We start from the raw sequence: 288,358 nt of genomic DNA, 5'->3' as shown, positions 1-288,358 counted from the left end.
GGATGTGCTGAGATCTTATGTTGGGCTGTGGGTGGGACGGGGGTGGATAAAAGAAACCCAGTGGCAGGGGTCTTATACCTGCACCATCTAGGGCAGATCCGTCCCAAAGTAGTGTGTTCGCCATATTAAGAATGTTAAAATTAACTATCACACAATCACCAGAAATACATTTCGCCCGTCGCCCCACCCAATCCACCCTTCTTGCAGCTATGATATGTTTTCCCACATCAGCACTCCCGGTACTGAATTGTGTGCACCATCTTCTGGTTCTGTTTAATAGGTCCTGTTCTGATTCCCTCTGATTACCATTTAGGCGTGGGATTCCTGTTAGAATGGTAACTAGGGGTGCTGCATCTGGGGGGAGATCCACTATGTGGTTCCGGTCTGCATGTGTCCTCTTAATTCTATGCTCAGTAACTGCTGGGTAGGATGCCTTATGCTCAGGTATGACCCCCGTAACTATGGTCTTCTGTGCCTCCCCGTGAGATGTTTTAATACCTATGGGCGGATTTATGCTTATTGTGGAACCTGGTCTATTTGCCTGCCCTGGAGAGGCCATAATCGCCTCGTGGCTATCATTCAAATCAGATTTTTCCAGGGCCCGCTTCCCCTGGGTATGCAGCTCCAGCTCTTTAAGGCAGGTGTCAATGCGACCACATTAATGCAAAGTATTGTCTACGCATTGTTTCAGGGTGTCCACAATGTCTTTAGCGATGTTTACCAGTAGTGGTTCCAGCCGGGATTCAAACATCTCTTCAACCAGGTCTGCCAAATTTGCATGGAGTCCCTGTGGGGCTGTTAAGTCTGCCTTGGGTATAGGCTGGTGAGGGGGAGTAATATCACTGGTTTTTGTGTTAATTGGCGTGGGGGGATGCTGTGACTCCTGTACTACAGCGTTACCCTTTTCTTGGGGTGGTGACTGGTTGGCCTACGAGTGGGCGGGGGGGCCACCAATATTATGTTAGGTTCAAGTGGGATTGGACGAGCCAAGTCTGTCTGAAGCTGGGGGTGAGAATGGGGATCAGCCGGGGGGTCTAAAGCAGGCACACCAGTCTGTACGAGACCCAGTTCTTTCTCCGCGTTTGCAATTTCATTTGTCAGTGCCCCCACTGCAGAGGTAAGATATGAAATGATAGACTCTGAGTTGCGTCGAACTTTGGCGATCTTACCTTCTCCATCCTTTGTGACGTGTTTGCGTTTCCCCATAGTTCTGGACAGGGTGACAGGCCCTGCCCTGCCTCCTCCTGCCCCGGACGGCCACAGACGGCACGCCCTCTGCCCGGGCTCCGCCCGCGCGCGTCCCGCGACGCGGGAGGTGCCCCTGGTGTTTATGCACCTCCGGCCGAAAGCTGCGAGGGTCAGGAGGCGGCGTCCCGGCCCTGGTCGTGCGGGGCTGCTGGGAAATGCACTCCCCGATGGCAAGGCGGCGCTCCTCCCACTCGGCGGCCGACAGCACTCGGCGGCAGGGGAGAGCGACGAAGGTCCGTGGCCCCACACAGCACAGGTACGCTGTGTTCGCTGTCCGTTATGCCCCCAAACTGTAACAGAGACCCCCGCTCCACCGGAGGTGCTCCTGGTGTTTATGCACCTCCGGCCGGAAGCTGTGAGGGTCAGGAGGCGGCGTCCCGGTCCTGGTCATGCGGGGCTGCTGGGAAATGCAGTCCCCGATGGCAAGGCGGCGCTCCTCCCACTCGGCGGCCGACAGCACTCGGCGGCAGGGGAGAGCGACGAAGGTCCGTGGCCCCACACAGCACAGGTACGCTGTGTTCGCTGTCCGTTATGCCCCCAAACTGTAACAGAGTGATATTATTATTATAATTAATTTCAAAGATCACAAAGCAGTGAGATACATCGGTGACTGGTACAGTACGAAAGGAAGTGAGGAAATTTCCACCCATTATGTAAGTTATTTTTACCCTCAAAAGTTCCCCCAGCCACCAATAGGTTTTTCTTTGGGTAACCATGTAGCATACAGAAATAACACAGTACACCGTGGTCCCAATCAATCTTATTTTGGTTATTCACGCAATTTCCCTTTGAATCAGCCTCCCCATATGGACAATATTGGACAGTATGATTACAACATTCAAACTTTCAATCACTTTTCAATGTTGTACGGGATGGAGGGCGTGGATCGACTTACGCCTTCCATCAATCAGAATATAAGTCCAACAATTCCGAATGAAAGAATGGGTAATTTTTTAACGGAAGGTCGGGATTCACAAAATGAAATGGGAAATAGCAGAAGTTCCATCCCTCAATTCCATTCCAGTTTGGAAGAAATTGAGGCTTCCCCTAATATAGTGGCCGAATTCAATGGTGGTATTTGTTCCGATATATCTGGTGATATACCCACAGAGTCTGTCTCTGTGGCTGAGCTACAACCAGAAGGTCTTAATTCCATTTTGGTGGACAGTACTAAACGAAATGTAGGTCAACCATTAAAAATCATTTCGTGGAATATAGCGGGTCTCCGCTCAAAGGTCGAAGATGGTACTTTACTGAACTTTGTTCAGAATCATAGTATAATCTGTCTCCAGGAGACTTGGGCGAGAACAGAGTTACAGCTCATAGGATATAAAACCTATTTTACGCCCACACTACCAGTTACTTCAGGTAGGGCCAAAGGAGGACTGACAGTTTTCATATCCAACACGATACGGGGCCTAAAAATTACAGTAGTACATCTAGACCCTAACTACCAGCTGCTTAGCTTAACGCTAAATAACAAAGAGACCTTTCTTCTCCTTAACTTTTATATTAACCTAGTGGAGGACCAGGTGGAGAAGATTTTGGCCCGTATTCGTGAAAGGCTTTCTAAGTTGATGCAGAAAGTAGGAGGTAGAGTTAGTTCTAGTATAATATGGGGGGCGATTTTAACCAGTACGCTTGCCCACACAGTAATAGTAACTTATGTGGTTTTGTGGACAAACATGACGATCCAATAGCACATTTCAGTCATACTAGCACAGGGCTATATCTGAACAATGTCCTATTCGATCTGGGGCTTACTATGGCTAATAAGCCCGATATGCATTCTGGACTATTGGCTCCAACCTTTCGGGGGAGGGGCCGTGGGTCAACAATAGACTACATTTTAGTTTCAAATACTATTGCTAACAGAGTTACGAGCTTTGATGTGTTAGTGAAAACTTTAAGTGACCACTGTGCCTTGAGTATTGATCTCCATTTAATAAGCACTCGGCTGTACTCACAAAACATAGCTTGTGCCCTAAAGCAGAATACCCTGCACATATCCAAAATAAATGGGTTTTCCCTAAGATGGGATAAGTGTGACCCGGGGGAAGTAACTAAAGCCCTGATATGTGCAGTTTATCCTTCGATAGCTAAATGTCTAGATATGGGTACTCTGGCAGAGGAAATTCTGTATAACTTTGAGTTAATTATGGGGAAGATAAAGGAATTATTAACAGTTAAGTCACAAAGAGAGGCCTGTACGAAACCAGGTTGGTTTAATAATAAATGCACAGCAGCACATAAAAAGTTGAAAGTAGCAATAAATAAAGAAAATAGAGACCAACAGGAAATAAGGATGCTTAGAAAGGATTACAATACAGCCTGTAAGGTGAGGAAGGCTGAATTAAAACCAGAATTATGGGATCAACTCCATAAAAGCTCCCTGGACGGAAACAATGAGGCATTCTGGCGAGTGGTAAAATCCCCTTATTTAATAGACTCTCATAATATCCCAATAATAGAAGTCACAATTGAGGAGTCTGTTTGGGTGGAACACTTTTCAAAAATATTTCAGCTATGCCCTGACAGAGAGGAGTCCTGGATTCAGCGCCTAGCGTGAATCAATGCCCAGTGGCTTATCCAATACTGTGGGAACCCGCTATAAGCGAGGTATGTCTGGCGCTAAAGGCAAGCAAAAATGGGAAAGCGCCGGGCCCAGATGGGGTTCCCGTAGATTTTTTCAAATCTAATATGGATCTGTGGGCCCCCATTTTAACAAGGGTGCTTAGAGCAACAACGGAAAAGGGATTGTTGGCTTCCTGGACCAAATCCATCATGGTCCCAATTTTTAGTAAAGGCGATAGGCAAGACGTATCTTGCTATCGTCCGATTTCACTGCTGGACTCACTAGGCAAGGTGGTGGGGAGAGTGATCCTTGAGCGCCTACAGCAGTGGGCTGATGATGGTGGGATCCTTTCGGACCTTCAGTTTGGGTTCAGGGAGGGATTTGGGCCGACCGAGCAAGCCCTGAACCTATCAATGTTCCTGGGTAAATATGCCACAGCGAAGCAGGGCAGGTTGTACATGGTATATGTCGACCTGTCCGCTGCTTTTGATTGTGTGTCCCACGCAAAGCTGTGGACCGTTTTTTTATCCATGGGCATTGATGCTCCTTTGATTGATTATCTGAGGGAGTTGTACTCTAATGCTTCTGCGAGGGTACGATTTGGAGTGAAAGGGGAGTCATCCGCGTCATTTGGGGTAGAGCGGGGTGTTCGGCAGGGGTGTGTCCTCTCCCCCTTCCTCTTTTCACTCTTCACCAATGGGTTGGAGGAGGCAATTTTGAGGGGGGCCCAGGATCTCCCACAAATAGGAAAACGTCCGGTCCCCGCTCTCCTATACGCGGATGACGCGGTAATACTGGCGCGTACTCCACGAGAACTGCAGCAGGCCCTGGATAGGTATGCCACTTTTATAGGGAGCCTAGATCTAAGAATAAATATAAAAAAACATATGTGATGGTAGCTGGCAGAGGGAAAAAGGGTAAACAAATCTTCCTAGCCACAGAAAAAATCGAAAGCACGGGCCAATACCCCTATCTAGGTATTATATTAGATGACAAGCTAAACTGGAAACCCGCCATAGAAGCTCGGAGATTACTTTTGCTGCGAGCAATTGCAGCGCTTATAGCTTTTTCGCAGAAGTTGGGCAAAAGGCCACCATTAGAACTTTTGCAGATTTATAGAGCAAAGTGCCAGGTAATTGCCCTGTACGGGGCCAGAGTATGGGGGCATGCAAACCTTGGTCCCTTGCAAGTGGCGGAAAATACTTTTTTAAGATTCCTATTAGCGGCACCTAAATCCATTTCAACGTTTGCTTGTCATATTGAATTGGGGATTCCACATTTAGAGGATTTGGCAAAGATTCAACCACTTTTGCTGTGGCGCAGAATCTGGACATCCTGTAAGAACACATTTACTGAACAAATCCTCGCTGATTGTATGGCATTGGATAGTGCATCTAAAATTAGCTGGCTCAGATATGTAAATAATTTTCTGAATGATTTGGGCTTAGGGGATTGTTATGTAACACCAGACTTAATCTGCAAGATATCCAAAAAGGAATTGAAACTGAGGGCTTTAAGCAACTTAGAGGAGTTGCGAATCGCCAAAGTAGGAAGTAAAATCTCTGTCCAACATTCATTGGCAATCCAGACAACCTTTTCAATTCAGGCCTACTTATTGTATGATTTGTCGCAGTTTGAGCGTTTCCTTCTGCTCAGATTTCGATTTAATATTTTCCATCGTCTGGTGACTTTTCCGGTTCAAAATTGCTGGGACCATACTCTCCCCTTATGCCCTTGTGATGACACTTCAGAACAGTCTACTATCCATTCTGTTATGTTTTGCAAGTTCTATGATGATTACCGTAAGCGCTGGCTTTTACCCTTGTTGAAGTTAATGGGCTTTAGAAGATGCCGTCCAGCCATGCTGCGTTTACAGTACTTAGAGTCTGAATGGATTTGCAAACTTGTAGTGACATTTTTGAAATCTGTTTGGAAACATAGGCTAAATCTATGATAATGGCCCCAGATCAGTGCGTAATTAAGTTAAATCTGCAAAAGAAGTTGTATGTACAATCAGTAACATTGGTTAGTGACCCCCACTGTTAGATTCGGACATTGTAAATTAATGTACTGTAGTATGTTCCTTCCTTTTTAATTGTGAAATGTTTTATATAACTGTGAAAAGCTTTTATGGTTTTTTATGTATTTTAAAAACTGAATAAAGACTCTATATATAACTTACTTAATCCAGGCATCTCTAGACGCGTATCCTGGTTCCAAACATCAAAGGGTGAAATCTAACGTTTGCAGCATATAACTGTACTTACCCTTTGGTTTTCGGCTTTTGCAAAAGTCGAACAATACCCAAAACAAAGACACAAATCACCAAAGAAGTGGGCCGCTCCCACTCTTACCTGACCATTAATCTTCCATCACACGGCAGGTGTCACAAAGGTCCTGATCTCCCAAAACTAGGACCAGAACTGGGGCGTCAGTCGGGGCCGCATTCGGGTAGCCCACTGGAGGGAGGAAACACGCAATCGGAGTCATCGGGCCCACAAAGACAATTTTCAGCCAATGTAGTGGCGCGCCTCCCTCAAGACCACCAGGCTCGATGTCGACCACCGAAGACGCCCTACGTTGGGCGCCAAATTGTAGTACCAGCTTTTTGGAGACCCCTCCCCACTAGGAGAGTCAACGCCAGCGGTGCAGGGGACACCTAGAATCTATGGGTTCTTCTTGCTTAAATCATACATTACCAAAGAGACCAGGACAACCAGCCGTGGAGCGAAGTAAGTTATTTATTAGCTCGAGCTAAGGACAGGGTCCCAGAATGGTACAAAGACAATTCTACGGAGACTGCTGCTTTACTCCACAGCGTACACATATTTATAGCGCTAGCCACGCCCATCTGACAAGTTCTTCGTCAGTCTTGTGTGGTGCAATCGTGGCCAGGGGACATCTGTCTCTGATTGCACAATGTACTCAGCCCTGTGCTTCCTTGCCCAACTGATGTGGTCATGGGACACAGTCTTGTGCTTCCTCTATTAATTGGTGTGGTCACAGTGCACAGCCTCGTGCTTCCTGTATCAGTTGGTGTGGTCACAGGTCACAGCCTCGTGCTTCCTTGTCCCCATGGTGTGGTCACGGGGCAGCTGGTCGTGACAGGCTGAGTAACACAAAATGGAGTCATGTGGGACATTTTAAAATACAGTTCAACACAGGCTCACGCAGGAACTTCTGTTCCGAACTCTTGGGCTGCGCAGTCATAGTAGTTATTCTGAAAATGCCATGGAAGTCCCTATGGCAGTTACGTTATTGGATGCCAAAAAAGGCATTTGATTGGGTCTCCTGGGACTACCTCTGGTCGACTGTAGCATGGTCTGGCATCGGGGAGGGATTTATTAAGGCTATCCAGGCTTTATACATACCTCCCACAGCTTGAATCCGCGTAAATGGGGGATATACGCCTTTGCTAATTAAACGAGCATGAGGCATGGCTGCCCATGCTCGCCATTGCTTTTTGCACTTTACATCGACCCATTATTGCATAAGTTGGAAGCAAATAAGAAGGTACCTCCTATAAAAGCTCAAGGTTTAGAGTGTAAAATATTGGCGTACGCCAATGACGTCACTATCGTTACCCCAAGGCCTGCTGACGCTATAGCTGAGGTGGAGGTGAAAGCTTTGTCTTTTGGTCGCGTGTCCGGATATGCCCTAAATGGACCTAAGACTAAGCATGGGCGGATTTTGCGGATTCGCAATCCGCGAATTTGCGGATTTGCGTATTTGCGTATTGCAAAAATCCGCAAATTCCGCAAATTCTCGCGGATTTGCGTATTTTTTTGGGGGGTGTGTGTTCGCACGGGTTTCTGCTAGTTCGCGAGGGTTTTGTACAATTTCGCAAATAGCGAACTTACTTGTCGGGTCGCCAGTTTTGCGAACTTGTTGTTTCTACGTGCCCAGCCTGTTTGCAATGCTTTCTTCATCACTGCCACCCTCTGTCACCACTGGCACTCTCTTTGGTCACCCATGCCATCCTCTGGCTCACCCATGTCACCCTCTGTGTCATCACAGCACCCTCTGGTTCACCAGTGTACATTATTGGGGCAAAGCAAAGCACTGCCATCCTCTGTCAACACTGGCACTCTGGTTAACCCATGCCACCCTCTGGCTGGCACACCCATGCCACCCTCGGTGTCATCACAGCACCCTCTGATTGACCAGTGAGTGTACATTATTGTGGCAAAGCCAATCACACCTGCTAAGTGCTTTAAGTTTTGCAAACAACAACACCTGCCCTGCCCCGCTTGTCTGCTCCCTTTCCTTTTTGTTGCAATAACAGGATGCAATGGCATACTTGTAACTATTCTGTGACTGTCAGAGCAGGGTCACACAATAGTTGCAAGTAGGCAACCGGATTCTGGAGGGCCCCTTCAGGAAGCACTACAGGTAAATGGTTACAAATGATGAGCTCGAACTTTTGCACCTGCTCGTTGGTTTTGCTTTTGCAAAACTCGTTTTTCGGTAATTTCGCCCTATTCGCGAGGCGCGGCGTCGTGCGAAATCGACCATGGAAGCCGCGAACTCGTGCGAGTTACCCCAAAGTTGAGTATGGGCGCCGCCATTTTGTTTGCGTGACGTATTTCCGTTTCCGCCCGCTATGTGTAATCTCGCGCAATGAGCGCCTTGCGAATGCAAGTTCGCACGAGTTCGCGAGAGAAATCGCGTGCGAACTTACTTACACGCACGTGTGCGGGCCGCCATCTTGTTTTTCATTCATTCCTATGTGTCTGGGTATGGTGTTTCTATCCTCTGTATATCTCTGCCATCCTTTGCTTGTTTTGATATTTTTTTGATCTATTTAACTTTTTTCTATCCCTCTATTTTTCTAGGTCTATATTTTTGTGTTTCATGCTACTTTTGTTTACTTTTCAACTACTTTTTAAAACTTTTATTTCCTTCTTCCCTACTCTTATTCTTTTTCATTTTGTCTCCTTACTGCTAACACCTGCCCAGAACATGGTGAAGACAGCTGTCAAGCTGCCAAGACGGGCACCGCAGCCCGTGCCCGGCTCCCGTGTGGCCGCTTGAGGGCGGAAATGGTGGTGCCCCGGGAGATCTTCAGCCCTGAGGAGGTGGGCTCACTTGTTTTTTATGTGCAGCGCCGTCTCCCCAGGACCATCGCGGCAGGCGGCAGGATCGCTGCTGGTTATACCAACAGCCAGGAGCGACGGAAGCGGTGGGGGCAGGTGTGCCGGGCCCTTTTTAACATCACGGGGGTCCAGCGCACCTACAATCAAGTGACCCACCGCTGGACCGATATCCTGGACCGAGAGCGCGACCTGCTAGACGTGCTGGGAGTGGAGGTCCCCGGGCTTGGTGAGTAGTAGTAGCAATTTTTTTATCACTCACTACTCTATTTTTTCTCCTGCTCTGTGTGACTGTGTTATATTGCAAATGTTTGCTTTAACTTTTTTACAAAGAGCAATAATGCTGCTGATTACATTGATAGGAGAGGTAAATTAATATTTCAAAATCTTCTGTGCATTTCAGGTGCACTGTTCTCCTTCTCTGTGGCGGTGCCACTGCTTATTTGTTTTCTATTTTGTGTTCATTTAATTGGGCTGAGTAATGTATGAGTGTATTTTACAGAACTGCGTAATGCTAGACACAAAGGGGCAGATTTACAAGCCCCTTGTGCCACGTTTACGCTGCCTTACCTGACGCACAGCGACGTAAACGTGGCGCATCCCTGCGAGTCATGTACAACGTGATGCATCTAGGGAGAATGGCCACGTTAAGGCCTGGGCCTGCGTCACAATGGGTGCGTTCCCACGCAGGGGGGGGGGGGTGGGGGGTGGGGGGTGGCGGTCAGGCAGCTGTGCGCCTCGCAAAAGTGCCTGCGTGAAATCTACAAGATTTAATGCAGGCACTTCCGCGACGCTGCTACGTCAATTCTTTATGCCTGCTTGCTTGAAGCAGGCGTAAGGACTGATGCGGTATGTTGAGTATTGGGCAGCCCTGAGCATTGCTATAGTTGCATCGCGCCTGCGACGCGACTGTAGAGATGCGCCTCTCTTTCGTCACGAGATGCGTCACGCATCTGCCTACCCTTGCGCCAGGGTTTGCCGCATTGTAATTGCGGCGCATCTGTCGTGACGTAAGGTTAGTTTTGCGTTACGCATTTGTTCAGGTGCACATCTGGAGGTGTCCAGCTCAGAACTCGTAAGTATGCCCCTAAGTGTCAGATTAGCAATTACCTGCGCATCCCTGCAAAGTGTGCGGCACGCCAGCACCACCCATGGTGTGCCGTATTTACAATGCGGCTTACACACCATGGTCCCAAAACGTCACCGAAGCGTTACGCATCGGTGCCGTAAAGGCGGCTCATAGATGGAGTTGCGTTGCAACGATGGCGCAGCTCCAGCAATGCTGCGTCAAGCCGTAAGTCTGCTTCATGCAGGCGCAGGGTTTCAGTGACGCTTCATTGTCCTAAATGACTGATTGAAATTTTATATATTCCCCATAGCCACTTTTAGCATGCGTTCCTGCGCAGGAAAGCCCTCCCTTGCGCTGGAACGCTCCCTAATGGCGCAGGGCTTTAGAATGGGATGCATCTCCCATATGCGTCACGTTGTTAATATACGCCACACCATGGCGCCTCTCTTGTTGTGGCGCTGCGTCACAAAAGTGAGGCAAGAACGGAGCAAAAGAGCTGCAAGGGGCTTGTAAATCTGCCCCTAGAGTAGAGGCTCAGGTGCAGTCCTTCCTTTGTAGCCCTCATTTTGGATGAAATAGTTGGTTCTTGTTCTTTCTAAATGTTTGATTTGGTTGACAAGGACATCGACAAGCAGCAATCATCAATGTTTTCTGTTCTTTCTTTCATGTTGTACGTCAGGTCCGCCCAGGGGCAAGCGGACAGAAAAAGCGGATGCAGTGGCTCCAAAGGAGGAGGATGCAGGCCAGGGCGGCGAGTGCTCCTTTGCTGGCCCCAGTAAGTTTTCATTTAAATATAGAGGACCTATTGTTGTCCAAGCGTTCCTAATTTAATTTTTTCGAAATAGTGTTTAGATAGGAGCAAAATCAATAATACTACTGTTGCAGGGACAATTCTCCACAAACCGAACTATGGACACCAAAGACCAGAGTAATAATATATCAAAGTGGCGTGTTTGGCACACTGTATAAACCTGGTAGTGTCAGCGGCACGGAATCCTCCTTGCAAAAATTGCAAAACCTTTCGCTCAGTCACTCTAGTCTGGAGGACCAAAAACCACAGAGTCTATTCAAGTTTAAAAGCTTTATTAAAAGTTTAAGTAAACACATATATTAAAATAAAGTTAGTTGGAAATGGAAAAGTGCTTGGTGCTGAGTTGATGAGTAATGGAACACATTTCTTGTGGTCGAGCCGAGCTTTCTCCTGGTTTGAAGTTGATGTTGCTCTTGTCCTTAGAAGTCCAGTTTCTGTCTGTTCAGAAAAAAATTGATGTGTGTTAAAATTAATCAAGCATTCATCAATTATGACAAAAAAATGCAGCAAGACAACAACCTTCCCTGGAAGGATGGACATTTTTACTTTAGACTAGAGTAGACAGTCAATACATTTTTCTGTTGTTTTCACATTTCTTCATTCCTAGACCAAATACTAGTGAGTGGTGTAATCTAACATTCTTAAATCTACTTTGTAGGTGGAACATCTGGTGGCGGGGCCAGCTCGGATGTGGTGGTGATCATTGACTCTGAGTCCGAGGACAGCTATGGGGAGAATGCGGCGCAAGAGGAGTCGGACCAAGAAGTACAGACTGTGAGGAAGGAGACAGTGGCGGTGGCGAGTACAGGTAAGCTGGATCATGGTACTATCTGACTCTTAGATAGGATATGATGTGATATGATGTGTATCCAGTGGTGGCCCAGTGACAAATTACAATATGGTAATTACAGCAGGCTGGGACCGACAGACAGATAGAGGCAGAGACAGAGAGAGAGGAAGACAGAAGGAGAGAGAGAGAGAGGGAGGGAGCCAGAGGGAGGGTGAGGGAGGGAGACAGAGAGAGAGAGAGAGAGAGAGGGAAACAGACATATCGCCTGGGCCTGGTGCAGATGATACGGTTGCTGGTGTGGTTAACGGTTCAGAGGAAAAGTCACTCACTTCTGCCAGATCTCTTTCATATGAAAGAGCACCAAACCAAGGATACAAGTGAGTTGTGGGAAGGGAAATGGTGATTCAAGCGCCCCCCCCTTGCCCCTCCCTGCGGACGCCCATGATACTGGCCTGAATAGTTTTGTACTGCGCTGGCTAGTTGCTAGTTGTACTGTGACATAACTTCCTGCTGAATCTTTTTGTGTTAATCATATACTTAAAGAACATTGGTTACAGATTATGTCTTTCTTTCTTCATATAGTTGGTCATACTAAAACCTCAACACCGAGCAGGAGTATGAAGGCTGTACTGGCCCGGCAACGGAGGCTGGATGCCACTGTTGCCCAATATCGGCGGCTGGTGGAAATGGAGGGGGACGACACGCACTCCAGTGCATCAAATGTAACATCTGCATCCTCCTCCGTGACCCCACGTTCTGCCGGTAAGCGCAGTGCTCCAGCGAACCGGAGCCGTGCTGGAAGACGCCACCGCCGAGCAGCAAAGGCTGCACCTCATAGTACTGTTAAGGCTCGCTTGCGCCGTGCACTCTGCAGAGTGTCCGACCTAGAGGCGGAGGTCCAGAAATGGAACGAGTATCAGAATGTGGTGGAGGACCTCCGCTTAGATCACGCCACCCTCCAGGAGAGGCCAAACTCAACACCTTGCATCCCTAGAGTGTCCCTTGCCCCTTTTTTAGAGACTTTTGGGGGGTGGGAATTGGGAGTTGGGTTTTTTGGGGACTTTTGAAGGACTATTTATTTGTTGGGGTTAGGGAGGGTCTTGCGGGAGATTATTTTGTTAGGGATATAAATATACTTTTTCAAACTTTATCTGAGCATACCTGTTTTTTTACTACTTTTGAGCTTGGTGGGTGGTGGTTTTGCAGTAAGTTCATTTAACTGAACACTGTCATCGTGTTGGTTCACGTGCAATAGGCCAAATGTTTTCCAAAGTAAATGCCTGTCACAGAGTTTGTTAATTCAAGAGCCCTAGGACTTTACTACTAGTACCACTGTCACTCTCTCGCCTCTCCGAACACTCCATTATACTACCTCCCATCCAAACGCTTATCTTACCTGTAATTTGTGTTTGAGGGCTGGCTCCACCTGGAATTCACAGAGTCCTAAAGCGTTCTGCAGCAGGGCCACAACTGGAGTTTCCCGGCGTGGATTTTCTGCAAAACAAAAGCAATCAACATTAGAAATGTGGCAGCGGTGCTCACACACCACAAAAACCTAGAAGCCCCACAGACAGCACCCCTAAGACAGGCAAGCGAGCAATAATAACGCCTAAACGTTCACGTGTAATAGGCCAAATGTTTTCCAAAGTAAATGCCTGTCACAGAGTTTGTTAATTCAAGAGCCCTAGGACTTTACTACTAATACCACTGTCACTCTCTCGCCTCTCCGAACACTCCATTATACTACCTCCCATCCAAACGCTTATCTTACCTGTAATTTGTGTTTGAGGGCTGGCTCCACCTGGAATTCACAGAGTCCTAAAGCGTTCTGCAGCAGGGCCACAACTGGAGTTTCCCGGCGTGGATTTTCTGCAAAACAAAAGCAATCAACATTAGAAATGTGGCAGCGGTGCTCACACACCACAAAAACCTAGAAGCCCCACAGACAGCACCCCTAAGACAGGCAAGCAAGCAATAATAACGCCTAAACGTTCACGTGTAATAGGCCAAATGTTTTCCAAAGTAAAGGCCTGTCACAGAGTTTGTTAATTCAAGAGCCCTAGGACTTTACTACTAGTACCACTGTCACTCTCTCACCTCTCCGAACACTCCATTATACTACCTCCCATCCAAACGCTTATCTTACCTGTAATTTGTGTTTGAGGGCTGGCTCCACCTGGAATTCACAGAGTCCTAAAGCGTTCTGCAGCAGGGCCACAACTGGAGTTTCCCGGCGTGGATTTTCTGCAAAACAAAAGCAATCAACATTAGAAATGTGGCAGCGGTGCTCACACACCACAAAAACCTAGAAGCCCCACAGACAGCACCCCTAAGACAGGCAAGCGAGCAATAATAACGCCTAAACGTTCACGTGTAATAGGCCAAATGTTTTCCAAAGTAAATGCCTGTCACAGAGTTTGTTAATTCAAGAGCCCTAGGACTTTACTACTAGTACCACTGTCACTCTCTCGCCTCTCCGAATACTCCATTATACTACCTCCTATCCAAACGCTTATCTTACCTGTAATTTGTGTTTGAGGGCTGGCTCCACCTGGAATTCACAGAGTCCTAAAGCGTTCTGCAGCAGGGCCACAACTGGCCAATTTCATCCCTTAATAGACCTTGCCAGCAATGGCCCAGCCAAGACCCGTAAACCCAAGCGCAAACAAGTTTGACACCCCCAAACAGCCAAAAATGCAAATCGGGGAAAAAAAGTCACCCTTAGCAAAATGTATTTAAATGAGGACTCACTACTTCCAGTCCCTCTTTAGGGGACTCAACGTAAGTTTCTTCATTGTGCAGAATCCAGGCATCAGCATTACGGGACATGGATAGGATGAGTGGAGGAGGAGGATAGACGACCAGGACTGAGTTCTTGTCATTTAACTGTTGTGAACATGAGGAATGCTGCGGCATCAAAATCAAGACAGTTCTGCTGATGGGCTTGTTGTTGCTTGTGATGGGGTGATTACAGTTTTGTTGTGAATGTGATGAAGCACTTGCTAAACAAAAAAAGACAGACACACAGGAATAAAAGTGAATAAGGAGGACTAAATTTACAGGTAATGAATCATTGACTCATTTTCAGAACTCGCTGTCAGGGAAGCAGAACTCGTCCTCATACTCTGCTAATTCATCAGTCGGTTGTACTTCTGGTAACTGAGGAGAACTTTCCTCAGGTAGGTCGGTGTCCTCTTCTTCCTGCGTGCATTCTCGTACTTTGTAATCTGGTGGTATGAAGTGCTGGTTCATCTTTATCACGGTGAGCCGCTCCACATTTGCGGGCAAGAGGCGGGACCTTTTGCAAGTCACAATGCCACCAGCAGAACTAAAAACACGTTCTGAAGACACGCTTGCGAGTGGGCAAGACAAGTAATTGATAGCCAGGTTGGTGAGCTCTCGCCATATTTTTCTTTTCCCATGCCAATACGCCAATGGGTCCTCAGTAATATTGACCGCTGTTGAGTCATCCAGATAGGCCTGCACCATTGAAAGAATGTCCTCCTGCATTCCTGTACTTTGCACTTCTGTGTCCTTTCTGGGACAAGGAAACCCTAGCTCACTTAGCCAATCCGCTTCAGACATATCGCCTGGGCCTGGTGCAGATGATACGGTTGCTGGTGTGGTTAACGGCTTAGTGGAAAAGTCACTCACTTCTGCCAGAGGCACAGATGCAGAAGTGCTTTTTTGGGACGCCTGATGGCCTGCTGATTCACTAGTAGTACTGTCTTCTCGTACAGTTTCCTTCCGCTCTCTTTCAAAACGAATGGCTGACTGAGCTAGCCAACCTTTGTACTCTGTAACATCTGATGTTTCAAAAGGAATTATTACTTTGCCAAACAATGGCTTTTTGTAACGTGGATCCAGAATAGTAGCACAAATGTAGTGCTGTTGTTTCTTGATATTTACAAGCCGTTTATTGCTAAGTAGGCGTTGTAATAATCTCTGCGCCAACTCATATGCTTCATTCTTTCCAGCATCTTTTAATTGTAAAGACACCACCTTGACTTGGTGCTCGAGCTTCAGCAACAATGGGATAGCTTTGCTCAAAGAACAGTCCTCCCTGCTGACGTCACGCGTGAAGACCTCAAAAGGACGAAGCATGTCTGTCAGGCTTTTAACTAGCTGCCATTGCTCCACCACTAGCATCATTTCAGTCGTATCACCACCCAGGTTGTAGAAATACTCATTGACTACTGGAAACAGCTCATGCAGACGCTCAAGCATGTAGAAGGTTGAGTTCCAACGTGTTGCCACCTCCTGGATAAGTGCTTTCACTGGCATACTACGTTCATTTTGCTTGCGCCTCAGCACCTTCCGGGCCTTAAACGAATGGTTAAAATGTGTGCATATTCTTCTGCAGATGGTCAGTATTTTGTCGACTGCAAGTTCTTTTTTCAAGAACTTTTGCACGACAAGGTTCATACAGTGCGCCAAACACGGCACTCTGAAATATAAACCGTCCTCCATGGCCCTAACTACATTGCTGCCATTATCAGTAAAAACATAACCAACCTTGCATCAGTATGTGGGAGTCAAGCCTCACCTCACCCGGCGACGGCTCGGAGATTGAGGCCCCGCTCTCTCCGTCGGTACCTCTCGGCTGTAACCAGAGCCGAAGGGAAGGCCCACATACTGATGGGATCACATTCTCTATCCAACTACTGATTCGGATGGATACGGTAGGATGGTCTACATGACCACTTAACCTGTTGGGACAGTTCGTTAAACAAATGATTTGGTCTGTCCTTTTCTTTCTTTTTGTTTTACACATTTAACATTTGAGTGTATCTTTGCAGTAGCAATATCTTTTGTATCTGGCCCTGAAGAATGCCGGTGTAGTTTCACCGTAGGCAGAAACATGTTGGCCTAAGTTATAAACACAGCAAAGCATCACAGTGATTTTTTCACACTGTTTTACACTTCCTTTTTTAACCTGGCGTCCTGGTGAATACCAATAAAAATGTTTCATTTGCCTCGACCGTCATTTTAACATCACTCATTTCACTCCAAAAAAAATTTTTTTGCACTGCACTTTTTCAGCACCACTCTGTGGCATGGACACTTCAACAATCTGAACCAGTAGTGGGTGTTGTCTGGCCACTTCATCTGGGCTTTGACTAACCACTTTGGTTAGACGTCCTACATGACGAGGCTCCGCCAAATGGGTGGGCTGATAGGATATCGACCAGAGGCAAGTGTCATGTGACCACTAGGTCTGGGTTAGTGCAGTGCAAAGGAGTGGTCTCTTTTACAGGACCTTTTAGACTCAGCACTGTTTGCCAGCAGACCCTCCAACTCTTTGTGTTTGTTGTTACTGCCAGTGATCTCCTTGTGAGTGTGAGAATATTGCACCGTTACTGCCTGTGTTGTCCTTCTTGTGAGTGTGAGAAGCTTGCACCTCTGCTGCCTGTGGTCTCCTTGTGAGTGTAAGAAGCTTGCACTGCTGCTGCCTGTGATGTCCTTCTTGTGAGTGTAAGAAGCTTGCACTGCTGCTGCCTGTGATGTCGTTCTTGTGAGTGTGAGAACCTTGCACAGCTGCTGCCTGTGATGTCGTTCTTGTGAGTGTGAGAACCTTGCACAGCTGCTGCCTGTGAGTATGAGAAGATTGCATTGTGCATCTCTGTGCTGTGCCTGTTCTTTATAAGGGACTCTTGCTCTGTTGCTGCTGCTGCCTTGGCACAGTACCTGCTGTGAGTGTGTGAGGGAAGCTTGCACCGCTGCTGCTTGTGATGTCCTTCCTGTGAGTGGGAGAAGCTTGCACCTCAGCTGCCTGTGGTATCCTTGTGAGTGTAACAAGCTTGCACAGCTGCTGCCTGTGATGTCCTTCGTGTGAGTGTGAGAAGCTTGCACCGCTGCTGCCTGTGAGTATGGGAAGATTGCATTGTGCATCTCTGTGCTGTGCCTGTTCTTTGTAAGGGACTCTTGCTCTGCTGCTGCTGCTGCCTTGGCACAGTACCTGCTGTGAGTGTGTAAGGGAAGCTTGCACCACTGCTGCTTGTGATGTCGTTCTTGCGAGTGTGAGAAGCTTGCACCTCTGCTGCCTGTCGTCTCCTTGTGAGTGTAAGTAGCTTGCACTGCTGCTGCCTGTGACGTCGTTCTTGTGAGTGTGAGAAGCTTGCACCGCTGCTGCTTGTGATGTCCTTCTTGTGAGTGGGAGAAGCTTGCACCTCAGCTGCCTGTGGTCTCCTTGTGAGTGTGAGAAGCTTGCACCGCTGCTGTTTGTGATGTCCTTCTTGTGAGTGTGAGAAGCTTGCACCGCTGCTGTTTGTGATGTCCTTCTTGTGAGTGGGAGAAGCTTGCAACTCAGCTGCCTGTGGTCTCCTTGTGAGTGTAAGAAGCTTGCACAGCTGCTGCCTGTGATGTCCTACTCACTACTCTACTCTACTCACTACTCACTACTCTGCACTCACTACTCACTACTCTACTCACTACTCACTACTCTACTCACTACTCTACTCACTACTCTACTCACTACTCTGCACTCACTACTCACTACTCTGCTCACTACTCACTACTCTACTCACTACTCTCCACTCACTACTCTGCACTCACTACTCACTTCTCTACTCACTACTCTGCACTCACTACTTTACTCTCTACTCACTACTCACTACTCTACTCACTACTCAACTCACTACTCACTACTCACTACTCTACTCACTACTCACTACTCTACTCACTACTCACTTCTCTACTCACTACTCTGCACTCACTACTTTACTCACTACTCTACTCACCTCACTACTCTACTCACTACTCTACTCACTACTGACTACTATACTCACTACTCTGCACTCACTACTCACCTCACTACTCTACTCACTACTCACTTCTCTACTCACTACTCACTTCTCTGCACTCACTACTTTACTCACTACTCTACTCTACTCACCTCACTACTCTACTCACTACTCTACTCACTACTCACTACTCTACTCACTACTCTGCACTCACTACTCACTACTCTACTCACTACTCTGCACTCACTACTCTACTCACTACTCTACTCACTACTCTACTCACTACTCTACCCACTACTCTACCCACTACTCTACCCACTACTCTACTCACTACTCACTACTCTACTCACTACTCTACTCACTACTTTCTACTCACTACTCACTACTCTACTCACTACTCACTACTCTGCACTCACTACTCACTACTCTGCTCACTACTCACTACTCACCTCACTACTCACTACTCACCTCACTACTCTACTCGCTACTCTACTCACTACACTACTCACTACTCTACTCACTACTCTACTCACTACTCTGCACTCACTACTCACTACTCTGCTCACTACTCACTACTCTGCTCACTACTCACTACTCTGCTCACTACTCACTACTCTCCACTCACTACTCTACTCACTACTCACTACTCTACTCACTACTTTCTACTCACTACTCACTACTCTACTCACTACTCTACTCACTACTCACTTCTCTACTCACTACTCTGCACTCACTACTTTACTCACTACTCTACTCACCTCACTACTCTACTCACTACTCTACTCAGTAATGACTACTCTACTCACTACTCTGCACTCACTACTCACTACTCACCTCACTACTCTACTCACTACTTCTCTCACTACTCTACTCACTACTCTGCACTCACTACTCACTACTCTGCACTCACTACTCTACTCACTACTCTGCACTCACTACTCACTACTCTGCACACTACTCTACTCACTACTCTACTCACTACTCAACTCACTATACTCACTACTCACTACTCTACTCACTATACTCACTACTCACTACTCACCTCACTACTCTACTCACTACTCCCTACTCTACTCACTACTCTACTCACTACTCTACTCACTACTCACTACTCTACTCACTACTCTGCACTCACTACTCACTACTCTACTCTACTCACTACTCACTACTCTACTCACTACTCACTACTCTGCACTCCATACTCACTACTCTACTCAGTACTCTACTCACTACTCACTACTCTACTCACTACTCTGCACTCACTACTCACTACTCTACTCACTACTGTACTCACTACTGTACTCACTACTCTACTCACTACTCTACTCACTACTCTGCACTCACAACTCACTACTCTACTCACTACTCTGCACTCACTACTCTACTCACTACTCTACTCACTATTCTACTCACTACTCTGCACTCACTACTCTGCACTCACTACTCACTACTCTACTCACTACTCTACTCACTACTCTGCACTCACTACTCTACTCACTACTCTACTCACTACTCACTACTCTACTCACTATTCTACTCACTACTCTACTCACTACTCAATACTCTACTCACTATTCTACTCACTACTCTGCACTCACTACTCTGCACTCACTACTCTACTCACTACTCTACTCACTACTCTACTCACTACTCTGCACTCACTACTCTACTCACTACTCTACTCACTACTCACTACTCTACTCACTACTCTGCACTCACTACTCACTACTCTGCACTCACTACTCTACTCACTACTCTACTCACTACTCTACTCTCTACTCACTACTCTACTCACTACTCACTACTCTGCACTCACTGCTCACTACTCTGCACTCACTGCTCACTACTCTGCACTCTCTACTCACTACTCTACTCACTACTCTACTCACTACTCTACTCACTACTCTACTCACTACTCTACTCACTACTCACTACTCTACTCACTACTCTGCACTAACTACTCAATACTCTACTCACTACTCTACTCACTACTCACTACTCACTACTCTACTCACTACTCTACTCACTACTCTACTCACTACTCTGCACTCACTACTCACTACTCTGCACTCACTACTCTACTCACTACTCTACTCACTACTCTACTCACTACTCTACTCACTACTCACTACTGCACTCACTACTCACTACTCTGCACTCACTACTCTACTCACTACTCTACTCACTACTCTGCTCACTACTCTACTCACTACTCACTACTCTACTCACTACTCTACTCACTACTCACTACTCTACTCACTACTCACTACTCTGCACTCACTGCTCACTACTCTGCACTCACTGCTCACTACTCTGCACTCACTGCTCACTACTCTGCACTCTCTACTCACTACTCTACTCACTACTCTGCAATCACTGCTCACTACTCTGCACTCTCTACTCACTACTCTACTCACTACTCTACTCACTACTCTACTCACTACTCTACTCAGTACTCTACTCACTACTCACTACTCACTACTCTGCACTCACTACTCACTACTCTGCACTCACTACTCACTACTCTGCACACTACTCTGCACACTACTCTACTCACTACTCTACTCACTACTCTACTCACTACTCTACTCACTACTCACTACTCTACTCACTACTCACTACTCTGCACTCAATACTCACTACTCTGCACTCACTACTCACTACTCTACTCACTACTCTACTCACTACTCACTACTCTGCACTCACTACTCACTACTCTGCACTCACTACTCACTACTCTACTCACTACTCTACTCACTACTCTACTCACTACTCTACTCACTACTCACCTCACTACTCTACTCACTACTCACCTCACTACTCTACTCACTACTCACTACTCTACTCTACTCACTACTCTGCACTCACTACTCACTACTCTACTCACTACTCTACTCACTACTCTACTCACTACTCTACTCACTACTCTACTCACTACTCACTACTCACTACTCTACTCACTACTCTACTCACTACTCTACTCACTACTCTACTCACTACTCTACTCACTACTCCACTCACTACTCACTACTCTGCACTCACTACTCACTACTCTACTCACTACTCTACTCACTACTCTACTCACTACTCTACTCACTACTCACTACTCTACTCACTACTCTGCACTCACTACTCTACTCACTACTCTGCACTCACTACTCACTACTCTGCACTCACTGCTCACTACTCTGCACTCACTACTCACTACTCTACTCACTACTCACTACTCTGCACTCACTACTCACTACTCTGCACTCACTACTCACTACTCTACTCACTACTCTACTCACTACTCTACTCACTACTCTACTCACTACTCTACTCACTACTCACCTCACTACTCTACTCACTACTCTACTCACTACTCACCTCACTACTCACCTCACTACTCTACTCACTACTCACTACTCTACTCTACTCACTACTCTACTCACTACTCACTACTCTGCACTCACTACTCACTACTCTACTCACTACTCTACTCACTACTCTACTCACTACTCACTACTCTGCACTCACTACTCACTACTCTACTCACTACTCACTACTCTGCACTCACTACTCACTACTCTACTCACTACTCTACTCACTACTCTACTCACTACTCTACTCACTACTCTACTAACTACTCACTACTCTACTCACTACTCTGCACTAACTACTCACTACTCTACTCACTACTCTACTCACTACTCTGCACTCACTACTCACTACTCTACTCACTACTCTACTCACTACTCTGCACTCACTACTCTACTCACTACTCTACTCACTACTCACTACTCTACTCACTATTCTACTCACTACTCTACTCACTACTCAATACTCTACTCACTATTCTACTCACTACTCTGCACTCACTACTCTGCACTCACTACTCTACTCACTACTCTACTCACTACTCTACTCACTACTCTGCACTCACTACTCTACTCACTACTCTACTCACTACTCACTACTCTACTCACTACTCTGCACTCACTACTCACTACTCTGCACTCACTACTCTACTCACTACTCTACTCACTACTCTACTCACTACTCACTGCTCTACTCACTACTCACTACTCTGCACTCACTGCTCACTACTCTGCACTCACTGCTCACTACTCTGCACTCTCTACTCACTACTCTACTCACTACTCTACTCACTACTCTACTCACTACTCACTACTTTACTCACTTCACTACTCACTACTCTACTCACTACTCTGCACTAACTACTCACTACTCTACTCACTACTCTACTCACTACTCTACTCACTACTCTACTCACTACTCTGCACTCACTACTCAATACTCTACTCACTACTCTACTCACTACTCACTACTCTACTCACTACTCTACTCACTACTCTACTCACTACTCTGCACTCACTACTCACTACTCTGCACTCACTGCTCTACTCACTACTCTACTCACTACTCTACTCACTACTCTACTCACTACTCACTACTGCACTCACTACTCACTACTCTGCACTCACTACTCTACTCACTACTCTACTCACTACTCTACTCACTACTCTACTCACTACTCACTACTCTACTCACTACTCTACTCACTACTCACTACTCTACTCACTACTCACTACTCTGCACTCACTGCTCACTACTCTGCACTCACTGCTCACTACTCTGCACTCACTGCTCACTACTCTGCACTCTCTACTCACTACTCTACTCACTACTCTGCAATCACTGCTCACTACTCTGCACTCTCTACTCACTACTCTACTCACTACTCTACTCACTACTCTACTCACTACTCTACTCACTACTCACTACTCACTACTCTGCACTCACTACTCTGCACTCACTACTCACTACTCTGCACTCACTACTCACTACTCTGCACACTACTCTGCACACTACTCTACTCACTACTCTACTCACTACTCTACTCACTACTCTACTCACTACTCACTACTCTACTCACTACTCACTACTCTGCACTCAATACTCACTACTCTGCACTCACTACTCACTACTCTACTCACTACTCTACTCACTACTCACTACTCTGCACTCACTACTCACTACTCTGCACTCACTACTCACTACTCTACTCACTACTCTACTCACTACTCTACTCACTACTCTGCTCACTACTCACCTCACTACTCTACTCACTACTCACCTCACTACTCTACTCACTACTCACTACTCTACTCTACTCACTACTCTGCACTCACTACTCACACTCACTACTCTACTCACTACTCTACTCACTACTCTACTCACTACTCTACTCACTACTCACTACTCTACTCACTACTCTACTCACTACTCTACTCACTACTCTACTCACTACTCTACTCACTACTCACTACTGCACTCACTACTCACTACTCTGCACTCACTACTCACTACTCTACTCACTACTCTACTCACTACTCTACTCACTACTCACTACTCTACTCACTACTCTGCACTCACTACTCTACTCACTACTCTGCACTCACTACTCACTACTCTGCACTCACTGCTCACTACTCTGCACTCACTACTCACTACTCTACTCACTACTCACTACTCTGCACTCACTACTCACTACTCTGCACTCACTACTCACTACTCTACTCACTACTCTACTCACTACTCTACTCACTACTCTACTCACTTCTCACCTCACTACTCTACTCACTACTCACCTCACTACTCTACTCACTACTCACCTTACTACTCTACTCACTACTCACTACTCTACTCTACTCACTACTCTACTCACTACTCACTACTCTGCACTCACTACTCACTACTCTACTCACTACTCTACTCACTACTCTACTCACTACTCACTACTCTGCACTCACTACTCACTACTCTACTCACTACTCACTACTCTGCACTCACTACTCACTACTCTACTCACTACTCTACTCACTACTCTACTCACTACTCTACTCACTACTCTACTCACTACTCACTACTCTACTCACTACTCTGCACTAACTACTCACTACTCTACTCACTACTCTGCACTCACTACTCACTACTCTGCACTCACTACTCACTACTCTACTCACTACTCACTACTCACTACTCTACTCACTACTCTACTCACTACTCTACTCACTACTCTGCACTCACTACTCACTACTCTGCACTCACTACTCACTACTCTACTCACTACTCTACTCACTACTCACTACTGCACTCACTACTCACTACTCTGCACTCACTACTCACTACTCTACTCACTACTCTACTCACTACTCACTACTCACTACTCACTACTCTACTCACTACTCTACTCACTACTCTACTCACTACTCTACTCACTACTCACTACTCACTACTCACTACTCTACTCACTGCTCTACTCACTACTCACTGCTCTACTCACTACTCACTACTCTGCACTCACTACTCACTACTCTGCACTCACTACTCACTACTCTGCACTCTACTCACTACTCTACTCACTACTCACTACTCTACTCACTACTCACTACTCTGCACTCACTACTCACTACTCTACTCACTACTCACTACTCTACTCACTACTCTACTCACTACTCTACTCACTACTCTACTCACTACTCACTACTCACTACTCTACTCACTCTACTCACTACTCTACTCACTACTCACTACTCTACTCACTACTCACTACTCTACTCACTACTCACTACTCTACTCACTACTCACTACTCTACTCTACTCACTACTCAACTCACTACTCTACTCACTACTCACTACTCTACTCACTACTCTACTCACTACTCTACTCACTACTCACTACTCTACTCACTACTCACTTCTCCTCTCCCTACTCTGCACTCCCTACTCTGCCCTCCCTACTCTGCCCTCCCTACTCTGCCCTCCCTACTCTGCCTGAAGCAAGTCTCTAATGATAGGACACTGAATGATAGTACAATGAGTGATCTGGTACAACGGCAGTAGGAATCTGGTAACCGGACTGTGAGAGAAAATGTGAGGCTCCCAGTGAGAGGAAAGCGAGGTGGAGTGTTTTTTTTATGAAAGGGTGGAGAGAGTGAGTCATGGTGACGAGACAGGGAGCGAGTGAGGAATCTGGCAATAGCTGGGAAGATGCAAGGGATCTGGTAAGAGGACAACGAGAGCTACTGCAAGGGGTCTGTTATGAGGACAGTAAATTAAAGTGATCTTCTATTTTGACATTAAAAGTTTGAGTTCGGGTGAGTGGGCACGAGTGCTTATCAAAGCACTTTGTTTGTTTTTTTACTTTCAGCTGTGCTGCATAGCAGCCAGGCTGCTGTACAACATGGCTAAACATATCCCTGACAAAACCAACAGATTTTGTATAGGAGAGTCCTATTTGCTTTGCCAATGCTTGTTTAGCCTACCTCAGTCAAAGAGCAGGCGCGGGTTTGCCGGCGCGCACACAGAGCTCAAGGGAAAAAACACACAGCAGTGCACACGCTCCCAGCACCATCTGCCTTCAATTACCGGCACCTCGGACAGCTGGTAATTGAGGATTTATGTATTCTTCTGCGCGTGTCCGAACACTTTATGCAGGAAGTGGACATTGAAAAAATTCCAAAGCCCTATGGCGTGCTGCCTTACTTAAACACAGCCTTGCCTGGACCAATTACCATTCACATGGCAGAATACCACACGCAAAAACCGCGCGCTTTCTGGAATGCGGAAGCCCACAGCCATTTCTGAACTTTTTTTTTTTTTATAACATTAGAGCTCGGAAGCCCCGCCCCACTTCGTGTGACGTAGGCCCGAGCCCTAAAAACCAGTCCGCTGAACTATACAAGAAACTGGAGGCCCGGGTCTACCCACCAGCCATCATCTCCAAAACCAGGAAGAGGGCCAGGAACCAGAATAGAGAGGCCCTCCTTGAAACCACAGCTAAAGAGGAGCAGGAACAACCGATCACCTGTGTCACTACGTACAACACAGCCTCCAATGAGGTAGCCAAACTCATTAAGAAGAACTGGTAGATCTTGAATTCTGGCCAGAAGCAGTGGGACATATCGCGTTTTGCTTACAAGAGAAGCAATAACTTGAAGGACCAACTAGTTAACACCCGTCCCAAAACGCATAACACACAAGAACCGAACACCATTCTGAATGCATGGGGCCTACCAAAAATAACTGGACACTACCCCTGCAATGGTTGCAGTGTGTGTCACTTAACCACCCACACCAAAACTCTAACCCTAGAACCTAACAAGGTGTGGACACAACGCAGCCACACCAACTGTAATTCACGTAATGTAATTTACCTTCTCACCTGCTCCTGTGGTCTCCGCTATATCGGCATGACCAACCGCAAAATACACACTAGGGTCACTGAGCACAGAAGCACCATTAGGTGTAAGAAAAACATCAGTAAATTAACCAACCACTTCATCACCCATGGCCATACCCCCAATGACCTCACATGGACAGTCATCGAACAAATCCCTGAGCAGGCATTAGACAATGAAAGAAGACTGATGAGCAATGAACAGCGTTGGATCTATCGCCTTTCCTCACACATCAATGGCCTGAACGATGCGATCCCTTGGAACTCAGTCACATGCTAAATGCACCTCCTTTAATTCCATGCCCGCACTATTGATAGTGGCAGATTGCATACTTCAACACAACACACACTCTACCGCGCACCAGCACTAGTAACTAGTGTCTCACCCCCGCTCATGCGCAATAGACACAAGCAGCACCACGCATGTGCTAGAGACTTGTGTCTTTCCACCAACTAGTGTCTCACCCCGCTCATGCACAATAGACACAAGCAGCACCGCGCATGTGCTAGAGACTAGTGTCTTTCCACCGCCCATGAGCAGACAGCTAGGAACACACCCGGGGTAGTCTTTCTACTCTTACTCCCAGCTACAGGTGCAGATAGTTAATCCAATTAGCAAGCATATAAAAACGAACAAGAAACTCCAGCTCTTTCTACCGGAGTACGAGGACGGTGCAACAGGTACAAGGCAGGCTCTGACCAGAAAAGCTGTGAGTATGACAACCTCCAAGCAACAATCTCTGGGTAAGCGCTTTTCCCTCCTTACAGGTCTCTAACTCCCAGTGGCCAACATTATTTCCCTACAGGGTCAACCCCTTACCGCTTCACTCCTGGAAGCATTGGCTTCAAAATCTAAGCGTAAGAGTGTTTACTTACACCCCATCACACTTTGTATCTCATGCATATGTGTGATACCCGTGTTGTAGCGACACCCCCCCCAAATTATACGCGATAATCAAAATAATGGTACCACCAGTGCCATTACACTTTTGCCGACTGTAGTCTACCCACTGAGCACTGTAGATTCGGCATTCTATGTATATGACTATGTGGCAAAGACGCCTATTAGACTCTCCTCTTCTTACATGTTTTGTCTATGTCTTCAATGTTATCGGTACAGGCATATATGAGAAGGGAGTCCCCCCTCTCACACTTAGAGAAACACCTTAGTGAGTGTAACACATAGCCTGGATTACACTCCTTTTTAACCTGCACTACACTCTATTTTAAAAAGGCCCTGAGGAAAGCCAGATTTAGTTTAAGGCACTGGCTGAAACATGTCGACCAACTGATGGATGTTGGAGGTAGTAACTCGCCTCCCTTAAACATCCCCAAGACTTATTTTAACCGCCCAGTTATTAAAATGTAATTTACTCTCGGGTACTGGGACCCTCGCCAAGCCGTTTTAACTAACACTTCATTTTACACCTCACACTGCACTCTCAGTAAAATACCAGCTCCGCTGTAATCAGGCGTCGCAGCACACCCGGGACACATTAGGTGTCACTGGGTGGGCCCGATGATGAAGCATGTCACCAACCAGGTTGGTGGGTGAGGGCTTCGTGAACTCACCAACGAGGTGCCCATGACAAATCTAATCAGAGTCCTAACAATATTGGTCATATTTAAGCTAGTCTCTTTTGATAACACATATAAACTACGGGGACTCGGACTAGCTTTCTAGTCCTCTCTCTCTCTCTTGATACGCGCATAGATAAATTGTATGCCAGCACAATGGAGTACCATTGAAAATTAAAATTATATTAACTTGTCTATTCTGACACTTCATTGGAAAAAGTACAGTAGTTAGTGATAACATAGTCACAGTTTGAGGGTGCTTGTTGGTTTTTCTTGGTTGAAGGCGTTGCTGCTTTTTAAAAAAATGCTGGTAATTTGTTTGCTCACATTTTCAATAAGCATGAGCATTCTGTGGTCCGGAATCAACTAATTTGTCTATTCACGTGGTTAATATTCACATTTCCATTCAAGTGTATGAAACATGAAGACTGTTATATAGGCAATATCGACAGAGAACAAACACTTTTATGTATATTTACATATCTTCTATTGACCAACAGTTCCTTTCATAGTGAAAACTAACCGTTCCCTGATGCAAAGTGAAGATTATGAATTTGCTAACATAGGCAGGCATATTAATCAACCATTTTTGCAAGCACAAACTGTGTGATTCGCAAAAAGCAGCTGTTTGCACCAGCAAAAATGGCTTCTGCAATGCATCAGCTGTCAGCCTCTCGCAATTTAAGAAATCGCAAATTATTGAGAATTCTTAAATTGCGAATGCGTTCATGGAATTGCAAATTGCGATTCCTTAAATGCAATGCATGATGGAATCGTAAATTGCGATTTTGCTAATAGGGGGCGCAAATTAGCATCAATTTATACTTGATGGTAATTTGCAAAAACTTTGAAAAATGCACTTTAGTGCTTTTTTCAAAGTTGTAGTTTACACACACACATGCCTTTAGGGCATGTGTGTGCGCAACATGCAAGCACAGATCAATTTCAGGGGTGCAACAGGGTGTCTTTTTGACACCCGTGCACCCTTGAAATTGCATGGGCAATTTGCGAGTACCTATTGGTACTCTTTAGTAGTAAGTAAGCTTTATTCGATAAAATTTATCATAAAAGCATATAAATCCAGAATTCATATATTTTAAAAACATATAATACAATGTAATAAATAGGACCGAATGTACATCATACATCTGCAATTAAAATTAAGGTTAAAAAGTTCCATAAAAAGCGTAGAAAACAGTAATCAAAGTAAGTACATCAAGTGGCATGTGCGTGGGATGCCGGGCTACTGTTTCTTGCTAGGAGCTTTGTTCTTGTTAGCCATGGGCAACCCAAAAATATTTCCACACCGCAGACCAAAGTGAGGGAGGAGGTGTCGGTTTTTAAAATGCGCAATGCCACCCAGTAGTTCTTGAAGCCAAGCTTTTTACAGACTGGTTTGAGCCACTTGGCTCTAGCCATCCTGTACGCCGGGCAAGCAAAGAAGAAGTGGGCAATGGACTCATTTGGGGCTACACAGCCTGGGCAGGGAACAGGTGACATTTTCAGATAGAGTGCCCTATCCCTGGGTATTTGAATACAATCAAGAAAGGATTCTAAATTGGTGAATGGGTTTATGCTCAAGAAACATCTCAGTGAGTTTCCCCATTTTGGGATTGCGCATCTCTTCTGCCTGTACCCATTGCCAATAGGCGCTTTTTAGATCCTGCTTGGATGGCGGAATCTGGCTGGTCCAAGCCTCCCCAAACCCAATGTCATTTAAAAGCTGTCTAAGATTAGTAATCCGTTTGATCCTATTTCCTATATCAGCTGGCATAATTGGATAGCTCAGGTTTCATTCTTCTGCGTGCCCAAAAGAGTAGGGGTCGCAGGCATACAATATCCTTAATAGAACGTCTTCCCATTTCCTGATGTAGGGGCTTCAGCGGGGTGGCAATTGGAAGAGAGACAAGATTCCTAAAGAACTTGTTTTCGGATCTTGCCAGTTCAGTGGTATTCTCGAAGCCCCATAACTCAGCCCCATATAGGGCTGAGGGAATCGCTTTACAATCATAGACGACGAGGGCAGGGGCAACTGGCTTACTTACGGAAAGATGCTGCTCTCTTATGATGGCCCCAGACACCCATTTGTGGCTAAGGAGCATCTTGGCCATGTGGGAACTCCATTTCATACCTTTTACGACCCGGATTCCCAGATAGTCAAATGACTCCACGGTGTCAAGTTGAATATCATTAGGGAAATGCCATTTCGGAAACGTTCTGTTGGTTGATTATCATTAGCTTTGTTTTACTTGTATTTATTGTCAACCCCCGAGAGTTGCAAAAAAGGCTAGACCTGTTTAAAAGTTTCTGAAGGCCGCCCGGTGTTTTAGAAATCAGGAGGGTGTCGTCGGCGAATAGGAGGGTGGGGGTTTTCTCCCAGGCCAGAATTGGAGCATCAGCTGGTACCGCTCTGAGATGATCTACCACCTCGTTCATAAATAGAGAGAACAGGGACGGGGCCAGGACGCAACCCTGGCACACCCCCTGTTCACCACAACCCTCTCCGTCAGCTGCCCCTGAGAGCCCCATCTAATTTCGGCATAGTTGCTCTCATGGAGACGTTTTATAAAGTTGAGAATCTGAGGGGAGATGCCCAGTTCATGCAGGACCTGACAAAGCTTGGCATGTGGCACGAGATTGAATGCGGTCTTCAGATCTATGAACGCCTGATACAAACTGCCTTTCCCAATCACCACTGTCTTCCAGTGGATCATAAAAAATCTGAAGACCTGGTCTATCGTGCCCACCTTCTGTCTAAAGCCTGCTTGATAGTTAGAGAGGATGTTCCCGTCCTCCATCCAGGACCTCAGCCTCATAAGGAGGACCCTACCAACCACCTTCTGGATCACATCGATTAAACTAATCGGCCTGTAGTTGGCAGGGTCCTCCCTATTTCCCTTTTTGTAAATTGGTACAACCTCCATGCCTTTCCATGACTCAGGGACGTCGGACCCCCTGTCTATCGGATTCATTAACAGTAAGATAAAATAAGCCCAAGGCTTCGGGTCATGCAGAAGCAAATCTCCTGGTAGGTCGTCAGGGCCAACAGCCTTACCAGGAGAGATGCAGCTTATTGCTAAGTCCACCTCGTATAGATCAAAACAGTCAGGTGGCGAGGAGGCCCCAGGGGCAGTTATGTGAATCTCGGTCTGGGAGCGCAAGTGGCCTTAGTCTCCCGAATAGAGGTTGGAGAAGTGATCCTGCCATTGTTGCCATGTAATGTGATTCGGGATTGGGTCAGATCCCTTTCTATTCCTACTGTTGATTAGCTCCCAGAATAAAGTAGAGTTCTTTTGTTTGTAGGCGTTTTTAAGCTCCTGCCAGTGTGCCTCATCCCAATTGCGTTTTGATTCCACTAATGCCCAGGAATATGCCTTTCTTGCTGCTTTGATTACCAGGGAGTCTTCCTTCCTGACAGCTAGCGCTAAGGCCTGTCTCTTCTCCCTACAAGCCAGTGAATGCCATGGATTTATGGGCCTAGCTGGACATCTCTTTGATGCCCTGTTCTCATCCATGGTAAAGAAGAAGCCTATCTTATCTATAGTTTCTCGATAAAACAGAGGAGGAGAAGGTAGGTTCTGCGCTTCGCAATGGAACGTTTCAAGCTCCTTAGTCTTTAGATCAAGAAGTTCCCTAATACTTTGGAGTTTACATTCTTGTTGAGATAATTTGTGCCATTTAAGGAGTCTATTACAGTTGGAGGGGGTTACCTCTCTTGTCGACATTAGAGGAGGGGTTTGTGCCTTTGTCGTGGAGGGCGACCAATCGTTATTGATTTGCATACATAAAGGATTATGGTCGCTATCCAGAGAATGCTTGAAAACCATATCCAGGAAGCCCCCCATAATCGCACATCTACAAGTATGTAGTCTATTCTGGACGGAGAACTCATCCTGTTAAAAGTATTTGCCCCGCTCTGGTCCGAGGATGTCCTTCCATTTACTGCTCTTAGATTATATTCGAGTGTCAGGGCATTAATTTGGATGGCCCTCTGTGACCACTTCTTGATAGGAGCTATATTAATAGCCCATTTAGCATCTTCTTCGTTGGTTCCCAGAAGGTCCTGCCCGCTCAGGGGTTCAAATGTGCAGTTGAAGTCCCCGGCTACTATGATGTTTGAATGAGGTGGTACTCGCAAATTGCGCATGCAATCTCCCATTCATTCCTATGGGCCTGTAGGAATGAATGGGAAGGCATTGATTAATTGCAACACACAATTAGTGAGTCCCAATTAAGGAATGTTTCGGAATCGCTAATTTTATTGCGATTCCTACATGCATAGTCTTTTGCAATTCCTTAATTGTGATTCCTTAAAATAATTGCAATTAAGGAATCACAAAAGCCTACATTGATGCATGTGCCTGAGAGTGTTTTTGTGAGCTGCATCTTGTAAATGCACATGTCACACATTAACAATTCGCTAATAGGCTTAATGACTTGCTGCTTTGTGATTTACAGAAAGTTGCCATATAAATGAGTTACATGACCGGCATTGATTATATTAGGCCCGATTCCCAAGTTATCATTTTTTTTTTTTTTTGCGGAGTTTTATATAGCGCGAACTAGACCCGAACCGAATCAGGTATCAGAGCGCTTTACATATTTTTCCAGTTACATTAAATTTTTTAAGTTTTCCAGTTACTTTCATTTTAGGCACGGGGAGATTAAGTGATTTGCCCAGAATCACAGGAGGTTTTGGCGTCGTTACCGAGACTCAAACCCAGATCCCCAGGTCCGAGGTCGAGCGCCCTAGCCGTTAGGCCAACTCCTCTCCTTGAAGCAGCCATTACTTCGTGCTCGTATGTGCTATTCTGACCAGCTTTGTCAGCTGCTGTCCTGCTGAGTCCCACTTTGTCTAGATGTCACCTCAATCATTTCACCCATCCCTGGTTCCCACCAGGTACAAAGTGGCCAGGTGGCCCCCTAGAGCCTAAGATTGACACCATTCTGGCTTGGGAGCCCTCCAAGACCCAGACAGAGGTGAGAGCCTTCTTAGGTCTCACCAGCTATTACAGATGGTTTGTCAAGGGTCATGGCACCATTGTTGCTCCCCTGACTGAGCTGACTTCAAGCTAGCAGCCAAAGAAAGTGATCTGGACTGATACCTGTCAGACCGCTTTTAATGCCCTGAAATCTGCTATGTGCATGGTGCTCATGCTGTAGTGTAGTTCCTATTATCCCAATAGGCTCTGCGCATTGGAATAATACCTTCAATAGTATAGACCTAGGACGGAGGTTAACTAGGTCTTCTACTGACGATATTAGACTTAAAGTTTTGGGTTTGCCAGCTAGCTCAGAGTTCACTAGAAACGTTCTCGAATAGGCAAGGAGGAGTTTAACCTCCCTGGATAGACAAGAAGGGATTTAGTTTCTGACAACCATAGAACATGACAACTTTGCTCTCCCCTAATCAAGAGTGTATCTCTAGAGTCGTGTGAAAACAAAAGACAACTTATTTTACTCAGTCAGTTCAGTGCATTCTTAGTTTCACCAGAGTGTAGAGAAAAGGAAGAGACGGGCGTGTTCAATAAAAGATGTTATTTATTGATCAGTCTCTTTTCTCGTACAAGAGAAATGAATCGATATTATTGCAATACTTATGGTTAAGTAAAGTGCATACAATAAAAGCAGAAGTATAAAATAATACTGTGAAAGCATTGATATGGTTTCTAAGCCATATGTTATTTAAAATGGAGAAAATAGATACATACATATATACATTTGACTAATCGTACTCAACTGGTGCTTCTAACTACGCCTACCCCAGTGTACCTGACCTAAGCCTAATACGTGGGCGGGAGTAGATAAGTAGCAGTTTAAGTTAAGTTTGTTTTGCCAAGTGACTGACTCAAGAATTCTCTGTAAGGGGTTATTCAGTTCTGTACCTGAGATCTAGAATGGTTGAGGGCTGGTATCTCTCGTCTTTGGTCTCGATATTCCAGGCTGCCTGCAAGGGCTGCCTGGAAGCGCCGGAGCTGGATTTCTCGGCAGGAGAAAGCAGCGTCTCGTTCTCAGCGCGTCAGGAAGGCGGGGCAGCGCCAGTGGGGTCCGCTCTGTGCTGGCCTCTTCGGCAAGTCTCGCTGCTCCGATCTCGTCACCACCGCGTGTGTTTGCTTAAGGCAATGTCGGTAATATTTATACCTGTAAGGTGCCGAGATTGACGTAAGGGTGGACATAGATACGTCAATAAGGATGTCATACGAACTAGTCGTTAGCACATTCTTTACTGAAGTTCTTGGTGAAATCAAAACAATGGCCGCAGGGATTTTCCCAGGTTGTCATAGGTTTGATTTGTTTTGAGAACTCCGTATGCCTTATCAGGGGCTGAAGGAATGGTGCTTGCCTAATTAGATGGCAAGCGTTATGACCTAATCAGATAACGCGTTCCTGTGCCGTGGTGTGGCTTAATCAGATAACGGTTTTTGCATCATGGGATGGCTGCTAGTTAATTGTTAACCAGAACAGGGTCAGGAATAGGGGGATCGATACAGAACCTATAGGAATACATCACACCCACTCCACGCAGACTATGTCCATGTTTACAAATCTAGGCATAGTAAATATACAGTGACGTATGTGTATACCGTACCACCCCAAAATACATCCATATGCATTTCGAAATTATGTAATACACGAGAAAAATATAATCATATGCACTATATGCACATAAGCAGTAGAGGAATGCTAAATTAATCACGCATATTTATACATCATTATTAATAAGATATGAAAATAACACATGAAATGGCTCTTAATACAGAAGAAAAAATGCGAGACCATTTCATCACAAAATAAAATATCCATGAACATGCCATAAGACAGCTAATGTCTCTAAAGTTCCTAAAATAGAAATTTAGTTCTGTAAGAATAGTTTCTACTTTAAGCAGAAGATAAGTGTCCCGAAAAAACCATAAAAATATTTTGGGGGTTGTGAAAAAATCTGCTGTCCGTAGACTGGAGAAAAAATTGTTCACGTTACTTTATCATTAAAGTCGAAGGCCAAATTCATGGTTGTTGGAACGCCGCGTGCTAGCTTGCTCAAAAGTCATTATTTCTGCTCTGGTGAGAACATCATATCATTTAGACTGTCGAAAAAGCTGTCAACAGCTTCCTGTGAAAGTTCCACTAACTCTGAAAAAGTGGTCACCATGCATTCATGAGCATGATTGCCTCCATTGATGTTTTGATCAGCATAGCTGACAGAAGGTCGTACCTGATCGATGCTGCTTTCATCTTGAACCTCACTACCCCTCAATCGTAGTGGTGAAGTTTCCACGAATGCCGTCATCAGGATTGGTAGCCGCTGGGGACAGCACAATGCATGAGCCGTGACCGGACCCAACAAAGTTTCTGCATCCATTGGCGCATCCGATTGTAGCGTCAGACAGGTGTCCAACACGCATTCTTCTCCGCATAGCAAGCACCTTAATACAGGTAAAACACATCTTTGCCACATTGGTCTAAATGAAAGAAACCAAGTCATGTTCAGGTCTCTAAGCCAGGATAGCCCAAGGATCTTAGATATCCGGTCCCGGTATCCAATGGCTAGGATTGTTTCTTCCCTTGTCGCAGGTGTTTTGTCTGTGACACGGTCTGCCATAGCGAAATAACAGGATCAAAAATAGGATTCCTGCCACTAGTCCCAAAAGGAGAGGAAGTCCACCAAAGATGGAATGGACGAAGTCTGGAAAAATACCCAGAATGGCTTTAAATGGTGTTAAAGCCCCCGAAAACACTGTCTTAAATACATTTGAGACTCCACTGGTATCAGAAATATTTAAGATTTCGTTCAGGATTTCTGCGAAATGTATGGGGGAATTAGTTGATAACAATGAATGAATCTCTGCCGTTGTCCTTGCAACTTGGAGATTATACGTTTCTTTTGATGACGTGAGCCTGGTCGGCGTCTGAAGGAGCACTGTTTCCATTCTGCTGAAAGTATCAATTCGAATAGAAGCAATTTTCAAATTCGGCCATAACCTTGCCTCCCTGTCTGGCATTGCGCTGGGGAACAATACTCGTTCACAGCACATGACCTTCGCAGTCGTAGTTATGAGATAAGGTATTCCGGGCACCAAACTACAACATCTGCGGTCTACAATTACAATGTAACTCCCGTTCGATAGTCTCCTAAAGAATGGTTCTATTTGTGTTGCAGGTGTGCCTAGCTGGTGGCATGAAAGGTTATTTGAGGACCCTTCACAGGCTCCGTGTAAACTAATACCATTACACAGAAGTGTACCGCTTAGTGACATCTCACAATTATTGCCACTAAGAAACACTTTCCGGCCTTTATTACTGACACATGCATGTGAATAGGGCAAGTTCCATGTTGACTTAATGTACCCTTTACCCAATTTTTCGTACATGCCAGCCTGTATATATTTTTGGCAGTATTGAAACCTGAAAGTAGATATTGGAATATTAATTATCCCATGTATTATCCATTCACTGACAGGTCGTTCTGACATTGTCAATGGTAATCTCTCGAGTTTCTCAATGCTCAGGATTGTATAATCAGCACCCTTCTGTGCCATACTGATTTGTTTATCAGTAAGGTTAAAGATATTGAATAGTGACGTTGTGTTGATTAAACGCCAAGGCACATAGCCTGAACGCAGATTTTGTAACGTCCAGCCAAGCTGTACAATAGAATGCAATTGGGACTGACCGTGTTGTAACAACAGTAAGTCTTGCGATATTATGTCGATTGCTGAAGACACAATGCTGTACAAAGAGCATATTCTGGAGGATAGAGTCATTAACCCATTGTCCACTACAGAAAGTGATTTTTCCAAATTAATACGGTCAATTTCCCGTATTCTCTCTGATGTTTCAATTTGAGTTATTTTCCAGGCTTCGTTATAAGCTGCATATACAGAGGCTGCTATGAAGCGTTTCTGACGCTGTTTGCGCGGTCCCATAATGAAATCACGCAAGTCAGCACCATCAGTAAGTAAAGTTAGGTGTTGCTTAATTTCTGCCAGTGTGGATGTTTGTAGCCATTGAAGGCAGAGCTTGCCCACACTGTACGTGGTAATTATCCCTGGGTGTTGTCTTTGGGAATATCTAGGGTCTGGCCTGGTCAATGTGAACCCCTGTATTTTGTTCAGGAATCTGTCTTGACAGTTATTAGTATCTGTGGGCCAGATCAACCACTGTTTCCATTCAGGATGTGTTCTGTTTTGGCTTAATATATGGTTTACGTCTATCTCCTCATCTATAGAGCTATTACTGTTTATTGTTGGCTTTGGAATAGACGGTTTGTTTAAGTCTTTGATTTTGGCTAGGCCAAGACAGGTAGTTTGTTGAATAGTGTCATTCAAAAAAATAATTTGTTCTGGGATCATGCAGGCTCTAAACAATGATTCTATACCTTGTACTTGCCATTCTTTTGTACCCCAAACACTTTTTACTTCAACATTTTTGTCCCAATAATCAAAACCAAATGTACTCATTTGTTCAAAAAATGAGTCTGAATATATCAATTTAGTGTTTGTAAGCATGGTCTTTGTACCTGTCTTATTTGACAATTTGAAATAAAATGTTTCTGCATTACTTGTGTTGAACCCTGAAAAATATGAATATTTGTCATAAAAAGTTCTTGAGCTACCTTTTGGAGGGGTTGCACAGTGTTCCCATTGATTATAATTTAAAACATTTCTAGGTTGTGCAGATTTATGCAGATAATGGTTACCAAAGTGATTATAGCAGAACATCTTATCATAATTAGACGAACCCTGCAAATAATCATGTTTTGTAAATTTAGCAGACATTACTAGGTCAGACATCATATCATTAATACTTTCAAAGTCCCAATCATCAGCAAATGAGCTTGGTTTTACAAAGTCACTCAATGAGATCTTAATTTGATGTGGATACTTCAGGATTTCAACCGGACCATAGATTTCATAATCGGTATTGTCCCATGCTACCCCGCCGGGTATAGGATTGGCCGTGAAGTTGACTGAAGAAAGTTCTCTTTTCTCGACGTGTGAAGACGTGTGTGGTTTGAGGACCAAGTTGATTTTCTGGCTTGCTGTGTCCATTTTAGCATATTTTCCCTCAATGAAATGTCCCAAACATAGTACCATGATGAGCCAAAGTATGAGGATAAGTGCACCTAAGGCCACCCAGAATTCAATCCATGGAGAAATCAGATAGGTTTCTTTCAGTTCTTTAAAAAGTTCCTTAGCATTGTCTTTAAAAGTTTTTGATGGCTGTCTAGTTGATTCGCTGAGATCTTCTGAGGAATCATTGAAGTTTATGAAGTAGCCGGATGCTGTTCTGTCAATTGTTCCAATTGCTTCAGGATTACTGTTTGCTTTATTAGTGTGTTTTGTTGCAGCAGCATAGTCATTTGTTACTTCATTGTAGATTGGTGTGTCTCTGCTAAATGTTTTTATTTGGGTTTTTAGAGGTTTAAGTTCCATAGCATTGTTGCATAGTCCTTGTTGCTGTTCTGTAGGCATTTCGAATGTGATTAGCCTCTTAGCTTGAACCTCTGTATTTGTAGCAAACCTTGGTGTTCTACTACTTATCGGGAGTCCACTTGGCCTACTGTTTGTTATCGGCCACATGATTGTGGTTTTACCAGGTCGATTGATACAACTCTGTTCTCCTTTTTACCAGCAAGGGGCGGTAGTACTACTGATCTTGTCCCGTTGATAGACAAGACAGGAACTGCTTTTCTGTAAGAAGGCCCAAATTCCTTCTTTACCGCGATCTTTTCTCTGACTAGATCCCCGACTTTTGGAATCCAGACAGGTCTTGCTGGGACAGGTGGTTTTTCTTCAGTGGTTGTTGGCTGTTGTTTCAACTTTATGTTGCTCAGGTCTTTCCTTGTTTTGTTTAAGTCCTGTAAAATAGCCAAACGATCTTTGATATCAAAGCTTTTTTCTTTAACCACTGAAGTCTGACTGTCAAGATCTAAGACCATCATTCTAGTCCCAAACAATAATTCGTACGGACTGAATCCCCTCAGAGAATTTCTTGGCAGGTTGTTTAGACTACGTTGGACACTTATTAGATGTTTGACCCACCCAGCTCCCGAACCTAATACCTTCGCTGTTATAGATTACTTTATGCCTTTGGTTTTTTCTTTACACCATCCCGTTCCCTCAGGTAGGAAGTGAGAAGAGTCCCGCTATGCTATGCTCATTTGGCCATGTTTTTCCACGCGCTTTAGGGCAAGAGGAAAAAACAATTAGCCAAACGTAGCATGCTTCTAGCGTATATGCCATTATAGACTCGCAAATCTTTTTATAACAGTCCAGACGTCAGCCGAGTGCTGGGGTCTACATTACAAGTGGAAAATAGTCTTTATATGTTAATTGGACGCATTAATTTTTATTGTTGATCCATTCTGGAGTGAAACGCCATGGTAATATACCGTTTCTCTCGCCACTGCGATCTCTATTGCAGTCTTGGCAGTTCTTTACAAAGATGTGATGATGCAGGCTCATGCCTGGCCACCAGTACTTTGATTGTAATTCTTCCAGAGAATCTTTTAGTTTGAGGTGTCTGAGACCCTCACCCATATGTGCGTCTGCTATTAACAAGCCTCTCCTGTCCGTGTTTGGAATTACTCTGTCCCCCACTCCAGGGATTCGAGCAAAAGGAATGGAGTTTGCATCGATCATGTTTGTATATTTGAGTGGATAGTTGATCGGTAGCGCTGAGCAGTCGCCTTTTGATGACGTTTTCACCGCCAGCACTGTTTCACCGTCAATGTATTTTACTGCACGCTTTTTTCTAACTACGGAAGCCGATTCAGTTGCTACCGTTGTGGCTGTCTCAGCCAATGAATTCCCTGCAACGTGAACGCCATCACGCTGATGACTCAGTGAGTGTATCACGTGAGTCTTTGGTAGTTCTTTCTGTAAAAGAACTATTTGTTTCCAAAGCACTTTTTGCTTTATTGTTGCACCTGTGTCATCTTTGTAACCGTTTTGAATCCATTTCTGCAAATCGTTGTTATATGATTTGACGCAGTAATATGAATCGGACACTATAAGTGTCGGGAATTCGCGATCTGCATTATCTAGCGCCATTTTCAATGCTATTATTTCAGTTTGTTCTTCTGAATTAGTTTCTACTGAATGTGTTTTTATTAGCAGAGGTCTCAGTTTCCCTCCGTGCCACACTTCTTTTGTGATTTCACATGTGGGGTTGTACGCTTGTTCTCCCCACCCTGGTGGTTGAGCATGGCCGTCTGTATAGATTACACAGGCGTACTGTCGTAAGGGCCGAATGTCGATTGGCAGAGGGTATGTCATTTCATATTCTAGATATTTTAAATCTTTTCATTCTGGATCAAAGTAGTATTTTACTCTGTCCGTTGTGATTGAATTCACCCATTGTATCCATTCTGGATTCAACGCTGTTGTTGGTAAATTACATAGGGTTGTTAATGCCTCAAAGGCTGATTCCGCTGTTCTGACTGTGATGCGTCTACCGTCAGCGTTGTCTTTTTCTCTTGCTACAGCCGTTTGAACTGCATGAACAATGTTTTCTTTAATACTGAAACTCTTTTCAGCTTCTGTGTACAAGTGTGATTTGTATGCAATTGGTACCTTTTCTCCCTCATTAGAGGTCAGGTATGTGAATCCGCATCTTCCTGGGATGACTCGAATCACAAGATTGCGTGTGTTATCACGTGTTTCTAATTTTGTTTTAATTAACATGTCTGTTTGTAAAGATCTCAAAATTTCTGTGTGTATTTGAGTCCAATTGATTTTTTTAAAATCTGGTTTTATTAGATCATAAAGGGGTTTTACCCTTTCTGCGTAATTTGCAATGTATGTTCTTCCGAAATTTAGGAAGCCTAGAATTGATTGTAGGTTTTTTAGTGTTCTAGGTGCTTGGAGTACAGCACATTTCTCTAGGAAATTGTCAGCCATGCTTTTGCCTTCACTTGATAATTCATATCCTAAAAACAGGACTGTTACATGGGCAATTCTAGACTTTTTAAAGTTGAATTTGTAACCCTCTGATGCGAACCCAAGTATTATGGTGTTCACTCTCTTCAAGTGAGTATCCAAGTCATCATCTGTTAGGTAAATGTCGTCGACATAGCATAATGCCTCGTCATCATATGTTTGTAGTTATTCTGTTACTCTCGCTGAGAATAATCCTGGGCTGTTCTTGTGCCCCTGTGGTAAACGGCAGAAACTTTTTTGCGAGCCATTTACCGAGAACGCAGTCAAATATCTGCTCTCTGGTGCTATATTTTGACAAAAGAATCCATTAGAGATGTCTAATGTTGTTTTGTATTTTTTGCGCACTATGTTGTTCATTAGTGCAGCACTATGCGAGTTTTGCACTGCAAAAGTTTTGCAACATGAGTTAAGGTGTCTGTAATCCAAAACTAGACGATATGAGTTGTCTGGTTTGGAGACAGGAAACAAAGGGTTGTTCATTTGTGAGGTGCAAGTTTCAATCACCCCCTGGTATTCAAGTTGATCTAGGATCTCTTTTACCTGTTTTTTAGCTTCTTGCTTAATTGGGTACTGCCTTTCTGCAGTAGGTTGTGATTTTAACTGGATTTTATGAGGAGGAGAGTCCTTATCCCATCCTACATGATTTTTATATAAAGCAGGAGCTAGAGCTACTGCCCACTTTCTTGCAAGTGTATATTTTTTATGGATTGGAATATGATTTGAGAAGGCAGGCATAATTATTTCTTCGCCATGAGGGCACTCCCTGACAAACTCGGGTGGCCAGTCTCGTTCAGCTAGAAGGATGTCATAGCCCTGGAAAGATTATCCCAAAATAAACCCCTTATTTTTCTAGTCTTATCCCCCTCTATACGTAATGTTATTTCATATATTTTGTGAGGTTTGCTAACTCTGGTATCTGCAGTTTCCACTTGAATATATTCATTCGTGTCCACTGTCTCCAGATGATTCATAAGGACTTTGCGAGCTATGCTCACTTCTGCTGCGCTGTCTAGCATTGTCTGAGCCCATTCTCCGTTTTTCAGTTGTGTCCTCAGTATTCTCGGCATTATTGATTACTTTAATGCTGGCTACCTTCTTTTTTGGAAATTGTAATTTTTTATTTGGATGAGCAGGTTCCTTGTCTTTGGACTTGACGTGCTCTTCCCTGTGTTCTGATCGTCCTCTTCTTTCCGATTTCTGCGAGGAAGTCTGAAAAGATTGAGAGGGACGTGTATCATTATCTTGATATCTATCAGGTTTCTTTATATTATCCCTATTTCTAAGGTTGTATTTTTTCACAGAGGGCTCCCTTTGGGGAGACTTGCGTCCTTGGTCAGGAGATCTTTCTCTCCGCCGAGGAGACCTTCCTCTGGTCTGGAATCTTTTTTCTTTAGGATAGGATTGTTTATTTCCTTCCCAGCTCTTTTTTTGTGTTGTCAAATTATTTTTAATAAATATTTTTTCAGGACTTTCAATCAGTTGTGGTTTCACCGGTATTCCACCCAGACTATCTCTTCCTAGTTCTTCATAGGATTTTTCTATGATTCTGGCAATTTCAGCTGGTTGGTCTGCTATATCTGTTTCTTTTAACCTTTGGCGGATCGCCACGTTTGCTGCTTCTCCCTTTATGTTGGCTAATAATATAGCCGAGACCTGCTTGAAGTCTTTCAGTAATTTCATACCAAGAGTTAAAGCGGGTTCTGGACCATATTCATCTTGAATTTGTTTTAGCACATCTGGTATTACTGACATGGGTGGTACACCATGTGTTTTTGTGTAGATGGATGCAAAGACTGTACCCCAAGTGTCACAGTCCTCCACGTGTGGTGCGTTTCCCATTGGAAGACAGATAGTCAGAATCCTGTGTTTCTCAAGAGGAGTGGTGTCTGGAAACACCGCCTCTATTTGAGTGATTTTTTGTGCTAGCCAGAAAGGTATTTGTTCCCGTTTTGCGGGTACTTTACCTAGACAGGACTGTATGTTCTGTGGTGTAATGTTATTTGTGTTCCCCTGATGAGGGGTCAGCTGTGGAATTTTGATTGCCGGTTGGATTGTTGAAGTCCGCATTACATATTGGACTAATTGTCTATGTACTTTTATTAATTGTTTTAGTTGTACTAAAAGAGCTGCTGCAGACATCCCTTCGATGTCTGGATGTGGTGTGTATCCGGCTAGGACCGGCCACGTTGCTCCTGGTGTACCTAGTGGACCGAGCCTGGTGATGTGATTATTATGTTTTAGGGCGCCATTAAACAAGAGCAGGTGCTCTTGGAATTTGAGTGGTACTTCCACCTCCTCGAAAGGAATGTACTCTTCAGGAGGTTCTTCTGTTTTGTAATAGTGGAAGACCTTTGTTACAGCATTAGCTGCTGGAAAGTTTATCCATGAATAGAATACCTCTGTCTGCCGATATTCGTGTGCCTCTATTACGAATATGACTGTGCCACCTCTAGGTGTCAGTCCATTTTCTATAAGTTTTAAAGTTACAGATTTCCTTTTGTTGACCGGGATGAGTATTATATCCGGGTCTCCTTCTTGCGTAGTATTATCAGCTGCTTCTAGTTCAGCTGCTATTCTAGCTGTCTCTCTTTCTTCTTCACTGTCTACCATTTTACCGACAGGAAGGTTATTCCGTTTGTTTGCAGATCAGGTTTCTTATGGAAACAAAGATTAGATGCACAATATTTTGGAACAGTGTATCCTTCAACGTTGACTAAACCAAGAACCATACATAGAAGTCTCCTCCTGCGAGGTTTGGCGGATATGACCTTTCACCCACTCCAGACGTCTTTGGAGTATTATGGGAAAAAAGGGGTTCTGTGTGAAAAAGCACGACTGAGTTACTCTAATGTCTTGCGTTAGTTTTATCGCCTTTCCAATCGTTTGGGCGCCATGTAGTGTAGTTCCTATTATCCCAATAGGCTCTGCGCATTGGAATAATACCTTCAATAGTATAGACCTAGGACGGAGGTTAACTAGGTCTTCTACTGATGATATTAGACTTAAAGTTTTGGGTTTGCCAGCTAGCTCAGAGTTCACTAGAAACTTTCTCGAATAGGCAAGGAGGAGTTTAACCTCCCTGGATAGACAAGAAGGGATTTAGTTTCTGACAACCATAGAACATGACAACTTTGCTCTCCCCTAATCAAGAGTGTATCTCTAGAGTCGTGTGAAAACAAAAGACAACTTATTTTACTCAGTCAGTTCAGTGCATTCTTAGTTTCACCGGAGTGTAGAGAAAAGGAAGAGACGGGCGTGTTCAATAAAAGATGTTATTTATTGATCAGTCTCTATTCTCGTACAAGAGAAATGAATCGATATTATTGCAATACTTATGGTTAAGTAAAGTGCATACAATAAAAGCAGAAGTATAAAATAATACTGTGAAAGCATTGATATGGTTTCTAAGCCATATGTTATTTAAAATGGATAAAATAGATACATACATATATACATTTGACTAATCGTACTCAACTGGTGCTTCTAACTACGCCTACCCCAGTGTACCTGACCTAAGCCTAATACGTGGGCGGGAGTAGATAAGTAGCAGTTTAAGTTAAGTTTGTTTTGCCAAGTGACTGACTCAGGAATTCTCTGTAAGGGGTTATTCAGTTCTGTACCTGAGATCTAGAATGGTTGAGGGCTGGTATCTCTCGTCTTTGGTCTTGATATTCCAGGCTGCCTGCAAGGGCTGCCTGGAAGCGCCGGAGCTGGATTTCTCGGCAGGAGAAAGCAGCGTCTCGTTCTCAGCGCGTCAGGAAGGCGGGGCAGCGCCAGCGGGGTCCGCTCTGTGCTGGCCTCTTCGGCAAGTCTCGCTGCTCCGATCTCGTCACCACCGCGTGTGTTTGCTTAAGGCAATGTCGGTAATATTTATACCTGTAAGGTGCCGAGATTGACGTAAGGATGGACATAGATACGTCAATAAGGATGTCATACTAACTAGTCGTTAGCACATTCTTTACTGAAGTTCTTGGTGAAATCAAAACAATGGCCGCAGGGATTTTCCCAGGTTGTCATAGGTTTGATTTGTTTTGAGAACTCCGTATGCCTTATCAGGGGCTGAAGGAATGGTGCTTGCCTAATTAGATGGCAAGCGTTATGACCTAATCAGATAACGCGTTCTTGTGCCGTGGTGTGGCTTAATCAGATAACGGTTTTTGCATCATGGGATGGCTGCTAGTTAATTGTTAACCAGAACAGGGTCAGGAATAGGGGGATCGATACAGAACCTATAGGAATACATCACAATGCTCAAGGCACCCAAATTCTTCCAAGTATATGTTGTGCAGACAGGTGCTTCAGAGCATTGTGTAGGTGAAGTTCTCTCACAATTGAAAGACGAGGGCTTTGGCCAACCTGTAGCTTTCATTAGTAGGATACTACTTCCCAGGAAAAAGAGGTGTAGTGCAATTGAGCGAGAAACTTTTTCTATGATTTAAGACCCTATTTGTTTCGGACTCACCTCCAGGTTCAGACAGGCCAAAGGCCCCTCAGATGGTAGATGAAATGAGGGGTGAGAACCCAAAACAGCTGAGGTGGTCCATCTCCCTACAGGGAATGGACTTTACTGTGTAACACTGCACTGGTACAGAGCATGCCAATGCTGATGTCTGTCCAGATTCTTCTGCCTTAGGGATGAGAATTCCCAAGAGGGTGAGTACTCGTTCTCACTTTTCAGCTAGAGCGGGCATATGTTAGACTTGGCATCCTTGATGTTGTTTCCCCTAAATTTTAGCCTCTACCTCCTGCATTTTTTACTGTGTGAAGGATTTTGTTTTTGCTGGCTTAGATGCTTTTGGCACTTTGCCACTGCTAATCAGTGTCAAAGTGCAAGTTCTCCTTTGGCAAATTGTAATTATAATTGGTTATCCATGATAAGCATATTTGAAAACTGGTAAGTCCCTAGTAAAATGCACTGAGTATGACAGGACCTGTAATTTGATTGCTACTAGTGGGCTTGTAACACTGGTTGCGACACCTACATGAGAAGCCTTGCAAATATATCTCAGACCTGCTATTGCAGAGTCTGAGCACAGCTTTTACTGCCATGCCGACCTGAGTAGTGCAACAATTTGCCAGGCCCTAACCTTCCCTTTTCTTATATGTAAGGCATCCATCAGTTAGGTCCAAGGTACCCCCATGGGCAGAATGTGGTGTATGTTAAAGGTAGGACATGTACTGGTGTGTTTTACATGTCCTGATAGTGAAATACTGTGTATTGCATGTTTCACTGTTGAAAGACTGTCTGTCCCATAGGCTATCATTGGAGCTACACTGTAACCATTTTTCATGTGTAACTTTTGCTTGGGACAAGACCGAAAGTTGGAGTTTAGGCTCCCTAAACTCAGGATTTAGTCAAACATCTGTTAGTAAAAGTGGTTTTTAAATTGTGTGTTTGAAAATGCCACTTTTAGAAAGTAACGTAACAAGAGAATATGCCAATACTGATATGATAATAGGCATTTTCTTGTTCAGCCATTCTGTGTACCACTGCCTGTTTGTGTATTCACTGTCTGTTTTTGGATTGACCGGAGCTAGGGATGTGCATTCACTCTAGGGGGCAACAAGGGGGGTTGAGGTGTACCCTGTCTTTCCTGGAAGTCTCATAGCTGAGTTGAATAGACCTGGTTTGTATTTAGAATAGTAGAGTCGCTAGCATCTGAGTAGGCTGTATCTCCTTTGCCCTATGCTCTCTCCACCTCCTGTAGGGAAACTGGGCCAGAGAGGGCAGAACTGGTTTGGGCGGGGCTCAGGGACCTTTGCCACAAAGAGAACAAATGGAAAATGTGTATAGGCATAGGACCATAAATTACAGAGAATTAGATTACTTCTAGACGCAATAGGAACCTGTTAGATCTGGGGGTCTATAGTTGGCAGAGGTAGGTACCAATGTGCAAATAGGGACCCTTGCTTCTAGTCAGGGTAAGGGGGATACACTCGTTCGATAACCACTGCTCACCCCAGTGGTATCTTGGCATGAGCAGACAGGCTTTTCAAAGGCAATGTGTAAAGTATTTGTACCAACACTCACAGTAACACAGTGAAAAAACCACAAATGGACTCCACACCAGTTTAGAAAAATAAAGTATCTTTATCTAAACTGCATAAGACCAAAAGACAAAAATCCAACATACACTGTTCAAAAATAAGTCTTTAAAAAGAGTTCAAAGGGTTGCACCAAAATAATCCACAGTTGCCTCACTGTTAGCCCAAAGTACCTGTAGATGTGCCAAAAGTTCCAAGTGGAAGCTGCAGCGTTGGAAAACAAGCGATGCGTCACTACTGAGACTCTCGGGAGGTGATGTGTCAACCTCGCTGCACGCAGTGGACGCGTTGCGATGAATCCGGTCTGTATGGGGAGCGATGCAATACCTTGTATGGATTCTGGGTTGCAGGTTCGATAGAAGGTGTCTCGCACAGGCACGATGCGATGATCTCCAGGAAGGTGACGATCTTCGGTGTGGCTGTGATGTGCGGCGCAGTCTTGATCTTCTTCTGTCACAGCCCCTTGATGCGTTGACTCTACGATGATGTTCGCAGCGATGGGATGCGGTCCGCAAGCAAGCAGTGCAACGGTTTCTCACAGCGACGACAGGCTCTGCGACGATACTCGCAGCGACAGGAATCTTCCCGCACCGGGGCGATACGCTCCGCAAGTGAACAATGCGTTGGTTCTTGCAGCAGCAACAGGCGCTGCAATGATCTTCGTGGCGACGGGAATTATCTCGCACTGTCGATGGTGTGCTCCGCAAGTGAATGATGCGTGCAAAATGTAGATCTTCTTCTTTTCTTCTTGTCCAGCTCACCAATCAGCATGTAACAACCTCCAGAGGCCCCACAAATGGATCAAGCACTCTAGGGAGGTCAGAACTCACACAGCAGAGTTCAGGGTGGAAGCTGGGGGTGAAGTCCTTTTGTTCCTAGTACTTCTTAACAGGAGGCCAGCTCTTCTCAGGCCCTTGGAGATCTCTTCAAGCAAGGGGACACAGCAACAGGAAAGTCCTTCTCCTCTCCTTGGCAGAATAGCAACTGAAGGTCAGCCCACAAACACATGGCAGGACAGTCCTTCCTCTTCAGTCTTCCAGCTGTTCTCCATGGCAGAGGTTCTTTCTTGATTCCAGGATGATCTAATTTTCTGAGGTCTGGGTATCCATTTGTATACCAATATTCTCTTTGTTCTCTGAGGGCAGAGAGGCCTTGGCCTAGTCCAAACCAGTTCTGGTCAGTCCTGGAGCACTTTGTTTACCTGACTCCTTCTTTCCTTTGAGAGAGAGGGGCAGAGTCGTCAGCCACCAAGCAGGAGGTGGAACAAGTATCGTCGAAGGCAGGCACAGCCCTATTCAGGCCCAGGTGCTATCCCCTCCTACCACTCAAGAAGCAGATGAAGCTATTCAGCCTAGGGCTGACCCACTCAGGCTCTGGAAGCCACCTCAGCCCCTGTCACTCACAAACCAGACCGTCAATTCACAAACAGGCCAAGGCACACAGAAAGGTCAGACAAGAAAACAGACACTTTTTAAAGTGCTGTTTTCAATTACAGGATTTAAAAAACATCCTTCCTAAAAGATAGGTTATTAAAGTCCCAGTTCAGGGATACCAAACTTTAATTTTCCATCTTGCTCCTATGGGATGATATGCAGGTAAACATTATACACAGCATTCCCCATTATAGCCTAAGGGCAAGATAGCTTTTCAATAGTGGAAAACGAAATTGGCAGTATTTCACTATCAGAGCATGTCACCTGCATAGGTACATGCTCTACCTTTCACATACACTGCACCCTGCCCAGGGGGGCACCTTTGGCTTTCCATAGGGGTGTCCAATGTGCACAGAGAGGGAAGGGTTAGGCCTGGCCAGTGGGGACACTGGTCAAGTCAGCATGGCAGTTAGCAACTGCACACAGGTACTGCAGTGGCAGGCCTGAGACACCATTTTAGGGCTACTCATGTGGGTGGCACAATCAGTGATGCAGGCCCACTAGTAGCATTCGAATCACCAGCCCTGCCACGCTCAGTGCACTTTACTAGGGACCTACTGGTAAAACAAATAAGCCAATCATGGATAACCAATCACAATAATATTTTATATTGAGAGCATATGCACTTTATCACTGATCAGCAGTCCTATTGCCAACAACTACAGGTCAGGAAAACAGGGGAGGAAGAAGCAAAAAGTTTGGGGATCACCCTGCAAAAAGAGCCATTTCCAACAGAAGCTTTGCCAAGGAGAAGAGCTGGAGAGTTGTAAGGAGGAGTACTGCCCCTTTGCTCTGTGTGCTTTCTTGGGTTGGCCTGCAGTTGCTGCTGCAGTTGCTGCTTCTGCCAAGGAGAGGACAGAGACTGGAACTTTTATGTGAACCTGCTTGAAGAAGAATCTCCAAGGGCTTATGTGTGCTTGCCTCATTTTCTGACGTCTCAGGGCCATAAAGACGTCACCTGCACTCACTGACTTGCACTTGGATTCCTCAGTGGACTGTTTTTAAAAGGGGGCCAGGTCCAGTTCCTGGGCCCTGAGAATTATGTGGTTGGTGCTGCATAGAAAGAAGTACAACTCTGATGCCGTCAGTGCCACCGCCAGCCATGCCATGACCTGCACCGAGATGCACTGCCCTGTCTGCATGACAGCTCCGTTGCCCTTCGACGGCTGCTGGTGCTTTCAGTTCTCAGCCATCCCAACGCCAGCGCTCACACCGACGCCGTCATTGCCAGTGCCAGCATCATGTTATCGCAGAGCCAATAACTGACGAGATGATGCTGATGAAGCGGATATTTCTATGATACCAAATACAGTTGTTTCCAGGCCTATAGTTTTCTTTGAGCTACTTAAGAATTGACACCAGCAGGAATTCACAAAATGGTCGCACGTTCCATTTTTTGTGTCAGTCAGCTGCAACGTGCAAAGCAACGGAAGGCTTTCCGAGAACAAGCGTGCCAGCTTCCAGCTAGCTATTGCAAAACTTCACATTTCCCATCAGTGTCAGCATGACCTGACCGGTTACTTCCGTGCCATGCCCACGTATACGAGAAACACATATTTCACCTTTATGGAAAGAACCCCAAGTCTGCCTTTGCCGATGACACGTAGGCAGCAACACCAGACCATGGGTGTGTTTTCGGTCCTTAGAAGGTATCACACAAGGGTTGGCCCTCACTGATTGGTCTAGCAGGACATAGTCTGATCTGTGTTATGTATTTTGTTATGACCCATCCTCTCAGGCTTGTACCTATAAAATGTCTCTGCACTGTCATACCAATTGGGCACTCAGTAAGCTTTGCTGAGGCCTCCGTGTGCACGTATATTTTGCATTCTGGTTGGGTTCCCAATAAATCTTGCAAAACTTGTGTGCTGAGAGCGTATTGTGTTTGTGTTCTTATTTACCTTTATCATTTCAGCTTCGTCAATGTCATAAACTCTTTGATGGCGCATCGCCTCACCGGAACCAACGCCTAACTTCCCCTGTTCTGGATTCAACACCTCGGCTCCTCCCGGACATGAATCCTCGCCTCCCCTGTGTTGCAGAAAGGTATTAGCGTTGTCTCGGCCTGACACCTCACCTCCACGATGCAGTACATTGTCTATTGACTTCGTTTCCAAGATACTGTAGTTTGGGAGTCCTTGTGATTCCATGCCCAGCCTGCGCACCTCACGGTCAGCGCCGTACTTTGGATTTGTGCCTGTCACAGCGTTGTAATAGCCCCAGGTGGAGATGCTTTCTACAGTTTTATTTTTGTAGTAACTCTTTTAAAAGTGATATGTTGCTACATATATGTTGGATTTTTGTTGTTTTGGTCTTGTTTGATTAGGATAATGATAGTTTATTTTTTAATAAACTGGTGTAGTGTCCATTTATGGTGTTTTCACTGTGTTACTGTGTGTTGGGGTACAAATACTTTACCTGCCTGCTCGTGCCACACTACCGAGGAGGTGAGCAGGGTTATATAAAGTGTATAATCCCCTTATCCTGACTAGAAGCAAGAGTCCCTACTGAGACACAGGTGCAAACCTCTACCAACTAGAGACCTTCCTTTCTAACAGCAACACTGCAACTCTCTTTTAACTGCCTCTCATTTATTGGACAATTTAGAACCTTACAACATGACGCACATGCTGCACCACCACCCTAAATCATGCACCTCCCACCTTAAACAGACGCAAACAAAATATACAAGATGCCAATCTTCACAACTTCACATCTCCGTGTTTACTGCACAACAAGGCTACTCTACAAAAACAACACAGCTCACATTCTCACTATCAACCACCATCCCCATCACTTACATACGCAGACCCATCAAAATGCCTTCTTAGCCTGCTGGAAGAGGAATAAGACACAGAACAGCTGCTCTATTGCTATTCTTACACAGCGAATACAGCACTAAGAACACAACTTACTGCTCATACATGTACAAAACAAAGTCACACGAACACCAAAGCACATTCTCTAAACTTCCTACTAGTAAAAGCTTGCTCACTCTCAAAAAATAAGCATCACATTTACAACCTCCTCACTGGCATTCAACATGACTTACTCTTCATAACTGAATTATGGTTGAAAGATGACATGGCTCCAATTAAGCCATTACTCTAGGCTATCAAACTATCACACAAAATCATATAGGCAACAAAGGAGGTGGCCTAGCTATTGTATTCAAGCAAACAATAAAGATGACTAAAGCTGATGACAAATCCATACAAGGTTGTGAGGCTCTCTTCCCCAGATATAACCCAACACCATCCTCCTCCTGTAACTTCCTGCTCCTTTACAGAATCCACCTAACAATGCAACATTCCCAGACACACTTCTAGACACAGTTTCAAACCTTATACCTTTACACTCCAAACTATGCGTTCTTGGTGACCAAACCATTTGGTTTGACAAACCCAATATGTCCCATCCCAAAACAATTATCACTGGCCTAGATGCACTGAACCTACATCAGATCGTTCTCAAATCCACACAGATTGCTGAACACATCCTAGATGTCATTTTTGCTAGTACAGAACTAGTTACTTTTCAAACAACTACTCAGCTCACGTTTTCAGACCGCAATTTCCTTGCTTTCCAACATAAAACAACAGAAACCAACACACTTAAAACCACCCTACGTGCATCCACCTCCAGGAGGAGACTAACCTAGCCTCTGCATTCTCCATTCAACAATTCCTTAACTACGGGAATAGTTCCAGAAGATCTGAAAAAGTCATACATAAGCCCTTTACTAAAGAAAACGACCCTGGACCGCCTAACCCCAACATCTACAGACAGATTACAAATGGAACTTTCCTGGGCAAACTAATAGAAACAGCAGCATTCACCCAGATGTCACGATTCATTAAAGATAATTCCATGTTTTCAGTCTTCAAAACAGGATTCCGTCTAGGAAGAGGCACAGAATATGCCCTCATTGCCATCTGGGATGACCTTAAGAACACAGTTGACTGGAACAGGGTTGCTGAACTGCTTCTCTTGGACCTCACCGCCGCCTTTGACATGGTTGACCATGACATGCTACTACAGAGATTCTACGAAGCTGTCATAGAGGAGACTGCTCTTGGCTGGATCACATCCTACCTTCAAAATAGAACTAATGTCATCCAAACCCCCCCTTTCTTATCTAAACCATACTTCACAAAAGCAGGGGGTCCATCAAGGCTCTATCATCTTACCCATGCTTTTCAATATCTACATGAAGTCATTACCCACACTGATCAATCAATTTCACCGCACATGCTATAACTATGCAGATAACACACAAATACATTTTAAACTGGGAAGCCCAAAGATATTGGAAACTCACAAAGTTTCATTTGCCTCAGAGCTGTTCATTAGTGAATGACTTGGAGCCATCTAAAACTGAATGCTTTCAAAATAGAAATACTCACATGCGATGATTGGAAAAATTATGACCCACTTGCCTGCTGGCCTGACGATCTGGGAACACTGCCTAAACTATCAAAGGAAGTAAGTAACCTCAGCATTACCATGGACTCCAAGCTATCAATGAATGTCCATCTGGACCAACTGGCAATATCAAGCTTCGTTACTATAAAAACTCTGCAAAACATCTTCCTCCACCAGGGATTTTCAAACAAGGTCCAGGCTAATATCTCTCTTGTTCTGTCTAAACCCGATTATGCCAATACTCGAATAGCCTCTACCACGGATCATTTTTAACAACTATGAAAAGACTGCAACAGATTCAGAACTCTACTGCCAGACTACTCATATATAAAGCCACACTCCCACATCTCCCCTGCCTTGAAGCCCCTACCTTGGTTACTGGTTGCCATAAGATCCACATTCAAGCTGCTTTGTATCTGCCACAAAGCGAAACATGGAACAGGACTGCTCTTCATCAGGAATAAAATCACCAGATACATTCTACAAAGGAACCTCTGCTCAACATTGGCACCTTGTCTCAAATTCCTTCTCTGTCCTGGCAGCTAATCTATGAAACTCTTTACCCTCAAACATAAGATCCACAGAAAACAACCTTATCTTTAGAAGACTACACAAAAGATGGCTCTTACCCACTTAGCCACCATACCCAAACATAAATATACAGGATATTCCTGTGTATAGAAGTATTTATTTGGACTAGATATGTGTACATACGTATGTGTATTGCTTTATATCAACATGTATAATAATTCTGTTTATAAATATTTAGATGTTCATTAGTTCTGCTTAACAAATGTACATATTACTTATGGTTCTATTATTCTATGTTTAACATTTATATAGGTCACTGCATAAATAAGTAAATCAGTATCATAACTATCTGTCTACAATTGCTTCAATATTGAACTACAATTAAATTAAAAAAAACAAATTACCTTGAAGTACAGCAACACTTGAAAGTCTGAGTTTATAAATGCAACTTGAATCTACATATATTACCTTCCTTATTCATTTATACCTTCCATGTACCTATGTATCTTTATATTTGTTATTTTACCTCTAATTCAGCATCTCTGATGCACTACCCTATATTTCACCCTATTCGTCTCTCAATATATTCTCTACATCCACTCTCTGACTCATCCCAAACCACATTATACAACTCTACTATGACCCCCAAAATAACACTTTGTAGACTCTTCCCTCATCTAACTCTTCTTGCATCATCTCATACCTCATTTCCTATTCAGAGCTCCCAAACAAGCCTTTCTAAACCCTTAACTCTGACTCTTACAGCTCCACCTCCCCTTTACTCATCCCAAATCTCCTCCTATAGCTATAAACTAATAAAAACACTTTATAGACCCTTCCCTCTCCTATACCTCCACTATCCTTTCCAATCCAACTATCAGACTAACATGTCCACTGCTCAAATTATTTCATATTTCCCTATACGCCGAAAAGCGCATTGACACCTCTTCAGAGGTAGCAAGCATTATAGAAAATGCAAAACCCGTCTCCCTCTTCTATCCCTCTAATATCCTTTTTCAATCCAAATAAACTCACATGTCCACCGCACAAATTAATTTAATATCTCCCCATACTAATTCACCACTAATCCTCTTTGGGTTCCAGAGTAGAGTGCTTCTAGCCGAAAAAGTGCTTTGACTCCTTGTCAGGGGAAGTAAGCGCTATATAAAAGCAATTGAAATTACAATAAACAACCTTTGTTCCCATCTCACCCTGATTCCTGTAGACAGCCCTAGGCTTTCCCAAACCCAGGTGCCTGTACTGCTATATGAGAATAACGCAGTTCTACAAGTGTGTAATGCTAATGCCCTCTGGGCTCTGAGGACTGTTTTGTCTTCGTTCTGAGCAGTCTTGACGTGATCACAAACTTTGGAAAGTCTCATTTCATGGCTTGTGTGCCTGGTATTATTAACACCCCCAGGCTATCTATCAAGGGTCAGACATTCAGTAGTGTGAACTACTTCAGCTATCAAGGATAATTTTTAATTTCATTTGCTCTTGGCAGTCGCAGTTAAACAGCTCACATCTCAAGCCACAGAGAATGGGACTACCTCCCCTCTTTTAAATGTTTACAACACCCAGTGCACCCCACACGCTACATATGAGGCTATCATAATATCTCCTCCCTTCAAGCCAAGGAAAATTGTATTTGTCGGAGGCTTAAGTATTTTCCCCCATCTAGCTTTATTATGCACTCTGAGCTAAACTTGCAATACATGATGGATAAGATCAATTTGGCCCCCTTGTTGCTGCGGGTTATTTTGTAGGTAAAACCAGAGGTGTTCCTATCTACAAATATTATTACGGATTGCCTCAGTTCGGACAAGGGACGTACAACCTCATGACTAGATTATATGTCAAAAACCTTTCAGGCACTGGGACTGTCCATCCTGTTTACAATCCCTTTAAATATTAAAAAAAGATGATACATTAAGGTATAGTGCTTCCTCTAAGAATTCTAAGAATTTTGCGCTAAAATTAGGCTGAATACTGACCTGTAGAAATGTTCTGTACAGACTTTTTATAGGTCCTTTGCAGCTGTTGAACCTGCCCTATACTTGTCTTTAGATCTCAGGCATTGGGAGAGGTCTCTCCGTTTTCGTACTGCCTCATAGTCTTACTCTTCGCAGTTCGCAAATAAAATAAGAGTTAACTACCCACACGGACTTAGATGCCTCCCCAAGTCCCCCTAAATTAAACGGTGCAGGCACGCCATGGTGAAGGCATCTAAGCCTCGTCCTCTGTTCATTAATAATCAAGGTGCTGTGCTCACGCCCTTGCCGGCCTGAGCCTCTTAATAAATTATTTAAATAGTTAGTGCGCGCAGTATGCCCGGGCTGGCTCTTCCTGATTAAATGGTGCATGGGAGTGGCGTGCACCGCGCGGTACCGTGGTCCTCAGGGTAGGGGCAGGGCCGGACTGGTGACTAATGCCTGCCACAGTCATATGGTCTGGGACTACCGACTACCCCCTCCCTGTTCTGTGCACCACCACCTTCACCCTTAAAGCAATTAGCCATGCGAGGAGTTTTCTTTGGAAGGCGGGGGATTTCGCGAATATAAAATTGTTGAAATAAAACATTATTTACACAAGCTTTCATATGCAAAATTCCGACATTAGATTTACAGCAATGTAGACAGGTATAAAAGGGGCTAACCTTAACAAATGTCTAATACAGCGTATTTCCTAACCAAATATAACATCCTACGTATGAATTTTGCATCCTAACAATTTGGGCCTACGGCAAGGTCGCTAACCGGTGTCAGATCCTTATTATCCAGCTAGGCCCTCACGTCTGAGTGCGCATGCGCGACAGGGCCCAGCTACCAGGAGAGTACGTCCCTCTCCCGGTTACCCTGCACACACACACACACCACAGGGCCTAGCTACCGGGGAGGGTACGTCCCTCTCCCGATTATCCTGCATGCTCCGTGCACTCCATTAAACCAAAAGAAGGGCACTTTCACTCGCGCCATTTGATGACGTCATAGTGAATGTGCGGGGAGGCTAACAGCCCAAGGGGAGCGTGGCTCCTTCCCCCGCACCCTTCCGACCAAGCGGATATCCTGCCCCTGAAGTTCTAGGAGAGACCATTGGCCCCTCCCCCTGGGCGACCCCATTCGAGAATGGTGACGCCCCCTAAGGACCTTAAATTGCTGCTCACAGATCATGACCTTAACGCCTGACGAAGCATTACAATAAATACGACAAATATGGTACCTGTGAAAAAGGGGAAAAAAGGCATAAAGAGAAAACAAATACACAAACTCAATAGGCACAAATTCTTTGTTTGAATTCCAATACTACTGCCTGTAAAAAGGGGAAAAAAGGCCTAAGGAAAAAATACCCACCAAACAATTTTCAAAGACATACATAACACCATTAACGGTAAGACCGACTTATGTACCAATTAAAATTTTGTTACAAGGGATGGTGGGTGGGAAAATTATTCAGCCCACTCGCTGGGGGGGGCACGGAGCGGGTCGGGAGAGCGTGGGGGCAAGAGGGCACCTCTCACGCTCTCCCAGGCTTTTATTCCATTCCTGGCCCGGGGGCTGACCAGCTCTAGCTTGGACCGCCCCCCCGTCCCCTCTCCTTGCCCGGATAGGATCGCTTCCGGGTCAACAGTGAACCGGGACTAATCGTTGGTGGGGCGCCCCGCCGCGTCATCAAGATGCGGCGCACAAAGGGGGGGCACGCCCCACCACCGAGGACACAGGGGGGGAGGGGCAGCCGGTGCCCCGCCATACGTGCGGGGGGGCGAGCGCCCCCCCTTTCCTTGCGCAGTGTAATGAAAAGTGCACGTGACTTGCACTGACTCCTGAGAAGGGTGCGGCGCGGCCGCCGTGCAAGACTACCTCCGTGCCAGGATAATTATACTAATAAGAGTATAGCTAGCCCCTGCTTGGAGGCTGCTTGAATTGGCGTGGTGACAAACGATATTACGACAATAAATTAGTGCTTGTAGCGGGGTTTGTAGCTGTGCTTTCTTTCATGTATTTGATTAATGGTACAGCTGCCTCCCAGGTCTCAGTTTTTTTTGCAACTATAGTTTTGTTACAGTTGTAACAGTAATTCACGCGAGAAGGGTACAAACGCAGCAGCAAACACAGACAGCAGGTGGGCAGGAGGCAGACATGTCGCCTCACCTGCTCCCGGCGCCTCGCCCACCTGGAGGGCTGTTTGAGGAGTAAATACGGCAAGCCACTGCCCACTGCCCTGGGCCTGGTGGTGCCGCTCACCGTCCCAAGGTCGGACTGAGAGTGGAGTCTCAGAGAGGTGGGTGGTAGGCAATAATGAAATCCTGTTATGGGGCCCTGCCACTCCACTGCAGATTTCTTCTGTTCATTATACTTTTTGCAGCGCTTCCCGCCTTAAGGGAAGCGCTGAAAAAAGTTTAACGAACAGAAGAAATCTGCAGTGACTGGAATCTGAAGGGGCGGGCGACCAGGCCCTGTCAGCCCACCTCCGCGGTAATTACCCACTGCCACAGCAGCTGACACAGCCCACCGCCCGCCTGGAAAGCTGAGTCCGAGTCAGAGAGGCAGCACTCAGAGAGTGCAGGCCGGACCTGCTTGGCTCAGTTAATAATTAGCTTTCTATTGCAAGCTGCGCAATTCACTGTGTCCTTTAGAAACCCATATTCATTAACCAACAGTCCAGCGAAGTGCATACTGGTTGGGTATTTTCCAGATATAAACTAAACCCAAGAAACAAAGGAATGATAATCAGTTAATTGTCTGATATTTCCATTTGTTTGACACAGGATGTAACTTACAAAGCCATTTGCGTAACTAAGATTAATTTAGCCACTCCACAGTTTGCATGTAGTGTTTACAAAAGTCGTGAATTTTCACTTGCTACTTGATTTAATCATGATGTAATTTTATGGTAGAGTAAACGTCTTAGTTTTGTGGTGTGGAGTGGGCATTCGAGTGGGGGGGGGGGAGAGGGAGGTTCCTTAAAAAAATAGTGGAAAACTTGTAGTTTACAGTTATTTGCAAAGTTTGGAAGGCATTCTCCCAACCATGATCTAGTAGAGGGTTTACACATGTTAAGGGTGGGAATAAATAGCTATCCAGTGTGGGGATGGGCAGGGAGCAAGCAACCCTTGATGAATTTGGAGAACATGAATTTGATATGGGCATAAATTATCTATATCCAGATTGGGAATGTGGAGATGTGGAGGGAACACCCTCTAAATTTATGGGGCTGGGGGGGGGTGTTTCTATTTGGGTCCAAAAAAGTTACCCACTTTGTTCACTTGCCTTCAGTGTCCTAGTTATGTACTTGTTTTATCATCTTTGTAATTCCCTAACCTATTGCTAAGTAAACTTTGCACTTCGAGTAGGAGAGAGATGGAATTCACATTATAAACATTCTGCTTAAAGACTGACGTGAGCAACTGTTAGGGGTGCATATTTGAGATGGATATTGGTGGGAGCTACACTGTGAGCCAACGGACCGTGAGGAGCGCTATGATAAAACGGGTGATGGGTGGTCATAGGTTTCTTTGAATAACTTTTTCTTCAGTATTTTTTTGAGGATGACATTTTGGTGGTGACTTGAAGGATGTGGTGCAAGGAATTCCAAAAAGCTTCCCCTGAGCTCTCACTGTTTTCCGCAAGCTGCTTTCATCTGCATGTGGGACTATTGGAGGACTTGACCTCAGGTTGTTTCCTGGTTTACATTTGGGGTCAAGTTACCGAGATAGAAAGGACCATATACTTGAAATTATTTGTATACATTAACTTTGAATGTAATTCTTAGTTTAATAGAAAGCCAGTGCAGCTCCTTCAAGGCAGGCGGTATTAGACTATAATGATTAAATTATGCTCCTTGGAGACTTGTGTGGATGTCATTGTAGCTCATTGACATCATGCATTCATTAAGTAGCGCTGCCTTTTTGTCTGGCTCTGCATCAAGCCGTTTAGAGTCATATTACTTTAAATTGCAGTTGATTCGTGTGAGGGATGTGTCTTACACCTGTCTTTACTTACTGTCTTACATTCTCTATGTTCTAAATTGACGTGAGTCCCATTGCCAGTCTTGACAAATGGCATCAATAAATGAATTAACAGAGATGTTAGGGTTTATAAAGCAAGTTAATATTAATCGAGCTGTTGATTACATGTGAGACCAGAACAAAACATTGCTCAATGATTTATGAGAAACCCTTAGTGGGTGTCTGCTGCACTTCAGATGAAGCTGGGCCAGACGTACAGCTACGTAACAAGAGTGGGAGCGAAAAAAAGAGGGGTGGGGGCGCTTAAAGACAGAAAGAGAGGAAAGGAGAGAGCGGAAGGTCAGGAAGGAAAGGTGGGGAAACTACAGCTAAGAGAGTAGAAGGGAGGGACCCTGGAAGAAAGGAAAAGGGTGTGGTGCATAGAAGAAAGGAGGGTGGAATGTAAGTAAGGAAGAAAAGCTAGAAGAAAGCTTGTGATGTGGTAAAGCAGCAAAGAAGGAAGGGGAGAAGGAAGGAAGCTTGCAAGGAGATGGGGAGAGAGTGATGGGGCAAAGGAAGAAGACTGCAAGGGAGGAAGAGAAGGAACAAAGAAGGAAAAGAAGAATGGAGGTACAGAAAGGGTTGAGGGAGAAGGAAGAGAGGGGAAGAAATAGAAAGAGTGGAGAATGAGAAGGGAAGTTTCAAATCAAAATATGCTAGATTTCTGGGTGGTAGAGCAAAGTGGTAGATGGTGGGCCGTACCGCCGGGGGTTGGGGGGGCCCCCTCCATGTGCTTTGCAGGGGGGACCCCTCAAGTTTCGTTACGCCACAGCCTCAAACCACTAATAAATCATTTGGCTCACCATAAATGCAAGAAGTGTTATTCTATTTGCAACTGCTGATTAGTTACAACATATATTTGAAGGTTAGCTCCTTTCTCAAAGCCGCAGTGAGATGCAGAAAATCAATGGAAGTTTAGCTTTTTGGTGCAGCTCACCCGTACCTGCTAGTGGTCTCTTACCCACACGCTATCTTGTAATCGTCGTTGCTTTATTAAGTAAATTGCATCATACGAATGTTATAATGATCTTGTATTCTCTTATTTCAATTGTATGCATTTCATGACTGTTGTTTTACATTTACAAAGCTACGGCTTTTGTAAAGCTTAAGGAATAACCAGTCACCTGTCCTCCACTTTACGAGCTTCCCTGATTAATAATGCTGCTATATTACCAGACTGTGCCTTATGGTTTTGATACCATTTTTTGTATTTATTTGTACTACTTTGTTTTTTAATATGCCATGTACTCTCTTTCATGGCAATGCTTGGAGAATAAAGATCCTTTTGATTTGATTTAAGAGAATAAAATGTGAAAAGTGTTTCTTGATGCCACAGATACACAGGGGAACCAAAGAGAGAATATTATAGGTCAAACAGATATTTCATAAAAGGAGCTAGAAAGTAATACAGGTCTCAGGAAATATCATTGCCTTCCTCATCTCCAGTGAGAATGACATTTGGCTCTAAAATGTCACCCCTACCCCACAATAGCTCAATATATTGATATCCTGTAGTTCAAAGGAGAAAAATGATGGGGAAGCCCAATAGGTACCTACTGGTTCTAATTTAAAGTCTGATACAAATTCACAGGCATTCCAAAATTCACTTGTGAAGATTAGTATTGTTTAGAACATTCCTGATACTGACTATACCTAACAGTATGGTTAATTATATTTTCATAATGAAGAGAGATTAGTGGCTAGCTCTGTTGATCTTCTAAATGTATAATTCCAATCCATGAGCAGTGTGACTGTCCTAGCTGAAATAAGGCTTGACATTAATTTTTCAAACCAAGGAAATCATAATAAAGATAGCCAGAAAAGGGTGTGGTGAACAAAAAGAGCTATTGAAGTCTCAGTATTTGCATTCCTTTCAAATCACACCAATACCACCAAAAATCATATTACGCAGTAGGAACCTGATATTATTGACAAGATTATGGAACAGGGTAACCAGTCTGAAAACAGCACTTACTAATGAAGAGACAAGAGACCATAGACCAATATCACAGGAAGAAGCTTTGTGGCAAGGAAGAAGAAGCATGTAAATGAGTGGCCAAGCTTTATATTATGCTATATATGCACTCCAGGAGAGGTTACATTATTGCTTATTATTATAATCTGCTCATCAGACACATGACTTGGAAGAATAAAGCATAGAGCTCATTCTTATAACTTCGTACCGAAATTCAAAGGTGATAAAAGACAGGCAAGACTTTGACAGGCACCAATTATTAACAGAATAGTTAATCCTTTATCCATGATACTCTAAATAATCTTCTGCTATATCATTACTTAAAATTATAATAAATGGAGTTATGGAAATGTAAACAACACAAACTCCCCATAATGCTAATATAGAAATCCAAATTGTATGGCAATGAGCACCCAGATTTGATAGGATCCCTCGTTGAAGCATCCAGTAGATTGCATAAATGCATATAAAAGCTAGAAGCCACAGTGAGACAGAAAGCGTTTATCATTTTATCATTTTGGATGTTTAAAAACTTTTGTAAGGAAGTGGGAGCTTCTTGAAAATTGGGCCAGAAGACCGAATAATTTAAATGCTGATCTTTCAGAAAGACATGAGTTGATGATAACAATGTCATTGTGTGGTTGGCTAAGTTGAGTTGAGGATGCAGCCTGAGTGATTTAGCAGAAGAACAGCTTTCATTTCCGAAAGATTTAACAACTGAAAGATCTCGTAGTGTTCCACTTATGTCTCCAAAAAGAGACTCCTCATCAAGTAACTATATTTTTTAGTTTCAAGACTTTTAAACAAAAGAAGATATTTTACTTAAACTAGGGAAAAAAATGAATGACTACAACCGTCTATTTTTTGTTTCCAATTTTCCCCAACTATCATTTAGCACTGCTCAGAGACTGAAAGAAATAAAATACAAAAAACAGGCATCTTTGGCAAATTTTAAAATTCTATTAAAGAGATCATTTTAAAATGAAGTATAGGATGCTTTTAACTTCAAACGATTTGGACCTGTGAACTCCCATAATCTACAAAGACAGGGCAGGAGAGAAGGGAAAACATGACTACTGTATTAGAGTTAATATTTTTTATTTATTTACTATTTCTTTGAAATAATAAATCAAAACTCTGACAAAAATGAGAGAAGAAGCATGCAGGTAGCTGTATCATCACCCCCTTTGTTGGAATATCCCAATATGCATTCCTACAAGGGTGAGTTTGACGGAAGTCAAGATTGTGGCCTAGGACCTAGTTTCAGTGCCTTATTTGTAGTAGGAAGCAGAGGGCAGTTAGGTGGGTCCACACTAAGGGATATTGCTCCTGGGAAAAAAAGAAAAAAGGTATGACGCATCTGTAGAAAGTAAACAATGATTGCAACAAGGTTGTTGCTTTGATATAAAAACTGTATGTACATGTTTTAAATAAACCTATAAACTGTGGATGCTAGCCAATATTTAGAGCATGCAAAAGCACACATTATAATGCTTCGCAAAGTTCATAGGCCAACTGAGAATTTAGCTAAAGTGAGATGGTCTAAAAATATTTAATGGGTGCGAGATTATATGGGGCTCGAGTCACAAAAGTAATCTGAGACAAAAGTCTACATTTACGACTTTTGGCATTCACAGAAGGCACTTACGATTTTTGATATTCACAGAAATCTTCTGCGACTCTTATCTTTACGTCCGCACTTGGTCCGGAATTTCCGCACTTGGGACGGAATTGCTGCACTCAGGCCGGAATTTCTGCACCATGGCCGGAAGGCTGAATTACCTGCATTTAGGCCGGATTATCATTTATTTCAATACTAAACACCTGTCCAAGTGTATACCATCCCCCACCATGCTCCAGCTGAAACACTGCAGCCCAACAGCCAATCCCAGCCCTACAGCACATATGAAACGAGAGCAGACACACACACATCTTCCAACATGTCACTGAATGTATTTGTTGCTCTGCCCCTTGCCATGCGGCTAGAAGACTTGAGGAGGAGGAGGAGAGTAGATAAGATATTTAGACAAAGGATAATCCTATGTGGGATGTCCAGCCGAGATGTCAGGGCCAGATACCGTTTCCCTCCAAAAGTCATCTTGGAGATCGTATGTGAGTGGGAGCGGGAACTTGAGTCTGTGACCTGCTGCTCCCATGCCATTCCAGCATATCTCAAAATACTGTCTGCTCTCCATTTCTTCACAACGGGGTCATTCCAAAGGGTCTCAGTGACCTTGTGGGCATCTCTCAGGCAAGCCAGGTACTGAGCTGCGTCAATTCAATTCAAGAGCCCACCTCCGCATACGAATGTCCCATACGGGCTTGCCAAAGGCAAGCCCGTCTGCGCCCGTCCGCGGACCACACCCCATGCCCAATTACCCACAGAAGATATTAACTGCACTATCTCGTACTCCAGCGCTGAGCTTAGGAGTCTGAACAAAGTAGGGGCAAGAAATACAACACATTGTGCTCGACTGGGACCATATGATGCTACGGGCCCTTTTTGCTGTCGGCACTGTCAATGGGGAAGTGATATAGGGACAGAAGTCTGTATAAAAAATACCCCAACTCTGGCCCTTAAATGCATCTATCTCAACTCAAGACCCCTACCCAAACATGCGATAGAGCTGTGGGATCTATTGACAGAAATCAGACCAGACTTAGTTTTTATTACTGAGACCTGGCTCGATACCCATAGCACCCCAGACATCGCGACAGCCCTTCCAGCGGAATATAAAATACTCAATCTGAATATAGTAAAGAAAAGAGGCGGAGGGGTAGCCCTGCTATTTAGAGAATCCTTACCTGTAGACAAGAACCGATCACACAGTCCAACAGCCATGAAGCAATGGCATTTTCAGTATCCGTAAACACTAATATTATATTTGGGGGAGTGATAGTTTATAACCCCCCTGCAAGCACTTTAGATTTTAGTGCCCAACTTTTTACCCAAATACTACTGGTTTGTCTCAAAAACAAGAATATCCTTGTGATAGGAGATTTTAATGTACACTTTGATAGCTGCAGCAACCCATTAACCAAACAGTTAGTGGAGGACATGGATATCCTTCAGCTGACACAAATAATTAATCAGCCAACACATAGGGCTGGACATATTTTAGATCTCATCTTCTCCAATATAGGAGCCATTGACATCAATGCAATTAAACCATTGATATGGACTGACCACTCTATGATTTTGTTCACTATTAAAGTACCTACCAAACTCTCTAAATCCATGCCCCTAGCAACAGCATCAGCTAGGAGCTGGAAAAAAAATTCTGTGGAAAAATTCCAGAATAATTTTTCACAGGTATCCATAGGAAACACCAATATTAATAATGAAATAGAAGAGCTCCAGAATAATATCAAGTGTGCGCTGGAACACTGATCAGCTCAGCTCTCTAAACATAAATGGAGAGGCACAGTTTCAGAGAAGTGGTATGGACCTGAACTAAAATCTTTAAAAAGGAAATGTACATCTTGCGAACACAATTGGAGGCTCAATAAAACCCTAGAAACGAGAGCCATATACAAAAGGGAACTTGCGCTCTACAACAAAGCTATTAGGAAAGTAAAGAAAGACTATTTCTCACGGAGGATAACAGAAAGCAAAAATTCGTCAAAAGAACTATTCAAAATAGTCAAAGAGTTATGCAGCCCAGTTAATTTATCAGTGGATCTTACCCCCTCGCAGGAAGGCTGCAATAAAATTAATGATTATTTCTGTGAAAAAATTGATACGATCTATGCCTCTTTTTCCAACATTGAATCAAAGCAACCACAACCTTGTGTAACATCCCCAGTTCTGGCTAGCTGTCCTAGATTCGGCCCTTTCTCAGAGGAGGAAGTGGGCAAAGCTATGTTGGAAGTAAAATCAGGCTCCCCACTGGACCCCTGCCCGCATCATATTTTCTCACAATTAACATCAACAATCTGCCCAGCTGTAACCAAAGTCTTTTATCTATCATTGAACTCTGCTGAATTCCCGAAGTATTGGAAAAATGCCATAGTTACTCCCTTACTAAAAAAAGCAGGATCTGATATTCATAACCCGGCAAACTATCGGCCCATTTCCCAACTTCCTTATTTGTCTAAGGTGATGGAGAAATTGGTCAACAGGCAGCTCTCCAAATTCTTAGAGACCTATGATCTATTGGATAGTTCCCAGACAGGGTTCCGGGCTAACAATTGCACTGAGACAACACTCCTGGCAGTGTCAGACAATATCAGAACCAAGGTAGATCAGGGAAAGACAGTCGCCTTGATTCTACTAGACCTCTCGGCGGCATTTGACACCGTCCCACACCACCGACTCCTGGAAATCCTAGCAGCCAAGGGTATCCGGGATAAGGCATTAGGGTGGTTGCAGTCTTTCATGCAAGACAGAACACAGTCAGTACGAATGGATGATTTTTTTTCCCCTCCCCGGAACATCAAGAATGGGGTCCCACAAGGGGCCTCATTGAGCCCAACCCTATTCAATGTGTTTGTCTCCTCACTAGCCGATATAGGGAGAAAGTGGGGTGTTGGGATCTGCTCTTACGCAGATGACACCCAACTAATGATTTCATTAGATGAAGAAGACGACCCTAAGAATAGGCTACTGCACTGCCTGACCGAACTAGCCAATTGGATGCATAGCCATTGTCTCAAACTAAACGCAGACAAATCTGAGATTCTGCTGTTTGGTAGACATACACACCTATGGGATAACAGCTGGTGGCCCACAACTCTGGGCACCGCCCCTATCCCAGCATCAACGGCCAAATATTTAGGTGTGACTCTAGATAATACCCTGAGTATGAAAACCCATGTATCCACAATCTGTGGCAAAGGCTTTGCAATACTCAAGATGCTCTGGCGAGTTTTTCCATGGATCCCCACTGAATGTAGGAAGATACTTGTCCAGTCTTTATTAATGAGTAGGCTGGATTACGGAAATTCCCTGTTTATGGGAATGGCGGACTATCTGTTCACGAAACTACAAGTCGTACAGAACGCTGCAGCAAAGGCAATTTGCAATAAAAGGAAGTACGACCCAGCCAAAAGCTGCCTGCGTGAGCCCACTGGCTACCAATGAGACAGAGCGCTATCTTCAAGCTAATGTGCATAACGCATAAAGCATTGCACAATACGGACCCTCGCATCCTAAAAAATAAAATCAGATTCTATCCTCCAACGAGGAACCTGCCTTCCTGTACGGCTGCTAGAGCAAGCAACACTCGTGTGAAAACAGCTAGGATGGGTGGACGGGCCTTTCCCGACTCCATCACTGCTAGTCCCGAACAGCTCCAGCGATTCCCCAGGCCCTAGGCCTCTTTCCTTTCCCCATAGTGGTTCTTATACCACTATTTTAGTACATGGTTTAGTTGGCCCCTAGGGCTCATCCAAAATTGTGCAACTTTTGTATATTTAAACTGTGTTTTGTTTTAACGCATTTGCTTCTGTGCTCATAAAGAGTATAGGGGATATTTGTAGAAATAAATCTATATATATTTTCAATATATATCTGTGTGGTGTCCTTTCATTTGGTATTCAAGGGGATTGTGTATGGTTAAACAGCTTGCTTCACATGCCTTTACAGAGTTTAGCCTAAGACTGCTTAGTCCATGCTACCCCTAGGATAGCTTGTCTATAAGGTTGACTTTACAACCAATCATCATAAGGGTTGCTTGGCATGGTACAAGGTGATCACTAGAACTAGTGAGCATCATATACCAGGCCAACTTCTCACAGTGTGGTCTTATGTGTGTAGTCTTATGTGTGTGGTGTTATGTGTGTGGTGTTATGTGTTTAAGTGTGTGGTGGAATTAGTTATAGTTTTTGTACCCTGCACACTCACACACTGCCCCTACACACTCACACACTGCTCACCCTACACACTCACACAATGTTCACCCTGCACACTCACACACTGCTCAGCCTGCACACTCACCCACTGGTCACCCTACACACTCACACACTGTTCACCCTGCACACTCACACAATGTTCACCCTGCACACTCGCACACTGCGCACCCTACACACACACACTGTGCACCCTACACACACACACACACTGCACACCCTACACACTTTCACACTGCTCACCCTGCATACTCACACACTGCACACTCTACACACGCACACACTGCTCACCCTATATACTCACACAATGTTCACCCTGCACACTCACACACTCCTCACCCAAATTATTTAAAGTGCATGGTTTTGACAAGGGTATTTAGCTGAATAGTTTGTTAGTCAATATTTTTAACAGATACTCCCTAAAAGCCCAAAATGATGTTTGTCGCTGTGTCAGGCGAATTTAAAAAGTGTGTTTTGTTGGTAGTCAAAAGGTACCAGATGACTTCATGCCACCCGCGACTGCTGTCCATCAATCGTGTGTAGGCACCTACCAGTGTAAGTAACACCACCACACTGAGTGCCCAGTGTATTGCCCCCAAAATGATTGTAGTTCCCAAGGTGAGGTCACTGCGCTGAGGGCAGTTTGCAGAGTCACTTCGGAGCAGCAAGTATTACGTCTCTGTAGTGAGGGCAACTTACAAATGTAAGATATCCCTGCTTTAAGCGCAGTTTCCAATGTGACGTCACTGTAGTCAGCCCAAGTGAGTCGCCGATCTGATTTCATAGCAGTGATGTCACACCCTGCTCTAGTGCCCTGAAACACAATTCCAGAAGGGTAGCGCGCTACCCCATGGGGAATGTATGGCTGGCAGAGTATATTCCCAATATGGGACGTTTTCTGGTGTAGTGAGTGACCAAGAGGTGCTCTTATATTGCCTTGGGTCGCATCACCAATCATCGTGATTTGTGTAAAATATAAATGTAGTAGGCTAGTAGAGGGTTCTATGACTATGAGATACCCTGGAAGCAGAAAGATTCTACAATCCCATGCTGAAGGACTAGAGCGTTCATAGCGCCTCTGAAGGCGCGAGTGGTGCGTTTGTATAGCGCCTGCGGACACTTCCAAGCACGCAGGTCTTCTCCTTGCACTGCCTAGGGGCAGTTCCCCAGTGACGTGTCCCACCACCTGGAAGCAATTAAACGTCACCCTATCCATGGCAGTACTTTAGCGGGAGTAAGTCATCGGCTGCCTTGTTGACTGTCGATTGGTAAAGGAGGATTCTGTATGAACAGTGCACGCGCCGCCTCCATCGCGTTTCTCGATGCAGCAGAGATTATAAACAGAGCTGCCATTTGTATCCTTCCATGTGCCAGGCGGGTGTCGCTGCCGTGACAAAGTTCACATTGCAAACACAACGAGAAATGAAAGCAATCGAAAGCGATCGCGAACTACAAAAAAAAAAAGCCCGCAAGTGGTGCGCGCGCGCGCCACTGTGAGCATATGTTTTGGAATATCGCGGCTGTCAAGCCATGATAATTCAAAACATATGGCCTCTAGTGCGCATAACAGACACCAATAGGCCATGGGCGGAGCTACGCGACCGCCTGTGGCCTATTGCGTTTTCTGTTAAAAAATAGCACGCACATGACGGCCAAAGAAAATGGACCTTGGAAAGAACACGCACGAGCTGCGTGGAATTTACAGGTCAATTTTCAAAACGCCGGGAAAAGGACACTCACTGCGCGACACTGCTGCGCAGTGTACGCTAGGCCCGAGCCCTAAAAATTAGGGATGTGTGTAAATGGGATGTAAGAATGCCACCTTACATTAATATCCATTGTACAGTAAAAATCATCAAGCCACATACAAGGTCTCAACAGACGCTGCATGTTCCAAAGTATAGTTCACGTTCTGTTTAAATTTAAGAGGAAATTTAACTTATTGCCCTATCTTCCCTCCTAAAAGGGTGCTGGGTATTCACTCTCCCCTCAACTCCTCACACCTTACAGATGTCTAACCCCTGTACCTCAGCGTAGGTACAATAGGGCACACATACGAACTCAAGCCATCCTAGAGCACACTTTTGGTCTGTTGAAGTCACGATTCAGATGTCTTCACCATACAGGGGTTGTGCTGATGTACTCCCCTGAAGTCGTGTGCAAGATCATATTAGCCTGTTGTGTTTTGCACAACATAGCTTTAAGTCATGGCTTACACATACCTCTTGTACCTCTGCTAGCTCTGAGTCCGGGCAACTGGGGCATTGCACATAACAGAGCTCAGGGTTTGCAAGTCTGTGATCAGCAGGTTGCTACTTTTTTCACATGAGCATCCTGTTGTGTTATGGACTAAATGTGGTGTGCAGTCTATTGTCAATGATGAAAGTTCGATAATTACAACTCTGTCCAAACATTCCATCCTTAGACTACTTTGCAAGCCACACTAACTGTATGTAAAGCACAGCTGTTGACAGTCAAACGATTGACTGTGCATCAGGGCATGTGCCATGTCAGCAATCAGTGTAGTGGATGTCCCTAAGGAATTTGTTGACTCAGAGGATTAGATGTGTATGTCCTGAGAGACCTTCCTGAACCTTTTGAGAATGGGTGTCTTAATCACAGAAGGGCCTAACTATTGCATTGTTGAGTTTGTGCCCCCAACAGATTTGACTCCCTCGCAAATTAGGAGCCCCCAAAGTGAGTGATGATGTTCTGGCTGAATCAGGCACCATGAGTCTGTGATACAAAGCACTGCTTCCTCAAAATTCACCCTAAAACAACAGATAACTCTTGTGTTGAGCACTAAATATGGACTACATGTAAAGGAGGAGAAAACTATCCTGGAATGTGATGTTGTGCCAGCCCCCCCCCTCTTGTCCTAGCTCAAATTTCATTTAATGGTGTGTTCTGATTTCATTCTGAGTCATCCTCTCTCACAGAGAAAGTGAAGGTTGGTGTTTGAAACCATAAAGTTTCATGTCATTGAGCCAGTTTTGTACTTTTTTGTTTGTAGTTCTTGCCAAGTAACAGGAATTCTGTCTTGATTGGTTTGAGCTTCAGGGAGGCATAGGATATCCAGGTTTGGATGATGTACATGCAGTGTTTGATGCACTGAATGTATGAAATATAGTTGTTTCTAAAATTGCAGTGCCACTCTCCTCCTGCCTTGAATGACACTGGCTTTCTTTTTTGTGGCTTTAGGTGTGTGATGAGTCATGGACACTCTGACATATATCTCTATATGATGATGTTCTCAGGTTGAGAACAGTGGCAGTTCTGGTATTGTACTGAGTGGCCCTAGACCACAAAAACCTGTTTTATCCATGTTCACCCCATTGTTCGCAAGCGAGCCTGGAGCACTGGCAATGAGTGAGTGGCTGGTAAATATTTCCAGTGAGGTGTTGGGCTGAATGTGGACTTACGATTGTTTTAGTTAATGATAGGTACTGGAGGTCTATTTGTCTGAGATGGTGTGGGGCACTTGATGAGTTTGCTAGATGTTGATATTGCTCTTGAAATTTGGCAAGAAGTGTATTTTGAGAAAGTTGTTGCATTGCTTTAGTGCTCAACACAAGAGTTGTCTGTTGTGTTAGGGAACCTTAAGCATCCTTTGCTAGTGGTCTGAGAAACATTTGTGGGACCAATGTTCACATTTATGGATGTATTTAAGTATGGACTCATTTAGCTAACATTTTAGGATTTTGGGAGTAGGCTCATTGATGTCATTACATTGACAATTGTGTTTATTGGTTCTGGTATTGTCCCGTGTATACATTCTCTGCAACGCTCAATGTCTGTTTTTGTTCACTTTGGGGAACCTTTGTCTGAACTGGTGGGGAGGTGAACACACAATGCATGTATATTTCATTTGGATGCTGGTTTGTTTTTATGGAATTACTTTGCATTGTGTTTCCGGCAGATGTACTGCAATGTACTCTTTTTAATGGAGTGTTTGTGAAACACAGGGCCATGTCATTATGTAAAGGTCTGAGTGGCTGTGCTTGCTTTCCCATCCCAGTCTATTTTCATTGGGCTGCCAGGATCGAGACTAATACAATTATTCTGAAACTGTTCATTTTGTATGTTGAAAAGATAATCTTTAAAAGAGAAGCATATGCCATTTTCATGACCCCGCCACACCTTTACGAAACATGGTTTAAAATGACCTTACATTAATGCATGAAGAAATCCGTTATTCTTTGCTTGATGTAGAAGCTTAATTTGAATTACTAGATGGTTAAGCTATACCATATCACACCCACCCCATGAGCCAAATGTCTAACATATCCCTTATCTACATTTGTTGAAATGTTTAGTTTAATTCCCTACAGCATAAGTTATTTCCTCTGTTTATTAATCCACCATTTAACTTCAGTGACTAATATACTGTTCTGGGCTCTGGTCCAGTGTAAAATCGTTTTGATCTCCAAAATGTCACTTTCTTCATGTTCATTGAAAATTAGTTCTAAATAAAGGTTATAAAGTTAAAAGTTGATTACTGTAAATGTATGAAGCTGGTAGATGAACACCACTAAATCCAAAGTGCAATGTGGAATTAGATGGGTGCAGCAAAAAATCCTTGCTTGTGTTTTTTTCGACTGATTATAGAAGTGCCATGAAATCAAGCTGGCCCATGGCAACTCAATTTTATAGTACTAGGCAAGGCTACTTTTCAGATATCTTAGGCCTCATGTAGGCTTTCATATTGTATTCTAGTCCAAGAACTGCAGGGAGCTGCATGAATCAGATGCTCTGACAACTTTTCACTGTACTGTAGGGGTTCTATAAATGTACTAAAATGGGCAGCTGAATAGTAGATTTGTGTATATCTACTATGTTCATATAAACACATGCTTATATTTAAAAACATACAGTTAAACAGAAGCTATAGTGGCAATGCAAAACCTAAAAACCACTGAAGTTCCCCAGTTGTGGTTACCTACCCAAACCATAACTTGGACTTTGCCATACACTCCTTGTGGACTCACACACAATCTCACTGATGATACCTTAAATTACATCATTAGATGCCTCACGGTACGAGCAAAGGTTTACGTGTGATGTAGAAATATTCATGAAAAGCGAGCCAACAAATTTATTTTTATCTGTATTGCCCTGCAGGGGTCAGTGCTCTTCACACTGCAAACAAAAAGTAACAATAAATGATCCTGCCACAGGCTCGTGATGAATAGGGGTGGGAGTAACTTGTGGAGTTTCAGCATGTGGAGTTCTGCAGAGTTACATAAAAACTCTGTGAGATTCCAGCAGAGTTCTGCCAATGGGCAGAAATATGCATGTTGCTCTACTCATGCAGTAATGTAGAGCCAGCAATGTGAGCAGTGCTGAAAAATCAGCATACACAGCACCATGCAATTTGCAAGAGCATCCGGTTATTCAAATTGATTTTGCTGCCACTTGAGCAGAAAATCTACTTGAGCAGTAGCAAATCTCCTCAAGACCCAGTCCTTTCAGCATGACCGTTGATGACCACCTGCAGTCACCTGCATTGGTAAAGGGCCCTACAGTACGACAGACCTTGCTTGCATTTCAGGAGCATTGCAGGAACAAATTCCACCATGCGGTGATTGGCTGAATTCGTCCAGAACGTCCCAGTTAGAGTAATGCAGAGTCACCAGATTCCACCAGTTCTGCTGGCACCCCTAATGATGAGATCATATTTGATGAGGACCAAGAATACTGTCATATGTTGCAGGATTCTGAAGTCCAGAGCTCTGGGTGTATTGCCACCTGTGACTGTTTTCAAAGCCATATTCCAAGCATAAAGTAGCATGGATATATGGCACCCATTAAAAGCTTAATCTAAAAGTATCTGACAACAACCAATTTAGCAACAGGCTTAGACTATTGCTGCTTCACTAAGGAGAGGTAACATTCCATAGCCTCAGCCACCCCAATACCTGAAATACAAATGTCAATTTCACAAGTCAAATGCCTTTTCCACATCAAGTTTGGCAATGACAACTGAGATTTGTGGAATCAGATTATGTAGCATTGATTATAGCTTTGTGAAATTGCTCTATATTACAGACCCACAACTGATACACGTGGCCCAGAATCAGAAGGTAGGGCATACATGCATATGCCATATCAAATGTGTTTGATTGCTTCCTCTATGTCTTTGAAGAAGTAAATTTGTTCTTCAAGCATCATTTACGGGATGGGAAGATAACATATTTCCTATTGATAATGCTTCTCTTTAAGTGGCCACTGTATGCCAACTAAATTTCTTCATGCCTGATGTCTGGGTAGAATTAAATGTTTAATTCTTGAAATCTCAGACATCCTTTCATTCTTGCTGTCTGGTATATCATATCCCTTTCTGTATAGTTAATAGTTTGGGGATGTATTGGTTTAGGTGTATTCCAGGTGCAGGTTCTAAAACAAGGAACCTATTCGCTGTCACCATTTGAAGCATATTTGAGAACGGTTGGTTTCACAGTAATTTACATAGGAGTTCATCCAAGAAGGTTTCCATCATTCCTGTCACTAAATCGTCATTCATTTGCCTCAACAAGTTTAAGTATTTTTAATAGTTTTGATTGAATTACTGGGAAAGGCTTTGATACCTTCTGATTGACCATTGGGCAATACAATCACAAGGAAACATTAGAGCTAAGATGCTCTTTGTAAAGTAAATTGCTGGACTGAGGGTTCAGGAGGAATGATGTCAGGGCTTAATAATATGGAATCCATTCTAGATCGAAAAAACAAATGGGAAAAAAAGAGACTTGGTGGGAGAGATTATAGAAATTACAACCATGGAGGGACAACTTTGTAGAGAGAGATCTGGAGAACAACTACCTGTGCACCGCATAGAGAATCATACCATAATGATATAAGCTTGCAAATGTTGCAGGGATTCTGCACAAACACAGAAGTATGCATAAGATTATGGGACCTTAGTATCTAGGGACTGAGTCATCCTACCACCTTAGTACTCATGAGCCTAGGACTGACTAGCTATAGTCTCCCACTTGCTCTCCTACTCACTCATAGAGAAACAAGTGATTAGACACGCCAGAACACAAGACTCCCAACTCTCTCAGGAATTGCAGTTGCAAGACACACCATTTCAGTCACTGTATTTGTCCACAATAAGATCTGACAGAGACAGGAAAAAGTTTAAAATGTTTATACTAACGTGCTCTAATATGCAGTACACGTGCCACAACAAGCAGCAAAATGCATAACAAAAATATGTTAATCATAGCAATTAGTCCATAAATCATGAAAGGAGCGGTCATTATAAAAAGACAGTGTAGCCTAATCTTCCTTCCCGTGTATAGAAGCAGAATGATTATATATCAGAAGATCAATATCTCTGGGTGTTATCTGCAGACCCCGTACCTCAGTCTATCAATCGTAGATCCACATCATAGGTGCTGTCTTTCTCTTCTCCCTGGAAAGGTTCCTTTTGAAGTGTGTGCTACCTATTCATGTATTCTAATAAGATCAAAGTATGTATTCCCAAACAGCAGCTGCATCGGTATGTTTTGTCTAGGTGTTAGGGCCTGACCAAAACAGAATAACAAGGAGCATTGTTGTTCGACCTTCCTCACAAAAGTTCAAACTAAATCCCAGGAACAGCAAAAGAGGCAATTGCAAAATGAACTTGTGCAGTAACGTGCCCAAATCAGCAGACAATCTACAGCATGCTCATGCTAACTTAGAGAAGGTGTCAATGCCCCCATGGGCCATGTGACACTAATGCATGTACACTATAGAGGGAGGAGCTCCACACTAAGCATAAAGTGGGGTTGCCACAAGGTAGTATGGCTCCAGAAGCTGGCACTAGGTGGGAACAAAATCCCTAATGGGGTGGGCAAGTGGGATAGACATTAGTAGGAAACAGCCACAGAACTACGAATTAGCTCCAAGACTAAAGGTGCTACAGCTCATTGATGGAATACTGACCTTCCATACAGAAGGGGGAGAGCTCTTACATTAAGTACTTGTAAATGTAATTTACTCAACTTATGAATAAACAACATTATTCCTCTTATCACTTAAACAGCAATGAGGCAAGGACCAAGGGTGATTTGGAGTAAACTTCGATGTATAGATATTTTAGTGAGCTAGAAAAACAGGTGAGCACTACTTCTTCTAGGAGAGTGAAGGGGGTTCTCCCACTGAGCATATCATAACACACACATCATCTCTCACTCATGCTCACCTGTGGCCTGATTATGAGTACGGCGGTCTGATGGACTGCCATACCCATGGTAGGATATGGGCACCCTATTACAAGTTTTGCGGTCGGACCGCCATGGGACCGCCTCAATGTAGTGTTGCAGTGGTCTTGAAGCCACAATATGCTTGGTGGTGCAGTTGCAGCACTGCCAAGCATATTATGAGTTTGCTCGCTGCCACAATATTCATAGCTGTGAGTCCGCAAATGACAACTGAGGCAGAGAGGAAGTAAAGGGTGCCCTATATGGCCCTTTATTGCCTCAGGACAGCAGGTGCATGCAGGGCACGGCTTGGACTGCAGAGTCCATGCATTGCAGGAACTGACTTTGATTCTCCCATTGTGGTGCATTTTTCAGAGTCACTCCTGTGGGACCACAAAAGAAATGATCGGCAGACATGAGAAAACTTGTAATCTGGCCAGTGGTTCTCACAAGGCTTTGGCAATGGGGGAGTGAGGCGGCAGCGTAGCGTCCTTGCTCCCTCACTGCCAAAGTCATAATTGGGCCTTTAGATTCACTCAATCAAATGTTCATTCTCACTCTCTCTCACAATTACACATTCTTGCTCATTCATTCTCATGCTCATGCTCACACTCACACTCCTCACTTGCACTCAGTCATTATCACTAATTTATTCCTACTCAAACTCAAACCACTCTTTATTTGAATGTAAAAGATAATCATAAAAGATACACATAAAAAGTCGAAAAATATACAAGATAATCATTCACTTTGACATACACTAACATTAATTCTTACTCACCCTTGTGCATTTATTCAGAAAACCCACACTCAGTTGAGTACACTCTTACTCATTTTTCTCACTCAGACACTCTCGACCATACTCACTGATCTCACTCCTACTCATTCTCATTCATTATCACTCATGCATAATCTCTCACATCCACTCATCACTTATTCTCACTTACTCCCTATGTCACTCCCTCTCACTCACTCACTCCCTCTCACTCACTTTTACTTATACTATGCTTATACATGCTCATACATAAACAAATGTACAAATGCCTACACATACACTACCTCTCTGTCACACTCAAAATCTTTACATATTACATATTAAATATTTGATTTTACTTACCACAGTACTATGCAGGGCTTTCTTCAGCTTATTGTGCTCCATTATCCTTTCACTCCACCCTACTCTAACTCTGTAGTGAGTTGGCATATTGCCCTGACATATTAGGGTTGAAGTCTGAAACACCCAGGGCTACCATATCAGTGATACTACAGTACATGCCAAATCAGGACAGTAAGAAAATAAGTTAATAATTGGAGTGGATGTAAGTCAACGATAAGTTATAAAATCACTAACCTCTTAGCTTCAATGAAAGGTTTCAGTAATTTAAAACTGAGCTTGGTAGCCATGGCAAACAGCAGACAGGCTTGGCTAAAATATAATGTGTAAAATGTTTTAAAATACTAGAACTGTTAGACCTGACATTCTTGGTGTTGGTTTTCCCCTAATCTTTTGCCTTCTGCATCCTGTTGTTGCTGATTTTGTTGTTGCTGGCTATAGACTCTGTATACTACACTGATGCTAAAAAGTGCTAACGTGCTTGTGTTCTCTCCTTAAAACCTAGTAGGTTTATCCCCAAATTGCATGTTATTTTACTTGTAAGTCCCTAGTAAAATGGTACTTCATGTACCCAGGCTCTATAAATTAAATGCTACTAGTGGGCTTGCAGCACTGATTGTGCCACTCACTTGTGTAGACCTCTAAACCTGTCTCAGGCGTACCATTGTAGCCTGTGTGTGCAGTTTTAAACAGCCAAGTCAACAAGGTGAAACAAAGCTTTAGCCAGGTTCAATCTTACTTTTTAATACTTGTCACCCCTAGAGTAGGCCCTGGATATCCCAGAGAACATGTTGCAGTGTATTTAGAAGATAGGACACATACTTTTAATATTTACATATCCTGGTAGTGAAAAAGTCTTACATTATTTTTACTACTGCAAGGCCTACCTCTCCCAGAGGATAACATTGGAGTTATTACATTTAATTAGCTGTAAATTCCAAATGGAAAAAGACAACCTGTTCATGTTTGGTGTAAGTGGAATTGTAATGAAAAACCCTCCCTAATGGTAAGGTTGGATTTTAAATTACCATTTTGAAAATATCACTTTTAGAAAGTTGGCATTTTCTTGCCTTAGGGCCTGATTACTAGTTTGGTGGTTTGGCCTTGGGTACGCCCTACCACTACACCGACAAACACATGGTCGCCCACCAGATTACGAGGGCTTCTCACATATTGCTGACTTTTTTTACATTCCCACAGTGGAGCCTCACTAAATGGGCACCGCAATGGGAACTCCAAAAACAGTTTCTGCACGGCATGGACTTTAAAGTCCTTGCCGTGCAGGAACTGTGGTACATGCACATACGGGGGCACATGTTGTGCCACCTTGCATGCACCCTACAGTCCAGAAGTAACATGGGTCCTGTAGGGCACTTTTTTTTCTCCGCCATGGTTTTCATGGAGGAGAAACTGTCATGGAAACCGTGGCGGAGAGGAAACTTGTATTATGCTTGGCGGGACCATGGCAGTCTCGCCTAGCATATTGCTGCCTCTGCCCTGCCGCACCACCACCAGGGAATGGTGGTTCTTTGGCGCCTTGGGGGATTTGTATATGCTTCCTAGACAGCATTAAACAATGGAAAGCCTAGGTGCGCCTGGATGGAAAATACTTTTCCGGATCTGTGTGATCGCAATAAAGTTGTAAGTAAGTAAATAAAAAATCACAAGCAGAATGGCAAGCTGGAGCTAGGTACAGCCTACTTACACTTAAAAAGACTGTGCCTCTACAAAAAGGGCTTCATACCCGCTGTATTATTTTGGAGCCAGGGCAAGGGATGCAGGAAACCTGTGCACTTCAATGAAAAACTCATAGAAGCTTCTCTCACCTCAAAGGAGGCCTCAGGTATAAATATTGGACCTCAGACACCTTCTCTTGAGTACACTTCTTGATCTGTGCACTCTGCCAGAAATAATGGCTACTGTGCTGATGAAAGGACTGCACCTCTACTCTGAAGGATGTCTTCCCTGTTGTGTTGACCTGCTATCCTGCTTCCCTCTTGCGGGTGAGTAGGAGTGGACCTGTATCTGAATCCAGGACCCTAGTGTGAATCCAAGGGCTAGTTGGCTGGCTCCTGATCAGAAGCCTTAGGCACATAACAGGCTTCCAACAACCTTGAAGCCAGTACCTGGACACAGCCATCGATAAATCTTTCCTCCCAAGTGGTGCCGCCATAGTCCAGGGCCCTTGGAAGTGGGTGTGAAGGTTCTCTGTCAAGCCCAGCTGTAGTCCCCATCTGAACTTTTATGAAAACCCCTCAAAGCCTTGTACAGCTGCCAACCTCATCGAATCAACGCAAAGCCTCTCAAATACTGGCCGCACAGCTAACAGCCTCATCATAACCAACGCAAAGCCACACAAAGTCCTGCCAAGTTACACCTCACAGCTCACTGGAATGGACGCAAGCAACACAAAGTCCTGCTGCACAGTTTTATCAGGAAGTCTGCCGGATGACGCAACGTCTTGCAAAGCAACGTCGTACAGACCGTGCACCATCATTTAAGGTACTGTGTTCAGCAGACCTAAGTGGGTTCCTATAGCCAGCCCGGGCTCCATAATGGTCAGCCTGAGCTTGTGACTTTGTCCCAGTTTGGCGCAACCATATAACCATAGCTGGCGCTTTGATCTTTTTGGCACTATTTTCACTTAAATATAAAAAATGTCATATCTCCGGTTCTACTGATTTATTTTCTACATTTTGCTCTATTTTTCTAAATTGGTTTGGGATTTTATGCCATGACACAGAGGCTAACATTATGCAAATCTTCCTTCTTTGTGGCTTCTGCTCACAAGATAAGTACCATATATTTTTCCTTATACTAAATTCTATTTAATTTGTGTATCTCCTATTCCCCACCCATTTAAAAGGTATTCCTACTTTATAGTACTCTTTACTTCGATAATTGGGGGCGGCCATTTCTCTTTTTTTCTTTTTCCTATTGAACTGTGACCAGAGGGGTATTTTCACTTTGTTACCCATATAAAGTGGAGGATCGGGGCTTTACTTCTGGGTTTAGTTGCCCTCTGCACCCGATTTCCCTTTTTTGGCTTTTTCAGTCCAAAAATCATTTACTTAAGTGGACCGGCTTTCTTAAAAAGCCCGCACCGTGATACTGTTGCCATAGAAACAGAGGCCTTTCACTGAACACATTTGCAAACTGCTTACCAACAGCTCCACCGGCTTCGCGTCCTCATTGCTATAGCAGCGGCAGGCTCCAGATCAACTTCCACATTCAATATGACCTCCCCCCTGCTGCTATCCGCAGTTTATCTTCGGTCTCCTTCTGTAGGAGTGCAGCGCATTGTGACCACATCGCTCAAGAAAGTAAATAATATAAGATTTTAAAAATTAGGAAAATAAAAGGTGATGAACACGGGGCAACGGCCCTTAAAGGAAAGGCCTTTAGGTGGTTGTTTCACATGCTGCGTAGAGGCCAGCCACCATTTGGTGTAATTGGGAAGTTGTATTTAATATGAATATAGTGGTCATTTTAGCCTTTTGGTCACTGCGTACAATGAATTTTGGCAGTTGTAAGCTGTTGCAGCTTGGGCTCACTGTGCTCAATAGCTGATTTCTCAGGTTTCCAAACTCCCTTTTGTTAAGTGGCAAATTATTTTGATTCTGGGCTATTATTAATTGGCTTTCCCCTTGTTGTTTGTTCCACACAGTCATGGCTGTAGAATCATTAGAGATTAATATGGAGAATAAACTGGAACAATTAGGAAATTATGCCCTTGCTAAAGTAATAGGGTCCCTAGATGAGACCATAAGTAAAAAATTGGAAACCCTCCCCAAGAAAGGATGGCCTGTTGCAGTTGCACACCAGCCTGAAGGAACGGATGGGGCAACTAAGGGCCTGAGAAAGAAGGAGGCAGGAGGAAGACTACCAAAACTGGCAAAAAAGACAAAAACCTCCAAGGAGGCCTTACCATGCTATTTAGGCGGTGACAAGAGTGGTGCCTTGGGCACTACGGAGGGGCAAGAAACAGGTCCTGAAATTTCCATCTCCATTGACAGCGACGAGGATCTTGAACCAGAAATTGAACGTTCCTTGTCCCTCTGAGTTTGGTACAGATATAGAGGAGGTGGAAGGTAGGAGGATGGGAACCTCTGACGAAGCATGTAAGACCCCAGGTTGTAAAAGGACATTGCTGACCCCTTTGGAGATTATATGTTTGACCCTCTCCTCATCAAACACCCCTTGTCCCCAGTGTGGACCACATTGCTGAGTGCCTCTTGTTCTAACTTCTGGAGGAAAGAGATCCCAAAGGAGGTCAGATCTTGCCTACTGTCAGAATGCCCTCGACCCTCCCTTCCTGACAAGATTGCGATGACCCCAGGGCTAGACCCCAAGGTGGTGGCAGTCATTGCTTTGGGTGGTAAGGACCCTAGGAAAGGTCTTGATAAGGGCCTCAAGTCTAGCCAGGATCATCTGCTTGACATCACTGGACCCCCTAACCAAAATCTGTGAGATGGACGACTTAGCCTACCTTGGCAACATATCGACTGACCCCAAAGAGTGAAGCCAATGGGTTCAAAGGACCATTCTAGGAAATGCAAGTACTGTGATATCAAATGAGAGAAAGAAGGGCATTTTACTGAGAATATGCCCCAAACTAGTTGAGTTGGCCAACAGGGAAGGGGGCCCCATCTCTCAAGGGCTCCTCTTTGGGAACTATTTCGTAAGGGAGATGGCCAAATATTCTGGGGAGCAGGATAGCTCCACCCAGAAGTCTCAAAAGGACATAAAGCGAGTGTCCTAGGATAAGGTTTCTGGCAGGGCCGGGAGAACGAGGGGTCGGTTTCTCGGCAATGGCCAAGCTTCAGCAAGATCCTTCCTGGGCCATGGCACAAGGTTATCTCATCCAAGCTTCGGCCCCCACCAAACCTTCTACTCCCAAAGGCAGCGATTCCATGGGAGATCCTTCAGAGGTGATCGGAAGCAGGGGAATTCACCACAGGTAAGGGTTTTGAAAGACCTTTCAGGTACCTCTATAAAGGTGGGAGGCAAAGGTCAAAGCTCTGGTTGGGCCTTGGGTGGAAGCTTCTGGCCATGGGCTCCCTTCTCGGTGCTGCTGTGCCACAAAGTATCTAGGTCTTCCTTGCTTGTCTGGGTTCAGAATCTTTGACCCGGCCCTGGTCAGAGCACCAGCTGGGTAAACAGACATAATATCGACTACAAAATATCGAATGGACATAATATCGAGTTTAAAATATAGACTGGACAAAATATCGAATGGACAGAATATAGACATCAAAAATATTGTTTTTAAGTTAAGTAATGTAATATCGAATGTTAAAAATATAGAAAGTTAAAATATTCAAGTATATAATATAGGTTATTAAAAATATCGAATTTTTAATAGTATTGAATTTTTTATAGTGTTTTTTATGTTATTATATGTGTGAAAATTGGGTATTTACGTTATAATTAATTTTAAATAATGACATTTGTTTTTTTAATTTTTGCGTAATTTAATTCTGTAGCGGGTTGTGGGTTTATAGGGGAATAGGGTGGGAAGTAATATAATTATAATTAATCAAATATGTAAATGTATTTATTGGCATTCATTTTTAATTAATTGTTAATGTATATTTGGTAATTAATGCAATTTTAATTGGCAATTAATTTTAATTAATTGATTAATTGCTAATTATGTTAATTTTACTATTTTATTTTCTATAGTGGGTTGTGGGTTTATAGGGAATTGGGTGGGAAGTAATTTAATTATAATTAATTAAATATGTAAATGTATTTATTGGTATTCATTTTTAAATAATTGTTAATTAATTTATATTTGGTAATTAATTACATTTTAATTCGCAATTAATTTTAATTAATTGATTAATTGCAAATTATGTTAATTTTACTAATTTATTTTCTGTAGCGGGTTGTGGGTTTATAGGGGAATTGGGTGGGAAGTAATTTAATTATAATTAATTAAATATGTAAAAATATTTACTGGTATTTTTTTAGAATTGTTAATTAATTTTTGTATGGGTAATTAATTAAAATTTAATTGGCAATTAATTTTATTTAATTGATTAATTGCTAACTATGTTAATTTTACTAATTAATTTTCTGTAGCAGGTTGTGGGTTTATAGGGGAATAGGGTGGGAAGTAATTTATTTATAATTAATTAAATAATTCAATTCATTTAATTGTATTTAATTTGAATTAATTGTTAAATAATTTTTATTTGTTAATTAATTAATTGTTAATTTGTAATTAATTTGGATTAATAGGTAACTAATAGTATTCATTAATTTTTATTTGTAATTATAATTGATTAATTGTTATATTATATTAAATTGGTAATTACTTTAAATAGTTTTTTATAGATATTAATTTATATTTTTTTAATAATTATATGAAGTGTTTACTTTCCCTACTGTTGCACTCTCTGGAGTGGGAATAGTAATTTTTACCCATACGCTATACAACGCTTTCCCTATTATTGCACTCTTTGGAGTGGGAATAGTAATTTTAACCCCCACGCTATCCAATGTTTTCCCTACTGTTGCACTCTTTGGAGTGGGAGTAGTAATTTTAACCCCTACGCTATCCAACGCTTTCCCTACTGTTGCACCCACTGGAGTGGGAATAGTAATTTTTACCCCTACGCTATCCAACGCTTTCCCTACTGTTGAACCCACTGGAGTGGGAATAGTAATTTTTACCTCTACGCTATCCAACGCTTTCCCTACTGTTGCACTCACTGGAGTGGGAATAGTAATTTTTACCCCTACGCTATCCAATGCTTTCCCTACTGTTGCACTCTTTGGAGTGGGAATAATAATTGTAACCCCTACGCTATCCAATGCGTTCCCTACTGTTGCACTCTTTGGAGTGGGAATAATAATTGTAACCCCTACGCTATCCAATGCGTTCCCTACTGTTGCACTCTTTGGAGTGGGAATAGTAATTTTAACCCCTACGCTATCCAACGCTTTCCCTACTGTTGCACTCACTGGAGTGGGAATAGTAATTTTTACCCCTACGCTATCCAACGCTTTCCCTACTGTTGCACCCACTGGAGTGGGAATAGTAATTTTTACCTCTACACTATCCAACGCTTTCCCTACTGTTGCACCCACTGGAGTGGGAATAGTAATTTTTACCTCTACGCTATCCAACGCTTTCCCTAATGTTGCACTCTTTGGAGTGGCAATAGTAATTTTAACCCCTACGCTATCCAATGCTTTCCCTACTGTTGCACTCTTTGGAGTGGGAATAGTAATTTTTACCCCTACGCTATCCAACGCTTTCCCTACTGTTGCACTCTTTGGAGTTGGAATAGTAATTTTTACCCCTACGCTATCCAACGCTTTCCCTACTGTTGCACCCACTGGAGTGGGAATAGTAATTTTTACCCCTACGCTATCCAACGCTTTCCCTACTGTTGCACCCACTGGAGTGGGAATAGTAATTTTTACCCCTACGCTATCCAACGCTTTCCCTACTGTTGCACTCTTTGGAGTGGGAATAGTCATTTTAACCCCTACGCTATCCAAGGCTTTCCCTACTGTTGCACTATTTGGAGTGTGAATAGTAATTTTTACCCCTACGCTATCCAACGCTTTCCCTACTGTTGCACTCTCTGGAGTGGGAATAGTAATTTTTACACTTCCGATATCGTACGGTAATAATATTGGATATTATTTAATTATATTATGTTACTATATATATATGTTTTAACAAATATTATTGTAAAAACATTTTTTTTATAACTTTTATAAATAATTTAATTATTATAAGTTAATTTAAGTATTTTTAAGTATATTTGAGTAATTAATTTTTTATATTAATTTAAATTAACACTGTTTTTAATAAAGTCGATATTTTAAAAAACTATATTTTTGTAAACAATATTTTGTACTCGATATTTTTGTACGTACCTGTTTGTAGATACAAACTCGATATTCTGTCTGTCGATATTTTGTCAACGATATTTTTGCTACTCGATATTATGTCCCTCGATATTATGTCAGTGATCCCACCAGCTGATCCTGGGGTGGAAGCTTCCTGACTCTGTAGTCCCCTCTACGACCCATCATGTTTCAAAGTGCCCAGGAAGAGGGTCTGCATGCACCAGGAGGTCTCCCCTGCTTGCCTGGGTCTAGAAGCTCTGACAGTAACCCAGATCAGAGCTCTGGCTGACCCTAGAGGTGAAGCCCTCTCATCCTGCGTTCTGCTCCCTGGCTCTCTGGATCAAGAATTGCCCAGTACAGGGGTTTGCAAGGTACGAGTAATCATTCTCTGCTTTCCCAGGATTATGAGCTCTGACTGACTGACTGGGGCATGCGTCAGAGCTAACCAAGCCCCAGGAATGGAAGCTCAGCCCTGGGCTCCATTCCATAGCTTGGCCTGCCATTTGTAGTCTGAGACAGACATGCGTAGGCACCGGGAGGTAACCACTGATTCACTGGGTTCACAAGCACTGGCTGTGGTTGCATTCCATTCATACATTATGTATTACATCATGAATGTAGGAATTCATAATGGGTGGCAAAGAGCTCTTTGTTAGTCCAACAAACACATCCGGAACCCTATGTACCTTTTGTATATTTGTATATGACTTTTTACTGTCACAAAGCCTTGCAAATTGAAGGCTTCCCACAGAAAAAAGGCTTGATGCATTAGTAGGGTCCTAATTCATAATGTTGTGTTTGATCGTTTAGAAATATATGAATAATAAATCTGTTGTGTACATTGCCAGGGTTTAACAATGATTTCCATGAGAATGGATGACAATCTGAGCAACTTTGTAGACTCAAATTGCTGCTATTTTCACATTTGTTTCCTACTGGCTGTGTTTTTTAAACATATTTTTAACCTTTTTATATGAAATGTTTTTTTAATATACGACCCATGGGGTCTGTATTTCTTGTTTTAACCATGTATTATATTGACTGTGGTAATATTGCTTTTATGGTTTTCTGCCTTAAAAAAAGAATAAAGTATATATTTGATTTGAACTTTGTAGACTGTGATTCATTTCGTTGGGTCTACATGCATAGTCATGTGCGTTGTCTTCAGCAGCAAACAATCCAAGATGTAATTAGCATTTTTAATATCCACTTTCCTCTTCTTACAAGGGATTTACTATTCTGTACTCGTGGTATACAAATCTGCAGTAATACATGCATTTTCACCTGCCAGATTTCCCTTTGTGAATTCCTGGCCGGCCTAAATGAGGCAATTTATGCCAAAAATGCAATTTCGGAGCTGAAAATACCTTAGTGAAAAGGGTACATGTTTTTGTGCCAGAACTGAAACCCATTTCCCTACGCTCCCTTCACTTTCCAAACGTGGAATGTCACTTACTAATGTCTTTTATGGGAATGATGTTATTATTTCATATTAGTGGTGTTCGTGTCATTTTCTATGTTCTACTATATGCCGTTTCTTTCTTAGCACTCATCCTGAATTTACGATGGTAGAAAATCCATCATACTTGCACATTTTTCAGCATAGCAAATTAACATTCCACTTCTCTGATACGGAATCTCAGGGCAGAATATTAATTTTCAAAATGCAATTGTACTTTTTCCATATGAGTCATGTTTCAGCACCAGCTATGATGTCAAATACAGGGCTATGATTGTTCTGTTTTTCACGTGATTCGGTGATGCAACATTGCCAATTTCCAGTTTTTGCGCCTGAAATTTCGTTAGATCTAGTGTATTATAAGGGTCTTTATAAAGCACAGCGTGTCAATTTTGGTTACTTAGAGAAGCTAATATACAAAACGTTCTCTCTGTTTTCTTAAAGGTATTCAAATTCATCAAGCTTGACTTTGTGTGTTAGCCTAAAGTAGTACAAAGTGAACTGCAATCCTGAAACTGCAAAAAGGGAAAATGAGTTACGAAACTGAACAATACATGAAGAAAGAGAGCAGAGACTTCTGTCACAGACATTTTCATTACCAGTCCAGGAAATGTTCAACACATTTCCAAACACAGTGGTCATACTTCTAATAACATAGACTACAGTTCAGTTTGACTTCACACGAATTTAATAATAAGAAACATGCCCTTAAAAGCTGTAGCATTCTAAAGACTAATCATTTGGGGCAGGATCCTTTTTGAGCACATATATAATAGATCATTTCTGTCAGGAGGAATACATTTACATTCTTAGCATGGCAATGGTACTATTTTCGCAGGGACAGGAAACATTATGCTCACATGATTCTGAATGGCACAATGAAGCCTAATTGGGTTAGTGAAGGTCTGGAGATTGTGCTAGCCTAAGTTTCATATTGTGCATTACAAATTTCTCTGTCACTCCACTTCTTCTTCAGCCCTCTGGTTGGCTCTGTCGGGAGGAGGGAGGGACTTATTAGAGATTAAGGGCTGATGTATCAAGCGTTTTACCATTCGCAAATGGGCCAATTCGCAGAATTGGCCCGTTTGCGAAAGGTAAAAAGCCTTTTGGGATGTATCATCACAAAAGGCATTAGAAAAATAGGGAATCACAATTTTTGCTATTACCTATTGTGCAAATGCATTTAAGGAATCACAATTTGTGAATCCTTAAATGCAACGCAGGCTTTAAGGAATCGCAAATTACCACCAACTTCAAGTTGGTGATATTTTGCGAATTCAAAGAAAAAATTACTTTTTTGCATTTTTCTAGGTGCCATGTGGCATAAACACATGCCCTTAGGGTATGTTTGTGCGCCACATGTGCATACATGCATATTTCAGGGGTGCCACAGGGTGTCCATTTGGCACCCTTGAAATTGCATGCGCAATTTGCGAGTACCTATTGAGTACTCGCAAATTGTGCATGAAATTCCCATTCGTTACTATGGGCCTATCGGCCCATGGGAATGAATTGGAAGCCATTCCTTATTTGCGACTCACAATATGCGAGTCGCAAATAAGGAATGCTTAGGAATCATAATTTTATTTGCGAAACCTACATACATTTGCAAGTCCATATTAGCGAATCGGTGAAACTCGCTATTAAGGACTCGCAAAATCCAATGTTGATACATCTGGCCTGAAGAGTTTCATCTAAAATGTATTTTACATTGAGACTTTTGTGCTCAAATCAAAAGAGGTATGACATTGAAATAAAAATGATTCCTTTCAAACTAAAATTAACTAACTCCTGCCAAGACTCGAACCTTGCTCCCCAGCTCTAAAATCCACAGCTCTTGCCACAACGGCACATCGCCACATCCTAGCCCTACAAGCTTCTCTTCCTTCAACTGTCTGAATGGAGGGCACTTTGAGCAAATCAAGCAGAGGCGTAGTAAGGAAGTCATATGCCCAAAATACACTCTATTCGACTGTATCACAGGATGCACTTTCATTTCAGTGCATTTGCAAATTACCAAACCAATTGCCTATCAAGTAAACTTTATTTTATTTTCAATTACTCTAAGATGTTTATAACATCTCTCCCCAAGACAAGAGTTCTACAATGGCTTCTACAATAGCTACAGCTGATGACTTTTTGAACTTGAAAACAATTTGGATTTTTGGCATCATGCAAATTTGGGAAAATGAGGTTACAGGTCTGTCTCCTTTCGAAATGCACTCTGTGCAAGCATCATCCATCAGCAAGGACTTTTTCTTCTTGCTTCCCCCATCGTCTTTGCTTCCTCACCATTGGTGCTTGCACTCCTCTCTCCCTGAACACTCCATGGTCTCCACTCCCCCTCCCTCAAAGACGGATCTCAACCCCTTTGGAAGATTTGCTTTCATCAGCAGCAGGATCTTGCTGCGAGTGCCAGGGTAGGCTGCTTTTACACCTTTATTATGCAGGGCTCCTGTGAACCAAATCACACTTCTTCCAAACTGTTTACCTAGTTCACTCGACCTGCTACACAGTGCTAAAAACAAAGAGATACAACAGCAAAACTCCACACACAGCCTGTTGTCATTTACAACAACAAAATTTTCATCCTGCAGCAAGTAGTTTGATTTCAGCACGTTTTCTGTGGTTTTGTCGTGTGCGGGAGGGTTAATTGTAATCTATTTATAATGAGTTAAATTCTCATGCTTGCAGTTTAGTCAAATGTCCTTTCATGAGCACCAGCCACATTTCACATTCTTTTTTTGTCGTTGCTCAGAGATGAATTGATTCTCCCAGATTCACAGGATGTTGAACCAGCAACGAGACTTGAACCGAAGTCCCCAGGTCAAAAGTCGGCAGCTCTGACTGCTACACCACACCCTCTACTCGTCTCTTTGGTGTGTCTTCTGGGATAGAGACAAGAACATAGAATTTCCTCCATAAGTTCACTCAGCCTCTTCACTTGTGTTGCTTGTTTGCATTTCCAAGAAAGCATGCCTTAGGAGTGCATCTACAGGCCATCTATCTCCTCCCCATGTCTTGCAGCCTCCACGTGAGACACACCAAGTCGCTTCCCCTCTTGTTTTATTTATTTCTGTTTCCATAGATACAGCTCCCATCTTTTTGGCATCATTAACCCCAATTCAATAAACTAAGTTCTGGGTCTTTTAAATCGTTTTCCTTCACACTTCAGGGATGAACATTAAGGGCCTCATTACGATGAGATGTGGAAAGCCTCCAACCAAAGGCCAGAGACTTTCCGAGTCACACCGTGGGTTTCACTTTTGATTGCTGTGTTACAATGCAGTTGTTCAAAAGTGAAACCGGCTGGTCATTCCATGGGCTCAAGGTGCCCGTCGGCCTGTCGGAGGCCCGACCGTAATCCCAGTAGATGGTGTTTCTGCATTTGGGATTACGATGTCGGTTCCAACAGGCTTTCCATGTTGGGCTTTCCGACATGGAAAGCATGTCAGAAAGCTATTTTGAGGGCCTCTGTTCTCCCTCTGGCCTCCGGTTGGGGGCGTAGTGGGCACCAAACGTGCCCCCCTGTTAATCCCTGAACTGTGTAGCAGGCACCTATAGGTGCCTGCCACCCGGTGCAGGGATGAACAGATTTTCCCATTTCTCTATGGGAGCTTGTGCTAAGGTCACTTTACAGCCACAGCACAAGCTCCCATAGAGAAATGGGAGTATGCAACCACACAATGTGTGTCTGCATTGTAATACTGCAGTCGGGACCGCTGACCGGAGGTCGGTCGGTTCTGATTCTACAACGTTGTTGTCTGCCCGACATCGTAAGAAGGCCCTAAGTGTTCTGTGCAGAAGCCCAAAAGAGACCTCCATGACATGACTCAGCATTTATCCCTGCAAGATGTCTTTCCAGTCAGAGGATGACGCAGCCAGTGCCACGCTGCACAGTCTCACCTAATCTCGGTCACCAGCCTCATTTGCATTCACACTGTGCTCATCGGGTACATTTTTTTTTCTTTGTCCTCCCCCATTTACCTAATCTCCCCGCTACATAATACCACCAGAAACAGCACAATATATTATCTTTCTCAATATACAATTCATAACACTTTAACAGTGTTTCAGGAACGTATTTTGCACAACTAATCACCAAGCTACAACTTACAACAAAAAATAGCTTATTACTAATCACATTGCACTTAAACATGCTTGTTTAAGAGCAGTCAGGTATGAATGTCTTTAATATCTGCAGTGTCACACTTCTGTGCTCTTTACATATTGCAAGTTGTGAAGACTTATTTAACCTTGCCAAAACGCTTGCAGTTTCATAAACTTTCACACAATATTTAGTTTCACACCCCAACTGCTGATCTCTATCACAATTTGTCCATTTTGGCTGAATTGCAAGTATTTTACCTTGCCACTTTTGTTCTTACTACACATGTCCACTCTCATTGACCCTAATTGAGTACAGACACACTTTTTGTAGGGTACCTAGTTAAAAAAAATATTCCTCTAAAAATAGAGCATCTAACTCTAATATGTGACATTAAGAGATAGCGAAAAGCGCCGCCACCGCTGAGAGTCACGCAGGGGCCAAGACTTACCTGAATTTGAAGCGCCGCCACGCTGAGAGTCACGCAGGGGTCAACAAAGCCTACCGGACTTTGCCGCCACCGCCAAGAGTCACAAAGACACCGGACTCCGCGCCGCCGCTCCGGGGGACTACAACTCCCGGCAGGCCTCGCGGCGGCGCGTCCAGAGTGACGGGAAACGCGCCAGAGAGTGCGCCAACGACCAGATAAAGCCGGCAGAACCCCGGCAGAGCGGGGGAGAGATAGCGAAAAGCGCCGCCACCGCTGAGAGTCACGCAGGGGCCAAGACTTACCTGAATTTGAAGCGCCGCCACCGCTGAGAGTCACGCAGGGGTCAACAAAGCCTACCGGACTTTGCCGCCACCGCCAAGAGTCACAAAGACACCGGACTCCGCGCCGCCGCTCCGGGGGACTACAACTCCCGGCAGGCCTCGCGGCGGCGCGTCCAGAGTGACGGGAAACGCGCCAGAGAGTGCGCCAACGACCAGATAAAGCCGGCAGAACCCCCACGACGCGGGACGCGAGCGGGACGCCCGGGGCGAAGCCCGGGCAAAGGGCGGGCCCTCTACGGCCCTCATCGGCACGAGGAGGCCAGGCTAGGCCACCCCTCTGACCCCCACCATTTGGCTTTAAGGTACTGTTCCCAGTTTGATATTTTATTGAAAATACTTTATAGAGTCATTGGCCTGCCATCTCGCCGCTGGAGATTGTTTGATTTCCATAGCACATCGTTCTGTCAACATCTACTGAACCCATCTGAGTTGAGCTTTGAAAGGCTGCCGGAAGTCACAGCTCCAATTATGGGGAAAAAACTGGTTCCTGCCCCTGTAGAGACAGTGAACACTTTAGATTCCTACCTTGTGCAAGTGGTCAGTAACATCAACAATAAGAGAAGGCAATCCCTTGGATTGAGTCAATCACCCATTCTGCCTACAGAAAGCCCTTCCACAAGTGTACTAAGTACAGCGACATCTGATTCACTGCTAGAAAATCCGCCGTTATACCTTGCAGATTCCAATATTCAGGACAACGGCATTGAGGTTGCTGCTGACTCTGACCCTCCAATAGATAGAGTAGACTTAATAGACTTATCAGATAACGCTATCATTGATCCAAACCACCAGATAGCCGTTACGGACGAAGACCTACAACCCCCGCAGCCTGCCACACGGGCCGTTAGAGCCTGTAGAAGACTTCCAGTAAAGAGGGGGGGAAACAACTAGGTAGGAAAAAGCCCGCCACCCCACCCCCTAGGCGGGTGGGGAAATATGTAGATCCCGACACTGATATTGAGTCAAAACGCATTTCCGATGACGACCTTTTTAATAGGATTCAAGACATGATAGACGCCAAAATCAGGACTATAATTAAACCCCTGATCGGGAAATTGGATAAATTAACATCTGAGGTTAAAAAGTTGGGTGGGGTACATAGTAAATTGGTTGACGAGGTAGAGAATTTATCCTCCCTCGTAACAAATCTAACACCCACGGATGTGGAGGTTACTCCAATTGAAAGCAATTTACAGCCCATCCAACAAGGGCTGGTGCTTCTGCCAGTATCACCCTCACTACCTGCTCCTGGTCAAGATGTAGAAGTTGGAGACCCCCATAACAGTACTACTGGTGTTACAGTGGTAACACATCAAGAGGATGTTTCAGCCCAATTTATATTGGAAGCTTCACCGGTAGTACTGGTGTTGGCAAATGTTCCTGTTCTATCACAAAATAAAATAGAGTCCAATCAGGGTCTAAAAGATAAAGCGTTACATTGGCTCACTAATAATATGCACATGGCACAACAAGGGTTCGATAAATTGGCTGGGGACATTGTTATGACAAGGAGGGTATCTTGGATTGGCAGTAAGCCAAAAAAGTTTAAAGGGGATTGTGTTATTCTAAACTTTGCTAACGCCGAGGTCCTCCCAGATATTTTGAGCAATGTTTTCCCGCCCCAACGTCGTAGTGGTTCTATAATTCCCCTTACCCTCAAGTTTTTCTATGATGAGACTCAGTTTGCTACATTACCCAATTTCCCCAGTTATAAAACACACAATAACACCAGCAGCTGGGGAGGGGTCACTAGATCTCGACAGCTTAATGACTGGTCTCAGCCTATGGCATACTGGGAGCTAGGAAGACTTAATCACCTGAATGAGCTAAACAACAGGCCTGTCCTTGCACATGAGTCAAGAATTAACGGTTAGGGCTCTGGCCTTCTGGGTTACGAACATAGTGTTCGGGGCAATAGGCCCACACATTGGTTGAGGAACGATCAGTTTCTATCACGTCCAAATATTCCACATCCTATGTGGAACTCAGCTCCATATGGACAGGGTCAGGCAGCCACTCCCTTTGAGTGGGGTTTTGCTACAGGAAATAGGTTTGGCCCTTTATCTGATTTAAACACCTGTGATTGACTTGATCCAGGAGTCGATCAAGAAAGGGAGGTGCTGAACAACCCAATATCAAAATGTGGTGGTCTTAATATTGTTGAGCACTTTAGTAATCATGTTCCCAACGTAGCACTAGAGTCTCAAGTGCCAATCAATTTCGTCCAGCAACTAATTTCATCTCGGACTGTCGCCTGTGCTAAAACGAGTACGCTGGGAGAGGACACACAGAGCCTTTGTCAAGCGGAAACCAGTGAGGGACCATTATTGCAACTAACAGTTGAAGGTGATTCAGAGGGTGTAAATGAATTAAGGTTACCCACCGACTCTTGTAAGATCATTAGCTGGAATGTAGCAGGTTTAATTGCAAAACGCCAGGACAATGCATGGCTGAGCTTTCTGTCAAAGCATCACATCATCGCCCTGCAAGAAACCTGGGATACATCCAACAATCTTTGGTGGGATGGGTTCACCTGCTTTACTAAACCTGCAGTCCCTAGCAGGGCGGGTAGAGCAAAAGGTGGATTGGTGATTTTGTTCTCCTTGGATCTAACAGGAAGTTATAGGCAGATTAGCTCTGACTCTGATAACATCCTAATGGTTGAGAGGGTGATCGACAAAACAAGTAGGACTTTATATGTCAACTTTTACAATTCTGGAAACAGTGACTATAGCGGTCGCAATATTGCCAGTTTGGACAGCATTTTAAATACAGTATCACAGAATATCGAGTTAGTTTTTGAGTTTATTTTATTAGGCGATTTTAATATCCATTTATGTAATTTAGCCTGTAAGGGAAGAGGAGCCAATGAGGTCGACGACGCGGCCTTACAAGGACCTCACTTTGAACACTCCGCAGAGGGGCAGGAGCTTGAAGATTTACTGGCTAACTATGACCTATACGAACCTGACTGTGGCCTGAGAATGCCAACCTTTACTGGCGCCCAAAATGGCACAGTTATTGATTATATTTTTGTCTCACCAGGGATTCTAAATCGGACCACGGCCTATCGTACAGTCGCAACACACTACAGCGACCATAACCCAGTACTACTTGAAGTGACCTGGGGTGCCCAGATGGGGGCGCCACCAATAATCGCAAAACCGGCACATCCCCTGAGGACCACTGACCAAGATAGACGATTGAAGTGGGCCAAAGTGATCCCAGAAAATTTTTATGAAAAATGCTTCCCTAAAATCAAAGACCAGGTGGAGCTCTGTAAAAACCCGGGCACTCAAGGTAAAAACATAGTGGCAGCTTATGAGGCAATATGCAACCAGGTTTCTAAGGATCTTTTAGTCAAACCCACCCAGGGAGCACAAGGACATAAGCGATGGTTTGATTCCGCATGCTCGAAAGCCCACAGAGAGCTGTTGGTGGCCCTAAAAAACGTCCCAAGGGATAAAGATGAAATTTCGAGACTAAGGAAAACTTATAAGGCAGCCATGAAGAATCGTAAAGACACCATAAAACGCGATACATGGGATAATCTCCTCTCAGCGGCAGTGCTGAAGGACAGTTGGAGATTTTGGGAGATCATCAAACAGCCCCTATTTTCTGAAGATAGTAATGCACCCATGGACTGCGTGATTACAGATGAAAAATGGCTGTCTTTTTTCAAAAATGTCTATGGGGGGGACGATGAGGGAATCAAAAAGGGTCCATCGCCCAATATGGTTGTACGTCCCATCATCTTTAACCCTCAAGAAGTGGAAAAAGCTCTTCTGGCAACCACCAAACATAAGGCACCTGGTCCCGATGGAGTCCCCGCTGACTTTTTTATGTACTCACCTAAACTGTGGGCTGAGGTTATGTCAAATGTATTTAATGCAGTTAATGGTAATCCAGCACCCGCCTCGTGGGCCATATCCACCATCGTCCCCATTTTTAAAAATAAAGGTCAGCGGGACGACCCCGCGTTCTATAGGCCCATATCCCTCTTGGACTCAACTATAAAAATTTTGGGCAGAGTCCTTTTATCCAGATTGAGGGAGAACGTTGAGGGTTGTGGTGGGCTGTCTGACCTGCAATATGGTTTCAGGGAGAGAAAAGGGACCATTGAACAATGTATTAATCTGCATCTGCTCATCTCTAAGTACACGGTGGCCAAGGAGGGTTCTGTGTTTCTGGCATTTATGGACCTCTCCTCGGCCTTCGACCTTGTCAATAGGTCAAAATTATGGTCAATCCTGATGGAGATGGGCATTGACGAAGCTTTGGTTACGTTCATGGCCACTTTGCATCAGGAGCTTTTTGCAGCCGTCCGAGTGTCAAACAATGGCAGATGTACCCCACTGTTTAAATCTCTAAAAGGGGTACGGCAAGGTTGTATTTTAGCCCCCTCGCTTTTTACCATCTACATTAACGGCCTGGGGGCACACCTGCGAGGCCAGGACGCGGACGTTCCACGTGCAGGAGATGTCCATATCCCGGCACTCCTGTACGCGGATGACGCCGTGTTGATCGCCCGCACTGGTGTAGGACTGCAGCGCCTCTTGGACGCCTTTGGCTCCTTTATGGATAATTTGGACCTTAAGGTTAATGTTTCCAAATCACACACGATGGTAATGGGGCGTGAGTGTACCAAAAAAAGATATAAATCATTCTTTTGCAGAGGGGTCCCGGTCTCTAAGGTTACCACATTCCCCTACTTGGGTGTACTGTTTGACCAGAAAGGAACGTGGGGGCCACAGATAAGAGCAAAGAGGCTGGCGGTCACCAGATCTTCCTCAGCGCTCTTGGGTTTCGCTGGTAAGCTGGGAGCCAGGCCCATGGAAGCCCTTTTAAAAATCTATAAGTGTAAGCCTGTGGCCATTGCACTATATGGATCCCCTTTGTGGGGGTACGTAAATCTTGACCCCATTCAGAGAGCTGAAAATAGATTTATTAGATCTCTTCTCTCTGTTCCCCAGTCAACCCCAACTTATTCCATCCACAAAGAGGTGGGCTTACCCTACCTGTCAGATTTATTGAGTTTAGCGCCCCTGATCCTGTGGCTGAAAATGTGGTTGAATGAAGACCTTCCTTTGAACCACATAATATTGAAGGATGTCCTATCACTTGACAAACATAGCAGTATCCCATGGCTGGCCTATTTAATTAAATCATTTACTGAATTGGGTCGCCCAGAACTCTTTTCAAGCCCAGAAAAAATCAGGGCTCTGGATATAGGCAATATAAAAAAGTCATTCAGGGAAAGGAAGGAAGCGCGCCGCGAGGAAGTTGAACTGCTGAAGCCAGCAGTTAGGGCACACAACCTCTTGGTGAGTGTACCCTCCCTCGCACCGTACCTCAGTTTTGTCACATTCCCTTATCACAGGTTTTTACTAACTAAGTTCAGGTTTAACCTGTTACATTTTTATTTAGGTTCTTTTAAGTGCTGGCAGAAGCCAGACCTAGCTCCTCCATGCAGCTGTGATCACTTTTCTGTGCAGGATACAATGCACTTCGTCATGTTTTGTAGCTTGTATCATGAGCAGAGGAAAAAATATTTGCTCCCCATTCTGAAAGAAGCGGGATTTACACAGGTGCGTCCCGCGCTGCTCTACTTACAGCTCCTGACAAATCCCCGCACAACTTTCTGTATTGCTAACTTTTTAGTGGCCGCTTCGAGGGTAAAAGCGGGTGGCCAAATTTCGTCTTAAAAATTATTATTTTTTTTTTTCTTTTTAGTGTTGTTGTGTTTTGATATGAATTGTAATAGGTATTTTTTAATCTTGTATAAAGTATTTATAATGTGCATCTAGATTGATGCTTTTTAGGAAAATGTAGGGTTATGTATGTATGTATTCCTTTTCATGTTTTTATTGTTTTTGTTTCTTTGTATGACTTGGAACAAGTCGAATAAAGATATTCTGACTGTGACATTAAAAAGATGCATGTTACTAGGGAGCACACACACACCACTCTGACCTGTACCTACTATGCAACAGAGAACTATATTTCATGCATTTTTGCAGGTGTTACAGTCTGTGACAGGAGACTATGAAAAAAACAAATCCATGATGTCAAAGCCCGATGGGCAAAATACATACCCGACATATAAAGTAGTGTTTAAATGACTTAGGGGAATATTTACAAGGGGCTTGCACCACCAGAATGTCACTTTTTGATTTTCCAGTGATGAAATGCCCTGCACCAAATCTACAAAGCAGTGTTAAGCCACTTTTCGTGGCTTAACACCACTTTGTAAATAGCAGTTTTCTGTGTGAAAGTGGTGAGCAATGGGTGTTGCTGTGGGTGTTCCACCACAACACCAATTGTTTTTTGGTGCTGCCCTAGATTTACAAGGATGTGTAAATCTGAGGAAGCACCAAAAACGAACGCTACACAAAAACAGTCATTACATTGGCGAAACGAGGAGAAATACTTTTATTTCTCCTTGTTTTTGCTCTTTCTATGTGTGCTCCCATTTAAAGATTATTTATGTGCAGTAAGGTGCCCCTTCCTGCACATAAACAATGAAGTCAAGTCAAACAAGTTTATTGTATTTCATTTATAAATCATAAAAGCATTACAGACATCATAAGACAATTAAAAAGACATCAGTATCACAATTAGTACGATTCATATAAAATTACATTATCATTTTTGTTAAAACAGTTGTCCCTTAGGATATTCTTAAAATTAAATTATTACAATATATTTGCATTAGACTGACTTTAAAACAAAAAATCTCCCTCTTATCCACACCTCTTTCTGACTGTGATCGTTCCTTTAATAAAAACGAGGACAGATATCAGGAGAATCCAGAGAAAGAAGAAACACAGAAACCTTCCATATAAGAGACGGGGTAACAGAAATCTATCTCTCTCTGTTTTATAGAGGGCACAAATTAAGGTAAAATTCAGAGTGCTTTATTTTGTCATGTTATTACATGGGCACAATGGAAAATTATTTGCCCATCCTCATTGCTGCAAGAAAGGCGACAAGAAAAGGAATTAAAAGGCAAAAGGAAACTAGTCAGTTAAAAGCTATGTTGGAGGTTTGGAAAAAAAAAGATAAGGTTGAGGTTCTGTAACTAACTCACCCGCAGTCAGATGACTTAAAGAACTCTGCTTATTTGGCAACTGTGAATGCTTTGCACTCACTCTATTTCCATAAGATGTTTTAATAAAAGATTTTGTTTCCTGGGGCAAGATAGAAGGATTGAGATCAAAATCAGCTTGGTCCGATTGCTGAAATGTACGTTTAAGATAACTGAACCAGAGAATAAAATCAATATTGAATAAAAGAAGACAATGTAAAATAATGGGACTTGTAAGATCTAGTTCTGGGGTGAACCATATCTTTGAAACCACAACATAGAAGAGGGACTATGTACATGAAATGCTGTAAACCAAAAGAGTGTGGGAATCACACAGGAATGTTAAAACTACCCTCACACACAGTAAACTGTGTCATGCTTCATCATAGGGCTGCTAATATACCTCCACGCAGATCAACGCTGGAGGTGGAGCAATAGGGAGGGGGAAGAAAATACAACAAATAAATGACAATAATGTGGGATCACAGGTGAAAATAGGTGCAGAGAGAGTGATAAAAACTGACCACAGGGAGTCCCCTAACAATTTTAATACTGGATACCCTGTCCAGAGTAAAAGTGGTCACATTCAGAGGGGGAACATGGCGGTCGGAAGCTAACGCACGCAGGCAGAGCTCCCGGGATGTGTGGCGTTCGTAAATCGCGCTGAGGGTGTCAGCTGATCGCACCCAGCCTCGATCGCTGCGTAGCCTGGCAATGTCGGAGTCTCCCGGCGTTGCTCTCTGTCTTGTTTGATTTGTGGTTTAGTTCACGACTTCTTCTGCATTACAGCCTCGCTGCTTCCTCGCTGCTTCTTTTTCCCCTCTCTGCTGTTCCGCTTGGGAGGTGCAGAGCGGAGAACATCGATGGTAAGCGAGTAGGGAAACCAAGACCGGGAATACATTTGTGGAGCTGCCGGGCTGCCGCATATTAGACGCTGCATGGAAGTGGAGGCGGCGAGCTCCTAGTGCCCTCAGGGGAATCTCTCGAGATAGCACTACATCGGCAGCGGCAGTGGTGGCTCCCTTATCTGACGGCAGTAAGGTAGGAGAGGGAGAGGGGCCTGGGGGGAGCCGAGAGCGACAAGAGCTCACAATTACCCTGTAACTGTTTATTCAGCTCCTCTAATTGTGACCACCTTTGGGGGCATTGGACCCCACGGGTCAGAGCATCGGACTGGGGATTACTTTGGGGGCCTTTAAAGCGACAAAATACAACCTGTGATTCTAAAAGGCACATTAACAGTCTGCAGTGCATGGAGATTAGGGGAGAGCCTGAGCTGGACTGCAGTCTCTCAAAAACCAAAGCTGCTATCTCCCCTAAAACAGCGGTTGGGCGATACACGTTATGCAATAGAGCCCTGGCTAACCTCCCAGTCCAGCCTAAATCAAGAGAGGGTCTGCCACCAATTGTGGAAGTGAAAGCTGGGAACAGGCAGACAAGAGAAACCAACAACTCTCAAGAGATACCGCAGGATACCCCAGGCAAGGGAAGACGAAAAAGCAAAAAACAAAAGAAAGCTTGTTTTTCTGCAAAATTAAAATTAACCCCATCATTGAAATCTTATTATAAGATTTGTAGCGCCTCTTCTACCTCTACCTCCACTCCGGGCCCTAAACAAAGCATGCCCACCAAGGGAGCCTCAGTTTTGGCCACTCTTGCCCCTCCTGCTCCTATTCTAAACTCCACTGGCTCGGTTAGCGAGGCAGGTGACTTGTCCTCCTCTAGCTTTCCTCCAGACATGGTAGGGGTTGCTCCTAAACAAGAGTGTTTAACAGAAGTGCATCCATCTGCGGAGCTTTCAAATAGCTCCTCAGCTCTTGATGTACAAGATCCAGGTACGACCCCAGGCATGGAAGGTATACCAGGGATTCCCTTGGGGGGAGGGGCGGGGGGGAAAGCACTAAAGAGCCAAATGAGAGCGCAAGTGCAAGCTACCGGGTTATCGGCTATCTCTTTAATTACTCATTCCGATACCCCTGACGTTCCAGATACACAGGAAAATCTTCCTAGTGCATCTCTGCCGCCCCATACCTCCACCCCTGGGATGCTAGCAGATATTCTGCTGAGTCTACGTGATGACATAGGTAGGAGATTTGATGACATTGGCAGGAGATTCACAACTTCGGAGGCTAATCAAGAGGCTATTCAGGCCTAATGTGATCTCTTATCATCAAAGGTCGAGGAAGTTTCACTGAGGACTGATGCACTAGAAGCTGAGATACCAAAAATAAAGGAATCCATAAATTCCTCCTCCCTCACGATGAATAAGTTGACCCAGCAGAATCAGGAGCTACATGATGATATTGAACGGCTTGAGAACCATTCCAGAAAAAAAAAAACTGAAATTATTGAATGTTCCGGAGGACATTGAGGGGAGTGATATTAAGAACTTCGTAGTCTCTCTCTGAAAGACATGTATACTAAAATGCTCAGACGAAGATCTGGATTTGTCAGCGGACATTCACAGGGTCCATCGTGATCCGTACAGAAGATCCCCTGGAAAAGACCGCCCTAGGAAAATACTTGTTAATTTCCTAACTTATTCTCTCAAAGAGAGGATCCTATCCCTCGCCCTAAAAGCAGGTCAACTGAAATGTAACTTAACCCCCACCCATTCTCTTTCTCTATCCGGTCAGATGTGTCCCATCGAACAGCCACGAGACAGTGGGAACTGGGTAAAAGGATGGCCATATTGAACCAACTAGGTGCCAAGACCCAACTTAGATTTACTGCATCTCTACGTATTATGTGGGAAAACCATATGTACAACATGCGCCACTTGGAGGAGATGGATTACCTAATAGACAAGATCAGAAAGAGAGAAGGTGGGGAGGAGGATACAAATTATGGCAGTGGGGGAGGAGCTCTTAGCAAAGTATAGCAAAGTATAAATCAAAAATGAATGTGATGCAGTATATAGATCCTTGTTAGAGTAAAATAACTTCCTACTTGAAGGAGTGAAAAGGTGTAGAGCCGAGGCTTGCACTACTTAGCGTTTTGTACATCATATTTCCTTTCATTTCTCTCCTTTTTCTCTTTTTTTCTTCTTTATTGTATATAGCCACACACCGGGGGGGGAGCTCCGACCGAGTGTGTATGCCCAAGAGGAAGGGAGGGTTCCCCAGGGGCATAGCGGGGTGGGGGGGTCACAGTGGGTTAGAGGGGTGGGAAGGGTGGGGGGGTGCACAGGTGGGGTTGCAGTGGGAAAAAATAAAAAAAAAATCCTCATTTCCTGTTTCATCAATATTGAATATGTCAGCCCAGGTTATCAGATTTAGGAGGGAGAAAGAGTCGGCAGAGAAAAATGACTAGTATAAAGATAACGTTTATTTCTTGGAATTTCAATGGGTTACGGTGCAGTAGAAGACAGCGGCTGCTTATGAAATACCTTGAACAGTCGGCAGCACAGGTATTTCTTATACAGGAAACACACCTAAGCTACTCAGAGACTAAGGATGTCTTTGGTAAATATACATGGATAGAGCACTTTTTTTGCTCACAACATACGACGCATAATAAGGGGGTTGCTGTCCTGATAAGAAAGGGAGTTAATAGTACCATCAAATCGGTTTTAACTGACTGTTCTGGTAGGTGGATCCAGGTGCGGACAGTTTTTGGGGGGACTGAAGTCACTCTAGTATCCTACTACGGCCCCAATCTAGATGATCCCACTTGTCTACTTAAGGTTCAGGCCAACTTGACAGAGGTTACAACTTCTGTAATAGTCGGGGGTGATTTTAATGTACTAGGCTTGGCCCCGCATGCTCAACGTCACAGCTTCTTTTTCTTCTTCGTTTTTTGATAATTTTATGTCCACATAACAACTGACATAGGGATTTGATCTCTATTTCCCTTATCAATTTTGTAATTCAATTCCCATACATGAGCAACAAGTAATGATTTGCATTGGCAAGCAGCGGGATTTTGTGATTCACTTACATTTTAGTGGACTACATTTACTCCTCTTCCTTACACCATGATTAGGTATTTTAATAATGGACAAGGACTGTTATTTCCATCAAATAAGACACAGACGTCCTCCTTTTCCTATATGATTTCCCCCTTAGCAATGGCGCTGATATATGCATCGTTTTGGAGTACGTCCTCCATGTCTACCATTCTCAATATAATCCCTCCTCTCCCGGGGTCACGTGTTCGTACACGAGAGACGACCGCCGGGAACTAACAGAGGAGGGATTGCCTGCAGCGGGTGAGTGTCAGTTTCTCCACCGCTGTGCGGTACACCACGGACCCGCGTCTTATTTAATAAGCGTTGGGTGCGCAGTGCTCTGAACGCATGTCCCTTGGACAATTATCTTACTATGATTTTGTATTTACTCGCCAGCACACCACCGCAGAGGTCACGTACTCGTTTCCTCAATTTGGCGCTATAAAGAATCCCCTCCCGGCTCCCCGCCTTACAGCATAGCGAGACACAGGTAACCCTTTGTATTTTCAAAAAATTTTATCCTTTAAGAGCGACTGGGCAAGCATTTTTCTAGATTTCTATAACTAGCGAACTTGTCTAAACTAACGGAATAGCGCTATGTAACAGAAACTCATGATTCCCTTATCCTTTTTTTATATAGCGCTATACTTTCAAATGGAAATTACCAGTGGGATACGATAATTCTATCCATATACTGCAACTGATTACTTTGTCAAACAGCATCGACTGTTTCATATACATACAGAATACCCATTGGTAAGAGAAAGATTTTCTTTGCTGCCCGAGACTCAACTTAGTCCTACAAGCATTTGCTTCCTTTAGAAGCCTCCTTATGAGTTCCTTTTTCTCTTTTTCACCCTTACCTTATATAGCTTGAAACTGAGCTTTTAAAGACCCAGACTTACTCCAACCACACATTGGAATTGGAGTGGAAGGTAATACCTATCATCCATAGAACAGAAGATTTTGCATGAATTGTGCTCTCTGGATCTTTAACCTATATAGGCACCCTTATCACTACCACGTCATGAGGCCACACAAATACCTCCTCACATATTTAATTAGATTAAATATATCTGACATCTCACGTTTCATTCACCATCACTACGAACACCCTCTAATTTCTAGGACCACTGTGTACGAGTGACACATGACCACACATAGGTCTTTTTAAGTCCATCTCACTCTCTACGTGCACATTAGCACTATAGACCAATCACTTTGCCCGAATATGAAAGTTTCTTCACCTAAATCTCACCAACCATGTGCGATACAAACGCACGTCACAACTGCATGTCGGTTGCACAATTGTCACCATATGCAGCATCAAGTTAAACATGTTTAGATAACAACTTGCCTACTTTTTTTTGTATTACCAGCCCTGAAGAGTCGTGTGACTCAACCGCACACGACGAAACACGTGTCGGCGATTGATATTATTCTCAAGTCTGGAGAAAATTAAACATCTTGCTGTGACAAGAAGACTTACACCAAAGAACCTGCTTCTGCGCTTCTTTTTAACTTTTGGTCAATTTACCTTGTTTTGATGAACACACATGTAGTTGCGAGAGCTTATCTTTGTTAATTTGCCTTGTCTCTTGACTTGTTTGGACGGTTAAGGGTGTTTTGCCGTCTGCTCTTCACGCACTACACAACGACACTCTTGCTCCATACACACTTTGTAACGTTTTAACCCAGGCAGCGCGCCCCTCTAGTCCTAATTTTCTAAAAACCCCTTTGCACAGTATTCCTTCTCAACCCTGCTCGAGACAGATCAAATCACAGCAAAGATGTGGCAGCTCCGCATACACGGCGAGCAATGATCAATATGATCTACAATCTCGGCTTGGCAGACATTTGGGAAGTCAAAGGGGCAACGGGATCTGGGCTCACCTATTTTAGCAAAAAGCACGGCCATTCTTCAAGAATAGACTATATCCTCACTGACAGAGTGGGCTTGGAAAACGTGGTGGATATCTCTATCCTTCCATGTATCCTTTCGGATCATGCCCCTATAACATTTCTATGTATGGGAAGTATAGCTAAACCCCCTTCTCGGTGGGCGTTAAATAGAGGCATGTTGCTAAACCAGGAGCTAATTAGTAACATTAAGGAATCTACTGCCAGGTTTTTTCTAGACAACGTAGGGTCAACATCCCCGGATTACGTATGGGATGCCTTTAAGGCCTATATACGCGGGGTATTTCATAGTCTGATATCCTCTAAAAACAGGGAAGATAGGTTGGAATTCCAAAAAATGGAAACAGAGGTATCTAGACTAGAAGAAGCAAGGATGCATTGTCGACCAGAGGAAACCCCTCAAATTCTTAAGGAATTAGATCGAGTTCACTCGGAGTATAGAACTAAGCTGGAAGAAAAAGTGAGAGCCCAGTGGGAGGTGCATAGAATGGAGAATTACGAATACGGGGAAAGAGCAAGTGCTACCATGGCATAGAAAATAAAAACGGATAGAGCAAAGAATAACATCAATAAATTAATAATCGATGAGGCTGGTGCTACATCAAGTAAACATGAAGATATGCAGCAATGCCTTCTCTCTTTACTTTCCCAACTATATAAAGAGGATGTTGCACCAGATACGGACAGCTGTCAATCGTGGTTAAACAACAAAGCTCTACCACAATTTACTAGGGATAGTTAGAAAGGCCAATCACTGAAGAAGAAATCAGGCTTCATATTAAAAAGATCAAAAATAATAAGGCTGCAGGGACAGATGCCCTCCCAGGAGAAGTTTATAAAGTTCTAGATGAGATAATTTTACCTAGACTACATGAGCTATTTAATTATATTTATATTTCAGAGGGGGGAATCCCCCCGTCCTGGAAAGAAGCAACAATTGTGCTCATACTAAAACCTGGAAAAAGCCCACTAAAGGCAGATTCCTACAGGCCAATCTCCCTGCTAAATGCAGACTATAAGATCTTTACTAGATTTTGGCAGGGAGATTGGTCAAAGTGGTACCACAATTAATAGTTATAGACCAGAAGGGGTTTATTCCGGGCCGATACATACAAGAACAGACCTTACAATTAATAGGATGTATAGACCTGGCAGTAGCACGGGCAGAGCCTCTCGCAGTGGCCGCGTACGACGCAGCCAAAGCGTTCGACCTCGTCAGCTGGATCTTCCTCTGGGAAACCCTTAGAGTAATGGGATTTGGCTCAATGTTTATAAAATCTTTAATTAAATGCCACGAGGGGGCTTCAGCCACTATTCTTCTTAATGGGAGATTAACACCAAGGTTCGAAATCCAGAGAGGCACACGTCAGGGGTGTACTATTTCCCCCCTGTTGTTTGATATATAGATTAAACCCCTAGCTCAAGCACTCAGATTAGACCCTCAAATTACCCCCTTCTGTGTGCAAGACCTCAGTATTAAACTCGCTCTTTATGTAGACGACCTGTTAATTTATACCATTAATCCTACAGAGGTTCTTCCTAAAGTGGAGAATATGTTATGCGAGTTTGGACAGTATTCTGGGTACACAGTCAATCCTTCTAAAACAGAGATAATGTGTTGGGGGATTGAAGGCTGGGAAAGGAGTGTTAGCACTGGATTCAAATATCTGGGGATAAGTATAGAGCAGGACGTGGCGAACATTCCCTTGACAAATCTGAGGAGAGTTTCGAAGGAAATTGACCATCTCTTCCTTAGGTGGAAAAATCTATCACTTACAATATATGGTCGAGTGAAGATAGTCAAAATGGTAACTTTACCTAAACTGACCTGTCTCTTCAGTGCTATCCCTCTAGACTTCCCCTGTAAACTCCTGGGAAAAATCCAGAGCAAGATTGGGAGTTTTATCTGGGCCAATAGGAGTTCCAGATTGTCCTGGAAGAAGTTAAAGAGAAGGCTAATCAAGGGGGTTTAGCATTACCTGATATCCTCTGCTACTGCCTCTCCTTTCAGTTTAAGAATATTCGTTGTTTACTGGCCAGCCCCACCGATAATAACTGGGGGAGGATCCTGAGCGCCATGGCAAACCAAGAGGGGGAGCTGGATTTTTGTATAAATTCAGGGCCCCCAGGTTCTTCAAGAAAGCCCGCCTAAAGGTGATTAAATCTGCACTCAACATTTGGCAAAATCTTAAAGCAAGGTGGGGGATAAAATACTAATTCGGACTATGCTCCAATCTGGGATTCCCCGGGACTTCCCGAATGCTTAAAAGATAGTCTGGCCGTCCCAATTGAACGTGCGGGTACCCTGGTGTGGTCTGATTTAATATCTTCAGGTGGGGGTCCTACCTTGGGAGGTTTTGAGAGCAATGATTGGGGATTCCTTCTCCCGCTTTAAATTTTTACAACTATGCTCATGGTATGCAGCGGAAAAGGAGAATATAGGCTGGAATTATGAGGTGGAGTTAAAGCTCCAAAATACAGCCCCCTTGAAAAAAGAAGTTGGGCTATGGTATGGTAGTTTACTAGATAGGGAAGATATCGAGCTTCCTCCACCATACTTAGTTTGGGGTTCATCTATATTGGAGAACAGCTCCTCAGAGCTTTACTTTCAGTCTATTAAAAACCTATATAAGTTTGTTAAGTCCGCTTCCCTCATGAAAAATCTTTTTTTTACTATTAATAGGCTGTACTATACCCCCCAAAAATTGCCAAGTTTGCCTCCCCGATGCCCTAAATGTGGTTTGATAGAAGCAAATGATCTGCACATGTTTTATGAGTGCGCTTAGCTAAAGGGCTACTGGCAGAATATAGAGCTGGCATTTACGGGAATTTTTGGTTTAGAAATCAACCTAGATCCAGAGTTGGTTATATTTGGCTTGAGCCCAGATCTTATAAACCGTGTACCTAGACCACAAATGGGCCTTTTTTATGTTTGATCTTGTTAGCCCGAAGGGAAATCTGTATACTATGGAAGGATCTGATTCCCTCCTCTTATGAGAGGGGTTCGAGTGGCTTTGAATATGGCAAGACTGGATAGTAGCGAGGAAAATATTTGGTCGCCCCTGGTATGCTGGGGTAAAGAACTAAGGCTGGTTTAAAATAGTCTGATGATTACACCAAGCCTCGTACAAAGAAGCTGGCCTGGTGGGCCCAAAAGCGAATGCAGGAACATGGACCCAGGGTGCCCAGGATCAACAGGGTCTAATATGTTACGATGGCAGATGCTTACAGTGGTATGAGGACAAATAAAAAAAAAAAGTGGTCACACCAGGACCAGTGAATGGTGGTATAGAGAACTTATAATAAGTTACGAACCCCACACTCTGCAAAACCGTTGATATGTTTCAGCTGAATAAATCTAATACCCTGGCTTTCATCAGGACTGACTATTAAATGATCTCAAAGTTACTAACCCTACCTCCTTTAATCCAGGGGTGAAGGGAGGAAACCCTTGCTGAGTAACTAATCAGCCTTGCTCTCCAAGAGGAACCTGTAAGGAATCAAAGAGAACACATGTAAAATGAAAAGAGCTGTGCACTCTGTGCAGTAAATAGTAACTACTACAGTGATGTGTACCCCCCCATAAAAACAGCAGTATTACAAGGGCGTAATGATACCAGCTCAGGACATTGTGGAGTGATAAAGACACCCAGCGGTATGCTTGTATTTATATTACTGTCCCCGAGAAAATGCACTAAATGCACATGTAAGTAACACAGATAAAACCAATATTACTGATGAAAAACAGGCATCATTTCTAGGAGAACAGAAACACCATCATGCATAATGTGATGCAGTTTTAACATTCCTTTGTGATTCCCCCACACTTTTGGTTTACAGCATTTCATGTACACAGTCCCTCTTCTATGTTGAGGTTTCATAGTTGTTGAAGGAGGTAAAAGCTTGACTTAATCCTCTTACCCCTCATTATCTGTGTGAATTAAAAAACCATATATTTTCCCATAGCTGCAAGGGAGTCAAAAGAAGCCTGACATCAATGTGTCCTAATCCCAATTCGTGGTGGCAGAAGGACATAGGTGAACCTTTGGGTACTGATAAAAGCCTTTGTATAAAAGTGTTCTCTACCACCTGGATCCCATAAACAATCATTCCCTGCAACACAGGCACCCTTGCACTATGGCGCAAGGGTTTCTCTGTTTGCGCTAGGCATTCATTTTTGCGCCAGCAGAAGGGAAAATACTGGGTGCACCACATTCTTGTGAATACTGCGCATCCCTGCATTTTTTAAATGACGCAGACTAGTGCTGCAAAAATTGACACAGCAATGCGTCATTTCATTGAAAATATACCACTAACCTAACCGAATCTGATTTGAATCTCCATCTAACCGAGTTTTCTTTAATCAATGAGTCAGAGAGGGTTACATACTCAAGTCCTATGCTACATATACATTCATGATTTACTAAATAAATGTGAAGAATCTAGGGGTGTCCTACTGAAGCCAGATTGGGGCATGAGAACACATTTCTTTATGATGATTCCATGCTTTTTGATCGAGAAGCCTCCAGCATAGCTTACATGCATATCAGTAAAATTTGAGGGAAAACTACCTATAGAGCATGACATTGAGCAAACAAAAAAAAACGATGGTGTTTGTGTTGTGTTATGATGAAACAAAGCCATATATGTAATGCAAGTTTAACCTAGAAGTCAAATGTTATTCTCTGTAAACTGTATAATAATGATCAGTAAAGACTGACTGTCATCTATTGGCCTATTGGTTCTGTCCCTGAAATAAAACATACAATATGGGGGCTACAACAGAATTAGTCTAGGGAACACCAAGACGGCTCATGAAGTACACCTCTATGCCTGTAAAGTTGGACACTAAAGCTTGGTGGACCAATGAATTCTGCCCCATAAGTAGTTGTTACAAATTAAATTGGTTTAGTTTAAAATAGATTAGATTAAGCTCTATGCAAGAACAATAAGCTATGTAGGGATGCAACATCAGGTAGGGATGTCTCCTTTTGGCTCTGATTAAGCCATCTATGTTTAAGATAAAGTGAACAGTGTAAAGTCTCCGCGTGGGGCCAATTTTGCCTTCAGTGGATAGGTTGTGAAGTTTCAACCCGGGAATTACAAATAATCTATTTAAATGAATTTAGAGGCAAACAGTATTTGGCATACTTATTGATGACAGAGAATTGTGACTTGTATAATAAATGACCACTTTAATTGGAACATTTGTTCAAACCTGTGTTGACAGCTGAATATTTTGGTCACACAAAGTGGATGCCATTTGACCTGCAGCCAGTGGAGGTACACCTACCTGCGTGTGGTGCAGAGGAAACAGACAGGTGTCCCATGACCATTCTCTCATATATGAAGATGGGGAATAATAAGAAAAAGATGAGTAATATTTATTGATTTTTTCTTCTTATGTATTCAACCCTAAATTCTGTAGCATCCTTAGCCTACAAAGAGCTCATGCATAAGGTCTGTGCAAACACAATTTGAAGCCACTTACAAACGGCTGTTAATGCAGCATAAGCGGCAAGGGAAAGCAGATCTCTGTTTATGCATACTCCTGATAGGAATTATTTTTTTTAAGTAACCCCTGTCAGTTAAAGTATTCCTGTCAAGAATAGAATCTGGGAGAGCCTGCAGTGGTTCCTTTGACCACTGTCTGCTACTCCGGAAGACATCAATGATGAATAACAAAGGTGAAGGTGCCCCAGAGTTCAAATTACTCTTTTCATATAATATATCATCACTAATCAGGTGTTCATACCTCATCAAATATTTAAGTTAGCAATTGTAGTTTTTCTGGAAAATCGCCAGTGCACAATGCATTTTCGAAGCAGGACTTTGCATCATAAACTCCTTGTCCACGATGTCCTCGACAATGATGCAGGACTCCACATCGCAGCCTCACAGCTTCCTCAGAACCATCACAGCATGATGCATCTTCGATACAAGACCTCACAGCAATTAACAAGACAGGATTTATGGTACTTTGTTCAGTGGAATTAACTCAGCCCATGTATCTGGCTCGTGCTCCATTGCGATTGGCCTGAACTTGTGACTTTGTCCTGATCATTAGAGACTGCCCCATCTGCCAAGTGACCAGTGAGCCTGAACCCGCTGCATCTGTCATCACAGAAGAAGGACCCACCACCCCGTGGCACTTTGTTAACTTGAATTTTGTCACTCTACCTGATGATACTCACATGCTCATCCTCGTTGATTACTTCTCCTGATATCCTAAAATGGAGACCATGCCAAGAACCTCAGCATCTGAACTGATCCCGAAAGTTGAGTAAATTATGGCCACCCAAGCGCTGTTTGGAGAATTCCGCACTGACAATGGCCCACCATTCAATGGTCCATGAGTGAACTTAATACAAATCACAGTCGCATCATGCTGCGTTGGCCCAAAGCCAACGGGGAGGTGGAGAGGTTTGTAAGGACATTAATAAAAGTCATGTTGCAGAATCCAAGATTGTGGAGATATCCACTTACACATTTCAATGAGAGTATCTGCCAACGCCTGCCTCCACCACTGGCATGCCACGAGCCGACTTTGGCCAGACACTAAAGGACACCATTCCCCACCACCCCATGGGGGCAGATCAACTAACCTCCCTAATCACTCCAATTCTTGAAGGGCATGTAACACTTGTGCCAGTGGCGTGCCGGGCATCGACTTATAACATAAGAGACAAATTGTTGGTTAAACTGACATATAAGGGGGGGTACATTTCACTTACCGCTCGAAGCAGGGATATGGGCAATCACAGAAATCAATTGCACTATTGTAACTGCCAAGAAAGCGACAGAGACTGTCACCTAGAATATCTCCCCAAAAATGTGCCCTCAATAAAAGATGGCGCACTATCAGATGGTGACGCCATGGAAGCTACACCTAGCGACAGCCCGCCCAGTCCCAATGGGGTAGTAGAGAGGACTTTAAATGACATCCCATCTTCAGATGGATCGCCTCTAATACCACCAGCCATGATGCCACCAGTTCCTATTCCGCCTCCCTGCGCACCAAGCCTCTGGGTGTCCAGGCCCCCTGAACAGGTTGAAGCAGCCCCAGCACCTGCACCGAGGACTGGCCAGTGACAGTATTACCTGAAATCCAACCTACCTTTATCTCGACGCAGACCTTTTGACTGACTGAAATGCAAGAGAGCCAGCACTGCTACTCTGAAGGTCCATCGAGGACCTTTTGCAAGTTTTCTGATGTTCAAGGACTCTTTAAATTAGTGTTCTGTTTTTGTTTAGTTTTCTGTTACTTTCTGTTAAGGGAGGGATGTAGTGTTGCGTTCGTTGGTAAAGCACCACCACCGAGAATCCCGAGCTAGGGAGTTTTCTGGGGATCCCCGTGTGCATGTGCAAGTTGGTATATCCTGGTATTCAGCATCAAGTCGCTAATAAATATAGCCCATGGGACGGGCAGAGCTCGTTATTTTCTTGCTGCAGCTAATACCTGGAGTCCATGTCATTTTGTAAAACAATATAATGGAACATTTGAAAAAAGCTTTCCATTGTTCAGAAAAGAAAATGCGCTGTCATTTGTGCTAAATTATGAGTCCATAATACTGGTGAGAAAACAATATTTAGTGAACTATCTATCAGCATGGCTCAGTCAGTTCTATGATGCTGTGCTAATTTGCAAGTATACAAGATTTAGGTGATTTTCACTCTAGTCACACTCAGCACATCTTAAATTAAATAAAAGATATAACCAATATACCTTCCTAAACTTCGTAGTTTAAACAGTAAGATTGGGGGGATGTGAACTTCAGATTTTCCAACAATCACGCTGGCATATAACATTATATTATACGACAAGCAAGACGCATAAAAGGAATTTTAGGGGTAGTGGAAAAGGGGAAGTATGCAGATTGGCAGAGGTACAAAGTGAGAGAAAACACAATATTTCGTAAAATAGGCAACAATTTTGTAAAATATCTAACGATTTTATAGAGAGAGGGAGAGTTTGTGAATGATGTTTTTTTAGGTCTCGCCTTTGCAGCCGCATGCGCTGCATAGGAAAGAGACCTCTTGAGATCGCGTCAGCTGTCCAGGCAAAAACATGAACGCGTTGCATTGCTTTCAATGCAGCACGTGCATGTTTTGGCGATTTCCTTGCGGGAGCGCGTGGCACCATATGGTGGTGCCATATGGTTGCACGCTCCTGCAAGGGAATCTCGCAGGCCCCCTTCCCCTGCTGCTGCGCGAGGCTCGCGATTGTATCACTGGCCATGAGACCCAATGCCTTGGCGAATGCTTGTTTCCCTCTTGGAAGGTTTCTGGGACGTTTTCTATGGAGTCTCTACGGTGCCATGCGAGCAGCTACGCAAGGCCCGGAATCCCACGACCGCCCATTATCCTCTGACTGGAGTGCGCGCTGCGGGGAATTACAGTGCAGCCATTCTTAGCGTGCATATTAGATTATCGCAGCTCCAGCACAAAAGCCAGACCATCTTCACCCCCCCACAAGAAGCCTTTTCCCGCCTCAGTACACCCTAATTAATGCCTCTTACTTAGAGCCAATAAAGAGCATGTTATAAAATGTAATTTATGCGGCAGGCACACTCTTTGTTTAAAGTGCCTGGGGTAGTGTGCCAGCGGAGCATGGGGAGGTGAATGAAGCACTACCTTCTTCACTCCTCCGCCTCGCCTGACTTCTTCATCCATTCTGTGGTCTCTTCTCTGCTTGAGAGAGAGTGGTGGGAATACTCAGTGCTACTACATCAACAGAATCAGACAGGCTGTCGCCTTTTGAGGAAAAAATGCTTATTTCGCAGCGTTTGATTGGCTGACCAGCGGTAAAGTGACATCTTTGATATGGAAAGGGTTGTATGAGGGATTTGATTTGGGCCTACTTTGAGTAGGAATCCCCGTCCGCCACTAATCTGCCTCGCACTAATGTGATTACCTGCGACTCTGCAGCCACTCTGAAATTCAGTACACACAGGGGGCATGGAAAGACATTGCGAAATGCCCAATGCGCCAGTCAACAGTAACATTTTGTGGAATTCCCAGTGCTCACAGGCAACAGTAACACTTTGTTTGTGGAATGCCCAATGCCTAGACTGGCAACCGTAACACTTTGTTGAATGCTAAATGCCAGACAGGCAACAGTAACACTTTGGTTGCTAAATGAAATGTCACCTAGGCTCCGGTGACCATAAACATGGTGGCTGCTAAGTGAGTGCTCGCCTCCGTCCAGTTCCCTCATAGAAACACCGAAATATCACCACGTCGGGTAATATATATCGCTCCTTTGTAGACAGTATCAGCAGAGAGGCCAAGACCTGATGGAGCATTGAACCATAACTCACCTCCCCCGCCCCTTCTGGGGTAGTGCTCATTGCACTGGCAGGAGTGCAAAGGTAGCTTTCACCTCTTTTGAGGAATTAATTTTCTAGTGAATGGTAGGCACTGTACAGAAGATTAATTTACCTGTTCATATAAAAATAAAAGCCATTTCTTTTTAACGTCAGCTGGGGCTCTCTGAGCTGTCATGCGGTGTAAAGAAGCCCCTGTGCCAAGCCACCTGCCAGAAAGATACACCACATGAAAAGAAAAAGATTTCTAAAACTGTGCCACCGCCACGCCTGGAAATGCGAGCTTGATTTAACCGGGGGCAGGAGTCTCATGCTGAGGTGTATAACTTGTTTTCCCGGCAAGGAAGTGTAATCTTGATATAGTTTTTTTTAGCACATTATTAGAGCAGTGTTAAGGACAAATCCTCTTGCCTTGGCCTAAGCCACTCTGTCTCCCGGCATGCCTCGCTCTGACTCCCCTCTCGCTGACGTGCGCGAGGCCGATTATTTCCTTGACCGAGGTGATAGCCTGCTGCTTGCTGAAAGACAATAATCTGGTGCTGTAATTTCTTTCCTAATCCTGCTACTGGCGCCATTGAGCTGCACCCCGTCCTTCCACCCTCTCATCCTGTACTGCTTAGGTGCCGGTGGTAGGGCTGTGGGGGCGGGAAGCTGGCCACAGCTAGGTTTGGGGAGGCCTTGCGGTGAGGCTTTCACTCAATACCTTCGTCCCTGCACATGAGATGCGCTTCCATCTCTTGCATTCTCCCGAGGAGTTTGAATGATTTGTTTTTCAGGTCTGGCGTTAGCCAATACCTTTTGATTTTGCTAACACTATATTTACATAAACCTGTAGGAGCATTGAGCAGTCCTCTTCATCAATTGGTCTGTTGTTGGATGGCTCACATTTTTCTTCCGCCCACTACAGTGTGGGACCGTGGGTTAGCCCACCACAATCACTGGCCAACTTCACTGTGAGTGAGGACATTCTGCCCTTTCGCAAGGAGGAAACACACATACACTCACTGACTCACTTCCTCCCTCCCATACTCACTCACTTCCTCACTGCCTTAAGAGCCAGTCACTATTATGGTAATACGTGCTTTGTGAGTCCCAAAAATATTTTTTCATTTTAGCCAATTTCTTTTAGATTGGCTTCCCAATTATAATTTTTTTGTAAAAAACCATGACACAGCAAACATTACCAAAACCAAAAGGCTGGCGGACAATGATGGAACTAATGTTTTTGCCAATGCCTGTTATCGTTTTTGAGGCTGGCAACCTTCTTCACTTCAGTGGCCTCCAGCGACTCCCTCCCTAGACTGCATGGTCTGAATGAAGTGGAATAGCTATACAGACTCCTCATTGGCCCCATCCTTCTTCTTCACTGCCCGTTTGTAGGAAAGTAGTATCAGCTTCTTATGGTAACCCCCACTTTTTAGGTCTCGCTGAGTCAGCACCAACGCGCTGCCTGGAGATTTTTAAAGTGCTGCTGGCTGGCGACAAGCTTGAGTTCACACAAGCATGCACACGCGAACCGCCAGCCTTCAGCACCATCTGTCTTTCCTCTTGCTTGCTCCCTGAGTCCGTCCCTCCCCCACCTTCGTGCTTACAAGCGTTCGAGATTCTCCCAGTGGGTGCATCTCCGTCAGGAAATATCACGCCCAACTTACATTTCTCTTCCATCGCTGCCTCAACATGCTTTCTCTTTCCACAAACTCGATGTTTGTGTTCGTTTATTTTGAGATGCTTTTAGTATTACTGTTTTGTGACTCATTTCTGATCGCAGGGGCTGCTTTATGTCTGTTGAACCATTCAGGGAGTCCTTTCGTTGGCCCTTTTTATGAGGAGTTGATGAGGAAGCTGGAAACTTTTGGCACATTCTCTTTAAAAGCACAGCATATTGGCGACTGCTTAGTCAATTAGACCTATGTAACGCTTAAAATCTTAAAGCGCTATGGTGGGTGCAGCAGGTATAACTCATGAAATATGGGGTGCAACTCACAAGGAGGGGGCAGGTTTGAGTGCACATTGGTTGCAATCAAACTCTTAAGATGATGGGCTGTGTGTATCCATTATCAGCACTCAGTCTTTGCTAAGTGATCTTGTTTTGCTGTTGTGTCAATGATTTGCTGCACCCGTTTGACTTACGACATGCTTTCTCTTTCTCCAAACTCGATATTTGTGTTCCTTTATTTTGAGATGCTTTTAGTATTACTGTCACACACACAAACACAATCACACACACAACCACACACACAACCACACACACAAACACACACAACCACACACAAAACCACGCACACAACCACTGTCAGGGTTTAGATTTGCGCCTACCTGAACTACATATCCCATGATTACCTAGCCTTGGACTACATCTCCCATGAGCCTCTGCTGCTCGGGATATAGAGAGTCCAGGCTGGGATGAGAGTGTACTTGATTTTGACCTGTTACCAGTGGGAGCGCCTGGCTCTCATTCTCTGATTTTCCTTGAGGCTGTGTCTTCGTGAATCGGCTGCTTGCTGAGAAGACTTCGACCTGGTAACATTCAGCGACTTCTGTTTGGGGCGTTGCTTTGATTTAATGAAGAGCAGTTAGCTCTTGAACTTGGCAATTATTTGCTGTTCTCCTTCTGTTTGGGCTCGTTAAGGCATTTCTCCGTGAGGGAGAAAATTACATTGTTTAAACGCTGTTATCCTGCGGCCAAGTGGTCAGTCCAGTGGCGGAATGCAGGGGGGGCTCCTCCGTATTGCCGTCATGAATCTATGACGTCTGGAGTGCAATTCATATTTGGAATACAAATGCCAAAGCGGGCGGCAGTGGTGCTGGAACTACGCCCTACCGTGTTTGGTTGTTTCTTATCACTTACATTTTGCACTTTTGTTTTCCATCGGTGTGGATGAGGAAATCTGTACCGGTTGCATAGGTACCACCTTGGGATTTTGTTTTGCTGACATACAATTAATTCACCTTTAAGGAGTTTGGACTGTAGTCACGTTTAGTGCCTTAACTAGCAATGGCTGCTTTATGTCGGGGTTCTTAACTCCCCAGGGTTATGTACCATGCCATAGCGTTTAATACATAGAGTCATGTTGCAAAGGCAGACAGTATAAACTAAAGATGGTCTTTGTGTTGTTTTAAGGAAGGAAGGTGCAAGGAGTATGTTGCTGGCTGGAAGATCAGAAGCCTAACCAGGGCAGGTGACATTCCATGCTATTAGTGAGAATTTATTGAGAGTAGGTTTAAGGAATCGTATTAACCTGTTTGCATTTTGTTTTACAGCTTCCCTTTCCCAGCAGTCCCCTTCCTTTCCTTTCCCGGTTTTTTCCCCTTTGGGGTTTTTTTCCCTCGCCGTATCACTTGAACACCCTGTGTTTACATATCAGGGTGTTCAGGAGGTCCGGAGGTGGAGCTTTATCACGGCGCACGGATCCTGCAGAGTGCCAAACCTTGACAGAATCACGTACCCAAGTATTTCACTCTGCCTGGTCGGTTTGTCGTGATAAATGGCGTCCATGGAGGATGTGTTGCATGCGCTAGTGTTGGTTCAGCAGGAGTTGGCTTCCTCTAAAGCAGAAACAGCAGCGCTGCGAGACCAGGTGGAACAGCTGTCTAAGAATCCCTTTAATGCATCTTCTGCTGCATCTTCCATACAGGTGACGGTGCCTCCACCCATACCTTTAGCTAATACCGAAAGATTCTCAGGGGTTCCTTGCAAGATACAGGTTTTTCTGACTCAGGTATTGCTGCATTTCTCGTGCAAACCAGCCTCGTTCCCTACCAACCACTCAAGGGTGGCTTTCGCCATATCCTACTTAGTAGGGGATGCGGCCAATTGGGCCGTGCCTTTAGTTAAAAATAATGATGCCATCTGGTCAGCGTCCAGGGCCGAATTCGAAAGGGGTTTTGATCGCAGGGCGATTACTTTTAGCGCAGACAAGGAGCTCCTAGAATTAAGGCTGGGAAGAGGCGATCACCTATTTGACTAAGTTTAATAGACTGGTGGCTGAGGCTGAATGACCTGAAGAGAAGAGAATGTCCCTTTTCTATCAGGGGTTGAAGGAAGACCTAAAAGATGTAATAGCTCAGGTGGATCTACAGCCAAGGACATGTGTGGACATGATTAAACTGGCATTAAGATTAGATAGCCGGATGACAGAAAGAGGGGGCTCTAGGAGAAGGTGGGAAAAAGGATCGTTCAGTTTCGATCGTTCCCCTCGCAAGGTCACAGGGGGGATGGAAAACAGCCCTGAACCTATGGAGATAGGAGCACTCAGAGCCCCGTTGTCCAGAGAAGAGAGGGAAGTTAGGAGAACGCAGGGACTGTGTATGTACTGCGGGAAGAAGGGGCATTACGTCAGAGAGTGCCCCTCTAAGCCAAAGACCTCCAGTGGAACTCGATTCAAGAAAGTAGCTGTGTCGACCACAGGGTTTGAGGCAGAACAGACAGAGAATAAGAGACCTGAAGTGGAGGGAGAGCAGGAGTGGAAACTGACTTCTCTATCTACAATAGGGATAGGAGAAAACGAGTCACATCTCGTTATAGGTATGACGCTTGAATGTGAGCAAGAGCCCCATCAGGTTTTAGTCATGTTAGACTCTGAAGCCACCGGCAATTTTTTTTAACGATGGCTTGATGCCTCACCTGGCCCTACCACTTATCCCGAGAGTAAACCCCGAGGAGGTCTTAGCGGTGGATGGGCAGCCGTTGAAATCAGGACAGATAACGGAGAGAACCAGCGAGGTAGGCCTGTCTGTTAAGCTGCAAGGGAACATACACTCTGAGCTGTTATCCTTGAATATCATTGCGGCTCCTCAGTACGAGGTAATCCTAGGCATGACTTGGTTGTGTCACCACAATCCTGTTGTAGACTGGAAGTCTAAGACGTTCAGGTTTTTGCCCGAGTTCTGCAAAGATCATATTGTACCTGGCCCCCCTGCTCATGTTGCTGTCTTAACCACCCCTTATTTGGCAACTACGGCTGTAGAAACGAATGTACAACTCCCCGGAGAATATAGTCTCTACAGAGACGTGTTCAGCGAGAGTAAAGCTGAAACCTTACCCCCCCATAGGGAGTACGATTGCCGTATAGATCTGGTGGAAGATGCCACAATTCCTACCTGCAGGGTGTACGCTTTGTCTGTGCCGGAAACTACCCATTTGAAGGAATATATAGATCACTACCTTCGATTGGGGTTCATTAGACCTTCCCGCTCCCCTGCAGCCTCCCCTCTTCTCTTTATTGCAAAAGCCAACGGTGACCTAAGGGCTTGTGTAGACTATCGCGTCTTGAACAAGAACACCGTGCGCAACCGTTATTCTCTCCCCCTCATTTCTGTTTTGCTCGACCAGGTGAGGGAAGCAAAGATCTATACCCGTTTGGACTTACGGGGGCTTATCACCTGGTCAGAGTACGCGAGGGGGATGAGTGGAAGACGGCGTTCAAGACGCGATACGGGCTGTACGAGTACTTGGTAATGCCCTTTGGGCTTTGTAATGCCCCGGCGGCGTTCCAATTCTTTATTAATGACGTGTTGAAGGACTATGTGGACCATTTTGTGGTGGTGTATATCGATGATATACTGGTATACTCTCAGGATGAATCATGTCATACGGATCAAGTGAAAAAGGTATTGAAGAAGTTGAGAGAACATCGCTTGTATGTAAAGTTGAGCAAATGCAAGTTTGGTGTTCGCGAGGTGGAGTTCTTGGGGATGAATCTCAGCTCCAAAGGTTTGCAGATGTCAGACAGGAAGGTCCAGGCGGTTCAGGAGTGGCCAGCCCCAAAGAAAGTGTGTGAAGTGCAAAGTATTTTGGGGTTCGCCAATTATTACCGCCGTTTTATTCTGCATTTTTCACAAACGGCAGTCCCTGTAACTAGATTGTTGAGAAAAGGGGCACCTTTTGTATGGACTAGAGAGGCTGATGAGGCTTTCCTGACCCTGAAAAGAGCTTTTATCACGGCTCCCGTGCTGGCACACCCTGTAGTTGAAAATCCGTTCGTGGTAGAAGCTGATGCTTCGGATGGAGCGATAGGAGCGGTATTGTCTCAGAGAGATCCACTCACTGGTCAACTCCACCCCGTAGCCTACCTCTCTAAAAAGCTGAGCGCTGCTCAAACTAAATACACCATCGCAGAGAAAGAGCTCTTAGCTATTAAGAGGGCTTTTCAAGAGTGGAGGCAATACCTGTGGGGGGCTTGCCACGCCGTGACGGTTTACACCGACCACAGAAACCTTCAATATATGACTTCGGCTAGGCACTTAACGCAAAGACAAATGCGCTGGATGCTTTTCTTTGCGGAATACAACTTTGTGGTGACTTTCAGACCTGGCATAGACAACAGAAAGGCTGACGCTTCATCCAGGCAATTGATACCGAATGAACAACAGAAGGAAGTCCAGCAGGCTATCATCCCCACAGCTAAGATGTTGTGTGTGGTTCGTGCGGAGAATTTCCTAGAAGAAGTCAAGGGCTCTAGGTCTTTGGCTGCCTGGGAGCGATGGGTTGCTGATGCTCCAGGAAGGGTGTTGAAACAAGGATTACCTTTTCAAGGAAATTGCTTGTACCTACCACCTAAAGAGATACAGAAAAAGGCTTTTGTTTGGTGTCACGTAGCACCTATGGCAGATCACCCTGGTGTTACTAAAACAGTGAGCCTGATTCGGCGGTATTTCTGGTGGGACTCCTTGGTTAAGGATGTTGCTCAGTGTGTACAGAGCTGCGAGGTGTGTGCGAGAGCAAAGAGGGAAAATACTAGGAAAAAAGCCTTGCTTATGCCCATGCCCTCGCCTGCTCGCCTGCTCGCCCGTGGCAGAACGTAAGCCTAGATTTCATAACAGGTTTGCCCTTGGATCAGGGGTGTTCAGCAATAATGGTGGTGGTGGACAATCTGACCAAAATGGGTCATTTCATTTCATGTAAGAATCTCCCCACGGCAGGACAAACCGCCCAATTATTGGCTTCTCAGGTCATACGGTTACATGGCATCCCTCAATTGATCGTGTCTGATAGGGGACCACAGTTCGTGGCACGCTTTTAGAGGATGTGGTGTAAGGCTTTGGGCATTGAATCGGCTCGCTCAACGAGCTTCCATCCACAATCAGATGGGCAGACTGAAAGGCTGAACCAGACATTAAAGAAATATCTACGTTGCTATTCCAAGGAAGAGCATGAATCATGGGTGGACTTGTTGTGGATGGCAGAATTGGCATATAACAGTGCATGGCATAGCTCTACTGGTATGTCTCCTTTTAAGGCCAACTACGGTTACGATGCTAACACATTGCCCATCGACATCCCTGTAGGCCTAAGTAACCACCCCACTGTAATGGCACACATCCATGCACTAAGGAAAGTGCATAAGGGTGTACAAAAACACTTGTTGAAGGCTAAAGAAGTGTACAAGCGCTGGGCGGATAAACACAGGAATCCTGGTCCCCAGTTCAAGGTCGGGGACAGGGTGTGGCTGTCCACCAAGTACATTCGGTTTAAGCTGAGAAGCGTATTCCACCCACGCTACATTGGTCCCTACCCGATTGTGCGGCAGATCAACCCTGTGGCATATAGACTGAGGTTACCTGGGTCTTTGAGGATCCACCCTGTGTTTCACGTCCACCTTTTGAAGCGGGCTCTCTCAGCACGAAGGAGGGCGCCCCCGCCTGTGGAATGCGATGGGGGACTGGAATATGAGGTGAAAACCATTTGCGATTCCAAAATGCGCAGGGGTGTGCTTTGGTACCTGGTTTCCTGGAAAGGGTATTCTGCGGAGGATGACTCGTGGGAACCGTGGAGTAATGTGCATGCTCCGAGGGCTGTCAGGTCCTTTCATTTGAGATGTCCTTCCAAACCAGGTCCTAGGAGGCGCTTGGGAGGAGGGCATACTGTCAGGGTTTAGATTTGCGCCTACCTGAACTACATATCCCATGATTACCTAGCCTTGGACTACACCTCCCGTGAGCCTCTGCTGCTCGGGATATAGAGAGTCTAGGCTGGGAAGAGAGTGTACTTGATTTTGACCTGTTACCAGCGGGAGCGCCTGGCTCTCGTTCTCTGATTTCCCTCGAGGCTGTGTCTTCGTGAATCGGCTGCTTGCTGAGAAAACTTCGACCTGGTAAAGTTCAGCGCCTTCTGTTTGGGGCGTTGCTTTGATTTAATGAAGAGCGGTTAGCTCTTGAACTTGGCAATTATTTGCTGTTCTCCTTCTGTTTGGGCTCGTTAAGGCATTTCTCCGTGAGGGAGAAAATTACATTGTTTGACCGCTGTTATCCTGTGGCCAAGTTGTCAGTCCAGTGGCGGAATGCAGGGGGGCTCCTCCGCATTGCCGTCATGAATCTATGAAGTCTGGAGTGCTATTCAAATTTGGAATACAAATGCCAAAGCGGGCGGCAGTGGTGCTGGAACTACGCCCTACCGTGTTTGGTTGTTTCTTATCACTTACATTTTGCACTTTTGTTTTCCATCGGTGTGGATGAGGAAATCTGTACCGGTTGCATAGGTATCACCTTGGGATTTTGTTTTGCTGACATACAATTAATTCACCTTTAACACGTTGAATGCTATGGGAATTCCCCTGCTGTGCTGGGATTCCTGGCTCTTCATGCTTTCATGACGAGCTGGGCTCGTCATCAGCGTGCGAGGAGGCTACAGCGTGGAAGGGGTTAAGGAGTTTGGACTGTAGTCACGTTTAGTGCCTTAACTAGCAATGGCTGCTTTATGTCGGGGTTCTTAACTCCCCAGGGGTATGTACCATGCCATAGCGTTTAATACATAGAGTCATGTTGCAAAGGCAGACAGTATAAACTAAAGATGGTCTTTGTGTTGTTTTAAGGAAGGAAGGTGCAAGGAGTATGTTGCTGGCTGGAAGATCAGAAGCCTAACCAGGGCAGGTGACATTCCATGCTATTAGTGAGAATTTAATGAGAGCAGGTTTAAGGAATCGTATTAACCTGTTTGCATTTTGTTTTCCGGCTTCCCTTTCCCAGCAGTCCCCTTCCTTTCCTTTCCCGGTTTTTTCCCCTTTGGGGTTTTTTCCCTCGCCATATCACTTGAACACCCTGTGTTTACATATCAGGGTGTTCGGGAGGTCCAGAGGTGGAGCTTTATCATGGCGCACGGATCCTGCAGAGTGCCAAACCTTGACAACCACACACACAACCACACCCACACAACCACACCCACAACCATACACACAAGCAACCACAACCACACACAACCACATATACCACACACACATCCACAACCATGCATACAACCACACACACAACCACACACACACAACCACACACACAACCACAACCACACACAACCACACACACAACCACACACACACAACCACATACACAACCACACCCAACCACACAACCACACACAACCTCACCCACAACCACACATACAACCACACACAACCACACACACATACAACCACACACATCACCACACACACAAACACACACAACCAAACACACACACAACCCACACACACACAACCACACACACACAACTACACACAACCACACACAACCACAAACACAACAACACACACAACCACACACACAACCACACACACACACAAACACACACACACACACACAACCACGCATACACACACAACCACACACATCCACAACCACACACACAACCACAACCACACACACACAACCACACACACACACCCACAACCACACACACAACCACACACAACCACACACACAACCACCCAACCACACATACAACCACACACAACCACACACAAGACCACACACACACACAATCACACACAACCACACAACCACACACACAACGACACACACAACCACAACCACACACACAACCACACACACACACACAACACCACATACGCAAACACACATAACCACACACCCTTCATCCACCTGACCTGGCACTCAACCTTCACCTACATGGCACTCACCCTTGACCCTCTTGGCACTAGCCTGGTTTCCTCCAAGAACAAAAAATAATAAGCATAGGCATAGCAATAGGTCTTGTTACATTTTCTGTCTTTCTCTCTCTAGCTTTTGTGATGAAACACAATCCCCAAAAATAAGTGTCACGGCCCACACCTGCAACCATCGGCATGAAGTAAACACTTCTAATAACTTAAGTCCTATTTGCTAGACAATAAAAAAATGACACAGGTACTTACATCTGAGCTAGGAAGGCTTGCAGGGATTGGTCATAGGAAAAAAAGATGTGGTGAGGCCCTAAAAATACATGCTAGGCATGATCTTAGACCATGTCCATCAGGTAGTAAACAAATCAGTACTGGACATGTTTTAGAGCCCAAGGACAAGCAGTATGCACATTCCTCACTGGGCGTGCTGCAGGCTGCTGCCATGCTCCGCATCCACTAAGGTCTCTGATACTGGGCCAATGTCATGGTTGCATTATCAGTGGCCATGGCTGTAGGCTGTGCATAATAATCACTGACCAATGGGGGGCGAGTCTATGGTCTTTGCTCTGTGTCGAGAGACATGCCCAGTAAGTACTTAATAATGCCTACTGGATATGGGAAGTGGCTGAGAGCTATACTCTAAGCTCAGTACTGCTGGGCCTGGCCACATGCAGAGGCTAGCGAGCACTTGCTGCAGTGTTGGGACGTAATCCTGGCCAAAGACCATGACTCGCGCCTTGTGTCCAATTGGGAGTGGGTAAAAGATAGGCAAATTATGGGAAGTTTTAAAGTATAATACTAAGAAACCTAAAACAAATCACAGAACAATAATCCACTGAGGAACAATATTGTTATCTATGATACGATTAGAAATTAAACATGCAATTAGTCTCACATTTGCGAGAGTTTGAGCTATTTGCATTGGAAATGACAATGCCTTTTATTTATGTGTTCTGAAAACCTGCAAGTGGTGTGTAAACACACACTTTATCCTTATAGTCGCTGCTTATGAGAAACACGGCTGCCAGTAAGTAACTGCGCTTCTTTTACTGCCAGCCTTGCCTCACGTAAGCAATGACTATAAGTACAAAATGCGTGTTTACGCACCACTTGCAGGTTTTCAAAACACATAAATAAAAGGCATTGTTATTTACAATGCCAATAGCTCAAACTCTCACAAATTCAAGACGTATTGCACTGCAAATGCTTGTTTCTCTGAGCTATGTAAAAATGACTGGTGAAATCCGACAGACACCTCGCCAGACCCAACTGAAAGCATCTGTACCCAACTGTTTACCAGAAAATACATCTATTAGGGCGATGTAGTACCTCAAACACTCCCTCTGATGCTACTTCCCTGGATACAAACAAGTAGAAAGAGATCCTGGAAATCGCTTCCAAACACTTTCACAAAAAAACACTGACAAGCTTCTAATGCTCAGACTGGGCGTTGTGTAAATTGTGGTGCCAAATATGCTTAACCCTTATGCTCTCAACCTGTCAGTAGGTCTGCAATTTCAGAGATGGCACCTACATAGAAGGGTGGTTGGAATTAGTCTAAGTTGTCTGCAGATGGCTTCTGAGGGTCTTTGACATCCGAAGAGCCAGAAATGGGGAGAAGTAAAAACAATGAAACACACCTGGGCAAAGGGGAAAATAGGACACACTAGGAGATAGAGGAGATAGAAGCAGGCTCTGCGGAAGACGGAGAGAGCCTGGAGGCGGGATTATTGTTTGATGGCACGGAGTTTATACCAACAGGAGTTGGCTATGTATAAAAAGGCTATCATAGCACGAAAATCCGAGTTCTTCGAGAATAGGATTGCTACTGCTCGCAATCCGCAGAAAGAAATCTTTAAGGTACTCTCTGAATTAAGGAAAAACAAGGAGCAGAAACTTAATTTCTCACAGGAGGATTGCCAACTCTTCCAGGATTTCTTTATTAAGAAAATTGAGGATCTCCTGGTGGAAATTTCGTGCACTCCTGCTCTGGAATGTTCACTCCAAGTTGAGCCTATTAAGCCTAAAGCTGATAACCCTTTGCAAACCATCCCCTTGATTACGAAGGAGATGTTAGCCAGCTTGATAGGGAGGGTAAAATCAGGCTCTCAGGCGGATCCTTGTCCCCCTAGCGTCTTCAAACTAGCCATGCCAGGGATGGAGGAGGATATTCTCTACCTGCTCAACAAGTCCCTTGAAATTGGACTAGTCCCGGTCATGTTTAAGGAGGCCCGGCTGATCCCATTGTTAAAAAAGCCAGGGGCAGACACAAAAAATTTAAAAAACTTCAGACCCATCTCCCAATTACCTTTCTTGGCAAAGGTCTTGGAACAACATGTGTTGTCACATCTCACCAAGCATTTGGAGACATATGACCTGCTAGAGCAAAATCAGGCTGGCTTTCGGGTGCATCACAGCACGGAGTTGGTGATGGTGTCTATTTTAGACGAATTAAGGTGCAGAGCTGATAAGAGGATCCCTGGTGCCCTTGTGCTACTCGATCTCTCCGCGGCTTTTGACACGGTGTGTCATAGTCAACTGCTGTCGCGTCTGAGAGACATGGGCATCAGGGGGCACGCGCTAGGTTGGCTCACCTCCTTTCTGCAGGATAGATCACAGAGGGTGCAGTTGTCCGACCTAGTCTCAACATCAGCGGCCATTACCTGTGGAGTGCCACAAGGCTCTGCCCTCTCACCACTCCTTTTTAACATCTACCTGCAGCCACTAATTTCAGCTCTAAATCAGATGGATTGTCAGATTTTTAACTACGCTGATGACTCGCAGATCATTATCCAAATTGAAGACTCTCCTGGCGCTCAAACCAGGTTTCATAATATCTTAAGGTTCACAGTAAATTGGATGACTGCCAACTCCCTAAAAATCAATCCGGATAAAACCGAGGTGCTGCCCATAGCCATCCAGGGCAGTCCGTGGAATGATGGCTTTTGGCCTAGGGAGTTGGGCAAGACACCGGAACCAGCAACCGCGGTGAAGAGCCTGGGAATCCACATTGACAACATGCTGTCCATGAGTAAACAGGTGTCTGTAGTGGTAGGAACATGCGTCGGTCTTCTGAGACAGATTCGCAAGATCTCTCATTTGCTGTCTTTTTCCACCTTAAGAAGCGTTGTGTCTGCCATGATCTTGGGACGCCTGGACTACGGCAATGCGCTGTACATAGGGCTTCCCCAGCGACTACTGACGCGGCTGCAGACGGTTATGAACGATGCAGCGAGACTGATTTTTAAGAAGCCTAGGACAACACGTGCTTCACCGCTCCTGCATCAGTTACATTGGCTCCCTGTCAGACAGAGGGCACTGTTCAAGGGTCTGTGTATCTCACACAAGGCACTCTACGGTAATGCGCCCAGTTATATTAAAATCAGACTGGCCGGATACATCCCGGGCAGGGCATTATGATCCTCGGAAGCCACTCTTCTGGCTAACCCACGTTTTCGCCTGTCCACAGTTGGTGGACGTGCTTTCTCCACTCTGCTTCCTGCAGCATGGAATAAACTCCCAACCAACCTTCGGAAGGAGCCCAATCTTTTGCTCTTTCGCCGAATGTTAAAAACAATACTTTTCCGGGAAGCATGGGGTGTGTTGTAAGTCTGACATTTGTTATTGGTGGGACTGGCCTTCCTTTGTACAAGCGCTTAGAGACCCTGGGGTGATAATGCGCTATATAAATGGAAATAAATAAATAAATAAATAAATAAATAGGGAAGAGAGTGGCAGCTAGCGGCACAGGCTAGGGAAAACTGGAAGAATGAGATCAACGAGTAGTAGACACCAGGAAACGATGGAAGAGAGGGAGTAAGGAACAGCGCTGGAATAGCGTCAGTTACACTAAGGAACTATTGTATTCCATATGCCCATAACAAGTGATGCATTGTATACATCTGAGAAATGCCTTGGCAATTACCGGCATGCCATCCAAGCAATTCTTAATGCAGAGAAAATCAGGAGTGTCACTGGCAGAAGGGGCCTTACTCAAAGCCCGCTCTTTCAGCTTTAAAGCTAATGCTGCCTTCAGCCGAAACAAAAATAACATAGTAAAACACGAATGTGCCCCAGAAACCATTCTGGATCTGATCCACAAAGACCGCATTAACTCTATACCCACATATTTACACCCACATCAAGCGCAGATTTGCTACTTCTGAAACATTTGCAGAAATGTGCATGGAAAGCTGCTGAGATTACAGGTTTCCCTGTGTAATTCTATGAAGGCCGTGTGACATTCCCTGCGGACCCGCAGGCCACTGTGCAGAATTCTCAATAGCAGAGAACTCTGCAAGGGTGGGGCCAAGAGTGGGGGTAATAGAATTCCCTGTGCAAATCCACATTTTTCCCCAAAGTGTATTTTTCCCCCTTGTGTATGAACCTCTCACCTTATACCTACATACAATGTGAGGGGGATACTTTCCCCCTCCCACTCTGGAAAGAGCTTTATGCCAGTCCTCGGTCAGAGTAAATATCCGACCCTTTCCAGAAGGAGGAGGTGGAAAGGAGTTTCTCTCTGCCAATAAACGTCTATGTTTGTGGATGCTCACTATTTCCAAGGATAACTACACCTTGAATGTCAATTTCCCCTCCTTTTAAAGGAATTTACGAGTTTAGTGAACACCTCGCCTAAGGTGAACATTTCTGAACACATAAAAGGGCTTAGAGCCGTCAGGAATCCCATTCAGAATTCCTGACAGGCGAAAAAAAGGTAAATTTCGCCGTAAAGCTATGATTACAACCAAATTTGCATGTGTGAATTGCGCCTTCGGTGTTTACATCACCTCCTGCGAAAAAACAAAACATTTCACCCCATTTCTTGCTTCCAGAGGGGTCATATCATAACCATTACATTTGAAGTTTTCCTGACTCTTCCCTTTCTTCCCACGAAAATCACAATTGTTATTCAATCCCAAAATGGAGATTTCTTATGCTGAAGAGGTCATTTGAGACTTTGCAGGGCTGGTTTAAGAGAGGCTCTCTCTCGTTCTTTTTTGGTTGGCGCCCTTTGATATCTGCATCTTGGTTGGCTGTAGCAATCTGATATGATCTGCAAAATAAACTACTCTACTTTTTTAGATTACCTTTACTGAGATTTTTTACTTCAGGTCATCTGTAAATGTTTACATCTCATGTAAACACAAAGAAGAAATGTTGTATTTACATATCTGGATGGTTTCTATAACAACATGTGGCGCCAAGAAAATCTCTGTGACTGTATTCAATACGAAGAATATGTGTTTCATTTTTGCATATTGTTTTTGCATGCAAAATGGCGAGTTGAAATTTAGAATACATTGTTTCAAATTTGACCTTGATTTTGAGTTCAGATATTTTGTTGATTTTTTTAAAAAAAACATTATTTTTATGAATTTATAGTAGAGGACAAGGCCCAAATACAGTCATGTTATTCACCGTGCATTGTAAATGCCGGCAATGTTAACCAATACATCATATTCGTAGAAGATATGTCTGTACAGTTTACCAGGAATATAGATGTAGCCATATATTAAACAGTGCAAATAGTAGGTATTGTTGATAAACACAAAGCACATGATAATAGCATATACTGAAAGTAGCAATCATGGCGTAAACAAGGGTAGACTATACATTGTCACAACATGTATAATCCTCAATAAATAAAAGATATAAAGATAAACCAATGCCGCCAAGGCCCTTGTTATCTGGTTCCAAATACTGTCTGAGATCCCGAACTGCTATGGGGCTATCCCTGGTGCACAGAGAGAACATGATACATAATAGTTCCTAAGAAAAAGAACATTGAACCACAGCCTTAACGGCTACACACAGGACTGTTGTACATGTGTACACCAGTATTTTTAAGAAGGGGAAAAAAAATTGTAAGTGTACAAGAGGGTTACAAGATAAAACAACATTCAAGGGAATGCAGGATTAATGGGGTGAGTCAAAGCTATCGGTGATGTCGGAGGTGTAAAATAATCTATAGTTTTGAAGACTTCAAACATTTGGTCCCATTCCAATGAGATGAGATGGGAATCTTATGCATGCCCCGGAATTCCTCCTGTCGGATTATAGTACTTTCAGCACGTCCCCATCGTGTCAATTCCGTATGCCAGTGTAGTGGCATAGGTATTTTGTTGATTGTGTCCCTAATTGTCCAACAAGAGGCTAAATATGTGTAGGGTGAGTAAACGGTTTCTGGTATACTATAAAAGATGAAGCTGTATTAATTTTAAGCCGTTAAATTTCCCATAGGCTTCCAATGCTGTAACATTTTCTGTGAAGTATTTTTATACCACATCGTATGCAATTTATCATTATTGGTTAATGTGGTGATAAAAACAAGACTATGAACACTTCTAACCTCAGTTAGACGTTTTCCAGTGTATGATAGCTAAAACCCTAGGCTATTACTATATCTCCGTTAGAAATATCGTCTAAGGTATACTAGAAAAACATTGCTGATTTGCTTTTACTGGAAATCAGTACTACTTCGAAACTGACCCTAAACGATGGTATGCTCAGATCTCTGGTGTGAGTGTTTGATTAGTTCAGATGCTCCGTCCATCACCCCCCTCTTTTGTACCGCTTTGTTCGCCATAAGTTGGCAGGGTATGGTCAGACATGAGTCCTTTGCTCACTTTGACACTGGATTCAAGCAAGCTTGGCTGAAGACGGCTGTAATGCCAGAAACCTGTCCTAGGAAGCTTGATTCCGGTCCAGGGAAGGCATGGCTTGGCAGTTCGGGCTGGACTGTTCCCATGAGGCACAGGGTCAGACTGATTTGCATATGGCCATGTCTGAACTGGGGTGGCAGAGTGGGCTAAAGAACAGTGATGGATTAAACCCAGATCTGTTGACTGGGTGTGAGTGTTTGATTGGTTCAGTGCTACGTCAATCACCACCCTCTTTTGTATCAATATTTAAAACTGCATCAGTGACTTTATACTACATTGAAGGTGGCACCATCCTGCTAATGCAAGGCAATTGAAGCCTAGTTAAGTGAAGGTTTGTGTTTTAATGATGGGAGGAATGTCACACATTCCAAGCATGCTGTTGCCACCACCACAGAATGGGGGTGGCGGGGCAGGTGGGGGCAGGTGGGATAAAAAAAAACACTTATATGTGTACGGCCGTCGCCTTTCCGCTGTCTACCTTGACTGCCTGAATCACACAGGCTCCCAGACTCTCCTAGCCAATCACGATGCTGCGGTCACTAGCATGACAGCAGCATTGTGATTGGTCTGAGCAGCCTGGTTCAGTTCTTAGACAGGGACTGAGAGCCTGTGCCTGTTCTCCACTCAGGCTGTGCAATATAGCCAGCTGGAGAACATGCTAAGTGTGCATGACTGTTTGACTGATCCAAGATGGCCGGACAAACCATTATGAGCACTTACATGCACCAACCACTCCTCCCCTGGCTGGCTGTGATGACAGCGCAGTCCGGCCCAAAATCTGGCTCTGTACAAAAAATAAAATGATAACATTTTGTTATTATCATTTTATTTTTCCTTTTTTGCACTGAGCAGTGGAGTGATGCTCCACCACCTCATCGGAGGAGCCGCCACTGCAAGCATGAACACTTGAATACACACACATATACTCTCACTCTCTTTCCTATCCTATGTGATTTTCACTCTAGCAAGTTTACATCAACAAAACCTGATGAGACTATGTCTTGGACTGAACATATCAATTTAGCCCAGCCAAAGGATTAGCACTGTAATTTTATTTAGCTTAAACGTTTGTTTATAAATTATAGAACCATTTTATATTCATTGTAGAAATAAAGCTCATAGAAAACATCTTAGCCCTCTCTTCACCCACGATGTTTTGATTTTGGGTCTCACGAGTTTCTGAATTTCTGCGGTGAGTCTCACTAACTGAGTCTCATTCACTGTAAGCTGTTGGTAAAATGGTTTTGACTGCTAACCGATATTGCTCACCTTTTAAAATAAGGCCAGTTGCTTCACAGCCAATATACGAGTCTTTGGGCTTGTTATACATGTTGACGTGCACGGTTGTTGCACCTTTGTATGGGCTGTGTGTGGGGGACTATTGTCTCACTCAGCCCAATACATGTGCACAGGTGGCCTGTCACAGTTGGGACCTCTACTATTATGTATTGCCTCTGCTGTGATATAATTTGATTGGGAATTCAAAAAATATATCTCACATTTTCTTTTTGACTTTACTGTGAGTCTGTGGTGCTTCCCTGTAAGTATATAGTGCCTTATTGTCTTTGCACTGTAGTGAAACATTCAACAAAATAACAATTTCACACTGGCTACACCTGCACAGATAGCACCTATGATACTATTTTGGCCATATTTGAACTTCCTTCCATAGTTTGGGCTGAGGTCATATCATTCTGAGTTAGCTCCAATTAACTTCAGGCTTTGGGCGATCCTGCTTGGCAAACTTAATTCCACTGCTTATAGTAGAAAGCCTCATCGACAGGACAGGTTCATGGGTTAGGCCTGTTCCAGGGAAAGGAAGAGTGTGAGGAAGAATGTACAGCGGTTAATTTAATTCAAACAACCTACCAAGCTTTGGTAGTCCCTTCATGGTGAAGATAAAGAAAACCGATGGAAAAATATCGAGTTGCAAGAATATCGAGTCAAGAATATCAATGGTGTAAAATATCGAGGTCATTTATAATTGTTAAAAATATTGACTTTTGTGCATTTTAGAAATAATGATTTTGAAAATACCACTGTCAAATATATTGTTGAGTATAATATCAACTATTCGTATATTTTTTGTTTTTGTTCAATGTTTAAATTCTTTTTTTAAATATTTTTATATATTTTAAAATGTATGTTCTTATTGTATTTTCTCTTATTGTTTAGGAGCGAGATGTTGGGTTTATAGGGATAAGGGGGGAGTAATTTAAACAATATTTGTTTTAAGTATTAATTATTTTTTTCATTTTATGTAGACTATTAGGAGCGGCATGTTGGATTTATGGGGAAAAGGGTGGGGAATAATTTATAAATGTTGGTTGAAAATAATGTTTTCATGAAAAAAATATTGAAAAATAAAAATAATTTTTTAATTAAAAAAATAAATGTGGAAGTTTTTTTAGATGTAATTATTTTCATGTAAATTATATAAAAGTTATCAAAAATAGTTTTAAAATGTTCTAAATAATTATTTTAGTAAAATGATATGTTTATTTTTATGTATATATTATTTTTTATTGTATTTGTTTTACAAATTTTTAAAATACTCATTTTTTTTAATTTGGAAAGTTTAGAAATTTTAATTTTTATAAAAAGCAAGTAAAATGTATTTGATGTTTGTAGGAAGAAAAAAATCACATTTTATTGACAATTTTTAAATTGTTTGAAATACTGTGATTTTATATTATGTTGTTTTGTTTTAATTTTTAGTTTTTTTATGTTTTTAACAATTTTTTGTAAATGTTTGTGTTAAATAATGTTATTTTTTTACAAATGTACGTTTTTGTCATATTTTTGAATTTTTTGTTTTTTTATATGTTGAAAATTTTGACATTATTTAGCACTTTCCCTAGTTCATTTTTTTCAGAGTTTAAAACGTATTTTTAGTTTATTATCCAGCACTTTCCTTCAGTTTAGTTGGCTTGGAGTTGTAATAGTAATTGTTTGTGGTTTATTATCCAGCACTTTCCCTGAGTTTAGTTGGTTTTCGAGTTGGAATAGTAATTGTTTATGGTTATTCTCCAGCACTTTCCCTGAGTTTAGTTGGTTTGGAGATTGGAATACCAATTATTAACGGTTTATTATTCAGCACTTTTCCTGAGTTTAGTTGGTTTGGAGGCTGAAATAGTATTTATTTATGGCCCATTATCCAGCACTTTCCCTAAGCTTAGTTGGTTTTGGAGTTCGGAATATTGATTTTTTATGGTCTATTATCCAGCACCTTCCCTAAGTTTAGGTGGTTTTGGTGTTGGAATAGTAATTTTTTATGGTTTATTATTAAGCACTTTCCCTGAGTTTAGTTGGTTTGGAGTTGGAATAGTAATTTTTCATGTTTTTTTATATAGTATTTTGTTAGACTTTGGGGCCGATTCCGATCTGGGTCGGAAACCACTCCGACTGAGCTGGATCCGGGGGTTTTCTGACTGATCTGGACTCCTGCAGTCCGACCGAGCGAGTACGATGCAGCCCTATGCTCTTGGACTCTGTTCGGTCGATGCGTACATGGGCACCCATTGACTGAATAAGTACGTCACGGACAAGTGTGCCCCCTGCAGTGGGTACGCATCGGTGCCGTCCGCAGCGTACATGCCTGTGTTGGGGAGACCCATGGGTCTCCTACTGAGTCCAAGTCGTAAGGCTGAGGGTTACAGGGGGTCCGACGTGGACCCCTGAAGTCCAACCCTGGGAGCTATTGCTATCCGGATGCTCCGACTTGATCCAGCTGTCCGAATTGAGCATCGTACTAGCTCGGTCGTGAAACGTCTCCATTGCGCGCCACGGTTTGCTTGTGACCGAGTTGTATGGAGCGGTTCGTACCCGGAAACTTTTCGGATGGAGATTTTGCACTTGTTCGCATCGTACTTCGACGTCCGTACCCGTGTACGACTCGGATGGAAACACATAATATATAACAACCTAGGCAATTCAAGATTTAGAGTTTAATATAAAAGTGACATGGGAGAAAACATGACTAGACGAAAAATTAATAAAATGACTTTCAATTTATTCTCATACACAGATAAAAAACAAAGATTAAAAGTTATTTCTGAAATGTAAATAATCACATAGGGAAATCAACATTACATAACATCACAGTAAGATCAAGAATTCTAATTTCTTTATTTAAAAAAGAACTTTATACAAAGAGTGAACAAAAAAGTGGCAAAAATGCTTCTCGACGTGCGTTTCGGCGACCAGCGCTTTTTTCTGGAGTAGCCACGAATAATCTAATAACAAAAGAGTTTTAAAAATAACATAAGTAACGGTTTTTGACATTTTATTCATTAAAAACAATCGATAGATAGGACAAGACCTTAGAAAAGTCACTATACAGACTAATTTTAATATATACATTATAACATGTCTCTCCCAGTGTCACTTAATTTTCCACAAGAACTAATATTTCAAGGCATTCAAAAACTAATTTCATTGCTCATTCTTGTTATAAGTGCTAATGTCAATGTGAGATGGGGTCAAAAGAATAAAACATAACAGATATCAAGTCTTAATTGGCCCGCAAATCCTATTCGTAACCAAAGGACTTCTTTTATCACCGTAATAAAATGATGGTTAATGATAACTAACGATTTTAAGATGATGTTATATCGTTTTTAGTTATACTTACTGCTCTAACAGTTTATCAGGAATGAAGATGAATGGTATAGTCCGTAGATTAAGGATGGTTAAACTATGGGAAGAAGGATAACACAATATCAAATGTGTATGATATTATTCAAAACAGATTTATTTCTCATGGATCGACTTAATTTAGATAACTCATAAAACTAATATTATGAAAGACTTACAGTTTCGGGTAAGTTTGATGTACTATCGAAATACAACCAAGGGAGAATTCCCTGTTCTGAGAAAGATGTTCCTTCTGGATAAAATCTATAGGGTGAAGTTATAATATTAATATTGCTTTTTACTGTGTGGTCATTAATATTCAATTATTGTAATCTTGCAAGATACCCTGAAGTTGTCGGTGATGTATCAAAATCTACACTGCATTTATGAAATGTCAATAAAGGACTCCGTTCAATATATATTTTCAAGCCTACAGAATTATCTCATATTAACAGTAAGCCATTGCTGACTAAATGATCAATGTCGATTATGACACAGTACAGAGGAACAAGACTTGTATAGATCTAGAGAGGATACGTTCAAAGCGATTTAGTCCATTAGAGACCAATAAAAGACTTCTGGAATTCCTGAATATATAGCAATAAGGATTTACCTTAAATAAACACTCAATGTTGTTTTCAGTCTCCTGGCCGCATGGGATAGATTAAATAATGCGCTACAAGAAGGAGATAACTAATATAAGATTTCCAAAACATGTGGCAATTATCACAATGATTGGGGCAAAAGTCTACCCCTATGTTGTTAAATACCTGTATTCTGGGTTTCAGGCGCAAAAAATGTTGTTGTTAGGACAATCCTCCAAATGTGAGAACGAGGGTCCGGTCTAACCCTAGAAAAGAATAAAAGGGGCTATGTATCAATACTGGGTGTTATTATAGCCTCCTGGCCATAACCGCTGGATTAATAACTGCACTACAAGTAGAAGATAAATAGCGTCGAATTTCCGAGGGAAGTAACACTTTCCTCAGAGATAAAAGCAAAAGTTTTCCCCCTATGTAGTTAAATAACTGTATGTTGTGTTTCAGACGGAAAGAAAACGGGGTTGCAGTGGCGATCCTCCGAATATGAGGATGATGGCCGTTTCCACACTACGAAGGAATAACAGGGGCTACGTATCAATACTATGCGTTTAACGTATGTGACCACCCCAACATATAAGTATTGTGGTTGGCAAGAACTTACCGATATTTTGTATGAACCGCCGATGGCCAGGAGTAACACGGATATAAACCTTCTCGCTATGATGTTTTATTAGGGTGAACACGAACTCGGCTTTGCGCGGGCTATTTAAGCAACCTTGTCCAGGCAAAGTAGCCCGATTCTATTTACAACGATGAGGACTGCTATGTGAAACCCGGAAAGACAAAGTCCCGGTCACAGACAAAATGTTATTGTTACAACTCATCGCGCAAAAGAAACCAAATTTCTTTGGAATTGTTCTTAATCACAAAATGTGATCAGAAGCTATTTACAAATGAAAGTTACATTTTTGGTTTACACCTACTTAAGCGGTACAGCCCAATAGCATATACAACGATGTGGACTGGTGTATAAGTCCCGGAAGTACGAATTTCGGATCTTGGTCTCAATATTGTTAATATAGTTCTTAATAATCAAATAACTAACTAGCCTGATAGAACTATTTGGGCAGTATTTGATCACTATAGTCCAATAGTGTTTACAACAATGTGGACCGCTATATAAGGCCTGAACATAAAAGTCATGGGTCGATGTTGTTAATATAGTTCCTGATATTTCGGGAACAACTTTACTAAAAGTTCTTCCTAGTTACGATGTATGTGTAACAATAGTTTAAATAATCAAATTATACTTTTTAAATTTATATCTATTTAAAGAGACATAAGATTATGATTTTGGAATCTCAAACAATAAATATAAAGAAGAGATGTGGATATAGAAAACAGACTATGGATACCAAAAAACCGGCAGTTAATTTCTAATTTATCATTAGTTTCTGAAGGGCCTAAAGAGTCTGTTACTTTTAATAATTAAAGCGCTCACTGAGCCCTTCAAATATTTATCTAAGTCGTTTAAACAATAGCGTTCTCCCAGGGTATGTCGCTGTTTAACCCATTCTGAAAGGTATCAAAAACAAATATCCAGAAAACTTCACTTTTTTTCTCATTTGAAGGCCTCCTTTAGATTCTGGTGTGTGTACCTTTTCCAGTATTCTCCATTTAAAATCCTCTGGGCTATGGTTATGCTCTACAAAATGTTTAACCATAGGGGCAATCATTTTTTTAGTATTGATTGCTGACTGGCGCTCTGTTAAGCAAACTTGGATTGATCTAGATGTTTCTCCTATATATCCAAGTGAGCACGGACATTGGATAAAATACACCACATTAGAGGTCTTACAGTTCCACAATTCATTGGCCTTGGTGGTATGACCATTGTGGCTAAACTGTTCACCAGTAATTATGCTATTGCATGATTTACACATAGAGCACGGTATTGTACCTTTAATGGGGTGACTTGTGAGAATAGATTTCTGAACGAGTTTCTGTTGGGTAGATGGATTATTGAAACGTGAATGTACAATACAGTCCTTGATATTCTTATTGCGGCGATGCGCAAAGAGTGGCTTGACTAATTTTTGATCATTGGGGCAGTTGCTATTGAGGATATGCCAACTTGAGTTGATTATTTGTTTAACTTGAGCATTAACTGTGGAGTGTTTGGTAACACAAACTATTTGTTTGTTCTCTTTAGCTGGTTTTACTTGTAGAAGGCAGTCTCGGTCATAGTATCGGGCTCGTTTAAAAGAGTCCTTCACCAGCCGGTGAGGATATCCCCTTTCAATTTCGATCGCATTATAATAGCCTGTTTATCAAAATCTGCCAGAGTGGAGCAATTGCGTCTGATGCGTAAAAATTGGGAAAACGGGATGCTGTCTTTCTGGTTACGGGTGTGGAAACTCTTGTAGTGCAAGAGGGTGTTTCTAGCTGTTGGTTTGACAAACAGATTAACTTTTAATCGATTACAATCATTCAAAATCATGAGATCTAGAAATTCAACCCTATCTGCACTAACTTGTGCGGTAAACTTCAAATTAAAATCGGCAGTATTAATCCAAGATAGGAACTCTGATAGAGTCTCTCTCCCATTGGTCCAGACAAAGATAATATCATCAATATATCTGGACCAATGGGAGACAGACTCAAAAAAAGGGGCAACTTCATTGTAGATACATCTATTTTCAAAGAAGGCCATATAAATGTTTGCCACAGAGGGGGCTACTGAAGCCCCCATGCTAACCCTCTTTTTTTGACGGTAAGCTTGGGGCCCAATTTGAAAAATATTCTCAGTGAGGACAATCTTTAAACATTTAAGGACAAAAACGACTCGGATGGAAATTCAGCCTCCGAATCAGATCTGCTAATGCCGAACCCGATTCGGTGCCCTTCCAACCGAGATCAGAATCGACCCCTTCATATGTAAATTAAACATAAGATAGAAGATGTATGTCAGTTTTTAATGTTCACATTTTTATTCACAAAACATGTATTTATTTTAGTTCACAATTAAATAGTTTTTTTTTAGTTTTGTTATACAATTTTGGACAATTTTCAAAAATATGATTAACACTGTTTGATGTTGTTCAGAATACATTATAAAGCATAAAACATTTTAACATATATTTTTATTGTACATTTGCAACATTACAAATATATTTTTACATAGATTTTTTTACAGTTTTGAAAAATTGTACATTTTATGAAGCATAGTCATGTAGTACATAAGTAATTATGTTTTCAGTTCTTTTATTATAGAGTTTTTGATTTGTATTCATCATTTCTTAACAGAAAAGTAAACATTTTATTACATTTGACTTGACATGTTTTTTAAAATATTTTAGATCATTTTATTTTTGTCATAAAATTATATAATATGAATTTTACACTGTTATAGTTTGTACATTTTGTTTTTAATATTTAGTACAAGAAATATTATTATTTCAAATATTATATTTATTAAATTAAATAATTTACAAATTTGTTTCACAAATATATTTTTGTATCTTTTTTTAAACATTGTTATATAGTTTCACATTTACAATAGACTTCTTGTAATTTTACATGTCGAAGGTGAGTACATCAGAGAAATATACATTTTACTATATATTGAATATTATATTTTTTTGTTTTGTGACTATATCGTATTTATCATATATGTAAAATTTTGTTGTAAATTTTTTCTATATTTCTATATTCATTTTTATTTATTAATTCTCCATTGTTGTCTATAGGGAGGTAGTCTTTTTTTTTTTTTTACTATGCTGCCATTTTTTTCCATTTCCTATTATTTCTGTCTATCTGTTTTTTTTAGGTCATCTTGGAAGACGGAACATCATGGTTGGGAGCTGTTTTTTGTCAGTTAAGGAAAGTTTGATTTAATTTCCTTTTAAGGTATTTTTAGGGTAGGGGAGGTAGTAGTAGTGTTGTTAGATTCGTTAGGGTATTAAATGTTTACTTTTTGTGTAGTTTGGTGTTGTTTTGGTAGTTTAGTGTTTGATGTGTTTGCTGTAGTTTTGAAGAGTAGTAGAGTATTCCATAGTGTTAGTTATGTGATGTTTAATTATGTTATGTTGTAATTAATGTGTGGGGGTTTTCATATGTTATTGTGGAAGGGTGCAGTTTTATTTTTTGCAGGTTTCCCGTTTCAATAAAACACATTTAAAAAAAAAAGGAATATGTATTTTGTTTCTTAGAAACTAATTACTTTTTTACATTTCCTTTTATTTTTCAGATTTGTTAGAGCGTTTTTTTTATAGCTATAATTTCCAGGTTTTTGAGGATTTTGTTATTGAGAGGATTGCATCATCATAGACTTTTTCTACAGTTGTATTTTTGCAATTTTTTTGGGGCTTTCCTTTTGAATGGATTTGTGTTTCGATGTATCTACTGTTTACTTGTTCATTTTTGAGGACCATCTACTAGGATACAACTGTAAGTTATTTTTTGTTATTATGGATGTGAAATATTTTTGGTAACATTAAGGGACTCTTTATGATGGCGTCATAACGGTGATGGAACTGACCGCCAAACGTACTGAGGTCCCACCGGCCCAATTAGGATGCGCCGGCCATACTGGCGGGCGCATCCTGGCCTTTTACCATTGCGGACGGTGCTGCTTGCTGCAGCACCATCCTCCCCAATGGTAAAACAGCATGCACAGCATTTCCCAGCATCATGTGGTGGGCACCATGCGGAACCTGCCACTTGGTTAAGGGAACTGGAGGGGGGTACCATGGGTATCCCCGAAGTGAACTCTCCACCTCCCCCTGGGGGCCCACAACTGGCCCCCAAAGCCAATACACGCCAACCTTTCCAAGGTGGCATCACCTCCATGAAAAGGGCTTTAAACCTCCCACATCCTAATATGGCAGGCGGTACATGCTAGGCATCACCACCATATTAGTGGCCCAGCTTCGTCCGGCCAGCAATCGTAACACTTGCCAACTGGTGGAAAAGCTGCAGACGGACTTTGCGTCCGCCGAGATACCCACCACCATCATAATATGGCGGGAGTTATTTCACCTTAGGATGGCGGTGGTGATCATTACGCCATCCTTATGAGCCCCTTAGTTTGCTTGTTTTTTGTTATTTTAATAATTATATTATGACATATATTTGTATGTATGTTTTTAATTTTTAAATGACAATTGTAATTATAAATTTAAAAAAGAATAGAAATATGTAGTTTAAATGTTTTGTATATTTCAGATACTGCATGGTGTTTGCTATAATTTTTTGTTTAAAGTACAGATTTAGCTATTGTGTTTAGGTATTCTAGTCCTTTGGTGTTTGGGTAGAGTCACATTTTGTGTTGTAGGTATTCATACATTGTTTTTGTTTGCTTACTAAGTTTAGGACCTATTTTAGCGAGGGATTGTTCTAGCCTTAGTTCTTGATAACTCTGTTGTTTTTGGATGGCTTTTATTAGTTTGTGCATGGTTGATTGTCCTCTTCCTATTGTGGCTTGGAAGGCATTATGCCATCCTTCCACTCCATTATTTGTTTTAGCTTTTTGTGCTAGGGTGCTATCATAGACCTTCCACCAGGGGATTTGGAACTTTGTTTGTCTTCGGTGTCCTGACATATGTAGTCTAACTACCCATGTGTCTCCAAAGTAGTCAAGGGAGGGTGTTAGTTTTTCTTTGTTGGCTTGGTAGACAGAACTTTCAATAAGTATATTATAGTGGTTGGATACTTCCGTTGTTAGAACATAGGCAAGGGCTATTTATTTTTTTATTTGATCGGCAAAGTCTCTGTTTGTGGCATAATCTATACTCAGGGTAGATTTTTGTAGATGTCTTCAGATACTTTGGTTGAAATGATAATAGCAATCGTGTATTGCGGTATGAGGATATATTTTTTAAATTCACTGAATCATGGCTTGTTTGAAATCTATTATTATTTTGTGGGGGAAGTAGTTTTCTGTCTGTTTTTTTTTACTCTAAGGAGTTCTATGTAGGTAGTATTTTGTTTGTTGGGGAGTAGTGTTCATATGAAGTGGATGTTTGTTTCTTTATATTCTCCATGGAAGGTAGAGAGTTGGTAAAAGGGCTTAGGGCAAACTTTAAATGTTCCATCCATCATCCATGTTTCACATTGCTTTAACTTTTGAATGTTGGTGCTGGTGGCAAAGGTGATAATTATTTTTTCATGACTGTTACAGTCAAAACGAATTAATTTTTCATCTTTGTGTGTGACTGTGTATTCTTGTAAAATGTCAATTCCTGAAAAAGCTTGGGGGGTGGGTGGATGGTGTTTGAGCAGTAAATGTTTTAGCTCTGTCTATTAGTGTGGGGATGGATGGAAATTGTCGTGTAACATGTTCCGGAACCCTAGGTAGTACGTTTTTTAATGTTTGGGTACTGGTTTGTTGGAAGCTGGTGCTGCTTCTTTGATGGGTTCTAAAGCAACTCTCGCCTCAATTTCTGTGACATTGCTAGGATGGTAACATTTGTTTCTACTGTTGTTGCTCTTCCATAGCACAAAATGGAGTAGTATTTACAATATTTCCAATGGGCTTTATTTTCTGGTATTTTCTCTTGCGTGTAAGTATAGCCCATGTAAAACAGAAGTAGTTTACCCTTTTGTGAGCAGATGAACTTTGCCCCTTCTGTCATTTTCTTTGTATAACTCTGAATATATATATACATATGTCCAATCGCAAAGCGCAAAGCTCTGTCGCCTTACCCCGTCCGCAAGTCACGGTGTTCCACGGCGGGATGGCGAGTCCCTTCACATCAACTAACGCTGTCTCCTCATAAACCAAGCAGCAGGCCGTGGACACAATTTTGCAAGGTGGTATTTTATTCAGGCTTAGACACAAAACACCCTACATGTTTCGGAGCTAGAGTTCCTTGTTCGTGAGCTGCGCTTTGGTTTATGAGGAGACAGCGTAAATATATTTATTTATATATATATTCACTGAAAAAACCATAGGTTTCACACCAGTTATGGTTAGCTGGAAGTTTTACTCGCATAAAACGATTGAAATTCCCACGTTATAGTTAGTTGGACTCACTATAACTTGCGCGTGCAATGCACTGCTGATGACGTCACATATTACATCACTCATGATATGGTCAGTGACATCACTCATGACATCACTGATGACACCATCCAGTGAATGTGTGTCTTTCTGAAAAATAAATATGTGTTATATATGTATATATAAAAGTTGATGGAAGAATAAATGTTTAAACAAGTGTTTACATGGATGTTTTAAAAAAAAAAATGATTGGTTAACTGGTTTATTAAGTGTATCTTAGTGAATACATATATTAGAGAGTTTTGTTTAAATATTTAAATATATGGATTAGTGTTTCACTTTGTGTATAAGTGGCTGCATGGGTTGGTGAGTAGCTACATGTGTATGTATATGGGTTATTAGATGTTTTTCTTAGTATCAGTATGAGTGTTTGTATGGTTTGGTGGGGGTATTACTTAGCACATAGATGCATGAATGACTGACTCTCTTTGTATGTGTTTTGAAGACAGCATATGTGCAGGACTGTATGGGTGGATGACTGTGTATATGTGTGTGTTACTGAGTGAATGACTGTCTCACTAGTTTCTTTATCAGTAACTACATATGTTTTAATCTAGTATATGTGAATATTGATGTATACAAGTGAGTATATGTGAGAGTGAGGCATTGTAAGAGGTCCTGTTTAAATTAGTATGTGTTTCTATAAGTGATTGTTTAAGAGAATAAGTATGTGTACGTTTTCTTAGAAGTAAAGTGGTAGTGTGTGTATAGCTGTATATGCAAATAAATGGATGTTTAATAGTTTATTTGCATGTGTGAGTATGTGTGAGAGTATCTTTTGGATGACTGTTGGTGTGTAACAGGATGTATAGGTGTATCACTACATATGATGAGTGAGTATATGTATGAGTGACTATATAGAACTGTTGGTGAATGAGTGGATGTGTATATAGATGGTGGAATTATTGAATTGGTTGTTGTAACTGGTATGGGTATCTCCATTTTTTTGAAAATTTTAGTTTCTATTTTTGAATGTCTGTATCAAAGGTTACATTACAGTGAAAGGAGGTCTGTCACTCTGTCACAAGGATGGTGTCATCAGTGATGTCATGAGTGATGTCACTGACCATGTCTTGAGTGATGTAATATTATTATTATTATTATTATTAGGGTTTTGTAGAGCGCATAGTAACCCGTAAGCATCCCAGCGCTGAGACCAAGACAGTCGAGAGGGTGGGTTATCAGGGAGAAGGGAGAGGGGGGATCAGGGGAAGAGGTGTGTTTTCAGTAATTTCCTGAATCAGAGGTGGTCTGATTCCATCCTTAGTTTACAGGGGAGGGTGTTCCATAGGCTGGCCGTGTTCACAGAGAATCGCCGTCCGCCTGTACGGGCCTTTTTCACTCTGTGAACTGTAATGAGGTGTTCGTGGTCCGAGCGGAGGGATCTTGTGGCCTTGTAGGGCATGATAACGTTTTTGAGGATGGGGGGGCCTTTATCCTGTAAGAGTTTATGGGCCAGACAGAGAGCCTTGAATTTAACTCTTTCTCTTACTGGTAGCCAGTGAAGGTGCTTCAAAGCTGGTTTGGCCGATGATGTGGCCGGGGTGTTGGTGAGAAGCCGGGCTGCGGCGTTCTGAGTTCTTTGTAATTTGTTGAATGTGGCTTCGGGGGCTCCCAGATAGATGGCATTGCTGTAATCCAGCCTAGATAGAATAAGGCCTTGGATAAGTAATTTCCGGGAGATGGGAGGGAGCAAGGGGAAGATGTTCCTGACTGATCTAAGCAGCCCAAAACAAATCCCAGCAGTTTTTTTGGCTTGGGTTTTGAAGGACAGGTCTTTCTTTAACCAGATTCCCAGGCTCTTGATCTCGGTTTTGGGGACCGGGGGTTCACCCAAATAGGAGGGCCAGATGTTAGGGGAAAGGGAGAGCCCTTTTTGACCAAGAAGCAAAATTTCCGTCTTGGACCCGTTGAGTTTCAACGCTGAGTTATTCATCCACCCCTGGATTTCGGAGAGGCAGCTGTGGAGATCAGATGGTTCTTGGTTGGGATGGGATAGGGACACCACCAGCTGGGTGTCGTCAGCGTAGCTGATGATTTTCACTCCGAACGGGGTGACCACCTCCTCCAGTGACGTCATCAGCAGTGCATTGCACGCGCAAGTTATAGTGAGTCCAACTAACTATAACGTGGGAATTTCAATGGTTTTATGCGAGTAAAACTTCCAGCTAACTATAACTGGTGTGAAACCTATGGTTTTTTCAGTGAATTTAATAGGTTTTTTAAATGCTAATTCCTAACTATAACTGGTGTGAAACCTATGGTTTTTTTCACTGAATTTCAATGGTTTTTTAATAGCAAATCTCTATAGGTATGAAAAGTAATATTTTTTATAACAAATTTTATATTGTATAATTATGTAATATTTTTATTTTTTTATTATTTATTTATTTATTTTTTGCCCCGGAGCGCTCCCGGGGCGCGTACCGATGCGCTCACCGGTAAGCGCAGTGTTACCGCGCGCCCCGGGGCACGTACCGGTGAGCGTCCCGTTAGCGCTATTCCCTCGAACGAAAACAACATTGTGACGTATCGCGTAGCCGCGTGATGCGTCATATGACGCACAGCGAAGCGCACCCGGAAGCATGCGAGCGCATATGATCGCGCAACGTAAGCGTCGCCGGGCGCGCCCCGGTCACGCACCAGGGCGCATAGCGTAAGCGCGTCGGGTCATGTGACCTCAAAATAACACTTTTGATTGGTTCAGAACACTTTTGGTTTCCAAATGATGAGAAAGCCCAGGTCATGAGACCTGAAAATAACACTTTTGATTGGTTCACAACAGTTCTGTTTTCCAAATGATGAAAGACCCCACCTTTTTTCCTCATTCTCACTTTGTTGTTTGAGTGAAGAAGACCTGCATTCATTCTGTGAGAAATGGTGTCACTAGTAGCAGCTGCAGGTGCATCTGCACCACCACCACCGCCACCACCACCACAAGGACCACCACAAGACCACATTGGTGGTCAAGAAGAAGAGGAGGACGAAGAGGAGGAGGAGGAGAGGAGCACTTTCCTGCCTGAGGACAATCCCCCATACAGACCCAAGGAACATTTTATTTGGAACTTTTTCAAGATGCCAAGGGGTGCAAAAAAAGTGAATGCAGCTAAGATGACTTGCCTCATCTGTAGCGAACAACTGTCAAGAGGGAACCCAAATAAGAAGTATTCTTTTGGGAACCACACTATGATTAGACATATGCAGAGGAAGCACCCGAACAATTATTCGGCAGCAGAGGTCAGGGAACTGACCAAGAACCCTCCCCGTCCTTTTTCTTCAAGCACCTCCAATCAACCCACTCAATCGGATGCAGAGGCTAGGGAGATGGTCCCTAATGTACAAACCAGGTTTGAAAATTTTAAATTTGTTTGCAAGCATCACTTTACTCAATCGAGCTGCAGACAACCATCACTGCAGCAAGCAACTTTTTTTTTTTTTTTAAATGTTTTGCTCCAGTTGAGCTGTTTGCAATTCCCTGTGTTTTGTTTGACCCCAGAAAAACTACAAAAAAATATAAAATTGTTCAGAAAAGCCAAAAAAAGTAAAAAATGTTCAAAAAACAATAAAAAAATATAAAGCAACAAAAAAACAGTTCTTTTTAGAACTACCTCCAATTTATATAAAAATGCTACATTTTAAAAAAAAACTCTGTCTTTCTTTTTTTCTCCAGGGTACGCGTACCGGTACGTGTGGGGGGTGTGTGTGTGGGTGTGTGTGTGTGAGGAGTGTGTGGGTGGGTGTGTGTGTGTGTGTGAGGTGTGTGTGTGGTGTGTGTGTGTGTGTGTGTGTGTGGGATGTGTGTGTCAGAGGTGTGTGTGTGGGGGGGTGAGGTGTGTGTGGGGGATGTGTGGGGTGTGTCTGTGGGCTGTGTGTGTGTGTGGGGGGAGGAGTGAGGTGTGTGTTGGTGGGGATGTGTGGGGTGTGTGGGTGTAGGAGGGGGTGTGGGTGTGTAAGGTGTGTGTGTGGGTGTGGGTGTGTGGGGTGTTTGGGTGTGGGTGGAGGTGTGGGTGTGTGAGGTATGTGTGGGGGGTGTGTGGGTGTGGGGGTATGTGTGTGGGGTGTGTGTGTGTGATGTGTGTGTGTGTGTGTGTGTGAGGAGTGTGTGTGTGGGTGTGTGTGTGTGTGTGTGTGTGTGAGGTGTGTGTGTGGTGTGTATGTGGGGTGTGTGTCAGAGGTGTGTGTGTGTGGTGGGGGATGAGGTGAGGTGAGGATTCTATATACCACAATAACTTCTGTAACAACATGCAAATTATCTACAGAGGAGACGGTGTACATTGAATTTAAAACTCTGTATTGGTACCTACATGCTGGTACTTAAATCACCCACACAACACAACAACTCTATTCAAAGCTACCCTACCTCTAAGCACTTTAAATTATTATTTTACTGTTGCACTTGGTTTTCCCCATGGTACGCTCCCCGGTGCAAGTACCGGGCGCTCGCCCCCGCGAAAATCGATTTTTTTTTCTTTTTGCCCCGCGGGGCCCTTTTATGGCCCCCACATCAAACCTAGGGGATCAGGGGGGGTCTACCCTGCCCCCTTATGGTCATTTCCCCCTTTGTTTTTGCCACCCCTTGTGTCTCGATCCTACCGAGACACAAGATGGCGGCCGCTCCGGACTGTTTGGAATGTTGATAGACACCCGAGAGCCAATCAGCTTTCCACGCGCGAACTCGCGTTACTCGCGTTACGTGCCAGGTGCGCTCCCCGGTGCGCGTACCGGGACGCAGCATAAATTGTTTTTTCAATATTTTCCAGAGTGAATTCATAATCTATGATGACCTGGAATACTACACTGGTTTACTAAGGATGAATATGGATTATTGAAAATATTGAAAAAACGATTTATGCTGGGATAAGTTTCCCTATGGTAAAGGCTGTGCAGCAGCAGAGGCATGAACGTTGCCCCCTTTGGAAGTATCTTTATTGAAATAAGCCGTGACTATGGGACGGACACGGAGCTGTTATGCACGCCAGGAAATTTAAGAAAGACAAGATTTGATTAAACTGAGAAGGGAAGGTGTGCACTCACAAAAATAACTCTTTTGATTTGCAATCACCGTCTCGAACGTGAGTTGCACCCCACGCGTTTCCATGAAAGGGTTTGAATTCAGCTTTTGGAGGTATCACCTGGGAGACAGCACCACAATCTTGAACTTGAGCAGACCGTTGAGAACGTGAACAACCTTGGATTGTACATATGGCTTGACTGCAGAAGAGATTCACTTGTGGGAGATGTACTAAGAGGAAATGCATCTATTCATGTTATTCTTTTATCCGTTTATACTTTTGTGTACATGTTTTTTATACACCTTGCACATTCACGAAAGCCGTGAGCATTTGTAACATTTTGCGTTTGAGATTTATCTATTCATAGTACTGGTGACTCGGGGATGGAATTATTTTCAGTTTAGTTTACTGGGTTCTGTTAAGGCTGAAGTGGGTTATGGGAGTGTTAATTTTTACTCACCGAACACTACACACACAAGAGGTCACAGGGTTTGTAGCCAATTAAGGATTATATAGCACACATGTGGGCGCCGGATTTAAAGAAAAGCTTAAGGGGCGGTGGGTCGAAATACTTTATCTACGCACGCAAGAGGACATGTATATCTGAAGCTACTGAGTGTGACAACAAGGTAAAGGGCATTCCAACATATTTTTCTAAATGTTGAAACAACATGGGGAGTAGGGGAGAGCATTTGAAAGATATGACGTGTTTTCTTTTAAGCGACCAGTGGGCGAGCAAACAGCATGCACAGTGCGAGAGGGTGTGGTTTTTAAGTTTTCAGAGTACTAGTTGTAGGGGTGGATTGCATATTATTTCGTTTAACCACACATGGACTTTGGGTAAGAGAGGGTGTGTTAGGTTTTGGTTAACTCATTTTCATGAAGAGGTTTGGTTCTTAACATTATAACTAGCGCTTTACTCAGATTGTTCATGGAGTTTTTTTGATTAAATACAGTGCCCCTGAGGAAGAACTTAGAAGAGTTCGAAATGTATTGGGCTTTCACTGTGTTGACTCAAAGGAATGTTAAAGCACATATCATTGTGTAAGCACGTTTGGCGACATATGATACTTGAAAATGCAGAATAAACATTCTAGCACCATCTGGCTGTCTCCGGAGTGAATTCATAATCTATGATGACCTGGAATACTACACTGGTTTACTAATGATGAATATGGATTATTGAAAATATTGAAAAAACGATTTATGCTGGGATAAGTTTCCCTATGGTAAAGGCTGTGCAGCAGCAGGGGCATGAACGTTGCCCCCTTTGGAAGTACCTATGTTTTATATAACATTTTCACCTAACTTTAAAGACCCTTAGACTAACCCTGGGAGGAGTTCGCGGAGGTGCACTATGCGAAGCTACGCGGAGTGCAAAAAGAACATAGTCGCACTACACGGAGCTCCACAAGCGGCAGAGTTCGGCAGAAAAATGCAGTTTGAAGTGATTACACAGTACCGGATGCTTTTCCGCACTGTGCAATCATTGTGAACAGCACCGTGCACAGCGCAAGCTTACCTTTTCTGTCTCTTGAGTAGATATTTACTCGAGCAGCATTTTTCTCAACACGAACGGGCAGTTTCTCATACGTGACTACTCGCAATGAGAAACCTGACCCCCCGTTGCGAAATCTCGCTGGGACGTTTATTTTCCACGCTCTCGCTCGCCAACTTGATGTTGGCGATCGCGAACAAGGAAGAATCTCTCCAGGATGTGGATTGTCCTCACTCGCGCTCACCAACTTGACGTTGGTGAACGCAAACAGGGAAAAAAACTCTGCTGCGTAAAGCATAGTTTTTCAGAACTCCGCGTAACGCGGAGTGCGGGAAACTCTGCAAACTTCGCGAGCGGGGCAGAGTTCACCGCCCAGGGTTACCTTAGACCTTTGTTATTGTCAGTGAATTTCCAAGGATTTTTTAATGTAAAGTAAGATATTATTACTATTCCTAACTTTCAGCACTTAAACCTTGTTTGCCCATTCCAGGACATAGCTGTTTGCTTTCGCTCTCTGAGTCAGTTTGTGAATGAGTGTGTCAGTCTCTGAGTGGGTCTATGACTGTGTGTGTGAGTCTTTGAGTGGGTATGGGAGTGGGTGCATGAGTCTCTGAGTAGATCTGTGAGTGGGTGTGTGAGTGTCTAAGTGGGTCTGTAAGTGGGCGAGTGGGTGCGTGAGTGTCTGAGTGGGTCTGTGAGTGGGTACATGCACCTCTGAGTGGGTCTGGAGTTGGTCTGTGAATATCTGAGTGGGTCTGTGAATGGGCGTGCCAGTTTCTAAGAAGGTCTGTGAGTGGATGCATGAGTGAGTAGGTCTGTGAGAGGGTGCATGAGTGGGATTTTGAGTGGGTGTATGAGTGTCTCAGTTGGTCTGTGAGTGGGTGAGGAAGTCCCTGACTGGGTCTGTGAGTGGGTTTGTGAGTGACTGAGAGGCTCTGTGAGGGGGTGTGTGACTCTCTCACTTGGCCTGTGAGTAGACGTATGAGTCTCTGAGCTGGTCTATGAGAGGGTGCATGAGCCTCTTAGTGGGTCTGTGAGTGGATGCCCTCTGTTTTGCCTTTTACTGCTTGTTTTTCAGCCCTCTGTATTGCCTTTCCTGCTCATTTTTCTTCCCTCTGTTGTTTCCTCTTCTGCTCTGTTTTGCCCTTCTTGCTCATTTTTCTGCCCTCTGTTTTGCCTTTTCTGCCTAGTTTTCTGCCCTCAGTAATGCATTTTTCTGCTAATTTTTCCACCCTCTGTTTTACCTTTCCTGCTCTTTTTTTCGATCTTTTGTTTTGCCTTTTCTGCTCTATTTTCTGCCCTCCCTTTTGTTTTCTGCTCTGTTTTCTGCTCGTTTTCTGCTCACTTCGGCACTGGGAAGGGGGCTACATGGCCTTAATTAAATAGGACAAGGGGGACCGACCCTCTCTCCCCGGCCCAATTTCAGCCCTGAGGATCCCATCCTCTGGGGACCATCACAATGTAATGAAGAGGGTCCCCCCTCCTTATTTTATGAAATGTCCCCCGGGAGCTGGTCCACAGAGGGATCTTTTTCAAATTAAGCTCAGTCGCCAGGGCTTTTTTTGTTAAAATATGACTGGATTTGTGGGTCCGCCATGATTTTTGGTAGAAATTAAAATATTGAGTGCTTCCTCTGCTGAGGTCCCTCTGGGACCCCAGGACCTGGACTATGGGGTCAGGGTATTCCTACCCTGCCTCTTTTTCTATTTTTGTAACTTTTTTTATGGGACTCGGCTGAAGCACGGACATCTAGTCACATTAGACTGAAGTTGAAAGTTATGGCCAACTGAGATGGAGCACTGTTCAGATACACAAAGAAGATTGGGCCCAGGCTCAACTTACCTTCGAACTTAGAACAAATTTCATGAAAAACTGTCTGAGAAGGTAGGGTCCAGTGAGGACTTTGAAGCTGGTGGTGTCACCGGAGTAAGTGTGATTGTTGGAGAGCTGCATGAGGCCAAATACACCTTCCAGGAGGACCCTTTGCATAGGATTTGCTGCTGCAGAGAAGAACATAGATGTAGCTTCTATGAAGTCAGGCCGACCAGAGATGCACCTTGGGTGGATCAGCGAGCAGGTGGGTCCCGGTCTCCTCTCGGTCTTTAGAGCACTCTTTGGCAGAACATTTTCTAAGTCCCAGGTTTTAGGTTAGGGCTATGTGGGCACTTTTAGTGCAGCTACCCAGGGTCCAGGACTGGACAGTTTTAGACCCGTCATCCTTCGGGTGAACTTTTCCCCAACGTTTTGCCTTTTGCATCTAATTGTTGTGAATTTTTTATTTTGACATTAGGACTCTGAGAACTTTACCACTGCTAACCAGTGCTAAAGTGCATGTGTTTCTCCCCTAAACATTATGACGCTGGTGTATACAGAATTGTCATATTTGCTGTACTGGTAATTCCCTCGTAAAATGGTATACAAGACTTCGGACCTCCTGGTCAGGGAGCTCTGCTCTCCACCCCAGCAGCTCCGTCATTGCGCCTCTGCCGCTGCCCCTGTCACCTGTCTGTCTTTTCAGCTTTTACTGTAATTGTGCTTGTCAACTATCTTTTGTCTGTCTTTTTAGTTGTTACCGTTATTGTGCTTATTTTTCTGTTTTTTATATTTTTTGCTATTTGCTGTGTCCTCTGTTTTACTGTGCCGATTTTTGCTGCCCTTTTCCTGCCTCTGCTGCCCTCGTTGCTCCTCCCCGTGCCAGTTCCCACTCCCACCTCCCAGCAGCGCTTTCCTCCCCGTTCCCTATTTAATGGTAGCCGCTTCTCAAGCATTTGAGCAAGACCTCTGACCTCCTGGTCAGGGAACTCTAATCTCCACCCCAGCAGCTCTGTTGTTGTGCCACTGCTGCTACACCTCTCTGTCCAGGAAGCTGTTCGAGGCCCTCCTCCACACGCAGGCTCCTGCCCATGCCTCATCCCTGGTGGTCCAGTGGGAGAGCCTTGCTCTTCTGCTGGCCCGCTCTGCCAGCCCTCGCTGTTTTGACTGTCTCTTTGTCTGTCTTTTCTGGTTTTACTGTAATGGTGCCTGTTGACTATCTTTTGTCTGTCTTTTCTGTTGTTACTGGTATTGTGCCTGTTTTTCATTTTTTTTGTATGTTTTGCTATTTGTTGTGTCCTCTGTTTTACTGTGGCCGTTTTCGCTGCTCTTTTCCCGCCACTGCTGCCCGTGCGGCCCCTCCCACCTGCCGGTTCTGGTTCCTGCGTGCGTGCGTTTCTCTCCCCATTCCCTATTTAATGGGGGCAACTGCATGCTGCTGTTGCGCCAAATCCGCACCAAAGCCAAGCCCGTCTGTACCCATCCTTGACCCTACCGTGACCAGTGCCAGGGACTCTGGTTTGCCAACCACCCACCACTACGAATCAGTTGCTCTCCATGCACTCACCTCGGCAAGGAAGAACAACTGCCAACTGTCTATGCTAAATACCACCCACAGCCATTTCTCCTGCCGGAAAACCTTCACCAACCCCGCACCCTGCACCCCCACGGCCTCTGCCCTTCCGCCGGATGCCAGCACACTCCAAGCCCTAAGGAGCATCCTCCTCAAAGTGCGCTCCCTGCACAGACACACAGTAGAAATCTTGGACCTCCTCAACATCCTCTCACCAGACATCACCTCCTTTACGGATTCCTGGACCAATTCCACCTCTGCATCAACATCTCTACCACCATACCCGATGGATAAACTATTCAGAAGAAGGGCTGCCCCAACCACCCAGGAGGAGGACTCGCAATTGCACACAAGAACTCCCTCTGACTCACCACCTCCTGCACCTCCATTTCCAGATCCAGACCTGTCCCAGAATTACCCTACACGGCACCCTCGCCAGACCATGAACAGCATTCCCCACAACCATCACTGACCTCTTCGCACCCCACGCCATCGCCTTCATGGATTACATACTGCTCAGAGTCCTCAACTTCCACCTCGACAACCTCAGCGACCCCAACTCCTCTGCCCTCCTGGACAACCTCGCCAACATCGGACTGAAACAGCTTGTCACTGCTCCCACCCACAAGGCAGGACACACCCTTGACCCCATCTTGCAGGAGGTAGCAACATCCACTTCAGCCACACCACACAACCCCTCAGACGGACCACCACTGTGTACATCTCTTTCGACTAAGCCATTGCTCACAAACCTACACCACGCCCTCCACGAAGGATCTGGAGCAAGGTCACCTCGAAGCACCTCAACTCCACCCTCAAACACGATCCACCTCCCACCTCAACTGATGTTAACTTTGCAGCCATCAAACTCCACAGATGGATCACCTACTGGGCAGTTAAGCTTGCCCCCTCTACAACCCTTCACAGGCAGCGCCTCATGAAAGCCACCTGCTTCACCACTGACCTCTGAGAATCCAGATGCACCTGCAGACATCTCAAGAAGTTATGGAGAAACAGCAAAGCCTTGGAAGACCGGACCGCCTACAAGAACGCCATGTCAGAATACCACCAACTCATCAGATCCACCAAAAGGACCTTCATCCAGAACAAAATCCTTGCTTACTTCAGCAATTCAATGGAACTCTTCAGCATCATTTAGGAATTCAATAAACCTCCCAGCAAAGCCACAGACTTCACACCCTGCCAGGACCTTTGCAACAAACTCCTACTTACATCTGAAAATCAAGTCCCTCTACGACAACTTCAATGAACAGACACCAGACAGCGAAACCAAACCTTCCTCCAGCAATGACAGCCAGCCTACCATTGCCGCCTGGACCCCTGTCACCACTGAAGACACTGCCTCAACCATGAAAAGCATTCACTGAGGTACCCCCATGGACTCCTGCCTGCCGCACATCTTCCACAGAGCTGTTGCCGCGATAGGACCCGAGCTACAATGCACCATCAACACAACCTTAGAATCCGGCACATTCGCCAATGACTAAAAATGAGCAGAAGTCAAGCATCTCTTCAAGAAGCCCTCTGCAGACCTGACAGACCGCAAACACTACCAACCCATCCCTCTCCTTCCCTTCACTGCCTAAGTGACTGAGAAGATCACCAACGTCCAGCTAACGCACTTCATCAAAGACAACTCCATTCTCGACCCTTCCCAATCCGGATTCCGCAGCAACTACAGCACAGAGACCACCCTTCTCACCTCCACAGAAGACATCCACACTCTCCTCAACTAAGGCCATACCAGAGCCCTCATCCTACTAGATTTCTCTACAGCCTTCAACACCGTCTCCCAGCGCACTCTCACCGCCAGACTCCACAATGCCAGCATACAGGGAACTGCCCTCGACTGGATCCATTCCTTCCTCACCAGTAGAACACCAAGAATCAGACTCCAGCCTTTCCTCTCCGAACCCACAGAGATCAACTGCAGAGTACCCCAAGGATCATTGCTCAGCCTAAACGCTCTTCAACATCTACATGGCCCCCCTCACCGCCATCATCAGACAACATGGACTCAGCATAGTTTCCTATGCTGACAACACCCAGCTCATCCTCTCCCTCGCAAAGGATCACCACAAAACCATACTCAGCTTCCAGGAAGGAATGAAAGACGTTACTTCCTGGATGAGCAGCAGCAGTCTTAAGCTAAAATCGGAGAAGACAGAAGTCCGTGTCCTCGGACCCACCCCTTCAGCATGGGACAACACCTGTTGGCCCACTGCCCACTGCCCTCGGCAAACCAACCCACTCTCACAGACCACGTTTGGAACCTTGACATCATACGCGACTCCTCCCTCACCATGAACAGACAGATCAACACCGTTGCCTCCACCTGCTTCAACACCTTCTGAATACCTTCGTCAGACCTTCAAATGGATCCCCCCGAATCCAGAGAGACCATCACCCATGCACTTATAACAAGCAGACTGGACTGTGGAAATGCCCTGGATGCTGAAATCAACAAATACCTGCTCTGCAGAATCCAGACCATCCAAAACACCGAGGCCAGACTCGTCCTCGGCATCCCACGACTGAAACACATCGCCCAACACCTGCAAAAACTTAAATGACTCCCCATCAAGAAGAGAGTAACCTTCAAGCTGCTCACTCATGCCTACAAATCCCTCCACAACACCGGACCCCAATACCTCAACTAAAGAGTCTCCTTCCACGTACCCAAGAGAAACCTACGCTTCGCCAACCTCGCTCTTGCCGAAATCCCATGCATCCATATTGCGAGAGCAGGTAGAAAAACCTTCTCCTACATCTTGGCAAAGACCTGGAATGAGCTCCTGATCAACATCAGATGCTTCCCCACGCTGCACACCTTCAGGAAGAGCCTCAAGACCTGGCTCTGCGGCTAACTCGGAGCTGCACCTCCCCAGCGCCTTACCATCACGGGTAAGTAGTGTGCTTCACAATTCCCTGACTGATTGATCAATTGAATGACATATACCCATGGCATGTGCTTCAAATGCTACTAGTGGGTTGCAGCACTGATTGTGCGATCCACAGGAGTAGCCTTTCAAATTTGTCTCAGGCCTGCCATGTCAGTGCGTGCGTGTGCATTTTACTGCCACTTCAATTGCAATTGGTGTTTAAAGTTACTTGACAGATATTGAACTCCGAGAACTAATACAATGCCCACCCCTAACTAGGGGGAAGCACCTCCGAGCACTACGTGGGGTGACCGGGTAGGTCTTATTCCATAAGTGAGTTTAATCCAGAAATTGTGGTTTTCTTTGGAACTTCTTTATTCATTAAACGCATTCAACCTTCATGGTTTAATAAGTCAACATTGAGTTGTTGTTTTAAAGGGTGATGGCATAGTTATAACCAATCCCGATGCATTTCGGGCTCGGCCCTTCTTCAGGGGATGGCTCTACAAACGGAAAATGAAAGAATCGTGGTATCGGTACATATTCAAAATTACAATGTTAGTTAACGGGTGCACGGAGATATACATGGTGCATGAAAAAATAGGTGCGCGATAACGTCGTGAGTTATAAGAATGTGGTCAGAAAACACCAAGGTTGAAAGGTGTACACAAGCTACTCATTGCAAAAATAAACCGCCAGTGAGGGAGCCAAGGGTGTTCACAAGCATTAGCGTAGACTCAAATATAGACGGGTGATTAAATTAAAAGTGCGCGTGAACAGTAACCAACAGGTCCTGCCCACAAAGCATGAAGCCGAAAATGTGCCCATAACCATAAAGCGGTATAAGAGGCTGCGGGGTGCTCATAAAGTACTCACGTTCAGGACAACTATGCAGGGACTCCGGGGAGTTCCGACGGGTAGTGGTGAAACAAACACCGGGTGTGATCGCGGTGATAATATGAAGAGTGAAACTGAACATAGAAGAGGGTGCGATAAATAACCAGGTCGTGAAGCTACCACGAGTGAATGTGGGCGCCATCTTAGAATGGTTGCAAAACTATAGGTGAAATTCAGAATAGGTGCAAAAGCTAAATTGAAAAGGGGTAATCCAAAGTAAATGAGGTAATAAAATAAAGTGGTAGTGTAATATCATGCACATGCGCAATTTATAATCACAAATAACATTGAAATTCCATCCTGTCGTTAAGACCATGCGGTATCATGGTGGACATGAAGCGGATCCAGAAATTTTCGCGTTTCAACAGAGTGTTTTTGTTGTTCGTGGTCATTTTGGGTATTAGCCAATACAGTGAAGAACATATTCAGAACCTAATAAGAGAACCCCCCGTCTTTGCATCTGCCACCCTCAGCCTGACGGCTAATACCCAAAATGAAACAGATAAACTTATCCGATTACGTAAAAACCAAATAAGGACAGACCTACATGGGCATTTTCTAGTACAACACTTGCGAGCTGGTACCATTCCTACAGGACTACAAATTCGAAATGTTCCTGTAGTTTTTACAGACGACCCGGATTACAAAAAAGGTTTCAGCGGGATAGAAACAAAATGCAGCAGAGATCTTATGGTCTTAACCATTGAGACAGCACATAGGATATCGCTAAAAGAATTGGATGAAATTGCTAACTTGGAGTGAGAAATCCAAGACAACCAATTGATAACGTATGCTAAGACACTTTTGGAAAAAGTCGAAAAAGAAATCCTTGACTTTAAAGATTTCACAGTTGCGCAAAAAACCAACAAATTTGACTTTGATAAAAAAAACTTTTCAATGGAGTCCTGCTATCCCTATCTGAATAAAGATTTTTACACTCGCTCCGACTCTCGGAGATTTCTACAAGACAACCAAGGACGGTCACGTCGTAAATTTTTGACATTCTCGGATACTTCATCGTCTTCGGGCAGTGATACAGGTACCACAATCAGACCCTACCAAAATATCCAGGGCAATCAACAAGAACAACACCAACAACAACAACAAAACCAGACGCCTTTTTTAGGGCGAGGCCAGCAGAGAGGCAGAGGCCGCACACGGTCTGCCCGGCCATGGGAGATGAGGACCCGCCGGCAATTTTACAAGAGTTAAATCAGGTGCCCATATTCAATTTATCAGAGCGGATTTTGACACCAGCAGAAACATCGATACTGCCTAAAGGTCTCAGTTTTGTCCCATCAAGACCCACGGATTTCGTCAAGATGAAATTAGAGACACTTGAGTTTTGCCGCAAAATCCGGTTAAAAACATTTTTCATGGAAGCCATAGAGGAACATCAACCAGAGGTCACAGGATTTAAAAAGAAATCGACTTTTTGCCCCTCAGGATCAAAAATACCTAAAGAAGTAATACCGTTTGAGCGCACTGTGTTATCAGGGATATCAGCATTTGAAAAGAAGAGAAGCTATGTTAAGTATAATCTCGCGAAAACAGAAAAGGATGCGTTATTCACTTTAAAGAACGACAAATCAGTCGTCGTCAAACAAGCGGATAAAGGAGGAGCAGTTGTGATTTGGGATGTCAATAAATATAAATCAGAAGTGCATCGGCAATTAAATGACATCAATTGTTACAGACGCATTGGAAAAAATCCAACCAATGAGTTACAAAATCAACTCTTTGACATAATCCAAAAAGGTTTCGATCAGGGCTATGTAGGCCCAAAAGAATTGGCCTTTTTACAGAATAAAAATCCCAGGATCCCCGTTTTCTACGTACTGCCTAAAATCCATAAGGATGAAACCAATCCGCCTGGCCGCCCCATTGTTTCGGGGTGCGAGTCTCTTACTGAACCAGTGGCCAAATACATAGATTTCTTTTTAAAACCTTTCATTGAGACAATTCCAGCACACCTCAAGGACACTACAGCTTTCCTACAAAAAATAGAGACAATACAGTTCGATGGAACCAGTCAACTTTTGGTCACCCTTGACGTGGTCTCCCTCTATACACAAATCCCCCAGGAACAGGCTCTTGAAACGTTGGCAGTGTTCTTAGAAACAAGAGAGAGACCTATGAGAGTGCCCACCGACTTCATCTTGGAATTGGCAACATTTGCTTTACGCAAAAACTTTTTTACCTTTGACTCCGAATTCTTTTATCAAATCAAAGGAGTAGCGATGGGATGCCCATTTGCCCCAGAATTAGCCATTATGTTCATGGGATTATATGAAGACAAATTCGTATATAATGAAAATCCCTACATTGACTGCATTTCGAACTACATGCGTTATATAGATGATGTCTTTTTAATTTGGACTGGAGGACAAGAGATGCTTGACAACTTTGTCGAATGGTTAAATTCACGAACAACTGACATCAAATTCAGCTGTCAATCATCGAACACATCCATTACATTCTTGGATGTCAAAGTTGAACCATATGAAGGAGGCCTCTCTACCACCTTATTTCGGAAAACAACGGACCGAAACAAAGCCTTGCACTTCTCGAGCAACCACCCACGAAGTATGCGACAGAATCTACCCTTTGGACAATTCCTAAGGATTCGCCGGAATTGCACAAAAAAAGAGGATTATTTCGAACATGCGGGCCAACTGAAAGACCGTCTTCTTCAAAGAGGTTACCCCAAAAAACTTTTAAAAAATTCCATCAAAAGAGCATGGTGGACGCCACGTGAAGCACTGTTGGAAAGGAAAGTAAAAACCGACCTAAAAAGATTGATTTGTGTTTCAACCTTTTGTCCAGCAGCAAATCAACATCGAAAATTAATTACATCCAATTGGCATCTGCTCAAAGATTTACACGAAGATTTCGCAACCCCTCCATTGTTTGCATACAAAAAAGAAAAAAGTGTGGCTAATCACATCATGAGAGCAGCTCTCCCAATTGAAAAAGTGCCCACTCTAAGAAGCCTTTTTGGATTTCCTCCCACATCAGGACATCATAAATGTGGCACTTGCACATGTTGCGACGATACCATCGTCAATTCAGTCTTCACGTTTGAGAATATCAATTGGAAACATGACATTTTTACCAATTGCAAGACAAAGAATGTGGTGTATGCTATCATCTGTCCCTGCCCCATGTTATACATAGGAAAAACCACGCAGGAAGTCAGACAACGAATAACGCAGCATAAATCAAGAATTCGCAAAGAAGTGGAAAATGCCCCGCTAGTGAACCATTGGCTAAGCAAAAAACATGAAAAGGACAAGTTGAAATGGACAGTACTATCGAAAATTGAAAGGGACCCACGAGGAGGAGACCTTGATGCCCGTCTAAATCAACGAGAAGCACTGTTGATAATGAAATTTAACACAGCAGTGAAGGGGTTAAATGAGATTTCTGAAATATATAAACCCATCATATAAGTAGCCGGCACTTATACACATCTTTATGAGTTTCGCCAATCTTCAAAATTCATTCGCCGAAACTATGAGACTACATGTCCCAGAATTCCAGAGGGCGTGACCACGCCTCCAGGAAGTAAATCAGCCTTCCAGCACAACACTCGAGGACACTGAAGGAGCCGAACACAGTAGACTGTGAGGAGAGCCACTGTGCAAAATAGCGGTAAGAATACCATGGATCTGTTGAGCCCAGCACACTAGGTGCATGCGAGATGTAGAGAGACCAGCATTAACACACGCTGTGCTGTTTTCTTCCCGCAGCGGCAGAAAACATGGCTTTGAGCCTGACCAGCGGTGCCCCAACAAATCACTAGGAAGTAGAATCCCTGAGACAAGAACCCGCTAAAACAAACGGGTGAGTCCAGCGAGAATCCCCTGATGTGCGAGTGGGTGTAGAATATATGGAGAATGCGTTTTAAATAGAGTGTAAATGTGTCTCTTTGCAGCCCTTCCACCAGTTTATGGGAAGACAACTATTTTGACTGCCTCATCGGTTTTTGAGCCTTGAACCCCGGAATTGAGGTAGGCTGAGGGGAGTAAGGTGTGTGGTAGGGGTGAATCTCTTATGCTAGAACTGAAGTCTAAAGCGCTGCTTTTTTCTTCTTTCAGTTTACATTGGTCCTGAGGAGAACCCTGGCATTCACAGGGTTTGAAACGCGTCGACCCAGTCCCGGGTCGCATATAAAAAATATTTTTTTGTGTTATCAACCTTTAAAACAGCACGAGGAACACTTTTGTGTCCTCCCCCCTTTTTCCGTTTTTGAACTGTATAAAGTCTTATAAAGGGTCTGTTTAAAACAATGGTTACTGGATTTCCCTGTATTATATTGTTGACACCGGGACTAGTATTAGTGTGTATGAGTTGGAGTATGAATGTATGGCCAAGAGTGCTTGATTTTGATAGCGTGTTGAATTTTTTGTGTTTTTGAATTTTCTGTGTACTTACATTTCAGTGTTGTATATAAATGTATATATTTCGTTTGTTTTTCCATGCAAAAAAATGTGTAAAAAATTTTAGATCGTTTCTGAAGCAATAAAATTATATGTTGCAATTTATAAAGCAGGTTTTCCATGTTACATTCATGATAACCAATTTCTTTTCAGGTTAAAAGAAAACTGAAATCTAGATTCTCAGTATTGGCAATTGTTTCGTTTCTTTAGTATAGTTTGGCTCAGCCTTGCTGAGGTCTTTGAGTCAAGACCCTTTTAGTTGTTTGGCTCACAGAAAGTAGCATTCCATTATGGAGTAATAGCTTGATTTATTCATTTCCTCCTACAAAAATAAGAGCATCGAGGGTACATTATTTACTGTACAAGTGGTAAAACGACCTAACTCACTTGCAGCAAACATCAGAAACATTTAGGGCCCCATTAGGATGGCGGGCGGATTGCCCCCACCGGGCCCGGCGGGGGCAATCCACCCGCCATCCTCACTGATATGACCCCCCGCCACATTAGGATGGCTGGGGGGTCCGCGGCAGATGGAAAGACCGTCCGCCACTTTTCCGCTGGTCGCCTTTGCGACCGGCAGAAAAAGTGCGTACATATGGTGGCGGTGTCTGCGAGACACCGCCAACCATATTACAATGCTTGCGATCCTATGCCTTTCCACAGCGGCATTGCCGCCATGGAAAAGCATATGGTCTTTGCTTTGGGGGCCCGTTGCAGGCCCCCAGGGTGAAGGGTGGGTGGGGGGTGCACATGGGAGGTACCTATGGTACCCACCTGCATTTGCATGCACAATGCGGCAGGCACTGCGTGGTGCCTGCCACTTTGTGAATGCAAAATATGCAATTTTAACATTGCTGCGGGTGCTGCTTAAAGCTCCGCCCACCGCAATGTTAAAAATACATGATGCGCCCGCCGGAGTGGCGGGCGCATCATATTGTGCACGGCGGGCACACCCGCACATATCGCGGGCTGTCCCGTTTCCCGCAAGGATGGCAGGCGGACAAAGTCTGCCCGCCATCCTAATGGAGCCCTTAGTCTCATCTGAATTTATGGATGGAATTGAATAAATGACTTTGTCCGGACTAAGATATCTCTGAAATGTGCTTTGCATGGCCCAGCAGCAACTAACCAATGCTAACAGTATAGCACTTTCTACCATGCTGCTCTAGGAAGGCTTACTCTGTACCCAATATGGCAGTTGGTGTCCATTGCTTTGGAAGGAACTGAAAAGTGTGAAATTGGATATGTGTGGCACATGTGTAATAATGGTATGGAGTGGAACACCCATCAATCAATGGCTGCCTATCCAGCTCTGTGACCTACCTTTTGCCTCTCTCACACCTCACTCACCATTTGGATTGGAAGTGAAGAATGGAACATTTCCCATTTGATGCTCCTGTTCTTTCCTGCACATCTGACCCTCCAGGCCTCCCCTGCTAGGGGGCTCAGCAAGGTGTTGGAATGTGTATGTGGCTTGAACCCTTGCACTATAATGCACATCTGCGCTATATTTAGAAAGTACTTACTTTATTATTTCTGCTAGAGCTATAGAAATAGTTTGTCCTCAGGGAAGGAACATCTATTTGGACCTGCAGTTACCAATGTTTGACAAGGAGACATCCTATCTCACAACAGGCTCAACCAAGTAGCCAGTAAATGAAGTGATTACAAACCCTTGATTTGCTCCTCTCATACCTAGCGGAGCCATGCAGTACACAGCCCAGTGCACTTCAATTGGCCATGCAGAGTACATATCCTGGTGGTGAGGTAAACCATTACATGCTCTTGGTATTCTCCACTCTGAAGAGAATGTATCCTGACTGTCAGTAACCAGTCAATGTCTGCACAGCTCCAATGTTTGCTACTGGGTGGTCCCATTAGATCACATGTTATCTTCACCAGTGTGTGCTATGAGTCATACCACTGTTGATCCCTATTAGACACTATAGAACATTTTTACAGGCTACCAGCAGTCAGGGCAGTTTCTCCTCAGTAGATATTGGCAAGCAAAGTCAGTCTGTTTTTGTAGCCCTAGAGGAGGGGTACTCACAAATATTTACTACAGGAATGTTGTTAAGGTTTTAAGGTTTAACCAGCGGCTGCATTAGTGGGGGGACAGGGTTTAGGGGAGCCATCAGAGATGCAAAGTAAGACTGAAAACAACAAATACATGTTTTTTTCTGAAATCTACTTAAAGCATATATTTCTATATATTTTGTTATTTCCTTTTTGTGTGTTTTACAATCCAGAGAAAATAAGTTAAGAAAAATTCACCTAGAAAAGCAATCTTGAAATAAGTAAATGTTTTACATTTTAAAACACTAATATGATTTGCTAAAGTGCTTTACAAATCTGTTAATTTCCTGTTCTGTACTTTCTGCAGTGCCCCTCGTGTGTATTGAATTGTATGTTGCTAATAAAATAGGAAAGCACTCTGACATTAACGTGGCTGCGTTCACATATTCATGCTTCAAATAGCAATGGAATGCTTACAAGGAGGGCCTCAAGAAAGGGCTGGTGTGGCGCATGTTGTTCCCGGGCCATACAATGAATATCACTGCCCTACAGGGAACCTAGAAAGTGCCAATCCATCAAGCAGGGGAAGAACATTGGTTGTTGGGTCCCAAACTGTGGATGTAGTTTTCTGTATTAAACAAGGTAAATGCTGAACAGTCTTGATGTGGGTTTCATAGGTATGTTTGAAAGTAAGTGCTAGATGAAAGCCAAAGCCTGTTCCAAAACTTCTGTGAGAAGGGCCAAAGCTACTGCTGACAATAGATTATGATTCAGTGGATATTTGAGCATGCACCCACGTAAAACAGTTATATAAAGTGGTATAGACAAATTGTATGCAGCAGACATTTATAAGGTGTGCATGTTTATTTGCACAGAGTCACTGAAGATTTTGTGGCCTTGCAGATTGTTGAATAAGATACAATGTAGAATTTTCCCAATAGGAGATGATTCACCTCAGACTGATGCTGTAAGCATGACTCTAAGGTTGTATACATGTGTGCCTATCTCAGGAACGTGTGTAGTGCATTTTACTAACCTATGTAAGTTGGTATATTGCGCCTGATGGAAGGCGTGGCAAATGTATACATCTCAACCTCTTGAATTAAAATTGCGAGTCATATGCAGTCTTCAAGAGAGTGATCCATATTAGGTGAATAGCAAATTGCCCACAGATGTATTGTGTTGAATTACCTCAAGTCCACAAATCCTACAGGACAGTCTCAAAACAATGCTATGCTGTCATTTGTGATGTCATAAATGGTTTCATTTGAGATGTCATTAGTGATGTCTTCAATGATGTGATTTAACATGTCTTGATATAAAACCCCGGAATTCACTGGAAAAACAAAGGTTAAAATGAAGTTATAGTTAGGATTGGTAATAATGTTTATTTCAGTATATGTGTTTGCATCTCTGTGTATATATTTATATGGTTACCCCATTTATGGACTTGCATGAAACCCAGCATTCTGATTATTCATTCAAACTAAATTTGGTAAAGTTTCATCAACAGCCCCAATGACTAAATAGCTTTAAGACAAACTTGGGAAGAAAGTAGAACTTAACTCAGAAGGTGCCACATGCAGAAGGTGTTGGGCACTCAGCCACAATACCCCGTCAAATGATCAGCGGATCCGTAGCAAAAACAAAATTAAAACACAGAGCCTGGCATAAGGTCATGTTCTGCATTCAACACTCTTGCACTGAGAGCTTTTGCTACCTTCTATCAGTAGGGCACAGCAGTAGGTTGGGCTCTCCAGCCAACTTCTGTGGTATCTGACTGAAGCCCCTACACAGTGAGGGTTGGCTGTCGAAATATTTACAAGGTTTGTCTTCTTTGGCGAGGCCCTTTGCCAACACCTACTATGCATGATCAAAGGCCATACACAGAAGGGGTTAGTCTGACTACTGCAGCTCGAGTGCAGAGCCAGATACATTTGACAGTGGCAGTGAGTTAAGCACTGGGCCTGGTCGAAGACCAGTCTCTACAGCAAACCCCTGCTTCACAAGGCCAAAGGCTGTGCCCAGCATATTTGGCTGCTAAAGGCAGGTTAAGGCCAGGCCCTTACTTCAACCCCTACTGCACAAAGCCAAAGGGGGTACACAGCAGTGGTTGGCAGTATGAAGTGAGTAGGGCAAAGGGCTTGGCAAGAATCCTGAACACTTGACCAACAGACAGTGTGTGTGGCAAAAGGTTTTACAATGAGGGGGCTAGCTGCCCAGTACAGGTTGGGCATAGAGCCTGAGCAAACTTTCACTGCAAATGACTGAAGGCCATGAGCATCTGGGGTGCCTGCTGTCATTCTAAAGGGAGCACTGTTTAGCAAACTGCTTTAAAAATAAAACTGTGTCCATATTCATCTTTAGAATTAAAAGTACTTCCAGAGTCTAAAACTGCCATTTTATTTCAGATATGTCACTCCTAAGGTCTGCCCTAGGTGTCCAAAGGGTAGGATACCTTGTTATTAAAAGCTGGGGCATTATAAAATATGTATGATGTGCCCTTGATGTTCCCTTTGTAGTGTGCTATCCCCATAGGCTACATTGGAAGGATTTAATAAACTTTAATAAAGTCCATTGTTTGACAGAAGCGAACTCGAACAATAATTTAGAGTATCAAAATAATAGTTACAATAACACCAACAACCTTCCAAGGTTACATTTAGTATATACATTGCAGGAAAGAAGTTATATAACTTGATTTTCCTGAAGTTACAAAATGAAGTTCTGTGGCAGACTCTTCTGGTTGGCCGGCCTTTGACAGGCTGAGCCAAGATGCTCCTGGTTAGGTGTGAATTGGTCTGAGCTGAAACAAATGAACCATCTGGTGTAAGGAGGTCTACAGCTGCAGATGCCAGGACAGGTAGGGGGCTGGTTAGACAAACTGTTTTTTAGAGAGAGAAAGACAGTTAGTGCAGGAACCAATCCCACCCCCACTTCCTGCACCCATAGCCTAATGGGAGTCCCTGTAATTGAATTAGGAGAGGGTCTGGAAGGGAAGTGTAGAGAAACATTAGCCACACCTATGGACTGGGTTAGCCAGACCTGAACCCATGGGAGATTTCCTTGATTTAGATTTTTTGCAAATAGTGCATTCTGAGACAAACATATGCTGCACTTCTAAGGAAATAAAAAACGGACCAGAGTGAGAGTGAGTGCAGAGTGAGAGTGAGTGCAGAGTGAGAGTGAGTGCAGAGTGAGAGTGAATGCAGAGTGAGTGCAGAATGAGTGCAGAGTGAGAGTGAGTGCAGAGTGTGAGTGCAGAGTGAATGCAGAATGAGTGCAGAGTGAGAGTGTTATACGTTTTACATTAAAGAATTTGGAGAAATGAATCCTCCGCATGGAAAATAGAGACCTTCCGAATCCAAATGCACGAATCTTCCGAAGTCACTCAAGATCAAATTTTGTTAATGTAAAAAGCGACAAACATTATCCATAAAGAATAAAAGAAATGCCTGGCTGTGAGAGAAAGTAACCCCCCACGCAGACCAGTCTATGAGACGCAAGTCGTTCAGAAAACCAGGACTGCCACAGAGAGTCCGTTTAGAACATACTTGTCGGAAATCACGTCAGGATCAATTGAAAAAGGGGTCACTGCTACATGCTAATATCTGTTGTCTTGAGGAAGCTCTTAAGGAGTAACACGACAAAAGACCGAAACGTCGACTACTGAGTCCATTTCTTCATCCACTATTAATTTTACAAGTGACCTTTACTTTAGCACCTTCTATGCTCATGACGAGCTCAGCTCTTCATGAGGCACGGTGCTCATGTGCTCATGACGAGCTGAGCTCGTCATGAGCCGTGGAACGCTCACACGCGGGGATAATTCCCCTGCTGTGCTGAACGTTCCATGGAAACGGGTGTGGTCATGACGAGATCAGCTCGTCATGTGCACATGAGCACTGTGCCTCATTACGGGCTGAGCTCGTCATGAGCACGGGGGCGCTGTGTGCGCACCCCCCCCCCAGCACAGTGGGGGAATTACCCCCGCTACGAAGGGGTTAAGAAAAACAAGAGTAATTTGTTGTTGATTTATTGGATTGGACTTTTTGTTCAGATGTACTATAGGAACAATTTGTAAATTCCTTTTTCATTTGAATGCATTATGATCAATTTTAATGGTTGATATGTACCCTATGAATCTATGAAGAAAAAAATATATATAAAAGAAATACTTTTTGATAAACAAGATTTCCCGTGTTGCTTCTTTGCTTTTTTGCTCTTTTTTGTCTCATAGTTAGACAAACAATATAGTCGTGAACAGATACCAATTGTGTTGGAACAGACTAATTGACATAAATAAGATTAAAGTCTGATATCTGTGAAATATCTTTTCAAACAAATTCCCTTGCTGGCATTTCTAAGGAAGCGGTCATCAGAGAGGGTTGTAACTTGAACCCCATTGTTCAGGGGTGCCCCCCTTCTTGCCAGCCCAGAAACTGCAATAAATATGCAGATCCCTGCCTGGAAATATCAAGAGAAGGAGGGCTGCCCTTCTGACTGGACCAAGAAAGCACTGCACTCACAAGGACTGCACCTGCTGCACGCTCAGGGCTTCACCAAAGAGGTCTTTGCCTTGCTTCAAACAGGTAGAAAGGAGCTTCAATATGTCACCTGTGGATTGGGGAATGCAGAGGGATGATCCACATAATCCTCTGCTAGGGTGATGAGTGACCCGTCTTCCTTCCCACATTGCGTTGCATCATGTCCACTTCTGGTAATGTTGAGTCATGGAGATGCATGCCACGGCACAGTGCAACGGCGTTTATGGTGCCATTTTAATTTGAGCGACTGTGGGAGGCAATTTAAATTGCATTGGTGTTCTCTCCTCATCAGCAGCAGCCACACAAGTGTATTTAAGGTTCTGGGAGAGGCCTTTTGCTTTGGTAGAGGGAGGCTGATGTTGCTGCCCCAGGGAAGCCTCCAAGTTAAAGGAACGGCCGTTAGAAGAAAGCAGACCTCTGCAAGAAATTGCAAGGGGAGAACCACCAAGTTTCACACCGTAGGTAAGTGCTTGGCTGAGTATGGCCATTTGCATAGATTTACCTGGCAGTGAGGCACTGGGTTGTTTTCTCACCAAATTTGAATCTTGATATTTGAATCACCATGGGGAAGCATATGAAGGTAGACAGTTTGATGGGGAATATGGAAGTTGCCTCAGCCTTAAAGGCAAAAAACATGGACAGCCCAAGCAAAATCAGCATCTGCAGTGGCAAAAGCTGAGCACAGTTTGCAGCTTTGTCATTAGTGAGTGCTAGCATCTAGACTTTTGAGCTCAGTGCAGGACTTATTGGTAACTGGAAAAGAAGCTGAGCCAATCCTGGTTAATGTCCCTCAAGTGTTGGTGATATTAGATGGGCCCTGAGGCAGGCTTGCATACACAAGTGGAAACACTGAGTGAAAGTATAGAGAACAGCAGTAACATCAGAGCACAAGGAAAATGAAGGATTAGAAAAGGAGAAAGAAGGTAGAAAAAATCCCCTGCAGTTTAATATTGATGACGCAAGTGCGGCTTTGACCCAGGTAAATTGAAGGAGTACCCACTTTTATCAAAATGGAAAATAATGCAGATGGGGCTATTGGGGCCTCTCCCACATATCGAGGTAGCAATTTCACTGATGTAGACTGCACAGCTTCAGGACAGTGATATTCAGCATCTCCAGCATTTTCAATCTCAAATTCCATTGCAAATGCAGTCCTTTTGTCTAGCCACTTTCTCAGATATGCTCCTGCAAGATTAGCTCCAGTCTCAGATCTTGGAAACAGATCAGTTGTCAAAAAAGCAGCAAAGTGTGAGGGTTGTTGCACAGTGGGACATAAAGAAAATGCTGACTGTCTATCAGAGTTGAAAGCAACCCAAGCAATTGAAATAGCATCTCTGCACCAAATATCTAAAAGTGAAGAAGCAATGGCTGACTTTCCCCACGAATGCAAGCGGCAGAATCAAGAATCTTGCTGCTTGAAGATCAAGTCAACATAATGCAGGAACAAGTCAATCTAGTGAGAAAGCAAAAATTTTCATTAGAAAATAAAATTGAAGAGTTGGAAAATCACTCTCGTCACTCTAATCTACGGCTGGTAGGTGTCCCAGAGGGCATGTTATTCAATGGGTTGATGGATTTATTAAGCTGAACATTTTCCCTGATTATTCTGGGGATTTTTCAAGCACACAAGCACATAGGTTCCCAGCTGAACTATTCCCTAACTCAAAATTGCCAGGCACAATATTGGTGAATTTCACTGACTTTCGTATAAAAGAGTGTATATTAGCAAAAGTAATTGAAAAGAAACAGTTTTCAACTGATGACGTACCTCATTATCGTATTTTCCCTGATATGTGGGCAGCAGCATGCCACAAGAAAGAATTTGTTAAGATTTGGTACCTGTTTAAGGCTCTCGATGCACGGGCAGCAATTGCTCAACAGTCAAAGTTAAGGGTACTTACTGGCTGAATGGAAATTCCATATATTTTCCAAATCTATGTGAAGCACAGTGGAAATTATGTTTTAATGTCTGCACTGGATGTGGGGTCGGGAGGGTTATGGCTCCACCAGAGGTTCAACACCATAGCACCCAGGGAGGGCTTTTTGTGTAGCAAGAGAGATATTGTGGGCCATTTCTCTCTTGCTAGGGCTAGGGGTCTTGGCAGTTCATAAGATTTAGTTGGTGGTCAGGAGACTCTTGGGCGTGGGGGAGGACATTCAGCAAAAAATAGCAGAATCATAGTGGTGAATATGCTTTTGAGAATTTCTCATAAAGGGGGTGCTCAATTCAGAGCAGGTTGATTAGACAATGGGTCTTAAAAACAGAATTTGTTTGTGCAATGTCATCGGATTATCTAATAGTCAAAGGTATGGGGGTTTGAGCAGATAGTTAACTTCCTTTTCCCCACAAGTTTTATTCCTTCAGGAGACTCGCCTTAAAAACCACGTACCAAAGATTTTTATTCCTCAACATTATTCTAAGGCATATTTCACTTCTGCAGGATTGGCAGTAGGGGGGGTCTATCATAGGGATCGAAATGGTAGATGGATCTGGCTTACAGTTAGTGGAAATGACAAACCTCTCAATTTCGTAAGTTACTACGCTCCAATAGCTAACAATCCAAATGCAATTACTCAGATTAACAACATGGCTATGGGAGCAGTAGGCCCAATATTTCTAGGGGAAGATTTTAATTTTACCCAAGATTTAGTCTAGGAAACAACTGAGGCTGATCATTAAAAAAGGTGTTGGATCTGATGAAGCAGGATTATGAATTAATTAATTCTTGGTGTGATGGTCATCTGCTGTTTCCAGCCAGCTTCTCCAGTATAAATATCTCCTGCTTTCTGAAATGCGTAGGTTCCGAAATTTTGCCCAATTCATTTACCGTTGGTTGATATTGAAGATCAATTGGGGGTCAGGAAAAGGGAATGGTCCTGGTGACCGATGAATTGTATCCTCCTTACTTACCAGGAGAGGTTAACAAGTATGAAAATATGTATTGAGGAGTTTTTTTCAGGTGAATAAAGACCCAGCATTAATCTTTCCAGTTTGGGGAGTTGTTAAGGCACCAATGCGAGGGCAGATGGCGACATTTATGGCCTTTCAAGCTGAGCTCCAACTGGCTGTCGATACAGCTTTGCAGAAGAGGAATTGTTCTTTGGCATCACAAATAGTGATGGAGGTGGAAGCCAAACATGAACTAAGGGAATATTTTATCTTAGAGGAAATTACCAGTTCAAGGACATTCCAACAGCGGGTGTATGAAGAAAGTCAGATGGTTGGTAAATATTTAGCTTGGTCAACTAGGGTTAAGCAGGAGGCTGCATTGGTCACTGAGCTCCAGAAACCAGGTACAGGGGTTTTGGTTTCTGATAGGAACAAGGTGTCAGATGTTTTACTACAACACTATAATAATTTGCATTCAAGCAAATATGCGGTCTCTAGTGAAAGTACATATCAATACTTTCAGTCCATCAAGTTACCACAGCTAACAAATACTGAGGTAGAGGGGGTGGAAGCAGATCCATCATCTCTGACCTCAATCCTTTGTGGAAAAGCAGTGGTAACAATGGCCTTCAAACAGAGTTTTTTAAAAGCATTTTTGACTGAGTTTGTACCCTTTTTTATGGAGCTTTTAACTTTTATAAAAGTAGGAGTTCAAGTCCCGCCATCTTTTAAGTAATCAACAACCATTAATTTTGTAAAAAAGGAAATAAATCCAAGAGATGTCAACTCATACTGACCGATTAGTTTATTAAACAATGCTTATAAACTTTTAACAATAAGCCTGAGTTTGTGGCTGGGATGCTAATGTGATCTAATACTGCCTTTCTAGTTCATGCTTTAGATTATTTGGAAGTGAATCAGATGCCTGCACTTATAATGATGGTTGATGCTGAGAAAGCCTTTCACCTGGTAAACTGAGGTTCTATGGGCAAATGAGGTTTGTTTTTCCTTTTTAAATTACTGTAATGCTCCAGATTCTTTATCAAGGGGCTCAGGCAAAGGTGTTAGTGAACTCTAATTTAGCAGGGATAGTGGAAATAAATCAGGGAACACACCAGGGATCTCCTTTCTCTCCTCTCTCATTTACCCTTTTTAGAATATGTAACCAATCGTTATTCAGAGTGAGGAAATGTATTTTTGAACTGCAATCATTTTTATAGGACTCCATTGATTTTTACATTGCCATCTCATGGCAAACACCTTCACAGGACCCACCTGGTCGCTTTTCTTTTGTACAAGGAAAATTCTATCAGCACGACAAAAATCAATTTTTGTAGGCCTGCATTTCTGCCCAGGAACTGTCACACTCCCAGCCCCCTGTTCTATGCAGTTCATCAGAAAGCCACATGCCCTCACCCCAAGTTAATGACTCATCTTTCCTCTCCTGCTCCCAGCCTGACTCACATCTTTGACATCCTGATCAGGTTATCTGGACAATGGTCTGACTGCTGGCTCCTAATCAGGGTGGGTAAACAATGACTTGAAAGACCCGGCTTTGATCAGGCAGTTGAACAATCACCTGAAAGAAAGAGCCTTGATCAAAGCAGAGTGGACAATGCTCTGTGTACCAAGCCTTGACCAGGTCACCAACTACAAGCATAGAGTGGACAATGCTCTGTGCACCAAGCCTTGACCAGGTCACTAACTACAAACACCACCTGGGCCCAGCTAATCAACAACAAACACTGCCCTGAGTGAATAATGGACTAACAACCAAATGAATGTACTAAGAAACATATAAAAGGCATGTAAGCTACCGAGTGAGGTAGTAGCCTCCTTTGCACTGTCCTTTGACTCGCTTGGGACTCTGTTCCATAGCCCGGGCTATTGAAATAAATCTGGGTTCCTCCTGCAGAGAAAGGCTCCTGTGTCTCCTTTTTATTAAGTATGCAAGGTATGAAAGACTAGGGCGGTTCCCCCGTTGCCAAGACCCCGTGAGTGGGTTATCCCGGTTCTTCAAATGGCGCCCGAATAGGAACTCCACGAGTACGGAGGTCAGGCCCGGTGAAACACTGCCCTGAGTGAATAATGGACTAACAGCCAAATGAATGTACTAAGAAACATATAAAAGGCATGTAAGCTACCGAGTGTAGTAGCAGCCTCCTTTGCACTGTCCTTTGACTCGCTTGGGACTCTGTTCCATAGCCCGGGCTATTGAAATAAATCTGGGTTCCTCCTGCAGACGAAGGCTCCTGTGTCTCCTTTTTATTAAGTATGCAAGGTATGGAAGACTAGGGCGGTTCCCCCATCGCCGAGACACCGTGAGTGGGTTATCCCAGTTCTTCAAGAGCTTTATTATTTAAATTACATGGTGATGATGATTATTGGAATAATTGACACTTCTTCCTCTTATATTAATAGGGAGGGTTGCTCTCAAAAATTGTCTATTCTACCCTTGTTGATATTTCTCCTTTTGAATGTTCCAATAAAAGTTAACTTTGCTATTTTCTAAGGAATTAGAGGTACTTTGCCGACGTTTTGTTTGGAACAAGAAGGCCTTGAGTGTCAAACTCTCAGTGCTTCAATTAGACACAAGCCAGTGCGGGTTGGCATTGCCTCAAATACAAAGGTATTATGAAACCTCTCTTATGGACATATTAGCATGATCTATGGATGTTAAGGAGTCCATGGACAGTTTTTTCTTTGAAAAGATGGTACAGGAGGTGGAATTCCAGCTCCCGGTATTCATCAAGCTGGCAAACTTCTAGACTTGTTTTCACGCACTGCAAATCAGTTATCTGAACATTGTCACTCCAGATACACACTTAAACACTGTTACATCCACTTCAAAACATCAAGTGTCTGCAAGTATATTCTCCTTGGTGTGAGGAGGCCCAGCGCTCCTGAGGCGGAAGCCGGGAGCTAGGGCACTCATTCTGAATTGTAGCTTCAGCTCTTTTAATTTCGCCGCATTTTAAAAATCACGTATTTTTTACTATGTGCAACTGCTACACTCTTACTTGACTGCATTTATACCTTCTTGGTTGCTCTCCCCTCTTGGGACCTCTTCTATCATTCCTGAGCCGATTTAGGGCTCGATAGGCTGACGGTCCTCTTCCCCCCAGGCGCAGACATCGGGCGCCCTCTTGTGTGAGGAGCAGGGCAACGCTCTAGTGCGTCGGCCGATTTGGGGCCCTCGCACTATAAATTGCATGCTTAGAAGCAAGACAAGTAATTTGCCAGAATTAGCGCTCCTGAGGCCGAAGCAGGGAGCTAGGGCACTAATTCTGAATTGTAGCTTCAGCTCTTTTAATTTCGCCGCATTTTAAAAATCACGTAATTTTTTCTCTGTGCAACTGCTACACTCTTACTTGACTGCATGTATACCTTCTTGGTTGCTCTCCCCTCTTGGGACCACTTCTATCATTCCTGAGCCGATTTAGGGCTCGATAGGCTGACGGTCTCTCCCCCCAGGCGCAGACATTGGGCGCCATCTTGTGTGAGGAGCAGGGCAGCGCTCTAGTGCTACGGCCGATTTGGGGCCCTCGCACTATAAAATGAACGGCATTCCCCGTTCGCGCAGCGGGCGGGCGCAGCGGGCGCGCTGATGGCGCGCCAGAGGCAAGCCCGTCTGTGCCCGTCCGTGCCCAGCCGGGCCTTGGGCCAGAACTTATGCCCGCTTCTGCTGACGGAAGGATCTTCTCCTACTGAGACCCCCCAAGAATACGCTCTGTCACTATGTGCATAAGCAGGAAGACACATATACTCATTGCGGTCTCTGTAGTCCACATTCTTGGGGATTAAATCATAATCCTCCAGCTTCCACTCATTTGCGCTTGGCCCTATTGAATTGTAGGTCCCTCCCCAAGCTGGAGATCAATTTTATGCTACAGGACCACGACTTAGATATCTTGTTCCTTACCGAAACGTGGTTAACCTCTAACTCAGAGGCTGACATTGTCCGTGCACTCCCCCCGGGGTTTTTAATTCATTCTCAGACCAGGCCATCTGGTAGAGGGGGCGGTCTGGCCATACTGTACAGAGATTACTTTGTCTGTAGAGTGAAGGATGGCTGCATCGTGGAGTCTGAAAACTGCCACTTCCCCTTTCAATTATCTTCTACCACCTCTTTTCTAGGCCTCTTAGTGTATCGCCCTCCAGGGAACTCCAGCCATTTTGTTAACTCTCTCCTGGAAACAGTTACTGTCTTGGCGTTCTCCTCCCCCAATTTTACCATTGTAGGGGATCTCAATCTCCATTTCAATGACCCCCTAGACATAGTGGCGCGGGACCTCCAACTCGATTTTAGATCATACTAGCTTTGACTAGTCAAAACGGGTGCTACACATAATAAAGGCACCTCCTTGACCCGGTTTTTACCAATATTCGGTCATTTCAGGCTAGCCCCCCCTTCCCCCTTCCCTGGTCAGATCATTTTTGGTCCCTTTCTCCTGGCAGGGCGAGTTTGAAATACCACAATCCCCTAGTATATGCACTTCTGAGAGGGCTTGGTCTAAACACTCTGTTGAAAATTGGACTCGCACACTTGAACATTCCATTCCTCCCCTTGATTCGGACCCCGTGGTAGCTGATACCAACCTTAAAAACTGGCTCACAAGCTCACTGGACCTAGTCTTGCCAAAAAAAAGACTGGGAAAAAAGATTGGGAGAGTAGGCTCTACCTCCTGGTATACTCCCGAGCTCAGAATCTTAAGGAAAGGCTGTAAGAAGCTCGAGCGCACCTGGAGGAAAGACTGGAACAATGCAAATAAAGATACATACCCATACCGTGCTGCTATTAGAGCGTATAAAGTTGCCCTCAGAAACACCAAGACAGTATTCTTTGACGAAAGAATTAAAAGTTCTTCTAATTTCTACCAGAGAAACCTATCAGATTCTCAAAGAACTACTGAAGGTCCCTGATCCCCCATTGTCTCAAGACACGTCAGGAGCCAAATGTAATGAACTTGCCAACTATTTTGACTAAAAAATTAAAAACATCTTAACTACCCTGCCTCAATCGGACAGCCATGCAAATGCCGGTAGCCTGCTCCCAGCCTTGGGCCCTCAGCTCAATGTTTTCAATCCAGTCTCAGTTGAGGAATTTCTTAAAGTCCTAGCCGTTATGAAAAGCGGTTCCCCTAGTGACCCGGTCCCTATGCGGTTTCTCAAACAGATTGCCACTACCATTGCTACACCGGCAACTGAGCTTATTAACACCTCACTTTCCCAGGGTATTGTTTCGCCCAGCTGGAAAGGGGCCATTGTGAAGGCCCTCTTAAAGAAACTGCATCTTGACCCACTGGAGATGGCACATTTTAGGCTGATTTCATTACTCCCAGGACTCAGTAAGATCACAGAAATACTGGTGAATTACCAACTCTCTCACTTTCTGGAGTCTAATGAGCTACTGCGGAGCTCTCAAACCGGATTCCGCCCAGGCCAGGGCACGGATACGGCCCTCCTCTCTGTCATCGAGGAGGCAAGGTGCATCTTGGATTCGGGAGGATCAGTGGCAGTGATCCTCCTGGATCTGAGTGCAGCCTTTGATACGGTTAATCGCCGTGTCCTTATCCAGCGCCTGGCTGAGGTGGGAGTAAGGGGGTCCGCCCTGGCATAGTTAACATCATATCTGAATAATCGCACCTTTCAAGTTTGGGAAGGCAATTCACGATCTGCCTCAATCCCCCTCCAGTGTGGCATGCCGCAGGGCTCGTCTTTAAGCCCCACATTGTTTAATGTGCATATGGTCCCCCTGGAGGATGTGGTTGTCCCGTTTGGGATCAAAATTATAAGTTACGCAGACGACACCCAACTGGTCATCTCACTCTCCCAACTTGATCTATGCCCGGACAGTTTTCGTTCATGGTTGACGAAAATACATGCCTGGATGTGTGATTCCTCCCTCAAATTGAACGGGTCAAAAACTGAAATCATGCTACTAGGTCACAATGTGACCTCAATACCCACCACCATCTGGCCTGCTTGTCTGGGGGATCTCCCCAGCCCAAAAAAAGAAATTAAAAGCTTAGGGGTCTGGTTGGAACAGGATCTCTCGTTCAAAACACAAGCAAAAAAAACGGCACAAATCTGTTTTGGCCTTCTTCGGTCTGCCCGGAAAGTCCTTCCCCTCCTCCCGCAGCATTCTAGGAAGCTGCTAGTACAAGGGCTGGTTTTGTCCACACTAGATTATAGCAATACTATTTTTTTGGGGGGCCCTGAAGCCACAATTAATAAACTACAACAGACTCAAAATGCCGCAGCTAGGCTATTGATGGGTACCTCAGCTAGGACGTCAGCAAAACCAGCATTCAAATCGCTCCACTGGCTCCCCATACGTGAAAGGATTACGTTTAAATCTTTATGTATCGTCCATAAACTTCTTCAAGGTAAGGGACCCTCTATTATGAAGAGTCTAGTTATGCCCTACAAGGCTAATAGGCCCCTGCGCTCTGATAACGAGTGCCTGGCGAGAGTGCCAAGATTCAAGAAGGCACGCACAGGAGGCCGCCGCTTCTCCGTGAATGCGGCCTCACTGTGGAACTCCCTCCCCTTGAAACTGCGTGCGGAACCCTGCCATTCGCGTTTCCGGAAGCTCCTGAAAACATTCCTGTTCCCCAAGTGACCCTCTGTTTTCCTTTCTCCCTCTCGAGCCTGATTCGAGTGCAGCACTGGGATGCCTCCAGGTAGCCATACGCTCTATAAAACCGGTTACATTACATTACATTACAAGGGCGCTACCGGACGATAACTGATGGGTACTTTTATACCATGGAAATATCTTGTTGAGCATGAGTCACACGGAGGATTAGTTTTTGTTTAATATATTTTTTCAGGGAGTTTTTATGCTGGCTACAGGAGGTTGAGTTATTTCTCCAGACCCACAGACACCTATTGTTTCTTTGATAAACTTCTAGAGTGATCTCGGAATGGTCAGCGGAAGTCTGACAAGCACTGGCTCCACATGGACAGGGCATTGGCGGGAAGATTATCTGGGACCTCCTGTGGAAGCCTAAAGTGAACCGACTGCTGAATACATACCTGAGCACTCCTACGAAGACTGCCCTTAAGGTGTGGGATGAGGTCAATAGGTCGTCTACATGGACTACCTTCCCCTCTCCATTCCACCAATTCATTACAACCCAGCATTCCCACCTGCTCTGCAACCAGGCCCCTTCAATGCGTGGTTGGAGGGAGGATGCCTCACTTACTCAAACCTATTTCACAATTGGGAGGTTCTCTCTTTCGGGCACTGCCAGTGGGACTTTTGTCTGACGGCAATGGAAAATTATCATTACACCCAGCTTCGGCACTGGGTACTTAGCTCTGGAGTGAGAGACCCAACCACTCAGGATCTTACACCCATTGGGCATTACGTGAAGAGCGGAGTGGCTCTCAGGGTAGAATTTCCTTTCTGTATTCCCTGCAGCTTACTGATTTCATCCTCCCCCGGCCGAGGCATGTGGCCTGCTGGTAGCGGACATTGGGTAATACAATTTCAAAGAAACAATGGGAGCTACTCTATGGAGATTCATCTAAATTCAGCCATCCAATGGGGATAACAGAGGCTCACTATAAAGTGCTATATGATTGGTACTTATACCCCACTAAACTGAGGAAAATATTCCACAATGCCTCAAATTAATGTTGGGGAGTGGGGTATGTTGAAGGACTTCAGGCACATCTGGTGAGATTATCTGACAATCTGTCCTTTTTGGATGGAAATGAAAAGAGGCACCCTCGCTAACTCAATGACATGCACATCTTTGGCAGGCCCTCATGATGAAATGCATGGCAGACATTCTCTCTGATGCCTTCAAAAACTTTAAATACACCTGGGGTCCATTGGTGAAGTATCTCTCTAATGGTCTTCTCCTGTGCGCATGCCTGACACGTACACCTCCACTTCTTCCAATTTTTAGATTCACACTTAGGCCTGACCTTGGGGGGAAGGCTATAGCATCTTCCAGGCACGCTGCACTCTACACACACTAATCTTTCTCAGGAGTGCTAGGTGCTACTCTCGTATACTCTGGTTATTGGGCGGTAGGTTGGGGGGAGAGGCGGGGGAGAAGGAAGTTTGTATGGTTGTAAACACCAACAGTGCTACTGACCACCAATGCACTCTAAATGGGACGTTCCTTAGAGGAATGTCGATTGATCAATCCAATAAACTGAATGTAAATTGATGTATGGATTGTAATACTGAGTATTGTGCTGTGGTGCATAATGGAAAATCCAATAAAGAATGTTTTGACAAAACAAAATATCCATCAAATAATAAAATCTGGTCAAAACGTAGTATTATTTTTAGTGTTGTTGGATAAAACAATGTTGTGCATATCATGCTTGGAAAGGAAAAGGGTAATCTTATCCTATGACATCTCAGAGATGCCATAGGTCAATACTAGAATTCCCTCTTGCATATGATGTTACAGAGACCCTGCATGCAAGGAAATCAATGAGCCATAGAATACCTCATGGAAGCTGTGCCCCAGGCGTCGTGCCACACATAGGCAGATGACAATAAAAACAATGATTCCCCCAGTGTAGCCTTCTAAAAGGAATTTGCTTCTGGAGCCATCCCCTGGCCCTGAACCAGAACAAGGTAAGTAGGAACCCCTTACATGCTGAGAAGTTGAGGAACAACCATGAGGCAGGGTTCATCTACATCTGTGCACTGCAACATGATTTGAAATCAAACTGTTAGTCCCTCAGGGGATTGTTAGGATTAATCTGATGCTCGATTAAGCATAGTTTGCTTTTTTAAAGACCTTGCTCATAATTAGTAGGTAAATGATAGGCTAGTAAGATCTGGCTGTCTTGAGAGCTTCTGCAAAGACGCCTTGAGAGACGGAGGCATTAACAATGGTGAGTAGAGTCCACAGAGAGGTCCCAGAGACAGGTTAGTTTAAGGATTAGGATAAGGCATCATCTTCATAAGATGTAGCTTTGAGGGAGTTGACTATGTTGGTAAGTACTGTAAGAGATGGAACATTTATGGATGACCACTGCAGGAGTCTAGAGAAAATGGCAGACATAAGATGCAAGAAATGCTTGGTGTGGTCGATATACTATTGCTTCACTGAAGAAGGATGATGACATTGGACTTCTCAGTGGAGTAAGGAATAGGTGTTTCCTGCAGGTGGTTGATGCAGTGTTTATTTGTTTTGAAGTATTCAGCTTTTCTTGGTGGCTTTATTAATGGTATAGTACTTTGTTTTGGCTGATGTGATGAGTTGTCTGTGTGTTACTGGAGATACCTCAGTATCTTGCGATCAACATGAGTTCTATTTTTCTTCCACTTTCTTACCTGCCTCATTTATTTTTTAGTAAGTTCTTTAAAGGTCTGGGGTGCTGAAGGTGTAGGATTATTCTTTCATGATTTAATTAGGGCATAGATATTCACAGTTTTCCATAAACATGTGCAGGTTGTTTAGATGAGTCATGTAGTTAGCTGTGGAGTTGAGGAAGAGAGAAATTAATACAAGTGTTGCTTTGTCTATGGAGAAATCTTTGATGGATCTGAAAGCTTGGTCTTCTCTTTTGGGTTGACTTTGGTCAATTGGTAGGACTCTGGGCAGGAAGACAGGGAGAGCAAAGTGATAGACTCAGTCCAGGGTTATAAGTAGTTTGTAATGGATTGTTAATGATGCTGAAAATCAAACACACAAAAGGCAATGAAAGGAATACTTGCAAAAAATCTAACCACAGACAAGTACTCAGGGTAGCACTAAAACTCATCAGTATTTTTACCCACCATTCTACATCAGGTTAGACCTGGCCTTATGCTGCTCCAACCAGTAGGATGGATCAGTCCAGCCCGAACAGATATGCTAGGTTCTCTCTGAACCGAAACACAAGCAATCCAAGACTGAATTCAGTCCAATTAAGATTCTTCATTCAGGTGTAGCTTGGCTCTAGTGACACAGTGAGCTTAGTACTTCAGTACATCAAGGGCCAGATGTAGGAGCCAAAATACCGGTCGGTAACGGCCGATTTCGGCCGTTACCGACCAGTTTTTAAGAATTCGCATGTAGGTGCATTTATTCTACAGAATCGGTAAATTTACCGAATCGGTAAATTTACCGATTCTTTAAAATACAGAATCGGTAAATCCAAATGTAGGTGGGACTCTTCTGAGTCCCAAAGGCCTTACAGATTCGGTATTTTACCACCCAATTCAATTGGGTGGTAAAATACCTAATCCAGGTGTGCATGCACATGTGTGCATGCACACCTATGCCATGTGACAGAAAGACATGCCCTTAGACATGTCTGTGTGCCACATGGCACACATGCCTGTATTCGGGGTGCTAGAGGGTGTCAAAGTGACACCCCCTGCACCCTTGCAAAAATCGGTATTTACCGAATCGGTAAATACCGATTCGGTATTGCCCATTGATTCCTATGGGCTTCAAGGCCCATAGGAATCAATGGGCATTACCGAATCGGTATTTACCGATTCGGTAAATACTGATTTTTACAGATTCGGTAATTCAATTACCGAATTTACCTAATTCTCCCCCCTTCTATTTTACCGATTCATAAATACCGAATCGGTAAAATTCGGTATTTATGAATCGGTAAAATAGATTTACCTACATCTGGCCCCAAATGCATAAAAGGTGATGGGGAAATGCACGCAATACGTCCTACCACTGGCAGCTGCTTGAGGTAGCATTAAAACCCATCTTCTTTTGCTCACTTCAGATTAGACCCATCAATATGCCATTCAGCTGTGGTCTTGCTCCAATAGTAGAAGTCCAGCCCGAACTGCCATTAGAGGTCCTCTCTCAACCAAAACACAGGCAACCAATGACCGGTGTCAGCCTGATTGAGCCTCTGCAGTTGGTTTAGGTTTGGTTCCAGCGACACAGTGAGCTAGGAACCCAAGTCTGGGCATACCCTTGGACACTTAGGTGATGCTGAGAAGACAAGGTCAAGGATGTGGCCTTTAGAGTGTGATGGTTGTATGTGTTCTACAGCATATTCATTGTATCAATTAAGTTGAAGAGGAGTAATTCTTTTGTGTTGACATGGAGATCGATCACGCAGTAGGGTTGTAGCAAATAGGTTCCACCTATTTAGTCCTTAGGAACTTTTGTCTTTGACTACCTGTTTTATGGACTTTTACTGAGTAAATCTCACTGCATGGTTCTAAATCACAATATATTCACAGTAATTGGACTGATCTTGTTAACCACCAGTGTCTGCCTTTTAAGATAAGGCAGCTGCTGTGGAGCTAGGCTAAGAAACACTGTACTGGTAACATGTGAATATATACTCACAGGTGTGTACATGTTTGAAGTCTGGGCATGTGAGGCTACCATTGTGTGCAGCCTGGAATCGACACACAGAGAATCTTTTGCAGAAGGGATTCTTCACGTACTGGTACTAACCTGGAGTTGGCCTTATCTAATAAGTGGACTTCCATAGTGTAAGTCAATGGGATGTACTGGACAACCTGCGGTGTTTTCACTATATTATAACCATAGGAAAAGTCTGCCCTGAAATAAGTTCTGCTACACATAAAGATTACAGAATCCAGCAAAGTACCTAACTGGGGTAAAACCTGGACAGAGAGTTTGACCTTGTCCCCAATAACCAACATTCACATATTATGGATAAAAACACACAGAAAAGATGGCTGACTATACAAATCTGCACCTCGTGGCAGTTCTGAAATCCAGTTTCCTACGCAAACAGCCCTGGCATGGAGAACGAACCGCGTTGGTTGGAAAGTAAAGTGTTTTCTTTGACATTGAATATGAAATAAAGCAACTTCATTAAATTCACTCTGTGATCGTTGGACTTCTTCTCTTCGCGCACGCCCACACAATTGCAATTCACATATTATGGGACTTTGTCATATTTCTCTGGCTCAGCCCATAATCACATTCCAGGACTTTGTTACACTGCTGGGCCAAGTTGATTTTACTGCTCCCCAGCAGAGGAAACAAAGGCATCACAACACAAAAGGAGCAATCAACATTGATAGACTCAGTTCCTGCGAAGGTTTGGGAAAATATTCAGCATCTGACAATTAGCTTGTCACACCTCAGCTCCACTAGCATAAAGGAAGAAGCCCAGATATCTGGAGTCAACACAGGAGGGTCTCACCTTTGAGTTCTTGGTGGAAAGGCATCAGGCAGGTGTGTCAGCCATGGGCAGAGCTCAGGCCCTCAGATGAGCTCTTGCTATTGAAAGTGCCATTTTGGATTGTCCAGAAAGGCTGTGCAAGAGAGTTGGGACAGGGGTGAAAGGCGATGTGGCATTGTAGATTGGTTCATTCCAGGGGTTCCTGGCCCCTAAAACCTTCCACCCCCTTTTAAAAACTCCTGTGCAAGGGAGAGATCATTGAGAAGGCCCTGACCTGGTGACAATGGTGGAAGAATGCACAGTTGGAAGGAGAAGCCACCTAAGGCTGTGCAAGGATGGACTTTGGGATTTTGACTTCAGCTAACTCAAGGTCTAGGGCGTGTCTTGGTGTATAGAAATGGTCACCAAGAGCAGATCTCTTCCGCGCGCCGGCGGTGCGCCCAATGCGTGCCAAAAGCAAGCCCGACTGCGCTTGTCCTGCCCAGCCGAGACTAGAGGCAAGAGATGCTGCCTCTATCAAGGTACATATTTGCCATCAAGCCCCCCTACATCATTCAACTGAATCTTTGCGTACTATCAAAGCGCTCGAATAAGCCAAGAACCGAAACCATGCTAACTGCATTAAGAAGTTTCCCAACATGTTAGAAGGGCTGGTAACATACAAATACTGTCAATACCAAACTGAACTACCAGCAGGGGACCTCCAACCCCCCAGGAAGGCCCTAGATACAGCTACTATGGGTAAAAAAAACATATTGTGCAACGTAAGATCACTTGCTAAACACACTTTTGAAATATGGGACATGAATGTCTCACATTCCCCTGCATTATGTTTTTTTACTGAAACATGGTTGAACCCCTCAAACCACCCCATGGGAAACCTGGCCTCTCCAGAAAACTATAAATGTATTCATCTGGATAAGGAGGGAAAAATAGGAGGGGATATAACCATTGCTTTCAAAAATCATCTGGCCGTGAATTGGGTTTTCAGTGTATGCAATGACTGTCTAGAACTGGGAATTTTCAAGGTCTCTCTATTTCCTTCTGACAGCTGGCATGGCCCTTAATTTACCAGCCTCCAGGATCTAGAGCCAATTTTATAGATCTCCTGGTGGAACACTTAGCTCTACACGTGCTTGCGTCAAATAAGTTTCTTCTAATTGAGGACTTTAATTTTCATGGGGAAAATCTTACTAACCCTGAGGTAAACAAACTATTCTCTTTCCTCAAATTTATGGGACTTACTCAAAGAGTTGAAGGTTCTACCCATCGGGCTGGCCACCTACTTTTCTCCAACATAGACCAGCTGAGCTGTAACCTCCCAGATGCCCCAACATGGACAGATCATTCCATGATCACGATCTATATCCATCAGTCTTGGCAGAAGAGCTCTAAACTATCTATCCGACAAAATCCAGAGCAGCGTAGGCCACGGCGCAATCTCTCTTTAGAAGCATTTAACGAGGCATACTCCCCGGAATCAGTAAAGAACATCAATGAAGTGCCTGAAAAATTGTAGACTTTTAATACTGCCTTAGAAAGAGCTATTGATGTTGTTATACCCAAAAAAAAAAACAGGGCTCCTTTTAACGGTGGACCTCTAACCTCTGGTATACGGAGGAATTAAAAATGGAAAAAGCCAAATGTAGGCGATTGGAAAGAACCTGGCGAGCCAGTAAGATCCATCAAAATAGACTTCTCTGTAGACAGTCTCTTTCTAAATATCATCTGAACTTAAAAGCAGCCAGACGTCTGTTCATCATCAATCTTATAGAACATGCCAGCAATTCCCCGAAAACCCTGTTTGGTATAGTAAGGGACTTTGTATCTCCAAAAGTTTGTAGACAGTCGCCAATTGAATCTCATGAGTTCTGTAACTCCCTGGTGACTTATTTCCATGATAAGATATCTAAAATCTGCGAGAACTTTTCTTCACTATTCCTTCCTACCTTTGAATCCCCTACCAAATTGGAGGAACGGGAAAAGATAGCAACTAGCTCCCTAAATAGTTTTGAACCAACCTCGATTGAGGAGGTCGCCAAAGGCCTTGCTGCTGCCAAATTCGGGTCGCCATCAGATCCCTGCCCACCAAAAATGATAGCACTTTTAGGCATAAGATGTGCCCCTGTAATACGAGACATAATCAACCATTCTATACAAACTGTCACCATCCCTACCATATGGAAGGAGGCGTTTGTGCCCCCAATATTTAAAAAACCCACGTGGACCCTTTAGTCCTTAGTAATTATCATCCCATCTCCTTATTACCACTTCTGGGTAAACAACTGGAAAGTATTATCAACCGACAACAAAGTTCTTGTCTGGAATACTATCAAATCCTGGATCCATCGCAGTCGGTTTACGGCCAGGTTTCAGCACAGAAACCGCTATTTTGGCTGTGACCGACTCACTCAGGCAGACAATAGACGAAGGAGGCTCAGTAATACTGATTCTCATAGATCTCTCTGCAGCTTTTGATACCATCTCGCATTCAAAGCTGGCGGAGAGACTATTCTCCTGTGGTATCCAAGGGACAGCCTTGAAGTGGCTGCAACATTTCTTGTCTGAGAGAATACAAACTGTCATGTTAGAACCCTACACTTCGGCGAAAATGCATCTCGACCAGGGCGGCCCGCAGGGCTCCTGCCTGAGCTCGACTCTTATTCATATCTACATGGCTCCCCTGGCAAGGATAGTCGAGCAGCTGGGTTTTAAGATCATCGCATATGCTGATGATACGCAGCTTATGTTTACCATCGGACCAAACCCAGAGCTAGAGAAAATCCATTTTGCCATTGGCATGCTCGTCATCTCCAATTGGATGACAGAAAACTGTCTCCAACTAAACCCAGAAAAAACTGAGGTTATGTTAAAGGGAAAAGCCGCAGACATCTGGTCACATGACTGGTGGCCTGCTCAATTGGGTACTGCTCCCACTCCCACTCCCACTCCCAAACAATCAGTAAAAAATTTAGGTTTAAAAGTGGACCAGGCACTGACTATGAAGGATCACATTGTGGCTACCACCAGTTTGTGCTATTATAGTCTACGACTGCTTCGAAATCCTTCCCTACATGCCCACCTCCCATCGCAGGACCCTAGTTCAGGCAATGGAAATTAGTCGTCTGGATTACGGTAATGCTGTGTCGGCGGAAGTGGGAGAGACCCTACTTGCTAAACTACAAGTAGTACAGAACACTGCAGCTAGAATGATCCTAAATCGTCCTGCAGGCTGACATGGAACACCCTTTATTGCCCCAATAGTGAGCCAATTTACATATTAGTTGGTTTTTGTGGTGCCCCAAGCAGGGGCATGGGCATCACCAATGATTGGTACAGTTTTTGTGAGGGTCTGCAAGAGTGCACCCATTCCCTCTTAGCACATTAAGGGGAAGTTAACCCTAAGTCTCCTGTGCCCTGGAGACTTTTACCTTAGCTGTAAGTGCTCTCAAAACTGGAGCTTTTGCTCAGAGTCCTGGGACTACAGTAGCAGACTAATACTAGCACAAATAATGATGGCAAGGTTTTTGAAATGCTTTATTTAAAATGTTAATGTTGATAATATAACATTTACAAATATAATGAATGCTTTCCACTATTGGTACAGAGCTATTGATCTTTAGGGTGGCGAGAATTTGAGTTAATACATGTGGTTGAATTTACTAATGTGGTGACACCATGAGAACGTCAGTAACCCTGCCATATTTAAAATGATAGCCCATTGCATTGTGTTGTTGCATCTCATATTGGTTGGTGGTATTATGATTATAGGATTATGATCACTAGGGCTGTAATATGATATGAAGGTGTCACCAAAGGTATTCCTATTTACATATGTGTCATTTAATGCAGATTATTTAATAGTGTGTGTAATGAAACATAATGAAGTTGCGCTCTAGCGAATTGGAATTTCTAGCCCACACCACTTAGGCCATGGATTGCTCTGATTTGCTACTTTGAGAGAGTCAACTGCTACAATGGGCAACTTGGCAGCCAGTAAAGATACAATTGCTGGCTTATTACTTGTAAAGGACCCACATCATTCATAACTAATAACTCATTTTCTTACAAGGATGCCAGGGGTATTTCAGTTGAATGAGGTGGTGAAGAGATCTAGGAATTCCTTAATAAAGCCTTGGTTTTGCCCTGGATGCCTGTAGGTGAGATAGAAAGTGGTGGTCAGAGATGCAGACAATGAGAAATGGTATATCAGCAGTCCCATAGAGTTGTTCATGTTTTGGATACTCATGCTTGGAGCCAGGATCACCACTACCTGCAGTGAGCCATTCCACCATGCACAAAGACGATGTCTGAATTGCAGCCAGTAAATGAAATTTGAAAATGGAAGCACCCAGAACTGTTTACTGGACTCATGACAGTGGAAGAAAATCTACTGTCTCGAAAATCATTATAAAGGTGGGCTCCGGACTATCTGCTTTGCATTTCCATGTTCTTTTTGACCAGGGAAGGGAGTACTCCTCAAAGCACTGAAAGAGCTGCTGTAGTCCTGGGTTAGTGTCTAAATAATGGCAAGTCTTGTAAGGGTGGGGAAATCTGAGAAACTTCTAGGGAGACGTAGGTCCACTCAGCACCTAGACGCCAACCTGTCTGCTAGAAGAGGGAAGGGGTGTGCCTGAGATTGCAAGATCATCTATTAAGAAGGAGAATTTCAGCCAAGTTTCCAGAAAGTGGAGGATACCAGAGAGCCCACTTATAACCCGAAGTGTAACTGGCTCCAGTCTGAACAGTGAGGGGTCACCTGGACTTTCTGCATGGTTCCTGTGGGAAACGATGTTTCCCTATGGAGAAAGTCCTTTCTCTATACCTCCATCAAATGTGGAGGTAATATGTACCCCTTCTGATCTCTGGCTGGAATACAAGCATTTTGAGGTTGGGAAGAGGTCATATTGGCCTTTGATAAAGCCCAAAAACATGCAAGTTTGTGGACATTTTTGGGATTGAAATTCCCCTTGCATGGTAATGAATGTGTTCCCCTGCCCTGAGATCCTCAGGTATGGTGATATCTGGATCCGTGGTAACAATATTTGGTCATGGGAGAACACAGATCATCCATGCGCACCTTGACCTATGCCTGTCATATTGAATGTAGTCTTGCTGAGACCAGGAGGGCCGCCCAAAGCGCTGCCTTCAAATGGTGCCTTCACCAGGAGTTAAGTAGTATGAACCGAAATGATAGCAGCATACTGGGTTTTTATTTTTAGTGATCAGTAGGATAGAGAGGTATTTTTATCTGTGTTATGGGAGTAGTAACTCCGGGTCCATTCTGCTAATGTTACACTGCTGTGTGCTTAACTGACACTTTGTCTACATTGGGTTGTTTACATGCATAGACGTCTTTGGTGTCCACTTTGGAAAATGCAGGGCTTGCTGGAGGAACATGTGGAGGTAGAGGAATCCCCCAGGCAGATTAGTGGATTGCTGCATTCCTGAGAGTGTGGTGGGACATACACTGGAGAATGGAAAGGTAGGCCCTTCAAGTATTTCAAAAGGGCTCTTTGATTGTAAGCTAAGATGGGCCAAAAAAGAATCACAAACATTAGGGCTCAAGGCCTTTGTTAAACATTTGATTCACATATCACTGAGGCTGACATACAGGTGCGAACCCCAAGATGCTCCCATGGCCTGTGTTTGAGATTTCAGATTTGGAGACGCTCCTGCTGTGCCAGACTGCTTTCTGGAGGAAGGCATAGGAACTTCAATGTGGGCAACCCCCAGAACACAAACCTCAAAGACATAAGTACTAAATCACATTTGAGTCTGAAAATGGATTGAAGAAAGTGGAGTTTGAGACTCCCAAATTGTGAAACTGAAGTGGTATATCAGTGTAGAGAAGCACATCATGAGTGCTGCCTCTTTGGATCAGAAATGGGGACTAAGGATCTGCCAGTCTCCCTGCTAGGTGAGGAGACATCACCTAGGAAATTCAAGACCAATAGCCCTGGAGCTGCTATATCATCATCGGAACATCAGGAGTACCCCAAGTTTGTCATCAGGAGTCAAGGGTACTTATCACAACAACAAAGGAGCGCAGCAGATGTCCAGAGACTGCTGCTCCTTGCAGACATCTAACACCATTAACCTTGACACAAGACTGCTGAACACTTCCGGGCTCTCTATCTCTCTCTGCACTTAAGACATAACCTTAAGTGTCAGAGCCAATGGAAGGGGCAACCACCCTGACTGTAGTGCTGAGGGAAGTGGGACATATAGATTAAACTATCTTTGTGGGACTTCCAAGACTATTTCTATGGTAGTGCCTAGCTTGGATGTTGCCTCAGGAATAACCCAGTTCGTAGTTAGATGAGAAGGATGCTGGGGCCTGCGATGACCATGCTAGATTACAGACCTTACGAATAGTATGCTATTATTTCACGTGTACTTTATTTTGCTTTGAGTATATACAAATACTACTTTTTATAAAAGCAAGTATTTGGCTGGCCATTCAATTATTGAGCTTGCTGAATGTACGTTGATTTGTGAACTTGTGTTTTCTCTACACCTACATCCTTTCAGAGAAGCCTTGGTACAGCTCAACTCGCACTACCACTGAGACTCAAGTGCAGAATGGGAACTTGGTCCAGTTGCTCAGAGCCCATAGTAGCCCGGGCCTCAGGACACCAGGAGTAAATGGACTCAATCACCACGGTTGCACCCGTTAGCTCCTACTAGCCCTCAGCCCTCTGAAAGGGATTCACAAACTTACACAATAATCCATTATTTATTTTGACTTCTTACCACACTTTAGGATTTACTACTGGAATTTCTCTGTACTTGTTGTCATGAAATCCACAATAGTAAATCTGTTTACATGTGCCAGAATTTGTTTGTCGATTCATGAAAAGCATAAGTAGGTGTTTTCGATTATAAACATATGTTTAAGTATGAAAATACCTGTACATTGGGCCCAAGGTAATCTATGCAATGTTTCAAAACACCTCTTCAGATCCAGTGAATTATTAGTAGGAAAGGACAGGTCCATTTGTGCCTTGTATTCACTCTCATTCAAGGGAAGAGACAGTAAATGAACCTCATCCAACATATTTACAAGATACGCATCCCTAATTAGTAGTTGATTAGCTAAGTACTCTTTTTGTTCATTGGGCCTTCTTGAGGATGAAAAGGGATCACCTTTGACTTTAATCAGTTGTGAAGACAATAATTGTTTTATCCCTTCTGGCAACTCATGTTTTGAAGACTTCCAATATAGAGGAAAACATTTGAATATCAGACCGTTAGGGCCAGATTTACCACATCTGGCCCTAACGGTGCAAGGGTATATGTGTTAGTTTAGCATAGCTTTACATTGGAAGGCATACCTTCCAGTACAAAATACTATGCTAAGACAACTATTAAAACTTTTCCTACTTTGAATGCGAGCTGTACAATGCAGCACACGTGAACCGATGGAAAAGAAAGGAGACTTGTAAATATTTCTCCTGTTCACGCATGCATTCAAGTGGTGTTGATTTTTCAGGCAGAACCCTGTCTCAAATTTTGGTAGATAGTGATTTTGCATCAAAAAGCATGGGTGGTTGCATGGGAATCCCCATGTACCACCCATGTATCATCCCCTTGACGTTAAGTAAGGCAAAACAGTGGTTCACAAAAGTGACGCTAACCAGCACAAAATATTTTTTTACCAATTTGCTTTCCAGTGCACAACTTGTTTCACGTTGGAAAGTACCCTACAAGTAACGCAAGCAGCACAAAGCATTACTTTGCATTACTTAGCGCCAAGAAGGTGTTACATGGGTGGCACATGGTCTTTCTCATGCAACCACCCATGCAGTTTGATGCAAAACCCTATCTACAAACAATTGTAGACCGGGTGTAGCACCAAAGGTTTGCGCCATCTGAAAGGAGGCTCTAAGAGGAGAAATGTTTTCATTTCTCCTTTCTTTTCCTACTTTGCATGCATGCTGCACTGTGCCGCACACATACAAAGTAGGAAACGTGAAATTCTGCCCCTATTTGTCGTGTTGATGTGCTGGGTGGAGCTCACTCATTTTTTATAAACTAATGTAACTGTAAAGCCGCATTGACGAACGCTTTATCAGTATCATATTCGCAATAATTCACTATTATATATCCTCTTCCATTAAACTGCCAGAGAATTCTGATCAAATATCCGTTCTGGAGCAAATCACCAGAACTCAATAACCTTATCCCCATTTCAGCCACTCCCCATGAGGGCTGTCCAGTATTTGGACAGACTTCGGCTACATGATTTCAAATGAATGATGTAATCAGACACATCAATCGCCAATTCATGCCTGATGTCTTTGCGCAATTAATATTTTGTATCCCGTTAGGCGTCTTGGAGCAACACCAAGTCTTATCATAAGTACATAAGACTTTTTGCTTGTCTCTTCCAGGAAATAGCAGGACAAGAATGTTTGTTTTAAGAGGCCTCCTCCCATCTAAACACTGCTGTGATAATGACCCGAAGGGCCCGGTTCTGTAAAGGGCTTCACCACTGCATGTAAATTGTAAAAATATTCTCCAAACATGTTCTAGTGTTTACCCCATGAAAGACGCTAAAGCAGACATTGGATTACATGTAACGCTGGAATACTTATTGCAGATTAACTTTATTTGCTAGAATAATACACGTTAATATCGGCATGTTGTGTTTCACAGCTCTTAGAGACACAGCTTTGGCAGGCTTGGCTTTTTTCAGCAACAATTAGAACTAAGCGCCTTGAAATTGTATTCTAAAGTAAGAAAATATCCTGAACGTTTAAGCTTTCGGTTAAAACGACGTATAGACTATTTATTATGGCAAATCCACACTATCCCCTTTTTCTAGGCATTTTATATTTCACATGTTTTTTCCAGTTATCCAGAGCTGTGACACAGATGCAATCCCTTCAGTCGCCCCAGCCGCTCTGACAAATATTTTCCTTGCGCAGCAAACTGAAACCCTTGACTCAGTCTCACCCAGCAGACATTATTCACCCTGACACAACACATCTGTATTTCAGATTTCATTTATGGTAGTCTGTGTCAAAGTGTCTAACTAGACAACCATAACATACCATGAATAAAATATTGTGCAGGGAGGAATGAAATAACATCCCTCGAGAGAGATCAAAGGAGGTGATTTAGTCTGTTTTTCTAAACCGAAGTCTCATATATTTATTTTATAAAGTTTAAGGATGTAACTGAAAATAGTAAAGCGATACATCTCAACGCACCCTAATTTGAAGGGTGATTCTTTCCCTGCACTCGTCTCCACCACCTAAACAAGCAAAATGCATCCTATAGACTTGTGCTCAGAATACCTCCCTCACCCACCCAAAAAATTACATTTGCTTCATTGATTTCAGCACTCACGCTCCAAAAAACACTCGATTTCATCCTTCTTCGATATACAAAACGTTTAGAGTTGCAGCAAAGTTGAAAAAATGAATAGTAGTAGAATGCAAAACAAACGCGAACCGAAAAAAGTCTTTTTTAATAAAAGGAAAGACAACGAACTATTTTTCAGACATGAAGCTTCCAGGAAGAATACCATGACAGAGAAAGATTTATCCAGCAGACAGAATTAAAGAAGATGGTATGGTACAGTGAATTGTTTGTTAATCTTCTAAGTATGCAACGTTTAAAAAAAAAACTTCCCGCAAGGGCACTTTAAGTGTTATTCCTAAAAAGTGGTTAACATTCACAAAGCAATTGCCTACTGTGAGACACCTATACACGTTAATTGGAGATGGAGTTTCTATTACTCAACAAAAAATAACACATGCATAACTCCTAGAATGAAGATGGCCGTGTGCATACATTTAACTCAAATGTTTCCTGAGTACAATTGTCACAGTTCAATACCAGGTCCAGTTAGGTGTCGATAATAACTCAAATCTGAGCTCAACCTTTCCTAGCTTTAGCACAGAACAAACAGGCTTAACTTCATCCATCATCACAGAACACCAGTATGTAAGAAATTAGGACAGTAGGTGATGGAGTGGGCGAGTTCTCACCTCAAGTAATAACCACTTCTCTTGTCAGGGTGAATCCTAAAGTCATTAATTAAGCAGAGCTCATCTCCCTGGTAGCTATGGCACAGAGCAGACAGGCTTAACTTAGAGGCAATGAATGTGTAAAAAATAATGCAGTACCAAGACAATACAAAAGTCCAATACAAAATCAGAAAAATGCAAATTTAGAAAAATAGAGTACATTTTATTAAATACAATGACACCAAAATGAGAAAGAGCCGACAAGGGAAGGAGGAGCTATGGATTTTGAAAGTTTAAATGCAAAAACAGTGCTAAAAAGTATTAAGCACCAACCACAGTCATTACATCGTGCTTGTTAAGACTGACCACAATGGGGAGCAGGTCAGATTCAGAAACCAGGTGCGACCCCGCAGGACAGACTAAGGGGGCCATTATGACAAATATGTCATGGTTTCCCCAAGTTAGGACAAGTACTGTAAACTTGTGTCGACAAGCACCTGGGATTTTCAGGCTGTATAATTACACAAAAACAGGGCAAGTATCGCCAGCAATTAACATCTACCAGATCAAGGCAGTAAGGAGTGCCCTATATGGAGCTGAGTTGAGGGGCAAAATTGGGTAGTCAATCCTGGCAACTGCCAAAAATAATTTCATAAAACCATTGTTGAATTTGCTTAAGAGCACTCCAACACTTCCCTTTTTGTGTGACACTGGTGTAAAATCAATCATGAGTAAGGCTAAATTAAGGCTAATTTTATATACCTTCAGGAACCAAAGTCAACTCCGGCCCTGGAAAACTATCTCAGTGCTTTTAATGAAAAAGTAGAAGTGGGCAAGGGCAAGAGCATACAATAGATAACCAACCTAAAGGCAACTCTGTCACAACTGGGTTTGGATGAATATAGGGAAAGCGAGATTCACTAGAAACCCCAAGTTAGGACAAGTACTGTAAACTTGTGTCGACAAGCACCTGGGATTTTCAGGCTGTATAATTACACAAAAACAGGGCAAGTATCGCCAGCAATTAACATCTACCAGATCAAGGCAGTAAGGAGTGCCCTATATGGAGCTGAGTTGAGGGGCAAAATTGGGTAGTCAATCCTGGCAACTGCCAAAAATAATTTCATAAAACCATTGTTGAATTTGCTTAAGAGCACTCCAACACTTCCCTTTTTGTGTGACACTGGTGTAAAATCAATCATGAGTAAGGCTAAATTAAGGCTAATTTTATATACCTTCAGGAACCAAAGTCAACTCCGGCCCTGGAAAACTATCTCAGTGCTTTTAATGAAAAAGTAGAAGTGGGCAAGGGCAAGAGCATACAATAGATAACCAACCTAAAGGCAACTCTGTCACAACTGGGTTTGGATGAATATAGGGAAAGCGAGATTCACTAGAAACCCCTAACCAGAGATTGTGTAGTGGAACTATATTGGGTACATAACTGGGGATTGGATGGAAGTAGTAAGAACTTAGGAATGCTCACTTCATATTTCAGGCTTCTTAAATATCAAGGTGGGTTCGAAGATTTTCTTGACTATATTACGGTTACAAAAAATAGACAATTGCATATAAAAGTTCAGAATGGCACTCTTCCTGTTAATTGTTTTCCCACCACATGGAATAAATGGATGAATGAATGAGTATTTCTAGAGCGCGCAGCTACCTTAGTGGAGTTTTGGATAATTTGTAGCCTGCGCATAAGGTATGCAGGAAGTCCCAAAAATAGGGTGTTTGCATAGTCCAAGTCAGAAGTAACCAGAGCATGGACCACTGTCTTCCGATGTTCCTCTGGCAGAAAGCGTATGAATTTCCTTATTGCCCTCATCTTCTAAAAACATGTGGGGAGATAAGTTGTACCTGTTTTACAAAAGAGAGCTCTTTATCCAGCCTCATTCCAAAATTCCATGCTGACTCTGAGGCCGTTGGGGATGGATTCAGTTCTGACAGCCACCAAAGATTGGGCAGAAGGGGGGAAGATTGGCTAAAAAGCCGTTCTTATTCATCCGTACCGAGATGTTTTTTTGACATGCCTTAAAATTACGAAAAGCCTTCAATGAGTGTTTTTAAAGGGAAAACAGCAATTGTGTGTTGTCCGCGGAAGACACCGCTTTCACGCCCCAAGATTCAATCAGAGTAGGCAAGCCCTTCGCTAACCCGCACCTCAGAGGTTTCTGCGATGAGAGAAAATGGTGAAGAAACACCTGTTGGGAGCAATTCATTAAAAAGGAGTGTAGGCAGGACAATGCTGTACTGTGCACTCTGGCCTGATTAAGTCTCTTGAGCAAGATTGGGTGTGCTACCATATAAAATGATGCTGATTAAACCCAGATCTGTTGACTGGGTGTGAGTGTTTGATTGGGTCAGATGCTCCGTCCACACCACCCCCTTTTGTACCGCTGATAAATCCAGCAGCAACAGCATAGCCGAAGCGCCTAGATCCACAAACTCTTGTATAGATTCAGAGACTTCTAATAGAGCTGTCTCTGTGCTATGGCTAGCTCTGAAACCCGACTGGGAAGCATGAAGGAGACATTGGTTTCCTTGAAGGTTGCAAGAACCCCAGGATTAGCCACTGGTTTCTTTAGAAGTTGAAGTAGGAAACATGCTTCCAAACCTCAGGATACATGCCTAATTTCAAGGAGGTGTTCCAGATCTGATTATGGTTGGGATTTAGCCAATGCGCCAGCATACTGGAGAAGCGGGCTGGGCAGGGATCGCCGAGAGAGCCTTATTTACATCTAAGTAGTTCAGTAGCTCAGCCGACGTTTCCTCAATAGGCAAAGGGACAAAATCTGACATTGAGGCGTGAGAGTCTGAGAATGGCAGTGAGGTGGAGCGTTCCTCCTCTGGACGAAACGTAGAAAAGATATTGACAATCTTACTTCCCAAAAAATTTAACAAGTTTGAGCAGAGAATCAGAGAGGAAAGAACTAGGCAGTCCAAGGCTGTAGGGTTAGAAAAAGATTTTGAAATCTTAACAATTTATTTGGCGGAGTTGTCTGCAATCTCAATGCAGTTTGCAAAATATTCCCTCTTCTTGCAACGTTTCAGCCTGGGAAATGTTTTCAAACATTCTTTACATAGGCCCTTGTCTACCTGATTGTAGGACTTTCTCGAAGACTATTCCAACTTCTTGCAGCAACTCTTCTCCCTTCTTAGTAGCTCAGAGAACCAAGGGGCAGAAGGTTTGTATCTTTTCCTAGAGGCCGGCTTTAAGGGTGCTTTTGTCACTAAGGCAGTTGTTTCCAATTCATTGAAATTGACATTATCATTTTTGGTCACCTGTCAACTGTGGCAGAGACTTTAGGAGTGCAGGTCCCAGTGCCTCAGTGGTAGCTTTTCGCCAGTCCCTCTACCTTTCATCATTTGACCAATGTTCGAGGGGCCTAGCCTCTATGCTAAAGGTAAACGGTACTAGCAAGTGGTCAGACCAGGTCAAACATAGGTGGGTACCCCCTCTGAGGTTCACATTATTACAGAAAATCAGATCCAGCATGTGGCCCGCTCTATGGGTAGGTACAGAGACCAGTTGATGAGGTTGATGTCATCTAATGTCTCCAGAAACTGGGCCACCTGGGTGCAGCTATGGCTGTCTGCATGTAAATTAAAATCTCCTAAAACTGTTAGATTGGCATACTGGAGAAAGAGTTTAGCGATAATATACCAAAGCTCTGCAAGGTGAACAGAAGGGCAGTCTGTGGGTCTATATAGTAGTAATCCGGCCAACGAGGTATATGGCGAGGACCTGATGCAAAAGGAGAGGGTTTCAATGTTTCCAATGGTACCCAATTTCTTTAAGGTAAGCTCCCACTCATCTCTGAGGACAAATGAAGATTCTTCCGAACTGAGCAAAGTGTGCCCAGTATGACTACAGGCAGATGAAACAGAACTACACTATCAATTATCTTGTCCTGGTTATGAGCATCCTTGGAAGCAATGGATAGCATTTATTTGTAGCCACCTTGGCATTAGACAGTGCCAAGTGGCACTTAGACTCCTACGTATTGAATCAAAGAGTTGATTGCTTGTGGTATTGCCACATTTTTATGTGAAGAAGTACAGTAGACTGGTTGACAGCAAGATGTACTTCTTTCTTCCAGCATCAGGGTACAGCAACGTTCTACCCACAGGGCACCCAGCTGTAACTGACACTGAGCACTTGGCAACAGGGACCAAGCACTATCTACATTCTAGAGTTGCATGGATAGGATATTCTATATGGAAGCAGCAGGCTAGCACAGAGCAGCAAGCAAACAATTACCACACACCTTCCCCCAACACAAAAACAAGAACAGGAAAAAATATTGAATTCAAAACATAGCTATGCAATTTGTCTGGAGTTTTACATGTGCGAGTACTCCTACGTGGAGGAGAAACAACCTTAGATGAAACAAGTTGGTCGTCATGACCGGAGCATACAGAGAGACGCAAAGGAGCGATCTTACTCAAGTTACAAATGTGCCCATCATCAAGTTTTACAGCATTAAGAAACAGTGTAGTCACTTTACAAGGAGGAGAACATTTTGCACCACCAGACTTCTGGGAAAAGAGTATTCTCACCTGATCACCCACAGTAACCAAGGCGCGAGAAAACGCATGTCTGGCATCAAAGTTGACCTTTCTTTCAGCTGACTTGAGATCATGCAGTGCCCGCCATTGGGGATCTTCACGAATCTCAATGTCAGCACCTCTCCCTCTCATCCAAATTAGGAACATGGAAGTGTTCGGAATTGCGCCCTCTAAAGAACTCAAAAGCAACTTTATCAGTGGTGGAGTGCGGGGTCAAGCGATAAGCCATAACTCTCTCAAGTATCACAGACCTCCAGTCATGACCGTGCCCCTTGTCCAGTTGGATGGATTCTTTCAGAACACGGTTGAATCTCTCCACCATTCGGTTGCATTCTGGGTGGTAGAGAGAACAATGCTTGAGTTCAATTCCTTTCTTAGCCAAGAACTCATCCATCTTCCTTGACACGAGATGTACCCCTTTGTCAGTCAGGAGAGATTCAGGAAGACCGTCCCTACAGAAAACGTTCTCCAATAAATTTGTGACATCTCTGGTTTCTATACTCTGTGTTACATTGACCTCAGGCCATCTGGAGTACATATCAATTAAAACTAGAACATAGGATTGGCCTACCTTAGAGGAGACAGGCCCTAAGAGGTCAGAGGCTACATGTTGCTAATACCTTGTGGGAGGTTCTCGGATTATCATTGGTTTATCACAGACATTACATTCCATGTAGTCTCTCACCATGCGCTCTACGAGAATATCGATTGTGGGCCACCAGAAGTGCAGTCGAACCCTCTCCTTCGTTTTGGAGATGCCTTGGTGACCCTGGTGAGCCAAATAAATTATTTTCTCCCTGAGAGATGTTGGATGGACAAGGGGTGTTCCCCTCCAAAGTAAGTCACTATACAGTGAAAGTTTGTTTCGTACATTCCAGAATTTCCATGCACCTTCAGTCAGACTCTTGATTCCTGTCCACCCTCCAGACACCAATCTGCACACTTCAAGCAAGTCATGGTCACCTTTCGTAGAGTCTCTCCACTCATCAATCTCTCACGTATCTTCATTGTCAAGAGAGGTAACATCACACTGTTTGGGCACCAAGCGAGACAGTTTGCGACTTTGTTGTCCCCACCAGGGATGTACTTCACAACAAAGTCGAAATACCGGAGTGCTATGACCCATATTTATACAGCGTCTAAGGCTGTTTTGCAAAACAAGTCTTTAAGGGGTTTGTGGGGCGTGGTTTTCGGCGCCGACCGGGATGGCAGCGTGAGCGAGTTGCTCTGCGCCGAGTCCCGTCTGTACTCCTGTATTACCCTGCCCCGCCTTACCTGGCAGCTTTAACCGAGGTCCTGGAGGGTCGCTGACCTGGTGGGGAACGTCTAGCCCCCGTCAGGACCCTGGGCGCCGAGTGGAACGGACCTGGCGATCGGCCCGGCTTGGCTGGACAAAGGTGACAAGATGGCGGCGCTGCCGGAGTGAAGCTCCGGGAACTGTGCGGGAAGCGGTGCGGGGCAGTGTGGAGGCGCCTGGAGGTCCATCGTGAGGCGGAGAGCTGAGGAACGGTCAGTGGGTGCGGGCCCTGCACGGCGGCGGTGAACGGAACGGAGGTCTGAGGGTGCGGCGCCCCCTCCCCCACCTGCTCCCCCGGCCGGCTGGAGCGCTGGAGCTGGGATCGAGCGGCGCGGCCAGGAATACTGCGGGTGTGTGGGGCCGCCCGGCCGCTGTGTGCGCCGCAGAGGGAGCCGCTGCAGTGCGGCAGTGAGCGGTGAGTCTTTGGAGCGCTGGGGGAGCGGCCGCCCACAGCACTTGGATGCACCGGATAGCGGGCGAGCTGGGCGGCGGCTGGAGGTCGGTCACCGGGGGAGGCCCCGCCCGGTAACCAGCGAGGGAACGCCATATTAGCACCTTAGGGTGCGCTGTGACCGGGTGACCGGGACATTCCGGCCCAATTAGGGGCATCTCCAGGCACTGCAAAGAGGGCCACGTCATGGCTTTGGATGCTGGGCACGATCACCGGCAGTGACTTTTGAGATATGCTAGAGCACCATTGAAAGGCTACCACTCCTGCCCTGTACTTTGCCGGTTGAGTGACCTGCTTCCCGGGGGACACAGCTGCCCGTCCCTGCTTGGTGCGTCATTTCACACGCCTCCCGCCATTCTAGCTCGACCCTCGCCACACAGGGGGCCGTGTGATACCCTCATGCAGCCTGTAGGGCCCGTCCGAACACAGTAGAGACGCTTGGTCGCCCTGGCTGAGACACACGGAACCCTGTGCTACTGGGGGCGGGGGGCTTGGTCTACCCGGGAACACGGACTCACGGCTGCCCGCCTGCTCGGCGGGGCTTCCGACCGCTGGACCGGAAGCTGGAGGCTGGGCGAGGGCGTGGGACGATTGGCTCCACGTGCCCACGCTTGACCTGGAGATAAGAACCCTGCGCTTGCTTGGTTGTCTCGTCGTTGGTGCCGGTCGAGCCCAGGATCGGACCGTCTGGAGGAGCTGTCGCCACCAACCTCCTTCGGTGGTAGCTGCCCGCGAGGCGGGCGTCCCGCGTTCAAGATGGCCGCGCAGGGGACTGGAGTTGCCGCGACACCGGAGCACGGGGAAGGGAGGTCGGAGGAGGCTGAGGACGGTTTCACGACAGGGCCCTCGTCGCAGGAACAAAGGCTGAATCTCCGCCTTGATGCGATATTGGCCGCGATTACTGCCACAAAAGACGAGCTGCACCAGGACATAGCGCAGGTGGCGACGGGGCTTGGCCTGCTGAGAGCGGACCACGCCAAGCTCTCAGACAGAGTGAAATCCAACGAACAATTGCTCCAGGAGCTGAAACCGGCCGTGGTCACCTCGGAGCACAAACTGGAGGACGTGGTTCGCCACCTGGTGCTCCTAGAGCGTCGAGCGGAGGACGCAGAAGGACGCAACCGCCGGAACAATGTGCGAGTGGTTGGGCTCCCGGAGAAAATCGAGAAGGGTGACGCAGTGGCCTACATGGAGGACTGGTTTCGGACGGTGGTGGCGCCGGATGGTCTATCCCCCTTCTTCTCGCTGGAACGAGCGCACAGGGTGCCCGCCAAACCGCCCCTGGAGGGCAGACCGCCCCGACCGATGGTGGTTAAGCTGCTGCACTACAAAGACCGGGATCTGCTGATCCAAAGGGCGAGATCTCAAGGGCCCTTCCAGGTGGAAAACAGCAGGGTGATGATTTTTCCGGACTACACGCAGGAAGTGCAGCGGAGCAGGGCGTCTTTTCTGTCAGTAAAGAAAGAGCTGAGAGAAGAAGGGATCCAATACTCCTTGCTTTTTCCGGCCAAGCTGCGGATCATCGTTGATGACAGAACTCACTTTTTCCAAACACCCGATGACGCATGGACCTGGCTGGAACTGTATCGTGCAGGGACGGATCGTGCACACAGGCCCGCCAGGGATCGTGTGCAACAGGTCAGGGTCAGGAAGTCGCAGCGCATCCGCTCCCGGAATAGGCGCCAACGGGCCGAGCGAGAGGCGCAAATGCTGGCCGATAGACAGAGTGCATTGGAGGCCACGGCGAACATCACGGGCTATAAACCAAAACGAGCACCACTATTGCCACACTACTTATACATTGGATCATGGATGATCGCTCGAATTACTGAACCAAACAGTAACTCTCAGGAGATATTTTTATCCGGAGTTAATCGAACAAATTGTATTAATTTTGCATCAACAATATCATATAAATGAACAATTTTTCTTGTTTAAATACAAACAACACATATTTGGCTCCACGTCACATGTAAAAGGACAATTATTTACAAACAAGGAGACAATTTTAAACAAACTACCAGCTTTCATTCAAACACTCATACATAACGACACATTGATATATACACACAAATAGAAATCACAATTACACAACAATATTTACAATTTCCTGAATTAGAAAAAATAGCATTGGAAAAGAGCAAATGAGAAGTTTTGAAATGCTTGATAAATCAATAGAATATTCCTAATGCTGGGTAGAGGGGGTCTACGCGTTTCGATAACCCCTTGTTGTGGGGAAATCTCATCAGGACCATGTGCCTGTAAATGGAGAACAAGAATGAATCAACCAGGGGGTAGAAAAACCATGCCTCTGACACTACAGTGGGGGGCGGGGAAACTAATCCTACCTCTTAGGTGCTCGGTTTTCTCTTGCTTGGAGAAACTGAAACAAAAATGGAGCCTCTTTAGTCTCTAATTGGGGGAGGGCTATTACACTCTCTTCATACACACACTCATACGTGAATACTCACATATTTTAACGCTTGCCGCGATTTAGTCGAAATCCAAGTTTTTTCAGGATTGGTGGAAGTGGAGATCTAAAAGAATAGAGGGGCTTGTCAGAGCACGGTGGCATTTGCGCTCGCTCCTACCGTTGCTGAGGGTGGAGGGGGGACGACTTACTTATTTACAGCGTGTGCGTCGGTCGGGTTGTAGTTCCCGGGGCTGACGGAGAATCTTCTCGTTTCAGTGTTCTAAAACAAAGGGTAGACTTAGATCAGGTCTCTGCCTGTTGGGCTCTTCGCCTCGCGGTTTCGGTCTCTCACTGCGCTTAAAGTTTGAAGTTACCTGAATGGTTCTCTTGTACTGAATCTATCAGGGGGTCCACGCTCTTCGGTCTCTGACAGCTAATGCAGGGGCCGGTGCCATCCAATCGGTATTGCTACTCTTGCGTCTCTTAGTTTTCTTTACTTCCTGATTCCGGGGATTGTGGGGATTGTAGTTTAGTTGTCGGTCGTCATGGAGACGGTGTTTGGTTTGGGGTCTAGTTGAATCAGGCCAATGTGCAGCCGACCTCGCAGTCCACAGCGGAGGCAGCGGACCACTTTGCACTATGTTCATATTCATTAGAGTGTCGGCAGTATTCCATCTGGGGTATTTACAAGCGATAAATCTCAGAGAGTTCATTCAGACCGCTTGTCGCTGTGTTAAACTTGACAATTAACATGGCTTCGTTGCGTGATAACTTTTCCTCAATATCACCACCTCTGAAGTCTTTTTCAATTTTTGCGATCACCGTCCATTTCAGGTACTCTAGCGTATGCTCATGATTCTTCCAGTGATTCACTAGAGGAGCAGTTGTGACATTCTTTTTTATTCGCGATTTGTGTTGGGTAATTCGGCATCTCACCTCCTGGCTTGTTTTGCCGATGTACAACATGTCGCAAGGGCATCTTATGCCATATATCACATATCTTGACTTACAATTTGTAAATTTTTCGTGTTTCCAGAATTGTTGCTTATGTTGAAACAAGCTCCCTTCTTCGGTACTAGAACAACAAATGCAGGATCCGCATTTATGGTGTCCTTGGATTGGTGGTAATCCTAGCATCGTGCCAATTGTCGGTGTAGTCTTCTTCATTGCTGCACGCACCAAATGGTTGGCAATGCTTTGATCTTTCTTGAAGGCAAACAATGGCTTCTCTTTCAGTGTCTCGTCAAAATTCTCCACCAGATGCCAATTTTGTAAGATGGTTTTTTGGAACATGTTGGAATTGGGGCAAAATGTGGAGACGCATACTATCCTATTGAGTGTTGGTTTTTCCTTTTTCACTAGGAGTGTATCACGAGGAATCCACCAAACTCTCTTCATTGTTCTTCTTAGCAATTTTCTGGGATAGCCTCTTAAAGCTAAATTGTCTGTCAAGTTGGTGGCGTGGAACATATATTCGTCCTTAAAATGGCAATTTCTTTTAATCCGCAAATATTGTCCAAATGGGAGGTTTTCTTTTAAATTCCGCGGGTGATTGCTTTTAAAATGTAAAGCCTTGTTTCTGTCTGTCTGTTTTTTATACAATGTGGTCACCAAGCCTCCATCTGTTGGATAAACCTCGACGTCGAGGAACGGCATTTTAACTTTTGAGAAGCTCATGCTGAATTTGATTTCCTCTGTTCTTGAGTTGAGCCACTCGTGAAATTTCTTTAGATCTTCTTCGGTCCCTTTCTAGGTCATAAAGACGTCATCGATATATCGACTCCAGCTGGTGATTTGTTCTACGAATGGGTTTGACTGGTACACAAATCTCTCTTCGTATAAAGCCATAAAGAGTACAGCCAATTCTGGGGCGAAAGGACACCCCATGGCTACTCCGCTTGTCTGATAGAAAAATTCCCCATTGAAGTTAAAATAGTTCTTTTTTAACGCCAATGTCGCTAACTGCATGATAAAGTCCGTTGGTACTCTGATGGGTCTGGGTCTTTGATCCAAGAAAAACTGGATTGCGTCCAGACCGTCACTCTGAGGAATCTGGGTGTACAATGAAGAAACATCCATTGTTACTAAGAAGTCTTCATTTTGTTCAAAGGGAATGGTAGGGAGTTTGTTAATAAAATCAGTTGTATCACGGAGGAATGATTTAACTTCGGACATAAAAGGTTTCAAAAAGAAGTCCACAAACTTGGACACCGGTTCAAATAATGACTCACAACCGGAGACGATTGGTCTTCCGGGAGGGGCGTTTATGTCCTTATGGATTTTCGGTAAGACATAAAACAACGGTATTCGTGGATTATTACATTTGAGATATTCAAACTCTTTCTTCCCAATAATTCCCTCGATCAAGCCTTTTTCCAGAATTGGGTTCAGTTGTTGTTGCAATTCTGTAGTGGGGTCTTTCGCTATTTTCCTATAGCACCTGGGGTTGTTGAGTTGACTCATCACTTCTACTATGTATTTTTCAGTGTCCCATACTACAATCGAACCTCCTTTGTCCGCCTGTTTAATTGTAACTGACGTATCCTTTTTGAGATTCTCTAGAGCACTTTTTTCCGATTGTGTGATGTTAAATTTTGTCCAATTACGTTTTTCTTCCATTTTAGTTATGGCCGATAGGATTGTTTTTTCAAAGGTGATAATTTCTTTAGCAACTTTATTTCCTGGTGGACAAAATTTTGACTTTTTTCTCAGTCCTGTGACCTCCAATGGTGGGTTGAACGTTGTTAGTGCAAAGAAAGATTTTAATTTAATTTTTCGACAAAATTCGAGTGCCTCCATTTTGAGTTTCACAAAATTGGTATGTCGCATGGGGACAAAGGAGAGACCTTTTTCCAAAATACTAGTTTCTGATGAAGTGAGGACTTTATTTGACAAATTGAAGATCGGGGAGACTACCAGTTTTTGTAGTTCTGCCTCCGGGTCGACATTTCCCATGGCTGATTGTAACGTGGGCGTGCTCGGTTTTGTGGTTGGCCTCTTCCTAAAAAAGGAGCCGAGGATGGTCCTGGTTGTTGTTGGAATGCTCCTCTTTTATTAGCGCCTCTTCTTTGATTGTCACTCTCACCCTCACTACTGCTTGATGCGGACGAAGTGTCTGAAAAGGAAATAAATTTATTCGTTGATCGTCCTTGGTATTCTCCCAGATATTTCCTTGAATCGGGTCTAGAATAGAAATCTGTTTGCAGATACGGATATGTTTTTTCAAGATTGAAGTTCTTTTTATCCCGTTGGAACTGATTTTCCTTTTGGTTTATCGTGTAATCCTTGAATTCTAAGATGTCCTTTTCAACTTTTTCAAGTAATGTTTTTGCGTCCGTGATAAGTTGATTTTGTTGTATCTCGCTTTCCAAGGTTTTTATCTCTTCCAGTTGTTGCAATGAGATTCTTTGAGCTGTCTCGACCGTTAGGACCATAAGGTCTCGGCTACACTTGGTCTCGATAAAACTGTATCCCTGTTTGTAAATCGGGTCGTCTGTGAATATCACGGGGATATTTTTTATCTGCAATCCTCCTGGTATTGTGCCAGCTCTCAAGTGCTGGAGGAGGAAATGACCATGCAGATATGTGCGAATTTGTTTTTTCTTTAGCCTTAAGAGTTTATCAGTTTCGTTTTGGTTTCTAGCAGATGAACTCAAGGTCACTGAAGTGAACAGGGGGGGGTTTTCCAATAGGTTTTTTATGTGCTCTTCACTGTGGGCAAATGTTTGATTTTCAGACATACTGTGCACCACTCACTCACAATCACTCTAATCAATGTACAACACTAACTGCAACACAACACAAATAACTTTATACCACCGTATTTCAACGGCTCCAGTCGGGGCCTGAAAAAACCTCGCAGAAAGCCATCTGCTAAAGTACCATTACCAAGACAGGGTCTGGGCTCACTGGCAATAAGGACAAGCCTCACAATCCAATAACTATAAACCAAAACGAGCACCACTATTGCCACACTACTTATACATTGGATCATGGATGATCGCTCGAATTACTGAACCAAACAGTAACTCTCAGGAGATATTTTTATCCGGAGTTAATCCAACAAATTTTATTAATTTTGCATCAACAATATCATATAAATGAACAATTTTTCTTGTTTAAATACAAACAACACATATTTGGCTCCACGTCACATGTAAAAGGACAATTATTTACAAACAAGGAGACAATTTTAAACAAACTACCAGCTTTCATTCAAACACTCATACATAACGACACATTGATATATACACACAAATAGAAATCACAATTACACAACAATATTTACAATTTCCTGAATTAGAAAAAATAGCATTGGAAAAGAGCAAATGAGAAGTTTTGAAATGCTTGATAAATCAATAGAATATTCCTAATGCTGGGTAGAGGGGGTCTACGCGTTTCGATAACCCCTTGTTGTGGGGAAATCTCATCAGGACCATGTGCCTGTAAATGGAGAACAAGAATGAATCAACCAGGGGGTAGAAAAACCATGCCTCTGACACTACAGTGGGGGGCGGGGAAACTAATCCTACCTCTTAGGTGCTCGGTTTTCTCTTGCTTGGAGAAACTGAAACAAAAATGGAGCCTCTTTAGTCTCTAATTGGGGGAGGGCTATTACACTCTCTTCATACACACACTCATACGTGAATACTCACATATTTTAACGCTTGCCGCGATTTAGTCGAAATCCAAGTTTTTTCAGGATTGGTGGAAGTGGAGATCTAAAAGAATAGAGGGGCTTGTCAGAGCACGGTGGCATTTGCGCTCGCTCCTACCGTTGCTGAGGGTGGACGACTTACTTATTTACAGCGTGTGCGTCGGTCGGGTTGTAGTTCCCGGGGCTGACGGAGAATCTTCTCGTTTCAGTGTTCTAAAACAAAGGGTAGACTTAGATCAGGTCTCTGCCTGTTGGGCTCTTCGCCTCGCGGTTTCGGTCTCTCACTGCGCTTAAAGTTTGAAGTTACCTGAATGGTTCTCTTGTACTGAATCTATCAGGGGGTCCACGCTCTTCGGTCTCTGACAGCTAATGCAGGGGCCGGTGCCATCCAATCGGTATTGCTACTCTTGCGTCTCTTAGTTTTCTTTACTTCCTGATTCCGGGGATTGTGGGGATTGTAGTTTAGTTGTCGGTCGTCATGGAGACGGTGTTTGGTTTGGGGTCTGGTTGAATCAGACCAATGTGCAGCCGACCTCGCAGTCCACAGCGGAGGCAGCGGACCACTTTGGACTATGTTCATATTCATTAGAGTGTCGGCAGTATTCCATCTGGGGTATTTACAAGCGATAAATCTCAGAGAGTTCATTCAGACCGCTTGTCGCTGTGTTAAACTTGACAATTAACATGGCTTCGTTGCGTGATAACTTTTCCTCAATATCACCACCTCTGAAGTCTTTTTCAATTTTTGCGATCACCGTCCATTTCAGGTCCTCTAGCGTATGCTCATGATTCTTCCAGTGATTCACTAGAGGAGCAGTTGTGACATTCTTTTTTATTCGCGATTTGTGTTGGGTAATTCGGCATCTCACCTCCTGGCTTGTTTTGCCGATGTACAACATGTCGCAAGGGCATCTTATGCCATATATCACATATCTTGACTTACAATTTGTAAATTTTTCGTGTTTCCAGAATTGTTGCTTATGTTGAAACAAGCTCCCTTCTTCGGTACTAGAACAACAAATGCAGGATCCGCATTTATGGTGTCCTTGGATTGGTGGTAATCCTAGCATCGTGCCAATTGTCGGTGTAGTCTTCTTCATTGCTGCACGCACCAAATGGTTGGCAATGCTTTGATCTTTCTTGAAGGCAAACAATGGCTTCTCTTTCAGTGTCTCGTCAATATTCTCCACCAGATGCCAATTTTGTAAGATGGTTTTTTTGAACATGTTGGAATTGGGGCAAAATGTGGAGACGCATACTATCCTATTGAGTGTTGGTTTTTCCTTTTTCACTAGGAGTGTATCACGAGGAATCCACCAAACTCTCTTCATTGTTCTTCTTAGCAATTTTCTGGGATAGCCTCTAAAAGCTAAATTGTCTGTCAAGTTGGTGGCGTGGAACATATATTCGTCCTTAAAATGGCAATTTCTTTTAATCCGCAAATATTGTCCAAATGGGAGGTTTTCTTTTAAATTCCGCGGGTGATTGCTTTTAAAATGTAAAGGCCTATTTCTGTCTGTCTGTTTTTTATACAATGTGGTCACCAAGCCTCCATCTGTTGGATAAACCTCGACGTCGAGGAACGGCATTTTAACTTTTGAGAAGCTCATGCTGAATTTGATTTCCTCTGTTCTTGAGTTGAGCCACTCGTGAAATTTCTTTAGATCTTCTTCGGTCCCTTTCCAGGTCATAAAGACGTCATCGATATATCGACTCCAGCTGGTGATTTGTTCTACGAATGGGTTTGACTGGTACACAAATCTCTCTTCGTATAAAGCCATAAAGAGTACAGCCAATTCTGGGGCGAAAGGACACCCCATGGCTACTCCGCTTGTCTGATAGAAAAATTCCCCATTGAAGTTAAAATAGTTCTTTTTTAACGCCAATGTCGCTAACTGCATGATAAAGTCCGTTGGTACTCTGATGGGTCTGGGTCTTTGATCCAAGAAAAACTGGATTGCGTCCAGACCGTCACTCTGAGGAATCTGGGTGTACAATGAAGAAACATCCATTGTTACTAAGAAGTCTTCATTTTGTTCAAAGGGAATGGTAGGGAGTTTGTTACTAAAATCAGTTGTATCACGGAGGAATGATTTAACTTCGGACATAAAAGGTTTCAAAAAGAAGTCCACAAACTTGGACACCGGTTCAAATAATGACTCACAACCGGAGACGATTGGTCTTCCGGGAGGGGCGTTTATGTCCTTATGGATTTTCGGTAAGACATAAAACAACGGTATTCGTGGATTATTACATTTGAGATATTCAAACTCTTTCTTCCCAATAATTCCCTCGATCAAGCCTTTTTCCAGAATTGGGTTCAGTTGTTGTTGCAATTCTGTAGTGGGGTCTTTCGCTATTTTCCTATAGCACCTGGGGTTGTTGAGTTGACTCATCACTTCTACTATGTATTTTTCAGTGTCCCATACTACAATCGAACCTCCTTTGTCCGCCTGTTTAATTGTAACTGACGTATCCTTTTTGAGATTCTCTAGAGCACTTTTTTCCGATTGTGTGATGTTAAATTTTGTCCAATTACGTTTTTCTTCCATTTTAGTTATGGCCGATAGGATTGTTTTTTCAAAGGTGATAATTTCTTTTGCAACTTTATTTCCTGGTGGACAAAATGTTGACTTTTTTCTCAGTCCTGTGACCTCCAATGGTGGGTTGAACGTTGTTAGTGCAAAGAAAGATTTTAATTTAATTTTTCGACAAAATTCGAGTGCCTCCATTTTGAGTTTCACAAAATTGGTATGTCGCATGGGGACAAAGGAGAGACCTTTTTCCAAAATACTAGTTTCTGATGAAGTGAGGACTTTATTTGACAAATTGAAGATCAGGGAGACTACCAGTTTTTGTAGTTCTGCCTCCGGGTCGACATTTCCCATGGCTGATTGTAACGTGGGCGTGCTCGGTTTTGTGGTTGGCCTCTTCCTAAAAAAGGAGCCGAGGATGGTCCTGGTTGTTGTTGGAATGCTCCTCTTTTATTAGCGCCTCTTCTTTGATTGTCACTCTCACCCTCACTACTGCTTGATGCGGACGAAGTGTCTGAAAAGGAAATAAATTTATTCGTTGATCGTCCTTGGTATTCTCCCAGATATTTCCTTGAATCGGGTCTAGAATAGAAATCTGTTTGCAGATACGGATATGTTTTTTCAAGATTGAAGTTCTTTTTATCCCGTTGGAACTGATTTTCCTTTTGGTTTATCGTGTAATCCTTGAATTCTAAGATGTCCTTTTCAACTTTTTCAAGTAATGTTTTTGCGTCCGTGATAAGTTGATTTTGTTGTATCTCGCTTTCCAAGGTTTTTATCTCTTCCAGTTGTTGCAATGAGATTCTTTGAGCTGTCTCGACCGTTAGGACCATAAGGTCTCGGCTACACTTGGTCTCGATAAAACTGTATCCCTGTTTGTAAATCGGGTCGTCTGTGAATATCACGGGGATATTTTTTATCTGCAATCCTCCTGGTATTGTGCCAGCTCTCAAGTGCTGGAGGAGGAAATGACCATGCAGATATGTGCGAATTTGTTTTTTCTTTAGCCTTAAGAGTTTATCAGTTTCGTTTTGGTTTCTAGCAGATGAACTCAAGGTCACTGAAGTGAACAGGGGGGGGTTTTCCAATAGGTTTTTTATGTGCTCTTCACTGTGGGCAAATGTTTGATTTTCAGACATACTGTGCACCACTCACTCACAATCACTCTAATCAATGTACAACACTAACTGCAACACAACACAAATAACTTTATACCACCGTATTTCAACGGCTCCAGTCGGGGCCTGAAAAAACCTCGCAGAAAGCCATCTGCTAAAGTACCATTACCAAGACAGGGTCTGGGCTCACTGGCAATAAGGACAAGCCTCACAATCCAATAACTATAAACCAAAACGAGCACCACTATTGCCACACTACTTATACATTGGATCATGGATGATCGCTCGAATTACTGAACCAAACAGTAACTCTCAGGAGATATTTTTATCCGGAGTTAATCCAACAAATTTTATTAATTTTGCATCAACAATATCATATAAATGAACAATTTTTCTTGTTTAAATACAAACAACACATATTTGGCTCCACGTCACATGTAAAAGGACAATTATTTACAAACAAGGAGACAATTTTAAACAAACTACCAGCTTTCATTCAAACACTCATACATAACGACACATTGATATATACACACAAATAGAAATCACAATTACACAACAATATTTACAATTTCCTGAATTAGAAAAAATAGCATTGGAAAAGAGCAAATGAGAAGTTTTGAAATGCTTGATAAATCAATAGAATATTCCTAATGCTGGGTAGAGGGGGTCTACGCGTTTCGATAACCCCTTGTTGTGGGGAAATCTCATCAGGACCATGTGCCTGTAAATGGAGAACAAGAATGAATCAACCAGGGGGTAGAAAAACCATGCCTCTGACACTACAGTGGGGGGCGGGGAAACTAATCCTACCTCTTAGGTGCTCGGTTTTCTCTTGCTTGGAGAAACTGAAACAAAAATGGAGCCTCTTTAGTCTCTAATTGGGGGAGGGCTATTACACTCTCTTCATACACACACTCATACGTGAATACTCACATATTTTAACGCTTGCCGCGATTTAGTCGAAATCCAAGTTTTTTCAGGATTGGTGGAAGTGGAGATCTAAAAGAATAGAGGGGCTTGTCAGAGCACGGTGGCATTTGCGCTCGCTCCTACCGTTGCTGAGGGTGGACGACTTACTTATTTACAGCGTGTGCGTCGGTCGGGTTGTAGTTCCCGGGGCTGACGGAGAATCTTCTCGTTTCAGTGTTCTAAAACAAAGGGTAGACTTAGATCAGGTCTCTGCCTGTTGGGCTCTTCGCCTCGCGGTTTCGGTCTCTCACTGCGCTTAAAGTTTGAAGTTACCTGAATGGTTCTCTTGTACTGAATCTATCAGGGGGTCCACGCTCTTCGGTCTCTGACAGCTAATGCAGGGGCCGGTGCCATCCAATCGGTATTGCTACTCTTGCGTCTCTTAGTTTTCTTTACTTCCTGATTCCGGGGATTGTGGGGATTGTAGTTTAGTTGTCGGTCGTCATGGAGACGGTGTTTGGTTTGGGGTCTGGTTGAATCAGACCAATGTGCAGCCGACCTCGCAGTCCACAGCGGAGGCAGCGGACCACTTTGGACTATGTTCATATTCATTAGAGTGTCGGCAGTATTCCATCTGGGGTATTTACAAGCGATAAATCTCAGAGAGTTCATTCAGACCGCTTGTCGCTGTGTTAAACTTGACAATTAACATGGCTTCGTTGCGTGATAACTTTTCCTCAATATCACCACCTCTGAAGTCTTTTTCAATTTTTGCGATCACCGTCCATTTCAGGTCCTCTAGCGTATGCTCATGATTCTTCCAGTGATTCACTAGAGGAGCAGTTGTGACATTCTTTTTTATTCGCGATTTGTGTTGGGTAATTCGGCATCTCACCTCCTGGCTTGTTTTGCCGATGTACAACATGTCGCAAGGGCATCTTATGCCATATATCACATATCTTGACTTACAATTTGTAAATTTTTCGTGTTTCCAGAATTGTTGCTTATGTTGAAACAAGCTCCCTTCTTCGGTACTAGAACAACAAATGCAGGATCCGCATTTATGGTGTCCTTGGATTGGTGGTAATCCTAGCATCGTGCCAATTGTCGGTGTAGTCTTCTTCATTGCTGCACGCACCAAATGGTTGGCAATGCTTTGATCTTTCTTGAAGGCAAACAATGGCTTCTCTTTCAGTGTCTCGTCAATATTCTCCACCAGATGCCAATTTTGTAAGATGGTTTTTTTGAACATGTTGGAATTGGGGCAAAATGTGGAGACGCATACTATCCTATTGAGTGTTGGTTTTTCCTTTTTCACTAGGAGTGTATCACGAGGAATCCACCAAACTCTCTTCATTGTTCTTCTTAGCAATTTTCTGGGATAGCCTCTAAAAGCTAAATTGTCTGTCAAGTTGGTGGCGTGGAACATATATTCGTCCTTAAAATGGCAATTTCTTTTAATCCGCAAATATTGTCCAAATGGGAGGTTTTCTTTTAAATTCCGCGGGTGATTGCTTTTAAAATGTAAAGGCCTATTTCTGTCTGTCTGTTTTTTATACAATGTGGTCACCAAGCCTCCATCTGTTGGATAAACCTCGACGTCGAGGAACGGCATTTTAACTTTTGAGAAGCTCATGCTGAATTTGATTTCCTCTGTTCTTGAGTTGAGCCACTCGTGAAATTTCTTTAGATCTTCTTCGGTCCCTTTCCAGGTCATAAAGACGTCATCGATATATCGACTCCAGCTGGTGATTTGTTCTACGAATGGGTTTGACTGGTACACAAATCTCTCTTCGTATAAAGCCATAAAGAGTACAGCCAATTCTGGGGCGAAAGGACACCCCATGGCTACTCCGCTTGTCTGATAGAAAAATTCCCCATTGAAGTTAAAATAGTTCTTTTTTAACGCCAATGTCGCTAACTGCATGATAAAGTCCGTTGGTACTCTGATGGGTCTGGGTCTTTGATCCAAGAAAAACTGGATTGCGTCCAGACCGTCACTCTGAGGAATCTGGGTGTACAATGAAGAAACATCCATTGTTACTAAGAAGTCTTCATTTTGTTCAAAGGGAATGGTAGGGAGTTTGTTACTAAAATCAGTTGTATCACGGAGGAATGATTTAACTTCGGACATAAAAGGTTTCAAAAAGAAGTCCACAAACTTGGACACCGGTTCAAATAATGACTCACAACCGGAGACGATTGGTCTTCCGGGAGGGGCGTTTATGTCCTTATGGATTTTCGGTAAGACATAAAACAACGGTATTCGTGGATTATTACATTTGAGATATTCAAACTCTTTCTTCCCAATAATTCCCTCGATCAAGCCTTTTTCCAGAATTGGGTTCAGTTGTTGTTGCAATTCTGTAGTGGGGTCTTTCGCTATTTTCCTATAGCACCTGGGGTTGTTGAGTTGACTCATCACTTCTACTATGTATTTTTCAGTGTCCCATACTACAATCGAACCTCCTTTGTCCGCCTGTTTAATTGTAACTGACGTATCCTTTTTGAGATTCTCTAGAGCACTTTTTTCCGATTGTGTGATGTTAAATTTTGTCCAATTACGTTTTTCTTCCATTTTAGTTATGGCCGATAGGATTGTTTTTTCAAAGGTGATAATTTCTTTTGCAACTTTATTTCCTGGTGGACAAAATGTTGACTTTTTTCTCAGTCCTGTGACCTCCAATGGTGGGTTGAACGTTGTTAGTGCAAAGAAAGATTTTAATTTAATTTTTCGACAAAATTCGAGTGCCTCCATTTTGAGTTTCACAAAATTGGTATGTCGCATGGGGACAAAGGAGAGACCTTTTTCCAAAATACTAGTTTCTGATGAAGTGAGGACTTTATTTGACAAATTGAAGATCAGGGAGACTACCAGTTTTTGTAGTTCTGCCTCCGGGTCGACATTTCCCATGGCTGATTGTAACGTGGGCGTGCTCGGTTTTGTGGTTGGCCTCTTCCTAAAAAAGGAGCCGAGGATGGTCCTGGTTGTTGTTGGAATGCTCCTCTTTTATTAGCGCCTCTTCTTTGATTGTCACTCTCACCCTCACTACTGCTTGATGCAGACGAAGTGTCTGAAAAGGAAATAAATGTATTCGTTGATCGTCCTTGGTATTCTCCCAGATATTTCCTTGAATCGGGTCTAGAATAGAAATCTGTTTGCAGATACGGATATGTTTTTTCAAGATTGAAGTTCTTTTTATCCCGTTGGAACTGATTTTCCTTTTGGTTTATCGTGTAATCCTTGAATTCTAAGATGTCCTTTTCAACTTTTTCAAGTAATGTTTTTGCGTGCGTGATAAGTTGATTTTGTTGTATCTCGCTTTCCAAGGTTTTTATCTCTTCCAGTTGTTGCAATGAGATTCTTTGAGCTGTCTCGACCGTTAGGACCATAAGGTCTCGGCTACACTTGGTCTCAATAAAACTGTATCCCTGTTTGTAAATCGGGTCGTCTGTGAATATCACGGGGATATTTTTTATCTGCAATCCTCCTGGTATTGTGCCAGCTCTCAAGTGCTGGAGGAGGAAATGACCATGCAGATCTGTGCGAATTTGTTTTTTCTTTAGCCTTAAGAGTTTATCAGTTTCGTTTTGGTTTCTAGCAGATGAACTCAAGGTCACTGAAGTGAACAGGGGGGGTTTTTCCAATAGGTTTTTTATGTGCTCTTCACTGTAGGCAAATGTTTGATTTTCATACATACTGTGCACCACTCACTCACAATCACTCTAATCAATGTACAACACTAACTGCAACACAACACAAATAACTTTATACCACCGTATTTCAACGGCTCCAGTCGGGGCCTGAAAAAACCTCGCAGAAAGCCTTCTGCTAAAGTACCATTACCAAGACAGGGTCTGGGCTCACTGGCAATAAGGACAAGCCTCACAATCCAATAACTATAAACCAAAACGAGCACCACTATTGCCACACTACTTATACATTGGATCATGGATGATCGCTCGAATTACTGAACCAAACAGTAACTCTCAGGAGATATTTTTATCCGGAGTTAATCCAACAAATTTTATTAATTTTGCATCAACAATATCATATAAATGAACAATTTTTCTTGTTTAAATACAAACAACACATATTTGGCTCCACGTCACATGTAAAAGGACAATTATTTACAAACAAGGAGACAATTGTAAACAAACTACCAGCTTTCATTCAAACACTCATACATAACGACACATTGATATATACACACAAATAGAAATCACAATTACACAACAATATTTACAATTTCCTGAATTAGAAAAAATAGCATTGGAAAAGAGCAAATGAGAAGTTTTGAAATGCTTGATAAATCAATAGAATATTCCTAATGCTGGGTAGAGGGGGTCTACGCGTTTCGATAACCCCTTGTTGTGGGGAAATCTCATCAGGACCATGTGCCTGTAAATGGAGAACAAGAATGAATCAACCAGGGGGTAGAAAAACCATGCCTCTGACACTACAGTGGGGGGCGGGGAAACTAATCCTACCTCTTAGGTGCTCGGTTTTCTCTTGCTTGGAGAAACTGAAACAAAAATGGAGCCTCTTTAGTCTCTAATTGGGGGAGGGCTATTACACTCTCTTCATACACACACTCATACGTGAATACTCACATATTTTAACGCTTGCCGCGATTTAGTCGAAATCCAAGTTTTTTCAGGATTGGTGGAAGTGGAGATCTAAAAGAATAGAGGGGCTTGTCAGAGCACGGTGGCATTTGCGCTCGCTCCTACCGTTGCTGAGGGTGGAGGGGGGACGACTTACTTATTTACAGCGTGTGCGTCGGTCGGGTTGTAGTTCCCGGGGCTGACGGAGAATCTTCTCGTTTCAGTGTTCTAAAACAAAGGGTAGACTTAGATCAGGTCTCTGCCTGTTGGGCTCTTCGCCTCGCGGTTTCGGTCTCTCACTGCGCTTAAAGTTTGAAGTTACCTGAATGGTTCTCTTGTACTGAATCTATCAGGGGGTCCACGCTCTTCGGTCTCTGACAGCTAATGCAGGGGCCGGTGCCATCCAATCGGTATTGCTACTCTCGCGTCTCTTAGTTTTCTTTACTTCCTGATTCCGGGGATTGTGGGGATTGTAGTTTAGTTGTCGGTCATCATGGAGACGGTGTTTGGTTTGGGGTCTAGTTGAATCACACCAATGTGCAGCCGACCTCGCAGTCCACAGCGGAGGCAGCGGACCACTTTGGACTATGTTCATATTCATTAGAGTGTCGGCAGTATTCCATCTGGGGTATTTACAAGCGATAAATCTCAGAGAGTTCATTCAGACCGCTTGTCGCTGTGTTAAACTTGACAATTAACATGGCTTCGTTGCGTGATAACTTTTCCTCAATATCACCACCTCTGAAGTCTTTTTCAATTTTTGCGATCACTGTCCATTTCAGGTCCTCTAGCGTATGCTCATGATTCTTCCAGTGATTCACTAGAGGAGCAGTTGTGACATTCTTTTTTATTCGCGATTTGTGTTGGGTAATTCGGCATCTCACCTCCTGGCTTGTTTTGCCGATGTACAACATGTCGCAAGGGCATCTTATGCCATATATCACATATCTTGACTTACAATTTGTAAATTTTTCGTGTTTCCAGAATTGTTGCTTATGTTGAAACAAGCTCCCTTCTTCGGTACTAGAACAACAAATGCAGGATCCGCATTTATGGTGTCCTTGGATTGGTGGTAATCCTAGCATCGTGCCAATTGTCGGTGTAGTCTTCTTCATTGCTGCACGCACCAAATGGTTGGCAATGCTTTGATCTTTCTTGAAGGCAAACAATGGCTTCTCTTTCAGTGTCTCGTCAATATTCTCCACCAGATGCCAATTTTGTAAGATGGTTTTTTTGAACATGTTGGAATTGGGGCAAAATGTGGAGACGCATACTATCCTATTGAGTGTTGGTTTTTCCTTTTTCACTAGGAGTGTATCACGAGGAATCCACCAAACTCTCTTCATTGTTCTTCTTAGCAATTTTCTGGGATAGCCTCTTAAAGCTAAATTGTCTGTCAAGTTGGTGGCGTGGAACATATATTCGTCCTTAAAATGGCAATTTCTTTTAATCCGCAAATATTGTCCAAATGGGAGGTTTTCTTTTAAATTCCGCGGGTGATTGCTTTTAAAATGTAAAGCCTTGTTTCTGTCTGTCTGTCTGTTTTTTATACAATGTGGTCACCAAGCCTCCATCTGTTGGATAAACCTCGACGTCGAGGAACGGCATTTTAACTTTTGAGAAGCTCATGCTGAATTTGGTTTCCTCTGTTCTTGAGTTGAGCCACTCGTGAAATTTCTTTAGATCTTCTTCGGTCCCTTTCCAGGTCATAAAGACGTCATCGATATATCGACTCCAGCTGGTGATTTGTTCTACGAATGGGTTTGACTGGTACACAAATCTCTCTTCGTATAAAGCCATAAAGAGTACAGCCAATTCTGGGGCGAAAGGACACCCCATGGCTACTCCGCTTGTCTGATAGAAAAATTCCCCATTGAAGTTAAAATAGTTCTTTTTTAACGCCAATGTCGCTAACTGCATGATAAAGTCCGTTGGTACTCTGATGGGTCTGGGTCTTTGATCCAAGAAAAACTGGATTGCGTCCAGACCGTCACTCTGAGGAATCTGGGTGTACAATGAAGAAACATCCATTGTTACTAAGAAGTCTTCATTTTGTTCAAAGGGAATGGTAGGGAGTTTGTTAATAAAATCAGTTGTATCACGGAGGAATGATTTAACTTCGGACATAAAAGGTTTCAAAAAGAAGTCCACAAACTTGGACACCGGTTCAAATAATGACTCACAACCGGAGACGATTGGTCTTCCGGGAGGGGCGTTTATGTCCTTATGGATTTTCGGTAAGACATAAAACAACGGTATTCGTGGATTATTACATTTGAGATATTCAAACTCTTTCTTCCCAATAATTCCCTCGATCAAGCCTTTTTCCAGAATTGGGTTCAGTTGTTGTTGCAATTCTGTAGTGGGGTCTTTCGCTATTTTCCTATAGCACCTGGGGTTGTTGAGTTGACTCATCACTTCTACTATGTATTTTTCAGTGTCCCATACTACAATCGAACCTCCTTTGTCCGCCTGTTTAATTGTAACTGACGTATCCTTTTTGAGATTCTCTAGAGCACTTTTTTCCGATTGTGTGATGTTAAATTTTGTCCAATTACGTTTTTCTTCCATTTTAGTTATGGCCGATAGGATTGTTTTTTCAAAGGTGATAATTTCTTTAGCAACTTTATTTCCTGGTGGACAAAATTTTGACTTTTTTCTCAGTCCTGTGACCTCCAATGGTGGGTTGAACGTTGTTAGTGCAAAGAAAGATTTTAATTTAATTTTTCGACAAAATTCGAGTGCCTCCATTTTGAGTTTCACAAAATTGGTATGTCGCATGGGGACAAAGGAGAGACCTTTTTCCAAAATACTAGTTTCTGATGAAGTGAGGACTTTATTTGACAAATTGAAGATCGGGGAGACTACCAGTTTTTGTAGTTCTGCCTCCGGGTCGACATTTCCCATGGCTGATTGTAACGTGGGCGTGCTCGGTTTTGTGGTTGGCCTCTTCCTAAAAAAGGAGCCGAGGATGGTCCTGGTTGTTGTTGGAATGCTCCTCTTTTATTAGCGCCTCTTCTTTGATTGTCACTCTCACCCTCACTACTGCTTGATGCGGACGAAGTGTCTGAAAAGGAAATAAATTTATTCGTTGATCGTCCTTGGTATTCTCCCAGATATTTCCTTGAATCGGGTCTAGAATAGAAATCTGTTTGCAGATACGGATATGTTTTTTCAAGATTGAAGTTCTTTTTATCCCGTTGGAACTGATTTTCCTTTTGGTTTATCGTGTAATCCTTGAATTCTAAGATGTCCTTTTCAACTTTTTCAAGTAATGTTTTTGCGTCCGTGATAAGTTGATTTTGTTGTATCTCGCTTTCCAAGGTTTTTATCTCTTCCAGTTGTTGCAATGAGATTCTTTGAGCTGTCTCGACCGTTAGGACCATAAGGTCTCGGCTACACTTGGTCTCGATAAAACTGTATCCCTGTTTGTAAATCGGGTCGTCTGTGAATATCACGGGGATATTTTTTATCTGCAATCCTCCTGGTATTGTGCCAGCTCTCAAGTGCTGGAGGAGGAAATGACCATGCAGATCTGTGCGAATTTGTTTTTTCTTTAGCCTTAAGAGTTTATCAGTTTCGTTTTGGTTTCTAGCAGATGAACTCAAGGTCACTGAAGTGAACAGGGGGGGGGTTTCCAATAGGTTTTTTATGTGCTCTTCACTGTGGGCAAATGTTTGATTTTCAGACATACTGTGCACCACTCACTCACAATCACTCTAATCAATGTACAACACTAACTGCAACACAACACAAATAACTTTATACCACCGTATTTCAACGGCTCCAGTCGGGGCCTGAAAAAACCTCGCAGAAAGCCTTCTGCTAAAGTACCATTACCAAGACAGGGTCTGGGCTCACTGGCAATAAGGACAAGCCTCACAATCCAATAACTATAAACCAAAACGAGCACCACTATTGCCACACTACTTATACATCTCTAATTGGGGGAGGGCTATTACACTCTCTTCATACACACACTCATACGTGAATACTCACATATTTTAATGCTTGCCGCGATTTAGTCGAAATCCAAGTTTTTTCAGGATTGGTGGAAGTGGAGATCTAAAAGAATAGAGGGGCTTGTCAGAGCACGGTGGCATTTGCGCTCGCTCCTACCGTTGCTGAGGGTGGAGGGGGGACGACTTACTTATTTACAGCGTGTGCGTCGGTCGGGTTGTAGTTCCCGGGGCTGACGGAGAATCTTCTCGTTTCAGTGTTCTAAAACAAAGGGTAGACTTAGATCAGGTCTCTGCCTGTTGGGCTCTTCGCCTCGCGGTTTCGGTCTCTCACTGCGCTTAAAGTTTGAAGTTACCTGAATGGTTCTCTTGTACTGAATCTATCAGGGGGTCCACGCTCTTCGGTCTCTGACAGCTAATGCAGGGGCCGGTGCCATCCAATCGGTATTGCTACTCTCGCGTCTCTTAGTTTTCTTTACTTCCTGATTCCGGGGATTGTGGGGATTGTAGTTTAGTTGTCGGTCGTCATGGAGACGGTGTTTGGTTTGGGGTCTGGTTGAATCAGACCAATGTGCAGCCGACCTCGCAGTCCACAGCGGAGGCAGCGGACCACTTTGGACTATGTTCATATTCATTAGAGTGTCGGCAGTATTCCATCTGGGGTATTTACAAGCGATAAATCTCAGAGAGTTCATTCAGACCGCTTGTCGCTGTGTTAAACTTGACAATTAACATGGCTTCGTTGCGTGATAACTTTTCCTCAATATCACCACCTCTGAAGTCTTTTTCAATTTTTGCGATCACCGTCCATTTCAGGTCCTCTAGCGTATGCTCATGATTCTTCCAGTGATTCACTAGAGGAGCAGTTGTGACATTCTTTTTTATTCGCGATTTGTGTTGGGTAATTCGGCATCTCACCTCCTGGCTTGTTTTGCCGATGTACAACATGTCGCAAGGGCATCTTATGCCATATATCACATATCTTGACTTACAATTTGTAAATTTTTCGTGTTTCCAGAATTGTTGCTTATGTTGAAACAAGCTCCCTTCTTCGGTACTAGAACAACAAATGCAGGATCCGCATTTATGGTGTCCTTGGATTGGTGGTAATCCTAGCATCGTGCCAATTGTCGGTGTAGTCTTCTTCATTGCTGCACGCACCAAATGGTTGGCAATGCTTTGATCTTTCTTGAAGGCAAACAATGGCTTCTCTTTCAGTGTCTCGTCAATATTCTCCACCAGATGCCAATTTTGTAAGATGGTTTTTTTTGAACATGTTGGAATTGGGGCAAAATGTGGAGACGCATACTATCCTATTGAGTGTTGGTTTTTCCTTTTTCACTAGGAGTGTATCACAAGGAATCCACCAAACTCTCTTCATTGTTCTTCTTAGCAATTTTCTGGGATAGCCTCTTAAAGCTAAATTGTCTGTCAAGTTGGTGGCGTGGAACATATATTCGTCCTTAAAATGGCAATTTCTTTTAATCCGCAAATATTGTCCAAATGGGAGGTTTTCTTTTAAATTCCGCGGGTGATTGCTTTTAAAATGTAAAGCCTTGTTTCTGTCTGTCTGTCTGTTTTTTATACAATGTGGTCACCAAGCCTCCATCTGTTGGATAAACCTCGACGTTGAGGAACGGCATTTTAACTTTTGAGAAGCTCATGCTGAATTTGATTTCCTCTGTTCTTGAGTTGAGCCACTCGTGAAATTTCTTTAGATCTTCTTCGGTCCCTTTCCAGGTCATAAAGACGTCATCGATATATCGACTCCAGCTGGTGATTTGTTCTACGAATGGGTTTGACTGGTACACAAATCTCTCTTCGTATAAAGCCATAAAGAGTACAGCCAATTCTGGGGCGAAAGGACACCCCATGGCTACTCCGCTTGTCTGATAGAAAAATTCCCCATTGAAGTTAAAATAGTTCTTTTTTAACGCCAATGTCGCTAACTGCATGATAAAGTCCGTTGGTACTCTGCTGGGTCTGGGTCTTTGATCCAAGAAAAACTGGATTGCGTCCAGACCGTCACTCTGAGGAATCTGGGTGTACAATGAAGAAACATCCATTGTTACTAAGAAGTCTTCATTTTGTTCAAAGGGAATGGTAGGGAGTTTGTTACTAAAATCAGTTGTATCACGGAGGAATGATTTAACTTCGGACATAAAAGGTTTCAAAAAGAAGTCCACAAACTTGGACACCGGTTCAAATAATGACTCACAACCGGAGACGATTGGTCTTCCGGGAGGGGCGTTTATGTCCTTATGGATTTTCGGTAAGACATAAAACAACGGTATTCGTGGATTATTACATTTGAGATATTCAAACTCTTTCTTCCCAATAATTCCCTCGATCAAGCCTTTTTCCAGAATTGGGTTCAGTTGTTGTTGCAATTCTGTAGTGGGGTCTTTCGCTATTTTCCTATAGCACCTGGGGTTGTTGAATTGACTCATCACTTCTACTATGTATTTTTCAGTGTCCCATACTACAATCGAACCTCCTTTGTCCGCCTGTTTAATTGTAACTGACGTATCCTTTTTGAGATTCTCTAGAGCACTTTTTTCCGATTGTGTGATGTTAAATTTTGTCCAATTACGTTTTTCTTCCATTTTAGTTATGGCCGATAGGATTGTTTTTTCAAAGGTGATAATTTCTTTTGCAACTTTATTTCCTGGTGGACAAAATGTTGACTTTTTTCTCAGTCCTGTGACCTCCAATGGTGGGTTGAACGTTGTTAGTGCAAAGAAAGATTTTAATTTAATTTTTCGACAAAATTCGAGTGCCTCCATTTTGAGTTTCACAAAATTGGTATGTCGCATGGGGACAAAGGAGAGACCTTTTTCCAAAATACTAGTTTCTGATGAAGTGAGGACTTTATTTGACAAATTGAAGATCAGGGAGACTACCAGTTTTTGTAGTTCTGCCTCCGGGTCGACATTTCCCATGGCTGATTGTAACGTGGGCGTGCTCGGTTTTGTGGTTGGCCTCTTCCTAAAAAAGGAGCCGAGGATGGTCCTGGTTGTTGTTGGAATGCTCCTCTTTTATTAGCGCCTCTTCTTTGATTGTCACTCTCACCCTCACTACTGCTTGATGCGGACGAAGTGTCTGAAAATGAAATAAATGTATTCGTTGATCGTCCTTGGTATTCTCCCAGATATTTCCTTGAATCGGGTCTAGAATAGAAATCTGTTTGCAGATACGGATATGTTTTTTCAAGATTGAAGTTCTTTTTATCCCGTTGGAACTGATTTTCCTTTTGGTTTATCGTGTAATCCTTGAATTCTAAGATGTCCTTTTCAACTTTTTCAAGTAAAGTTTTTGCGTCCGTGATAAGTTGATTTTGTTGTATCTCGCTTTCCAAGGTTTTTATCTCTTCCAGTTGTTGCAATGAGATTCTTTGAGCTGTCTCGACCGTTAGGACCATAAGGTCTCGGCTACACTTGGTCTCAATAAAACTGTATCCCTGTTTGTAAATCGGGTCGTCTGTGAATATCACGGGGATATTTTTTATCTGCAATCCTCCTGGTATTGTGCCAGCTCTCAAGTGCTGGAGGAGGAAATGACCATGCAGATCTGTGCGAATTTGTTTTTTCTTTAGCCTTAAGAGTTTATCAGTTTCGTTTTGGTTTCTAGCAGATGAACTCAAGGTCACTGAAGTGAACAGGGGGGGTTTTTTCAATAGGTTTTTTATGTGCTCTTCACTGTAGGCAAATGTTTGATTTTCATACATACTGTGCACCACTCACTCACAATCACTCTAATCAATGTACAACACTAACTGCAACACAACACAAATAACTTTATACCACCGTATTTCAACGGCTCCAGTCGGGGCCTGAAAAAACCTCGCAGAAAGCCTTCTGCTAAAGTACCATTACCAAGACAGGGTCTGGGCTCACTGGCAATAAGGACAAGCCTCACAATCCAATAACTATAAACCAAAACGAGCACCACTATTGCCACACTACTTATACATTGGATCATGGATGATCGCTCGAATTACTGAACCAAACAGTAACTCTCAGGAGATATTTTTATCCGGAGTTAATCCAACAAATTTTATTAATTTTGCATCAACAATATCATATAAATGAACAATTTTTCTTGTTTAAATACAAACAACACATATTTGGCTCCACGTCACATGTAAAAGGACAATTATTTACAAACAAGGAGACAATTTTAAACAAACTACCAGCTTTCATTCAAACACTCATACATAACGACACATTGATATATACACACAAATAGAAATCACATTTACACAACAATATTTACAATTTCCTGAATTAGAAAAAATAGCATTGGAAAAGAGCAAATGAGAAGTTTTGAAATGCTTGATAAATCAATAGAATATTCCTAATGCTGGGTAGAGGGGGTCTACGCGTTTCGATAACCCCTTGTTGTGGGGAAATCTCATCAGGACCATGTGCCTGTAAATGGAGAACAAGAATGAATCAACCAGGGGGTAGAAAAACCATGCCTCTGACACTACAGTGGGGGGCGGGGAAACTAATCCTACCTCTTAGGTGCTCGGTTTTCTCTTGCTTGGAGAAACTGAAACAAAAATGGAGCCTCTTTAGTCTCTAATTGGGGGAGGGCTATTACACTCTCTTCATACACACACTCATACGTGAATACTCACATATTTTAACGCTTGCCGCGATTTAGTCGAAATCCAAGTTTTTTCAGGATTGGTGGAAGTGGAGATCTAAAAGAATAGAGGGGCTTGTCAGAGCACGGTGGCATTTGCGCTCGCTCCTACCGTTGCTGAGGGTGGAGGGGGGACGACTTACTTATTTACAGCGTGTGCGTCGGTCGGGTTGTAGTTCCCGGGGCTGACGGAGAATCTTCTCGTTTCAGTGTTCTAAAACAAAGGGTAGACTTAGATCAGGTCTCTGCCTGTTGGGCTCTTCGCCTCGCGGTTTCGGTCTCTCACTGCGCTTAAAGTTTGAAGTTACCTGAATGGTTCTCTTGTACTGAATCTATCAGGGGGTCCACGCTCTTCGGTCTCTGACAGCTAATGCAGGGGCCGGTGCCATCCAATCGGTATTGCTACTCTCGCGTCTCTTAGTTTTCTTTACTTCCTGATTCCGGGGATTGTGGGGATTGTAGTTTAGTTGTCGGTCATCATGGAGACGGTGTTTGGTTTGGGGTCTAGTTGAATCACACCAATGTGCAGCCGACCTCGCAGTCCACAGCGGAGGCAGCGGACCACTTTGGACTATGTTCATATTCATTAGAGTGTCGGCAGTATTCCATCTGGGGTATTTACAAGCGATAAATCTCAGAGAGTTCATTCAGACCGCTTGTCGCTGTGTTAAACTTGACAATTAACATGGCTTCGTTGCGTGATAACTTTTCCTCAATATCACCACCTCTGAAGTCTTTTTCAATTTTTGCGATCACCGTCCATTTCAGGTCCTCTAGCGTATGCTCATGATTCTTCCAGTGATTCACTAGAGGAGCAGTTGTGACATTCTTTTTTATTCGCGATTTGTGTTGGGTAATTCGGCATCTCACCTCCTGGCTTGTTTTGCCGATGTACAACATGTTGCAAGGGCATCTTATGCCATATATCACATATCTTGACTTACAATTTGTAAATTTTTCGTGTTTCCAGAATTGTTGCTTATGTTGAAACAAGCTCCCTTCTTCGGTACTAGAACAACAAATGCAGGATCCGCATTTATGGTGTCCTTGGATTGGTGGTAATCCTAGCATCGTGCCAATTGTCGGTGTAGTCTTCTTCATTGCTGCACGCACCAAATGGTTGGCAATGCTTTGATCTTTCTTGAAGGCAAACAATGGCTTCTCTTTCAGTGTCTCGTCAATATTCTCCACCAGATGCCAATTTTGTAAGATGGTTTTTTTGAACATGTTGGAATTGGGGCAAAATGTGGAGACGCATACTATCCTATTGAGTGTTGGTTTTTCCTTTTTCACTAGGAGTGTATCACGAGGAATCCACCAAACTCTCTTCATTGTTCTTCTTAGCAATTTTCTGGGATAGCCTCTTAAAGCTAAATTGTCTGTCAAGTTGGTGGTGTGGAACATATATTCGTCCTTAAAATGGCAATTTCTTTTAATCCGCAAATATTGTCCAAATGGGAGGTTTTCTTTTAAATTCCGCGGGTGATTGCTTTTAAAATGTAAAGCCTTGTTTCTGTCTGTCTGTTTTTTATACAATGTGGTCACCAAGCCTCCATCTGTTGGATCAACCTCGACGTCGAGGAACGGCATTTTAACTTTTGAGAAGCTCATGCTGAATTTGATTTCCTCTGTTCTTGAGTTGAGCCACTCGTGAAATTTCTTTAGATCTTCTTCGGTCCCTTTCCAGGTCATAAAGACGTCATCGATATATCGACTCCAGCTGGTGATTTGTTCTACGAATGGGTTTGACTGGTACACAAATCTCTCTTCGTATAAAGCCATAAAGAGTACAGCCAATTCTGGGGCGAAAGGACACCACATGGCTACTCCGCTTGTCTGATAGAAAAATTCCCCATTGAAGTTAAAATAGTTCTTTTTTAACGCCAATGTCGCTAACTGCATGATAAAGTCCGTTGGTACTCTGATGGGTCTGGGTCTTTGATCCAAGAAAAACTGGATTGCGTCCAGACCGTCACTCTGAGGAATCTGGGTGCACAATGAAGAAACATCCATTGTTACTAAGAAGTCTTCATTTTGTTCAAAGGGAATGGTAGGGAGTTTGTTAATAAAATCAGTTGTATCACGGAGGAATGATTTAACTTCGGACATAAAAGGTTTCAAAAAGAAGTCCACAAACTTGGACACCGGTTCAAATAATGACTCACAAACGGAGACGATTGGTCTTCCGGGAGGGGCGTTTATGTCCTTATGGATTTTCGGTAAGACATAAAACAACGGTATTCGTGGATTATTACATTTGAGATATTCAAACTCTTTCTTCCCAATAATTCCCTCGATCAAGCCTTTTTCCAGAATTGGGTTCAGTTGTTGTTGCAATTCTGTAGTGGGGTCTTTCGCTATTTTCCTATAGCACCTGGGGTTGTTGAGTTGACTCATCACTTCTACTATGTATTTTTCAGTGTCCCATACTACAATCGACTGACTGGAGCCGTTGAAATACGGTGGTATAAAGTTATTTGTGTTGTGTTGCAGTTAGTGTTGTACATTGATTAGAGTGATTGTGAGTGAGTGGTGCACAGTATGTCTGAAAATCAAACATTTGCCTACAGTGAAGAGCCCATAAAAAACCTGTTGGAAACCCCCCCCCCTGTTCACTTCAGTGACCTTGAGTTCATCTGCTAGAAACCAAAACGAAACTGATAAACTCTTAAGGCTAAAGAAAAAACAAATTCGCACAGATCTGCATGGTCATTTCCTCCTCCAGCACTTGAGAGCTGGCACAATACCAGGAGGATTGCAGATAAAAAATATCCCCGTGATATTCACAGACGACCCGATTTACAAACAGGGATACAGTTTTATCGAAACCAAGTGTAGCCGAGACCTTATGGTCCTAACGGTCGAGACAGCTCAAAGAATCTCATTGCAACAACTGGAAGAGATAAAAACCTTGGAAAGCGAGATACAACAAAATCAACTTATCACGGACGCAAAAACATTACTTGAAAAAGTTGAAAAGGACATCTTAGAATTCAAGGATTACACGATAAACCAAAAGGAAAATCAGTTCCAACGGGATAAAAAGAACTTCAATCTTGAAAAAACATATCCGTATCTGCAAACAGATTTCTATTCTAGACCCGATTCAAGGAAATATCTGGGAGAATACCAAGGACGATCAACGAATAAATTTATTTCTTTTTCAGACACTTCGTCCGCATCAAGCAGTAGTGAGGGTGAGAGTGACAATCAAAGAAGAGGCGCTAATAAAAGAGGAGCATTCCAACAACAACCAGGACCATCCTCGGCTCCTTTTTTAGGAAGAGGCCAACCACAAAACCGAGCACGCCCACGTTACAATCAGCCATGGGAAATGTCGACCCGGAGGCAGAACTACAAAAACTGGTAGTCTCCCCGATCTTCAATTTGTCAAATAAAGTCCTCACTTCATCAGAAACTAGTATTTTGGAAAAAGGTCTCTCCTTTGTCCCCATGCGACATACCAATTTTGTGAAACTCAAAATGGAGGCACTCGAATTTTGTCGAAAAATTTAATTAAAATCTTTCTTTGCACTAACAACGTTCAACCCACCATTGGAGGTCACAGGACTGAGAAAAAAGTCAAAATTTTGTCCACCAGGAAATAAAGTTGCTAAAGAAATTATCACCTTTGAAAAAACAATCCTATCGGCCATAACTAAAATGGAAGAAAAACGTAATTGGACAAAATTTAACATCACACAATCGGAAAAAAGTGCTCTAGAGAATCTCAAAAAGGATACGTCAGTTACAATTAAACAGGCGGACAAAGGAGGTTCGATTGTAGTATGGGACACTGAAAAATACATAGTAGAAGTGATGAGTCAACTCAACAACCCCAGGTGCTATAGGAAAATAGCGAAAGACCCCACTACAGAATTGCAACAACAACTGAACCCAATTCTGGAAAAAGGCTTGATCGAGGGAATTATTGGGAAGAAAGAGTTTGAATATCTCAAATGTAATAATCCACGAATACCGTTGTTTTATGTCTTACCGAAAATCCATAAGGACATAAACGCCCCTCCCGGAAGACCAATCGTCTCCGGTTGTGAGTCATTATTTGAACCGGTGTCCAAGTTTGTGGACTTCTTTTTGAAACCTTTTATGTCCGAAGTTAAATCATTCCTCCGTGATACAACTGATTTTATTAACAAACTCCCTACCATTCCCTTTGAACAAAATGAAGACTTCTTAGTAACAATGGATGTTTCTTCATTGTACACCCAGATTCCTCAGAGTGACGGTCTGGACGCAATCCAGTTTTTCTTGGATCAAAGACCCAGACCCATCAGAGTACCAACGGACTTTATCATGCAGTTAGCGACATTGGCGTTAAAAAAGAACTATTTTAACTTCAATGGGGAATTTTTCTATCAGACAAGCGGAGTAGCCATGGGGTGTCCTTTCGCCCCAGAATTGGCTGTACTCTTTATGGCTTTATACGAAGAGAGATTTGTGTACCAGTCAAACCCATTCGTAGAACAAATCACCAGCTGGAGTCGATATATCGATGACGTCTTTATGACCTGGAAAGGGACCGAAGAAGATCTAAAGAAATTTCACGAGTGGCTCAACTCAAGAACAGAGGAAATCAAATTCAGCATGAGCTTCTCAAAAGTTGAAATGCCGTTCCTCGACGTCAAGGTTTATCCAACAGATGGAGGCTTGGTGACCACATTGTATAAAAAACAGACAGACAGAAACAAGGCTTTACATTTTAAAAGCAATCACCCGCGGAATTTAAAAGAAAACCTCCCATTTGGACAATATTTGCGGATTAAAAGAAATTGCCATTTTAAGGACGAATATATGTTCCACGCCACCAACTTGACAGACAATTTAGCTTTAAGAGGCTATCCCAGAAAATTGCTAAGAAGAACAATGAAGAGAGTTTGGTGGATTCCTCGTGATACACTCCTAGTGAAAAAGGAAAAACCAACACTCAATAGGATAGTATGCGTCTCCACATTTTGCCCCAATTCCAACATGTTCAAAAAAACCATCTTACAAAATTGGCATCTGGTGGAGAATATTGACGAGACACTGAAAGAGAAGCCATTGTTTGCCTTCAAGAAAGATCAAAGCATTGCCAACCATTTGGTGCGTGCAGCAATGAAGAAGACTACACCGACAATTGGCACGATGCTAGGATTACCACCAATCCAAGGACACCATAAATGCGGATCCTGCATTTGTTGTTCTAGTACCGAAGAAGGGAGCTTGTTTCAACATAAGCAACAATTCTGGAAACACGAAAAATTTACAAATTGTAAGTCAAGATATGTGATATATGGCATAGGATGCCCTTGCGACATGTAGTACATCGGCAAAACAAGCCAGGAGGTGAGATGCCGAATTACCCAACACAAATCGCGAATAAAAAAGAATGTCACAACTGCTCCTCTAGTGAATCACTGGAAGAATCATGAGCTTACGCTAGAGGACCTGAAATGGACGGTGATCGCAAAAATTGAAAAAGACTTCAGAGGTGGTGATATTGAGGAAAAGTTATCACGCAACGAAGCCATGTTAATTGTCAAGTTTAACACAGCGACAAGCGGTCTGAATGAACTCTCTGAGATTTATCGCTTGTAAATACCCCAGATGGAATACTGCCGACACTCTAATGAATATGAACATAGTCCAAAGTGGTCCGCTGCCTCCGCTGTGGACTGCGAGGTCGGCTGCACATTGGTCTGATTCAACCAGACCCCAAACCAAACACCGTCTCCATGACGACCGACAACTAAACTACAATCCCCACAATCCCCGGAATCAGGAAGTAAAGAAAACTAAGAGACGCGAGAGTAGCAATACCGATTGGATGGCACCGGCCCCTGCATTAGCTGTCAGAGACCGAAGAGCGTGGACCCCCTGATAGATTCAGTACAAGAGAACCATTCAGGTAACTTCAAACTTTAAGCGCAGTGAGAGACCGAAACCGCGAGGCGAAGAGCCCAACAGGCAGAGACCTGATCTAAGTCTACCCTTTGTTTTAGAACACTGAAACGAGAAGATTCTCCGTCAGCCCCGGGAACTACAACCCGACCGACGCACACGCTGTAAATAAGTAAGTCGTCCCCCCTCCACCCTCAGCAACGGTAGGAGCGAGCGCAAATGCCACCGTGCTCTGACAAGCCCCTCTATTCTTTTGGATCTCCACTTCCACCAATCCTGAAAAAACTTGGATTTCGACTAAATCGCGGCAAGCGTTAAAATATGTGAGTATTCACGTATGAGTGTGTGTATGAAGAGAGTGTAATAGCCCTCCCCCAATTAGAGACTAAAGAGGCTCCATTTTTGTTTCAGTTTCTCCAAGCAAGAGAAAACCGAGCACCTAAGAGGTAGGATTAGTTTCCCCGCCCCCCACTGTAGTGTCAGAGGCATGGTTTTTCTACCCCCTGGTTGATTCATTCTTGTTCTCCATTTACAGGCACATGGTCCTGATGAGATTTCCCCACAACAAGGGGTTATCGAAGCGCGTAGACCCCCTCTACCCAGCATTAGGAATATTCTATTGATTTATCAAGCATTTCAAAACTTCTCATTTGCTCTTTTCCAATGCTATTTTTTCTAATTCAGGAAATTGTAAATATTGTTGTGTAATTGTGATTTCTATTTGTGTGTATATATCAATGTGTCGTTATGTATGAGTGTTTGAATGAAAGCTGGTAGTTTGTTTACAATTGTCTCCTTGTTTGTAAATAATTGTCCTTTTACATGTGACGTGGAGCCAAATATGTGTTGTTTGTATTTAAACAAGAAAAATTGTTCATTTATATGATATTGTTGATGCAAAATTAATAAAATTTGTTGGATTAACTCCGGATAAAAATATCTCCTGAGAGTTACTGTTTGGTTCAGTAATTCGAGCGATCATCCATGATCCAATGTATAAGTAGTGTGGCAATAGTGGTGCTCGTTTTGGTTTATAGTTATTGGATTGTGAGGCTTGTCCTTATTGCCAGTGAGCCCAGACCCTGTCTTGGTAATGGAACATCACGGGCTCGCAGCGAGAAGACGCCTCCAGGGGTTCGGCTTCGAAGGTTGAAGGAGAGAAGACTGGTGATGAAGACTCGGAGGTGGGGGGAGCGCAGGGGCCGGAGGTTACCCCACAAACGTCAGATGGTATATTTAATGGGTGACGCTCGTGGTCGATGGACTTTTTGTGAGGCCTGGATGCTCCTGACTTTTATTGGACTGCCAGGTATGGGGCTGCATTGGCAGTATGGGGCTGTGGGCGCGGGGTGGTTGCTCTGTCGTCCTGGTTTGGGGCTCCATAGTCCTCATTAGACCCTTAAGGTCTTCTGTGGTGTCGACCACAGATTAGTGTGATGTGTTGGGTGTTTGAGGTTTGGAACGGGGCTGAAGCTGGGTTACTAGGCCCTGTCCTGGGGAGGGGGTGGGTGGGAGTTACGGGGTATGTTTTGCAGGGGTTGTACAATTGCTGCGATGCGGGTCACATTTATTGGCATGCGCCACTGTTGGGATTGCTGCTCTATGGGGACGTTACCTAATTTGAAATGTGTCACATGGAATGTCCGGGGTATTCGTACTATGGTTAAGCGCCACAAGGTACATGCCTACTTGGTGAGGCGGGGCGTTCAAATAGCGATGCTTCAGGAGACTCACTTGACACAGCAGGAATGTGGGGCGTTACAGAGGAGGTGGCGGGGTCAGGTGTTTGGCACGACATACTCAGCGTTTGCCAGAAGGGTGTTAATTTGGATCAGAACGGGCACGCCATTCCAAGTTACGAGTCAGAGGATAGATCCGGAGGGTCGTTATGTGGTGGTGGAAGGACGGCTGTGTGGTAGGGAAGTGGTGCTGTGTAACATTTATGCCCCCAACGCTGATCAAGCACATTTCTTTGAGGGTTTGTCGCGCTCACTGGCGTAATATTTGGCGGGCCCTATATTGCTGGCGGGGGATTTTAACTCCATTTCAGATGTGCTGTTGGACAGATCACACCCGCCTTTGGTGGACTCCCCGGTGCGCAGACTTGCGACCCATAGGCGGGACTGGCAGGAGAGGTGGGGATTGGTGGATGTCTGGAGGGCGCAGCACCCCGAAACTCGGGATTACTCCTACTTCTCAGCACTGCATGATCTGCATGTTAGACTGGATTCGGTGCTGTGTTGCGAGTCTCTAGCGAAGGCGGTGATTCACTCTGAGTATTTGTCTAGGACCATCTCGGACCATACCCCACTGCTGATCTCTGTACAATGGCAGCTGGCGAGATCGGCGGTCCCTACGTGGAGACTTCGCCCGGAGACGCTGGATGACCCGGCGTTCTGTGACACGGTCCGACAGGGCATAGACAACTACTTCACGGTCAATACTGGGTCGACAGCGACTAGAGCGAATGAATGGGATGCGATGAAAGTGGTGGTGAGGGGGGTATGTATGGAACGGTTTTTGACTGTGAGAGGAACAGTGCTAAATGACCTCGCGAAGGCGGAGGACGTGCTGAGAGGGGTGGAACGGCAGCGACCCGAAAAGCCGGAGCTGCCAGACAGCTTGTTGCGTGCTAAGGAGGCGGTAGCAACTGAGACGGAGAGATTGCGGTGCTATGATTATAAGTTGTATGCGGTGAAAGTGCATGAGGAGCGGGATAAAGTGGGCACGCTCCTTGCGAAGTTGGCTGATCCGAACCCTAGAGGATGTCCGGTTATGAGTGTGCGGCAGGAGGATGGGGAGGTGGTTTATTCGCAGTCGGCGGTCCTGGGGCGCTTTCAGTCCTACTACGCGGGTCTGTACACCAGCCACCTCGAAGTGGAAGCCACGGACATTGGTGATTACTTAGATCAGATCCCTTTGCCGGTACTGGATGAGGAGGGAGCCCGGGATCTGGGGGGCCCTGTCACCCTAGCGGAAATCAGAGGGGCGATTAGTCATATGGCGCGGAACAAAACCCCTGGGGTGGATGGGTTGCCGATCGAGTTTTACGCCAAATTTATGGAAGTGCTGGCACCCAGACTGCGGGTAGTGTATGCGGAGGCGAAACAATTGGGGCGGTTGCCTGACTCTATGACGGAGGCGCTGGTTGTGCCCCTGCTGAAGCCGGGCAGAGATGCTTTAGATGTCTCTTCTTTTCGTCCGTTGTCTATGCTGACTGTAGATTACAAGATTTTGAGCCGAATCCTAGCCACCAGGCTCCTACCACTGATGACCTCTTTAGTGCATAGGGATCAAGCGGGATTTATCCCCTCTAGGAGCACTTCGATGAATATCCGTCGGCTGATTGGGGTCATTGATAGTGCTGCCTTGGCGGATCCAGGCCCGGTAGTGCTGTCGGTTGATATTGAAAAGGCGTTTGATAGCTTGGAATGGGATTTTTTAGATGGCGTGCTGTTGAAGTTCGGGGTTGGGTAGGGGTTCCGGGGCTGGACGAGAGTGCTCTATTCCTCGGCTAAGGCGCGGGTGCGGCTGGGGACCTTGGTCTCCTCGGTTTATCCGGTCTGTAGGGGCACGAGACAAGGTTGCTCGCTATCCCCTCTGCTCTTTGCTCTAGCAATGGAGCCACTAGGGCGCAGGCGAGAACGGGAGCTGCTTTCGACGGGATTGCGCAGGGACTTGACTCGCATTATATCTCGTTGTATGCCGACGACTTGTTACTGTACCTGGCGGACTCTGGGAGGGCTCTAGAAGGCGCGGTGGACATGTTGGGCAGGTTCGGGAGGCTTTCAGGCCTCAGGGTGAACTGGACTAAGACTTGTGTGTTTCCGCTGCGGAAGACCACGCTCTGCCCGCAGCTCACAAGGCCGGTAGTGTGGGAACCCTCTTGTTTTGTTTACCTAGGAGTGCGCATCTACCATGACGCGGCGGACCTCCTTGAGGGGAATGTGGGGCGCTGTATTCGGGCGCTGGGAGGCAGTACGGACTTCTGGGCCTCTCTTCCGCTGTCTGTACTGGGCCGTGTGGCGCTGTTGAAAATGGTGGCACTCCCGAGGCTCCTCTATTATTTTAGAACGCTGCCGGTGTGGATCCCGCAGGGTATCTTTAGGGAACTGAGGTCGTTGGAGACTGGCTTTCTCTGGGGCCACGGTCGCAAACGGGTGGCATTGACCACCCTGATGAGACCCAAGTGTGAGGGAGGGATGGCCGTCCCCGACTATGAGTTATAGTATCTGGCAGCTCCAGGTCCTGACGCAGAACGTGGCCAGAGAATTCAGGGGGCCTGAAGATGGTCGGGGGGTCGGCATTCAGAGGCATGTCTTGTCGTCTATTGTGATGCAACAGAGACTGGCCAGTAGGGACCTCACGATGGAGGAAAGGACACTCAGATTGTGTTGGAACAGGAGCCTGAAGAGGGCGGGGAAGCGCCGGCCATACGCACCGGAGATTCCGCTGGGAATGCTCACTGCCTTACCGCACGGAGGTGATTGGTCCCAATTATTAGAGTGGGAGGACCTGGGCTTGCAGATGGTAGGAGACCTCTATGTGGACGGGACGCTGGCCCCGTTCCAGACCTTACAAGAGCAATTCGGCCTGCCGAGTGGTACCTTCCTGTTGCATGCGGCGGTTATCGCGGCTCTGCAGAGGCATTGGGGGGGTGGATTGGCTGAACCGGAGATGACGATGGTGTGCCAATATGTGGTGATGGCAGCGGGCACCGTCAAGGCGGTGACCTGCCTCCACAATAGGATGTTGAATGAAGGTCTGGCCCCGTTAGTTGAGTTGAAGACGCGTTGGGAGACCAGCGTCGGTAGACAAATCCCGGACTCCGTATGGGGTCAGGTGCTACACAGGACCTGGAAAGGGACGAGGAATGCGAGATTCCAACAGGTGCATTATTTTGTGCTCCATAGGGCATACTTGACCCCGGAGAGGCTACGCCGACACTTCCAGGTGCTTGATGCCATGTGCCCGCGATGTCTGGAACCTGAGGTGGATCTAGACCACATGCTGTGGGGTTGCCCGAAATTGGGGGACTACTGGTCTGAGGTAGGGGACCTCTTGAATGCTGTCACGGATCGGGAGGTAGACTTTGACATGGCCGCGTGCCTGCTTCTTTGGTTCCCGCATACCAAAAGGACCAAGGTTACGAGCAAATTAATTGGGTTGGGACTGATTCTGGCACAGCGTGAAATCCCTTGGCATTGGAAGTCTAAAGAGGGGCCGTCTGTACGGAGGTGGAGGAATGAATTGGTGAAGTGGTCGAGCTGTGAGAGTGTGTTACGAATGCGCCAGGCGACTAGAGCTGGTAACGAGAAGAGCTTGGAACTGGCACGGTCCTGGGAACTGGTGGTGCAGGCATTAAGGGACTACCTAACTGAAGGCGAGGAAACTGATCAGTTATAGGCAGGGATTCCGTGTGACTACTTGCTTGTCAAAACTTCCTGATAGTTGTCACCCTGGAGCAGGAGGGGGATGGTGGAACCCGCATTAGCAGCAGTTGAAGGGGGAGGGCACTGAGAAGGAGTCGTAGGAGGGGGTGGTTTGCCGGCTAGCGGCAATCTCCCGGAACCGGATGGCCCAGGACGGTACTCGTGATGTTTAAGTGACATGACATTGGAGTGGCCTAGGTTTAGCTGGAGTGGAGTGGGTGGGTTGGTTGTTCTGGGATAAAAGCAGAAACGAAGTGTTGCACCTGACCTGTGTCCCGAATAGGGCATGCACCGAGGTACCTCCAGTGCACTGACTCATTGAAGCGCCGCCCAGCCTCCGGGATGTGGGCTAATCGGCTGTGTATTGTATTATTATCGCTGGGTGCCGTTGGTGTATAGGTTGGCTTGTTGGATGTGTTTATTCTTGATTCTGCAATAAAAATATATTTCCAAAAAAAAAGTCTTTAAGGGGTTTGTGGTCTGAATGAACAATGAAAGAGGTACCCCATAAAAATTTCTTAAGCTTCTTGATGGCCCAGAAAATGCACAGCACTTCTTTTTCAATTACCGAATATTGTAATTCTGAACCAAGGAGAGCTCTTGAGAGAAACATGATGGTTTCTTCCCTGTCATCTTTTGCCTGTTTAAGAACAGTGTCTAAACCTTTAGAACTGATGTCAGTGATCAGGATGGAGCTTCAAGAAGTGCCGAAGCTCTGCAAAGAGGGAGCGGCACAAAGAGCTTTTGTGACTCCCTCAAACTCCAACTGGCACTGGGGCGACCAGGAAAACTTCACACCTTTCTTTAAGCGAGACCTAAGAGCATAGGTGCGGCAGGCGAACCGTGGGGCGAATTTATTGTAGTACTCGGCCATTCCCAAGAAGGTTACCAGTTCAACACTGGATTACAGAATGGGAAGATCTTCAATGACTTTGGTCCTGACTCCATCACAAATCAAGCGGTGACCCACATAATCAATTTCAGGAAGATTAAACCTGCATTTGTTTTCACGCAGAGTCATACCTCTCGCACAGAATCGATCAAGCACACACCTCAATCTTGTATCATGTTCACCCTGAGAGGAGCCATAGATCAAGACATCGGCTTGGGATATCTTGACTCCCAATGGATTTAACACAGATCTCTTGACTGGGGGTGAATGTATGATTTATTCAGAGTTCCGTCCATCATTTGTTTGCATAGCACTTTTCACCATAAGTGTAATGGGTATGCCCATATGTGGACCCCTTGCTCACTGTGCCATTGGATTCAAGCTAGCCTGGCTGATGAAGTGTAATACCCAGAAACCGGTCCCAGCATGCTTGTTTCCGGTCCAGGGAGGACCTGGCTCGGCATTTCGGTCTTGGCTGTTCCCATGAGGCACAGGGTCAACACTGATTTGCATATGGCTGGATCTAAACTGGGGTGGCATGGTGAGCAAAAGAATGATGGATTTAACCCAGATATCTTGACTATGGGTGAATGTTTGATTTATTCAGCATTCCATCCATCATTTGTTAGCATAGCACTTTTCACCCTAAGTGAGATGGGTATGCCCAGACGTGGGTCCCTTGCTCACTGTGCCACTATATTCAAGCTAGCCTGGCAGATGAAGGGTAATACCCATAAACCGGTCCCAGGATGCTTGGTTCCGGTCCAGGGAGGACCTGGCTTAGCAGTTCGGTCTGGACTGTTCCGATGATGCACAGGCTCAAGACTGATTTGCATATGGCTGGGTCTAAACTGGGGTGGCATGGTGAGCAAAAGAACGATGGATTTAACCCAGATATCTTGACTGGGGATGAATGTATGATTTATTCAGCATTCCGTCCATCATTTGTTTGCACACCACTTAGAAGTGAGAGCAGGGCACGATTTGTCATTGGCAAGGTGACCATACATGTCACTACGGTAGCATTTCATTCTGGTGTTTCCCTTGAATTTGAACTAAGAAGAGATATGGAAGGTTTGTGTGGTTTCCAAACAGGCCTCTCAGGTTTCTTGGTAATAGTGTGAACCTTTTCTTCCAAAACCCCATTCTCCTTTTTAATGACTTCCACGCAAGCCAGAGAGTGTGCTATCCTCTTGGCTAACACCTCAACCTCATCAAGCTTTGGGTCATCTTTTTGCCAAAGTTCGACCTTAATCTTCTCAACACTGCAACCAAGCATGAACTGATCACGTATGCGCTCTTCATGGGATCCATCAAATTTAAACGTGGCACCCAATTTACGCAAATCGGTGATGTACGCTTCAACTGAATCATGGCACTTTTACAGACGGTTCCCAAAGTGGTAGAGCTCATGAATGGTGCTAACCTTTGGGAGGTAGTGCTTATCCAGTTTTTAAGACAGATTTCAAAACTCATTGAGGCTGTCTGATTCACTATCATTAAGATGTGGAAGATGTACAATGACATCCTGTTCTTCATAGCCTAGGCAGTATAACAGTAACACAGGTTTTCTCTCAGCACTCAAGGATACTCCACAAACCCTTGCATAATTAAGGAAGATCTTTTTCCATATTGACCAACGCAAGGTTGGATCAACAGGGTTAGAGAGAAAGAAGGGAGGAGGAGTTACATTTTGCATATTGACGCATGAACTTGAAGATGTAGTTAAGTAATAAAGGTGACGTGAAATGCTGACACAAGAGTCACAAAAATATTGTATGCAAGCAACTAAGTATCAAAAGTATTATGACATTCTTCTCTGAGAAAGTGTAAACTTCTAGCTGTGCATGCCAGCATAAACATCATGTAAAGTTTGCAACCAGGAAAAAAAATTATTTGTATAGTTTCTATTCTTAATGTGTGAAATTCAAGCTGTGTGCGTCAGCGTAAGCAGCACGCAAAGTAAGTAGTAACAAAGAAGTTAATGTTTAAGGGTACAGTAAGTAAGTAATCAAGTCGTGCTCACGAGTCGTGCTCATTACGGTGATGGAAGAAGCAGCGGGAAAGTCCAAGAAATGAATTGTCAGCTATGTGTATCAGCAGAAGGAAGACAGGTAAACAATAGCTAATACGCTGATTTTACTCTGAAGTGATGTGCGTATCAGTGTGGAGATGAGCAGCTGTTGTATAAATTAAAATGTTGAGCTGTGCACGTCAGTGCGTTACGAGAAAATTATGCAAATTGCTGTGTGGATCAGCGCGAAGAAACGCAAAGCAGGAAGGTGTAAGAAGAATGGCTGGGCGCATCAGCGTGTTGTCTGGAAACGAAGAAGCTCCATTAACAGGACTGAATTCAAATTCAAATTCAAGTTAATTGTTTGATTACTAAAAACCATAACAAAATGTTAAAACCATGTGACTCATGAATACATATACAATGATTTTTAAAATGAAACAAAAAAAGAACCCCTGTTAGGGCAAGGGCAGTGCAATAATCTTGCGATAAAAGAGAGTTGAAATTAAAAATTGCCCGAATATACATTTGCCTTTTACGGATTAGGCACATTAAATAACGTAACAATTTTTAAAAAATCTAGAAAAAGCTGACAAAATAAATGTGGCAGCTAGATTTTAAATGCTGAAACAGTGTCCATATAGGCCTAACAGAGGGGGCCGGTGTCCACTAGAGTTTTTATTACATAGAAATGGCAAGGCCGACCAGCAGGGGAATTGCTGCCTTCTCTTTCCCCAGCACTTCAGCAGCTCTGATGACAAATTTGGTGAACCGAATTTTCAGCTATGAATTTTCTTGGTTCATAGCTGCTATTATGGCCTGACGACATGTGTGAGCTCCTAGTTTGTTCCACTCCACTCGAAATAGAGTCCTTCTGTCTTTTAGCAGAACTGGGCTTGTGCAGGCTATATGCTCCAAGCTTTTGGAGTGGTAGTCGCATTCCCTGCATTCAATATTGAGACTGAGTCACCGCCATTGTGGCAAATACTTTAAAAAGGGCCACTCGCCTAGCGTTAGGGCAATGAACTTAACCTTCCAAAAGAGAGATTATGTGCTTGATAAGTAGGATGACTCAACCCCCGGTTTATAATCAGAGACAACAGCCCAGGCATGTTTTCTTCTGGATAATTTTGCCCTGTCAGAGTGGAAAGACCAGAGCCAAATGCTTTGCTTAATTACGGTCTTCACTGCCTGTTGTGGTTGATTTGATCCCAAATATTCAGTGACTCCGAGTAGCTGTAGGGAGAGGGCCAAGGTATTTTTGGCTAAATACGCTGGTCGATATTTCATTCCAGAGTTTAGACTCAAGACTGCCATCACGGAAGTTGCGCAGTCTGTTGCAGAACTTGATAAAAGCACCACCCTCTACGCCGTTGTAATCTAGCAAACCAAGTTCTAATCTGACTTGTGCCGGAGATAAAGACCTCGGCAGGCACCATGCTCGCTTAAAGATTCTGGAGGTTGATTTATTTAAAATGATGTTTGTTGACCCCATCATGATCTCATGTCCCTATGATAAGGAATTTGTGATCTTGGCCTTCATCACCTTAAGCAGAGGGGTTAGGCTTGGCGCTAGTATGTAGCGATCGCCAATGCCGGCGTAGCAGGGAGAAAAAGACTCCGTGTTGAGCGTCCTTTAAGGAAATACTACATGTCCCAGAAGGCCATACGGCGCTGGAGATCGGGTAAATGGGAGGACTCTATTTAAGCTCCTCCCAGAGAACGGTACGATGCTTGTCAATTCGTTTCTGGGTACTCCATCGAGCCGGATGGTGTGTCCCTGTCGGAGTTTCGTTGCATCTATGCTCATCGCCGACGAAGAGCCAGCGTGGTCAGAGTTCCTGTGTCCCCGCATCGCCGACGATAACTTCTCAGTCCTTTTTTTTTTTTTTTTTTAAGACGTTTATTAAAGTTTCAGAAATACACAGCGTCTTGCACACAACCCGGAGGCTGGCCGCTATTTATCAAACGTAAAGTATCTAAACATCAATGCAATGGTAACGGCCATCCTTGCCAAGTCGTAAATCGTGTAAATAACATCTGAATACCTTCGGATAATAATGTTCACAGACCTAGTCCGTCTCATTTTATAATAAACAACCGTAACTTGTCTCTATGAGAATCAGGATTGCACCAGTCATTATCAACATCCTACAGGGTTACATTAGCCAAGCATTTTCAATCGGATCCTAAGCACATCATCATATTATGAAGACAGTCCCCTTCACAAGCCACATCACTAGCCTTGCCTGGCACTCCCTGCGCCTCCCCCCGCCTAGTACGGCACATCTCGTAATTGCAACCATGTCCCCCCTCCAGATGTACTCCAAGTTACACAGTATACATCGCAGCGACTTAGATCGTTCCTCATCACACTTTTTCCAAAGACATCCCCGCCATGCCCCCAAAACACACAGAAGGCTATCAGATAGCAAAGACACTGTAGCACTCCCTCTATGGGTCATCATCAGGATCTAGCAGTTCCTCCGGGGGCTCACATAGGTTCCCTCGATATTCATTCCAATTAGTCCATATTCTCGACCATTTTTTAGGGCACCCTCTATGCACATATACTGCCCTTTCCGCTACCATTGCTGAGTCCATATCATTACACCATCGAGTACATGAGGGTTTCACACCAGATCCCCATCTCCTAGCAATGTTACGCTTTGCAATGGCCATACCCAGTGCCGCCCAGAGTTGCAATCCCTTGTTCATATCAGTAGGAGACCAAATGTTTAGTATACAACACTTAGGGTCATTCTGTAGCACAACCCCCGTTGCCTCCGATATCTCAAACAACACTTCCCCCCAATAAGATTGTATTTTGGGGCAATCCCATAAAATATGATACAAAGTCCCTGGGGATCCACAACCTCTGAGGCAGGTAGGTTCCGGGGTACGCCCCAGTTTATGTAGTAGAGTACGGGAATAATACACCCTATGTAGTATCTTTAATTGAACCAGTTTCAGTCGTGAAGGTATGGTGGTCTCCCTGGGCGAGGCCAGTGCATGTAACCAGTCCTCATCAGCTATGTCTCCCAGATCCACCTCCCATCTGCTACGGAGGACTACCGTGGGGTCAGGGAGATTATTGACGAGCTTCCGATATGTAAGGGAGATTGCCTTCTTATCTAAGTGGTCAGTGAGGAGTCTATCCTCCAGGGGGGAGGGTGCGGCAAGGGTTGAGTCAGATGGGATGGCTCCCTGCAAGGCGTGTTTGATTTGTGCATACCTATAGTGTTCATTTGCCCCCATTCCATACTTCTCTCGCAGGGCTGGGAATGAAATAACCCCCCCCCTTATCCATAGGTCTCCGATTGTCGATATGCCAATTAGATCCCATTGCCTGAAACCTTTCGAGTTCGACAGTGTGCCAAGTTTGGGGGTATCCCAGAGCGGTGTGGCCAGCGTAAGGACTCCCTCCCATCCTAGAGCTCTCTGTGCATTATGCCAAATTTTGATTGTGTGTGCCGTAGGGCCCGTGAGTGTGTGCCGGCGCTTGACTGAGTATAGTGCCTTCATAAGTTTGTCTGGGGGGAGAACGGTCCTGTCAAGGGCGTAGGCCGGATCCCGTTGCGGGGCATGCAGCCATTGGTTCACTACCATAAGTTGAGCTGCCCAGTAGCATAGCTTGACGTTCGGCAAGGCAATGCCCCCGTCATACCAACTACGTGACAATTTAGCCTGCGCTATACGGGCCGGTTTACCGTCCCATAAGAGTGCGGCGATCTCAGCATCGATCGACTTCAAATATGTGAGAGGGACCGGGAATGGGGTGTTTTGTAATGCATAGAGGAGTCTTGGGAGTGAGAGCATCTTAAAGAGGGCCGCCCTGCCCAGTAGAGTCAGAGGAAGGGAACGCCAGTGCTTCACATCCGACTTTAGCCTCTGTAGAGGTTTCAGTAGGTTTTCTTCCATAAAGACTGTCTCCTCTGGGGTGATGTATATCCCGAGATATATAAACCCTCTGGATACCGTTTGCAAGGTGCAGCCATGTGGCAGCATGGGCGTCGAACCGCGTAATACATACAGGAGCGACTTGGCCCAGTTAATGGTATACCCCGAGACGTCGCCATAGGTCTTAAGTATGGCCATTAGCGTCGCTAGGGACGGGGTTGGAGACGTCAAATATAGCAGTACGTCATCCGCTTAGAGGGAGATGCGGTCTTCCCAGCCCTCTCCCCACGAGATGCCTCGGATCTGTGGATCCATACGGATTTTCACCGCTAGCGGCTCAAGTATGAGGGCGAATAATAGTGGAGACAGGGGGCAGCCCTGGCGGGTGCCACGACCCAATGTGATCACGCGTGACGTGTGCCCATTCGCAATGATCTGTGCCAAGGGTGCTGTATAAAGGAGTCTAACCCAGCCACAGAAGTTAGGGCCAAAGCCCATCTTCTTGAGTACCGCAAAAAGGAAGGGCCACTCCACAAGATCGAACGCCATGGTAGCGTCTAATGAGAGAATTGCGGCATCCTCCCGGAGTAAGGGAATGCGGTGAAGTATTCCGTTTAGTCTCCGCAAATTAAGGGAGGTATTACGCCCAGGCATAAAGCCTGATTGGTCTGGGTGTACCAGAGTTGTGAGGTGAGGTTGTAGACGTAGGGCCAGGAGTTTCGCTAGCACTTTTGCATCTGCGTTCATCAGTGAGATCGGCCGGTATGAGGAAGTCAGGTCAGGTGGCTTACCAGGCTTGTGTATAGTGACAATAGTGGCCAACCTCTGATCCGGCGAGAGGGAGCCCCGTTCCAAGCAGTCAGTGTACATGGGAAGCATATGTTGGGTAAGGGTCGATGACAGTGTCTTATAGAGTTCGATCGGTAGACCGTTGGGTCCCATCGCCTTTCCAGTGTTTAGGGCTGCTAGGGCCGCCCCCAACTCCTCCCCCGTCAGACCATCCTCTAGGGATTGCGCATCTTCCTGTGAGAGTGTGGAGAGAGGAATGTCATGTAGGAATTGCGTGCAGTCGTCTTCTGACACTTCCGCACGTGCTGTATACACTGATTCATAGTAGGAAGCTAGTTCCTCCACTATGTCAGGGGGAGAGGTTGAGCAAGTACCGTCTGAGAGTGTCAGTGCGGCTATCCACCTACTCGCCCTTTCCTTTCTTTCAATCCATGCGAGCATTTTCCCAGTCTTATCTCCTAATTCATAGACCCTGTGTAACGTGTCAGTTAACCTTGTCTTTGTCATGTCTTCTGCGTACGATCTGAATTCCTGGGAAGCTAACGTCAGCGTGTGTGCTGTGTCCTCCGTGGGGTCAGAGGCGTGTGCCAACTCCGCGGTCTGGACCGCTGTCTCGAGCGATTCTATGGTTGCCTTCTGTGCCCTTTTATGCCTAGTGATAGTGGAGATGGCTTGCCCCCGGACCACTGTTTTGTATGCCTCCCATAGTACCGACGGTGATTCGACCGAGCCCACATTGTCCTTGAAGTAATTTGTGGTAGCTGTTTTGAGTGCTTTAGCAATGGTAGTATTTTTAAGATACCCAGGATAGATCGGATAAATTTGTTGTCGTCTGGTGGGGTGCACTGTGTAGGTGAGTAGCACTGGGGAATGGTCAGAGATCCCCCGCGGTAGATGTTCTATGGACGCAATCTTTTCTGGGGGAACGGCTAGTGTCAGTAAGTAGTCCAGCCGGGAAAGACTACCATGTACCCCCGAAATAAATGTGTAATGTCGATCCCGGGGATGTTTGAGTCTCCATACATCCACCAGTCCCAAGGCATCTAAGAATTCCCGGAACAGGTGGTCTGCTCTGGTAGCCTCACAAGGAGGCTGTCGGTCCACAGCAGCGTCCGGCACCGCATTGAAGTCGCCACCAATAATTCGTTCCCCCTCCGGGAGTCCAAGCAGTAAATTACCCAGGTCTTGGAAGGCACCTTGATGTAACGCAGGGGGGATGTACACTGTCAGTATATTATATGGCCGTCCCTCCCATTGGCAACTGATCGCTGCAAAGCGTCCCTGGTCGTCAGCCCACGTGTGCTTGATAAGTAGGGGTGCATTTTTGGAAACCAGGATACCAACCCCACGTGAACCCGAGGAGAATTCTGCGTGCGTGACCATTTTAAATCCCCAGCGGTTAAGGGCCTGACAGGTTGTTCCCACCAGATGTGTCTCCTGGAGCAATACTATTGTCGGGGCCTTTCTCTTAAGGAATTGGAGGACCAAGCCCCGTTTAATCTTGTGGCCCAGCCCATTGACATTCCAAGAGATGATAGTAAGCGGGGCAGTTACCAGTGGTTGTAAGTGTGGGCGAGGCGTTAAAAGGTCTTGGTTAGCCATGACCGCAGGTGCTCTTGTGTGTCAGGAACTTTGGATATAGCATTCGGACCGGGGGCCAGCAACATTGAGTATGGGAAGCCTTGACTGCAGTGATGCAGAGTGCCTGGCCCTGTGTAGAAACAATACAGAGAGTGTCCTGCGCCAGTGTGCAGAGTCAGCCCATACAGGAATCTGCGACTATTGAGACTTCGGGACCTAACTAACGAACATACACTGTTTACTAAGTGCCGGGGCGGCAGTGTCCCTGAATAAGAAACTCGGTCAGGGGTCCAATACCAGCTATCGTACCGAGTAGTGCTAAGAGCGGCTACAAAACCCTCTCCCTGTCGAGCTAGGTGGCCTATAGAGAGCACCAGGCGTACTAGGTAGACCCGCCCATGCTGGCGTGGAGGACCCAGCAGTGTGCACTGGTTCCAGAGTAAGTGTCTTGTGGTCGTGTGTACATATAACCCTAGGAAAAACATGAGACTGATAAGAGAACAATAAAACTTGGCAAACAACCCCCCCCGCCCATCCCCCTCCCTGCCTCCCTGCTATACGGACATAAAACCGCCCGCTCCCCCAACTTAGCAGAGTGCCTGCTCCCATTTCCCCCCAATGTACTTGCTTGCGGGGTAAGTGTTCCGTGGTACTAGTGACCCCATCAGTCACATTCTGCTCTTCTTGTTCATAGTGCAACGGCAGCCTTTTCACCTCACGTGGTCACCTGTGGAGAAGACTGTGCTAATAAGGAACTTATATATCAGGACATAGTTCGTCGGCTTCCGGTCCCTCCTCCAGCTCCTTGTCATGATTTTCTCCGGCCGTCGCTGGTGGAGTTCCTGCACTCTCGAAGCGTTGATTACGCTGGCCTCTGCCCGTGCGTCCATTCCCCTCCACTCGACGCCAACCATCCAGCCAGTCCCACGCCGCCTCCGGGGTATCAAAAAACCAAGCTTTATGATTATCCACGACCCTAAGTTTCGCCGGGAACAGCATCGAGTAGGGCAATTCCTTTGCTCGTAAGGCCTTTTTTACCTCAAGGAAGGTTTTGCGGCGCCGGGCCACCTCGGCCGTATAGTCAGGAAAGAAGGCCAACGTAGAGTTTTGTATTTTGATGGGCGGGGCATTTCGGGCCGCTTGGAGTATGACATCCCTGTCTCGAAAATTAAACAGCCTGGCCAAGACAGGTCTTGGTGCTGCTCCCGGTTTCGGTGTTCCACCTGGGACCCTGTGCACTCTCTCCACTGAAAAGAAGTTCGACAGACCTTTTGGTCTCAGTTCTGTCTTGATAAGGTCTTCTATGTAAAGGTCCATCGCCCGTTTGCCTTCCGATTCCGGTAGTCCAAGGATTCGGACATTGTTACGCCTAGCCCGCCCCTCCTGATCGTCCAGCTTGTCCTGCAGTTTCTTAGTGACCGCCTCCATCCGTTCCATGGCCAGCTGTAGTTCGGAGGTGTCCTCAACCAGGGATTTCGTGACCACTTCAACCTGTGCCACCCTCTCGGTCATCTTGTGTAGGTCCGCCCTCAGTAAGCCGACGTCCGAGGAGATGGCCCCCACCGTAGTCTGGACATTAGTGAGCGTCCTCATTAAGTCTTCGAGTGTCACCTTTTTCCCTCCGTCACCTTCGGGGCTCTTGCCTGCGGACGAGCGTCCTTCCGGGTGTTGCGAGGGGGCCTTCTCGAACGTGAATTTGTCCAGTCTCGACTGAGCCGCATTGTGCCGCGTTCCTTTTCCCGCCATTCCAGCGGTCTCACAGGGGCCGTCAGGCGTGTCAGCCCCGGCTAGTGTCCTGATAGAGATTTGGCCCTCTGAGGGTCGGGCGTGCAAGTAGGACGGTCCGCCGACGAGGGTTAGGCTCTGGCTCAGTGGGTGGGATCCCCTTATTCCAAGGTCGGCCGATGTAGTGAACGGCGACAAAACAGGGCGTGACGAGGTTCGGACAGATGGGAACCCCAATGCAGAGCGCCTCGTGACGCGCAGGCCTCTACGCCACAGCGTTCTCACCGACACCACGGGCAATCAAAGTCTCTGGGGGATGAGGGTGCACACAATGGTAAGTCCCCGCTCTGCATGCAGTGGGATATCCTCTCGGGTTCAATGCACTCCCTCAGAGCTGCATCAGGAGCGTAGAACAGGTTGGTGCCCTTGTTACAGAGCCTGCACGTCGGTGGCCCCCGGCACGAATCCGGCAGGTCGCCAGCTCACCAGCGCGGTCTCGGGCCCAGCAGTAGTGTATGCGAGGTCGGCGCCGCAGGAGGGACGGCACGCCGGGCAGCAAATGGTCGGGCTCGCCCCGTCACAGTGTCAGTGGATTTCCCACCTCCCACCGGCAGTGTAGACGGTGGCAGGGGTGGCGAGGGGAGGATCAGGTGTAGGCTCCAAGCCAGAGCGGCAGCCTCACTCGCCGTCACCCGTGCGGTCGTTTCCCCGGCCTCAGGATGTTCTCCACCGGCCCCCTCGATCACAACCAAGTCCAGGGCAGGTGGGGCGACCCACCTCAGAGGCGCACCGTCACCGGTGTTCACGTCCGCCGTCCGAAGCAGGATGGTTCCTCCGGGCGACGGTCGGAGTCCCGAAGCGGGAACTTCCGGTCCGGTCCCCTGGCGTCCGTTCACTTCCGGCTGGATGGGGCTTTCAGGACAGGCCGGTGCAGCCACGATGCAAGCAGGCCGCAGACAGGCACTTCACCGCGGGGCAGATGCCGGTGTCGGATTAACACCGGGGTTTCGGCGGGGGACGCCGCTTGGAGTCCCTTCGTGAAAGCAATCGCCTGAGCAGCTAAGGCCACGGATTAATGGGAGGATATTGAGATGGGGTCTCGTCTACCACGGAGCTCCTCTGCTAGGCAGCCATTCCCGTCGGCTGCTAGCCACGCCCCCCACTTCTCAGTACTTTTGGCAAGATTCCCCATACCGTGTCACAAACATTATCTTTGTGTATTCACGGCACCAGGTGTGGAGAAGTCGGTGAGTCTAGCGACAGAGGGAAGGGAGTTCAGGCAATCACAGGTTATAGTACTTATCTTCTCCTCTCTGTCTTCTCCTCCCCCTGCAGTATATCGATACCAGTGCCTTCGTGGGTATATCCCGATCAGAATACAAAGGGAGCATCAGACACCCCATTGCCAGTACACCTCACGGCGCCCTTCCGTACATACTCCGATATTGGTGACAACTCCATTATTGGGTATTGTGCCGAGGGGAGTTGGGAGGACTATCATCATATCGTCTCTGCTGGCCATCGGATTCAGGTTAGTGGCGTATGCGTGTTCTTGTGCTGCTTCCAATCCCGACAGATTGACAAGCCCAAGAATACCGTCCAGCCTAGACAATGGATACTAACACCATCCTTACCTCCTTACTGGAGAGCTTTTCGGAATTGCAACAAGAAGTCCAGACCTCTCGCGCAGAGAATCAAGCCTTATATAAAGAGGTATCCGACTTGCGCAGAGAGATGTCAGATCTTGCGCATAAGGATCCCGTAGTGAAACCATTGATTAGACCGGCCACTTTGCCCACGCCTCCTTCTTTCCAACCAGGGGGGTCATTTGTGGCTCCATCCACCTCTACCGATGCTACTCCAACAGTACACATAATCCAAAACCATGGTATTCCTCTCGCCCCTCCCAAAATGTTTTACGGAGACCCTAAAAAATTTGAGACATTCCTAAATCAATGCCGTCTTCACTTCCTATGTAAGCCTATGGTCTTTCAGGACGAGGCGTCCAAAACAGCCTTTCTTATGTCCTATATGGGAGGGAATGCTTCCCGTTGGACCATCCCCTTATTGGAAAAAAATGACCCCGTGCTACATAATTTTTCCGATTTCTGTTGTGAGTTAAGGAAATTATTTGACAGAAAATCACACATGATGACTTTAGACCGCGAGTTAATGACTCTGCGACAAGGATCGCAAGACTTATTGACCTACATTACCACGTTTAATCGCCTGATTGTAGAAACAGACTGGCCCGTTCAGAAAAGGATTTCATTGTTTTATCAGGGCCTGAGGGGGGAATTAAAGGACGTGTTAGCACAGGTGGTGCAACTGCCTTCTACCTGTGAGGAACTCATTGACTTAACTGTCCAACTGGATCACCTGTTGTTGGAACGGAAAGGGGACCGAAACAGAGGAGACAATCCATCCACCTCTACCGATGCTACTCCAACAGTACACATAATCCAAAACCATGGTATTCCTCTCGCCCCTCCCGAAATGTTTTACGGAGACCCTAAAAAATTTGAGACATTCCTAAATCAATGCCGTCTTCACTTCCTATGTAAGCCTATGGTCTTTCAGGACGAGGCGTCCAAAACAGCATTTCTTATGTCCTATATGGGAGGGAATGCTTCCTCTTGGACCATCCCCTTATTGGGAAAAAATGACCCCGTGCTACATAATTTTTCCGATTTCTGTTGTGAGTTAAGGAAATTATTTGACAGAAAATCACACATGATGACTTTAGACCGCGAGTTAATGACTCTGGACAAGGATCGCAAGACTTATTGACCTACATTACCACGTTTAATCGCCTGATTGTAGAAACAGACTGGCCCGTTCAGAAAAGGATTTCATTGTTTTATCAGGGCCTGAGGGGGGAATTGAAGGACGTGTTAGCACAGGTGGTGCAACTGCCTTCTACCTGTGAGGAACTCATTGACTTAACTGTCCAACTGGATCACCTGTTGTTGGAACGGAAAGGGGACCGAAACAGAGGAGACAATCGGATTTTCTACCCCATGGCCAGACCCCGACAGGGGGGTGAGGATAAAACCAAGGCTCCTGAAGGACCTAAACCCATGCAGATCGGAGGGATTCGTGGTCCTCTTACCATGGAAGAAAAAGATAGGAGACGGAAACTCAAACTTTGTCTGTATTGCGGCAAAGGGGGACATTTTATCAAAGAGTGTAGAGCCAGGAATAACGTTCCAGGAAGGAATCCCCTTCCCCGAGTACAGGCTGCCATTAATTCGAGTGAGCCATCGGGAAACTGAAGGTCTTGGATCAGAATGAGACCTCCGATTCGAGACACCCACCTACTATGGTCTCCCTTTTGTTGCAAACACCCTTCACCCTGCGGTCACCAATATGAACGTGAGGGTGTCACTCTGGATAACGGCCCATAAACCTTTACAAGTCGATGCCCTGTTGGACTCAGGGGCCACGGGGAATTATATAGACCAAGAATACGCTTTCAGGATGGGTATCCCTTGTGAAAAGAAGCGGACGCCCGAGACCGTTAAGGCAGTGGACGGAACAGTCCTTTCGTCGGGCCCTGTAGTGTACCACACCCTCTCTTTATTGATGGATTTCGGGTTGGATCACCACGAATATATCCAGTTCGATCTCATTGACGCCCCGCAATTCCGTCTTATCCTGGGTAGGCCCTGGCTCACATTGCATGATCCTTTTGTGAGCTGGTCCTCACGAACAGTTAGTATGTCCTCCGAATATTGTAAGGAACATTGTCAGAACAAGTTGATCTGTAACTCCATACCTGAACCCTCACCCGCTACTTATTTGGCTAGTGCATGTACCGTGGACTTGTTTTGCTGTGCCACGGTCCTACCGGTCGAGTACCGTGAGTTTCATGCCTTGTTCGACAAGAAAAGGGCCACCCAATTGCCTCCTCATCGTGCATATGATTGCCGTGTAGATCTTGTCCCGGGTGCAACCTCAAGCGACAGTGCTTTAGCCTTGACAGCGTCTTTTTGTTTGGTGAAGGAACGTTTGGAGTCAAGGAAAACTCCCAAATATTTATAGTGTGGCACTCTATCGATGTTTTTAATATTGAAGAACCATCTACTTTTCCGCTGCTTCTGTTTGCTGAACTGAATTATTTTTATTTTTGACAGATTCAATTACGAGGGCATTGTCAAGAGTGCAGGGAAGGAGTTTGTCAAGAAGCCTCTGCAGGCCTACCTTTGTGTGGCTCAGTAACACAAGGTCATCAGCGTATAACAGATTGCTGATGCGGGTTCCGTCCAGTTGAGGCAGGTGGGAGTTAACTTTGTCTAGTGTGGGAGACAGGTCCAAGATAAACAGGTTAAAAAGAAGGGGCGCCAAGATGCAGCCTTGTTTAACTACGCTTCCTGTTTGGATCCTTTTTGAAACATAGGACCCATCGCCCAACTTTATCCTTATCCAGGTCTGTGTGTGGAGTTGGATTATGGCTTGTAGGAGGGCGGAGGTGTGCCTCAGCGGTCTAATTCTTGCCATAGGCGGTCGCGTGGCACCCTATCAAACGACGCCATGAAGTCAACGAAGCAGCAGTATCGTTGCATACGACAAACGTCTGCCTACTCCATCAAAACGGATAATGTCAATAGGTTGCTGGCTGTACCTGAATTAGCTACGAAGTCGGCCTGATTGAAGGGGAGGCGCTGTGATGATTCAGCCCAGGTTGACAGTTCTTCTAGTAAAATGCTGGCGTAGTATTTGGATTCGATATCGAGAAGGGCTATCATTCTGTCATTTTTGGGATCATCTCTTTTAACACTTTTGTGCCTATTGAGCCTGCAGTGTAAAAACAGTGGTGCAAGGAGACCTGACCACAGCATTTTGTCTGACTTGAACAAGCCCTGAGGTAGACCGTTGGGGCCGGGGGCCCCTTCGGATCTGCCTTTCCTAATTATCCAGACAATGGTGTTTATTGTGTCTTGTGTCGTCAAGATCTCTGGGGTTGAATCGTTTTTTGGCTCCTTTCGCTCAATTATAGGTGAATCCATGATTTTGGAAGTGTCTTTGGAGGAGGAGAATTTTGAGTTCCGTTATGAAGGCCTGGGAGGAGGAGGTCCAGAGCTAAGGCAGAAGTGAGTTCCAGATTCTCACTGCGTTGCCTGAAAAGGATTGGGCCATCGATCTTTCTTTCTTGAAAGTGGGAGGTTCAAGCAGTAGATTTTCCGCATTAAGTGATGGTCTAGAACCTCCAGAGAGTTTCAGTTTATTCGCCAGGTAGAGTGGAGAGGAGGAGTGCAAGGCTTTGTGGGTTATCCAGGCAGGCTTGTAGATAGCTCTAGCCTCGATGGGAAGCCAGCGGAGGGAGGATAACATCGGTGTGATGTCGTGTCTTCTTTTGGCCCCATAAATGAAACAAGCTTCTGAATGGAGAACAGATTTAAGGAGGGACAGGTGTGATCTGGGGAGGTCAGTAAGAAGAGAATTGCAGTAGTCCAGTCTTGAGAGGACCAGCGATTGCACCAGGGTTTTAAGGTCTTGCTCCGGGAAAAAGCGACAAATTCCCAAAAGAAGGCTCAGTTGGTATCAAGAAGACTTTGCAATGGAATTGATGTGGGAAATTAGATTGAGTTTTTTGTCGAGTATTACACCAAGGGATTTTGCGCTGTTGACAATGATGGGTTTATTGTTAAGTAGATTCATCTGATCCATCCATGATTGAACCGGGGGGGGAGAGAGTGAGGAGGAGAGGAGGAGGAATTCCGTTTTGGAGGGATTCAGAATCAGTGGATGAGTTGACATCCAGTTTTGAATGGAGTCGAGAGTAGAGCTTAGGATGGCGAGATCGTGGAGGCAACCTTGAGGTAGATTTGATTGTCATCTGCATAGAGATGATAGTGGATCCCGGATTTACTTAGGAGATATCCCAGTGGTTCTAAATAGAGATTGAACAATGTGGGTGCAAGTATAGAGCCTTGAGGAACACCTTGACCTACCGCCAAAGGCAATGAAAGACTGTTCGCTATTCTGATCATTTGGGATCTATCAGAGAGGAAGGAAGCAAACCATTTAAGCACGGTGCCCTCCATGCCCATTCTCTGTTGCAGAGTGTTGAGGAGAGAGTTGTGATTGACAGTGTCAAAGGCTCCAGAAAGGTCAAGGAGAATTAAAAGACAGGACCCCCCCGAATCGAGTATCCTCAGCGCGTCATCAACCACTTGCAGTAGGGCTGTTTCAGTGCTGCAGTTTTGGATGTAGCCGGACTGACAATTGTGAAGATCATTGTCCTTGATATAGAGAGTTGTTTCGCTACAATTCTTTCAGTGATCTTCGCAAGAAAGGGTAGGTTAGTGATGGGGCGGAAGTTGTTGAGGTCCTTCGCATCAGCAGTGGGTTTTTTAAGCAGAGGAGTGGCCTGCCCAGTTTTGAAGGTGACAGGAAGGGAGCCTTGACAGAGGGAGAGGTTAACCAGAGTGGTCCAATAGGAAAGAGAATAGGTATAGAAGTCAATGGCAAAAGCACTGGGGATGGGGTCCAGAGAATGGTTGGAGCGCTTTGTTTCGAAGATGCAATTGAGAAGGGCATCTTCAGAGATGGGGTCAAAGTTTTGCCAAATGGCTAAGGATTTGCGCTCCTCTGGAGGGGTAGGATGAGCGACCTAATCCACAAAGGATTTCACTTTTTCGTCAAAGAATGTAGCGAAATCCTGCTTTCTTTGTAGAATTCTCCAACTTGGAGGTTGGGGGAGAGCAGTTAGGAGGCTTACCGCTATATGTATCAACAAACCATTTTGCATTTCCTAAATAGCGAATTTTAAGGAATCGCTATTTAGGAAATGCAAAACGGTATGTATGTACAAAATCGCTTTCCAATAGCGATTCCTTAGCATTCCTAATTTGAGATTAGCAAATTGTCATTCGCAAATTACCCCTTCATTTCCATGGGCCAGGAGGCCCATAGGAATGAAGGTGCAATTTGCATTAGCAATTAGCTAATCGCAAATTAGGAATTTTTCCAAGGGTGCAGGGGTATCTCAAGAACACCCTGCTGCACCCCTGAAAAAGACATTTGGGGGCATATGGCGCACATACATGCCCTAAGGGCATGTATGGGCGTCATATGGCACCTTTGGTTTTTTTCAAAAAAGCTTTTTGATAAGAATTCGCAAATTACCACCAACTAGAAGTTGGTGGTAATTTGCTAATCCTTAATGGCATTTTTTCCATAATATTTGTTTGATACATTGCATTTAAGGAATCGCAAAATTTGCAATTCCTTAAGTGCAATCGTAAAATAAGGATTAGCAAATTTTGCTAATCCTTATTTTGCATCAAACTTTTTTGATACATTCCATTTGTCTATTTAGCATTCGCAAAGGCCGAAATTCGCAGAATTTCGGCCTTTGCGAATGCTAAATAGCTTGATACATATAGCGGTTAATGAGATCGAATAGTTTTTTGGGTCTATTTTTGGCTGAGTCAAGGAGGGTTCTGAAGTGTGACGCTTTCCCAAGGAAGATGTGCTTGTGGTACTTGGATCTTGCTGAACGAAGCATGGCCAAATTATCGGTGGAGGGCGCTTGCCTCCATTGTTTCTCCAGGAATCTTAGTTGCTTCATTTCTTCATAGAGGGATTTGTTGAACCAAGGAGCTGAGGGAGTGTGCCTTATCTTTTTTCTTTGGAGAGGAGCAACGTTATTGATTTAGACTGCAAGGACTGTGAGGGACTCGGAGGTGAGTTCGTCAACATCAAGATTTGGGTCTAGCCTAGGAAGTGATAACAAAACTGATTCACAGAGGTAACCGACATCAATCTTTTTAGCATCATGTAACCAGGAGGTAGCCCTCTTAGGTTGGCCAAGAGTTATAGAGTGAGATAGGTGAAGAGAGAATGGGATGAGGAGGTGGTCAGACCAGTCTACATGTAGATAGAAACTCAGTGCAGTCGTCAGAACTTATGTTTGTGCTGCTTTGTCCTCTGACTACTAGTGGGCCACTGTTCACAAGGGACCAGAATAACTTTGTGTTGGACCTTTTCCTGGCGTGGACTAACTTTAACCAGAGCTGGTCTGACACAGATTGTTTGTCTTTGTGAACGGTTGCCTTGAAAGCTTTTTGAGCTTGCTTGTAGTGGTTGAAAAAATTACGTTTCCCAGGCTTTTTCTGGCCCGGCATAGAGCAGAGTTTCTTAGTAATTTTAAAATTTTTGTTGCTGGTGAAATGCAAAATTGTGGTGAATCTTGCTGGGTGTAAGATTTGGATGAAAATTCATTTAATAGACTGTTTACCAGTGTGGTTCTGAAAATCTGGACCCTGTTGTTATCCCGATATCGAGGTCCTTTTCCGTGTCACAAAACATCCACATACCATGACGAATTTGGTATCGACGAACCGATAATGACTAGGACATCATTCCTGTGCATTTGCATCATAATCGAAGATTGCCAACACCCCTAAATCGCAGTTTCCGTTCCGACCCCTTAGACTCCATTTTGTAAACGGCATCCATCTTACGTCTTGCCCTCATGATAAGTCAATTAAAGGTCGAGCTTGATCCAAAAGGACACGTCCACCTTCCCTGACTTCCCCCTGACCTGTCCTGTCCCAACTGACTCCACTGCCTTCGGCCAGACCTGTTTGGGCGGCTCCTCGCCCAGTGGCCGAATACGATAACATCAGTGCATAACATTCCACAAACCATTCACTACATACAGACCATGCTTTCTGCAAACATGCACCTGTCCACGTCCCTTGTTTATGGCCAGCTTTATGACTAGGAGGTGCCCTTATTTATTGAGGTTTCATCGATATCTGATGGGAGTTCCAGGCCTAACTGGGTAATCTATCAACGAACTGGACATCTAAAATATGGGCTTGCTTACATGACTTCGCTCTTTGTATTATTGTAGAAATATGTGTATAGCCATATCATAAACTCAAGAATTCTTGCTTGGAGCTATATATTTTGTATATAAGGAAAAGGCTGGTTCTGTAAAAACGAACAGTCTCCCGAGAACCTACTGTCCGTGAGGTGTACTTCTGGGACACGTGTTACTTGGTAGCTGCCAATAAAACTTGATCTTTGACTGCGATAGAAAACTCAGTGTTTCTGTGGTCTGGAACAAGGGAGAACTCAGAGGTCTTTGGGTGTTATCCCCTGGCACCACCGGGTTCCTAAAAACCCGGTACCTCAGTTGGCGCCCAACTCGGGGCGGTATCAAGCGGCGACGGTCCAAGCCAGATGTTCGTGAGGAGCTTCGTGTGAAAATTCCGGAGGACGGCCAGCCACTTCAGCGACCCCTGTATGTCGACGTGGTTCCGAAGGTCTTTGCTGCGAGGTTCCCCGCGTCCCGACGGCTACGAAGGACTGCTGCCCTGACTATCGCCTTGTTTTGGACCCAGTGATCCTTGGTAGAGCGAAACGATAGACGAGTCTTCTAGCGACGTCACAGATCTTCAAATACTTCAGTTAAGTATAAGTGGAGCGTCTCCCAGTCCTTAGTTTGTCCTTAGTTTTTTGGTATCCTTGAGATACGCTTTGATTTGGTACTTGCAAGCCCCAAAGCCGAAGGACTCGTGTATTCACGAGAAATATCGTAATAGATAATCCTTTGAAGTTTGAAGCTAGACTAGTGAGCGAAGATGCCTGGTTTTAGCAGACTTGGAAACTTGTTTTGTCTTGGTTGTAGTAAGGACTCCCGATTAGAGGATTCTTGTCCGGTTCCTCCGATTGGAACTCCAACGTATGAGCTCTATGTAAAACACGGCGTAGGTCCTATCGCATATAACGAAGTATGGATAAAATACACCCGCAAGGATGGTGTTTTAAAATGGCCCCAATATGGTAGTTTCGACTCAGAAATATTAGATAACTTAGAGGTCAAATTGTTCAAGAAAAAAGCCCGGCCGGCGATGTTTGACTCTTTCCGCTTATGGCGCAAAGAAGCCAAACAGAAAGAAATAAAATTAGCAAAAAGGAATAAAAGAGGTATGTCGATGGGGCAAGCTGCCGTTGCATACAGAGATAACGAGGAAGAGCAGGAAAGCGAACAAATGCTTAGGAGCAAGAAACTAGCAGTAGATAAATGTTACCCGATGTTACCAAATAAGGGACAGGGTCAAGAGAAAGGATCCGAGAAAGATCCATTAATGTCCCACTTATTAAATTCGCCACCACCCTATGCACAAAATGCCACAGCACCTCCGCAACCTTTAGTTGCCCCTCTGGTAGCTGTTATACAGGCTCCTTTACAGCACTCACCAGCTGCTCTTCAGCTGGCTCCTGTTTCTCTGGTGCAGTCTCCTCAAGGCTCACCGATCACATCTACTTCTCCTACTGTTCCTTCTAAAATTTCGCCTAGCGCACCTTCTAGTCCCTCTGATACTCATTCTACGAATGTTTCTGTTTCTGCTCTGCGTGACTCTGTTCTACCACCAGTTATTCCTCCACTTTCACCTTCCGTCTGGCATAAAATGGCCAGCATTGTTACTAACTTTCCTTCACCACTTTTTCGGTCGCCTAAAACGACCCCTAATACGGAACGAAGACAATTACGAAGCCAAATGCCCGATTATCAGGAAAGGGAATCATTGAATAAGCTAGCACGGAATTGGGCTATTGACACCGCAAGATATGATGTAGAGTCTGTCATGAACGTTTTCCGTCAATGGGATGAACCAACGCAAAGATACGTCTTTGAGCAGATGTGTGTTTTCCTGTGTGACGATTTGGAAGATAATGGTCAGAAGAGCAACCCACAAGAGTTGTGTAGTGTACGATTTAAGTTTGGGGAGGGTATGATTGTGGGTCCCGACGTTGAAAAAGCAGTTGAGATATTATTATCACATCGAAGTACGGGTGGTAATTCTGGGTCATCCTCTGAAAGTGGTACATCTAGTAGGAAAAGAGCGAGACAGTACCCCATGAGAGAGGTTCCTCCGGTTTGGAGGGAAGGTGACGCAACTGCAGTTCCACCGGTTCTGCCTCATTTCCAGCGCGTATGGGTACATGTCCCCTGGAAAAGATCCGAAGTTTTAGCACTCAAGCAGACACTACCCGATCCCCGTAAAAACCCGACTGGGTATTATAGGGAGTTGTCCCAAACTGCAAGCTCATGTATAATGAATTTAGCGGATATAGACATGTTGTTTGGGAACGTTGTTCCACATCCTTTATGGAGTAAAATTCGTCATACGGATCATGACCAAGAATTAGGTGACTCGTGGGCGAACATTGCGACTACAGATGCTAGACAAGTCGGTGGTTTCAAGCCTGAGCCGTTAATAGCTGAACTTCCCGGTAGAATTATTGCGTACATGAAGACAATTATGCCTGAAGTACGCGTAAACTGGGACAAGCTATCTGCATGCAAGCAGAAGAAAGACGAGAATGTATCTGACTTTTTCACGAGATTCGAGGAAACTTTCACCGATCATAGTGGTCAGGATATGGCTACCGAGGGTGGCCAAAGATTGTTCGTAGACAAATTTGTACATAATTTGCTTCCTGAACTGTGTGCTAAACTAAAAGATTCAGAGAGTGCTTGGGCTGTCTCTACGTCAGCGCAGATTTTAGCAACAGCTCAGTACTACGAAAACAGGCGCAAAGACGAGCTAGATAAGGCAGACAAAAAGACGAAAGATTTAAAAACTAAAGTTCTTCTCCAGCAGGCCTATCCGCCTCGTATGGCTAGTCAGCCCAATTATCAGCAACAACCGCAGTATTCGAGAAACGCGCAAGGAAATGAGTTTTCCCATCAGCGTGTTCTGTATGGCCCGAATCAATGTGCGTATTGCAAGGAAGAGGGTCACTTCAAAAGTAATTGTCCGGCTCTTGCGCGACGCTTAAACGGTGTTTCAGGTGTAAGGGGAAGAGGTGTACAACATGCCCCTAGAGGTAGGGGCCGTGGAAATTTTCCGCCTCAGAATTCCATGAATAGCTTTGACCAACAGAATAATGCATCGTCCAGGTCAGCTCAGTACTATGCTGATGACTATTACACCGAACACGACAATGAGGGTAACGATTGCTAGGACAGCCATGGACAAAGAGAGGGAGTTGTTTCAGTTCCAGTAGATCAGGATGGACCTTATGTCGAGGTAATTACCTCAGGAGTGTCAGAGCCATTTCTGCTGGATACTGGTGCTACAAAAAGTTCTATTATGCACTCGAAACTTCCTGGCGCACCTTTGTCTGGCGAAATGAATGTCTCAGTAGGCTTCTCTGGCGCCCCTGTTAGAAACCCGATCTCTAGTCCTATATCCCTTTCTGTTGGCCCCTGTGAATTAGAAGCACCCCTCATTCTTACAACAGGTTGCGGTGAAAATTTGTTAGGATTGGATTTGCTAAAGAGGTTGTATGCGACTTTGTACTGTTCTCCCTCGGGAGTACAACTTACTTTAGGGAAAAAAGTCATTTCTCCAATGTATTTGTCAAAAGAAGATATTCCAACTGAATTGTCATCACTTCCTGATATACTGTGGGCTAATGGTTCCAATGATGTAGGTCGTTTGGAGATAGCACCGTACGTCATAACTTTGAAAGCCAACGTTAGATTGCCACGTATTCCCCAATACAAAATATCTAACGAATGCGAAAAGGCGTTGTTAACGATCGTTTATGATCTGATCGATAAAGATGTTATCGAAGAAACAACAGGTAACGTTTGTAACAGTCCAGTTTTACCGGTCTTAAAACGTACTGATCCTTCACGACCACCTGTATACAGGTTCGTGATCGACCTCAGAGAAGTGAATAAGGTAGTTATACCGCAGTTTCCAGTTGTCCCCGACATTACTGCTTTATTGACAATGGTTCCAGTTTCAGCAGCTTGGTTCTCGGTGATTGACCTGAAAAACGCTTTCTTCAGCATCCCAATTGCTGAAGAGAGTAGAGATATTTTCGGCTTTAATTTAGGAGGACGAAGTTTCCGCTTCAAATGCGCTCCTCAAGGCTACTGCGAAAGCCCATCAATATTCAGTCAGGCTCTGAAAACACAACTAGACACAATTGTGCTGCCAGATGGGTCAACTTTGATTCAGTACGTAGACGATCTACTGATCGCCGCAGACACTGAGGAGATTTGCAAGGAAGCTACGCTGTCACTATTGCGTCACTTATGTGACATGAAGCACAAAGTCTCCCTTTCAAAACTGCAATTTTGTCGACAAGAAGTGACCTACCTAGGTCACATCTTGTCGAAGGAGGGAAGGAGACTGACACCAGAAAGAATACAGGCAATTGCAGAACTAAGTGCCCCAAGGACACAGAGAGAGGTTCGAGCCTTCTTGGGCATTACATCGTACTGTAGACAGTGGATACCGAATTTCTCACTACTAGCCAAACCTTTGCTGGCACTACTCCGCAAAGACACGCCTAATCCTATGCCTTGGTCTGAAGATTGTCAGACGAGTTTCCACGAGTTGCATGATGCATTATGTTCGGCACCTGTGTTGGGAAACCCCAACTACAGTAAGCCTTTTACATTATATGTCCACGAAAAAGAAGGTTGTGCATTATCAGTCTTAACGCAATACTTTGGGGACAAACAGCGCCCATGCGCGTATTTTTCGGCAACTCTAGATCCTGTGGCTAAAGCCCTACCAAGTTGTCTGAGAGCAACCGCCGCAGCAGCTGTCTGCATTCGACAGTCTGCTGGATTAGTCATGAATAACACTCTGATCGTTGTGGTTCCGCATGCAGTAGACAATTTGCTAAATAGGACAAAGACACAACATCTTACTAGCGCTCGACTATCCAGTTACGAACTTACACTGCTAGCAAGTCACATCCACATAAAGAGGTGTGGTACACTCAACCCCGCTACGCTACTTCCCATCCCAACAGAAACAGACACAGACAAGATTAATAACCATGACTGCTGCTTTAGGACAGAAGAAGAGACAAAAGGGAGAGTAGACTTACAGGACACTCCCCTTCCCGAATGCAATGACACTTTATGGGTTGATGGTTCATGTTTCAAGTTGCCGAATGGTGATACGACTACAGCATATGCCGTAACGACATTACACACCATTATAGAGACTGTGCGTATTTCCCACGATTCTGCACAAGCCGCAGAACTTATAGCGCTTACCAGAGCATGTGTGTTGGCGAAAGGAAAGCGAGTGAATGTGTACACTGACAGCCAATATGCCTTTGGTGTGGCTCACAGTTTTGGGAGATTGTGGCGTGAACGTGGGTTCCTTACGTCCCATGGTGCAAAGATACAACATGGTCAGCTAGTTAATGAGCTCCTTGAGTCACTTACCTTGCCACTACAAGTCGCCATCATAAAATGCAGTGCACACAAAAAGATTCAGGATGATGTTGGCCGCGGGAATGCATTTGCAGACGAGGTTGCGAAAGAAACTGCAAGGAACACAATGAGTCGGATGTATGTTATGGGTCCCGCTAGATGGATTGCTGATGTGGGAATGTGTGAGGACACCATTGAAAGCGTGAAATCGATACAAGCCGAGGCCACTGAGAACGAGTTGAATGAATGGAGAGAAAGCACAGGTAGATTAGATGCGAATGGTTGTTGGGTCGAACTATCAGAACACCAGCGATGGCTATTACCTAATGCATACGTACTTGCAGTAGTAACGATGGCTCACGGAATTGCGCACATCAGTTCGAAAGGAATATGTAAACTATTGGCCCCAGTATGGCAGAATAGCAATATCCCAAAATATGCAGAGAATGTGGTCAAAAACTGTATGGTGTTTTTGAAGTACAATCCCGGTAGGGGGACCCCAACTCCAGCTGGTCATTTTGCGCCTCCAACGTATCCGTTCGAGGTTTTGCAGCTCGATTTCATCCACATGGAGAGGTGCAACAATCTAAAGACTTGTGTCACCGTCTATGCAATTGGACACTACCGAACCTGAGACATTGTTTGAAGACCACACCGTACCTGGGAAACGACGGTACAACCTACGGTCTAGACAAAGAGACTAATAAAAGCTTGATCTAATGTGATTTCCCTTTTCCCCTAAGAACTATTTTTGGATTTTTCAGCTCTCTCGTCCCAGGGAACTAGCTCATTTTTGATTTTCGAACCGCCATCCGGTTCTGCTGCTAGGGTCGCGGTTGAAGTCTGGGGAGTGCAACTGGGGAAGTTTTAGGTCCACGGTTCTGGTTGGTCCACGGGAGTTACCCCGGACTGAAAAGAGTGCACCCCCTGGGAGAATCAATCAACCACCGCGGGCAGCAACTAGAGGATGGAGTTTCCTAGGGTAGAGAGACCTATCAGACTCACGAACTTTGAAAAAGAGTTATGCACGATACTGTCCAAAAGAAGATTCCTGATAATATGTGTTTTAATGTTATGTAGCATAGTTGTGTTTTTTACTGGTTATACTCTATTCGTATTTAAAGTTACCTTCTCGAATGACACCCAGCCACCACCTCCTCCCACTATTTCTCCACACTACTTTCACCCTCTACCTGAACACGAGTCTGCCCGAAGACTCGAATTTGTAAATAACTCTTTCATTCAGCTTCTACACCAACACCAGTCCATAATGAACACATCAAACTGTTGGATATGCGGACTCATGCCACACACAACCGATAAGGGGATCCCATACTTCATTTTGCCATTCAGTTACTATGGTTCTCTGTGGGCTTTCCAGACCATGTTCCTATTCGCCCTAGAACCATACCCGACCCGTTCCACTGAGAGCGATTCCAGTAACAAGGCACTAATTGCAGGGATAAGAAATATGAGTAGGGATATCGACACATACCTGACAATACCCAAAGATGAACTCAGTCCCTATACCCGTTGGAACGTGACTAAACATGGGGTTTACCTGGTCAAGAGCCAGGCAGCAAAGAAATCCCGCCCAGTTTGGATAGTGCCCCACCGAGGTCACTTATGTTTACAGGGTATTGGTAGGGACCCCACAGCACAGTTAGGAAAGAGCATTTGCACAGAAACATATGTATTCGCTTCCCGAACTTCCCCTATACTCTTAGCAGCCAAAGGCACGTATTTCGTCTGCCACTACCAAGCCTACACATGGTTGCCCCCTGACTTCTCAGGTACATGTTTCATCTCATTTCTGCTACCTCCCACCTACACGGCCAGAGCAGATTACCATCGGACAAGGACAGCTAGAGGTGTCGTGAGTAAAGACGACACCGCGGGTCAGGAATTCGCTGACTTCGCAAAGGGTTTTCTGCCGTTTTGGGGGCCTATGGTGAACAGCAGAAATATTCGCCAGTTATCGAGGATAGTTGAATCTGCCGTGATTACTACGGCCGGAGCCCTTGGCAATTTGACAACCGAGCTTCAGTCGGATCGACTTATGACCCTTCAGAACCGAATTGCCCTAGATATCATACTCGCCGATCGTGGTGGTGTGTGTAGAGTCATCCAATCTAGTTGTTGCATTTTCATCCCTGATAATGCGCCAACGGTATACCAGGCCATCTCTAAGCTACATGAAATATCTGGTTCCCTTCACGTAGAGAAAGGGGATTGGTCTTTGCTGGGGTGGTTCTGGGAGCTGATCACCGCCTGGGGATGGAAAACATTGATCTTCATTGGGATGATCTTAGCACTCCTGTTCATGTTTTGCCTGTGTATACAGTACGCTCCTGCACTATGTGGCCTCTGTGCTACTTCGTGTGTACGGAAGCCTGTTTCAAAGGACGAACTGAGTAACGGAATGATGCTACAGCAACATCTCCGCGAATTTCTCCATACCGATTTGGACTCAGATTAACATGAGTTATTGCCTTACATAAGGGCAAAAGGAGGGTCTGTGGTTCTGAAAATCTGGACCCTGTTGTTATCCCGATATCGAGGTCCTTTTCCGTGTCACAAAACATCCACATACCATGACGAATTTGGTATCGACGAACCGATAATGACTAGGACATCATTCCTGTGCATTTGCATCATAATCGAAGATTGCCAACACCCCTAAATCGCAGTTTCTGTTCCGACCCCTTAGACTCCATTTTGTAAACGGCATCCATCTTACGTCTTGCCCTCATGATAAGTCAATTAAAGGTCGAGCTTGATCCAAAAGGACACGTCCACCTTCACTGACTTCCCCCTGACCTGTCCCAACTGACTCCACTGCCTTCGGCCAGACCTGTTTGGGCGGCTCCTCGCCCAGTGGCCGAATACGATAACATCAGTGCATAACATTCCACAAACCATTCACTACATACAGACCATGCTTTCTGCAAACATGCACCTGTCCACGTCCCTTGTTTTTGGCCAACTTTATGACTAGGAGGTGCCCTTATTTATTGAGGTTTCATCGATATCTGATGGGAGTTCCAGGCCTAACTGGGTAATCTATCAACGAACTGGACATCTAAAATATGGGCTTGCTTACATGACTTCGCTCTATGTATTATTGTAGAAATATGTGTATAGCCATATCATAAACTCAAGAATTCTTGCTTGGAGCTATATATTTTGTATATAAGGAAAAGGCTGGTTCTGTAAAAACGAACAGTCTCCCGAGAACCTACTGTCCGTGAGGTGTACTTCTGGGACACGTGTTACTTGGTAGCTGCCAATAAAACTTGATCTTTGACTGCGATAGAAGACTCAGTGTTTCTGTGGTCCGGAACAAGGGAGAACTCAGAGGTCTTTGGGTGTTATCCCCTGGCACCACCGGGTTCCTAAAAACCCGGTACCTCACCAGCGCTTCCCAGCCATCGATGAAAGGCACATTTTTTGCACATTGTAAACGTAGAAAATGACCACATTTCTCCATGACAATGAGGACAACGCTGGCCGACCATTTCATTCGCCTTATATTCTCTGAGTGGCTGTATGATGTTGTGTGAGTAAGGGCATGTTGGTGAGGCATATTGAGAGATAATGTTATTATTTGAGGTCGATGGTCACTTTCCCCCAATGCTGCGATCTAGTGGCACTCAATTACGGAGAGCATTTTGCTGTTTCCTAATGTAAAATCCAAAAATGAATGGGTTCGGCCATTAGGATCTGGAGCATCGCATTGCATCGAGGTGCCATCTTGCGCATCGCAATGGGCCCGCAGGCCGAGAATCTACGCATCATCCCCACACCGGTAAGGATCACGACGCATCCCCCACTCTGCTCAAGCATTGAGGCTGGAAGCAACCTTTCCCCCGGATCACGGACCCGATGCATCTCCTACACTGTGAGTCTTTTGTTTGTTTTGCATGACGCATCCAGGTACTTTGTTGAGAACTTTGTCACATTCATCATTAACTGGAACTAAGCAACTTTAATCATCTTTAAGTCAACTTTTAGTATAGTATTGTGGATTTTTGTCCGTTGTGGTGTTGCGTTAAGTCTATATAAAGAATACTTATTTTTATAAAAACCTGTGTTGTGTCCATCTGTAGTGTTTTAACTGTATTAATATGTATATTCACAAATGCTTAACACACTGCCTCTTAGCTAAGCCTGTCTGTTCGTGCCAAGCTACCAAGGGGGTGAGCAGGGGTTTTCTAGGAGTGTAATCCCCTTGTCCTGACTTAGAAGCAAAGGTCCCTATTTGGTCAAAGGTGTACACCATTGCCAACTAGAGACCCCCAGTTCTAACATTGGTGGTCAGCGGTGAGGATTGGGACCTGCATTTGTGTTTCATATACAGTAATTGGTGTACAATACTAGTGAGTGCTGAGCAAACGCGACCACATACTTTTTTTTGGTAGAATCTTTTTCCTTGGACTGTTAGTTTTTCCTGAAAGCTCCCAACTCTTACAACCATGAGTAAACCAGCATCTGTTGCATCTATGGATCTTGAATTTGCGGAAGAGAGGTTGAGAACCTACACTTTGAAACAGCTCAAGCATCTCTGCAGGAAATTGAAAGTCTCTACACCAGGCATTTCTAAAAAGGATGACTACCAAAAGGCACTGAGGGCCTTGCCAGAAGCCAGAAATGCCCCTGATCTTGTGGTGGAGCCAGTTGGGGATGCAGATGGGCCAATTGAGCGGCAAGGGTTTTCAGCCAGGGGAGGGGGGCTCTCTCCACCTGGCAGCAGTATCTATTCCAAAGACCTGTCCCCTAGAGAGTTGGAAGACAGGGAGAAAAATAGGGCACTTAAGCTGGAGATGGCTAAGCTTAAAATGTTGAGTCAGAGGGAATCAGAAAATAACAGGTTGTCTTTGGAAAGAGAGAGATTGAGAATGGAACTTGAGAGTATGTTGAGGGAGTTAGAAATCAAGGCCAAGGGCTTAGAAATCAATCCCTCTGGTGGCAGCGCACCATCTGTGCCTTCAGAAGGCAGGGGACATATTCCCAAGGATGTCATCAAAGATTTCCACAGTGGGCAGTGGTTTGCAGCCTATGAGATAGCAATGTTGGCCCACCGGGTCCCTGAGAAGGATTGGGTAGCGGGGTTGTGGGGCCACTTTTTAACTGAAGATAGGGATACTTTGTTAGACCTCCCCAGTGACAAAAGGATGTCTTATCCCCACATGAAAGAAGCACTGATGACAAGGTATGGTTTAACTCCAGAACTCTATAGACAGAGGTTCAGGAATTGTAAGAAGTTGGAGGGAACCACTTGGGTAGAATATGTGTCTTTCTTTTGCAGAGCTATGGATGGTTGGGTGAGGGGTAGCAATGTGGATAATTTTCAAGCACTCTATGATTTGATTGCTAGGGAGCACTTGTCTGCTAATTGTTTTCCAGAGCTATGCCAGCACCTTATTGATAGCAAGTTGACTATCCCTAGAGAGCTTGCTGAATAGGCGGACAGTTGGGTCAGTACCAGGGTCCACAAGGGTCATGTGGGAGACTCAGCCAAAGGTGGGCAGGGTCCCCAGAAGAAGAGTGGGGGGGGGCAAGGGTAAACAGAAGGAGTTCCATAAAGGGCCCCAAAGTAATTCCTAAGGGAACCAAGGTAAGGGTTCCCAGCCTCCCCCTGAGAAGAAGTCAGGATCCCCGAAAGGTAAACCTGTTTATAGGGGGCCTGTTACCTGCTTTCAGTGTAAGCAGGTGGGACACCGTTGGTATGATCCCCAGTGTCCCCAAAAGGGTCAGTATGTGCCACCCCGTCAGATGGCCAGTGTAGCCCAGGGTGGAGAGGAGATGGGTGCCCAAGGTGGGTGGGGTACCACAGAAATGTCTCTTGTCTCATTAGGAGACTTTGAGATGGTCCCTAAAACTCAGCTGCCTGATAACACTAAGAAATACAGGCAGTGGGTGACCATCAATGACCATAGAGTGGAAGTTCTTAGAGACACCGAAGCCAGTGTGACAGCTGTCAAGTGTCACTTGGTGTCTGAAAAGCAGGTGGTCCCCAGTGCATTCTTCCCAGTTGTTGCTGCTGACAACACAGAGAGACATTGCAAGGTGGGTCAAGTTCCCTTTGAGTGGGGGGGGTCTCTGGTACTCTTCAAGTAGCTGTGAGGCCAGCCATGCTTGTTGATTGTCTGTTAGGGAATGATTTGGAAAGCTCCCCTTGGGCGAAGGTGGAGAAGAAGGCTCATTTAGAGATGTTGGATCTGCCTGAGTGGGCGTATGTGACCACTCGGTCTATAGCAGCCAAGGGTGTTCAAGAGATCCTGGACCCTGAAAGTATGGCCCAGGAACCTGCCTAAAAGAGAAGAGGTAAGGGGCATGGGAAACCAGCCCCAATTGTTCCCACGGTCCAGGAGGAGGCAGACCTTGAGGGGGATGCCCTGGAACCTACAGGGGAGCAGATTGCTGAACGGGGAGATCTACCTGAGCTGACCCATTGGCAGCAAGAAGGAGGGGGCTCCAGGGAGGAATGTTGTACAAAAAAGAAGAAGAAGTGCCCTTCTCTTGTGGGTTATGAGGCAACAGGCCACAAACCAGGCAGCAGGTGATCAATCTGGATCACATTGGATCTACTGGGAGAGCAACCTTCTGTATAGCAAGCCTAAGGTTGCTGAGCCTGGGTCAGTCTATGTGCTGGTGGTACCCCAGCGCTTCAGAGCCTTCCTACTGGGTTTGGCTCATGATGTTCCTTTAGCTGGACATCTGGGGCAGGATAAGATCTTTGAAAGGCTTGTCACCCACTTTTATTGACCCCATATGCGAAAGAGTTCAGATACTCATTGTAGGACTTGTCAAACTTGCCAGGCAAGTGGGAAAAGTGGAAGAAAGCACAAGGCTCCTCTCCAACCTTTCCCTGAAGTCAGTACCCCCTTTGAACGGGTGGGCATTGACATTGTGGGGCCACTGGACCCCAAGACAGCCATGGGCAACAGGTTTATCCTGGTCTTGGTGGACCATGCTACCCGGTACCCGGAAGCCATTCCGCTCAGGACAGTGACGGCCCCCATGGTGGCACGTGCACTGATGGTGATCTTCTCCTGTGTGGGTTTCCCCAGAGAGGTGGTGTCTGACCGTAAAACAAACTTCATTTCCACTTATATGAAGTCTCTGTGAAAGGAGTGTGGTGTTACCTACAAGTTCACCACTCCTTACCACCCACAAGGAAATGGGTTGATTGAAATATTCAACCGGACCCTTAAGGGCACGAATATGGGTCTTGAGGAACCTATGAGGTGTAAGTGGGATGTCCTCTTGCCATGCTTTATTTTTGCTTCCTGTGAGGTACCACAAAAGTCCCTAGGGTTCAGCCCCTTTGAATTGTTGTATGGTCACCCAGTAAGAGGACCTTTGAGTCTGGTCAAGGAAGGCTGGGAGCAATCTCCCAGGAAACCTCTCCAGGATGTATACAGTTACATGCTTGCCTTCAGGAACCAGACTCGGTGATTCAGACAGCTCGCTCAGGCGAATCTGGAAGCCAACCAGGAGGACATGAAGTGGTTGTACAATCAGAATGCCACTCTGATTGAGCTTAAGCCTGGGCAGAAAGTTTGGGTCATAGCACCTGTAGAGCCCTGTGCGCTCCAGGACAGGTGGACTGGACCATTTGAGGTGGTGGAGCGCAAGAGTGATGTAACCTATCTGGTGAACTTGCAGTCTCACAGGAACCCTTTGAGGGTCCTGCATGTTAACCGCCTGAAGCCCCACTTAGAAACGTCCTAAGTGGGCATACTCCTAGCGACAGATGATGGAATGGAGGAAGAGACAGAGCCTCTTCCTGACCTCCTGTCTGCAATAGTGCAAGATGGGTCAGCAGATGGCATCAGCCTCTCTGCCACACTGACCCCTGATCAGCAGGAAGATTGTCGCCAACTGTTGGGGCAATTCTCTGATCTATTTTCCTTGGTTCCTGGTGTCACAGAGGGGTGCGTCCACGATGTGGACACTGAGGACAATCTCCCTGTGAAGCACAAGGCTTACAGAGTGACTGACAAGGTTAGAGCGTACATTAAGGAGGAGGTCTCCAAAATGTTTGCCTTAGGGGTGATTGAGTCCTCTAGCAGTCCTTGGGCCAGCCCAATGGTTTTGGCCGCCAACGCTGCCGATCCTGGTGCCACACCTGAACTTCGATTCTGTGTGGACTACCGAGGACTCAATTCAGTCAGATTTTATAAAATGTATTGTTATGGTTTAAATTAACTGAAACAATAAAACTTTTTCACTTTCACTTTCAATACAGTCACCAGGACTGACACAAACCCTTTCACCAGAGCTGATGAGCTCATTGATCGGTTAGGGGCTGCACGCACGGTACCTCAGCACGTTTTATTTGACGCCTGGGTACTGGCACATTGCCTTGACTAATGAGGCCAAAGAGAGGTCAGCATTCTCTATACCAGATGGACACTACCAATTCCGGGTGATGCCTTTTGGGATGAAGAATGCCCCTGCAACCTTTCAGAAGTTGGTCAACCAGGTGTTGGCTGGACTGGAGGATTTCAGTGCCGCCTACCTGGATGACATTGCAGTGTTCAGCGGCAGTTGGGAAGAACACCTGCGCCACCTCTGGGAAGTGTTGCTGGCACTGCGCAAGGCAGGTCTCACCATCAAGGCAAGTAAGTGCCAGATCAGGCAGGGTTACGTGGTATACTTGGGTCACCAGGTAGTGAGCGGCCAGGTGGCGCCCCTGCAACCCAAGATTGATACCATCCTGGCATGAGAACCCCCAAAGACTCAGACACAGGTGAGAGCCTTTTTAGCTCTCACAGTGTACTACGAGAGGTTTGTCAAGGGGTATGGCAACATTGTTGCACCCTTGACTGAGCTGGCTTCCAGGTAGCAGCCCAAGAAAGTGAACTGGACTGACACCTGCCAGAAGGCTTTTGACGCCGTGAAGAAAGCCATGTGCACAGAACCTGTGCTTTAGGCACCCAACTTCTCAAAAGAATTCATTGTTCAAACGGATGCTTCCGAGCATGTTGTGGGGGCTGTTCTATCACAGATTAATGAAGAGAGCCTAGACCAACCTGTAGCCTTCATCAGTAGGAGGTTACTTCTACAGGAACAGAGGTGGAGTGCAATTGAGCGTGAGGCATTTGCTGTGGTCTGGGCACTGAAGAAGTTGAGGCCATACTTGTTTGGGACTCACTTCCTGGTTCAGACCGACCACAGGCCCCTCAGATGGCTGGTGAGAATGAGGGGCGTGGCTTGAGCGCTGATGTAGGTGGAAACAGGACTCCGGAGCTTCTCCGTAGCCACCCCTCTCCGTCACATATCCTGACCCCAAAATCGGACCCCTGGCCTCTACATTTGCCTCGGAGGGTCTGGGGAGCATTGGGGGAGAAGCTGGAGGCGCTGAGTGCCCCACGGCCGCTGGAAACAAACTTCTCCCCCCGATCGGAGCAGCTGGAGTGGCGGGCTCACAAAATGGCAGCCGGAGTCGCTAGCCGTGCTGCCTGACGGAGGTGAGCTGCCGGCGGCGGGGGGCCCACGGAGGTGGCAGGAATTACCTGGGCTGGAGCGGAGCATCCCACGAGCTGGTTGAGGTGGCGAAGCGCTGCCTGGAATTGCGGAGTTGGCGAGACCCGGGAGCGGCAGGTTAGCGAGCTGCCTGACCCTAAGATGGCGGCAACCGCATGATCGAGGCTGCCCCTGGACTACCGTTGAGAGGCGCCGGAGGGCCTGCAGCTTTCCCCTGAGAGAGGATCACCCTGCTGCTGGAACGAGGGCACCGGTGACCCCTATCCCTGGGGGGAGTGACGACCGTTGGCTGTGGCTGCTGGCTGCCTGGGGGTCCATCCTGTGAGGGAAACAGGAGTGCTGAGGTGCGCCTTCGCCAGGCGCCCGCGTGATCCTGGACGACACCAGTGAGCCGGCTGATAGTGCTCTGGTGCCCCGGAGGCCGGCGGGCCTGCTTTGCCTGCTTCTTCTGGCCCCCCAGTGGTGCGAGGGCCCAGGGCTCCAGTCTCCTCCTCATCCTTAATCGGGAGCTGTGGCATCGGCGGGGTCCATTGTGGGCCTGCAGGGAGGGGACCTAGTGTTATATAGCTCCTATATATCCTTATATCGTGTTAAGTTAGCATAGGTACATTTGAGGTTTAAACGCCATTTTTCCTTTCTTGCAACTTCTGCACACGACCCTAAATTGTTGACTTAGCTTTCAACCTAGTGGTTTGCCGTGGTGAATGTGAGAATAATATGTTATTGCTCTGATATCAGCTTTGTTTAATAAACCATGTCTGCACGGAGAGTGCTGAAGTTTCAGGAGCAACACGATATGGAATTGTTATGAGGTCTGATCTCCACGCCTTCATAGTCATAACACAAGTGCAGCCTTTGCCAACTTGGGCTTGAGGCGGGATTGATATTGCTTTGCACGAGAATTGTTAACACACTTGATGCGGTGCACATGCAGAGAGAGCTGGTGTATGCTGATGTGATTCCTTCATGCTAGGACACTAAGGTATGGGCCCGCCCTAAAACAACCCAAAGAGACCTTCTTAGCTAATAATATAATATATGTGTTAGGGAGGGTGAGATATAAGTGTTGTTAACTCTTATTCATTACAGCATGTTAACATGCTGTCACCATTCGCTTTTTATGTCTTAGTAACTATGCTGATAATTTTGATACTGATAATAAGTATACTTGTATTATCTAAGATACTGCGCCTGAGAAGACGGCATTAGTAAATAAACATTTCAAATGCACATGTGTCTTCTTTACTCCATGTTCTGGTTTGTAATGATAATATAACAAAAGAGTGTTCATGAGTTCCACGTACCCTGAGGTACTGTAAGTTCATGTTCTGGTTTGTCTAAACATTGGGAGTTTGATATGTCCAATGAGACACTGTAGCTAGCTCGGTAAGGGGTGAGTTGGTTGCTAAGGTAAGTTTTGGGACACCCTAATTTGCCGAGGTTCCACTCCTCTGTGCACAGTTCTGTGTGAGAACAGAAACCCTGCGACATGGCGCCCAACGGTTTCGGTGGTCTTATATCATGACACTCGAGTAGTTTATCGTGCATACCTTAACCCCTTCACCTCCGTTTCCGGAAAGCGGGGTGTCGGTGAAACCTACCTATTTTATGGAATAGGTTTTATTCAAGCTTGATATTTTCTTAAACGGTTTCTTTGAATTACTACCCAGTTGTGCTACAAAGTATTCTTTGTGTTTTCTTGTTTCCAGTGTTGTCATGGCGGCGGTGGCTATTGCGCAGCATAGTCGCGTAGCGGTACGCAACCATCTTCAGACGTACCAGGTCCCAGTTGATGGGATGGCTGTGATTTTCGTGGTATGTGCAGATCCGGCGTTTCCTTACGAGTTATTTTACTCTTGGGTTACGTTTCCGGCTGTGGACGCTAATTCTGGTTTGTTCCACTCCTACACCGCCTCGGATGTCCCGGCTGAGTATACGCCGTACAGGGCATTGGAAATACCTATTGATCATTGGCAGCATCGAGTTTGGTTTGATGGCGCCCTCCCCCACTCTTTGTCCGCAGCGAGGTTAGGTCCACTCTCAATTCCAGGTACAAATTGGCCTGCGTTGGGTGGCTTTACCCCGCACCCGAATCACGGCGCTTGTAACCTGCAGGAAATTCGTAGGCTGCATGTTGTTTCCATTTCCGTGATTCGTGCATTAGTGCAATACATCGGTCGCCACCTGCCTGGTGGTCCCCAGGTGGGTGCGGCCGTTCCCATCGATCGAGGCGGGATGCGTCTCAATCCGGTGATGGTTAATTCGGTTTTTGGTGCTCGTCCGGTTGACAACGATGACTTCCCGTTCTGGCTAGCAGAGAAGTTTGATCAACTGGAGGCGGTTTTTCCGAATTCTACTCCTGCTGATAAACATAGAATGTTAACGATTACTCTACCGAAGGATTTAACTCCTGAACTTGTTGACTGTGAAAGCTGGGGAAAACATTTGCGGCAGTTTATACAAGGTGCTTCGGCACCCCGTCTATGACTGCCCTGCCTGACATCATTAGACGTGTTCAGAATGATCACGGTCCAGAGGCAGCGGTTGAATTGGGTATGCGCCTGTGTGGTTCTTTTGAGATTGTATGTGATCTCATTCTCTCCAATGTTAAAGGAGATGCAGTTAACTTTCAGGTGTCGAATGCTTTGGCTGCTCTGCCCGATGCCGACAAACCCCGCCGGTTGGCAAAGATTGTGGTGGCCGCTTATAAGACAATTGGCCGCACAAGTAGAGGTCTGAAATATTTTCCAGTAAAGGAGAAAAAACAACCTCAGGGACAATCTGCAGTGACAGATGTCCAGCCCAAGTCCAAAAAACAAAATTGGCCTAAGAAACAGACACAGGGGAAGCAGAATACACAGACTCAGGATTCTTTTCCTGCAGTACAAGCACCTGCGCCGACAGAAAAAGTTTATGATTTGCGCGATCGCGCGATGATTAAATCACCTGATCGATTTCAGGTTTCTGATCAACGCTCTCCTCGTTCCTTTCAGGAAACATCGGTCCCGAAGACCACTGGAGGAGGGGGTAGACGTGGACGTGGTGGCCAACAAGGACGTGGTCAGTCCCGCCAGACGGACGGCGCAGTGAAGCAGGAAGATTCTACGCCTAAGCGTCCGCAGTTTGCGAAAAAGAAAGTCGCAGCCTTAACAGCGCATAGATATGCCACAGATAGTGAGAACGCGGCTTCGGAATCTGACGTGGGCTCTGACCTTGCTGGACAGCGCGGCGGAGATTACCATAGTCAGAGAGGCGCTCCGTCCACTACTGAAGGTGACAGCGACTGAAGTGTTTGTTGTCATAGAAACAGCCGATACGAGATTAGCTCCCCCTGAAAGACTTTTTGAAATTGTCCTGTTAATTGAAGGAGACATACAGCGTACTGTCAGAGGGGTATTTTGGGAGAACCTGTCGTCTACGTACGACATTTTGCTTTCTGAGGCTGACTGGCCCCCACCTTTTGTGCTCGCAGCGCCGTGAGGGGAGGAGGTAATCCTTCCCAGTTTCGCGCACACTGTCTCGACTGAGCATGCGCAGCATTTTGCAGAAGAGTGGGCTCGGGCTCTTGCACCGGCTCTCTACCGCAACCAATGTGGTTGGGACAAATTGTCCCCTTGCCACGAAATTCCTTTGCGGTCTGAGCCGCAGCCTCAGCCTCAATATCCCATACGGCGTGAAGCTAAAGCAGCCGTCGCAGAAATCCTTGAACAATTGGAATATCAGGGAGTTATTGAAACGTGTGTGTCACCAATGAATAATCCCCTTTTTACTGTGACCAAACCTGACGGATCATATCGTTTGGTATTGGATTACCGGCATTTGAACTCGCATTGCCGTAACTGTGCAGTACAGAATACTCACGGCTCTGCGTTAGTGGATAGTCTAGTGCGTAAGCGTTTCAAGACAACGCTTGACATTTCCAATGGTTTTTATGCCCACAGACTGGATGGCTTTAGCTCCCAATGGACAAGTTTTACGTCCGCTGGTGTGCAAAAATGCTTCCGGCGACTCCCTATGGGCTACAAAAATAGTCCTGGAGTGTTCACCTCCAGAATAGTCACTCTATTGGAGGGTATCGATCCCGATGCATGTTCTTATGTGGATGACATTTATCTCACAGACGACGAGATTTGGATGCATCTGTGTCGAGTGAATTCCATAATTTGTACCTTTGCTGATATGGGTTACAAATTTAATTTTGCAAAATCGCACATTGCAGAACACACGGTGTTGTTCCTCGGCTATGAGCTGAACAATGAAGGTAGAGGTTTGGCTCCTCACTTCTTGGAGAAATGCGCACAATTGCGCGCTCCTACAACACTGAAAAAATTACAGTCTTTGCTGGGCTTTTTGAATTTCGGCAGAACTTACATTCCGGAATATGCCCAGCGTATCAAGCCTTTGTATGCTTTGATACAACCAACTTTCTCAAAATCATGCTGGCTGCCTGAGCATTCAGCGATTTTGCAATCCTTGCAGGCTGATCTGCTCGCTTCTAAATATTTACTGACTCGTGATAACCACACCAACCTGGTAATAAGAATAATTCCTGGGACGGTGGGTTTCACATACCTCACTTTTAATGAAGGTGACACAGTACCTATTGCTTACAAGTCACACTTGTACACTTCGGCTGAGTTGCGGTTTCCCACAGTCGAAAAGGTTTTGACTGCTGTACAGATGGCAATTCTTAAGGAACGAGCACTGTCTCAGGGGAAACGCATGCTAGTGGTAACACCCTGTCCTCATTTGGAGGCAGTCACGAAAGCCAGTGTACCAAATTCTAAAGCTTTGCACCCTCGGTGGATTCAGTGGGCTGCGTCATTGTGATCCACGGATGTCATGTTTATTTTTGACGCCTCCTTACGGTCGCAAGAGTACTTGCAGTATGAATTCGTTCATCCTGCTCCTCTGGCTATGCGACCTTTGGAGGACTTCCATTGCATCATTTACACTGATGGGTCGGCGCAGGTTGCGCATGGCTCTAAACATGCCTACGTTTCCGCATGCGCCATTGTGGTCAGTGCTATGTTGAATGATGAGTTCATTTCCAGGGAGGTGCACACGATGCCCCTGGGCGATTGCACCGCACAATTGGCAGAGCTTCGTGCTCTATTACTAGCGTTAGAGTACGCGGATCCAAGTGTTACTACTCTGATTGTAAGTGATTCTTACTACTGTGTCCAGTCTTACAATGAAAACTTGTTCTTTTGGATTCAAAATGATTTTCATGATTCAAAGGGTAGCACAATAAAACATAAAATGATCTGGGTTCGAGTGGCAGAGCTTAAGGCTAAGTTGCCACTCGTTTTTGTTATTCATACTCTCGGTCATCAGCGCGTAGGAGTTCACGCTGTTGGCAACTCGCTTGCTGATGAAGCAGCGAAATCAGCAGTATCTACATACTTAGTTGCAGCGGTTACTAGGTCTAAAACCAAGATTGATAGCAACATCTTGGCAGCGATTGCTGCCTCTGAGAAGGGAAGTAAACATCCTGCGGGATTCCCTTCGAAGTATAAATACCACTTAAGTCCCGAAAAGGTTCCTTTTGTGACAATTCCTGATGTTGGGGAACGGCTGATTCCCAACTCGGATCGCAGAGCAGACTTGATTACAGCGGCTCATGAAGGTGTGGCGTCTGCGCATGCGGGCGTCTCGGCCACTGTAACGCAATTACAACACCGTTTCTGGTGGCGGGGACTGTACAAACAGACGCGTGATTATGTCCTTCTTTGTGACATATGCCAGCAGATTAAACCTTCAACTGCTACGCGTCCGCCACAGACTCAGTTGTACATTTCTAATAAACCGCTAGGCTGTGTTTATTTAGATCACTGCGGTCCTTTTTCATCTGATACTGCGTATAAGTACATCTTAGTAGCAGTTGACTCATGCACACGCTTTGTGTGGGTATGGCCACATCGCAGCGCTGATTCACGGACTGTCATTAGAGATTTGCGTATCTTTATAGGGATTTTTGCCTGTGGTACCTTCCATTCGGATCAGGGTCCGGCTTTCGCCTCTAAGGCGTATAAGGATGCCATGACTTCAATGGGGGTCCAAGTCAAGTTTTCGTCACCCTACAGACCTGAGGGTAATAGTGTAGTAGAACGAATGAACCGTGATTTAAAGCAATCTTTGACAGCCCGAGTTATAGGCACTGGCAGAAACTGGCTGGCTCATCTCTATGGAGTGCAGCGTGCTCTTAATAATCTCCCTAGAAGGTCTCTGGGTGGGCGGACCCCATACGAAATGCTCTTTGGCATCAAAATGTACGTCCCTGACCTTGACGGTCTAGACTCAGTGGTTCGCGCCACTTCCTTTGACGCAGATGAACATTGCAATGTTTTACAGAATCTACAAAAGACCAGAGACAGTCTTGCAAAGGAACATTTGCCCTCCACATCGGATGATGCGTTGCAGATCCCGGTAGTTGGCTGGCTACCCCAGGTTGGAGAACTGGTTCGGGAGAAGATCGACAACAAGAAAGAGTTTGGTCCCTCCTATCGAGCTCCAGTCCCAGTGCTTGGAGTGAAGGGCACAAGAACAGTCATATTACCTCCACTTCCAGGTCGTAAAGAAAACAGGTTTATTTCTATTGACAATGTCAAGATACACAGAGTGGCCGATTCTTCTTAGCATGACACCAGCTGTTTCCTGTCCTTCCATTGTGAGAAATTCAATTATGCCCACTGCTTCTAATACTGAACCTGAAGTGGCCATCGAATTACCTGCTGTTTCCAGTCCTTTATTAAATAATTTACCGGGAACTAACATTGATGAGACAGACTATGCCTATCCCGCTGATTTGTCCATACCTGACCTGCAAACACGTTTAGCCACAGAATCCAGATTTTCTTTTGACTCTGTTTCTCTTACCTCAAAGGAACCCTCTCGAGTTGCAGTTTATGCAAGCCTGTTTAAAAAACATTTTTTAATACCACCTTGGACTTACATTTGGCTAGTCCTTGTTTCGATTTACATTTTTATGTCAGTTGGTTTTGTGTTTTATTTTTTTCGAATCATCAATGGACATTATGTCGAGGAAAGAACATGCATTACTCATTTGAATGGAACTTTGGCCCCACTTTCCTCTTCACATTCTACACACAGATTTAAAAGAGACTTGACTTTGGTTAACATCACAGCATGGCCTGTTCTGGATGGAATCGCGTGGGATGCAGTTCGGTTTCAAATTCATGGCCCAACGGAAGTCGTTAATGTTCCTAATGTACTTAGAGTGAATATGGGGGATGTGGTGAAACAAAACATTCGTTCTGATGATTGGGATGTTAATGCTGTGGAAAGTTTGTTTTCTGATTTGAAATACTATGCTGCTTTTGATGCTGAGGATTTATATTTAGAATCTGCTAATTATGGTGAATTGTTCTGTTACCAACATTATGGCAATCACTTCTTACACAAGACATCTTCCCGGAGGGATGCTGTTAATTTTACTCAGTGGGAACATTGCCCAGCACCTACACAAGGGAGTTCAGAAACGTTTCTTAAAAAGTATACTTATTTCACTGACTTTAATCAGTCCAATCCCGAGTCCTTTTATTTTAAATTTCACAAACAGCCACTGTCCAAGGTTAGACTTACCAATACAAAATTGTTGTATTCGAAGGCCTTCCTAGATCAATTAGTTACTGGGGGCTATGAGTTATGGAAGGATACAATAGACCTTAAATCGGTTTGGGGTTCAAGGGCCTGGCAGGTACGAGGCACTGAGGCTTTGCACCGTGCATGTCTCATCCCGAATCATATGTTGTTTTTAAATGAAACCATTTCCCAGACCACATGCTTTGGATTGGCTACATCTAAAAGGTTAAACACCCCGTCTTTCCCGGAGTTGGAGGAATATGAGGATTGGAGTAATTTTACTCAATTGTCCATTAAAGATATACAGGCTCTGCTTCTTAATTCCTCCTTTAACATTTCCAGTATGAATCCTAAGGGTTGGCTGCTTTGGCACCGTAGTGCTGATTCTTGCCAAAAAAGATTTTTAAATATAACTGACGGTTTTAAGACTGTTAGATCTGATCCCCGGTTTGATTTGAGTCATACTGTCACCTCTTACTCTGTGGGCAAGTTGTGTCAAGCTTGGCTGAAACATTCAACTTTACCTGCGGTTAAGTATCACCTTTCCAAACTAAATGCAGACGTGGATTTGAATGATTTCATTAGAGGCCCAGCTAGTGGCAGGTCGAAAAGGTGGTTATATGGGGTTTACAATGAAATTTGGAAACTGTCACAGATTGAGGCTGCTACACGCCTTAGGGCTATTGATCAGGCAAATCTTGAGAAAGTGCTTGCAGTTGTCGACAATAGCATTAACGTGCTTTCCTCTAGAATTTACACATTGGATAATATTGTGTCGTCTGTTGTTGATATTGTGCATGATGAAGTGTCAGTATTATACCATGGTCAAAATCAATTACGGTCAATCATGCAGTTTGCATGGACACTTCAGACTCTGAAAATGGGTAAAGTTCCCTGGGGATACATGAACGTTTCCTCTTTATTTGCACCATTTAATTTGACTGACAAACAACGCTTGCTTTCAATGCGTGATGCTTCTTTTTCTATGTTACATATTGAAAGGTTGGAATCTTTACCTTTTTCTGTGGCAGAAGCCACTGCTGCTACGTGGCTTATCCACGGTTTAATAACACTGCCTTTTGCTTTATATAAGTTTTCAAATTGTATGAAATATGTGCCAATAGGTCGTTTTGAACCCTTAGGTAGCGGTTTTCTTCATGAGGTCTGGTCGCTCCCATACACATACAGATGTTTCAAGGATGAACAGGAGGTTTATCTAACAGGGGAGGAGTGTACTGAGACGCCAGATCATTCTTTAATGTGCAGACACATACAGTTGCACGGTTCATGTAACAAGGACCGACCAAATATGGCTTGCGTTTTACAGGGCACGCCAGTTCCGGCTGTCATCCCCACGTTTAAATTGTTAGAAAATGGTAGTTATTTGATGCTCAATAATGAAAACTGTTGTGGGTTAATTAAAGGTATAGCTTTCATAGTAACAGTAAGTGAGCGAGTTATTTGCTGCAGAAATGTTCTTTATCCTCCCACACGTGAACATAGGGAGTCTTCCATTTGGCCACAGATACCGACCTTGGGAGCAGAATTCAGCGGCATGGCTAGAATAAGAGCTCTTTTGTCCCAGAAAGAGGTGGCCTTGAGCTCGGCCCGTGAAACTTTCGTGCTTCACATTGCTAACACCCGTACGGAGGTTCAGGCTCTTTTAAATACTGATTTGCCTTTGCATTTCGGAGCCATGGTTCGTTCTATCTTTAACGCATCCTCCACAACGGGCCTAGCACATTTTTTTAAAGTTGTTAGCAGTGGTCTCGTGACTTCCTTTGAGAAGATTTTTGGAGTCATCCCTGCCTTCTTCCATTCTATTTTTTCATCCTTATTTGGAGGGTTCCCGTTTTTTCTCGCATTAGCGGCTGGCGCTTTGGTGGTTTTCTGCCTTTTTAAATATGGATGCCCTTCCTGTGCAAGACCACGCGCAACTGCTACTGACGCGGTTTCGCAACCGCATGCTTGATTATTATGGCACACTGCCGTTGGCGACTCTAAGCACGGCGTTTGGATTATCTTTTCGGTTCTCCTATTTCACCTGTGTCCAGCCTGTATTTCGTTGCCTGACCTGTGATTTCCTTTGGGCCATTGATTTGTGTCTCTGCGGACCGATTTCTTCTGACGTCGATTTTGATCAGCTGATGAGTCCTATCATTGCTCACGAGTTGGTTTGTTCTGACGAGAGGATTATGGCCTTGGCGGTGGCACATGGACTAATGGGTCCCTGGGATGTATTGTCGGCAGCGCAAAATTTCTTGGAACGAAGTTTTCTTGAAAACCCACCGAGCTGTCCTCTGATGGTTATAGAGGATCCGGTGCTGGGAGATCACGTATGTTCCTTTCATCTTTTAAATTGGATGGCTGAACTGTTTTCGGATGAGGACAGTGACTTCCTCCTGGAGGCTGTTGCAGCTTACTTTTCATATACAGTCTTATCATAAACACTGCCTCGAATTGACATGCTGATTAATAGCATTTCCTTGATTTTATTGACTTTTGGTCAAGACATTTTATTTTTGCTTGTCTATTGGCTTGAGCCACATTATACTTTTGGGCTATTTTTTAGCTTTAATTTTTATAATTGAATTTTTATTCATGCTCGTTTATTGTTGGATTCTGCTCTCATGTGATGGCACTTCTGTTATCTTATTTAGTCCGTTCTCGGATCATGGGGGGGTGTTATATAGCTCCTATATATCCTTATATCGTGTTAAGTTAGCATAGGTACATTTGAGGTTTAAACGCCATTTTTCCTTTCTTGCAACTTCTGCACACGACCCTAAATTGTTGACTTAGCTTTCAACCTAGTGGTTTGCCGTGGTGAATGTGAGAATAATATGTTATTGCTCTGATATCAGCTTTGTTTAATAAACCATGTCTGCACGGAGAGTGCTGAAGTTTCAGGAGCAACACGATATGGAATTGTTATGAGGTCTGATCTCCACGCCTTCATAGTCATAACACAAGTGCAGCCTTTGCCAACTTGGGCTTGAGGCGGGATTGATATTGCTTTGCACGAGAATTGTTAACACACTTGATGCGGTGCACATGCAGAGAGAGCTGGTGTATGCTGATGTGATTCCTTCATGCTAGGACACTAAGGTATGGGCCCGCCCTAAAACAACCCAAAGAGACCTTCTTAGCTAATAATATAATATATGTGTTAGGGAGGGTGAGATATAAGTGTTGTTAACTCTTATTCATTACAGCATGTTAACATGCTGTCACCATTCGCTTTTTATGTCTTAGTAACTATGCTGATAATTTTGATACTGATAATAAGTATACTTGTATTATCTAAGATACTGCGCCTGAGAAGACGGCATTAGTAAATAAACATTTCAAATGCACATGTGTCTTCTTTACTCCATGTTCTGGTTTGTAATGATAATATAACAAAAGAGTGTTCATGAGTTCCACGTACCCTGAGGTACTGTAAGTTCATGTTCTGGTTTGTCTAAACATTGGGAGTTTGATATGTCCAATGAGACACTGTAGCTAGCTCGGTAAGGGGTGAGTTGGTTGCTAAGGTAAGTTTTGGGACACCCTAATTTGCCGAGGTTCCACTCCTCTGTGCACAGTTCTGTGTGAGAACAGAAACCCTGCGACACTAGGAATGGAGAGGGCTGCTACCTGAGGCGGAACATGGTCCCTGCTGCCTGTAGGTCGTCCATATGCCTACTGACCACTGCAGTCGACCGCTTAGTGCTGGCCCTGGAGATCTGACTGAGGATCCTCGCTGGAGCGTCTACCCTGCGCTGACCTTGCCCCTGCGTCCACTGACGGTAGAACGGATTTTCCTGCCACGATGGACAGGAGAGTGTGCGACCAGCATTGGTGCCTCCCCTGGCGTGGCGGCTGCGGGCTAGCAGGCCGGGGGCACTGGGCCCGGGTGGACGACGCCCGTGGTTTCTGACTACCCGGCCAGCACTATCGTTTGGAGCGGACTTCGAAAGCTGCCGCAAGATGGTCAGGGGGACCAGAAAGAAGGTCTTCGATGTGCTGAGACTTGATGACCCGGGTCATTCAATGGCGGGAGACGAGGCGGCGTCTAGCTCTGGGAGCTCAGCCCCGCCACGAGACTCCTCCCTGTGTGACATTATGCAGGCCATTGTGGCATCATGCGAGGCCCTGGAGAAGCGGATAGACACCATTGGGTTTGACCTGTCCCTCTTGAAAGATGACCACAGGAAGCTGAAGGAGCGAGTAACGACTTCGGAAGCGAACATGAAGGACATTCCTGGTGAAGTGGCTACCCTGAAGGCCTCGTTGGCGGAAGTGGCGCAGAAAGTTCGGGTGCTGGAACTCAGGGCCGAGGACAGAGAAGAGCGCTCCAGACGTAACAACCTCCGTATAGTAGGTGTTCCAGAGAGAGAGGAGGGCCAGGATGTGGTGTCCTTTTTAGAAACCTGGTTGCGAGCGGAGGTGGCGCAGGAGGGGCTCTCCCCATTTTTCGCCCTGGAGCGCGCCCACAGAGTCCCGACGCACCCGCCTAGAGCTGGCGGTCCGCCGCGCCCGATGGTGGTGCGCCTTCTGCACTACCGGGATCGTGATCACATTCTTCAGGCGGCCAGGGGTTTACTGGACCTGCGCATTGGTAACAGCAAGGTCATGATTTTCCCAGACTTCACCAGGGACGTTCAATGACAACGGGCATCCATCCTCGCGGTCAAGCGAAAACTGTGAACTATGCAGCTGCCCTATGCCATGCTGTTACCGACCCGACTGAAGGTCATTGCTGGAGGGGACACACACTTCTTCCTTACACCGCAAGAGGCTTGGGACTGGATAGAAACCAGGGGGGAGGCTGGAGGAGGCACCCCCCCTGCGGCCACGCCTAGACGAGGCTTCACTGATCTGACACCGACGCGAAGACCTGGCTCCCCGGCTAGGTGGCAACAAGAAAGGAATAAGGCGGTGCTGGCAGTGGCGGCCATCAGCCAGGGGGAGGTAAGCCCCTCCAGTAATGCCTCGGAGCGCTCGAAGAATGCTGATTTAAGTCCTGGCTCCAGCAGCGCTCATGGTCTCTCAGAGGCGGACCTACCGGGGGTAACTCCACAAACGGCGGATGGCATCTTTGGCTGATATGGCTGTGAGGACATTGGACACGCTGATGTACGGTACTGGGACACGGGGCGGGCCCTGCCTGCTGGTCCTGGGGGGCAGGGGGCAGGGGGCAGCTGGCTTCTGTTATGTTATGTTAGGGTGATTTATTATGCGCACAGATACTCCAGCCAAGGAGCGTCCCGGCGCAAAGACAAGGCAGAACATAACACAACAGGAAATAAAATCAATACAACTAAAACAAGAAAGTTTTTATCGCCCTCCGGAAGGTCAAAAGGTCCTCCATCAGACGGATTTCAACAGGGAGGGAGTTCCATGCTGACGCAGCCATGACCCTAAACGAACGGCCTCCCATACGACTGAGCCTGAATCTGGGGACCACCGCAAGAGCCAAACCCTGGGAGCGGAGGCTGCGGGTGGGGACATAAAAGGAAAGGCAGCTCGACAGGATTTCCGGGCCGATACCTCTCAGGATCTTAAAAGCAAGACACAGGATCTTAAAGAGAATGCGCTTCCTAACCGGAAGCCAATGTAAAGAGCGAAGGACACCTGCCACAGAACTGAATCTGGGCAGGCCAACAATCGCTCTCGCCGCGGCATTCTGAACCCGTTGCAAACGGGTTAGTTCGGCCTGGTTAGCCCCAGCCAGGAGAGAGCTGGCATAATCCAGGCGAGAGATGACAGTAGCCTGGATCACCAGTTGCCTGGTTGGGGCATCAAAGAACTTGAGAACTGGTCTCAAGCCCCTTAGGAGTCCAAAACAACAGGCCGCAGTTTTTTGTGTGTGCCCTACAAAGGAGAGGCCGGCATCCAGCCATACCCCCAGATTTTTCACCTCCGACACCGGAATCGGAGTGGGTCCCAGCTCTGAAGGCCACCATTGGTCGCCCCACAGCTCCACTCCCTTACCGACGACCATCACCTCCGTCTTTGTGGCATTAAGCTGAAGGCAGTTGCCTGTCAGCCAACTAGCCACCGCCTTCAGTCCAGACTGAAACCTGGGGGCCGCAATTTCCGCGTCCCCGCTGAGAGTAACCGCCAGCTGTGTGTCGTCGGCATATGAGACCAAAGTTAGGCCCCACTGCCTAGCGACATCAGCCAGCGGTCTCACGTAAAGATTGAACAACGTGGGACTCAGCGAGGACCCTTGCGGAACCCCCATGGCCAGCGGTTGGTAATTGGACTTGAAGGGAGGGATGGCAACACAGAAGGAGCGGTCGTCTAAAAAGGAGCGGAACCATTGCAGCACCTGACCGCCAATACCAGTCTCCTCGAGCCGGTGCAGGAGGATGCTGTGGTCCACCGTGTCAAAGGCGGCGCTAAGGTCTAACAAAATAAGCGCCGCCGTTTGACCAGCATCCAACCTTGCCCGGAGATGTTCCACCATCACAAGTAACGCGGTTTCCGTACTGTGCCCCAGCACGGAATCCGTTTTGTGTGGGATCGAGGGCATTGGTCCGTACCAAATGCTCAGACAGGGCCAGATTGACGTGGGCCTCAGTAATCTTGGCTGGCCAGGGTAGCAACGAGATGGGGCGGTAACTTTCAGGCTTAGATGGGTCCAGGGTGGGCTTTTTAATAATTGGGGACACCACGGCTTGTTTCCACTTGGCTGGAACATCATAACTGTGATATTGGGGGGTGAGCTGTGGATTGTTTCTGAATACTTGGGAGAGGGGAGGGAGGAAGCTCCGGATCTGAATAAGATTGACGTTCCAAACAGCCTAGCCTGCTCTGGTTGATTTACGCTTGATTTGCAGGGTTTGGATGGGTTACCACGTTGGTTATCTGTCCTGGGGAGTGGGAGTTGGGTGGGATTGTTTGGTTGTATTTGTGGGGGGTGGTGGGTGGGATCTGGGCGTGTCAGAGGGTCCTATGAGGGAACATGTGAACTGCGATGTGGGCTGCCATGGGACCCGGCTTAGGCTACAAATGTCTCACGTGGAATGCGAGGGGGATGCATACCATGCATAGACGCCACAAGATTCACTCATATTTAGTTCGGCGGGGCCTTCATATTGCCTTCCTCAAGGAAACACATCTCTTAGCACAGGAGGGGAAAGCATTGCAACGGAGATTGAGGGGGCAAGTCTACCACACTGATTACTCGGCCTACGCTAGGGGGGTGGTCATCTGGATAAGGGCGGGGGCACCCTTTCAATGCATGCAGCAGTTTATTGACCCGGAGGGGAGGTATGCAGGGGTGAGGGGAAAACTACATGGGAGGGACCTAACTTTGGGTTGTCTATATGCCCCGAACATGGAACAGCCTGCCTTCTTCTCCTCGTTGTCCCGCAAACTGGCCCAGTTTTTAGTGGGACCATTGCTCCTTGGAGGAGACTTTAATTGTGTAACTGACACTGCATTGGACCGCTCACAGCCCCCTTACCAAATGCACCGGCGAGCATACTGACGCTTGCGCGTTCTGACTGGCAACGTCAATGGGGGCTGATTGACTCATGGAGAGCTAACCACCCATTAGACAGGGACTACTCCTTCTTTTCCTCCCTTCACGAACTTCACGTCCGTATAGACGCCTTTGTGTGTTCCCCGGAAGTGCACGGAGAGGTGTACCACAGTGAATACCTTACGCGCACGATCTCCGACCATAACCCGCTGCTGGTGCAGCTACGATGGTCGCAGCGTCGCCCACGAATTCCCACCTGGAAACTACGCCCGGAGACGCTTGACGTGGGGTCGGCCACGGTTGAGTGGGACGCCTTAAAATCAGTGGTGCAGGGGCGATGCATTGCGACGGTGTCGGGGGTTCGGAAAACCTTACTAAGTGACATTCTCCGGGAGGACGAGAAGCTACGCTCACTGGAGAGAGAACGACCTGAGCGACTGGACATTCATGAGGCCCTACTCCAGGCGAGGGAATCAGCGGCGGCGACGGTGGAGCGTCTCAGGTGCTTCGACTACAAATCCTACCTCACGCGTGCACATTCGGAACGGGATAAAACGGGGGCTCTCTTGGCCTTGCTAGCCAATCCGGCTCGCCGAGGTTCGGTCATCCTTGAACTCAGAGATCACGCGGGAATGGTGCGGTTCGACCAACAGGGAATTAATGAACTATTCTATGATTATTACACGGAACAATACCGTAGTCGGGTTCTTCCGTTGGAGGACGAGTTCCAGAGATTCCTGGAGGGTTTGGGTTTGCCGGAGCTGGACGAAGAAGACGCAAAACCTCTGGGGGATAAAATTGAGGTGAGGGAGGTGAGAGTCGCCATCAAGAGTATGGCACGGAATAAAACGCCAGGCTCCGATGGTCTCCCGATGGAATTCTGTCACACCTACGTCGACCTCCTGGCGCCCCGACTAGCGTGGCTCTACAGTGAGGCTAAACGACTGGGTAGCTTACTGAAGACCACTAGCGAGGCACTAATTCTCCCACTATTGAAACCTGACAAGCAGCCTTGGGACAGTTCGGAGTATCGCCCGCTGTCCATGCTTAAGCTGGACTACAAAATTTTGAGCAAAATCTTAGCGACACGTCTACTCCCCCACATGTCCACACTGATCAACGAGGACCAATCTGGCTTTATCCCGACCCGCAACACCGCGCTTAATATACGACGGCTCCTCCACGTTCTGGAGGCTGACACCTACGATGTGGACGAGGCGGCGGTGTTTGCAATCGACATGGTGAAGGCCTTTGACAGCCTGGAATGGCCCTACCTTTTCCATGTTATGCGCGCAATGGGACTGGGCAAGGATTTTGTGGATTGGACGGCACTATTATACCGGAACGCCACGACGAGGGTCAGAACAGGAGATGTAATCTCTGAGGCTTGCGCCGTAGGAAGGGGCACTCGTCAGGGTGCCCTCTCTCCCCCCTATTATTTGCCATAGCGATTGAACCTTTGGAGGCGCGAGCCCGGTTGGGGCGGGCGTATCAGGGGTTGGACATCTACGGGCAGGTGCACCATATCGCATTATACGCTGATGACCTCCTATTGTTTTTGGCGGACTCTGCTGCCTCCCTGCGGGGGGCTAAATCCCTCCTTTAGTCGCTGAGCACGGTGTCTGGCCTCAGAGTGAACTGGGCGAAATCTTACCTGTTACCGACTCGTGCGTGTAGAACATGCCCGCACTCTACGGAAGGAGTGACCTGGGAGGAGAGGAGTCTTCGCTACCTGGGTACTTCGATCTATCATAATAGAATAGACATTCTAGAGGGCAATATCGGGTCGGCGATCAGACTTACTAAAACGAATTTCGACTTCTGGAGTACGCTTCCATTTTCACTGGCGGGGAGGGTGGCGCTCCTTAAGATGGTGACTCTACCGAGATTGCTCTATTTTTTCCGAACTTTTCCGGTCTGGATCCCGGCGAGTTACTTCCGGCGGCTACGGGCCATGGTGATTGGTTTTCTGTGGGGTTCGGGTAGATGCAGAGTGGCACATACCACGCTTCTAATGCCTCGGGCTGAGGGGGATCTCACGGTGCCGGACTACGAGATGTACTACCTGGCGGCCCAAATACAGTGGTTGACACAGTGGGTAGCGAGAGCCACGATAGAAGAGGACGGATCCGGTGAACAGGCGGGACCGGTTCGGGTAGTATCCCGGATCGTTCTGGGCCTCCCGATGGGGGACCTCCATCTCACCCAGGAATTCTCGACGGTCCGGAAGTGTTGGAATAGGTATCTGCGGAGGGGACATATTGTGGTTCCAACGCACCTGAGATCCCGCTCAAACTATGCAGGGCGCTCCCGCATGGGGGCACATGGCACCGTTAGGAAAACTGGGAGCATCAGGGCCTAGCGACCGTTGGGGATCTGTATGATGACAGAGTGCTACTGCCTTTCGATCTCTTGAGGGATCGCTTTGATCTTCCGGGGGGAGACTTCCTCCTTCATGCGGCGCTGACAGCGGCGATCCATAAACATTGGGGGATGGGTATGACAGAACCGCCACTATCCATGGGCTGTCAATACGTGGTAATGGCCGCGGGGACGGTTAAGGCTATTACGTGCCTCTATAAGCGCATGACTGTGGAAGTTTTGACCCCACTGCTGGATCTGAAGGTGAAATGTGAGGCGGATTTAATGATGGAGATCCCTGAGGCGGCGTGGTCTGGTATAGTAGAACGGGCCTGAAAAGGGACGCGCAACGCAAGGTTTGAGCTGGTGCATTTTTACATCCTGCATAGAGCATACCTGACCCCTGACAAACTGCATAAGTATTTCCCGACGCACTCGGCGGCCTGCCCGCGTTGCCCGGCAGAGATGGCCGATTTCCAACACATGTTCTGGTCCTGCCCGGCACTGGGCTCCTTTTGGCAGGGGATAGTGGAGAGTCTGCGGGAGGTCACTGAGAGGGATTTACAGCCCACAATGGCACACTGCGTTCTACACTGGTTCCCTCACACATCAAAGAACAAAATCACTAGTAAGTTCCTGGACCTGGGTCTGCTTTTAGCGAAACGAGCCATAACATCCCAATGGAAGGCGAATAAGGGCCCCACGGTGGAGAGATGGCGGGCGGAGCTCAATAAATGGGCCCGCTGTGAGGGGGAGGTACGTCTGCAGCTGGCACTTAGGGCAGGTACTGATGCTGCTCTGGAGCGAGCCCGGCCTGGGAACGATTGGTTCTGGAACTCACACTTTTGGACTCTGACAGCAAGGGCTCCCCTGCATGTAGTCCTGCTCCTTAGGTACCTTAGCCTGGGTTTGTGATCGTCAGGTTCTTTTCCTTTGATTGCTCCACACCCCACGTGATGACTGCAGTCTCCTTTTGGTTACTCCTGATAGTCTTTCTCGGACCTGCACTGCCCGCGATGGATTCTAGCTTGCTCTTGTAGAACTCTGACACGCCTGGGGGGGGTCAGGGGGTGGAGAAGGGGGGTAGGGGTCGGGGGCTAAGGGATATGGGGGGCTTGGGTTGGGGAGTTGGGGGGGAGATGTTTGGTTTTGTTAGGGGCTCAATAGGCCAGGAACGGGAGGACCGGGCGAAAAGAAAAGCAGCCCTGAGTACTACCTGAGGAAGAGTTGTATTTGAGCCTTAATGCACTTGTCAGCTACTAGTGCTCTCCTGTCTAATGCCGCTCGACCTCCGGGGTGTGAGCTGAATGGCCGTGTAAGGATTTTATTTAGGAGCCTGTGTTACGCGAAGGAGGGTAGCTGGATTGATCGACGAACTGGTTGTACAAACAATAACTCTGCAATAAAAATATATATAAAAAAAAAAAATGAGGGTTGAAGTTGTTGAGGTGGTCCATTTCCCTAAAGGTTATGGACTTACCGGTGGAACACCGCCCTGGTACAGAAACCGCCAATGCTGGTGGTCTGTCCAGATTTTTCCGCCTTAGTGAAGAGAACTCCCAAGGGGAAGGGTAGTTCTCCCCACATTTCAGCTGGAGGGGACACGTGTTAGATTTGGCATCATTGGCGTTAGTCTCCCTTCCATTTTTACTGATTGCCTCCTCTGTTTTTTATATGTTTTTGCTGGTTTTATGCTTTGGGCACTGTGCCACTGCTATTCAGTGCCACATTGCAAGTGCTCCCTATGTTAAATTGATGTACTGATTAGTGATTCCATGATTGGGTTATTTGATTTACTTGTCAGACCCTAGTACAGTGCACCATGTGTGCCCATGGATTGTAAATCAAATGCTGCTGGTGGGCTTGCAGCACTGGTTGTGCCACCCACAGAAGCAGCTTGTAAAGTGTGTCTCAGGCCTGCCATTGCAAGGCCTGTGTGCAGATGTTGACTTGGCAAGTCCCAAAACCTTCCCTTTGCTTCATATCAGTCACCCCTATGGTAGGCCCAAGGGCAGGGTGTATTGTAAGTATAAGGTAGGACATACCCTGGTGTGTGTAGCATGTTCTAATAGTAAATGACAGCCATTTTCGTTTTTCACTATTGCAAGGCTACCTGTTCTCCTTAGGCTAGCATGGGCAGTTAGATTATTACATTCTTATAATCCTAACTGACCCA

The sequence above is a fragment of the Lissotriton helveticus genome, chromosome 3_1 (assembly GCF_964261635.1).
Source record: "Lissotriton helveticus chromosome 3_1, aLisHel1.1, whole genome shotgun sequence".
Taxonomy (NCBI): domain Eukaryota; kingdom Metazoa; phylum Chordata; class Amphibia; order Caudata; family Salamandridae; genus Lissotriton; species Lissotriton helveticus.
The sequence above is the reverse complement of the archived record's forward strand: the minus strand, read 5'-3'. Positions refer to the sequence as shown.